Below are 287,212 nucleotides of genomic sequence, written 5' to 3'. Positions count from 1 at the left end.
AGTCTCTGCCCACAATGAGCTTTCAGTCTAGATGGGGAGACCGACATTAATAAAAATAATTTATAATATATAATTTGCAGATGATGTGGAGCAGGGGGTGAAATAGGAGAACAGAGAAGCAGCGTGGCTCAGTGGAAAGAGCCCGGGCTTTGGAGTCAGAGGTCCGGAGTTCAAATGCCGGCTCTGCCACTCGCCGGCTGTGTGACTGTGGGCAAGTCGCTTCACTTCTCTGGGCCTCAGTGACCTCATCTGTAAAATGGGGATGAAGTCTGTGAGCCCCACGTGGGACAACCCGATTCCCCTGGGTCTACCCCAGCGCTTAGAACGGTGCTCTGCACGTAGTGAGCGCTTAACAAATACCATCATTATTATTCTTCTTATTATGGGGAAGGTAAAATGAATAAATGGCCTTGAACGTGGAAGTTGCAGCCCCTGACCCCAAGGAGCCGAGAAAACAGAAATAGCGTGGAAACGGTCGTTCACCTTCCACCATAGCTAAGATTATTTGAATGTTCCCGTGTTTTGAGTCTTGCCCTTGAGCGAATGCGTTTTCTTCGTATATTAATAGCCACAATAATAATATTGGTGTTTGTTAAGCGCTGGCTATGCGCAGAGCACTGTTCGCTGGGGGAGAGACAGGGTCATCAGGTTGTCCCTCGTGAGGCGCCCAGTCTTCATCCCCATTTGACAGATGAGGTAACTGAGGCGCAGAGAAGTAATAATGTTGGTATTTGTTAAGCGCTTACTCTGTGCAGAGCACTGTTCTTAGCGCTGGGGTAGGTACAGGGTCATCAGGTCGTCCCACGTGAGGCTCACGGTCTTCATCCCCATTTTCCAGATGAGGTACCCGAGGCCCAGAGAAGTGAAGTGACTCGCCCACAGTCACACAACTGACAGGTGGCAGAGCTGGAATTCGAACCCATGACCTCTGACTCCCAGGCCCGTGCTCTTTCCACTGAGCCACGCTGCTTCTTTGGCAGGGCGGGGATTCGAACCCGTGACCCCTGACTCCCAAAGCCCGGGCTCTTTCCACTGCGCCCCGTAGAACGGCCTTTGGCCGAAGTGTGGGGAAGCCGTTAGAGCGCTCTTTTGTAGCCCTGTCGTCTTCCGAAGGCTAAGATGTGGAGCATTTCTCGTGATCATAAATGCTAAATGTAAGAGTTTAAAAAGACTTGCATTATTAGTTGACCTTCCCATCCCTGGCTGGTTTAATATTTTTTCATCGGCATTTGGAGAATTAGCCGACTTTTGAACCCCCTCATTTCCCTCCCCTGTTTGCCCTCCCTTCTGCGTCATCTGTGCACTTGATCGGTAGAGACGCCGCGTGCCTCAGTGGAAAGAGCCCCGGCTTGGGAGTCCGAGGTCATGGGTTCGAATTCCCGCTCTGCCACTTGCCGGCTGTGTGACTGTGGGCAAGTCACCTCTCTTCTCTATGCCTCAGTTCCCCCATCTGTAAAATGGGGATTAACCGTGAGCCTCACGAGGGACAACCTGATTCCCCTGTATCTCCCCCAGCGCTTAGAACAGTGCTCTGCACGTAGTAAGTACTTAACAAATACCGACATTATTATTATTATTAAGAGCCTGGATTTGGGAGTCAGAGGTCGTGGGTTCGAATCCCGGCTCCACCGCTTGCCTGCTGGGTGACCTTGGGCAAGTCACTTAACTTCTCCGTGCCTCGGTTACCTCATCTGTAAAATGGGGATGAAGACTGGGAGCCCCACATGGGACAACCTTATCACCTTGTATCCCCACCGAGTGCTTAGAACAGTGCTTTGCACGTAGTGCGTGCTCAACAAATACCTCTATTATTATTATTATTATTATTATTATCAAAGACACACACCTCTTACGTTCCCTCATGGTAAATAAAAAGAGATCAAATTCAGGCCTGGGCCCTTGGGTCCTTAAATTGGCCCTAATAATAACTGCGGTATTTGTTCAAATGTTTGCTATATGTCGACCGTGAGGCCGTCGTTTAGACCGCGAGCCCGTCATCGGGCAGGGATCGTCTCTATCTGTGCCCCAGTTGTACATTCCAAGCGCTTAGTACAGTGCCCTGCACATAGTTCGGTGCAAAGAACCCGGGCTTGGGAGTCAGAGGTCATGGGTTCCAATCCCGGCTCGGCCACTCGTCAGCTGTGTGACTGTGGGCGAGTCACTTCGCTTCTCTGCGCCTCCGTGACCTCATCTGTAAAATGGGGAGGAAGACCGTGAGCCTCACGTGGGACAAGCTGATCACCTTGTATCCGCCCCCAGCGCTTAGAACAGTGCTTGGCACAAAGTAAGCGCTTAACAAATACCATCATTGTTATTATTTTTATTAGTAGACTCAATAAATACTGATCAAATGAATGAATGAAGGAAATGCTGGCATAGATACAAGGTCATCAGGATAAAGATAACCTCTGTCCCACACGGTGTTCACAGTCCAAGTGGGAGGGAGGAAGGGACAGGATTTACCTTCGCAGCGTCGCTGGAATCCGTCCTTTCTTCCCTCCGTCCAAACTGCCCCCCCGCCGATCCAGGCACTCTTCCTACCCCACCTTGACCACCGCATCTGCCTCCGCGCTGACCTCCCTGCCTCCGGTCTCTCTCCCCTCCAGTCCGAACCTCACTCTGCTTCCCGGATCGTCTTTCTAAAAAAGCCAGCTCGGTCCGCGTCTGCCCCCTCCTCAGGAACCTCCAGTGGCGGCCCGTCCACCCTCGCCTCAAACAGAAACGCCTCCCCGCCGGCTTCAAAGCGCTCAGTCGATTCGCTCTTCCTATCCGGGAAGCAGCGTGGCTCGGTGGAAGGAGCCCGGGCTCGGGGGTCAGAGGTCATGGGTTCGAATCCCGGCTCCGCCACTTGTCAGCTGGGTGACCGTGGGCAAGTCGCTTCACTTCTCTGTGCCTCACTTGCCTCATCTGGAAAATGGGGATGAAGACCTTGAGCCTCACTTGGGACAACCTGATGACCCTGTATCTCCCCCGGCGCTTAGAACAGTGCTCCGCACGTAGTAAGCGCTAAACAAATGCCAACATTATTATTATTATTATTATCGAGCACTCACAGTGTGCAGAGCGCTGTACTAAGCACTTGGGAGAAGGCAGTGCAGTAGAATTGATAGACACAATCCCGGCCCACAAGGAGTTGACAGTTTAGACTGCAAACTCGCAAGCGCTTAGTACAGTCTTCTGCACGTAGTAAGCGCTCAATAAATGCTATCGAATGAATGGAGGGGAACGTGTCTACCAATTCGGTCATTTTGGACTCTCCCGAGCACTTAATACGCTTGCTCTGCCCACAGTAAGTGCCCAGTAAGTAGCATTGATTGATGGGGTGGAGGGACAGTCATGAAAATACAAATTATAGATAGGGGAAATGGGAGAGAATGAGGATACGTACATAAGTAATAATAATAATGATGATGATGGCATTTGTTAAGCGCTTACGATGTACAAAGCACTGTTCTAAGCGCTGGGGAGGATACAAGGTGATCAGGTTGTCCCACGTGGGGCTCACGGTCTTCATCCCCATTTTACAGATGAGGTCAATGAGGCCCAGAGAAGTGAAGTGAGTTGCCCAAAGTCACACAGCTGACAAGTGGCAGAGCCGGGATTTGAACCCATGACCTCTGACTCCCAAGCCCGGGCTCTTTCCACTGAGCCACGCTGTGGTACTGGGGGATGAGGTGAACGTCAAATGCTTAAGGGGTCCAGATCCAAGTGCTTAGGTGACGCAGAAAAGAGAGCGAGTAGGGGAGATTAGAGTTTAGTGGGCAAGCGCTTGGTACAATGCTCAAGCGCTTAGTACGGTGCTGTGCACACAGTAAGCGCTCAGGAAATACGATTGAATGAAAGGAAGGCATCTTGGAGGAAGTGTGATTCTAGCGTGGAGTAGTGATGATGAGGATGATGATGATGGCATTTGTTAAGCGCTTACTATGTGCAAAGCACTGTTCTAAGCGCTGGAGAGGATGCAAGATGATCAGGTTGTCCCACGCGGGGCTCACAGTATTAATCCCCATTTTACAGTTGAGGGAACTGAGGCACAGAGAAGTTAAGTGACTTGCCCAAAGTCACACAGTTGACAAGCAGCGGAGGCAGGATTAGAACCCATGACCTCTGGATAGAGCACGGGCCTGGGAGTCAGAAGGTCACGGGTTCTAAATCCGGCTCTGCCGCTTGTCTGTGGTGTGACCTTGGGCAAGTCACTTCACTTCTCTGTGCCTCAGTTACCTCGTCTGTAAAATGGCGATTGAGACTGTGAGCCCCACGTGGGACAGGGACTGGGTCCGACCCAGTTTGCCACATATTATGCGCTTAAATGCCACGATCGTTATTGTTTTTAGTGCGTCAGACACAAGCCCTGTGCTAAGTGTGGCTTACAGGGTATTTATTTTACCCTCATTTAGCACACGAGGTAACAGAAGCACAGAAGCGTAAAGTGACTCGCCCATAATACCAGGAAATTGATGGGATCAGACCCCGGATCCTCCGTTTAAATGGATTGGGAGCCAAAGAATTTCACGTGTTCCTTTCTTGAAAAAGTTGTCTGAAAGAGAAGTGTTTTATTTGACACCTACTTTTATGCTTAATAGCCTTTTGATTCCTTTTTTAAAGGCTTTACAAAGAAGAAATTCACACAGATGTCACTTTTTGCATTGATCGACAATTGTTCCGAGCTCACAAGGCGGTGCTTCTGGCCAGGGTACCCAACTTCTACTTTCACACTCTTGGAAAACGGTTAAATCATTTGGAGAACCATGAACCTGTCCCTCTGGAAAACATCGGACCTTCAGAATTTAGAACATTTTTACAGTGAGTATTTTTTGCTTTCTTTCGCTTATATTTCGGCAACTAAACCGCTGAGAGGGCATTTTTTTGGCCGTCGTCGAATTTCTTCAAGGAAGAATCTCTCCAATCACGTTTCGGTTTGTTGCTTTAATGATAGAAGTAGAAACCTGAATCCGAAGATGATTATGGAAAAGGCAAGAGGAAGTCGGGGATTTTTCTGGACCATGGAATGTGCTTTAGAGCTGTTGTCCCGCCCTCTTCTGCTTCGAAATACGAATTTGTTTGAAGGCGAGTGAATGTGCGGGACTGTGTCTGTAGAAACTGTGCCCGTTTTACTCTGGCAGCTTATTTTTGCCGAGTCTGACAAGGAAAATCCATTGTCTGGTAAGGTGAGCATTAGCAGAATTCTTTATCGAATTGGAAATCAGGTTTTTGGTTGGTTGAGTTTATGAACTAAAAGACTGAACGTTATTACGCACTAGTCTGTCTTAATCCCTGCACTCTATTAGAGCAGGAGCAATAGCCGCGACCTGAGGCACCGGTACTTTTCCATTGGTTCGTCAGAATGAGCTAATGTTCGTTACTATGGGGACAGTTGTGTGACTTTTGAATTTTCCCGGCTTACTTAAAAGTGTAAGTGTTGAAGGATTTTTACAGCTAGAACCCTGAAAGGTCCTTTCGTGGCGATACGTTCATTAGGTAGTAACTTACACATCCATTTCTGATGTAACGCCACTCTTGTGTTTCTAAAGAGCCCTATCTTCTGGAAAAAAAAAAAAATCAGGTTCGATAAACCGTTCCTTCAGTTGGAATTAATGGTCTACAGATAAAAGACTCGAAGAAACCGTCATGACTGGCGTTTTTCTATACTGATTTGACTCTGTTCCTATTATGTATCCTTCTTCTACGGCATTACCTACAGCACTGTAAGTTTGCAATAACACAGAGCACCAGAAACAGTGTGGTCTAGTGGGTGGAGCGCAGGCCTGGGAGTCGGAGGGACCTGGGTTCTAATCCCGGCTCCGCCGTTTGCTGTGCGACTTGGGGCAGATCATTTAACTTCTCTGAGCCTCGCCTCAAGCAGCATATTCTAGTTGAAGAAGCACGGGCGAGGGAGTCAGGGGATTCATTCATTCATTCAATAGTATTTATCGAGCGCTTACTATGTGCAGAGCACTGTAGTAAGCGCTTGGAATGAACAAGTCGGCCACGGATAGAGACAGTCCCTGCCCATTTCTGGGTTCTAATCTGCCACACTCCTGCTGTGACATCCTGGGCAAGTCATTTAATGTCTGACTCCCGGGTCTGTGCTCTGTCCACTAGGCCACATTGCTTCTCTAGGTTTCATTCATTCATTCATATTTATTGAGTGCTTACTGTAGGCAGAGCACTGTATTAAGCGGCTGGGAGAGTCTAATATAACAATAAACAGACACATTCCCTGCCCAGAATGAGCTTAAAGGGGGGGGAGACGGACATTAGTCTAAATAAATAAATTACAGATCCGAACATAAATGCTTAGGGGCTGGGAGGGGGGGATGAATAAAGGGAACAAGTCAAGACGACGCAGAAGGGAGTGGGAAAAGAGGAAAGGAAGGCTTAGTCAGGGAAGGCTTCTTGGAGGAGATGGGCCTTCAGGAAGGCGTTGGAAGGGGGAAGAGACGTCGTATTTGAGGAGGGCAGGATGTGGGCGAGGGGTCGGCGATGAGAGAGATGAGTTCGAGGCATAGTGAGAAGTTTGGAGTTAGAGGTGCAAAGTGCGCGGGCTGCGTTGTAGTGGGACCTCAGGAGGGACAGGGGCCGTGTCCAACCCGATTTGCTCGTATCCCCCCCAGCCCTTAGTACAGTGCTTGGCACACAGTAAGCGCTTAACAAATACCGCAATTGTTAGTAGTAGTATTAGGAGAGCAGAGCAGCGAAGTAGGAGGGGGAAAGGCGACTGAGTGATTGAGTCTTGTGAGACGAGGAGGATGGTGATCTTGCCGTCAGTGAAGGGAAAGTTGAAGGGAGGAGAGGATTTGGCAAGGAAATGGGACTTCGGGTTTAGACGGGTCGAATTGAGGTGTCAGTGGGACGTCTAGGAAGAGCTGTCCTGAAGGCAGACTGAGAGCTCACCTCCTCCAAGAGGCCTTCCCAGACTGAGCCTCCCCTTTTCCCTCTGCTCCCTCTCTGCCCCCTTCAACTCCCCTCAACTAAGCCCTCTTTTCCTCCCCTTCTCCCTTCCCCTCCCCTCAGCACGGTGCTCATTTGTCTATATTTTTATTCCCCTATTCATTTCGTTAATGAGGTGTGCATCCCCTTGATTCTATTTATCGTGATTAAGTCGTCTTGTTTTTGTCCGTCCGTCTCCCCCGATTAGACTGTGAGCCCGTCACTGGGCAGGGATTGTCTCTATCTGTTGCCGAATTGTCCATTCCAAGCGCTTAGTACAGAGCTCTGCACATAGTGAGCGCTCGATAAATACTGTTGAATGAATGAAAGGAGGAAATGTGAGATGGCAGAGGAGAGAGAGGTCAGGAATGGAGAGGTAGATTTGGGAGTCATCCGGGTAGAGATGGTCGTTGAAACCGTGGAAGTGGACGATCTGGGGAGGCCTTGGGAGTAGAGAATGGTAGCAGATCCAGAGCCTCGAGGTTCCCCCATAGTTAACGGGTGGGAGGTTAGAGGAGCCGGAGAGGTGGGAGGAAAAACCAGAGCAGAGAGAGGCAGAGACCCCAAAGGTTGATGATGTTTCCGAAAGAAAGGGTCAGAGGCTGCTAAGAAGTCAAGGAGAATTAGGACGGAATAGAGCCCGTTGGATTTGGCGAAGGGGTGGACATTGGTGACTTTGAATAGCGCCGTTTCAGCGGAGTAGAGGGGCCGATCCTGGGTTCCAGGAGGATGTGGAGGTTGTTGGACGAGACATAGGGAGTAAAGAGTTCAAGGAGTTTGGATGGGAATGGTAGGAGGGAGATGGGGTGATAGCGGGTACGGCGGAGAGTGGATTGTTTTGGTCCGGGGCGGGGTGGCGAGGATGTGTTTGTGAAGCAAAGGGGAAGGAGCCCTGGAAAGAGAGTCGTTCAAAATGCCAGGCGGGGAAGAAGCGCCATGACCTAGTGGAATGAGCACGGGCCTGGGAGTCGGAGGATCTGGGCTAATGATAATAATGATGATGATATTTGTTAAGCGCTTACTATGTGCCAGGCACCGTTCTAAGCGCCAGGGTAGACAGGGTAGTCAGGGTGTCCCACGTGGGGCTCCCAGTCTTCATCCCCATTTTCCAGATGAGGTCACCGACTTGCCCAAGGTCACACGGCGGACAAGTGGCGGAGCCGGGATTAGAACCCACGACCTTCGGGCTCCTAAGCACGTGCTCTGTCCACTACGCCATGCTGCTTCTAATCTTGGCTCCACCACTTTGGGCTGGGTGACCTTGGACAAGTCATTTCACTTCCTCTGTGCCTCCATTTCCTCACCTGCATAAGGGTGATTAAATTCAATTGTATTTATTGAGCGCTTACTATGTGCAGAGCACTATACTGAGCGCCTGGAATGTACAATTCGGCAACAGATAGAGACAATCCCTGCCCATCGACGGGTATTAAATGCCGGTTCTCCCTCCTGCTTAGACTGTGACCCTCAAGTGGGACGGGGACCGCGTCCAACCTGATTAACTTGTATCTACCCCAGCCCTTAGGGCGGTGCTTGACATATAGCATGTGTTTAATGAACACCGTAATAAATAAATAGAAATAAGGGTGGGTGACAGTGTATTCAATAAGACGTGCTCTGCGTAGAGGAAGCGCTCAATAAATAATATTTGAGTGTGAAAGCTTGTGGTTCAAAGGATGCAGAGTGGCCTCGTGGAAAGAGTACGAGCACGGACATCTGAGGACCGAGTTTCTCCTCCTGGCTCCGCCACTTGCCCACTGTTTGACCTTGGGCAAGTCACCTAACTTTCGTGCCTCAGTTCCCTAATCCGTATAATGGGGTGAAAATCGCGTCTGTGTCCGTGGTATTTATTGAGCACCTAACTGTGAACTAAGGACTGTATACTGAGAGAGTTGGTAGACACAGTTCCTGCCCACAGATAATCTAAAGGAGGAGATGGACATTCAGACGAATTACAGATGGGGGAAATGGCAGAGGGTAAGGATATGTCCGTAAATGGGAGAGGGGTGAACGCCCAGTGTTTAAGGGGTCCAAGACCCTGAGCGGCACAGAAGGGAGGATCAATTGGGTTTCAGGCCAGATGGAAGACGTGGGCACTGGGTTGGACGTAAGACGGTGGAGATGGAGAGCGCAGTTAAAGAGCACCGAGTAGGCTGACGTTAGAGGAGCGAAATCTGTGAGGTAGGAAGGAGGGGGAGAGCTGATTGAGTGCTTTAAAGCAGATGGCGAGGAGTTTCTGTTCGATGCAGAGGTGGGTGAGCCAACCCCTCGAGGTTCCCGAGGAGCGAGGAGATACGGGCTCGGTGTTTTTAGAAATATGGTGCAAGCAGCAGAGTGAAGTGAGGATTCGAGCGGGGAGAGGCGGGGAAAGTCGGCGAGGAGCCCGATGCGGTAGTCGAAATGGGAAATGAGTGTTTGGATTAGCACAGTAGCAGTTTGGATGGAGAGGAAAGGGAAAATTTTTACTGGCGATGTGAGGATTTGATGACCGATCGAATATGTGGGGAGAGCGAAAGGGATGAGTCAAGGATAATGCCTAGTTTTCGGGCTTGTGAGGCAGGGACGACAGCGGTGTGGTCTACACTGATGGGAAAGATGAGAAGGGCAGGGTTCGGGTGGGATGATGAGGAGTTCTGTTTTGGACATGTTTTCCGTTGGAAGCGTCGACGAGACATCCAAGTAGAGATGTCCTGAAGGCAGGAGGAGATGTGAGAATACTGGTGTGCTCATTATGTTTGTGGTGACGTGGTACTGCCTCATTTTGTTTATCACGCCTATGTAAATGCCATATTTTCCACTCCGCCATTCTTATTTTTGCATCAGCTCGTGCATCAGTGTAGTTCTTGTTACTGGTAACTGGCTCAGGCGACAGCGGCAGTCCAAAACGTGATGCTTAAATAATGCTCTCATTGGGACGGTCTCGCTTTGGTTAGATCAGTCAGTGTTTTGACATTCCAAGTGCTTAGTCCAGTGCTCTGCCCATAGTAAGCGCTCAATGAATACTACTGAATGAATGAATGACTTCATACCACTTGTTGTTCTCGGTTTCCCGAGGAAACAACTAAGTCTCTAGGGCGTTTGAGATGCCCCAAGGGAAAATCAGAGTTTGGTTTTTCAAGCAACTGAAATATTGTCCTTTTCACTCATCCAATCACATGAATATTTCTTAATGGCACTTGAGTTAGTTGACGGCAGGAGGAGACGCGAGACTGCAGAGAAGGAGAGAAGGTCAGGCCCGGAGAGGTCGATCTGGGAATCCCGTGTATAGAGACGGTAGTTGAAGCCATGGGAGCGAATGAGGTCGCCAAGGGAGGGATGTAGTTGGAGACTAGAAGGAGTCTGGAGGTCGGAAAGCAGAGGAGGAGCCTGTGAAAGAGACTCAGAATGAGAGGCCAAACAGATCGGAGGAGAACCGGGAGAGGACAGTGTCACCGAAGCTAAGGTTGGCCTTTCCAGGAGAAGGGGGTGGTCCGTAGGGTCGAAGGCAGCTGGGAGGTCAAGGAGGAAGGGGGTGGAGTTCAGCCTGTTGCATTTGACAACGAAGAGGTCGTCGGTGACGTTTGAGAGGTCGGGTTCTGAGAAATGAAGGAGGCAGAAGCCAGATTGGAGGGGGTTAAGGAGAAGCGGATATTAACCCGCCCCAAGAGTGACCAGCGCTTAGAACGGTGCTCGGCACTTAATAAGCGCTTAACAAATACCATCATTAGTGTTATTATTATTTGGAAAGAAAAGGTAGGAGCGCGATGGAGATATAATTGAAGGGAGCCATGGGGAGAGGGAGGATTATTTTAAGATAAGGGATATGTTGGCGTGTTTGAAAGCATTAAAGGGTGAGCAATTGATTAGTACCGCGCCAGACACATAGTGTTGGCTTGCAAATGCCATCTTTTTATTATTGTTATATAAATGCTGAGAGTGGGGCGAATGGGCTTAGAACGGCGCTTGGCACATAGTAAGCATTTCACAAATGCTGTCATCATCATCATTATAAATCCAAGCGCAGGGGTGATGCAGTAGGGAGAGGGACCGCGGGAAACGAGGGCTTCGGCGGGGAGGCCTCCTCTTGGAGGAGATGTGACTTGAGTGAGGCTTTGACGGAGGAGATAGTCTGTGGGATATAAAGCGGGAGGGAGTTCCGGGTCAGAGGCGGGACGCGGACGAGGGGTCGATGGCGAGGTAGATGGGATCGAGGCGCGATGGGTAGGCTGGTGTTAGAGGAGCAGGGTGAACGTGTCGGGTGGTGGTCGGAAATCAGAGACGTAAGAGAGGAGGGTGCAAGGCGATTCAGTGCTTTAAAGGCCAGTGGTAAGGACTATTTGTCGCCGAGGTAGGTCGTCAACCACTGGAAATTCTCAAGGAGAGGGGAAACGTGGACTGAACGGTTTTCAGAAAGTCCTCTGGGCAGCAGAGCCAAGTGTAGCCTGGAGCGGGGAGAGTACGAGGCAGGGAGGTCAGCAAGGAGGCTGAAATAGTGATCAAGATGGGATGGGATTCAATGCCTGGATTAATGTACTAGCTGTTTGGAGAGGAAAGTGGGGGGATTTTAGCCATGTGGCGAAGATTGAATCGACGGGATTTGGTGACAGGTATGAGTTTTGAATGAGAGAGATGAGTCAAGGACAGTGCCAAGGTTACGGATTTGTGAGACGGGGAGGAGGGCGGTGCCGTCTACAGCGATGGAAAAATCAAGGGGAGGACAGGGTTCGGGCGGGAAGATGAGGAGAGCTATTCACGGTACAAGCCCACGTTTGGGCAAGTCACTTCACTTCTCTGAGCCTCCGTGACCTCATCTGTAAAACGAGGATGAAGACTGTGAGCCCCACGTGGGACAACCTGATCCCCTTGTATCCCCCCCCCCCAGCGTTTAGAACAGTGCTTTGCCCATAGTAAGCGCTCAACAAATGCCATCATTATCATTACGTCCTCGAAACGTAACTCGGCTGTGTCGTGGCTGCATCCGGATCAGATTTTTCATTGCTATTTCAGATCTTGTTACTCGAGGAGCTCCTATAAATATTAATGAATCATCACCTTCAAAGATCTTTCCTATCCTCGATAAATATCATCTAACCCTACTATGTCCGAATGAATGTAATTGAATTTTTAACAGCAGCCTCAAATGGTTTTCTACTTTTTTTAATATCAAAAAGGGAAAAAATTCCCTGTCTTTTCATAGCAAGAGGCTTTTAAATTGAGTTTAAAAAATTTTTCATCTGCAGGATTGCTTTTAATTTACTCACTCTGATACGCTCTAAGTAAGGAAGTTTGCATTCCTCCAGCTGACAAGAATCTATTAAAAAAGAAGCCCCAGCAATTTGGGCGCATCATATCACTCGATGAACAAAGAGGAAAATATATTTCCCAGTTTTTCCTTTGTCTATTAAAACTTATTTTAGGAACGAAGAGCATGAGTCTATATGCAGGTGTTCTCATTATGTTTGTGGTGACATGGTACTGCCTCATTTTGTTTATCACGCCTGTGTAAATGCCATATTTTTCACTTGGCCGTTCTTATTTTTGCGTCAGCTCGCGCATCAGTATAGTTCTTGTTACTGGTAACTGGCTCTTAGGCGACAGCAGCAGTCCAAAATGTGACGCTTAAATAATGCTCTCATTGTGATGGTCTCGCTTTGGTTATTTCAGTCAGCGTTTTGACTTCGGATCACTTGTTGTTCTCAGTTTCCCAAGAAAACAACTAAGTCTTTAGGGCGTTTGAGATGCCCCAAGGAAAAATCAGAGTTTGGTTTTCCAAGCAACTGAAGTCCTTTTCGCTTAGCCAATCACATGAATATTTCTTAATGGTACTTGAGTTAGGTATTTTCAGAGAGAGAAGAGGCTATGATGAGATCCCACATTAAATAAAATTTCAGTTTTATCAGACATATCTGTGCGTGAACTAATTATCCAGGAAAATGCTGTCTGCATTTACAACATGTCCTGGCATGGAACTCATTTTTTAAACGGCTTATGGATTTTCCTACCACGTTTATGACATAGGTGGTCATTACAATTATCAAGTGACAAAGGAGGAAAGAAAATACGGGGAGCTAAGTGATTTATTTGAGAAATGGAGCCGATCAAAGGCCAAAGCAGAATTGCAACTTAAAAAGTTCTGTCTCCCAAGGCCACATTTCCTGTATGCCTTATAATTTAGATTTTAATGGCTTTAACTGCACAACTCTTTTTAGATTCAGCTAGATTCTATTTTAGGGTTCAGCTGGATCATAAATCCATAAATTAGAAGGTAGGTGATGCATTACCCATTTTCCAGGTGTGGTTGATAGTATTGGAGTAGTGAGCCAACAAGGACCCATGCGTAAAAGTAAAAAAATACCCGTTCAATCCAAAATCCTTGGCGTCTGGGAACAAGTTATGTCCCGACTGTAGTGATGATGATAATAATTATGGTATCTGTTAAGCACTTACTATGTGCAGAACACTGTTTTAAGCACTGGGGTAGATGCAGGGTATTCAGATTGTCCCACATGGGCTCACATTTTTTAATCCTCATTTTTACAGATAAGGTAACTGAGGCACAGATATGTTAAGTGACTTGCCCAAGGTCACACAGCAGACGAGTAGCGGAGTCGGGATTAGAACCCACGACCTCTGACTCCCAAGCCCGGGCTCTTTCCACTAAGCCATGCTGCTTTTAATAATGTCTGTTGGTATTTGTTAGGCGCTTACTATGTGCCCAGCACTGTTCTAAGCACTGGGGTAGACACAGGGTAATCAGGTTGTCCCACTTGAGGCTCACGGTCTTAACCCCCATTTTCCAGATGAGGTAACTGAGGCACCAAGAAGCGAAGTGACTTGCCCAAAGTCACACAGCTGACAGGTGGCAGAGCCGGGATTGGAACCCATGACCTCTGACTCCTAAACCCGCTGCTTCTCTAATGGGGCCACTTGCAAGTCTGGGATTAGAAACCGGGATTAGAAGCAGCGTGGTTTAGTGGAAAGAGCCCGGGCTTGGGAGTCAGAGGCCGTGGGTTCTAATCCCGGCTCCGCCACTCGTCTGCTGTGTGACCTTGGGCAAGTCACTTAACTTCTGTGCCTCAGTTACCTCATCTGTAAAAATGGGGATTAAAAAATCTGAGCCCCACGTGGGACAATCTGATTATCCCGTATCTACCCCAGCGCGTAGAACCGCGCTCAGCACATAGTAAGCGCTTAACAGATGCCATTATTATTCTTATTACCTCGGGGAAGTCACTTGACTTCACTTCTCTGGGTCTCAGTTACCTCGTCTGTAAAATGGGGGTTGAAACGGTGAGTCCCGCAAGGGGCAGGGACTGTGTCCAACTCGATTCGCTCGCATCCACCCCACTTAGTAAGCCCGGCACGTGATGAGCGCTTAACGAATACCGTTATTATCAGAACCCAGATCCTCCGCCACCCAGGCCTGTGTTCTTTCTCCTAGGCCTCGCTGCTGCTCTAGGCCAGAGAGTGGGGGTCTGGCGGATAGGAAGGGTTACGGGGTCCCCGGCCAGAGACGGGACGTGGACGGGGGGACGACGGCGAGATACTCAAAATTGAGGCACGGGGAGTGGGGGGGGGGGGGGGAGCGTTTGGAGGAGCAAGGTCGACGGGCTGGTTTGTAGTGGAAAATCGGAGAGGTAAGATAAGAGGGGCCAAGGTGATTGAGTGCTTTAAAGCCGCCGAGGGGTTTCTCTTTGTGACGGTGGATGAGCAACAGCCGCAGGTCCTTGAGGAGTGGGGAAACGTGGACTGAGTGTTTCTGTAGAAAAAGGATCCGGGCCGCGGAGTGAAGCGTGGACCGGAGTGGGGAGAGACAGGAGGTAGGTGTACCGGGCAGGACCGGAGCCCGCGCAGACTACCTGTCCCCCGTATGTCGATAATAACGGGATACCCAAGATAGGTGGATCAGTCCGGGTTGACCGTTTATTTAGAGTGGAGCGCGGGGGGCTTACCCCCAGAATAATTCGTGGCGGCCGGCGGACTTGGAGAGATCACACCGCGCCCTCCCCGCGTATTCACTGCCTCGTGTCCCCTCTGGTGTGCTTAAGGGGGCCCTGTGTGGGCGGAGGGGAGGGAGGCGTCGGCCACCTGGCTCGATGCCCCCTTCCCGATATCTCTGGGGCCCCGAGATTAGCGAGGCGGTCGTTCACCGCACGGTCTTGTTGCCGCCGTGGGCCCTCCTTCCTCCGGCAGGCCCGTCTTCCTCCCACCCGGGGTCGGCGCTTCGCCGGCGCCGTGCAGTTAACGAGGCGGGACGGAGCGGGGGTCGGCCTCGACCGTGCCAGCCCCCGGTGTCTCTCACGGAGCCCGACCGTACGGTAGGGAGGACAGCAAGGAGGCCGATGCCATCATAATAATAATGTGGGTATCTGTTAAGCGCTTACTATGTGCAGAGCACCGTTCTGAGCGCTGGGGTAGACACAGGGGCATCAGGTTGTCCCACGGGCGGGTCACAGTCTTCATCCCCATTTTACAGATGAGGTCACTGAGGCGCCGAGAAGTGAAGTGACTCGCCCACAGTCCCCCTGCTGACGAGCGGCGGAGCCGGGATTCGAACCCGTGACCTCTGACTCCAGAGCCCGGGCTCTGTCCACTGAGCCACGCTGCCGCAGTCAAGGCGCCATTCGGAGGCACTGTATCGCTCACCTTAGCCTGGCGTGTCGCTTTGAATTTAATTGAGTAGAATCGCGTCGTCCGAGTGCTCGTTCTGTGCCGAGCCCTTGTACGGAGTGATAAAAGACAAGCAAAATTCACATGGATCCTGTTGCACAAGGAGCTGCCATTGCAGGTGGAGGGGGACAGGCACTAAGAAAAGAGAGAAGTAAATCATGGGCAAGGCATAAATAGCGAGAACACTTTATAGCAGAGGGAGTAGACGGATAGAACATTCGTTCATTCAATAGTATTTATTGAGCGCTTACTATGTGCAGAGCATCGTACTAAGCGCTCGGAATGGACAAATCGGTAACAGATAGAGACGGTCCCTGCCCTTTGACGGGTTTGCAGTCTAATTGGGGGAGACGGACAGACAGGAACGATAGCAATAAATGGAATCAAGATCTCCCTAGCCTTTGATAGGGTCCGAAGAGAAAAGAAACGGTTGCGGGCGGCGTCCTTTTTTAATTCGTTGCAATTATTTTTTTAAAGTAGAATCCCAAACTTCTGTTTGCCCACTCATAGAGAGAAACATTAAAAATCTGTAGAACCATCATCATCATCATCTTGGTATTTATTAAGCGCTTACTATGTGCAGAGCACTGTTCTAAGCGCTGGGGTAGATCCAGGGTCATCGGGTTGTCCCACGTGAGGCTCACGGTGAATCCCCATTTTCCAGATGAGGGAACTGAGGCCCAGAGAAGTGAAGTGACTCGCCCACGGTCACCCAGCTGCCAAGTGGCAGAGCCGGGATTCGAACCCATGAACTCTGACTCCCAAGCCCGGGCTCTTTCCACTGAGCCACGCTGCTTCTCTGAACAGTGAATAGAGCCCGGGCCTGGGGGTCAGAAGGACCCGGCTTCTAATCCCGGCTCCGCCACTCGTCTGCTCTGTGACTTTGGGCAAGTAATTTAACTTCTCTGGGCCTCAGTCACCTCATCTGTAAGATGGGGATTATTGCTACGAGCCCCATGCGGGACCTGGATTGTGTCCACCCTGATTATCTCATATCTACCCCAGCCCCGGACTCCTTGTTTTGTTCTGTTTCGTTTTGCTGTCTGTCTCCCCCATTTAGACCGTGAGCCCGTCGTCGGGCAGGGATCGTCTCTTATCTGTTGCCGGATTGTCCATTCCAAGCGCTTAGTACAGTGCTCTGCACAGAGTAAGCGCTCAATAAATATGAATGAATGGCATTTGGTAGTAGCCAGAGAATGGAGAAATAAAAAAATGATTAAAGAGTAAATCTATCGCTATATATATATGTATCACGGTGGCTTTGTCGTCCGGAGATGGCGTATCAGTCAATCGGTGGTGTTTGTTGAGCGTCTATTGTGCACGCAGCAACAAATGAATCAATCCTATGTACGGGGTGCTTATTGTGTGCAGAGCCCTGTACTAAGCGCTTGGGAGAGCACAGTACAGTAGAGTTGGTAGACGTGATCTCTGGCTTCAAGGAGCTTACAGTCTAGTGAATCTATCTTAGGCATTAAACCGATCTGATCCAACGCATGTTAGATATTTGTGATTTTTGTCGATCAGTAAAGCAGAATTGGTTTCTGATGATAGGGTTCCGTGTTCAAGCTGGTAGGTGATTTAAGGGAAATAATAATAATAATAATGTTGGTATTTGGCCCAGCGCTCAGAACAGTGCTCGGGCCATAGTAAGCGCTTAACAAATACCAACATTATTATTAAGCGCTTACCATGTGCCGAGCACCGTTCTGAGCGCTGGGGTAGACACAGGGGAATGAGGTTGTCCCAGGTGGGGCTCCCGGTCTTCATCCCCATTTTACAGATGAGGTCACTGAGGCACCGAGAAGTGAAGTGACTCGCCCACAGTCACCCAGCTGACAAGCGGCCGAGCCGGGATCCGAACCCATGACCTCTGACTTCAGAGCCCGGGCTCTTCCCACTGAGCCACGCTGCTTCACGAAATGAAACATAACGTCGACAGACCGGCGAAGGCACCCGGCCAGGATATTATTATTGTTCATGTGGTACCGTGTTTATAGCCGCCTTGCTATTTGAAGATGACACTATTGCCCGTGAGAGGCTAACCGAGCACGGGAGTGTGGAGGAGAAGACCTGTTTCACCCAGCAGTTCATTCGACACCGCGTGCACGTAAAAACCGTCCTTGGCTAGGTTGATCCAGTGGAGCGCCGCGGTGCCTGACGCCGATCTTAATTTGCCTCTTGATATTCCGATCTCCCTGAAGTCTTCGCTCCCGGAGAGCGATCCCTTTCCTGAGTGCAAAATGTCAGGCTTGCCTGCCTGCTGCAGGTTTGTCGGGATCGTTTGATGCCGGCGACGTCGGCCCGGGAAACGTTTATTCCGGCTTTTAGACGCCTCTTCTGGGTTCACCGTGGCCCGGTCACGCCGTCGTCCATTCTCGGCGCGTTCCAGCCAGCAGAGCTGGTTACGAGGAGCGTTGCCTTTATGGGAGGGGACTCGCTGGGGGCTCCGTTGCCTCGCCGTTCAATCACTGGGTTCGTTTCTTGCCCGTTCTTAGCTCTCGTAATAATAATAATAATGTTGGTATGTGTGAAGCGCTTACTATGTGCCGAGCACTGTTCTAAGCGCTGGGGTAGACATAGGGGAATCGGGTTGTCCCACGTGGGGCTCACGGTCTTAATCCCCATTTTGCAGATGAGGGAACTGAGGCGCAGAGAAGTGAAGTGACGTGCCCACAGTCCCCCAGCTGACAAGTGGCAGAGCTGGGATTCGAACTCATGACCTCTGACTCCAAAGCCCGGGCTCTTTCTGCTCTTTCAGCGCTTGGCGTGGCTTTCGGACGCCGCCGATGAAACCGTTGGGGCGGCGGGGGTCTTATGCCGAAGTCGGTTGGAATAAAAGGCGGTTCTGATCCCGGCTCCGCCGCTTGTCTGCCGTGTGACCCGGAGCAAGTCACTTCACCTCGTCGTGCCTCGGTTAGCTCGTCTGTAAAATGGGGATTAAGTCTGTGAGCCCCACGTGGGACACGGATCGGGTCCAACCCGATTAGCTTGTATCTAATCCGGTGCTTAGTACAGTGCCTGGCTCACAGAAAGTGCTTAACAAGTACTATCATTGTTATTGTTATTATTATTATATTCCCTTCCTCCTGGGTGTAAACAGTAGGTCCTGGGTCACTGTCCTAAGGTCATTTGATTTGGAAGTTTCCCGGTAGACGAGATATCAGCTCTCAGATGCCTTGTTGCGTCCTCAACTCTGGAAATAGAGCATAGGTTTAACAGGACTGAAGTTTCTAGACAGCTTAATTTCATCGATCAGACCGTGAGCCCGTCAGACGGCAGGGACCGTCTCTATCTGTTGCCGACTTGTTCATTCCAAGCGCTTAGTACAGTGCTCTGCACATAGTGAGCGCTCAATAAATGCGATTGAATTGCAACTTTAATTTAGTCCTTGGGGATGGGGAAAAGCTCCCCTTTTCCTCATCTCTCACTCCCTTTTGGTTGGCTTTTCCCCCGCCTTCCCAGCCCCGCGGCACCTGGGTATGTCGCCACTGTTCTCGTCCGTCCGTCTCCCCCGATTAGACCGAAAGCCCGTCGGAGGGCAGGGACCGTCTCTATCTGTTCCCGATTTGTCCGTTCCAAGCGCTTAGTACAGTGCTCTGCACATAGTAAGCGCTCGATAAATACTAGCGAATGAATGAATGGATCTGTAATTCTGTTTATTTTTAGCGATGTCCGTCTCTCCCCCGGCCCTAGACTGTGAACTCGTCGTGGGCAGGGAATGTCACCGTTTATCGTCGTGTCGTACTTTCCCAAGCGCTGAGTACAGTGCTGCGCCCACAGTGAGCGCCCAATAGATACGATTGAATGAATGGGGAAAGAAACAGATTCGACTGGCCACCTAACAATTTGATGAAAGTCTCAGGGCAGCCCCGTACGTTCAGTGGTTGCCGGAGCCTCGCCTTCCGCTAGCGTCAAATGCTGTGGAAAAGCCTGCGAGGAAAGCGTAATAGACGTGGCGCGGCTCTCGGCCCTTCTCTTTGTGTGCCTAGTATAGTGCCTGGCACGTCGTACGTGCTTTTAATAATGCTGGTGTTTGTTAAGCGCTTACTGTGTGCCAAGCACTGTTCTGAGCGCCGGGGTAGATACAGAGGAGTTGGGTTGTCCCACGTGGAGCTCACAGTCTTCATCCCCATTTTCCAGACGAGGGAACCGAGGCCCAGGGAAGTGAAGTGACTTGCCCACAGTCACCCGGCTGACAAGCGGCAGATCCGGGATTCGAACCCATGCCCGGGCTCTGCCCCACGCGCAAGGGACAGGATGAATGAAGGAATCTCTAATTCTGTTTATTTTTATCGATGTCCGTCTCTCCCCCGGCCCTAGACTGTGACCTCGTCGGGGGCAGGGAATGTCACCGTTTGTTGTCGTGTCGTACTTTCCCAAGCGCTCAGTACAGTGCTCCGCACACAGTGAGCGCCCAGTGGGTACGATTGAATTTAATTCCCATCCGTATGCTTTCCAAGGGTGTTGGGTGCCCTGCACCCAATCAGGAGATACTGAGAACTAATGCTTAACAAGCGCTACTCTCATCGTCGTTATTCTGCTCGGATCGTGCTGCAGAAATCCCACCCGCCGGCTCAGTTTTGTTTCCTGAGTGGTATGGTTAACCGTATCCCTCGGTAGTCGATTGATCGATCGATCGATCGATTGTTTTAATGAGATGTTCTTCCCCTCGATTCTATTTATCGCCGTCGTTCTCATCCGTCCGTCTCCCCCGACTAGACCGTGAGCCCGTCAGAGGGCGGGGACCGTCTCTATCTGTTGCCGATTTGTCCGGTCCAAGCGCTTAGTACAGTGCCCTGCACGTAGTAAGCGCTCAGTAAATACTGTTGAATGAATGAATATTTATGGCACACTGGAAGCGCTCAAGAAATACGCCTGAGGAATGAATGTGTGCTGTGAAGTGCTGTACTGGGTGCCAGGCACCCTTCGTTCGGTGGTATTTATTGAGCACTTACTGTGTGCAGAGCACCCTGCTAAGCGCTGGGGTAGATACAAGGAAATCAGGTTGGACCCAATCCCTCTCCCGCATGGGGCTCCCCGTCTTCATCCCCATTTTACAGATGAGGGAACGGAGGAACAGAGAAGTTAAGTGACTCACCCAAGGTCACGCGGCGGAGCCGGGATCCCCACCCACGTCCTCCCGATTCCCGGACGGGTGCACCATCCGTTAGGCCGCGCCGCTTGAAGGACGTTTAGGAATATTACGGTGGATAATAACGTTGGTATTCGTTAAGCGCTCACTATGTGCGGAGCACCGTTCTAAGCGCTGGGGCCGATACAGGGCGATCAGGTTGCCCCACGTGAGGCTCCCGGTCTTCATCCCCATTTTACAGATGAGGGAACGGGGGCCCAGAGAAGTGAAGTGACTCGCCCACAGCCGCACACCTGACGAGTGGCGGAGCCGGGAGTCGAACCCGTGACTTCCGACTCCAAAGCCCGGGCTCTTTCCACTGATATACCCCTCCCCAAAATGGAGCCACCCTCATACTTTCCTCATACTTTCAAGGGAAGCAGCGCGGCTCAGTGGAAAGCGCACGGGCTTTGGAGTCAGAGGTCATGAGGTCGAACCCCAGCTCTGCCACTCGTCAGCTGTGTGACTGTGGGCGAGTCACTTCTCTGGGCCTCGGTTCCCTCATCTGTCAAATGGGGATGAAGACTGTGAGCCCCACGTGGGACAACCCGATTCCCCCGTGTCTACCCCGGCGCTTAGAACGGCGCTCGGCACGTAGTGAGCGCTTAACGGAGACCAACATTATGCTCTCCCCAGTCACGGCTCACCTCTCTCCTTAAACACGGTGCCTCGAGCGGGGACTCTGAAGTCCAATTTCCTTTCATTTTTCCAACTCTGAGGAAAACCCCCTGCAGACGATGACGCCGTAAAGTCCCCAGCGGACTAATAGATTTCTCCGAGGGTGCCTTCGTCTCCAGTTCTTTACCATTTTTCATCAGCGTGTGGTAATGCTGGCGTGACATTTTGAAGATAAAATAATACCTTCACATCTTGGCCTAGTCTCTGTACTCCGTAGGGTCTCATCCTCAGTAGTCAAAAGGCGTTTTCGTCTTTGCTCGGTTCTTTTTTTTTCTTTTTCCCCCTCTGAAGAACGAGCCTTTTGTCATCAGCAGATCAAGCTTCTCCTTTAGTTGCTCTTTCTCCCGCACCGTCTGCCGCGCGGGCTCCCTCACCTTTCACCGGCGTGCTTTTCGCCGCCACGCTCGTTGGTTTCCCTCCGTTGCGGCAGCAGATTGCGAGTGAGACTAAATAAAATAAAGGCCCGTTTTAGTTACAACTCGCAGACTTCAAAAAAGAGATGAGAGCAGTTGGATTCTCTGCGTGGGCTACGACGTGAAAAGAGGCGAATGTTTTCGGCTCTGAATAGCGCGCTCGGGCCCGTCCGTTGCCCGAACGGCGTCTTCCTAGAAAAGTACGAGATTGCCAAGATACCGAATTGGAAGCGAATTTATAAAACCGGGACTACTTGGAAGAGAGGGGCTGGATGAATCCGAAATTATTACTTCCAGCTTCTAGAGGGGGTCGGCGGTTCCTGGCGGGCCGGGGTTTTAGATCGCTGTTGTCGGTTGAAATTCATCGTTGGCAAAATGTCAGTGTTTTGTTCGTCTAGCCTCGGTATCCTACGGATCTTTTCGATGTTTCTGTCTTCGTGAGCGAAGAAACCGCGCAGCGACGTAACGTGTCTGCCTTCGGGCCCCTCTCCCGCTTTTTGTTTCCGTCCCGCGGACCCTCGGAGGCCTAGGATCGGTCCCCAGGCAGCAGCGGTCTGAAGGACCTGGGTTCTAATGCCGACGCTCCGCAGCTTGTCAGCTCTGTGACCTCGGGCAAGTCGCTTCTTTCTCACCTCATCTGGAAAACGGAATTAAGACTGGGAGCCCCGCGTGGGACGCGGACTGCGTCCGACTTGATTATCTTGCCTATCCGGCGCTCGGTACGTGCCTCGCGCGCGGCGGGCACTCATCAGATGCCCGAAGAAACGATGGTATTTGTCCAACGCTCTTTTCAGCACCGATTCACTTGTGCGGCCTCTTTCCCCCCGGCGCTTAGTACGGTATCTTTTTGGTTTTACTTTCAGGAATGAAGGGCGCCTGCCTCGGTCTCGGGGTCGCCCGTCGAGTCACGGGGTCGCTGTGTGCGCTCGTGTACATATCTGCGATTTAGTTCAAATGTATTTCTCTCTCCCCCTCTGGACCGTAAGCTCAACTGAGGCGGGCAACGTGTCCGTTTATTGTCGTCTTGTACTCTCCCAAGCGCTCAGTACGGTGCTCTGCACACAGTAAGCGCTCAATAGATGCGATCGACGGATTGGGCGGCCGGTACGCAGTTAGCCCGCGGTGAATATTACCGCTCTTCCTACGACCGGAAGCAGAGACTGTAGCCTTGAGTTCCGGGCAGTTCGTCCCGTCCGATTTATTGAGCGCTCACCGCGTGCAGAGCTTGGGAGGCTACAATTGAAGACAGGCTGACATTCCCGTGGGAGGCAGCGCGGCCCGGTGGAAAGAGCCCGGGCTTGGGAGCCGGGGGTCAGGGGTTCGAATCGCGGCCCTGCCGCTTGTCAGCTGGGTGACCGCGTCACTTCGCTTCTCTGGGCCTCGGTTCCCTCATCTGTAAAATGGGGATGAAGACTGGTGAGCCTCGCGTGGGGCCATCTGATCACCCTGTGCCTCCCCCAGCGCTTAGAACCGTGCCCCGCACGTAGTAAGCGCTTAACAGATACCAACGTCGTTGTTATTATTCCCACCCTTCCCAGACCATCTACGCATCCCGATAACCCCGCACGGGCAGCGTAGCTCAGTGGAAGGAGCCCGGGCTTGGGAGTCCGAGGTCATGGGTTCGAATCCCGGCCCCTGCCACGCGTCAGCTGGGTGACCGTGGGCGAGTCACTTCGCTTCTCTGGGCCTCAGTTCCCTCATCTGGAAGATGGGGATGAAAACTGGGAGCCCCACGTGGGACAACCTGATCACCTTGTATCCCCACAGCGCTTAGAACAGTACTTTGCACATAGTAGGCGCTTAACAAATACCAACATTATTACATCTTCCGGTGGAGCTGGAAATATTTCAGCTGCGATGGAAGTGGGGAGGTGGGGGGGGGGGGGGAAGAGAGAGAGGAGGAGGAAAAAGAGGAGAGAGAATTCTGTTTGGGTGCAGGGCCGTGAATCCAGGGAAATTGTCCAGCTGCAAATGGCTCAAGTGAAGATTATTTTGCGGGAGAATATAGGGAAGGGACGCCGATTAAGCGCCACGTGTTGTTCGAGTGCCGTACGGGGATAACGGGTATGTTCATCTCGATGCTCCTGCAGGTCGTCACGCACGGACGTCAGCCCTTACCGTGTCTAAGCTAATTCGATCTTCCCGGAGACCTTAGCCGTTACCGTTAGGCCTTCGCGGAATCGATCGGAGCTTTTGCTATTCCCTAAATAAGTGGATTCTGCCGCCTCCGGCGAGAACGAGGGGAACAGATAAGGGTGTTCGGGAGCTAAATACCGTTTGGGGTATTTCTTTTTTTTTCTGTAGCATTGTGTGTGACCTTGGGCAAGTCACTTCACTTCTCTGCGCCTCAGTTCCCTCATCTGTAAAATGGGGATGCAGACCGTGAGCCCCACGTGGGACGACCTGATTCCCTTGTAGAACGGCACATAGTAAGCGCTTGACAAACACCGACATTATTTTTCTTTCATCTTTTCTCGCTACTTATTGTCCAGGTCGGAACGGGGCGGGCTCGGCACGGCTCTTTAAGCTGCAGTTCGGCCGTAAGGGATTCATTCAGTCCGTTCAGTGGTCTTTATTGAGCGCTTAACTGTGTGCAGAGCACCGTACTGAGCAGTGTGCTAGTACTGGGCTGACGACTGGGAGATGACAGTAGTTTGGACTCGGCCTGCGAGTCAGAGGCCCTGGTTCTAATCCCGACTCTGTCCTTTCCTTGCCGTGTGACCTTGGACGGGTCACTTTGCTTCTCTGGGCCTCACTGTCCTCATCTGTAAAATGGCGATGCAATACCGGTTCTCCCTCCTTAGACCGTGAACCCCAGGCGGGACAGAGGCTGTGCCTGACCTAATTGACTTGTACCACCCCCCCCCCCCAGCGCTTAGAACGGCGTTTGACGCATAGTAAGCCCTTAAAAAAATTCCATAAAAACAAAGAAACAAAAAACAAACAATCGCAGAGCCTTCCAGGTGTAGCTTTTTGGCTACGTTATTGTTCGTGAGAGCCTCTGAGGGCACCCGGTGAGCGCAGCGTGACTTTTTAAGTGTGTAGAGTCACCCCCAGTCCCTCCCTCTGCTCTTCCCCCTTCCCCGCCCCACAGCACTTGCGTAAATCTGTACGTATCTCGTATTCTATTTATTTTATTAATGAGGTGTATATATCCATAATTCTGTTTATCTATTTTGATGCTGTTGCTGCCTGTCTAGAGAAGCAGCGCGGCTCAGTGGAAAGAGCCCGGGCTTGGGAGTCAGAGGTCACGGGTCTGACTCCCGGCCCCGCCGCTTGCCAGCTGTTTGACTTTGGGCGAGTCACTTCACTTCTCTGGGCCTCAGTTGCCTCATCTGTAAAATGGGGATGAAGACTGGGAGCCCCACGTGGGACTACCTGATCACCTTGTAGCCCCCCAGCGCTTAGAACAGTGCTTTGCACATAGTAAGCGCTTAACAAATACCACCCTTATCTTTTAGACTGTGAGCCCGTCATTGGGCAGGGATTTTTTTTCTACCTGTTGCCGAACTGTACGTTCCAAGCGCTTAGTACAGTGCTCTGCACCTAGTGAGCGCTCAATAAATACTACTGAACGAGTAAATGTACTTGTTTTGTCGTCTGTCTCCCCCCCTTCTAGACTGTGAGCCCGCTGTTGGGTAGGGATTGGTTCTGTCTGTTGCCGAATTGTACTTTCCAAGCGCCTAGTACAGTGCTCTGCCTACGGTAAGCGCTCAATAAATGCGACTGAATGGATGAATGAATGAATGGGAGAGACTACTGATCACAAATTGGCGTTTACCACAGCTCATGGGTGAGACTGGGGATCAGTGATGTGCCGAGTACCCCTGAGTTGCAGCGAAAGTTGAGACCGTCCTCGCATTTCCGTGGACCGGGTATGGTAAGGTGGCGGAAGGCTTTGCCTCGGGGAACTGCTTTCACCCCTATTCTTTACCTTTTTTTAAAAAAACAATGGTGTTTAAGTGCTTAATATGTGCCAGGCACTGTACTGAGCACTGAGATAGATATTCATTCATTCAGTAGTACTTATTGAGCTCTTACTGTGTGCAGAGCGCTGTACTGAATGAATGAGACCCTAGTTTTGTCGGTTTCTCTCAGCGCCCTGGGGATAGGCTCGGAGACTGTGACTAAATAAGGGAAAATGCCGAGAAAAAACAAGATAGCAGCAAAGCGTAAGTAAATAAAAATGGGTGTCACTGTCCATTTCATTCAATAGTATTTAGTGAGCGCTTACTCTGTGCAGAGCACTGTACTAAGCGCTTGGAATGGACGAATCTGCAACAGATAGAGACAGTCCCTGCCCACTGACGGGCTCACGGTCTGATCGGGGGAGACGGACAAAAACAATAGCAGTAGATATTACACCCCTTTCTTCGGAGGAGGGGCAGGGCAATCAGTCAGTCGTATTTACTTAGCGCTTAGTAATGATAAGGTTGGTATTGGTTAAGCGCCGACTGTGTGCAGAGCACCGTTCTAAGCGCTGGGGGAGATCCAGGCTCATCAGGTTGTCCCACGTTGAGGCTCACAGTCTTCATCCTCATTTTACACATGAGGGAACTGAGGCCCAGAGAAGCGAAGTGACTCGCCCCGCAGTCCCGCGGCTGCCAAGTGGCGGAGCCGGGAGTCGAACCCATGACCTCTGAGTCCCAAGCCCGGGCTCTTCCCACTGAGCCACGCTGCTTCTCTTCACGGTGCTCACCGCAGTGCCTGGCGTATAGTAAGCTTTTAACAAATAGCGCAATCGTTATTTTTATTGTTATTATAAGGAGGTGGGGGACATTATCACATTCTTCCTCACCTCAGGTGCTCATCCATTTATGGCCGAGGCATTTCCCAGCCCATTTAATAATAATAATTGTGGTATTTAAGTGCTTCCTGGGTGTCAGAGACCGTACCAGTCACTGAAGTAGATGCAAGGTGATCAGGTCGGACACGGTCCGCGTCCTTCACGGGGCTCACAGCCTTCATCCCCATTTTACAGGTGAGGTAACCGAGGCACAGAGAAGTTAAGTGATTTGCTGAAGGTCACCCAGCAAAGTAGCGCAGCTAGGATTTGAACCCAGGGCCCCCGACACCCGGGCTCACGCTCTTCCCACTAGATCACACTGCCTCTCTGCGTTTCTTGAGCTCCGGTTGACTAACTGAAAAGTCTGGGCAAGGGTCAGAGGAAGAGGCTTCACTTCTTTGCGACCGGGAAGAAAGATCGTAAACCGCCATCGGCGTTTAGAGAGAGGAGATTCAGGCCCAGCCTTCCGTTGCCTTCTCGATGGACGGAAATGCCGAATTATAAGCGTTTGGCCTGGAACGTCGAAAAACAAAAAGATTTATACCCCATGCCTCACTATTTTAACGAGAGCCTCTTTTGAGACTCCCAACTTTCAAACCACCAGTATTATGTGTGATAAAGAAATATTTTGGTTTCCCTCAGGATTGTATATTCATCAGACAAGAGCGTAAAGCAGTCGGAAGAGGAATTTCTCAAGGAGATGCCACCGGAAACTGAAGCGGAAAGCCGGGTCCCCGCGATACGAGGGGAGGAGCGTCTCGAAATGGCCGAGCGGCCGCCTGCCCCTCCGGGCTCTCTCGCGGAGCCTCCCGACGGAAACGCCGGTTCCTCTTTGGCCCGAGGTGGAGTTCCGGGGAGAGCCGGCGGGACCGAAAGCCACGTGGTCCCCGAAGGTGAGGCGTCTCCGTGGGCTTTCTGATTTCACTTCGACGGCCGATTAGAGTTGTTAAATAGGGAAGGGATCTCTCCTTTACAATCTGTCCCTGTCATTACTGCCCTCACTTCCGTTAAATAGTTAAAACGCGCAAGGCGCAGGACTACGCTGAATGCCGGGAAATAAAAGACCACGCGGTCGTATTTGTCGAGCGCTCACCGTGACAGGAGCGCTCTGCTAAGCACGTGGGAGAGTACGACGGTGGACCGAACTCCTTTTGGGCAGGGGACATCCTCTACCTTTACATCAAACTCTCCCAAGCGCTTGGGGCAGCGCTCGGCGCGCAGTAAACGCTCAATAAATACCATCTTTTGATTGAGGGAAGGGATTTACGGCCTAGAGGAGGCCTCTCCTTGCGGTCCCAAGAAGCGGGGGCTCCTGACTGTGGCCCCGGCCTTCATGAGCTCGTCGTGGGCAGGGAATGTCCGTTTATTGTTGTACTGTACTCTCCCGAGCGCTTAGTCCAGTGCTCTGCACGCAGTAGGTGCTCAATAAATACAATTGAATAAATCGTCCCGCGAGAGGAAATGTAAGTATTAGCATTCATCCCCCCCCTCAGCCCCACAGCACTTCTCCACGTATCTGTAATTTATTTATTTATATGAATGTCCGTCTCCCCCTCTAGACCCTGAGCTCGCTATAGGCAGGGAGTGTGTCTGTTGTTATTGCTATATTGTAATAATAATAATGTTGGTATTTGTTAAGCGCTTACTACGAGCGAAGCGCTGTTCTAAGCGCCGGGGGGAGATACGGGGTGATCGGGTCGTCCCACGTGAGGCTCACGGTGAATCGCCATTTTCCAGATGAGGGAACTGAGGCCCAGAGAAGCGAAGCGACTCGCCCACGGTCACACGGCTGCCGAGTGGCAGAGCCGGGAGTCGAACCCGTGACCTCTGACTCCCAAGCCCGGGCTCTTTCCACTGAGCCGCGCTGCTTCCCCTGTTGTACTCCCCCAGGCGCTTAATACAGTGCCCTGCACACAGTGAACGCTCCGTAAATACAATTGACTTACTACTTGTCCACGGCATTGGCAGGGTGGGAAAAAGAATCTCTTTCTAATCGTCAGTTTCACCCCCTTCATCCTCCACCAAAGCTTTCGCCGCTGGTGGTCCTTTCGTGACGTAAGTGGCCAAACGTGTTCAGATTTAGTGAAAGGAGGGCTCAGTTCCGGGTCCCCTCCTATTCTCCATTTACACCCCTCCCTTGGAGATCTCTTTCCCGCTCGTGGCTTCGACTGCCGTCCCTCCGGGAATGATTCCCAGATCTACATCTCCAGGCCCGACCCCCCCCCCCACCCTCGGCAGCTTCACGTTTCCTCCCGTCTTCGGGACGTCTCGGCCAGCTGTCCCGCCCACACCTCAAACTCAAACTCAGTGGAAAGAGCCCGGGCTTGGGAGTCAGAGGTCACGAGTTCGGATCCCGGCTCCGCCCCTCGTCCGCTGTGTGACTGTGGGCGAGTCGCTTCTCTGGGCCGCAGTCCCCTCACCTGGACGATGGGGATGAACCGTGAGCCTCACGTGGGACGACCTGATGACCCTGTATCTACCCCAGCGCTCAGAACAGTGCTCGGCGCATAGTGAGCGCTTTCCAAATGCCAACATTATTATTATTAACATGCCCCCTTTTAGACCGTGAGCCCGCCGTTGGGCAGGGATCGTCTCTCTCCGTTGCCCAGTTGTACGTTCCGAGCGCTCGGTACAGTGCTCTGCACAGAGTAAGCGCTCAATAAATCCGATGGAATGAGCGAACGCCCAAAACAGAGCTCCTCATCGTCCCACCAAACCCTGCCCTCCCCCGTCCTTCCCGGCCCCGGAGAACGGACCACCGTCCTCCCTATCTCACAAGCCCTTAGCCCTGGCGTTATTCTTTCGTTCGGTCGCATTTCCTCGACTTACCTCTTTCGTACAACCCACGTATTCAGCGTCGCCCAATCTTTTCGATTCAGTCACTACATCGCTAAGAGAAGCGGCGTGGCTCAGTGGAAAGAGCCCGGGCTTGGGAGTCAGGGGTCATGGGTTCGACTCCCGGCTCTGCCACTCGGCAGCTGTGGGACTGTGGGCGAGTCACTTCGCTTCTCTGGGCCTCGGTTCCCTCATCTGGAAAAGGGGGATTCACCGTGAGCCTCCCGTGGGACGACCTGATTCCCCTGTGTCTGCCCCAGTGCTTAGAACAGTGCTCTGCACGTAGTAAGCGCTTAACAAATACCAACATTATTAAAACCTCCCCCTTTCTTCTCCATCCAAACTGCTTATCGCGCTCCGAAGCAGCGTGGCTCAGTGGCAAGAGCCCGGGCTCGAGAGTCAGAGGATGTGGGTTCCAATCCCGGCTCCGCCACTCTGCCGTGTGACCTTGGGCGAGTCACTTCCCTTCCTCTGGGCCTCAGTTACCTCATCTGGAAGACGGGGGTTAAGACGGTGAGCCCCACGTGGGACAGGCGGATTATCTTGCGTCTACCCCAGCGCTTAGAACGGTGCTTGGTGCGTAGTAAACACTTAAATACTGTACTTATTATCAAAGCACTTATCGTGTCCCGCTGCATCGACCTCCTCGTTGACCTTCCTTCCCTCCCGTCTCTCCCCGCTCCAGTCCATACTTCTTTTTATTGCCCAGATCGTTTTTCTGATATGCTCATCAGCCCACGTCTCCCCACACCTCGAGTACCTCCTTTCTGTCAGCATCACAGCACTCGATTTGCTCTCCCCGTCCTACCTTACCCCGCCGAGCTCTCACTACAGCCCAGTCCGTTTGGGAAGCGGCGTGGCTCAGTGGAAAGAGCCCGGGCTTGGGAGTCAGAGGTCATGGGCTCGAATGCCGGCTCCGCCACTTGTCCGCTGTGCGACTCGGGGCGAGTCACTTCACCTCTCTGGGCCGCAGTCCCCTCGTCTGTAAAATGGGGATGAAGACCGTGAGCCCCGTGTGGGACAACCCGATCACCTTGAATCCCCCCCATGCACGAGGTCTAATCCGCTCAATTGTACATATTTATATTACCCTATTTATTTTGTTAATGAGATGGGCGTCCCCTTGATTCTGTTTATTGCTATTGTTTTTGTCCGTCCGTCTCCCCCGATTAGACCGTGAGCCCGTCAGTGGGCAGGGACTGTATCTGTTGCCGATTTGTCCGTTCCGAGCGCTCAGTACAGTGCTCTGCACATAGCAAGCGCTCAATAAATACTATTGAATGGATGAATGAACCTAGTAAGCGCTCAACAGATGCCATCATTGTTATTATTATTTATGATTATACTTTTTCCTCCTCTAGCTCCAGCTTGCTAACTGTGCCTCGATCTCCTCTGTCCTCGTCCTGCCTCTGGTCTGGAATTCCCTTCCCCTCCACATGCACCAGGCCACCGCTCTCGCTACCTTCAAAGCCTTATTAAAGTCACATCTCCTCCAAGAGGGCTTCCCCAATTAAGCCCTCTCTGCCCTGAATCCCTCTCGCTTCTCTGTCATCTGGGCATTTGAATCTCTACCCTCTGGGCATTTGGAATTTACCCCAGATATCCCAAATAGAGAAGCAGTGTGGCCTCGTGGATAGAACGTGGGGCTGGGAGTCAGAAGGACCTAGGTTCTAATCCCTGCTCTGCCACGTGTCTGCTGTGTGACCTTGGGGAAGTCACTTCACTTCTCCGGGCCTCAGTTACCCCATCTGGCAAATGGGGAGTGTGAGCCCCATGTGGCACAGGGACTGTGTCCGACCTGCTTAATTTATATAGAAGCGGCTTATAGAAGAACTTAGAGAGAACTTTATATAGAAGAACTTATAGAAAAGCAGCGTGGCTTAGGGGAAAGAGCCCGGGCTTGGAAGTCAGAGGTCATGGGTTCGAATGCCGGCTCTGCCACTCGTCAGCTGTGTGACCGTGGGCGAGTCACTTCACTTCTCCGGGCCTCAGTTCCCCCATCTGTAAAATGGGGATTAACTGGGAGCCTCCCGTGGGACAACCTGATGACCCTGTATCTCCCCCAGCGCTTAGAACAGTGCTCTGCACAGAGTAAGCGCTTCACAAATACCAACATTATTATTAATATTATATCTTCCCCAGCACTTAGAAAGTCCTTAACGGGTACTATTATTATTATTTTCATCTCATCGGCTCCACAACACTTGTGTAAATATCTGTAGTTTATCCTAATGTCTGGCTTCCCTTCTAGTCTGTAAACTCGTTTGTGCAGGAGCACGGCTAAGACATAGCTGTTGTAATCTCCCAAGTGTTCGGTACAGTGCTCTTTACACAGTAAATGCTCAGTAAATGCCACTGATCGATGAATCGAAGGATCGCATGGAAAGCATGGCATCACCGTAGACTCTACACGATTTAGATTTGTCGAACGACTTAGTTATTTGGATTTGTGTGTTTAAAATACTCAAGACGCTGATTTTGCCAGTGTTGTTGTTGTTTTTTTTCTTTGTCTTAAAGATAATTCTGAACTGGAACCTGCTTCTGAATTAGGAGAAGATTTACTGAGACTTTACAAGAAATGCTACTGCCCTGATATTGATATTTGGATTGATGGAAAATGTTTTCAAGCTCATCGGTAACTAGAAAAGTAATAATTTAGACTCTCTCTAGCATCAGTGCTTTGTTGTTTAATTTTAAAGTATATTCAGATTTTGTATTCTAGGATGAGAAAGGCCTTTAGAAGGCCTGTCTTTTGGAAAATTTAGTTGAATGCAGCTCCTAACTTTTTGTTCCTAATTGGGTTTTTGAGGGTTTTCGAGGCTACACTTCCAAGGTAAGTGTATTATACTGTTGGTTGGAATTAAATCATAAATGCACTGAGCTTATTTATATTATTTGTAATATTTGTAAGTACAGCAAACCTATCTAAGTTTTAAAATTTCAATTTCACTTGTCCAACCCTTCAAAATTATTCATTCATTCAATAGTATTTACCGAGCGCTTACTGTGTGCAGAGCACTGTACTAAGCGCTTGGAGTGTACAATTAGGCAGCAGATAGAGACAATCCCTGCCCACTGACGGACTCACAGTCTCATCCGGGGAGACAGACGGACAGAAACAATAGCAGTAAATAGAATCCAGGGGATTTACGTCTCATTAACAAAATAAATAGGATAATAAAAATATATGCAAAATTAGGCTGCATATCTACTCTGAGCCCTCAGAATTCAGATTTGCGAGGGCTGTACCATTTTTATTTGGTACATCCTCTTATTTGCTAAGGCAAAAAAGCAGAAATCTTTGTCATGTAGCCCTCTAGCTCTTCTGACTCAGGTGCTTGTTGCCCAGCTAAAACTGTCAGCAGTAATGAGGTTAAAAAAAACAAACCTCTCACGGTGTCTGTCACAGGGAGAATTATTTGGCTAAAAGTCTGTTCATCAGAGTTGCTGTTGTATCATGTAAACTATCTTCTTTTTTTTTTTTTATAAAAACTGTACCTTTTGAATTTCTAACTTCTGTTTTTGACTTGAAGTACCATCCCTCCTGAGCCGCACATTGATTTCTGCAGTTACGTTCAGACCTAATTTTGAAATGAATAGGGAGATTTTGCTGAATATGCTGAATTCACCGAGGATATGCTAGTTGGTGGATTATTTGGAGACGGTTTACTGAACGTAATTTAAATCACCTTTTAGTTTCAAGCCTGATTCGGTTTCAGGGATCACCCTTTAAAAAAAAAAAAAAAAGCCTACTTTAAAAAAATGACGTTATTCCCCTTAGGCAGATGTTTGAATTGCTAGGACGAATTTTCAGGAAGGGGGGAATAGATATTTTTCAGTCGAACATTCTAGTTGAGAATCACTTATCCTGCCTTATCCCATCCTGCTTTGATTATCCTATCAGCCTCCTCGTTGACCTCCCAGCCTCCCGTCTCTCCCCGCTCCAGTCCATACGTCACTCTGCTGCCCCGATCACTTTTCTACAGAAGCCTTCAGGCCGTGCTTCCTCCTCAACCTCCAGTGTTGCCCATCCACTTCCGCGTCTACAGAAAGTCATTCATTCATTCATTCAATAGTATTTATTGAGCGCTTACTATGTGCAGAGCACTGTACTAAGCGCTTGGGATGAACAAGTCGGCAACAGATAGAGACGGTCCCTGCCGTTTGACGGGCTTACGGTCTGATCGGGGGAGACGGACAGACGAGAACGATGGCACTAAACAGCGTCAAGGGGAAGAACATCTCGTAAAAACCGATGGCAACTAAATAGAATCGAGGCGATGTACAATTCATTAACAAAATAAATAGGGTAACGAAAATATATACAGTTGAGCGGACGGGTACAGTGCTGTGGGGATGGGAAGGGAGAGGTGGAGGAGCAGAGGGAAAAGGGGGAAAATGAGGCTTTAGCTGCGGAGAGGTAAAGGGGGGATGGCAGAGGGAGTAGAGGGGGAAGAGGAGCTCAGTCTGGGAAGGCCTCTTGGAGGAGGTGATTTTTAAGTAAGGTTTTGAAGAGGGAAAGAGAATCAGTTTGGCGGAGGTGAGGAGGGAGGGCGTTCCAGGACCGCGGGAGGACGTGACCCAGGGGTCGACGGCGGGATAGGCGAGACCGAGGGACGGCGAGGAGGTGGGCGGCGGAGGAGCGGAGCGTGCGGGGTGGGCGGTAGAAAGAGAGAAGGGAGGAGAGGTAGGAAGGGGCAAGGTGATGGAGAGCCTTGAAGCCTAGAGTGAGGAGTTTTTGTTTGGAGCGGAGGTCGATAGGCAACCACTGGAGTTGTTTAAGAAGGGGAGTGACATGCCCAGATCGTTTCTGCAGGAAGATGAGCCGGGCAGCGGAGTGAAGAATAGACCGGAGCGGGGCGAGAGAGGAGGAAGGGAGGTCAGAGAGAAGGCTGACACAGTAGTCTAGCCGGGATATAACGAGAGCCCGTAATAGTAAGGTAGCCGTTTGGGTGGAGAGGAAAGGGCGGATCTTGGCGATATTGTAGAGGTGAAACCGGCAGGTCTCGGTAACGGATAGGATGTGTGGGGTGAACGAGAGGGACGAGTCGAGGATGACACCGAGATTGCGGGCCTGCGGGACGGGAAGGATGGTCGTGCCATCCACGGTGATGGAGAAGTCTGGGAGCGGACCGGGCTTGGGAGGGAAGATGAGGAGCTCAGTCTTGCTCATGTTGAGTTTTAGGTGGCGGGCAGACATCCAGGTGGAGAGTCATCACCATTGGCTTGAAAGCAGTCAGTCACCTTGTTCTCTCTTACCTCACCTCGCTGCTCTTCCATTACGATGATAATTATGGTATTTGTTAAGCGATTACTATGTCGTGAGCACCGTTCTAAGCGCTGGGGTAGATACGGGGTAATCAGATGGTCCCACGTGGGGCTCACATTACAACCCAGCCCTATTTCCACCTACCTTTCTCACGGCCCCGCAATCTCATCTCTCTCGCCGCTGACCCCTCGCCCGTGTCCCCCCTCTGGCCTGGGACGCCCGCTCTCCTTCTGTACGGCAGACGATTGCTCTCCCCTCCGCTCAGAGTCTTACCGAAGGCCCATCTCCTCCAAAAGAGGAGATTCCCCTGATTCTAAGCCCTCCTTTCCTCTTCCTCCACTCCCTTCTCCGTCTCCCTGACTTGCTTCCTTTATTCATCCCCGCCTCCCGGCCCACAGCCCTTCTGTACAGATCTGTGATACGTTTATTTCTCTTAACTTCTGTCTCTCCCTCTGGACTGTAAGCTTGTTGTGGGTAGGGAATGTGTCTGTTATAGCGTACTCTCCCAAGCGCTTAGTACAGAGAAGCAGCGTGGCTCAGTGGAAAGAACCCGGGCTTGGGAATCAGAGGTCATGGGTTCGAAGCCCGGCTCTGCCACTTGGCAGCTGTGTGACTGTGGGCCGGTCCCTTCTCTGTGCCTCAGTGACTTCATCTGTAAAATGGGGATTAACTGTGAGCCTCCCGTGGGACAGGCTGATGGCCCTGTATCTCCCCCAGCGCTTAGAACAGTGCTCTGCACACAGTAAGCGCTTAACAGATACCGCCATTATTATTATTACAGTGCCCTGCACACACTAAGCGCTCAAGAAATACGACTGACTGACTGGGAAAACTACCAGTACAAGATTTCCTTACCTTAGTAGGCTCAAACTCAGCAACATATAAAATCTCTTCAGTGAAGCATTCGTCCCATAATCCGGGTACCAGCTATTCAATGTTAATTGATTAAATGGAGCAGATATTAGGGAAGAACTTTATTTTCCTTACCATCATTTAGGACTTTCAAGCTCCAAAATATTATCATTACTAAGCGCTTAACAAATACCAACATTATTCTCCCCCGATTAGATTGTAAGCCTGGCAGTGGGCAGGGACTGTCTCTGTCTGTTGCCTATTTGTCCATTCCAAGCGCTTAGTACAGTGCTCTGCACATAGTAAGCGCTCAATAAATACTATTGAAGGAGTGAATCACTGTGATATGTGTTAAGCGCTTACTATGTGCAGAGCCCCGTTCTAAGCGCTGGGGTAGATACAGGGCAATCAGATTGTCCCACGTGGGGCTCACGTTTTTTAATCCCCATTTTTACAGATGAGGTAACTGAGCCACAGAGAAGTTAAGTGAATTGCCCGAGGTCCCACGGCAAAGCGACAGAGCCGGGATTAGAACCCACGACCTCTGACTCCCAAGCCCGGGCTCTTTCCACCGAGCCACGCTGCCCCTCTTATGGGTTCAGTCTTTGGCTTTGGCAATATTTTATATCTAACGAAAGCTAGATGGTCGATTTTTCAAAATATCCAAATTCAGGTACAAATAAAATGATTTTCGAGAAGCAGTAATTTCTTTCCCGAATAAAATATGAAGGCTAATCCCATAGCCAGCTCAAATAATTGCACAGCTATAGAAGTGCATTTGGAGTAAGTAAATTCTGTCTTTCTTGAGCCGGTACAGCCTATTGATAAGGTTTTGGGGGGGTGGTGGTTTTTTCAGCAGATGGTTCCGAAAAGCCCGTTTGGGCCAGACTAGCAGATAAACGGATATTTTGTGAGACAGAGCACGTCTGTCTAGAAAACACGACACAGTCGTTCACCGTATTAAAGGGCAGCTGCCATTTCCTTTCCCTCGGCCTCCTTTCCACTGTTGTCCTTGGAGAAAAACAGACTGCAGACCAACGCCAGGCCTGACCCTGCCTTTACTTGTCGCCGTCAGCTGACGGATCGGGTCGGGACAGAGAACCACAGCTCCCAGGTTCTTCACTTTAAGCAACGGGAACACCAGCGCTCTCGGGCTCAACCCACTACCGCGCCAGCTGTTCACCTTCCCGCAAGACGGACGTGGTTTCTCTTCCTCTCCGGGGAAGCAGCGCGGCTCAGTGGAAAGAGCCCGGGCTTCGGAGTCAGAGGTCATGGGTTCGAATGCCGGCTCCGCCACCTGTCAGCTGTGTGACCGTGGGCGAGTCACTTCACCTCTCTGGGCCTCTGTTCCCTCATCTGGAAAATGGGGATGAAGACTGGGAGCCTCACGTGGGACGATCTGATGACCCTGTATCTCCCCCAGCGCTTAGAACAGTGCTCGGCACATAGTAAGCGCTTAACAAATACCAACTGCCCCTTCTGCATCACCTGAGCACTTGAGTATTCGTTCAATCTGCCCCTCTCCCAAACTCCAGTAACTCCAGTCGGCTTCCCCGACTGAACTCTCCTTTCCTCGTCTCCCACTCTCTTCTGCAAAGCCCTCGCACTTGAATACGGAAGCAGCGTGGCTCAGTGGAAAGAGCGCTGACTTGGGAGTCGGAGGTCATGGGTTCGGATCCCAGCTCTGCCCCTCGTCAGCTGTGTGGCTGTGGGCGAGTCACTTCACTTCTCGGTGCCTCAGTTACCTCATCTGGAAAACGGGGATTAAAACTGTGAGCCCCACGTGGGACAACCCGATTCCCCTGTATCTACCCCAGCGCTTAGAACGGTGCTCTGCACATAGTAAGCGCTTAACAGATGCCACCATTTTTTATTTTATTTCTTGATTCTATTTAGTCGCCATCGGTTTTTACGAGATGTCCTTCCCCTCGACTCTATTTATCGCCATCGTTCTCGTCTGTCCGTCTCCCCCGATGAGACCGTGAGCCCGTCAGACGGCAGGGACCGTCTCTATCTGTTGCCGACTTGTTCATTCCAAGCGCTTCGTACAGTGCTCTGCACAGAGTAAGCGCTCAATAAGTACTATTGAATGAATTGAATGAATTATTTACCCCTCCCTCAACACTGCGGCAGTTATGTACGTACCTGAAATTTATTTAGATTACTGCCTATCTGCCCCTCTAGATTGTAGACTCCTTGTAGGCAGGAGAGAAGTACTTTTCTTTATGCTCCGTCGCTTCCTCCTCTTCAAAATCCATCTCGGTGTCTGCCTCCCCGTTGGATGGGAAGCCTCTCGACGGCAGGAATGATGTCTCCCATCTGTCAGCTGTGTGACTGTGGGCAAGTCACTTAATAATAATAATGTTGGTATTTGTTAAGCGCTTACTATGTGCAGAGCACCGTTCTAAGCGCTGGGGTAGACACAGGGGAATCGGGTTGTCCCACATGGGGGCTCACAGTCTTCATCCCCATTTTCCAGATGAGGGAACTGAGGCGCAGAGAAGCGAAGTGACTTGCCCACAGTCACACAGCTGACAAGGGGCAGAGCCAGTCACTTGACTTCTCGGTGCCTCGGTTACCTCACCTGGAAGATGGGGATTAAGACCGTGAGCCTCCCGTGGGACAGCCTGATGACCCTGCATCCACCCCAGCGCTTAGAACAGTGCTCGGCACATAGTAAACGCGTAACAAATACCAACATTATTATTATTATTATCGGTGGTACTCTTCCAAGCGCCGAGAACAGTGCCCTGCACCGAGTGAGCCCTCCATTTTGAGTGCTATTGATTATTACTTTGGGTGTTAAAGGGGCCTTTCTGCCGAAGAGCTCAATATAATAATAATAATAATGTTGGTATTTGCTAAGCGCTTACTATGTGCAGAGCCCTGTTCTAAGCGCTGGGGTAGACACAGGGGAATCAGGTTGTCCCACGTGGGGCTCACAATATGCACATATGCACATTAAAAACACTTCTCCTCCAAGACGCCTTCCCCGACTAAGCCCTCGTTTCTTCTTCTCCCGCTCTCTTCTGCAAAAGCTTGGATTTTCACCCTTTATCCCTCCCTCGTCCCCGCAGCAGTTATGTGCGTACCTGAAATTTACGTACGTTAACGCCTATCTCCCCCTCTGGACTGTAGGCTCTTTGTGGGCAGAAAACGTTATAATAATGTTGGTATTTGTTAAGCGCTCACTATGTGCCGAGCACTGTTCTAAGCGCCGGGGGAGATACGGGGTCATCAGGTCCCACGCGGGGCTCCCAGTCTTCATCCCCATTTTCCAGATGAGGTAACTGGGGCACAGAGAAGTGAAGCGACTGGCCCAAAGTCACACAGCTGACAAGCGGCGGAGCTGGGATTAGAACCCATGACCTCCGACTCCTAAGCCCGTGCTCTTCCCACTGAGCCGCGCTGCTTCTCTTCTGCTGCTGCTTCTGTTATCCACCCACCCGAGTTATACTGTGCTCTGCCAAGCACTTAGTACAGGGCTCTGCGCACAGTAAGTACTTAATAAATGTAAATGCTCGATGGGCCTCACATTTGTTCCTGGCAGACTTTTCCAAGGGCATCACATTGAGGAAAGGAATTCATTCAGTCGGATTTACCCAGCACGTACTGTGTACAGAGCACTGTGCTAAGCGCTTGGGGGAGTACGGTGTAACATTAAACGGACACGTTCTCCGCCTGAAGGCCCAAGACTCTGTGTGTTCTGAGCAGTGGAAGAAGCAGCGTGGCTTAGCGGAAAGAGCACGGGCTTGGGAGTCAGAGGACGTGGGTTCGAATCCCAGCTCTGCCACTTTGCTGTGTGACCTTGGGCAAATCACTTAACTTCTCTGAGCCTCAGTTCCCTCATCTGGGAAATGGGGATGGAGACCGTGTGCCCCACGTGGGACAACCTGATGACCTTGTATCTCCCCCAGCGCTTAGAACAGTGCTTGGCACGTACTAAGCCCTTAACAAATACCCGTAATAATAACGTGTGGACTCCATATCGAAATCTGACCCCTCACCAATCTCCCCAGTTGATTTGTCCATTCCAAGCGCTTAGTACAGTGCTCTGCACATAGTAAGTGCTCAATAAGTACTATTGAATGAATGAATGAATGTGTGTGCAGGTAACTTGCCTTCCCTGGTGCTCGGGAGGATTTTGAGACTAGAGCACTGATGTAGCGGAGGTAAGAGCAGGGGAGGAGGAAGAGGAGGACGTGCTGTTCAGTTGGCTGAGGAGAAACCCACCTAGAGAAGCGAGAGAGATCCATTCGGTTTCAGAAGATGTTTATTTTTCAAGATAAAGTCGAATATTCCCTCGTCCTGCCCCAAAACTTGCCTCCACGCCGGGAGCCGTTTGGTTCTTCCGTCAGTCTCTTAATTTCAACAGAGGAAGGATTTGAAGTCAGCAAAACGAAACGGCGAAATCTTAGAGGGACCAGTTTTAACTAGTCTACCAAACTTCAGCTGCCGAGTAATTATTTTTCTCAGCTATACAAGAGACTGAAAGTTTATTTATTTATTTTTATTTTCAACAAAAGCCCACGTGAACCGATGGGGAACGCGCTACGCTTCCGAAAGTCTTCTCTCTCAGCTACACAAGGGACTGAAAGTTTTTTTATTTATTTTTAGGCCAATCAAAAGGCTACGTGAACTGATTGGAAACGCGCTACGCTTCCGAAAGTCTTTTCCCTCCGCTATACAAGAGACTGAAAGTTTTTTTATTTGTTTTTATTTTAATCAAAAGCCTACGTGAACTGATTGGAAACGCGCTACGCTTCCGAAAGTCTTTTCCGCTAGTAATCGCGGAGTCTCTTTCGACTCGTGATAAAATCCAAATCTCCAAGTTGCGTTTCTTATAGGAAGAGGACATTTTCAAGAAATAATTCACCGGTGTATTATTATAATAATATTATTCTTTTAAATACATTTTAAATCATTATTTAATAAATTATTATTATTCTTTAAAGAAATAATTAAGGGTAGTAACGACCGTACTAAGGACATGGGAGAGTAGAGTTCGGTACAACAATTACCAGACAGTTTCCCTGCCCACAGCGAGCCGTCAGGCAAGAGGAAAGAAATATTTGTTCAAGCGTCAGAAAAAAAATACTACTTTTTTTCTTCCAAACATTGCACTGGGCCGAGTTCAGGAGTAAAAACAGACCGCAAGGTTTTTTTCTCATCTTTGATACAGCTTTACTCTGTATTCTGGAGTGCCAGTCCTGTTTCGGTTTCGTGTCGTCTGAAAATAGTTGAAGTGCTGCATTCCTTCTGCGGGTTTAGCCTTTAGTGTTTCCAAAAAGATGAAAAGTCCCATAGGTAGCCTAGAAAATAGCATTTAGACTGAGAATTGAAAACAGTGCCATGGTTCTGTGAACTCATACTTGCTGAAATCTTTGAGAAGCGGGGCCTAGCGGAAGGCTCTAGGGCCTGGGAATCAATCCGAGGACCTGAGTTCTAATCCTGCCTCCGCCATGTGCCTGCTCTGTGACCTTGGGCAAGTCACTTAACTTCTCTGTGCCTCAGTTACCTCATCTGGAAAATGGAGGCTTAATGCCTGTTCCCCTTCCTGCTTAGATCGTGAGCCCGATTGTAAAGCCGGGATGCATATCTGACCTGATTATCTTCTCCGGCGCTTAGAATCTTCCAATCAGGAATATTTATTGACCACCTATGTGCAGAGCACTGTAGTAGGCGCTTGAGAGTGTAAAACAACAGATTTATTCAATAGTATTTATTCATTAGTATTTATTGAGCGCTTACTAGGCGCAGGGCACTGTACTAAGCACTTGGAACGGACAATTCGGCAACAGATGGAGACAATCCCTGCCCATTGACGGGCTCGCAGTCTAAATCGGGGGAGACGGACGGGCAAAAACAATAGCAATAAATAGAATCAAGGGGATGTCCATCTCATTAACAAAATAAATAGTGATGTTCTCTGCCCATAACGAGCCGACAGCGTAGAACAGTGCTCGGCATATAGTAGGCGCGTAACGAAGACCGCAGTTGTTGTTGTTATTTTACTTCACTGATGTGAAATATGTCTGAAACCAACAAAGGTAAAGCAAGCGAAATGCGGGCTCTGAATAAATACTTCAGGGTGTAAACATCAGGACTTAAAAATGTCGGTCTCATGGCGAAAGTGGTTTTACTGTAAAGTAACATTTCCTTTTCCTCCCAGGGCCATTTTATGCGTCAGATCTAGTTACTTTGCTGCGATGTTGAGTGGATGCTGGACTGAAAGCTCTCAAGAACGCATCACGCTTCAAGGGTAAGCACTGGGGTCCCAGTCGCGTGAAAAAGAGCGGGCCATTGCGAATAATGTTTCGTACAAGTAACTTTTTTATACGTTTGTCCCGACAGCGTACTCGGTGTGACGTATTTTCTCGTACAGTAGAGTAGAAATTGGAGGCCTGGATTATTTCGTTTGCAAATTACAGCCTGGGGGTCAGAAGACCCGAGTTCTCATCCCGGCTCAGCCAGTGGCCGTGTGACCTTGGTGAAGTCACGTCACGTCTCTGGGCCTCAGTTTCCTCATCTGCAAAATGGAGATTCAGTCCCTGTTCTCCCTCCTGCTTAGACCGGAAGTCCCGCGTAGAACCTGATGATCTTGTGTCTACCCCAGCGCTTAGGACAGTACTTGGCACATAGTAGTAGTGATAAAAATAATCATCTTAATAATAATGATCCTTGTTCTGCATCTACCCCAGAACATCCAAGGAGTAACTGTGGGATGAAGCAGTGTGGCCTCATGGTTAGAGCACGGGGAATGGGAGTCAGAAGGACCTGGGTTCTAATCCCGGCTCCGCCACTTATCTGCTGGGTCCGCCTTGGGCCACTTCACTTCCCTGGGCCTCAGTTGCCTCATCTGGAAAATGGGGATTAAGGCCGTGAGCCCCACGAGGGACAGGGACCGTGTCTGATCTGATTAACTCGTATCTACCCGAGCCCTTAGAACAGGGCTTGGCACGTAGTAAGCGCTTTAACAACCCTCAACCCCACAGCACTGATATATTTATACGTTATTTCTATTAATGTACGTCTTCCCCTCTTGCCTGCTAACTCGCTGTGGACAGGGAACGGGTCTTCCACTCTGATATATTGTTCACTTAGTCCCAGACTCTGAAAACAAGAAGCACTCAATAAATAACGATTGATCGATCGGGGTAGATTCAATAGAATCAGGTCAGACACGATCCCTGTCCTACATAGAGCTCAAATCCAAAGGGATCCCCGTTTTATAGAGGAGGAAACTGAGGCACAGAGAAGTACGGGGCTTCGCACATAGTAAGCGCTTAACAAATAACACCATTTTTATTATTATCATTATGAAGTGACGACCAAGGCCGCCAAGCGGGCACAAGCCAGAGCCGGGAGTAGAACCGACGTCCTCTAACTCCCAGGCCCGTGCCCTTTCCTCGTCCCCGCTGCTTCGTCGAGTCCCTCCCCTCTAAACTATAAGCTCTTTCCGATGGCACGGATTATGTCCTCCGACTCTGCTGTGCTTTCCCAAGTGCCGAATTGTTCTTTCCAAGCGCTCGGTACGGTGCTCTGCACCCGGTAAGCGCTCAATAAATATGAATGAGTGAAAGGGCTTTGTCCAGTGCTGCGTAGTAAGCACGTGATAACATCCATTTTGTACGTAATAATAATAGACCGTGGTATCGGAACACGTACTGTGTGCCGAAGCACTGTATTAAGCGTTGAGGTGCATTGGGGTACGTGGCTAAGTGGAAAGAGCCCGGGTTTAGGAGTCAGAGGTCACGGGTTCTAATCCCGGCTCCGCCACCTGTCAGCTGTGTGACTTTGGGCCCGTCACTCGACTTCTTGGTGCCTTAGTGGCCTCATCTGTAAGATGGGAGCCTCACGTGGACAACCTGATAACCTTGTATCTACCCCAGCACTTAGACCGGTGCTCGGCACATAGTAAGCGCTTAACAAATACCGCTACTACTATTATTATTGTTACACGATCATCAGGTCCTACAGGGGGCTCACCGTCTAAGGGGGAGGGAGAACAGGCCAGCCTCCCCTGTTCCCTTCGCCCTCCCCTTTCCGATCGTCCACTTTACCTTCCCCTCAGCGCTTTTGATTCCTGCTCCTAGGATGGGCCACATCACCTCTCACTTGCTTCCTGTTTCCCCCGGCCCTTCCCGATTTCCAGAGAAAAGGGGATGAAATAAGGGAGGAGACGAGAACGCAGGGAGAACTGGTGAGTCGCGTGGCTCCGTGGAAAGAGCCCGGGCTTGGGAGTCGGAGGTCATGGGTTCGAATCCCCGCTCCGCCACTTGTCAGCTGGGTGACCGTGGGCAAGGTCACTTCACCGGGCCTCAGTACCCTCATCTCTAAAATGGGGATGAAGACTGTGAGCCTCACGTGGGACAACCTGATTATCCTGTATCTCCCCCAGCGCTTAGAACAGTGCTCTGCACGTAGAAAGCGCTTAACAAAGAAAGCCCAACGTTATTATTATTATTATTATTCTATTTAGAGTGGGACATCCCCTAAGGAAAGGTGTCAGAACACCGTTTTTTATCAAAGATTGAACGAGCTCCCGAGAGTGTCAGGTACTTCAGTGTGTCAGCATTCGATTGGCCCTCCTTCGATCCAGTTCACGCTCTTGTCAAGCTAACCTCTCGGCTTTATCCGTGGTAATGATAATTGGGTATTTATTAAGCACTTACTACTTTGTGCCAAGCACTGTACTAAGCGCTGGAGTAGATGCAAGATCATCCAGTCCCACGTGGGACTCCCAGACTAAGTAGAAGGGAGAACAGGTATCGAATCCCTGTTTTGCAGATGAGGGGACCGAGGTCCAGAGACGTGAAGTGACATGGCTTCGAGGCTGTTGGGCTTCAAAGCTGTCCATCCCCTCGCCCCCTCCCACCCCTCCTCCCTCCTCTCTTTCCACCGCCCACCCCGCACGCTCCGCTCCTCCGCCGCCCGCCCCCTCGCCGTCCGCCGTTGTCGCCCGTCCCGCCGGCGACCCCTGGGCCGCGTCCTCCCGCTGTCCCGGAGCGTCCTCCCTCCTCACCTCCGCCTGACTGACTCTCTTCCCCTCTTCAAAGCCCTACCGAGAGCTCACCTCCTCCGGGAGGCCTTCCCACGCTGATCTTCCCTTTTTCCCTCTGCTCCCTCTCTGCTCCCCCCTTCACCTCCCCTCAGCTAAGCCCCCTTCCCCCCCCCCCCTTTCCCTCTGCTCCTCCCCCTCTCCCTTCCCCGCCCCTCAGCACTGTGCTCATTTATGCTATATTTTTAGTCCCCTATTTATTTTGCCAGTGAGGTGTCCATCCCCTTGATTCTGTTTATCGTGATTATGTCGTCTTGTTTTCGTCCGTCCGTCTCCCCCGATTAGACTGTGAGCCCGTCATCGGGCAGGGATCGTCTCTGTCTGTTGCCGAATCGTCCATTCCAGGCGCTGAGTACAGAGCTCTGCACATAGTAAGCGCTCAATAAATAGTACTGGATGAATGAACTTGCCCGTGGTTGCACGGCAGGCAAGGGGCAGAGGGGGGATGCGAGCCCAGGTCCTCTGACTCCCAAGCCCGTGCTCTTTCCACTAGGCCACGCTGCTTCTCATTTCTTGTCTACCCCGCACCCAGTCCCTCGTTCCCACTGTCCGTCACGATCTGGACCTCTCTTCCTCCCTCCGAGCCACCGGACCTCAGCCCTCCCCACCTTCAAAGCCCGGCTAAAATCCCACCTCCTCCAACCATCCTTCCCCCATTAATTCCCAGCCGCCTCTCTCCCTTAGGTGGTTGTTTATATTTGAGAAGCGGCGTAGCTGGGAGAAGCAGCGTGGCTCAGTGGAAAGAGCCCGGGCTCGAGAGTCAGAGGTCGTGGGTTCAAATCCCGGCTCTGCCACTTAGCTGCGGGACTGTGGGCGAGTCACTTCGCTTCTCTGGGCCTCAGTTCCCTCATCTGGAAAATGGGGATGAAGACCGTGAGCCTCACGTGGGACAACCTGGTGACCCTGTATCTTCCCCGGCGCTTAGAACAGTGCCCTGCACGGAGTAAGCGCTTAACAAATACCAACATTATTATTAGAGGAAGAACCTGGGTTCTGATTCAGCCTCCGCCACTTGCCTGCGGTGTGTCCTTGGGCAGGTCACTTCTCTGTGCCTCAGTTACCTCCTAGGCAAAATAGAGATTAAGACTGTGAGACCTACGTGAGACGGGGACTGTGTCCAACCTGACAGACGGTGAGCCCGTCGTTGGGGAGGGATTGTCTCTATCTGTTGCCCAATTGTACTTGCCAAGCGCTTAGTACGGTGCCCTGCACACAGTAAGCGCTCAATAAGTACAATCGAATGAAGCAGCTTGTGTCTGCCCCGGCACTTAGTAGAATGCCCGGCACATAGTAAGCGCTTAAATACCGTATTCGCCCTCGGCGTTGGTTTTTTGATCTGAGAAGCGGCGTAGCTAGGAGAAGCAGCGTGGCTCAGTGGACAGAGCCCGGGCTTGAGAGTCAGAGGTCATGGGTTCAAATCCCGGCTCTGCCACTCGTCAGCTGTGGGACTGTGGGCGAGTCACTTCGCTTCTCTGGGCCTCCGTTCCCTCATCTGTAAAATGGGGATGAAGACTGTGAGCCCCACGTGGGACGACCTGATTCCCCTGTGACTACCCCAGCGCTTAGAACGGTGCCCTGCAGATAGTTAGCGCTTAACGAATGCCAACATTATTATTATTATTTTGGTTTGTTTTGTGTGTTACATACGTCTCTACTTCTACATTAACGTATATTTGATTAAACACCCAAGTGATTTCTTCTAATCCCACTGTTTAAGTATTTTTATGTCTACCAACTCTGTTGTACTCTCCCAAGCACTGAGTCCAGTGCTCCGCCCACAGTAAGCGCCCAATAGATACCACTGATCGACTGATGAGAACTTGTGGGCAGGGAATGTCTGAGGTTTGGTTCTTCTTCACCGAGCTCTTAGTTCAATAGCAGGGACTCCATAAATAACCGTTACTGCTGCTTCTACTATTAGATTTTTGAAAAAGATTTGTTTTCCTACTGGTTTTTGATTTAGGTTAGTTATTCTTGGAGGTTTTCATGTTCTTAGGAATTCCGCATAATACACACAAGACGTGCTTTGTAATAAAAGAGAACGTCGCTCAGTGGAACAGCTGTCAAGACAGCAGGGAAACCTTTCCGTGCTGCTTTTATGGCTATCTAGAGTATTAATCTGGACTCAACTGTTTGATTTTGCCACTTACTGCGACGGTTTTTTTTCTGTGTTTAAGCAACAAATAATGATGACTAAACGTGTCAGGGTTTTAAAGGGTCTGTTTTCACAGTAGGCACAGTTCTCATTAACTCTAGAAACAACGCCCGAGAACAGACGAAAAACCAGTCCGAACCACCGCGTATTTCCCTCAAATATTCTGAAATAAGAGGCGCAGAGGAGCACCGTGGCCTAGTGGAAAGAACACAGGCCTTGGAGTCAGAGGACATGGGTTCTGATCCCTGCGCTGCCACGTGTCGGCTGTGTGACTGTGGGCGAGTCACTTCGCTTCTCTGGGCCTCAGTTACCTCATCTGGAAAATGGGGATTAACTGCGAGCCTCCCATGGGACAACCTGGTCACCCTGTATCTCCCCCAGCGCTTAGAACAGTGCTCTGCACAGAGTAAGCGCTTAACGAATACTAACATTATTATTATTATGATTTATTTTGCCTTCTTCGTAGCACCACAGTGAAAGTGATTTGTTTCGGCCAAGGCAATTAGAGGTAAAAAGTCAGGTCTACAGCATTTTCAACCTGGGCACGTAGGAGGGAAAATCCCCCTGGATTTTTTTCTGCTTTCCGGATTTATGCCTCAGATGAAGGGCGTGACTTCAAAGCAAAACCATTTTGTGCTCGTGGACAGGAAGTAGTCTTCATTCATTCAATCACTCAATGGTATTTACTGAGCGCTTACTACGTGCAGAGCACCGGACTAAGCGCTTTGGAATGGACAGTTGGGCGACAGACAGAGACGATCCCTGCCCAGTGACGGGCTCACGGCCTCGGTGATTCTCTGTCAAGTCAAGAACCTGCAGTTCTGCCTTCCTCTAAGGTCAAGAGTAGAGTGGTCAGCGCAGAGAAGCCCAGAAATGCCCGTCAGGTTTCCTGCCCCAAGATCATCGTTACCTACAGTGATGGCAGCAGACAAGGGCGGAGCCGGGATTAGAACACAGTCCTTCCTCTGCCCACTAGGCCACACTGCTTAGGTACTTGTTTATAATTCATTCATTCAATAGTATTTATCGAGCGCTTACTATGTGCAGAGCACCGTACTAAGCGCCTTGCAGCAGATAGTGACGGTCCCTGCCCACTGACGGGTTTAAAGTCTAATCGGGGGAGACGGACGGACAAAGACAGTAGCAACAAATAGAGTCAAGGGGATGGACAGCTCATTAAAACAGCGTGGCTCAGTGAAAAGAGCCCGGGCTTTGGAGTCAGAGGTCATGGATTCAAATCCCGGCTCTGCCACTTGTCAGCTGTGTGACTGTGGGCGAGTCACTTCACTTCTCTGGGCCTCAGTTACCTCATCTGGAAAATGGGGATGAAGACTGTGAGCCCCGTGTGGGACAACGTGTGTCCTCTGTGTCTACCCCAGCGCTTAGAACAGTGCTCTGCACATAGTAAGCGCTCAACAGATACCAATATCATTATTATTATTAAAACAATAGCAATAAATAGAATCGAGGAGATGTACATCTCATTAACAAAATAAATAGGGTAATAAAAATACATGCAAATGAGCAGATGAGTGCAGTGCTGAGGGGAGGGGAGGGGAAGGGAGAGGGGGAGGAGCAGAGGGCCTGAGCGCTTGGGAGTTCACAACAGTTAGTAGCAACGATCACTGTCATTAAGGAGTAGTTAGTCTAAGGAGCCTGAGGCAGCGGAATGAAGGATAGACCGGAGCCCGGAGAGAAGGGAGGAAGGGAGATCAGAGAGGAGGCTTATACGATAATCCAGCCGGGATATTACGAGAGCATTTGAGAAGCTAAGCCTCAGGACGCTTCTGGGAATTAGGGAGGGAAGGATTGCTGGAGGAGGTGGCATTTTAGCCGGGCTCTGAAGGTGGGGCGGGCTGAGGTCTGGGGGGTCCGTGGGAGGATCAGTGTGAACGAGGGATTGGATGTGGGGTAGACAAGAGGGGAGAAGCAGCCTGGCCTAGTGGAAGGAGCACGGGCCCGGAGAAGTGAAGCGACTCGCCCGAGGTCGCGCGACGGGCAGGTGGCGGAGCCGGGATTAGAACCCCTGTCCTCTGACTCCCGTGCCCGGTTCGTAATTCCCTTTGTGGGGGACGGCAGAGAAGCAGCGGGGCTTAGTGGAAAGAACCCGGGCCTGGGAGTCACCCTTACTAATCCCGTGATCACGTCCACGGGATTCGGACGTGGGTTCTAATCCCGGCTCCGCCACTTAGCTGCGTGACTTTGGGCGAGTCACTTCACTTCTCCGGGCCTCAGTTCCCTCATCTGCAAAATGGGGATTGAGTCTGTGAGCCCCACGTGGGACAACCCGATTACCTCGTATCTACCCCAGAGCCTAGAACAGTGCTGGGCGCAGAGTAAGCGCTTAGCAAATGCTATTATTACTGTAGTTATTACAATGATACTGTTATTATTGTTAAGCAGTATGAGGCAAACAGTGAACTAAGCCCTGGGGTAGATAAAGATAATCAGGGCAGACACAATCCTCGTCCCACATGAGGCTCAAAGTCTCAGTAGAAGGGATGACAGGTTCCTGAATTCCCATTTTACCGATATGAAAGAGAAGGAGATTGACTGCACCTTTATTACCCTATTATTATCATTTATTACCCTATTTATTTTGTTAATGAGATGTCCATCCCCTTGATTCTATTTATTGCTATTGTTTTTGTCTGTCCGTCTCCCCCGATTGGACTGTAAGCCCGTCAGTGGGCAGGGATGGTCTCTATCTGTTGCCAGATTGTCCATTCCAAGCGCTTAGTACAGTGCCCTGCACATAGTAAGCGCTCAATAAATACTGTTGACCGAATGAATGAAATTGCACCTGGCAGGAAGACGACAGATGTCGAGCGGTGTTTGTAGAGACATCTTTCCACCCCTCCCTACTCCCTGCCTTCTTAGCTTCCAGTCCCCCGGGAGTAAAAATAATAATAATGTTGGTATTTGTTAAGCGCTTACTTTGGGCAGGGCACTGTTCTAAGCGCTGGGGGAGATACAGGGGAATCAGGTTGCCCCACGTGAGGCTCACAGTCTTCATCCCCATTTTGCAGATGAGGGAACTGAGGCACAGGGAAGTGGCTTGCCCACAGTCCCCCAGCTGACAGGTGGAGAGCCGGGATTCGAACCCGTGACCTCTGACTAGGCTGTAAGCTCTCCGTGGGTAGGGAACGTGTCCATTTAGTGTTTTCTGGTGCTCTCCCAAGCGCTTAGCACAGTGCTCTGCCTACAGTAAGCTGAAAACGAGAACCACCACCCCAACTCGGGCCTCTCTCCTCGGAAGCTGCCGCAACCGGTAATGATCGCCCAGCACCGATTCGCAACAAAACCGGACTCATCTTTACTTAACCCGGGTACTTAACATTTAATAGCGGGAGTGTCTTTAGCGTGTCTTAATTGAACTCTGAAAATGTTTATTTGCATATTAAATGAATGTTAATCCCCCCAATACACTACCAAAGCGGACTGTACTCTGGCAGCCTAAACACTACAGGCTAGAAGAATCGCTAATGTGGGAATTAGAAAGGTTATCTGTCTCTCATCTGAGTAAATAATATATCCCTGACGGAAACCTTTCTGAATTCTGGCAATGCGGGATTTAATTTTGGATTCGAGTCTATTGATTCTTGCTTTTTGCAGCGTGAAGCCTACGGAAATGAATGTCATGATGTACTTCATCTATGGAGGAACGTTAGGTTTCCCAAGCCAAGCTAATGTAGGGTATGTATAAGCTTCTGTACTTTTCGGTTACACTTTATACCCCCTAGGCTTTCGTGGCTCGGCGGAAGGAGGCCCGGCTGGGGAGTCAGAGGTCGTGGGTTCGAATCCCGCCTCTGCCACTTCTCAGCTGTGGGACTGTGGGCGAGTCACTTCACTTCTCTGTGCCTTGTTACTTCATCTGTGAAATGGGGATGAAGACTGTGAGCCTCACGTGGGACAACCTGATGACCCTGTATCTCCCCCAGCGCTTAGAACAGTGCTCTGTACTTAGTAAGCGCTTAACAAATACCAACGTTATTATTTTAGTGGATTATGTGTAACAGTTTTGACAGAGGTCTTAATTTTCTTGTCATATTCAAAATATACCTCATCTGAAATAGTTACTTCAAGTCTGTTTATTTGGAAAATCCGCCAACCCACGGAACAGGCTGTCTGTGGGCATAAAACGACTGCAGTCTTGGAAGTCAGAAAGACCTGGGTTCTAAACCGGACTATACCACTTATCTGCTGTGTGACCTCGGTCAACTCACTTTACTTCTCTCTGCCTCTTACCTCATCTGCAACCCCTGTACTAAGCGCTGGGGTGGATACAAGCAAATTGGGTTGGACACAGTTCCTGTCCCACGTGGGGCTCACAGTCTTAATCCCCATTTTACGGAAGCAGCGAGGCTTAGTGCGTAGTGGCTAGTGCCTGGGAACCAGAAGGTCCTGAGTTCTAATGCCGGCTCCGTCACATGTCTGTTTTGTGACTTTGGACAAGTCATTTCAACTTACTTCTCTGTGCCTCAGTTATCTGTAATGGGGATTAAGAGCGTGGTCTCCATGTGGGACCGGGACTGTGTCATTCATTCAATAGTATTTATTGAGCGCTTACTATGTGCGGAGCACTGTACTAAGCGCTTGGAATGTACAAATGGGCAACAGATAGAGACAGTCCCTGCCCTCTGCCGGGCTTACAGTCTAATCGGGGGTGTCGCCACCCCTCACCTTCACCCTCCCCCCTGGAGAGGGAACGGACAGTCAATCAATTGGTCGTATTCACTGAGTGCTTACCGTGTGCAGAGCGCTGTACTAAGCACTTGGGAGAGTCCAGTAGAAAATAATTGGTAGGCAGGAAGATCTGCCCTTTCCTCTCCATCCGAACTGCTACCTTGCTGGCACAATCGCTCATAATATCCCGACTGGATTATTGCATCAGCCTCCTCTCTGATCTCCCATCCTCCTGTCTCTCCCTGCTTCGGGCTATACTTCACTCCGCTGCCCTGATTATCTTTCTACGGAGACGCTCTGGTTTTTCTTCAGTGGTTGCCTATCCACCTTCGCATGAAGCAAAATCTTTTCACTCTTGGCTTCAAAGCTCTCCATCCCCTGGGCCCCTCCTACCTCACCTCCCTTCTCTCCTTCTACAGCCCAGCCCGCACACTGCGCTCCTCTGCCGCTCACCTCCTCACGGTCCCGCATTCGCGCCCGTCCCGCCGTCGATCCCCGGCCCACGTCCTACCACTGACCTGGAACGCCCTCCCTCCTCACATCCACCAAACTCTCTTCCCCTCTTCGAAGCCCTACTGAGAGCTCACCTCCTCCAGGAGGCCTTCCCAGACTGAGCCCTTCCTTTCCCTCTGCCCCTCCTCCCCTCCCCATCGCCCCTACTCCCTCCCTCAGCTCTACCCCCTTCCCCTCCCCACAGCACTTGTGTATATTTGTATATATTATTTATTACTCTGTTTTATTAATGATGTGTATATATCTATGATTCTATTTATCTCTTTGGATGGTATCCATCCTGATTCACTTTTAGAACAGTTCTTGGCGCATAGTAAGTGTTTAACAAGTACTTTTGAGATTATTATTATGAGGTAACTGAGGCACAGAGGAGTGAAATAATTTGCCCAAGGTCATACAGCAGAAAAGTGACAGAGCCAGGATTAGAACCCAGCTCTTTCTGACTCCCAAGCCCATGCTCTATCCACTAGGCCACGCTCTTTCTCAGATTGGACTGTTTCCAACCTGATGAGCTTGTATCTACCCCAACGCTTAGTACAGTGCCTGGCACACAGTAAGCACTCAACAGATACCATAAAAAAAAAAAAAAAAGTGGCCGGTACTTTGGATCCCTTAGTGACCTTTTCAGCCACCCATGCAATCCTCCAGGAGTGGTGTCTTCCTCAAACACGAAGGACAACTCTGTGTTTATTTGGATGATAAGGCAGACCATCGGGTCGCAAGGATAACATGCAGACGAAAAAGCCCTTGATTTGACGTTGTATCTTCCTGATCCGGAAGCATTCTTTTCCACTCCATAAGGCCAGAGCGGGAGATGATTATATCTCTTTGCATTTTTGTATAGGAGCGAGCATTTTTCTCCCGTCTGCACCAGCTACCAGAGATGGGTTCTGTGTAAGGAGCGGATCAGAGACTTCCACTCCCTGGCCCGGTTTGCTTCCCGGGCAGATCTCCCCGGAGATTCCTCCCAGAGGTGCCACTTGAATAAGACAGTCCTTTGCTGGAAACTTGGCTAACCTGTCGTCAACGGACTTGAGCAAAGGAAGGGACAGGAGATGGTTCTCCCCTTAGCACTACTGTGAGGTTCATTGCGTCGACTTCGTTGTGGGCAGGGGACACCTCTACCAACTCTTATATCGTACTCTCTCAAGCGCTCAGTACAGTGCTCTGCGCACAGGCGCTCAATAAACACCACCGATTGTGCGTCTTAGAGCTGCGGGAGACCTGTAAAGCCTACTTCTCACCACATGAAACCATCACCTCTCCGACATGAATTTAGGAGCCTCGTTGCACCCTAACTTTAACTCTCGCCCATTCTATAATTACAGTATTTGTTAAGCGCTTACTATGTGCCAGGCACCGTACTAAGCGCTGGGGTGGATGCAAGCAAATCAGGTTGTCCCGTGTGGCGTTTACAGTCTTAACCCCCATTTTACAGGTGAGGTACCTGGGCGCAGAGGAGTTAAGGCCCAGAAGAAGAAAGTGACGAAATCATCAGGTCCCACATAGGGCTCACGGTCTAAGTAGGAGGGAGAAGGATTCGATCCCCATTTTGCAGATGAGAGAACTGAGGCCCAGAGAAGTGAAGTGACTTGCCCAAGGTCAGACCACCAACAAGAGGCAAAGAGGGGGAACTAGAGGCCCTTTCCACTAGGCCACGCTGCTTTCTCTCTTGATCCGCCCCCTGCCACCCCACACACCGTCGATCCCGCCCCCTCGACGCCCCGCCCCTCACTCATTCTCAAGGCGCCCCCACTTCCTACGGCCCACATCGGCTCCCTCCTCGAGGTGCGAAAGATTATTCTCCTGATTCTGTGATTTTTCTATCTTTTCTCTATCTTAAAACCTTCCCACTTGCTCGGATGCCGTAAACTGATAACGACCGGTGATTCACAGTCAGTCAGCGGTGCTTCCTTTGTACAGAGCGTTTTACTAAGCCCTCAGGAGAGTACAGTGCAACAAAGCAGACACGTCCCCTGCCCACAACAAGCTTACGGTCTAGAGGGAGCGACGGATAGTAATATAAATCGTTTATATCACTGAAAACTTGTCAGGCACCAATCTCCTCGACATGTAGGGTGAAGACATTTTTCTCATTTCTCTCTTATTACTCTCTAGTTCTCTCTTATTACCGTCCCCGGTAATGTCTCTCTTCCATTCATGAGTCCCTTGTCCTGGAACCCCTCTTGATTTGTGCTTCTACCCTTGGTATCTTCATAGAGAAGCAGCGTGGCTCAGTGGAAAGAGCCCGGGGTAGGGAGTCAGAGGTCATGGGTTCGAATCCCGGCTCTGCCACTTCTAAGCTGTGTGGCTTTGGCCAAGTCACTTAACTTCTCAGTTCCCTCATCTGTAAAATGGGGATTAAGACCGTGAGCCTCATGTGGGACAACCTTGGGACAGTGCTGTGCACATAGTAAGCGCTTAACAAATACCAACGTTATTATAATTATCTTCCTCATTAGCTTTCTCAGAAACCAGCTGTCGGTAGGTAGCGGGTTAATGTGTAATGTGATTGGGTAATGCCTTCTGAAAATCTAGACTGAAATTTTCACCTGGAACACGCAAGTTAGAGCTCGATCCCCTTCTTACCCTTCTGAATAGTATTATGTACCAACCACACAATTGGATTTGATTGGCCTTCATCGATCTACCCTTAGCTACTCAGCAGCGTAAGTGAAACCTTGCGTGATGGATGCCTATTGTAAAATTGTGGTGATTTTTATATAGTAATATATAAAAATGAATTGTTCATTGCTTTAGTCAGATACTGAACATGGCAGATATGTATGGATTAGAAGGATTAAAAGAAGTAACCGTTTATATTCTAAGAAGAGACTACTGCAATTTCTTCCAGAAGGTAAGGTCCTAAATCTCAAAACTTTACTCTGTCTAAAACCACCCTTGTGCACTAATCAATCAGTCGTATCTATTGAATGCTTACTGTGTGCAGAGCATTGTACTAAGCGCTTGGGAGAGTGCAGTATAACAAAGTTGATAGACACATTCCCTGTCCACAACGAGCTTACAGCCTTAGAGGGATTGTAAATTCCATTAAGACACCATGTTAAACTCCTTCAAGGATCAGACTTAGATACTTCAACTGCTAACCACTTATTTTAAAATGATTATGAATAAAGATACATTTTATTTGTATTGAATTTATGTAGAGGACGAAAAAAAGAGCTTCTACATTCTAGACTGCAGGAGTTATGGTTTTGACAATCTTGCCATTGAGGAAACTCACCCTCTAATAATGCACCTTGAGCAGCAATACAACATTTAGTTCCCCAAAACTTCTTCATCTTTGTGGGTAATTCCCAAATCTATCCATCCCTGACCTCTCTCCTTCTCTGCAGTCTTGTAGTTTCTCATTCCTTCCTTCAATCGTATTTATTGAGCGCTGTGTACTAATGTGCAGAGCTGTGTACTAAGCGCTTGGGAGAGTCCAATACAGCAATGAACAGTGACAGTCCCCGCTCCCAACGAGTTCACGGTCTGGGGCGGGGGGGTTGGAGAGAGACATCAGTACAATTAAACAGGCATCAATACAATAAATAAAATTACAGATATATACCTAAGTGCTGTGGGGCTGGGGAAGCTGGCGGCGGGGGGAGAGCAAAGGGAGCAAGTCAGGGTGACGCAGAAGGGAGTGGGAGATGAGGAAGAGTGGGGCCCAGTTCCACCCAAACCTCAAACTTGGCATGTCCAAAATAGAACTACTGATTTTTCCACCCAAACCGTGTCCTCCCCGTGACTTTCCCATCACTGTAGACAGCACCAGCATCCTGCATTCCTCACAAGCCTGCGACCTTGGCATTATCCTCGACTCAAGTCTGTCATTCCACCCACGTATTCAATCTGTCACCGAATCCTGTCAGTTCAGCCTTCACTACATCACTAAAATCTTCCCTTTTCATTCCGTCCCAACCGCGGCCTCATTAATACAGCACTTGACTATCCCGTCTCGATTACTGCATCAGCCTCCTTGCGACCTCCCAGCTTCTTGCCTCTCCCCACCCCAGGCCGTACTTCACGCTGCTGTCCAGATCGTTTTTTACAGAAACGTTCAGTCCATTTTTCCCCACTCTTCAAGATCCTCCAGTGGTCGCCCATCCACCTCCACATTAAGCAGAAACTCCTTACCGTTGGCTTTGATGTACTCAGAACAGCCGTCCGCTCCTATTTTACTTCGCCAATTTCCTTCTACACCCCAGCGCACTCACTTGGCTTCCCTGGCACTCTGCCTCGTTCTTGTCTATCTTGCCTCCATCCCCTCGCCCATGTCCTGCCTCTGATCTGCAGCTCCCTCTCCCTTCATATATGACAGACCATTACGTTCTCCATCTTCAAAGCCTTACTAAAAATCACATCTCCTCCAAGTGGCCTTCCCCGACTAAGCCCTCATCTCCCCTCCTTCCTCCTTGCCGTGTCACCGATGCGAAAGTCAGAGGAGGTAAGAGACAGGGTGAAAATCAGTGAGGAGACATTCCTGAAGAGGCTGTGCTATGCTCTCTTTCCATGTGACCTTTGGACATCTGCTGTTCGCCCCAACCCCACAGCACTTACGTACAGATCTTTAAATTATATCATAACTTGCTTATGTATTCTTATTAATGTCTGTCTCCCCCCTCTAAACTGTAAGTTCATTATGGGTGGGGAACGTGTCCTCTAATTCTGCTGTACTCTCCTAAGCACTTATACAGTGCTCTGCGAATAGGTGGCCCTCAAATACCACTGATTGATGTCTGGCTTCTCAACTCAGTTTGACTTAGAGGCTGCAGGCAGGAAAAGGGTGACGAGCATGTCCATAAATGGCCCTCTCCTGTGCTGCTCTTCCTTCGCTCCGTAGCTTAGAGGAGCTGGAAGAGGAAGATGCCCCGGACATTTAACAGGCCTCCTCCTCTCTCCTTTCTTCTCTTCTCCTTTCTCCTCTTCTCTTTTCTCTTCTCCTGTCTCCTCCTCCTCTCTCTTCTCCTCTCTTCTCTTTCTCCTTTTTCTCTCCTCTTCTCTCTTCTACTCCTCTCTCTTTTTTCCTCCTCTCTTTTCTTCCTCTCTCTTCTCTCTCCTCCTCGTTTTTCCTCCTCCTCGCTTCTCCTCTCTTTCTTCTCCTCTCTCTTTCTCATCTCCTCTCTCTTTTCTCCTCTTCTCCTCTGTCCCTCTCCACCCCCATTTGGTGGCATGGAGGCTCCAAGTCGCACAGGTCCCACGTTCAGCTCTCTGTACCCCATTTGGGGACTGGGGCTTTTGTAACTGATTTGCCAAGAATTTGATTTTGTAAAGGAAACTAGAAACTAGTGAAAGGAAACTAGTGATTTTGTACTAGAAACTTCCTTTTGTGAAATATCTACCACCCATTAGAGAACACTAAAAGTAAGAAAAAGGTCTTAAAGACCCAGTGAACAAAAACTCAAGCACTGTAGCAGAGCTCTGGAGTAGATGGGGAGCCAATCACAGAAAACAGAAGAATAAGGCAAACATCCCTCAAAAATAAAGCAGGAAAGCAACTGTGCTAGGTACTATGTGTAAAAATTGCAACAACACACTGATCTATACATGTACAGAACACGGAAGGGATTGTTATTTCACCCACACTGATGAAATCTTGTCAGTAGTGTGATTTGTAATCCGAAGGGTAGCTATAATTTCATGTCACTTTTAATTTGGGTCAAGACAAAACTTCCTTTTTGCATATATTTGCTATTGTTGATTTTATTTAAAGTCTAAGAAACATGATCCTGCATGATTTCTGTTTCAGTATTTGTGTCAGACATAATCACGCCATATGCTTTGAACCTAAAAAAAAATTATAGACTGAAAAAGTTATAGTCCTGATTTTACACATTTTGTTCCAGCCAGCTGCTTGTCTGTAAAACGAAAGGTTACGTCTAATGCACATGTAACTCTTGATTATTTTAAAGAGTACGTTAAGGAAGAGGTTTTTCCGTGAACTGCAGATTTATGGGCAGTAATGTAGAAGTGTGTAAACTGTGTATTGTGCACAGATATATTTCGATCATCTCTGTTAATGAAACAAAGCTTCCACTGCCTGAGTTTTATCTGAAAAGAACAATACAATTTTTCTGTCAATTTTAGCCTGTTCCAGGAAGGCTGGAATCTGTTCTAGAATGCCTGATTATTGCTTATTCAGTGGGAGTGGAAAGCCTTTATGCTGAGTGTATGAAGTAAGTGATCTGAAGTACTGTTTTTGTGATCAATTTTTGTTTGGTTTTTACAGTAGCCTTATTCTGAATGTCGGTGGAGCCATTACATCCTTGGGATAGTTTTTTCAGGCAGAATTTTAATGCCCTTTCTTAGAAGTAGTGGTGTTCATTAGAGTCAACTAGTAGTAACAGAGGTCAAGCCAGTTCTTTTCATGAAACCCAATATGGATTTTAAAAACTACTTCCAGAAAAGGTTCAGTTAAAGCATTATAGAACTCTGTTTCAAGATATCACAAACAGAACACATATTGTTTACAAGAAAAAAGACTTCCCATCATTCAATTTTTCCAACTTCTGTATTCTCCGTAATGTAACTTGATTTTTACAGGTGGATTGTTAAACACTTTGCAAGATGTTGGTCAGAGAGGAGCTTTGCAAGTTTACCTCCTGAGATTCAGAAAAGTTGTCTGGATATGTTGATTCAGTCTTTAGTAAGTATAGCCTGAATGCGTTTCTGAATACCTTTGATTATTTTTCAGAGGCCGATTCCTTTTGAAAGGGTGGCACGAAGGCACTACGTTTTAATGATGTATATTAATTCCAGCTGTTCCTTGGCCTAACTAACACTAATATCTCTTGAAATACTGGTCCTACAGTGTAGCATATGAAAATGTATCCTCAATTATCGTAGACAGAATTGGAACGGCTATTAAATGGTCTCTACTAAGTGATCTCTTAATCAGTTATTTTTAATGGTATTTGTTCACTCAGTCGTATTTATTGAGCTTTTACTGTGTGCAGAGTACTAAGGGCTTGGAAAGTACACTTCAGCAATAGAGACAATCCCTGCCCACACCGAGCTTACAGTCTAGAAGGGGGAAGATAGACATCGAAACAAGTAAACAGGCATCAATATAAATAGAATTATATATATATATATACATAATTATAGATATAATAGAATTACAGATATTTGTTAAGCACTTACTATGTGCCAGGCATTGTACTAAGGGCTGGGGTAGATGCAAGCTGATCAAGTGGGACACAGTTTATGTCCCATCTCCATTTTACAGATGAGGAAACTGAGGCGTAGAGAGGTGACTTGCCCAAGATTACACGGCGGACAAGTGGCGGAGCCAGGATTAGAACCCAGGCCCTCCTGATTCCTATGTCCATGCACTGTCCACTAGGCCATGCTGCTTCAGTCGCAGAACACTTTCCGGTAGCTATCAACTGACCATTTAATTGTCTTTGTCGGACACGGTGATGCACTCCTCAGAACTCTGCGCTGACTTCTCGTCTCTTTCCGCATCAAGCCAAAACTCCTCACAGCCTCAAGACTCTCTACCAATTGGCCCCAGAGTTTCTCCTTTCACCCGCTACTCTCCAGCTTATTTATTCCTTCCAGGCTATTTTCGTGACTATACCCCACTCTCTCACCTCAGACTCCTCGCTCCCACTATTCCCCTGGCCTAGAAATTCTCTCCTCCCCCAGATCCATCAGACTGTACAACTCAACCCATATTCAGAATTCTCCAAAAATTTCACCTCCTCCAACAAGCCTTCAGCACTTAATCCCTTCCCCGTCAGACTTATACAAACCCACCTGCTATTTGTGGTGAATATATACATTTATATACGTATACGTGTGTGTGAATGTGCAATCCCATATATACATAAAATAAATGTAGTTATTTTGATTATTCTAGTTGAAAATCCTTGTATGTCCACTTTCCACGGTAGAAAATTAGACCTTTATTCAGAGGGGGCACGTCACTTCTCTGGGTTGTTCTTTCTCAAGTGCTTAGTACAGTGTATTGCACTTAGTGGAGGTTCAGTAAATAATGCCACTACTGATTCTGCTGCCGACAAACTGGAAAGAAAAAATTCTGTGACTTGTTTATTGCAAATGGTCCACTTACAAATATTGGTAGAGGAAAAGATTTAAGTATACATTTCATTCAGGACTTAAAACAGTTGTTCTTATCTCTGCAGTCTCTCCAGCGCGAGGTGATAAGCAGTTATTTTATTAGGTGTGGTGAGTGGGTGCTATTAGAAAAATTTCCCTATGGAACACTGAGCAGCAAAGAGTATTTTTGGAAGCGAGAAAGAAAGAATTGCAGTTTTCATAGTTGTCTTCTCAGCAGAACGGTCTCTGCATATAAGTCCACAAAACGGATAGGGATAAAATATCTGATATGGAGACTAACGGGTATTTGTTAGGGCAGGGACCGTCTCTATCTGTGCCCGACTTGTACATTCCAAGCGCTTAGTACAGTGCTCTGCACATAGTAAGCGCTCAGTAAATACTATTGAATGAATTAATGTTTTGTGTTTTTTGTTTGTTAAGCACTTACTATGTGCAGAGCACTGTTCTAAGCGCTGGAGGGGATACGAGGTGATCAGATTGTCCCATGTAGGGCTCACGGTCTTAATCCCCATTTTACAGATGAGGGAATTGAGGCCCAGAGAAGTGAACTGACTTGCCCAAAGTCACACAGCTGACAGGCGGCGGAACCGGGATTAGAACCCATGACCTCTGACTCCCAAGCCCGAGCTCTTTCCACTGAGCCATGCTGCTTCTCACAACGGGTGTAGTTCTTCTAACACCCTGCTAGATGCATTTTTCTATTTCTCTATGAAAAATATAGATAGACTCTTAGGTAAAATTCCAAACATAACTTCTTGGTAACTGATTTACTCTGATGCTAATATTAGGTAAGTATTCCTACATTCTAATATAGAAGAAATCTAAAGAATAAATATACTTAAATTCTTAGAATTCCAAGGTGTTATCCGGAATACGATTTTCTAGTTTCTTTTCCAAAACATCCTCTTCCCAGTCCTTGGAGATGAGAGAGAAAAACAAAAACATTAGTTAATTTTCTGATGTAGTTCATTTTTCTAGCTGGAGGACAAGCATAGATAATAAATCCAGAGATGGCACACTAACCATTTAAAAAGTGTAAAATTAAAAGGGAACCTACTTGTTGAAAATGTTCTATATCGGGTTTCCTGTGCACAGTTTGAGCTTCTACCCAAGTCGGTCTTACTTTGGGTCTTAGCAACACAACGAGTATTATGACAATTGATGCTAGAATGGCATCAAGACAGATTTGCTAAATGATCTTGAGAAAAAAATCTTTAATTCTGGGGGGATGTATTTTTCTGACACCATTATGTAATCATTCTAAAAATGTCTTTGGTGTATAGAAGCTTTAAGATGTTGTGACTTCTCTTCTTAATTGTATACATTTATGTCTTCCACTTGATCACATTTAACATGCAGAATTATTCAGGAATACAGAACACTCCGATTTGCATCTTCAGAGCACTCTGGCCGTGTTTGTTTTTTCCTTGTGGCGTGTTTGTAGTCCATCTCATTGGATGCTTGAAATATGAAAAGTGACAACTAGAGAGGCAGCCTGACCTAGTGGATAGACCACAGGCCTAGGAGTCAGAAGGACTTGGGTTCTAATCCCGGTTCCGCCATTCGTCAGTCGTATGACCCTGGGCAAGTCCCTTCTCTTCTCTGTTACCTCCTCTGTAAAAAGGAGATTAAGACTGTGAGCCCCACGTGGGACATGGGACTGTGTCCACCCCGATTATCTTGTATCTAGCCCATCGCTTAGAATAGTGCCTGACACAGAGTAAGCGCTTAACAAATACCATTAAAAAAGCCCAAATAGCTACACAGCTAGATTTTGAAGTGCTGGCGATTTAATCCAAGCCAAAAAAACTCTGTCTTTGATATTTTCAAGTATCCAGTTCTTTCAGTTATCATTGCTTGGTGTTGGGTGAGTGTCTTGGGAAACAGTATTACCTATTGGAAAGAGTACAGGCCCGGGAGTCAGGATACTGGGTTCTAATCCTGCTCTGCCACTTACTTGCCTGTTCCGTCAGCTTGGGCACGTCACAGCTTCTTTGTCCCTCAGTTCCCTCATCTATTAAATGGGATTTACTACCCATTTTTCCTTTGTATTTAGGCTGTAAGGTCACCGAACTGATTATCTTGTGATCTGAATCTCTGATCCGGAAGCTAATTATCTTGTAATAGTAAGCCATTAACAAAAAACACCATTATTATTATTATTGGGTAGAAAACGTGAGCACCTAGTGATAAGAAAAGATAATAAAGCCCAGAGTCTACAAATACTTTTGTCCAGATTAAGTTGAAGCAAATGCGAAAGGATCTGTGACCTTTGGGTTTTTGATATCCCTCCCACTCTCGACCTCACGGCATTTACGTGCGTATCTGTAAGTTATGTATTATAAATTACTTATGTTAATGTCTGTCTCCCCCTCTACACTCTAAGTTTGCTGTGGCTAGGGAAAAATTCTGCCAACTGTCTTGTACTGTACTCTCCCAAGCGCTTAGTACAGTGCTCTACATTTAGTAAGCAGTCAATAAATAACACTGATGATGTCCTTAATATCGTAGTTTTTCAAACCCGAGCAATCATAAGCATTAAGACACTCAGAAATCGTTTCCAAAGCAGTGGATCCTGAATCATTTGTACAGTGAGTCCTGAATAATTTGTACCTGTCTTTATTTTAAGAATGATAAGAATGCTGCTTTTCTTTTGATGGAAAGTGACAGACTAATCATCAGTCTTCCCAGAGTGAAGTGGACCGAAGCAGCATTGGCCATGGCGTCCAGATTACAAGAAGAATGTATCATGTTCATTGTTGCAAACTTCTCCAAGATCATAAAAAGTGAAAACTTTGCCCTTCTGTTACAGGTAATATTTCCGCTAACGTCTTCCGGAGATATTTATTTTTACGGTTCCGTGTTGAACTAAGCCTGCGGAGCGGTTGTTGAAATAAACAGAATGCTGTACTGTGCTTTTGTACTCGTCGAAGGGACGTAAAATTCAGATTTTCAATACCAGGGAAGGGGCTCTCCCTTTTCCGAAAACCTTCTTTTCTTTTATTTCTTTAAAGAATCAGAAACTTCGGGGAGGTTGGTGTTTAGAGCCAGAGAACCCAAGTCGGGTCTCCCCTCTTGGTCCTCCAACATCGGGGATCGCTGGAGTGGAATTTACATCCCTGATTCAATTCTACCTGTATGTTACTTGATGATAAGGGAAATGACTCTAGGAATACTCTCTAGAGTCTCGCCTTTCCTCCTGCCTTCAAGACCTCTCTACTTGATGTCCTCCCGTCACATCGAACTTAACATGTCTAAAACAGAACTCCTTATCTTCCCAGCCAAACCCTGTCCGCCCCCTGACTTTCCCATCACCGTAAACGGCCCCACCATCCTTCCTGTCTCACAAGCCCATACCTTGGCGTTATCCTTGACCTCTCGCTCTTTCAACCCCCATATCCAGTCCATCACTGAATCCGGTCAGTTTGACCTTCGCAGCATCGCTAAAATCTTCCCTTTCCTTCCCATCCAAATTGCTACCACATTAATCCACTTTTCCCATCCCGCCTTGATTACTGCATGCTGACCTCCCTACTTCCTGTCTCTCCCCACTCCAGTCCATACTCCACGCTGCTGCCCAGGTTATTTTTCTACAAAAACATTCGGTCCGTGTTTCCCCGCTCCTCAATAACCTCCAGTGATTGCCCGTCCACCTCCACATCAGACAGAAACTCATCACCGTTAACTTTAAAGCAGCCGATCACCTTGTCCCCTCCTCCCTCACCTCGCTACTCTCCTACTTCAACCCAGCCCGCACATTTTGCTCCTCTAATGCCAACCTTCGCACTGAATCTCGATCTCGTCTCTCTCGCCGCCGACCTCTCTCCCACATCCCGCTTCTGGGCCGGAACGCCCTCCCTCCTCATATCCTGCCGAACGTTGCTGGCGGAAATCTAAACATCAGGCCGACCTCGTCCACTCGAGTTTGTCTTTTCTTGCCTTAACTCTGTCCGGCAAAACTATTATTCTTCCCATATTGACCCCCACGCCCATCACCCTCGTCAGTTGTTCTTTACGACTGACATGTAACCCCTTCCTCGGCCCGCCTGCCCCACCCTCTCCCACCTCCCCATCTCTCTCCCCCAGTGATCTGCCCATCTACTTCATTAAGAAAATTAGCACCATCAGGTCTGAGCTCCTCCCTCCCCCCCCGCCTCGGGCCCCCTTGTCAACTTTCCCATTCTTCCCAGCAGTATCTTCAGAGGAGATCTCCCGCCTCCTCTCCAGTGCCACCCCTTCCGCATGCGCATTGGACCCCATTTCTTCGCACTTTATAAAAGCTCTCACCCCTTCCTTCCCTCCTTAACTACGACCTTCAACCGCTCGCTCTCCATGGCTTCTTCCCCACAGCCTTCAAACGTGCCCACGTCTCCCCCATCCTAAAAGAAACCCTCCCTTGACCCTCCGGCCCCCTCCGGTTATCTCCCCATCTCCCCCCATCCTTCCTCTCCAAACTCCTTGAGCGAGTCATCTGCACTCGCTATCTTGAATTCGTCTCCTCCAGCTCTCTCTCGGACCCCCTCCGATCTGACTCCCAGCCTCCTCGCTCCGCTGAAACCCCCCTCTCAAAGGTCACCGGTGACCTCCTCCTGGCCAAAGCCGGCGGCTCCTACTCGTCCCGATCTTCCTCAGCCTCTCAGCTTGCTCAATAAATACTATTGAATGAATGAATATCCAACAGAGAATTACTCTGTCCCCCATCCCTTCAAAGCCTTATTGAAGGCACATCTCCTCCAAGGGGCCTTCCCTGACTCTAAGCCCTCCTTTCCTCTTCTCCCACTCTTTTCTGCATCACCCTGACTTGCTCCCTTTATTCATCCCTCCTCCCAGCCCCACAGCACTTATGTCCATATCTCTAATTTATCCATTTATATTGAAGTCTGTCTCTCCCCCTAGACTGTAGCCTCACTGTGGGCAGAGAATGTGTCCGTTTATTGTTGTATCGTAGTCTCCCAAGCACTCAGTACGGTGCTCTGCACACAGTAAGTGTCAGTAAATATGACTGACTGACTGAAAAAGTGAGGAATGTTGTCCATCAGGGGCCGACACCTCATGGCTGGGGCGCTATAATAATGAGGGTATCTGTTAAGCGCTTACCATGTGCCAAGCACTGTTCTAAGCACTGGGGGAGATACAAGGTGATCAGGTTGTCCCACGTGGGCTCACAGTCTTAATCCCCATTTCACAGATGAGGTCACTGAGGCACAGAGTCATTAAGTGACTTGCCCCAAATCACCCAGCTGACAAGTGGTGGAGTCAGGATTAGAACCCACGACCTCAGACTCCCAAGCCCTTGGTCTTTCCACTAAGCCACGCTCCTTCTCTCTCTATATGTCTCTCCTTGGAACCAGATATGGCTCTCATGCTGGGAAGAGGGTGTTGGGACAAGGCATTTAAATAAATAATTATGGTATTGGTGTTAAGCACTTACTATGGGCCAGGCGCTGTTCTAAGCTCTGGGGTGGATTGGACGCAGTGCCTGTCCCATGTGGGGCTCACGGTCTCAATCCCCATTTTACAGATGAGGTAACTGAGGCCCAGACAATTGACTTGCCCAACGTCCCACAGCAGACAAGTCGGGGAGCCGGGATTAGAACTGATGACCTCCTGACTCCCAGGCCCGTGCTCTGGCCACTACGTCTTGCCGCTTCTCTACTGTGCCATTCATTCATTCATTCGATAGTATTTATTGAGCGCTTGCTATGTGCAGAGCACTGTACTAAGCGCTTGGAATGGACAATTCGGCAACAGATAGAGACGATCCCTGCCTATCGAAGGGCTTACAGTCTAACTGGGGGAGACGGACGGACAAAAACGGTAGCAATAAATAGAATCAAGGGGATGTACATCTCATTAACAAAATAAATAGGGTAATAAAAATATATACAAATGAGCAGACGAGCACAGTGCTGAGTGCCATGCTGCTTTAAACCACACCCCCTGGGTCTGGGATCAGGGATGAGGGTGACCCCCAAGAAACACCCCACCGGTTGCGGTGCTGCTACTGTGCCCCATTGCCTCAACCTACCTACCAGCTGTTGCAGAGGGGCAGGGCTACTAAGCTCCATCCCACCCATTCCTGCCAGGGGAGAGCAAGGTGTCCTCCCCCTCTCCCTCCCCCCCCCCCCCAGCGCTGTGCTCGTCCACTCATTTGTATATATTTTTATTACCCCATTTATTTTGTTAATGAGATGTACATCCCCTCGATTCTATTTATTGCTACTGTTCTTGTCTGTCTCCCCCGATTAGACTGTAAGCCCGTCATTGGGCAGGGATTGTCTCTATCTGTTGCCGAATTATACATTCTAAGCGCTTAGTACAGTGCTCTGCACATAGTAAGCGCTCAATAAATACTATTGAATGAATGAATGAATGAATGAGGGTAACTCCCCTGAGCACCTGCAGCCTTCGTGGAGCCCTCCACCAAACAGGGAGGGTGGACTCTCGTCCATCCCCTGCCCGAGGGGTCAGTGGGGCCTCCCAGTGACCCCAGTATGTAGTGGGCAGCCCCCAGTAGGCACCTGAGTCATGCCACTTTCCGAGAAGGGGGTTTCCACCCCTTCCTGGAAGGGCAGCCTACTCCTCCTGGAAGCTGACATGGGCTCAGCAACTCTTTGGAGCCAGGCAGGAAGGAGGGAGCTGCCGGGGAGGTGGTCTTCTGCAGGCAAGGGCGGGTCTCATTCACCCATCACTCTCCCCCTTCCCAGGAAGGCTGAAACCCATCGCCGGCTGCGGGGTGAGGCGAGTCGGGGTCCTGCTCCGAGCCGGAGGAAGTAATAATAATAATGGTATCTGTGAAGCGCTTACTCTGTGCCCGGAACTGTACTGAAGCGCTGGGATCGTTACGTGCAGATCGAGTTGGATGCGATCCCTGCCCCTCCTAGGGCTCACAGTCTTAATCCCCATTTGACAGATGAAGTAACTAAGGCACAGAGAAGTGAAGCCACTTCCCCAGGGTCCCACAACAGAGAAGTGGCGGAGCTGGGATTAGAACTCGGGTCCTTCTGACTCCTAGGCCTGGGCTCTAGCCACTAGGCCATGGATCTGTAGCAAGAACTTGGCTGCAGTCCTCCCTCCAGGAGGATGAGAGGTTCTTGTTCTCCTCTGGTAGGTCTGGGGGGCCAAAGAAAGATTGTTGCCCTTTCCTATCTCTGGGCTGAGGAGGATGGAAGGGAGGGAGGGAGAAAGAGGGAGGTCTGGACCATTGGACCATCCATCCTTCCCTCTCCCTTCCTCTTTCCTTCCCCTTTCCTTTCTTCACCCCTTCCCTGCCAGTGACCGCCGCTGTTGCTGTGATGCAGCCGCACAAGACAGTGGCATCCTGATATTGCCCCGTGAGTTGTGTAATTACGATAGAGACTCCCTAAAACGGCTGTGGGCCCCTGGAGGGGGTGGTCATCTAGCCCAACCCCCAATTGTCGGAGGGCGGCCTAGGAAGGGGAATGAGGCATTTAAAACGGCTGTGGCCGTGCGGGTCGGGAACAAGCCATTTAAGACCATGTCGAGGTGTGTTTAAATCGTTTGGACCCTCATTGCTTAATGACTTCATTTTGCTGGACTTTTTTTTACCTCAAAATTTGGATCAACAGTACCTGGTGGCAAATTCTTTTCCAGATGTGGTTGGACCACGATGGTGTCTAGTGGTGAAACTCTGCTTTATTATTTACCCTTTTTTCTGGGTTTTATCTGTTCCCTTTCTGATGGTGCCCAGAATTTCATTATCTATCAGTCAATCAATCAATCGTATTTATTGAACACTTACTGTGTGCAGAGCACTGTACTAAGCACTTGAGAGAGTACAATATAACAGTTGTAATGTTCCTTATGTCTCTTGGTGGCAACCACACTTTAGAATCGTGACTAAAAGGACCTGTGTGCAGAGCACTGTACTAAGCACTTGGGAGAGTACAATATAACAGTTATAATGTTCCTTGTGTCTTTTGGTGGCAACCACGCTTTAGAATAGTGACTAATAGGACCTAATTAACAATGATTACAAGATACTCTAGACTTTAAGTTCCCTCCGGACTGTAAGCGCATTGTGGGCAGGGAAGGTGTCTACCAGCTCTGTTGTATTGCTTTCCAAATGCACACAGTAACCACTCAGTAAATACAATTGATCGATTGTGTTTTTTTTCCACATCCCAATTAAGAGTTCAAGCCCGTCATTATAGCGTTGTAAGTTGGATTCTCTTTTCCGTAGATAAATTCATTACTTTACGGTAGCTCCCCAGTCAGCTTTGATATCTTCTTCGGTTTATCCTCTTCACAGTTCTTCAGAACTATTGGGTGAAAGCCAACTGGTCCTGTTTATTTTGTTTTTCATTCGCTATATTTTAGAATTATCTCTGGCCTTCCTTTTTAAGATCTTTATGGCCTGCCTAATTTCCTTGGTGCCCGTGACCTCGCTATTCTGTAAGTTCCTTCTGGTTTTCACTTGGAAGTGATCTCCATTTTTTAACAGATGGCTTTGGCCCTCTGAAAAATAATAATAACTGTGGTGTTTGACCGGTGCTTACTATGTGCCAAACACTGTGCTAAGCGCCGGGGTAGGTACACTACAATCAAATCAAACACCTGATGTGACACTACAATCAAATCAGACACCTGATGTGACCTCCCATCCCCTCAGCACTGTAATCGTCCACTCAACTGTATATATCTTCATTACCGTATTTATTTTGTTAATGAGATGTGCATCGCCTTGATTCTATTTTTTTGCTATTGTTTTAATGAGATGTTCATCCCCTTGATTCTGTTTATTGCTGCTGTTCTTGTCTGTCTCCCCCGATTAGACCGTAAGCCCGTCAAAGGGCAGGGACTGTCTCTATATGTTACCGATTTGTACCTTCCAAGCGCTTAGTACAGTACTCTGCACATAGTAAGCGCTCAGTAAATACTATTGAATGAATTAATGAACCTCTTGTGACGTACAGTCCTCTAGACCCTAAGGCTGTAAGCTCTCTGTGGGCAGGGAACACGTCTACCAACTCTGTTGAATCGTGCTCTGCACACAGTACGCACTCGATAAATTGATAGAGCGGACTGATTGGGTAGCTGGGAAGAGTTTCTCTTTAGCTGTTGTTTTTAAATTCTGAGGCAGAGTTTCCATAAATTCGTATTCAGCGGTGACTCTCGTTTAAAAAATATGCAAATAAGAGTCACCTCTCACCAAACTCCATCTTCCTGATCACCCTGCTTTCCCTCTACCCACTTGTCAGGAACTCCACCGGAGGAAGTTTCAATTCTGGGGACTGAAATTCCCAGCGACAGGATAGGACACATGAGCCGGTTAGCGCTCTCCCACTGAAAACCCTTACGTGCTCCGCCTACCCTGTAAGTCGAGAAAGCACATCCCAGACCCCATCGATGCGGCAATTAAGCCGCCAGACCCGGGAGTGAAATATAATGCGGTAATACTTCATCGACCGGTGTCGGCACCAGCTTTTCCGCGCTTAAACATTGAGACGTAAAACTACACTGTGGGCCCAACTTCCTCCTCTAAATAACGGCAATATTCGGATGTGTGTGTTTTTTCTAGTCACAAGCAATGAGCAGTACAGCTGATCTTTTGGAACAAGTTTTTAAAGCAATCGAAAAAAGCATCACCATTGAGAACAGTTGCTCTCTCCTTATGGCTGTGGATAGTCTTCTCAACTCGGAAAACGCAAAGGAAATGGTATTGAGTATGCTACAGTAAGGAAAAGATGAAGGGTTTCATTGCCTCCGTGATATTTTTAAGAACGATTTCTAAGAGCTGCAAGTAGTAATTTGAATGATAAAACTCTGACGGTCGTTAAATAAAAAAGAAGGTTTTCTTTGGGATATTAAAATTCGGCACCGCTCGTGGCCGCGGTACAATGATCACATCCGCATTTAGGGCAAAAACCAAAAGCAGATGAACATTTCATTACAAATTAACGATAGGAATTATGATACTCGCTAAGCACTTATTCCATGCCAAGCACTCTTCTAAGCAGTGAGCTAGACGCAAGGTAATCGGGATGGATACAGTCCACGTCCCGGTGGAGCGCACGATCTCAATCCCCATTTTACAGATGAGGTAACACAGAAGTGAAATGACTTGCCCAGGGTCCCACGTCAGACATGTGGCGAAGCCGGGATTAGAGCCCGGGCCCAAGCTCTATCCACTAAGCCACCCTGCTTCTAAGCCACTTGGACCTATAGTTATCTTCCATGGTAACCAGGTACGAGGAGTGAACACCAGAGCTTATTTTCACGATTCCACGTGGTAGGATTTCACGGTGTTTGCCCGAGTGAATGAGATGGTGCAGATGGGGTTCTTTGAGGCTGTTTCTTTCTATGTGACCTGTGTGAGTACAGTGCTCTGCACACAGTAAGCGCTCAATAAATACTGTTGAATGAATCTGGGTACCTTTTTGTTTGGCAGTTGCTGCTTTGTGGGGGTCCCCGCTTCCAAAGGCCCTGAGGTCTCTCCTGAGACCTCCCTGTCCCTGAAGGGACAAAATCGGGGGCACTGTGGATTTGAAAAACCGACACCAGTAGTAGCAGGAAATAGTATTTATTCAGCACTTTGGTGCACAGAGCGCTCTGCTAACCGCTGGGAGAAAATATACAGGTGGGAATTAAACGGGGGTCCCTGCCTCTCTTTTAGACGCTTTTAGTCTATGAAGGATCCCAGATCTAGGGCTGGATACAATACACGAGTTTTGTGGGTATGGCACCATCTCCACAAGCTCATTATCTCAAAATAATATTAATTGTGGGATTTGTTAGGCACTTACTAGATGCCAGGATCTGTACTAAGGACTGGGGTAGTTACAAGATGAAGATTATGGTATTAAGTGCTTACTATGTGCCAAGCACTCTTCTAAGCCCTGGGGTAGATACAAGGTAATCAGGTTGCCCCACGTGGGGCTCACAGTCTTCATCCCCATTTTTCAGATGAGGTCACTGAGACACGGAGAAGCGAAGCGACCTGCCCAGAGTCAGGCAGCTGACAAGTGGCGGAGCCGGGGTTAGAACCCACGACCTCCGACTCCCAAGCCCGGGCTCTTTCCACTGAGCCGCGCTGCTTCTCATGCTGCTCACCGTCTTAATCCCCATTTTGCAGATGAGGAAACTGAGGTACAGAGAAGTGAAGTGATTGCCCAAGGTCACAGAGCAGGCAGGTGGCAGAGCCGGGATTAGAACCCAGGTCCTCTGCCTCCTAAGCCCGGGCTCTTTCTACTAAACTTGGACTATAAAAAGGACCATTTTCGAGGAAGTCATTTTCAAAAACCACGCTTGCCTGAGGGAATATGGCAAACATGTTGATGATAATGCTGCATTTCTTAGGTTAAGCAATCTACTCTTTCGTTTTCATGGATGAAGATGTCACAGAGGCTTTTTGCTGAGTATAAAGTGACCTAAATCGCCCTTATGGCTTTAACCCTTAGACTTCGTTTTCCTTTTTCCTTTCTCTTTAGAGAAGCTTTCATGTTTGAAAACTTGATTTGTCTCTTACGGTGGCGAAAGGAAGCGAAGATGATGCCGAGGTTAAAATACTGCAGCGTAGTGACATTTTGTAGTTGCCTAGCATGTGATGAAAATTTAATCAAATGCATTATTATTCCCTGGGTATTTGAGCCGTGACGTAGCTGATTATAAAATGCTGTGGAAGGAATTCATAAGAGGCCTTTAGTGGGAGGAGTTGAGTTGCATTCGCGGCGTAAAATTGTGGTATCGGACTTGGGGGCCTTCGCAAGTTACCGTGTATTTGGTGATTGTAAAATCCCGGTGATGACATCAGTGAGCCAGCTTAAATAGCAAGTAGATTCTGAAAGGAGTAATGACTGGTTGCTATGACAATGTGGCTCTCGCCAGCTGCTGATTTGTTACTCGAACACAGGGTTTTACGGGCAAGATTCAGACTCTGCATGATAAGCTGTGGATGTTCCTGGTTCAGTCTTTTTATGCCGTTCGTCACACGGAGAGCTGGAATCTGATGAGACCAGATGATCAAAAGAAAATACAAGCAGGTATGTCAGCATGAAACCCCGATTGTCCCATCGTGACAGTCGTGAGATTTACCACAAGACTGGTATTTTGAGGGCATTCGAATATTAAAACTGTACATTTCTGCTCCCCCCGATGGGTTCGCGTCGAAACTAATGCTGATTGTGCTTAGAAGTGATTAGTCGGTTTTCCGTTCGTCTTTTTTTAAGGTGCTTATTTTGGCAGACAGGTAAAATGGAGACACTATATACTTTCTGTGTTTAAATCGCTTCGGTTTGCGGGCGTTGTAAAATGTTGCCATAGGATTGCACAGAATCAGCTCGAGGAGATAAAATATAATGAAAAAATATCTGCAACAGACCAGATGGCGTGCGTTTCTGTTCTGTGGTATATAATAAAGGCTTTCATATATATTGCATAAGACCCATCTCGTGTGGATTGCCAATAGATGAGATGGCTTGATTTCACAATTGATCGGGAGAGTGATACCGGCTGTGCTATTGCGGAAAGTCTCCGAGGATAGGACGGAGGTTCTCTGACATTTAACGGCCACTGCTTGCAACCCAAATATTACACCAAAGAACATCTCTTTCTGGGAATGTTTCTTTGTTATAGAAATATTTGAGTAAAATTAAGGGTGGGGAACCGAAAATGGCTTCGGGTCATTTTTATGTCGAAGCGGTTGGTACGGAAAATTATTCAGGTGCTCAATAGGATTTCTCATTTGCTCAGATTTCAATTTGTATTTGAACCGGCGTGTGATGAACACTAAAACCCATGACCTTAAGTATTTGTTTTGCTAGTTTTTTTGAACCTGCCCTGGGTAAATGATACCCGTCTATCTTTACAGGCAGGGTTTAGGAGGGTAGCCTATGAGGACGTGGTGGCTACTTTGTGAAATAAAACTATTATTTTCCTCTTTTTTTAAAAAAAGGGTAAATTCAGGGAGAAAAAGTTTCATCTGTTCATTTTTAAATGCCAGTTTATGTCCGACTACGGCAAAAGCTATGTATTTGCACGAGGAGATCAGTGTCGGTGAAGCAGGTATTATTCATACCTTTTTACTGATTGGTAGCAAAGTTTTTTGGGGTTTTTTTCTTTTTTCGGGTTTTAAAGGATTTGAAGCCACTAGCTTGGTACTTTTGATGAGGTTTTTTTCATTTTGATTCCTTAATGCATTTTTAAAAATGTAAAACTTTGAATCTGTTTTGGTAATCCCCTCAGCACTTATGTACATATCCTTCTACTCTGCCTTTTCCCCTACCTGTAATTTCTTTGAATATCTGGCTCTCCCTCTAGACTCTAAGATCCTTTTGGAGAGGGATCACGTCCACCAATTCTGCTCTATAGTACTTTCCTAAGGGCTTAGTACAATGCTCTGCACACCATAAATAAAATACCGTTCGATAAATACCGTTGATCGGTAATCAGAATAATTAACAGGGGGAACTTCCCTGTTGTGTACTTGATTTATGAAAATATTAGTGTAATTTACCCTAAATCCTGGTAAATTAATGATTTACTCTAACCTAACCTATCTACTAACACTGCAGTGGGAAATCTAAAGACGAGTGGCTGGATTGTCGAATTCCCAGCATTTCTTGGTCTCTTTTTGAGCAATTAACCTTTGCTGGTGATTTTGAATGAGTATTTTGGTCTCCGTTAATGTGCGGAATTATCGTTCCTGCTCTTGAATCCCCGTGGTGCCACTTGGAGGGGCCCACTTTGCCTTACGACCTGGTATTTATAGAACGCCGGAGATACCTTGCGGTAGCCTCGGTGTGCATTCGGCGTACTTTTCAGATGACTTTTAATTATTAATCGGGTCGTCCTGGAAAGGATAAGTCATCTGTCGGGCTGTTTTTAATAAATGGAATGACACCGAAAGCGATTTTTAATGAGCAAAAAATGCATATTTATCTCTTCCGGCTTCACGCGGCCTTCTTATAGATCCTTTCGATAGCACACAAACTCTGTACCCGACGGATGGCGTCTCCTTTGAGAGCGGTGGGGAGGATTGACTAGAGCCAGAGGCGACGCACTCTCTCTCTTTCCCGCCAGTCCTGTTCCCACTGGGACACGGAGGGCGGCCAGCAAATAGGTGGGCAGAGGGCTAGCACTCTATGCGGTGTTTGCAAAAGGTGTTTTTTTTTACATTCAGGACCCATTTTCTTACAGCCAAAAGGACGGCAGCAGAGAACCAGTGAATGGTACGCGTTGCGGGTAGAGCCCGGGCCTTGGAGTCAGAAGGTCATGGGTTCTAATTCCCATTGTGGGGCAGGGATCGTCTCTATTTGTTGCTGAACTGTATTTTCCAAGCGCTGAGTACAGTGCTCGGCACACAATAAATATGATAAATAATGATAATGATAAATATGATAAATGATAAATATCAGCGCTCAAATATGATCGAATGAAATTCTGCCTCCACCTCTTCATTCATTCAGTAGTATTTATTGAGCGCTTACTATGTGCAGACCACTGTACTAAGCGCCTGGAATGTACAGTTCGGCAACAGATAGAGATATTCCCTGCCCAGTGACGGCTCACAGGCTAAACGGGGGAGACAGACGGCAGAGCGAAACAGAACAAAACGAAAAGACAACATCATCGAGATAAATAGAATCAAGAGGATGTACACCTCATTAACAAAATAAATAGGGTAATAAATAATATATACAAATGAGCGCAGTGCTGAGGGGAGGGAAAGAGGGAGGAGCAGAGGGTGAGGGGAGGAGGAGCAGAGGGAGAAGGGGGCTCAGCTGAGGGGAGGGGAAGGGGGAGGAGCAGAGGGTGGGGAAAGGAGAACAGAAGGTGGGGGGAAGGGTGTTAATAATAATAATAATGATGGTATTTGTTCTAAGTGCTGGGGTAGCTATAAGACCATCAGGTGAGAAGCAGCGTGGCTCATTGGAAAGAACCCGGGCTTGGGAGTCAGAGGTCTTAGGTTCGAATCCAGGCTCTGCCACTTAGCTGCGTGACTATGGGCAAGTCACTTCACTTCTCTGTGCCTCAGTCACCTCATCTGTAAAATGGGGATTAAGACTTGCCCAAAGTCACGCAGCTGATAAGTGGCAGAGCCGGGATTAGAACCCACTACCTCTGACTCCCAGACCTCTTGTCTGCTATGTGACCTTGGGCAAGTCACTTCACTTCATTGGGCCTCAGTTACCTCATCTGGAAAATAGGATTGAGACTGACAGCCCCACATGGGACAGGGACTGTGTCCAACTCGATTTGCTTGTATCCACCCCAGCGCTTAGTACACTGCCTGGCACATAGTAAGCTCAGATGGTCATGGGTTCTAATCCGAGTTCCGCCATATGTCTGCTGGGTGACCTTGGGCAAGTCACTTCACTTCTCTGGGCCTCAGTTACCTCTTCTGTGAAATGAGATTGAGACGGTGAGCCCCATGTTGGAAAGGGATCGTGTCCAGTGGGATTTGCTTGTATCCACCCCAGTGCTTAGTACAGTGCTTGGGACATAGTAAGGGCTTAGCAAATGCCATCATTATTATTAGTAGTAGTAACACATGCCATTATTACTTGTATTTTATAATGGCGTGCGGATTGTGTAGGATAATGTAGACTGTGACTTCCTTGTGGGCAGGAATCATGTCTACCAACTCTGTTGTACTGTAACTTTCCCAAGAGTGTAGTACAGTGTTCTGCGCACAGTAGTTGCTCAGTAAGTGCCATCGATTGACTGGTAATGTAGGATTTCATATCTTAGTTTTCATAGCTTTGATTCAGTTTTAAGAGGGACGGTGGGGAGGGCATTTTTAGATATCCATCAGGTATTTGTGGTTCATGCCTCAACTAAATCAAATATTAGATGTTTAATTAATTTTTTTGTATTAAATAATTGAGTTTAAAAATGGAAAATCCATAGTTAATTATTAGGATGTTGACTTAAAAATTTCCATGTACTCTCATCTTCTCGACCTGCTTTTCCACTTGTTTTTCTTCTTGCTACATGTTCCTTGACAGAAACATTATCTTAGCATTATTTTAAGAATGATCAAATCTTACTTTTGCATAATGCTATTTTTTTTAGAGCTCATGGCCCCGTATGTGATCGCATTAAATCTCTGTGAAATTCCTGTGAATCAATCAGTGGTATTTTTTGAGTATTTTCTGTGCGGAGAACTATATTAAGCACTTGGGAGAGTACAACACAACAGAGTTGGAAGACACATTTTTTTGAGTACTTTCTGTGCGGAGCACTGTACTAAGCACTTGGGAGAGTACAGCACGACAGTGTTGGTAGACACATCCCTTTCCCGGAATAATTTTACAGCCTAGAGGGGCAGACAGACATTAATATTAATAAACAGTATATCGATGTGGTGATCAATGGTGTGGGACTGAGGGTGGGATGAATACCAAATGCCCAAAGGGTAAAGATCCAAGTTCATAGACAACACAGCAGAAAGAGGAAGTTGGGGAAAAGAGGGTTTAATCAGGGAAGGCCTCTTGGAGGAGATGTGACCTTAATAATGCTTTGAAGGTTGGGGAGAGTGGTGGTCTGGTGTGTATATGAAGGGGGAGGGGGTGGGAAAGGGGTCGACGGCGAGATAGATAAATTCAGTGAGCAAACTGGCCCAAAAGGAGCGAAGTGTGTGGGCTGGCCTGTAATAGATCAATAAGGTAAGGTAGGAGAGGGCAAGCTGACTGAGTGCTTTAAAGCCTGTAAAGTAAGGAGCGAAGTACGATTAGCCCACTTTACGCATGAAGAAACCGAGGAACAGAAAAGTTAAACGACTTGTTCAAGGTCACACACCTTGCCGATAAAGCTAGGATTATAATACGGGCCTCCCGATTCCCCGACCACACTGCTCCTTAACTATAAATGAAGCTTCGAGCACAAGAACAAGAGAGGAGTGGTACGCTTTTAAAATTTAGAAGAATTTGTGAGGTGTTCCGGATTTGTTCTCCAGTTGCTAGATGTATTTCCACCAACGTTCTTACCCCTATTTCTCTCCCTCTTTAAATATGCTTCCTAAGAGAAAACAAAATTTCTCCTTCCACAGCTGCCTTTGACAAAGGTGATGATCGAAGACTTGGCAAAAAACCCATCTTCAGTAGTTCACAGGTAAGCTCTTGATATTTTATTTCAAATGTGAAAAAATAATGAAAAGTAATCTCAGATTTCGTGGTCTCCTCAGAATAACTTTTAAAAGACCTTCTTCTTTTCCTGTTAAGGGCATTTTTTTGGTTATGGTCCCCAGGCTGTAGTACAGTTGAGTTCACGTTTGTGTGATAAGCACTGATGCTGCCTAAGAGATTAAGTGAAATGGAGTTTTACAGCTCCCACCATCTGTACCTCTTTTTAATCAGAAATGAGCTAGAAAAATTCTGCCCTTGGCTGACAGAGCTCTGGTGTGTTTTTGGAAGAAAATCCTCTGAGGCGACCACTCAAGTGTCTAGTCCACTTGCTCAAATGGCCTCCTAGAATCCCTTGTTCGATATTTCAGGGTCTCCTTTTCTCCTCATTCGTCTCACTCCTGACAAAATATCTTACAGTGAGGGGAGTCTTCTGTGGCAAAGAATTCCAATACGAGTGTTTACTTAGATCAGAAAGATACAGTGCTCTGCACATAGTAATCGATCAATAAATACTGTTGAATGAATGAATGAATACATTGAATATGGGTTGGCAAACTGCAGATTTCCTGGATTACCCAGAAGCAGAGGTTCATTTTCTAGAGGGGTCCATAACTCTATTAAGAGCACTTATTGAGCACCTTCTGTGTACAGAGCACTGTACCAGATCCTTGGGAAGCATAGAAAAATAAGGAAAGAACACCATCCCTGTCCTGCAAGCATTTCGGTTTATAGGGGGAGAGGGGGAGACGCTTGATTCCATTTTAGCAGTCACCAGTGGTCCCTAACATCAGCTGTACCTTTCTATGAGGACGATATTCTAAACACCTAAGAAGATTCATTACCTGATTTAAGAGAGTTTTTCTGTAGTGTGCATTTAGAAGAAAATGTGGGCTTTTGGCTGACAGTGATGTTTTCTTCCTACTTTTAGTTGGAAACGAAATGTAATGTATGAAAAACTTTAACCTTTCCAAGAAAACTAGGTAATGCCCAGACAACTGCATCCCATTTGTGGAATTGAAGGGTGGTTGAAAATAACGTCGTCTAGTAGGTCCAAAAAAATCTATCAGTGGGTCAAAATATTGGACTACTCTCACCTTTCCAGCAACTCTCAACTTCGAAGTAGCTTTCCCTGTTTTGCAAAATTGTATCCTGAGAATATCCTAATCTAAAGCAGGTGACTCATTCATTCATTCAATAGTATTTATTGAGCGCTTACTATGTGCAGAGCACTGTACTAAGCGCTTGGAATGAACAAGTCGGCAACAGATAGAGACAGTCCCTGCCGTTTGACGGGCTTACACCGAGGAACTAAAAATCATGCACGTTCTGTTGCATTAAGCGTTTTCTGTTCATTCCAGCAAAATAGATCCATTTCGGATTTTAATGATCTGAAAAACAGACCGTGGAGAAAAAAGGACAAGCCAAATAGTTGGAATCTTTCCTCCGTTGATCAGAAGAAGATGAAATCTGATGGATTGGGAGCTTCTGGACATGCCTCGAGTTCTAACAAAACTACGATGAATAAGACTACAAAAAATGACGATCTGAAAGGAAAAGACACTAAGAAAGTAGCTTCCAAGATTGCAAAAGATTTTAAAACTGGGGAAAAAGTCGTTTCGGGAAAGCCTAGAGCAGTTATAAAGTCCAAAGTAGAAAATAATGATCATTCTAAAGCTGAAAAATTGTTAATCAGACAAGATTCTGAAAAGTCGTCCGCCTCAAATGGACAGAGGGGTTCAGTAAGTGGGAAGGAAGTAAAAAATCAGGAAGGAAAAAGTGTGGGTGCCAGACCTAAAGTAGCTCCTGGAAATTCAAGTTTGCAAACCAAAACAAAACCTTTGAAGAAAGCCACAGGAAAGGAAACTCCCTGTAGAGACCCAGAGGGAACTTCCAGCAAGTCAGTACATTCAAGTTTGGATTTATTGACTCCCAGCGAATGTCCCGATGAACCAAAAGAGAATGACTCTTTAGGGGAAGAAAAGTCGAAGGAGACGTCTCCTTGCAGGTCTTTTGAAGCCGAGCAGAAACTGAAAAATCGCTTGGAGAATTGCAAAAGCGCCGGAGTGGGTAGGTAGCCCCCCTTTCCTTCATTTTTATTTTATTCATTCAATCGTATTTATTAAGTGCTTACCGTGTGCAAAGCATGTACTAAACACTTGGGAGGGTACAATATAGCAATCAATAGACCACTGAAAAAGTACTGATATTCCAAGGAAATCCTCAGTGCAGTGCCTTTTGCTCGATACACATATATCAAGCCAAGGCTATATCTAGCTTTCTATATATGTACATATCTATGTATGGGTAGGTCTGTCTATCCAGATCTATCCATATCTAGATATGCGCATATACAGAGAGGTATATATAGCCTTTTGCTTGAGCTGTATATCTATTTAGTCTCAGTTTTTTACATAATTTCAAGTACTTTTTCCTCATCGCCAGCATTTACTGAGTAGAGTTGTTAAATAATTTACATTCCGTTATATTCAACCCAACAGTAATGTTTTATTTCATTTATAGCGGTGAAATCAAGGCCTGTTTCCAGGGCTTCCAGTGGAACTTCCAACAGGAAAAAGATAAATGATCTTGAGAGTAATGTAACAAATAGGTAGGTCTTCAATCAAAGTATAATACACTACCCCTATGTTGATTTTTCTAGGTGCTTTAGGAAAGTTAGCCATTCCACTAGCTTCTGTTTAACCTATGTTCTATATGGCGTTTTTGGAAAAAAGAATAGCGTCTGCATTCAGGTATAGAGCCCTTGTTACCGGTCAGTTTATTCTCTTAATCTTTTTGGGATCTAATTTTGAAAAAAATAATAAACCACTGGGTGTGCCCTCTTGTCAGAAAGAGGTAAAATCACAAATCGGTTGTATTTTTGAAATTTCCAGAGAAAATGGAGATGGTCGGTTTTAACTTTAAAACTCTGTTGCGTGACCTTTTCCTTGGTAGTATAACAAAGAAGGCCTCCGGCAAGGGGAGTAATGAAGCAGCCCCTCCAGCAGTTTTGAAGAAAAAAGGAAACGGGAACGGTGGTCCTGCAGTTCAGCAGAGGGTGAAGAGTGCCTCGCCTAGTCTCTCTAAAACCCAAGGTAAATTTGGAATTTCAAAATTCACCAGAAAATTGCATCACCACGCATAGGTTACCAACTGAAAAATCCCGGTGCGGGTCTCGACCAGTCGATAGCCAAGATCATCGCAATTCTACCAAAATGCTTTTCAGTTGAATGTGCCTACTCCCATCTCACTGGAGGGCCAATTTAGGCGAGGTTATATGCCTTGAATTTTTGAAAAACTTACATATTTATATGTAAAAAAAACCATTTTTTTGGTAGGCGGGTAGAGTTGGTAGAGTTGTTGAATCAGGAGAAAAAGTTTCCCTCTTCTCCGCACTGCAAAATCTTTTTGAATATTCTTTCCATTTTGTTTGTTAAATGGCACTGTCCCTTTTAGGAGTTTTGAATTCAGAGTGGACCTGATAAGCACTAAATATGCCATTATGCAAGGCACGTCTGGAAGCGTGGTTTCCCCTTGACTCTGCAATGCGTTTTTGCACTTTTTTGTGCTTCAAGAAAGGTTACTGGGTATGAATGAAAATTGTTCCTAAGAATTAATTTATGAAAATACTTTTTGCCCATATCTTCACTTGTACTCTATTTATTTAAACACTTTTGTAGTAAAGAGCAGTTTTTACAGTTTAAAATGGGTTGAGTCCAAATATCTTCTATCAGTATTTGAAGGCGAAAGAAAAGAATTGCAAAAGTATTTCTGTGCTCCCAATAATTGGAAGACATCAGTCAATCAGGGGCATTTATTGAGAGCTTACTGTGTGCAGAGCACTGTTCTAAGCGCTTGGGAGAGTAAAATATGACAGAGTCGGTAGATGGGTTCCCTAACCACAACGAGCTTCCAGTCTAGAGGATATCAAGAAATAATAAAGAACCACTTTTGAAGTTTTTAACTCTGCAAGTTATGATCTTCATCAGGAATTTGAGTGCTATCCCCTAATGCTAGGGGAATGCTTTAAAGAAGAGAGATGATCTCTGCCCGTAAGTTGCTTAAAAATCTAATAGGAGCGACAGAGCAGATGAATATTAAACTCACAGTACCCTGCGTATTTACAAGAACGAGTTGGCGACGGAGTCTGTCATAAGCATCAGGGAGCATTGATCCGGTCGTGAAGGTGAAAGGAATTGAGTATATGATTATTTGATACTGGTTTGTGCTGGGCCTCTAACTATCTCTAGTCATTCTCAGTTGGGTTCCCAGTGGGGCTCCCAGTGGGGCCAGCTGTTTGCAAGGATTTTTGTGACGCCCCAGACACCCTGTGGCAGTTTGGCCAGAAACCTTTATCACGGATGGCTCAGCCCCATGAGCTCCTTGAGGAGAGGGATCGAGTCTGCCAACTCTATTGTATCATACTACATTACAACTCTGTTGTATTGTACTCTCCCAAGGGCTTAGTACAGTGCTCGGCACACAGTAAACACTCAATAAATACCTTCTTCTACTTCTGGCTGTTTCATCCTCCCATCTCCATACTCCCTCACTGCAGTAATCAGTCAATAAAAGGTCTCTTAGCACTTGCTATGTGCAGAGCACTGTACTAAGCACTTGGGAGAGTACACTACAACAGAATTAGCCGACACGTTCCCTGCCCATAAGGAGCATTAGAGTAAGGTGCGAGTTGGACTTTGGGAGTTGTTAAGGGTGTGTTGGCAGGTTGGAGAATTGGAGAATAGGTAGAATTAATTAAGAAAAGTTTCCCGGAGGAGGTGGACCTGGAGGATTTTTTGTTTATGGCAAATAGTTGCCATGGCTCTATTTTTCTTTTTATTGTCCAGTTGTGCACTGCAGTAGATGCAGGGGAAGCAGCGTGGCTCAGTGGAAAGGGCCCGGGCTTGGGAGTCAGAGGTCATGGGTTTTAATCCCGGCTCCGCCACTTGTCAGCTGTGTGACTTTGGGCGAGTCACCTGACTTCTCTGGGCCTCAGTTACCCCATCTGTAAAATGGGGATTAAGACTGTGAGCCCCACATGGGACGACCTGATCACCTTCTATCCCCCCAGCGCTTAGAACAGTGCTTTGCACATAGTAAGCGCTTAACAAATGCCATCATCATCATCATCATGTATCGATGAGCCAAGCGCAAATAGTGAAAAAGCTATTTAGTATCAATCACAAATGAGGAAAATCTCAACAGACTTTCACCTTCTTATTTCTGTTAAATTTAATATCTACACTGTTACGGATCCTTTCCCACATTTTTCCACTATACTCAAGTGTAAGGAATTCATCCAGAGATTTGTTAAAAAGGGGAAGTGGCTTTTTGAAACGATTATTATATTTCAGTGGTTGATGAAATGATTTCTGTGTGGATTTTTTTTTTCCTAAAAATTTGGTTTAGATCTGGACATGGCGGATTCGATTTACTGATTGGCATCCTTGGTTGTGTTTTGAAATCTTGTTCCGCAGGGTCTCCGGGTGATTCACCAAATTCACAGAAATCCGGTGTATTTCCTAAACAAAGTGAAGAAAATGGGACACATTCAGATAATCCATCTTCAGATAGACAGTCCACCAAGAAAAAGATCGTTAAGCAAGCACACCCACCACTGGCTAACAACAATTCAAAAACAACGCCTAAGAGTCAAATTCAGTCAAAGAAAGGTGAGCTCAGGAACAACAAAGATCAGAAACAAAAATCAGGTCTCGGACAGCCTATAGTAAAGTCCCAGTGTTCACCTGAAAGAAATTCAAGGAGCGAGTCACCTGTGATCCAGAAAAATACACAGAGTGATGAATGTAAACATTTCAGCAAGAAGCCTGAACAAGCTTTACCCGATAGGGCCTTCGAACACGATATTAACAGATGTATCCTTTCAAAACGAAAGCCCCAGGGATTATCAAATAATTCTACATCTGACATCAATGGAGAAGAAGCAGTTCCTCTACCCTTATGTCAGGCTAACCCTCCAAAGCCATTAAGTTATCTGCAAAATGGAACATCGACAATCCGCAACCGTGAACCATCTCCTTTTGCAGACGGTCAGAACGTTCCTAAATTGAACGAATCGTCGAAGCATGAAATGGAGTCAAAGACTTTTCAAGACGAAAGCGAAAGAAAATGTGCCGCCGGAATCACGAGTAATGACGGTACCCCCGGATCTCCTAATCGTTCATCCCGGATTGCCGATACAAGCTCTGAATGTGCTGATCCGAAGCCCACGGCTTCGAATTCAAATGAAAAGTTCCCGAAGTGCCAACCCGACGGTGACTTAAGGAAGAGCAGCCATTTAAACTCCCCCGATTCAAGCCAAATACCCCCAGGCCCTGAAAGGGACACTAATCCGGGTCAAAGAGATGCAGGTCTGAAACTGGACGTTAAATTAGGAGAAGGCAGGGGTCTCGTACAAGTCGAGAGCACACGTAAAACCCGCGGAGGAGGATCGACCGAACTGGGTAACGAATCCACGTCGCCTGAAGACGGGATTCTTTTGGGTCAGTCTCGTGTTTCTGCGAAATGCGGGGCGAAATCTAGATCGGAAAAGAATTCACCTAACGATACGGATGGTACCGAGACCCCGGAGAGCCACGGAAACCTGGAAACGCCCTTCCTAGATCATTGGAATTTGAGTACGGGCATACTGCTCCAAAGGGAGAGCCCCGAGTCCGACACCGGCAGCACCACCACGTCATCGGACGATATAAAACCTAGATCCGAAGATTACGATGCCGGGGGCTCTCAGGATGACGACGGCTCCAACGAGAGGGGAATTTCAAAATGTAGCACTATGTTATGCCACGATTTTCTTGGGAGGAGCAGCAGTGACACCAGTACCCCGGAAGAACTAAAAATGTACGACGGTAGTTTAAGAATCGAGGTCAAAATGAAAAAGCAGAGCGGTTCCGATCTCTTCCATATCAATTCGACGAGCGACGACGAGATACCTCGGAAAAAGCCGGAAATCTGGTCGCGGCAAGGTCCGGCCGTGGGCCGTCCCAGGACCGGCGAGAGTATCGCCCGTGGCAACCCCCAGTTCTCTCAAGAAGCGGACCAGGTTTCCTCCTCGGCCGACGAAACCGAAGACGAGAGGTCCGAAGCCGAAAATATTTCAGAAAAGTTTCCCTCCTCGGATCCGGCCCCTCAGCAGTTTCACGGCATCGTCAATTTGGCTTTCGAAGACGCGGCTGAGAGCGAACTGCACGGTCAGGAGTTTTCTGCGACGAAAAACTTTAAGAGGTCAGTTCTGCTGTCGGTCGACGAATGTGAAGAGCTGGGCTCAGACGAGGGAGATGGTCCCACTCTTTTTCAGCGTCCCCTGGAGTCTCTCACTCCGGAGGTATTTGACGGGGTGGCAAGCGACTGTCCCGCCAAGGCCCTTCCTAGGTACGGACTGGAAACGGAAGATGGTTTTCTACAGTGCCGAAGACAAGCGAAAGAGAAAGGGGACCGAGGGCTTAAAAATGGGTCTTCTGCCCCAAGTCCTAACTGCCCCGAACCCGTAGCCCAGAATAAACGGGGCGCTTGGGCTCCCGAGAAAAACGGTCACAGGGAAGTCCCAGACGGGAATGGCCACCCTGAAGGTCCAAAGGCAAATACTAAAATTGCCGAGGTGAGTGAAGCCCGTCAGAGCCACAGACTCTTGTTAGACGGTGAAATAAAATCACAAGAAAGACCTTGTCGCTTGGAGCTGCAGCAGAGAGAGCCGCATTGTGACCCAAAGAACTGTTCTACCAGATCGTCCGAGGCCTGTAGGAATCAGGGACTGACTCACGGAGATCAAGTCAGGGAGAGCCTCTCTCCATCTCCCGATAGCACTAATACCCCTGCTTTGCCTGCAGGTAATGTACAGAAATAGAAACGCTAGATTCGGTCAGAATTTAAGATTTATATCCGGCACTTAATCCTTAGCGGTGATCAATTAGAATAATCGTTGAACAGGAACTGCAGTTTTAAATGACGTTTGAGAGTTCTTTTTCATCTACCTGCTGTTCACTCATTTATTTCTGCTCATTTCGGGCATCTGTGGGGAAAAAAAAATATACTGAACGCATCTTCAGGCAGTGCTTAACCTATGAAGAGATTTAAAATTAGGGAGAAGGAAAACTCGCTTTCCTTTCTTTTTGTTATTTTAGGTCCCATTTTTACCTTAGCTTTGAACGATTAGTTGAAATTTAGATAGGCGTGTGTGCTTAATGAACTATGCTAGCATATATCTAAGAGGGGTGTGCAATAACTAGAGTAATAATGTAACTGAAGAGCACTGAACTATTTTAACAACCTATATTCATTATTGCAATTTATATACATTTTACAGAGATTAAAATTTGCAGGATTGTTGTAATTCTGTTCGAAATTTTTTTCCAGTGAGAAATTTCCTAAAAGAGATTATATTTAGAAGCAATGATTGTATTTGAAAAAGCCCTAGCTTTCTTCATAGATGATTTCTGAGAGGGGCGGGGGTCCGTTGTCCGTGTTCGTCTTCATTATGATGGTAATTCAAACTAATGGCCCATATTTAAAATATATAATATACTTGCTGAATATCTTTTGTGTATTCAAATCCGTTGCCTCTTTCTAGCAGAATCGGAACAAATACGAGATGATCCTAAAAGCGTATTTTTTCTTTTCGTTTGCTTGTTCTGTCCTTGCCTGCAGCATCCTTTGCATGCGCAGTATATAAATAAGCCTGTGAATAAAAACTTTGTTTCTCTTTGGCCGGTTTATCTGAAAGAACCACCGTTAACTAAACGTATCTTTTGTTCTCTTTTTGTCACAGTTGTAGCAAATTAGACATGTGTGCATTCTGTGTTGGTGTTTACCTATTTTATGTCATTTTTTTCTGTATCAGAAATTTTCTAATTATAATGCGGAGCTTTACTGTTAATTACCAGTGGTGTTTTTGTTGCCTCGATGTCGTACAAAATCCTTTTTTCCTTTTTTTTTTTAATACATTAAAAGGAAATGCTACAGAGTTTTGTCCGTTCTGTATAAAGTTTATTTCTATATTTCTTGTGCGTTGTCACTGCCACACTGAGTTGGTGTCCAAGACCCTGAGGGTAAACAATGTGCAGTTTTACATTGTGTAGTATTGTGAATCATTTCAGGAGACATAGATGATTGTGACACATTGGCACAAGCCTGCATGTGTGACCGGCGACCTTCAAAAACCCTGTCTCCCATTTACGAGTTGGATGGTGCGGAAGCTTTCGATCAGAGAGCGGAGTCAGAAGCCCGAATTACACACCCGGATTTTGAAGAAGATCACCGCTTTGCCGAGCGAGATTGGACGCTGCTTAAGCAACTGCTTTCCGGGCAGAACTCAAACCTAAATATCAACAGTTCTCTTCCTGAAGATGGAAACTTAGCACAATATCTAATAAGTCCGACCCCGCTTGTCGCACGAGACAGTTCAACACCTCAGAGTAAAGCACAGGCTGACACTTTCAGCAGTCGGAGGGAACTCATGTCTCCGCCTGACGATCCGTCAACAAGCCTCCCGGTGACAAATTTTTCCTCTGAAGATTCTTATTCTCCCCAAGGAGAATGGACGATTCTTGAACTGGAAACACAGCACTGAAATGACCAAATTTTGGAAACGGGGTGAAACTTTGTTGTCTTGTAGTCACGTAACAGTAACCTGCATACAGGCCCTTGAGGAGAGATGATTTTTTGTTTTATTTCCTTTCCAGTTTGAGGTGAATGAGCATGAGCAATCATGGATGGAGGGGGAGGCTTCGAAGTTTAAGCGGATGCTTTTTCTAAAAAATTTAAGCATGTTTTCTCGAATTCTGAAAAAGATCATTTGGCTTCAGCTCTCCTTCCCCAGCCAGTCATTTGTTCACTTGTTCCTTATTAAGTAAAGCCATATGTTTTTGTTTGCTCTGCATAAGGTAACATGATCTTCAACAATAAAGGATTCACTGTGCTTGTGTCTGTTTAATCCAGAATTGATGTGCAATAGCAGAATGTCAAGTTAGTAGTCGTTTCGCCCAATTTAGCCCACAGGGTTGTGGCCTCTTCGAAGGCAAGCGTCATGTGTTCTAATTTATTTTGTGCCCTCCCGAGCACTCAATACAGTGCTGTGCACCGCAGGCGCTCAGTAAATGCTGTTGACTGATTGATTACCCCGATTACAACTTCCTGAAAAAATTTTAAAAATTAGAAATAAACCCAGAAAATATAAAACCTAAGTCTTATGTCGTCGAGTCGTCTCCGACACAGCGACGCCATGGACAACCTCTCTCCCGGGACGCCCCACCTTCGCCTGCAGTCGTTCCGATAGTGGATCCATAGAGTTTTCTTGGTAAAAATCCAGAAGTGGTTTACCACGACTTCCTTCCGCGCAGTCAACTTGAGTCTCCGCCCTCGACTCTCTCCCGAGCCGCTGCTGCCCAAGCTAGGAATGGAACGGACAGGCCTCCGCTTGACTCTCCCTCCCGTAGTCAAGACTGGTAAAGGACTGGAATCTCTCCAGGTGCCACCCTGAGAGGATAAAACTTAAATATCTCCTCACAAATGACGTCAATCAGTTGTATTTATTGAGTGCCTGTTGTGTGCCGAGCCCTGTACTAAGCACTTGGGAGAGCACACTATAACGGAGTTGGTAAATACGTTCCCTGCCCGCAAGGAACTTACAGTTTAAAGTAAGAGTAATAGTATTAAGTGTTTTCTGTATGTCATTTATTCATATTAATGTCTGTCTCCCCCTCTAGACCGTAAGCTCGTTGTATGCAGGGAATGTGTATGCCAACTGGGTCATACTGTAGTCTCCCAAGTGCTTAGTACAGTGCTCTGCGCACAGTAAGAAATACCATTTAATAAATACTGTTAATGATGACGCAGAGCACTGAACTGAGTGCTGGGAGTGAATACACAGGTGGGAATTTGACACGACACGTACGCTTTGTCACGTGAATAGAGGGTTTATCGTTCCCTATCACTGTAAACTTAAATTTGAAGATCAGAATTCTTCCATTCTTCCTAAATCCCAATAATTAATAAATGCAGGGAGAACCCAGAAGAAAGCCCATATTTTCATTTTGCCTTTAACTCGATCATGAGAGCCTATTCCCCTTGTTTTGCTTTCTTTATTAAAGAGGATTTCTTTGAAAGTATAATATAAACTGCATGCATAACTGAGACAGCAAAAGGAATATTTCATTCAAATGTTAACAACTGTACACTTTTACTATGCCTGTTTCAATCTGGAGTGATGATCTACCTACACTTGGAGATTCTCCCTTTCAGGTCTTATTCATTCAAGCTTATAAAAAACCAAGAAGCGATTCCATTTATGTGCTCTTCAAAGCATGGAGGGACTTCTTTCTCTTATGGGCGGATAACATGTCTGCTAATTCTGTCATTCTCGCCCAAGTGATTAGTACAGTGCTTTGCCCCTGGTAAGCACCCCATAAATAGAATTGGTTGATTTCTCTGCAATTAAAAAAAAATCCCCGTATCCTTTGCCTTTTCTCATTACCCGTGCTAAGCAGAACTATGGTTACCCCTAGAATATCCCAAATTGGTTCTTTGTTTTACTCTCCATCCAGGGATTTTCATCACTACCTGCAGTGTTTCTGAGCTGCTGCTATGTTAGTCAATTGTTTTTATGAGCGCTTGCTGTAGGCAGAACACTGAGCTAAGTATTTGGGAGAGAACAGTACAACAGACATATTCCCTGCCCACAACGAACGTACGGTCTATTAGGCATTGCATAATGAAGTGTTTTCAACAGATATAACAGCACTGTCAGGAACAAAGCCTTTTCGCCTTGACTACAATCGCACCTATTTCTTCAAACCTGTCTCTTTCCCAAGAAAAGATGCGTATGTGACTCTGTTTTGAAGAAAGCAAACTTCTGGGCTACTGAAGTCATTCATTCATTCATTCACTCGTATTTATTGAGCGCTTATTGTGTGCAAATCGCTTGGGAGAGTACAATATAACAACAGACACATCCCCTGCCCTCAATGAGATTACAGTCTAGAAGGGGAGACAGACATTATTATAAATAAATATATTAAGTAAATACATATGTACAGGGGGGATGGGAGGGAGGATGAATGAAGGAGCAAATAAGAGCGGCGTAGAAGGGAGTGGGAGGAGAGGAGGGAAGGCTTCTTGGAGGTCATTTAAGGGCCCCATTTTTACTGGCTTGCAAGGTAAACATCTAGGTTTAGGGTGCAAATTGCAGGGGGGGAAATATGTAAAAGTACCTTTTATATATAGGAAAGTCGAGTTTTATCTTTCTGAAATATTGCTGCCCTCCCAAAACATGTTCAATGCCGGGGCCTCTAAGGCTTATCTATCAGTCAGTCAATGGTATTTGTTGAACACTTACCGTGTGCAGAGTAGAGTACTAAGCGCTTGGGAGAGTACAGTGCGACAGAGTCGGTAGACCCATTCTCTGCCCACAAGGAGCTGTCAGTCTAGATGGAGGAGACCGACATTAAATATGTTACAGGTAGGTACGTAAGCGTGGTGGGTCTGAGAGGGGTGAATACCAGGTGCCCAAAGAGTGTGGATCAAAAAGCATAGACGAAGCGGAAGGAGGAGTAGAGAAAAAGTTTAATCGAGCAAGGCCCCTTGGAGGAGTTGTGACCTTAAGGCTTATTGGAAAATCCACCAGTCCCCTAAGAGCCAACGAGAAGGCAAAGCAAACACTTTGCAAGCTTTCAAACTGAACTCGCTGTGGACAGAGAATGTGTTGACCTGCCCTGTTGTATCGTGCTTTCCCCATTCAGTCAGATTTATTGAGCATTTACTGTGTGCGGAGCACTACATTAAGCACCGGGGAAAGTGAAAATGACAATAAACGGACACATCTCCGGCCCACGACAAGCTTACGGTCAAGAGGGGATTACAGTCTCGATACGGTGGTCTGCACACGTTAAGCACGCAATATCATTGATGATATCAGCTTCCTGCTCTCAGGTGTCTGATTTTATGTTTAGGGATATCCAGATCCAGCCCCTTCCTATTGCATCCTATTTTCTCTTATACGGCTCATGAGCTCTTTGATTGCAAGCAGGAAAAATAAAGCCAATCGATGGTATTTATTGAGTGCTTACTATGTGAAGGGCATGATTCTAAGCGCCTGGGAGAGTACGGTGCAATAGAGTTGGCAGACGTGATCCCTACCCACGAAGAACTAATATTCTAAAAGGGGAGAGAGACATTAGAATAAATTACAGCTAGGGGAGGCGACAATAGAAGTCAATCGTTTAATGAGCACTCACTGTGTGCAGAGTGCTGTATTAAGTGCTTGGAAGGGTACGGTATAACAGACACACTCCCTGTCCACGATTAGCTTACAATCTAAGAGGGGGGACAGACTTTAATATAAATAAATTACAGATATGTGCTTAAGTGCTATGGGGCTGGGAGGGATGAATAAAGGGAGGCAGTCAGGGTGACACAGAAGGGACTTGAAGAGAAAGAAAAAAGGGCTTAGTCTGGGAAGGCCTCTTGGAAGCAGCGCGGCTCAGTGGAAAGAGCCCGGGCTTGGGAGTCAGAGGTCATGGGTTCGACTCCCGGCTCTGCCACTCGTCAGCTGTGTGACCGTGGGCAAGTCACTTCACTTCTCTGGGCCTCAGTTCCCTCATCTGTACAATGGGGATTAAGACTGTGAGCCCCGCGTGGGACGATACGATCACCCTGTATCCCCCCAGCGCTTAGAACAGTGCTTTGCATATAGTAAGTGCTTAACGAATACCACCATTATTACTCAATAAGGCTTTGAAGTGGGGGAGAGTCATTGTCCTATATGAGGAGGGGGTTGTTCCAGGCCAGAGGCAGGATGTGGGCGAGGGGTCGGCGGCGAGATAGGATATGTACATACGTATGTATACTGAAGGATATGTACATACATGCTGTGGAACTGGGTGAGGTATCAAAGTACTCAAGAAGTACACACCCAAGTGCATAGGTAGCTCAGAGGGGATGGAGGATAAGGTGGGGAACTGGGTTAGGAAAAACCTTGGAGGAATAAAATTTTAATAGGACCTTGAACGCATGGAGAGTGGTGGTTCTCTCCTGGACCCCCTCCGATCTGGCTTCCGTCCCCTCCAGTCTACCGAGACCGCTCTCTCTAAGGTCACCCGTGACCTCCTTCTTGCCAAATCCGATGGCTCCTACTCCATTCTGATCCTCCTTGACCTCTCTGCTGCCTTTGACACCGTCGACCATCCCCTCCTCCTCCACACCTTATCTCACCTCGGCTTCACGGACTCCGTCCTCTCCCGGCTCTCCTCTCATCTCTCTGGCCGGTCGTTCTCGGTCTCCTTCGCCGGAGCCTCCTCCCCCTCCCGTCCTCTAACTGTCGGAGTTCCTCAAGGGTCGGTTCTCGGCCCTCTTCCGTTCTCCATCTACACTCACCCCCTCGGTGAACTCATCCGCTCTCACGGCTTCGACTACCATCTCTACGCAGATGACACGCAGATCTACATCTCCGCCCCTGTCCTCTCCCCCTCCCTTCGGGCTCGCATCTCCTCCCGCCTCTGGGACGTCTCCGCCTGGATGTCGGCCCTCCGCCTAAAACTCAGCACGAGCGAGACCGAGCTCCTCGTCTTCCCTTCCGAGCCCCGTCCTCTCCCGGACTTCCCTATCACCGTGGATGGCACGACCATCCTTCCCGTCTCTCGGGCCCGCGACCTCGGTGTCACCTTTGACTCGTCTCTCTCGTTCACCCCACGCATCCGATCCATCACGGAGACCTGCTGGTCTCACCTTTATATTATCACCAAGATCCGCCCTCTCCTCTCCACCCAGACGGCTACCTTACCGCTACGGGCTCTCGTTATATCCCGGCTAGACTACCGTGTCGGCCTTCTCTCTGACCTCCCTTCCTCCTCTCTCGCCCTGCTCCGGTCTATTCTTCACTCCGCTGCCCGGCTATCTTCCCGCAGAAATGCCCTGGGCCTGTCACTCCCCTTCTTAAAAACCTCCAGTGGTTGCCCATCGACCTCCGCACAAAACAAAAACTCCTCATTCTAGGCTTCGAGGCTCTCCATCACCTTGCCCCTTCCTACCTCTCCTCCCTTCTCTCTTTCTACCGCCCACCCCGCACGCTCCGCTCCTCCGCCACCCACCTCCTCGCCGTCCCTCGGTCTCGCCTATCCCGCCGTCGACCCCTGGGCCACGTCCTCCCTCGGTCATGAAACGCCCTCCCTCCTCACCTCCGCCAAACTGATTCTCTTCCCCTCTTCGAAACCCTACTTAAAACTCACCTCCTCCGAGAGGCCTTCCCAGACTGAGCTCCTCTTCTCCCTCTACTCCCTCTACCATCCCCCCTTTACCTCTCCGCAGCTAAACCCTCTTCTCCCCCCTTTCCCTCTGCTCCTCCCCCTCTCCCATCCCACCCCCTCGGCACTGTATTCGTCCGCACCACTGTATATATCTTCATCACCCTATTTATTTTGTTGATGAGATGTACATCGCCTCGATTCTATTTATTTGCTATTGTTTTAATGAGATGTTCTTCCCCTCGATTCTATTTATTGCCATTGTTCTCGTCTGCCCGTCTCCCCCCGATTAGACTGTAAGCCCGTCAAAGGGCAGGGACTGTCTCTATCTGTTAGCGATTTGTACATTCCAAGAGCTTAGTCCAGTGCTCTGCACATAGTAAGCGCTCAATAAATACTATTGAATGAATGAATGGTCTGTCAGATATGAAAGGGGAAGGAGTTCCGGGCTAAAGGAAGGACGTGGACAAGGGATTGACGGTGAGACGGACAAAACTGAGATAGAGTGAGTGGAAGATTGACATTAAAGGAGTGTCATTTGCAGGTTGGATTTTAGTGAAAGATTAGTGAGGGAAAGTAGGAGCTGATTGAATGAAAAAAAGACCAAACTCAAAACTAGTCAATGTTCCCAGTTGGTATCACAGGTAGATTTAGTGATAAAGAAAGTATAGGGCAGATCTAAGACTAATAACCTAGCTTTCAAAAAGTCTGGGTCACAGTGACATTTTTTTCAGCCAGAAGAATGTATCAATCGCATTTGTTGAGTGATTGCTATGTACGGAGCACTGTACTAAGTGCTTGGTAGGGTTCACTGTAACAGAGTAGGTAGACACCTTCGCTGCCCGCAATGAGTTTACAGCTTTAGAGGGATTGTAATTTATCATGGCATTGTTTGGGTATATTAATGTCACTTCTTACTACTGTCCTTATTCATTTAAGCTAAGAAAGGTAGCTAGTTATAAAAACTTTCTACCTACTGGCACACTTATCTGCCTCCCACAGTTACAATCTTCCATGTAACTTCATCGGCATCTAAGGCAGTGCTATTGAAATTTTAGGGGGTCAGAGTTTATTGCCTGATTAATTTGCTCCTAGGCAAAAGCTATTTTGCCTGAGTTTATTGCCTGTTTTTGCATGATGACTGTCATCGCAAACAAAGACTATTTCGAATCACTATTCTCTAAATTTGTTGTCTCGGTGAAACTAGCAGTTCCATAGTTTTCATTAAAAATAAAATCGCGCGTTCTAGCCGCACTGCTTCGCCCATTGGAATACATTCATTCATTCGACCGTTTTTATTCGAGCGCTTACTGTTTGCAGAGCACTGTACTGAGCGTTTGGAAAGTACAATTCGGCGACAGAGACAATCCCTACCCAACAACGAGCTCGCAGTCTAAAAGGGGGGCGACAGACAACAAAACAAGTAGACAGGCATCAGTAGCGTCGAATTACAATTAAAATTAAAACTTTTATCCTGTCCTACTTCTAGCCTTGCTGCATGACCTAAAAGGACTTTGAAAATCTAGGCAATGACTAAATTAGAATTACATTTTTCCGATTCAGTCTTTATTTTTGCGGCCTCAAGGGCCATTAAGAAGTTTACTGATCCACCGTAGAATTTTTACGAATTTAGCATAAGAACTTCCTACGTTAGTTTCCCGGAGATATTGGTACTGTTTTCATGTGAAGTCACAGGGGAAGCTTGATTAAATTCTATCTTTTCTAGCCCAGCTTTGCCATAAATACAATTCCATTATTTCCATGGCACCGTCGTGTAATCGAGCCCCAGATTTACAGTGGCAGTTTCCAAATGCCAAGCTTCCACAGGGAACCTATTCAGACGTAAAGATTGCAGTTCATTGTTGTGTTTCAATTTAATGGTGGTTACATCGGTCAATCAATCAGTCATATTTACTGAGCGCTTTCTGTACTGAGAGTACTGTACTAAATGTCTGGGAGAGAACAAAACTATAAAGTTGGTAGACACGTTCCCTCTCCACGACCTGACAGTTTATTCATTCATTCATTCAATAGTATTTATTGAGCGCTTACTATGTGCAGAGCACTGGACTAAGCGCTTGGAATGGACAGATCGGTAACAGATAGAGACAGTCCCTGCCCTTTGACGGGCTCACGGTCTAATCGGGGGAGACGGACAGACGAGAACGATGGCAATAAATAGAATCGAGGGGAAGAACATATTAAAACAACAGCAAATAAATAGAATCAAGGTGATGTACATCTCAATAACAAAATAAATAGGGTAATGAAGATATATACAGTTGAGCGGACGAGTACAGTGCTGAGGGGAGGGGTAGAGGGGAATACAGACATGAATAGAAATGAAGAAATTACAGATATGTACATAAGTGTTGTGGGGCTGAGCTGGGCGGGTGAATAAAATTCCTAGAGCGAGGGTGACGTAGAAGTGAATGGGGGATGAGAAATTAAGGTTTTAGGGCTTTTTAGAGGTTAATTTCAAGGTTCTCAGCCAGGTTTTCCTCGCCCTAGCCTCGGCTTCAAGAACTCTGGGAAGAGGAGCTGCCCTGAAGCTAGTGAAGAGACAAACCGCTGCTCCCACCACCGACTCTCCAGGGTTCAGGCCTCTGCTGATAATTGCAGGGCGTAGTGGATAGAGCACGGGCCTGGGAATCAGTAGCTCCTGGGTTTTATTTATTACGGCATTTGTTAAGCGCTAACTATGTGCCGAGTACTGTTCTAAGCGCTGGGGGAGACACAAAGTCATCAGGTGTCCCACGTAGGGCTCACAATCTTCATCCCCATTTTACAGATGAGGGAACTGAGGCACAGACAAGGTCACACAGCTGACAAGCGGCGGGTCGGGGATTAGAACCCATGACTCCTAAACCCGGGCTCCTTCCACGGAGCCACGCTGGTTTCTAATCCCGACTCTGCCGCTTACCTGCCGTGTGACCTTGGGCAAATCGCGTCACTTCTCTGGGCCTCAGTTACCTCATCTGTAAAGTGGGGATTGAGACTGTGAGCCCCATGTGGGTCAGGGACTGGGTCCAACCCAATTTGCTTGTACCCACCCCAGCACTTAGTACAGTGTCTGACATGTAGTAAGCGCTTAACAAATACCATAATTATTATTATTTATTATAATTCAACTCTCGAGGCAGGGTGGTCTAGTGGAAAGAGTTCGGGTCTCCGCCTCTTGTCAGCTGTGTGACCATGGGCAAGTCACTTCACCTCTCTGTGCCTCGGTTCCCTCATCTGTAAAATGGGGATTAAGACTGTGAGCCCCACGTGGGACAACCTGATGATCTTGTATCTACCCCATTGCTTAGAACAGTGTTTGGCACAGAGTAAACATTTAACAAATACCGTAAGCCCATCTTTGGGCAGGGATTGTCTCTATCTGTTGCCAAATTGTATATTCCAAGCGCTTAGTACAGTGCTCTGCACATAGTAAGCACTCAATAAATACTATTGAATGAATGAATGAAACACCATGATTATTATTATTATTATCCCAAAATTCATCAATCACCTACCGAGTGCAAAGGGGCTAGGGAAAACCTTATTCGCCCTGCCCAAAGTAAGCATGTTTGATTTGTAACTACGTTAAGTTCTCAAGACAGACAACCTTAGTAGGTTCAAAAAGGGTTGAAATAAATTCAAATCAATCGATCACTCATTTAGTGAGCATTTACGGTGTGCAGAGCACAGTTCTAAGTGCTTGGGAGAGTGCAGTGTAACCGAGTCGATAGACACATTCGCCGCCCACAATGAACTGACTGTCTAGAGGGAGAGACGGACATTAAATAGATAAATTATGGATGTAGACAAGTGTTGTGGGGCTGAGGGAAGGGTGAATAAATCTGCTATTCCAAGTACAAGGGTGATACTGGAGAAGGAGAAGAGAAAATGTCCGGGAAGGCCTCTTGGAGGAGATGGGATTTTAATAAGCCTTCGAAGGTGGGGAGAGTGAACATTCATTCATTCAATAGTATTTATTGAGTGCTTACTATGTGCAGAGCACTGTACTAAGCGATTGGAATGGACAATTGGGCAACAGATAGAGACAGTCCCTGCCCATTGATGGGCTTACAGTCTAATCAGGGGAGAAATCTGTCAGATAGGAAGAGGGAAGGAGGCCCGAAGTGGGACACGGGCGAGGGGTCAGCCATGAGACAGACGAGGTCGAGGTACAGTGAGAAGGTTGGCATTAGAGGAGCGAAGTGTGCGGGCTGGGTCGTAGTAGGAGAGTAGCGAGGTAAAGGAGGAGGGGGCGAGGTGATGGAGAGCTTTTAAAGCCAACGGTAAGGAGTTTCTGTTCAATGCAGAGGTGGATGGGCAACCACTGGAGGTTCTTGAGGGGTGGGGAAACATGGCCTGAATGTTTAAATAGAAAAATGATCCGGGCGACAGAGCGAAGTACGGAATGAAACGGGACAAGAGGTCAGTATTAGAGGGAAAAGTACGTGTTGCCAGTAGGTACATACTGACGCGTGGGGTTAGTTGGCAAAGAAGGCCACGTTAAACTCTTCCTCCAAGCAACCTCGGTTCTACCATTGCAGATGTGTCAGGCCAAGCCTATGTGACCCTCTGATGCTCTCTTTCAAAGTGAAATGTGATTCAGTAGCGGTGCAGACTCTACGTGGTGATCAAAAGAGTTCAGTATTTCTGTTTTACGGCAAATGATTCAAGCCCCTGTTTTCCATGTTCACGTCACTCGTGTTCTGTCACGTTTCATTATTTAAGAGGGCATTTTAATTGAAAGTAAAAACAATAATAATAATGATATTGGTATTTGTTAAGCGCTTACTACGTGCAGAGCACAGTTCTAAGCGTGGGGTAGATACAGGGTAATCAGGTTGTCCCATGTGAGGCTCACGGTCTTCATCCCCATTTTACAGATGAGGGAACTGAGGCACCGAGAAGTGAAGTGACTTGCCCACAGTCACACAGCTGGCAAGTGGCAGAGCCTGGATTCGAACCCGTGACCTCTGGCTCCCAAGTCCGGGCTCTTTCCACTGAGCCACGCTGCTTTTTAAAGCCGCAAGAAAATGACTGGTTATTCTTCTGACGATTCAGTAGAAACACTTGTATTATAAACTCACTAGAAATATTTGTGAAAGGAAAATGAAATGGCCAGTGCCAAATCGAGTATTTAAAAAGAATCACTAAAATCCTAAAGAGGCTTTTGTCAGGTGTTTTGCCGTTTGCGAATCAATTCACTTGCAAGATTGTGGTTCTTTTTCAGCGTTAAGATAAAATCATAGGCAGTCTTATTAAAAAATCAAAATCCAAGGATGATGTGAAAGTTTGTCAGATTCACTGTGCTACAGGAAACCTACCTCCCAACTCTCAGATATTGTAATCTCCCAAGTGCTCACTACAGTGCTCTGTACACAGTAAGCGTTCAGTAAATACAATCGATAACTTGATTGATTAATGAGAACCTAACGATGACTGAAAGCATTTTGGACTCCATATGAAGCCATCACCTGAATCGATCTGCAGTATGGCGCGATAGTCAATTTCAAGCTAGGTTTTAATGCAGTATCTAACCGTGTGAGGGGTTTTTTGTTTTATGGTATTCGTAAAGCGCTTAGTATGTGCCAGGCCCTGTACTAAGCACTGGGGTAGATACAAGGTAATCAGGTTGGACGCAGTCCAGCCCCCTCATGGGGCTCACAGTCTCAATCCCGATTTTACAGATGAGGTAATTGAGGCCCAGAATAGTGAAGTGACTTGCCCAAGGTACACAGCAGACAAGTGGCAGAGATGGGATTAGAACCCAGGTCATTCTGACTCCAAAACCCATGATCGTATCCACTGGGCCATGCTGCTTCTCTAGTCGTCGTTTCTATTTCTTTTCATTTGGGTGTTGCAGGAAAATACTTTTCCGAACCCCATTTTTAGAGATTTCTGGTCTTTCAAAGTTATCCTAACACAATCATTTTAATTTCATGCTAACTCAGGCATAAATGGACTGTCAATCCAGTAATGTCGCGAAATGAAGGCGCACTCCTGGGAACTAAGGGAAGTCATTTTTAAACATGTGGTGAGATTTTCTAAACCGTTTCTGGGAAGAAGGTGTGGAAATGTGTAAGCCATCTGTGGGAGTAGAGTATCTCCAAGTGCCTGTGAAAATAACCTTCTTTTTCAAGACTTCTGCTCCTCTCCCTTAAAACCTCCGAAAAGCATAATTCTAAATATTTTAATTTTAAAATACATTTTTATTATAAAAATGTGCTTGATAAATACGAATGGGGTATTTACGCCTAAGAACTTTTCTTAAAAAGTAGCTTTGAAATTCTGAATTTTCGGCAAGATAATTTGAATTTAACTATTTTACCTAATATAAGTAATTTAAAAGCATCCGGCTAAGAGTCGGAAGTGTAAAACAGGGTCCAGTAAGTTTTATGCCAAATGAGTCATTTGGACATTGAGTGAACAAACTGAAAGGATGAGGAACTAAGACCATTCTTAACGAGGTTTAATATAAATCCCTCGGTGGTCCTTTTGGAGTCTGTGGCTAGCTCTAGCTCTGTCTGTCTCTCTCCTGAGTTTCTCGTTCTGGAATCTCCTGGAATATTCCAGAAGGCCCTTGGTGTTGCCCCCGTGGGAGTGTGCAGAGCCAGATCGGAGCTTTCCTTAAATGTTCATTGCAATTGTATAGAGAAGAATCCCTGGTCAATATTTTTTTTTCCTATAGTATTTTTTGAGCATCTACTGTGTCCCAGGCACTGTACTGAGTTCATTCATTCAATAGTATTTATTGAGCGCTTACTCTGTGCAGAGCACTGTACTAAGCGCTTGGAATGTACAAATCGGTAACAGATAGAGACGGTCCCTGCCCTTTTCTGGGATAGATACAAGCTAATCAGGTTGGACACGGTCTTAATCCCCATTTTGCAGATGAGGGAACTGAGGCACAGAGAAGGGAAGTGACTTGCCTGAGGTCACACGGCAGACCAGTGGCAGAGCCGAGATTAGAACCCAGGTCTATTTCTAGAACCCATGAAAGTTGTGGAGCCCAGAATTAGAGAGAAGCAGCATGGCCTAGTGGATAGAGCACGGGCCTGGGAGTCAGAAGGACCTGGATTCTAATCTCGGCTCTGTCTCTTGTCTGCTCTATGACCTTGGGCAAGTCACTTCACTTCTCTGTGCCTCAGTTACCTCATCTGTAAAATGGGAATTAGGACCGTGAGCCCCATGAGGGACAGAGAAGGTGTCCAACCTCATCAACTTGCATCTACATCGGCACTTAGAACAGAGCTTGACACAAAATAAACTCTTAACAAATGACATCATCATCCTTATCATCAATACTCGGGAGTCCATAATTCCCAGGATCTCCACAGAAGCTGTTGGGGCATTTGGAAGTTTCGTAGTTGATAATAATTATAATGATTATTGTAGTATTTGTTAAGTGCTATGTGCCAGTGCTGGGGTGGATACAAGCAAATCGGGTTGGACCCAGTCCCTGCCTCTCAAGGGGCTCACAGTCTTAATCCCCATTTTACAGGCGAAGTAAGAGGCCCAGAGAAGTGAAGCAATTTGCCAAAGGCCACACAGCAGACAGGGGGCAGAGTCAGGATTAGAACCCATGACCTTCTGACTCCCAAGCCCGTGCACTATCCACTACGCCACACTGCTTTCCTTTCGATCCGCGGGCTGATCCGTCAGCACGCGGGAGCACAAGCTTAGACGATAGGGCCGGCACTTCTACAGGTTCCCTGCGGAGAAAGGCACGACCACGATGCCAGAGCCAGCTGGCCCCTGCCGGGCTCACGGCCAACGCGTCCTGGCCCAAAAGCAGCACGGTGTTTTCACAGGCCCGCGGGATTTATATCCCACTTCGTTTGCAAGATTTACCCCCCAGGTAAAGGCTGTTATGTAACCTCAGTTTCAGTAAGGAGTAGTAGGTGTAAGGCAGGGCGAAAAGCATAATAATTCATTCAATCGTATTTATTGAGCGCTTACTATGTGCAGAGCACTGTACTAAGCGCTTGGAATGTATAAATCGGCAACAGATGGAGACAGTCCCTGCCCTTTGACGGGCTTACGGTCTAATAACGGTGGTATTTGTGAAGTGCTTCCTGTGTACCGGGCACTGTACTAAGCGCTGGGGTGGAGACCAGCAAATGGGGCTGGACACAGTCCCCGTCTCTCATGGGGCTGACGGTTTTAATCCCCATTTTACAGATGAGGTCACTGAGGCCCAGAGACGTGAAGTGATTTGCCCAAGGTCACACAGCAGACGAGGGGCAGAGCTGGGAGTAGAACCCGTGACCCTCTGACTCCCAAGCCCGTGCTCTATCCACCAAGCCATGCTACGTTACATTACGCCATGCCGTTTCCCATTCTGGAAGCTCGTGGCGGGCAGAGAACGTGTCTACCAACTCTGCTATATTATAGTCTCCCAAGCACTTAGTACAGTGCTCTGCACATAGTAAGCACTCAATAAATACCATTGATCGACTGATCATAATTGTGGTACTTGTTAAGCACTTACTGGGTCCTATATTGGACTCTCCCAAGCACTTAGTTCAGTCACTTCACTTCTCTGGACCTCCGTTCCCTCATCTGTAAACTGAGGATTGAGACTGCGAGCCCCATGTGGGACAGGGACTGTGTCCAACCAATTTTCTTGTATCCACCCCACCGCTTAGTAAAGTGCACACAGTAAGTGCTTAACAAATACGAGAATTATTATTATTTTTGTTATTACAGTGCTCTGCACAAGGAAAGCGCTCAATAAACAGTATTGGTTGATTGATCTAAGTGAAACACCGCATCTGGGGGCAGGGGGAAGGGGAGGGAAAGGGCCCCGTCACCTCCCACGGGCTCCCGGGTCTGCTAAAGGCGGCCCTCTCCGAGCGGAGGGCAGGAAGTAAAGCTCACGCCTTTAATCCTTCAATAATAATGTGGGTATTTAAGCGCTTACTAGGTGCAGAGCACTGTTCTAAGTGCTGGGGGAGATACAGGGAAATCAGGTTGTCCCACATAAGGCTCACAGTCTTCATCCCCATTTTACAGATGAGGTAACTGAGGCACAGAGAAATGAAGTGACTCGCCCACAGTCGCACAGCTGACAAGCGGCGGAGCCGGGATTCGAACCCATGACCTCTGACTCCCAAGCCCGGACTCTTTCCACTGAGTCACGCTGCTTCTCTGAGCCGCTCCGCTTCCAGACTGGCAGCCCAGGATTTGGGAGGCCATGACTGCTGGTCACCAAGAGACTGCAAGGGCTGGGGGTGGGCTAGGCCCGGGCCCACCCGGCGGGGAGGGGGCACATAGGGATGGGTGAGTGGAGGAGATTCCGTGATGTCCACTCCAAGCGCTCAGTACAGTGCTCTGCACAGAGTAAGCGCTCAATAAATACTATTGAATTGAATGAATGAACGATCCTATCGCCAAAAAGCCCATCACCACAGAGAATAAGCCTTTCTATAACTTTGTCCTCTGTCCGGAGCCACGTTCTATGATGATGATGATGGTATTTGTGAAGCGCTTACTATGTGCCAAGCACTGTCCTAAGCGCTGGGTAGATACAAAGTAATCAGGTTGTCCCAGGTGGGGCTCACGGTCTTAATCCCCATTTTACAGATGAGGTAACGGAGGTACAGAGAAGCAGCGTGGCTCAGTAGAAGGAGCCTGGGCTGGGGAGCCAGAGGTCATGGGTTCAAATCCCACCTCTGCCACTTGTCAGCTGTGTGACTGTGGGCAAGTCGCTTGACTTCTCTGTGCCTCAGTTACCTCATCTGTAAAATTGGGATTAAGACCGTGAGCCTCACGAGGGACAACCTGATGACCCTGGATCTCCCCCAGTGCTTAGAACAGTGCTCGGCACATAGTAAGTGCTTAATAAATACCCACATTGATTAGACTGTGAGCCCGTCAAAGGGCAGGGACGGTCTCTGTTACCGATTTGTCCATTCCAAGTGCTTAGTACAGTGCTCTGCCCATAGTAAGCGCTCAATAAATACTATCGAATGAATGAAAGGTACAGAGAAGTTAGGTGACTTGCCCAAAGTCGCACAGCTTACTCCCACCCCTGAGTAGTCATAATAATACATTATTAAGCACCCACTGTATGGTAAGCCCTGTATTGTGTTGAGGAAAAATACGCCGGTGAGAATTAGAGAAGATCCTAGGCCCCCAAGAAGTTCCTGACCTAAAGATCAAGGGGGAAAAGGGATTGGCACAAAAGGGAAAATGAACCAATAAAAACACAACATAAAGTATGAGGAAGAGAAGCAGTGTGGTCTGGCGGGTACAGCATGGGCCTGGGAGTATTAAGGACCTGAGTTCTGATCCTGCCTCTGCCACTTTTCCTCTGGGTGACTTTGGGCAAGTCACTTAATAATAATAACGTTGGTATTTGTTAAGCGCTTACTATGTGCGGAGCACTGTTCTAAGAGCTGGGGTGGATACAGGGTCATCGGGTTGTCCCACGTGAGGCTCGCAGTCTTCATCCCCATTTTACAGATGAGGTCACTGAGGCACAGAGAAGTGAAGTGACTTGCCCACAGTCACCCAGCTGACAAGTGGGAGAGCCGGGATTCGAACCCATGATCTCTGACTCCCAAGCCCGGGCTCTTTCCCCCTGAGCCACGCTGCTTCCCCAAGGTCTTGGGCTTGGGCTTGCCCAAGGTCACACAGCACACATGTCACAGAACGAGGATTAGAACCCATAACCTCTGACTCCCAAGCCCGTGCTCTTTCCACTAAGCCAAAAATGGGGATTAAGACTGTGAGTCCCATGTGGGGCTCCAACCTGATTAGCTTCTATCTCCCCCAGGGCTCAGTACAGTGCCTGACACATAGTAAGTGCTTAACAAATACCATCAGAAAGGGAAAAAGATAAAGAGAATAAGACTAACAGGATACTCTGGCCAGAGGAGCACAGTTTCGGTCTTCTTGTGGCTCAGAGTTCGATAATAATAATAATGGTATTTGTTTGTTAAGCACTCACTGTGCGGGTAATGGGATTGTTCCACGTGGAGCTCACAGACTTAATCCCCATTTTACAGATGAGGTAGCTGAGGCACAGAGAAGTGCCTGGCACAGCTGATAAGTGTCAGAGCCGGGATTAGAACCCACCGCCTCTGACTCCCAAGGCCGTGCTCTTGCCTCTAGGCCACGGATCAGAGCAGTCACTATTGCAACCCCACCCACTGGCCTTTTCAACATCTTAAAAGTTGCAGCTTTCCAGCCCGCCACATCGGACCCAGGGCTGTTGGGAAGATCTGACCGGATGGAGTTGGGCCGTTTCCCACCGGTAACCCCCAGCTGCAACTGCTAATGGTTTCCTAACCTGCCAGCCTGGAAAATTTCTCTCCTGGACTCTAGGCCACTGGTCCCGAGGTAAGCAGGGAACATTATTTTTATTTTTATAATAACTACCCCCACGGTTGTATTATGTGCCTAGTACCCAACAGTGCTCAGTATAGTGCTCTGCACCCAGTAAGTGCTCAGTAAACACCATTAATTAATTGATTCTAGTAGCTGGGGCCTTATTCCGGCTCTCAGTCGAAATAATAATAATAATGTGGGTATCTGTTAAGCGCTTACTATGTGCAGAGCACCGTTCTAAGCGCTGGGGGAGATCCAGGGTAATGAGGTCGTCCCACGTGAGGCTCGCAGTCTTCATCCCCATTTTACAGATGAGGTGACCGAGGCACAGAGAAGTGAAGTGACTTGCTCACAAACACACAGCTGACACGTGGCAGAGTTGGGAATCGAACCCATGACCTCTGACTCCCAAGCCCGGGCTCTTTCCACTGAGCCACGCTGCTAAACCACTGAGCTGATACTGCAGTGTGGTTCATAATCATCTGAAAGTTTTTAAGCCCGTCACTGGGCAGGGACTGTATCTGTTGCCGACTTGTTCATTCCAAGTGCTTAGTACAGTGCTCTGCACATAGTGCTCAATAAATACTATTGAATGAATGAAAAGTACAGTGCTCTGCACATAGTAAGCGCTCAATAAATACTATCGAATAAAGTTTTCTGATCTGTCACTATACCTATATGTATATATACTTTCATTCATTCAATAGTATTTATTGAGTGCTTACTATGTGCAGAGCACTGTACTAAGCGCTTGGAATGAACAAGTCGGCAACAGATAGAGCCGGTCCCTGCCGTCTGACGGGCTCACGGTCTAATCGGGGGAGACGGACAGACGAGAACGATGGCGATAAATAGAGTCGAGGGGAAGGACATCTCGTAAAAACAATGGCGACTAAATAGAATCAAGGCGATGTATTTATACACATACTCTACGTATTCATGAATTTCCCCCCTCTTTGCAGAATTTTGGTAACATTAAAAAGAGTGGGGTTATTCCTCGGCTCATTTAAGAAGTCTAGCGACAAGGGGAGGAGGAGAAAAAGGAATAAGAGGAAAGGAGGGTGTGAGGAAAGAAAGAGGCCATTTGAGGCTGTTTCTCTTTTTTGAACTTACCCCATTGGTGTTTATAATAGATATTTCTCACTCTTCTACCCGTCTTGTTCCCCTGCCCCCTCAACCCTGGTCAGTGGTCGTCTTAAGGAGTTAATCATTTGTCTCCATGTGTAGTATAAAAAATATTTTACTTCCTTCCCCAAAATTGGGGGTGGGGGGGCAATTATGCAGTGGAGGCAATTTCACAACTAAATATGGTAATATTTGTGTGGCTATAGAGAGACGGTGACTTTATATTTGAATCAGTCATCATCAGCGTCACCATCAGTGGTATTTATTGAGCACTTACTATGTGCGCAGCACTGCATTAAGTGCTTGGGAGAGCCAGCTCGATCCTGCCTTGGCCAACGACTCCCAGCCGAAAAGCATGGCGGTGATTGGGCGGCCCTGTGGGGTTTTCACCACGCTTGGTTCCCCCACAGCATGAAAAGTTGGCCCCCAGGTGCTCTGTCCACAAGGAACTTACAGTCTAGAGGTGGAGACAGACATTAATATAAATACAGATATGTACATAGTTGATAGCACGGAGTAGTGGTTAGAGCACGGGACTGGGAGTCAGAGGGACATGGGTTCTGATCCCAGATCTTCCATGTGTCTGCTGTGTGACCTTGGACAAGTCACTTCACTTCTCAGTACCTCATCTGTAAAATGGGGATTGAGACTGTGAGCCCCTTGTGAGACAGGGACTGTGTCCAACCTGATTTGCTTGTAACCACCCCAGAGTTTAGTTCAGTGCCTGGCACGTAGTAAGGGTTTAACAAATACCACAGTTATTATTATTGGATGAGGATGGGGTGAATATCAAGCGCTTAAAGGTTACGGTTCCAAATGCGTAGGCGACACGAAGGGAGTAGGGGAAATGGAGGGCTTAGTCAAGGAAGGCCTCTGGGAGGAGATGGGATTTTTTAAGAAGGTTTTGAAAGTGGGGAGAGGGGTGATCGGTTGGATATGAAGGGGGAGGGGAATTCAGGCCAGAGGGAGGACATGGGCATGGGATTGGTGGTGAGAAAGAAGAGATCAGGGTAGAGTTCGTAGGTTGGCGTTAGAGAAGTGAAGAGTGTAGGTTGGGTTGTAGTAGGAAATCAGTGAGATGAGGTAATAATAATAATATTAATCATAATGTTGGTATTTATTAAGTTCTTACTATGTGTCAAGTACAAGGGTCCCACGTAGGGCTCAGTCTTCATCCTCATTTTACAGATGAGGGAACTGAGGCACAGAAAAGTTAAGTGACTCCCCCACGGTCACACAGCTGACAGGTAGCGGAGCCGGGATTAGAACCCACGACCTCTGACTCCCAAGCCTGGGCTCTTTCCACTAAGCCGCGCTGCTTGGGGGCAAGTTGATTGAGGGCTTTAAAGTTGGTGATAAAGAGCTTCTGCTTGAGGAGGAGGCGGATGAGCAAACACTGAAAGTTCTTCAGGAGTGGGGAGGTGCGGACTCAACTTGGTTTAGAAAAAGGATCTCGGTAGCAGATGATGATGGTATTTAAGCGCTTACTCTGTGCCCAGCGCTGTTCTAAGCGCTGGGGTAGATACAAGCTGATCAGGTTGTCCACGTGGGGCTCTCAGTCTTCATTCCCATTTTATGGACGAGGGACCGGAGGCCCAGAGAAGTGAAGTGACTTGCCCAAAGTCACACGGCTGACAAGCGGCGGAGCCGGGATTAGATCCCACGACTTCTGACTCCCGAGCCCGGGCTCTTTCCGCTGAGCCACGCTGCTTCATGCTGCAGAGTGAAGTAAGGACCGGAGAGACAGAAGGCAGGGAGGTCAGTTACGAGGCCGATTGTCAAGGTGGGAGAGGATAAGTGCTTGGCAATATTTTGGATAGAGAGGAAAGAGTGGATTTTAGCAATATTATGATGAAAGAACTGACTGGATTTGATGATTGAATATGAATATACTAAAAGCTCACCTCTGATCCCCCTTTTTCTTCAGCTCCTCCTCCCCTCCCCATCGCCCCTACTGCCTCCCTCTGCTATTTATCGTGATTAGGTTTTCTTGTTTTTGTCCGTCCGTCTCCCCCGATTAGACTGTGAGCCCGTCAATGGGCAGAGATTGTCTCTATCTATTGCCGAATTGTCCATTCCAAGCGCTTAGTACAGTGCTCTGCACATAGTAAGTGCTCAATAAATACTATTGAATGAATGAAGACCCCCTCCCCGCCCCTCAGCACTTGTGTATATAGGTACAAATTTATTATTCTATTTATTTTATTAATGCTGTCTATATAGCCATAATTCTATTTATTTATTTTGATGCTATTAATACTGTCTACTTGTTTTGTTTTGTTCTCTGTCTCCCCCCCCCCTTCCAGACTGTGAGCCTATAGTTGGGTAGGGATTGTCTATCTGTTGCCAAATTATACTTTCCAAGCGCTTAGTACAATGCTCTGCACACAGTAAGCGCTCAATAAATACTACCGACTGAATGAAATATGTGGATTGAATGAGGGATGAATGGAGGATAATGCCAAGATTACGGGCTTTGGAATCAAGGAGGATAGTGGTGCTTGTCTACGGTGATGGGAGAGAGATGGGGAGGACAGGGTTTGAGTGGGAAGATGAGGAATTTCATTTTGGACAGTTAGGTTTGAGGTATCAACAGGATTTCCGACTAGAGATGTCCTGAAGACGGGAGGGAACGTGAGATCGCAGAGAAGAAGAAAGGTCAGGGTTGGAGAGGTAGATTTGGGAATCATCCACATAGAGATGTAGTCGAAGCCGTGAGAGTGAATTAATTCTCCTTGGGAGTGGGATAGAGGGAGATTAGAAGGGGACCCAGAACTGAGCCTCGAGGACCTCATAGAGGTAGAAAGTGGGAGGCAGAGCACGGCAAAGAGCCTGAGGAATGGCCAGAGAGGAAGGAAGAGATCCAGGAGGGGAAAGCGCCGGTGAAGCCGAGGTCGGATAATATTTCCAGGAGACGGGGGTGGTCCGCGCTATCGAAAGCAGTTGCCGTCGAGGAGGATTAGGATGGAACAGGGGCCGTTGGATTTGACAAGAAGAAGGTCACCGGTGACCTCAGGGAGGGCAGTTTCCTTGGAGCGAAGGGAACGCAGGCCCGATCGGAGAGGGTCACGGAGAGAATTGGAGGAGAGGAAGTGGACGGAGAGGGTCTAGACGACGCGCTCAAGGAGTCTGGAGAGAAGTGGCAAGTGGCAAGAGGAAGGTAGAGCAATAACCGGAAGGCGGCGTGGGGTCAAGAGAGGGGGTTTTCTGAAGGTGAATTTAATGACGGTGAACTCCAACGTAGTTTCGGTGTGGATGAATAGGGAGATAAATGTCCTGTCGTTCGCTATGCCTGGTGCTCTTTTCATTTTTGTTGGTCATTCATTCATCCACGCCATTGTATTTTTTGAGCGCTTACTGTATGCAAAGCACTATACTAAGCTCTTAGGGAGAGTACAATACAACAAGAAACAGACACATTCCTGCCCACAACGAGCTCACAGTCTGGAGGGGGAGACAGACATTAATATAAATAGATAAATACATAAAATTGTCTCACAGTATGCTCCAGAAGGCAGTTGTCAATGTTCTGCAGCTCCTGGGTGACGGTCTCAAAGGTTGTGGAGGCTGCGTGACTCAGAGGAAAGAGCCTGGGCTTGGGAGTCAGAGGTCCTGGGTTCTAATCCCGGCTCTGCCGCTTGCCCACTGTGTGACTTTGGGCAAGTCGCTTAACTTCTCTGTGCCTCAGTTACCTCATCTGGAAAATGGGGATGAAAAGTGTGAGCCCCACGTGGGACTACCTGATCACCTTGTATCCCCCAGCACTTAGAAGAGTGCTTTGCCCATAGTAAGCGCTTAACAAATACCACCGTGTATTTATTTATTTTATTTTTAATCGGAAGAGGTTCTTCCCCCTACTCTTTCCATTTACTGGCTAAAAAAAAATTCAGGTAAACAAAATATTTTGGGCAGAATCCTTTATATAAATTCACCACATACTTTACTCTTTACTCTTGATTCAGTTCTAATCCCGGCTCTTGCTGCGTGACCTTGGGCAAGTCACTTAACTCATCTACACCTCAGTCTCCTCAACTGCATAATGGGGATTCGATATCCTTTCTCCTTCTTACTTAGACTGGGAATCCAAATGGGACAGAGATGGTGTCCAACCCGATTAACGAAAATCTATCTCAGTGCTATGCCTCCCATAACCGGCCCCTCTCAGGGTCGCACCTGGAGAGTTTCCAGTCCACTACCAGTCACGACTACGGGAGGGAGAGTCAAGCAGAGGCCTGTTCGTTCCATTCCTAGCTTAGCCAGTGGCTAGCGAGTGGCAGGCCATCGGCTACAAGTCAAAACTCACCCACGCCGAGCAGCGGCGGCACGGGAGAGAGTCGAGGGTAGAGACTCAAGTTTGCTGTGCGGAAGGAGGCAACAGTAAACCACTTCTGTATTTTTCCCAAAACTCTCTGGATCCACTACCAGAACGATTGCAGATGGAGGTGGGGCCTTCTGGGAAAGGTGTGTCTATGGCATCGTTAAGGGTCGGACACGACTCGGTATAAGACAACAACAACCTCAATGCTTAGAAAGGTGCTTGACACGTAGTAAGTGCTTATCTAATACCATAAAAAGTATGCTGTGTAGTGTTCATGATTTATTTATCAATATTTACCCCAAACATAAAGGTTCTCCTGTGGCAGGGTACTGTCAGTAATCTGACCTTTAGGAGGAAGCATTTCAGGGGCCAAGATGGATTTTTCTCTCCTGTTTTTAAATTTTACAGATGACTCGCCCACTCTTTGCATCAGATGTTGAATCCCTGTGGAAAATGTTGCTGTCAGGAAATCAATCGATGCTATTTACTGAGCATTTACTGGGCGCAAGAGTATTATACTAAGCACTTGGGAGAGGGAAAACTCTCTGACAAGGTGTGATAGATGAAATGTCTCAACAAAGGCATAAAAGTTATCATTCTCTTCCTTGGGTGATGATTTGTTCTGAGCTACCTGCTTATTTACAGCTGTCTGGCATTTGTTTTTGTTTCCGTGGCGACAAGGGACCATTTCTAGAATCGAAGCATCCAGCGCCGTTACAGATTTTAAAATTATTGCACAGGAAACACTTAACGTTGCTTTTTCTGACCCAGAAAAGCATACTATTTTTAAAGGAAGGACAATATTTTTGAAAACATCTTGAGCCATTCCTTAAAAAGAGAGCCTTGTGCTCTTCCCTCACCGCTAGTGAGAGAGATCACCTCAGAGGTTCGATGGTTTAATCCATCTATATTAGTCTACCTTAACCTCTTTGATCTAGAAATAGAAAATGCCTTGAGATTTCTAATGCTTATTGTGCTAAAACCATGGAAACAGCTTTTTCCGGCCTCTTGGCAGAGTTGGTCAAAAACAAAGGATTGGGGGAGGAGACTGTCAGCTCCTTGTGGGCAGGGAATCAACTCTGCCAACTACCAACTCTGTTGTATTGAACTCTCCCAAGCGCTTCGTACAGTGCCCTGCGCGGTAAGTGCTTGATAAATACCACTGATGATGGAATGTACTTTAGAGAGAGAGAGAAGAGTTTTTCTCTAAAAGGTAGCTGGAGAGAGGAGCTAAATTTGGAAGGATGAGGGAATTGAAAGAATCGTGCTCGGAAGTGGAAGGGGGTGGAAATAAAGATGCAAACTAGGCCATGTGAGATTGGAACTGAAAAAGAGGAACAGAGCTGTTCTTCAGTACTCATTTTTTAAAATTGTACTTGATTTCGGGTCCATGTTTGTAGATAATCTGAACTGCTTTAGTAAACCTGAGCAGCTCAGCAGTCAGCAGGTGAGGTCTCATTATGGGCAGGGACCGTGTCTCCTATTATTATTATTATTATGACAAATGGGCTTAGCTGAGGGGAGGTAAAAGGGGAGCAGAGAGGCAGCAGAGGGAAAAGGGGAAGCTCAGTCTGGGAAGGCTTCTTGGAGGAGGTGGGCTCTCAGTAAGGCTTTGAAGGAGGGGAGAGTAATTGTCTGTGGGATATGAAAACGGAGGGTGCTCCAGACCAGAGGCACAGGACATGAGTGAGGGGGTCGGCGGCCAGATAGATGAGACGGAGGTGCAGTGAGAAGATTAACATTAAAGGAGCAAAGTGTGCGGGCTGGGCCGAAGTAGGCCCCGTCAGGCCCTCTGAGCCCATCCGGCCACCCCCCGGCCCCTCGGAGTCGCCATGGCGGAATTTCCTGGGACGTGATTCTCCATAAACTCGGTTCTCGAGGAGGATTAGAGGACGAAAGGAAGTCTTCCCCAGGAAAGGGCCCTTCCCTTCCTCTGGCCTGAAACTACACTCTCCACAGGGGTCACAAGGGAATCTGTGACTACGTAGGACAGGGACTCGCATCTTCCACAGCGCTCAGTACAGTGCTCGGCACATAGTAAGCGCTAAACAAACGCCATGGTTATTATTCCATAGTTTTGAAACGACTGACGATCGACTTCAGGAAATCCCTCCGACTTCCCCCTCCTCACTTTCCTACTTTAATTCCACTCCTCCCACTTCCCACTTCTGCTCTCTCCACGGTTTAACCTCTAAATTGTGTCTTGCACAATTTAGGGGACACATTCTCCTGTCCATCGCACAGATCCTTTCTTTTGTGTCCAACTCTTTTTCCCCTCAAATTCACCCAAGCCATGCCCCTCCCTCTCTTCAAAAGCAGCCTTCCAGAAACATCTCCTCCGAGAGGCATCCTTGGATTAATTCTCACTTCCTTTTTTTAAAAATGGTACTCATCTGAGCGCTTATAATATGCCAGGAACTGTACTAAACACTGGGATAGATACAAATTAGTTTGGACGCAGTTCACGTCTCACTTGGGGCTCGAAGTCGTAAGCCCCATTTTTATAGATGAGGTAACTGAGACAAAGAGAAGTGAAGCGACGTGCACAAGTCACACAGCAGACAAGTGGCAGAGCCAGGATTAGAATCCAGGTCTCTGACTCCCAGGCTCATTCTCTTTCAGGCCACGCTATTTTCTGACCTAGTCATACCATTAGACATTCAGCATTTATACATGTAACAATTTATTTCAGTTATTCCCATTTGGTGTTACCAGTTATATCCATAGAGAGGTTTTTATCTTTTTTCATACCATTCTATGTGTATTGTATCTGTCTGTCTGTCTGTTCTCTTCCTCCCCCCAGTTAGAGTTCCTCCAGGGTGAGGACCTGGTTTTTACTTTAATTAGAAGCTCCCAAGTGCTTAATACGTGCTCTGAAATCAGCCAGCCAAACGGAGGTATGTACAGTGCAAAACACTACGCTAAAGGACTTGAGTGCGTACAACAGAAGCAAAATAGATATTTTCTACTTCCAAAGAGTTTACAATCTTAGAACAACTGTGATATTCGTTAAACACTTACTATATGCCAGGCACTGTGCTAAGCACAGGGGTGAATACAAGTAAGTTGGGTTGCACATGATCCCTGTCCCACATGGGGCTCACAGTCTTAATCCCCATTTTACAGATGAGGGAACTGAGGCCCAGAGAAGTTTAAGTGACTCCCCCAAGGTCACATTGCAGACAGGTGGCGGAGCCGGAATTAGTGACCTCTCGGCCGGTGCTCTATCTGCTAGGCCATGCTGCTTCTCTAATGGCAAACAGATATCATTTCCAAGAGCAGAGGAAGGAGGAAGAACAAAGTTCTAACCAATTAAATTACACCCAGTAGGCCTGCAACGGTCATTTATAGTGCTGGAAGGTCTCTCTTCACGGGTTCAGGAATACGGGCAAAGAAATTGGGAAAAGGGCCTGGATTTTTTTCTGCATTCCTGATACTGTACACAGCAGAGGGAGATAAATTGAGAAAGGACAGGCTGAATGAGGAGACAGAGAGAGAGGCTGGTATGCTGAGAGGAATGGGGACAGCACAGAGCAGAATAAGTAGGAATATAAGAGGACAAGAAGGACGATGGACAGAAGGGCAGGGACAAAAATAAATGGAGAGGTGAGATATGGGAAGAAAAGACACCAACGAGAGTAAGGGTAACCAAAAAGAAAGAATGACAGAGAGGAAGAAGAGTAACAGAGAATTAAAGTGAAAGAAAAAGGGACACTGAGTCAAATCTGGTATTTTAATTGACTAAATATATTTTCATCACTTACTGGCCTTAAAGCATCCACACCTTTTTTTTTCCTTCAAGCAAGTTTTTGTTTGGGATAAGGTTTATTTTTATTCTCTCTGTCCTTGTCGAACCTTTCAGACTGTGCCTGAAGCTTCCTATTTAAGAGGTCCTGGTATTCTAATATGCCCTGGCAGATGGCACAAAATAATGAGAAGAAAAACCAGATATGGAAAACGTATTACTGTTAACTCATCCCTCAGGTACAGGGGTTATTTGTTAAGAGGGCATTAATATCAAAGGTAACTATTGAAATCAGGCTACGTCACTTTATGTGTATATGCACATATAAAATTCAGCCCATTCCCAAGTATTCATAATAATTGGGTTTAATACAGATTTATTTAAGCATTAACTTTCTTCACCAAATCCTTTACTATAGGTGTTAACAATTTTGCCTGTTAGCCTGTTGGAGGATGTTAATAAGCAGTAAAATGGCCAAAGGCAAACAACAGGAGAGAGGGAACTAAAAATATAAAAGGTTTGGATAATTTTCCAACCATGTAATTAGTCTCTGAATAAACAAGGATGGTTGAATAAAGCTTTAGGCAAAATCTGCTAGATACAAAACTGGCAAATTAATGGCGTTTTTCAACTAAATAGACCTGTCATTGTGTAGACTTAATGACTTCTCTGCTTTGTTCTGCTCTTTGGTTTTGTTACCTTTAATTTTACCACTAGAAATGTTTCTTTATCATTTGTATTTGTTTCAGTTGAATGCTACACTGATATTGATATGTGAATTGAGATGCTAGGGTGCTTTTCATTTATAAAAAGTGTCCCGTTTCTAAAAATTATTTAAAACGTGCATACCTACAATATATAAAAAGAAATGAAATGACACCAAGATTATTTTCCGTATGAGCTCTCTACATTACATAGGCAGAAACCTATCAGACTGGCAGCAAATGATAGGTCAACTGAGGAGAATATGCCACTTTCAGCCACTCAAATTAAAATGAAGTATTGACAGGGGAGCCAAAATGGTCTTAATCTGGGGAATCAAATGTAAAGAGAAGTGATATTTTAAGGACAGACATCCTATTTCAGCAAGAATGCCAGAAGTGCTGGCAATCAGGAGAAATATGGGTCCCCATTCTGACCCAAAGGTGGTGTCCATCGGTGGGGAGCCAGAAAAGCAGCGTGCCTTAGTGGAAGGGCTTGGGAGTCAGAGGTCGTGGGTTCTAATCCCGGCTCTGCCACTTATCAGCTGTGTGACTTTGGCCAAGTCACTTAACTTCTCTGTACCTCAGTTACCTCATCTGTAAAATGGAGATTAAGACTGTGAGCCCCATGAGGGACAACCTGATTACCTTGCATCTGCAGCAGCTCTTAGAACAGTGCTTGGCGCATAGTAATCGCTTACCAAATGCCGTCATCATTATTATTATTATTATTCTGTGCTCCCACTGGGCTGGTCCTTGGAGAAACATCCTACTGAACATTTATGCTTTGCCACTTCCATGCCTTCTTTTTCCCTCTCCTTTCTTCCAGAGACACAGGCAATGTTATCTCTCCTTTTTTTATTTTTTATGGTATTCGTTAAACACTTACTAAGTGCCAGGCACTGTATTAAGCACAGGGGAGAATACAAGCAAATTAGATTGGACGCAATCCCTGTCCCACATAATAATAATACTAATAATGATGATGGTATTTGTTAAGCGCTTACTATGTGCAAAGCACTGTTCTAAGCACTGGGGAGGATACAAGGTGATCAAGTTGTCCCAGGTGGGGCTCACAGTCTTCATCCCCATTTTACAGATGAGGTCACTGAGGCCCAGAGAAGTGAAGTGACTTGCCCAAAGTCACCCAGCTGCCAAGTGGCAGAGCTAGGATTAGAACCCATGACCTGCGACTCCCAAGCCCGGGCTCTTTCCGGGGCTCACAGTCTTAGTCTCCATTTTACAGTTGAGATAGTTGAGGCCCAGAGAAATAAAGTGACTCACCCAAGGTCACACAGCAGACAAGTGGCAGAGGTGGGATTAGAACCCAGGTCCTATTGACTCCCAGGCATGTGTTCTATCCACTAATGATAATATAATAGCACTGTTCTAAACACTGGGGAGGATACAAGCAAACCAGGTTGAACACGGTCCCTGTCCCACATGGGGCTCGGAGTCTCAATCCCCATTTGACAGATGAGGGAACTGAGGCACCGAGCAGTGCAGTGACTTGCCCAAGGTCACAGAGCAGACACCTGGCGGAGCCGGGTTTAGAACCCGGGTCCTGCCGACTCCCGGACCTGTGCTCTATCCACTAGGCAACAACTGCTTCTCTAGAGACAGGAAATGAAATTCCAGCATCGCTTGGTCACATTGTCATAGAGAGGGAGTCAAAAAAATAGGCCCCTTCTGCCAAGAGTTCCAGGAAATGGGTCACATATTATGACTTTTGGGAAGCATTTCAGGGAACCAATTTTAAACTTCCCTCATGCTCTGAGAATAGCTCCGCAAGGGAAAAGAGAAAGCCTGGATGCCATTTTAGGATCCCGGAAAAGACTCCGAAGGTGCCCTTTCCTACCCACCCCATTGTTAGAAATGGGATCGGGGGGTTTCCCGTCCCCTTCCCCCCTTTCCCAGCTTGGTTTTTGAATGGCAGTGGGTTATTTTTCGCCGTTCCTCAACTCAGAGAGTCGAACTGCGGTAGAGGGAGGACTCTGTGGGTCCTCTTTCTGATCCCGGAGTGGGGACCAGGGGGATGTAGGGAACCCCTGGAGCAGAAGCAGAAAGTAGGCCACCTCACCGTGGCCCTGCGGCTCCACGCTCGGAGCTGGGAGAAGCTATTTTTAGTCAGGCTTCGCCTCTGAAAACACAGCTGCAGGAGAGACGGTGCCTTTGTGTAAGGGAGGAAAGGAGTGATTGAAGTGTGTGTGTGTGTGTGTGTGGATGTTTGCTTCTGAATGTCATTTCTGTAAATTTGGGGGCAAAGATCAGTTTCCAGACTCAGTTGCTGGGGAATGGGTTGAGATTACAGGAATGAGATTTCTCTCTGGAGTGGCATTCATTCATTCAATCATATTTATTGAGCACTTACTGTGTGCAGAGCACTGTACTAAGCATGTGGAGAAGTACAATATAACAATAAACAGTGACAATCCCCGCCCACAATGAGCTTACAATCTAGAGAGGGGGAGACAGACAACGATACAAATAAATAAGAATAATAATAATGTTGGTATTTGTTAAGCACTTACTTTGTGCCAAGCACTGTTCTAAGCGTTGGGGTAGATACAGGGTAATCAGGTTGTCCCACTTGGGGCTCACAGTCTTCATCCCCATTTTACAGATGAGGTCACTGAGGCCCAGAGAAGCGAAGTGACTTGCCCACAGTCACACAGCTGACAAGCGGCCGAGCCGGGAATCGAACCCATGACCTCTGACTCCCAAGCCTGGGCTCTTTCCCCTGAGCCACGCTGCTTTTCTATGATGGTATTTGTTAAGCGCTTACTATGTGCCAAGCACTGTTCTAAGCGTTGGGGTAGATAGAAGGTAATGAGGTTGTCCCACTTGGGGCTCACAGTCTTCATCCCCATTTTACAGATGAGGGAACTGAGGCACAGAGAAGCGAAGTGACTCGCCCAAAGTCACCCAGCTGACAAGCGGCGGAGCTGGGATTAGAACCCGCGACCTCTGACTCCCAAGCCCGGGCTCTTTCCATGAAGCCACGCTGCTTCTCAATTACAGGTATATACAGAAGTGCCGTAGGGCTGGGTAGGGGGCGAAGATTGAGAAGCAGCGTGACCTAGTGGAAAACGCACGGATCTGGAAGTCAGAGGACCTGGGTTCCAATCTCGGCTCTGCCGCTGGTCTGCTGGGTGACCTCGGGCAAGTCACCTCACTGCTCTGGGCCTCAGTTCCCTCATCTGTAGAATGGGGATGAAGACTGTGGGCCCCACGTGGGACAACCTGATTCCCCTATGTCTACCCCAGTGCTTAGAACAGTGCTCGGCACATAGTAAGCGCTTAACAAAAACCGTTATTATTATTATTATTATTATTATCACCTCGGGCAAGTCGCTTCACTTCTCAGTTCCCTCATCTGTAAAATGGGGATTAAGACCGTGAGCCCCATGGGAGACCGTTGTATTTAAGGGATCAACTCCTTAAGGCAATCTAATACTATTAAAGCTGCTTTAGTCAAATCATTTTACTTAAAACCCTACGATGGTTCTTTCTTCCCTTTCTCTACCCTGACGAGGTTGCATCAGCTCTTCAAAGTCGAGACCACACGCTCAGTAGTAATAATAATAATAATAATAATGATGATGTTGGTATTTGTTAAGCGCTTACTATGTGCAGAGCACTGTTCTAAGCATTGGGGGAGATACAGGGGAATCAGGTTGTCCCACGTGAGGCTCGCAGTCATCACCCCCATTTTACAGATGAGGTAACTGAGGCACAGAGAAGTTAAGTGACTTGCCCACAGTCACACAGTAAGTGAAAACTGTTGTTATTGTCTTATGCTGTCAAGTCATGTCCGACCCATAGCGATGCCATAGACGCGTCTCTTCCGGAACGGCCCATCTCCCTCTGCAATCATTCTGGAAGTGGATCCATGGAGTTTTCTTGATTAAAAATCCAAAAGTGGTTTACCATCGCCTCCTCAGTAAACGTGAGTCTCCGCCCTCGACTCTCTCCCGTGCCGCCACTGCCCAGCACGGGCGAGTTTTGACTTGTAGCCGATGGCCTTCCGCTCGCTAGTCACTGGCCGAGCTAGGGATGGAACGGACAGGCCTCTGCCTGACTCTCCCTCTCACAGTCGAGCCTGGTAGAGGACCGGAAACTCCCCAGGTGCGACCCCGAGAGGGAAAATGGAAACCGGAGCCGTTATTTTTAGGTTTCCCGGTACGGTAAATTTGTTAACAGCTCAGATTATGTTTCTTAGCGACCGTATCAGTAGGAATTCTAACAGGGGCTTGGAGACGGTAATTCAAGCAACAGGCTGGAGACGTCCATTTTCAGGGGAGTTATAATGTGGACAGCTAGAATACAGAAATCATGCTTTGAAAGTAAGGGCGGCAAATGTGAAAATGGAAAACTACCTCTTCCCCCAGATTGCGGCAACTGGAGAAAGGTGGAAGCGGGGGAGCCGGCAGACTAAAGAAAATGATTTTCCTCGCATTAAGGAGTAAGACAATTCCAGAACCACTAAAACCTGATTACCTGCCTAGTTATTCTTGTTCATCTCTGACAGCGGCATGACATTATGAACTTTATGCTATTTTTTTTTTCAGCAATAGGAGCTGAAGCCTTGCTTAAGGCTCCCTCTCTCCCCTTCCCCCCCTACAGATTTCTAATTTCTAATCACTGAATAATAACAGGAGTGATATCATGGATTTGTACAGTGCCTTTCTTTTGTGCTCTGCGGAATGAGTGCTCAATAGATACTATTGATTTCTAAGAACTCAAAGTCTTTTCACATTACCTTTGTTGTAACATACTCTCCTAAGGGCTTAGTACAGTGCTCTGCCCAAGGGGCTTAGTACAGTGCTCTGCCCAAGGTAAGCACTCAAATATGACTGACTTTCTCTTCTTTCACTCCCTTCTGCATCGCTCTTGCACTTAGATTTGCATCTTTTATTCACCCTGTCCTTCTGTACATAGTCCAGCGCTCTCCACACAGGAGGCGTTCAATAAATACCATTCGTTGATTGATCCCAGACCTCAATAATAATAATAATAACGTTGGGATTTGTTAAGCGCTTACTATGTGCCGAGCACTGTTCTAAGCGCTGGGGGAGATACAGGATAATCAGGTTGTCCCACGTGAGGCTCACGCTCTTAATCCCCATTTTACAGATGAGGGAACCGAGGGACCGAGAAGTGAAGTGACTTGCCCAAAGTCACACAGCTGACAAGAGGTGGAGCCAAGATTTGAACCCATGACCTCCGACTCCTAAGCCCGGGCTCTTCCCACTGAGCCACGCTGCTTCTCAAGTTTACAATCTAGTGTGGGATACAGATACTAAAATTAACTACAGAGGGGAGAAGCAACAATATCGATATAAGTGCTGTGGGGGTGGGGAAGGGATGATGGTATTTGTTAAATGCCTATTATGTGCTAAGCACTGTTCTAAGCGCTGGGCTAGATACAAATTTACCAGGTTGGACACAGTCCCTGTCCCACATAGGGCTTACATCTTAATCCTCATTCTAAAGATGAGGGAACTGAGTCCCAGAGGGGTGTAGCGTGGCTCAGTGGAAAGAGCCCGGGCTTGGGAGTCAGAGGTCACGAGTTCGAATCCCAGCTCTGCCACTTGTCAGCTGTGTGACTGTGGGTGAGACGCTTAACTTCTCCGTGCCTCAGTTACCTCATCTGTAAAACGGGGATGAAGACTGTGAGCCCCACGTGGGACAACCTGATTCCCCTGTGTCTACCCCAGCGCTTAGAACAGTGCTCTGCACATAGTAAGCGCTTAACAAATACCAACATTATTACTTGACTTCTCTGTGCCTCAGTTACCTCATCTGGAAAATGGGGATTAACTGTGAGCCCCACGGGTGACAACCTGATGACCCTGTCTCTCCCCCAGCGCTTACAACAGTGCTCTGCACATAGTAAGCGCTTAACAAATACCAACAGTATTATTATTATTGCCCAAGGTGCTGGGATTTGGACCTAGGTCACACCGACTTCCAGGCTGGCGCTCTAGCCACTCGGCCTTTTTATCAAAGTGCTCTGGAGCAGGGACCCAAATGTGATGAGGAAAAGAGGGCGAATAGGGGAGGGCGAGGAGAGGTCACTCTCCGACTCTTAATGAACTTTCAAGTGGAGTCAAATCCGTTAAGAAATTTCCCGAGTCCAGATCTATCGACGGTCGGCAGATGTTTTTCTGTGGTCTGTGAAAGTGCTGGGGTCTTGGTGTGGTACCCGATCTTGCGGCGATATCACGCTCACCGGATCACTCGCTGTGATCTGGAGTCACACGGCGATTCCGAGAATATCTGATGAAAACGTGTGGTCGATGTTCTTTAGTTCAGAATGGCTGAGCAGTCTCTTGCTGGCCAAGGATCTTGGCATTGTTCTTGAAGACGGACGGGGATGATGGTGGTATCTTAAATAACTGTGTCGTTTAGACCGTGAGCCCGTCATTGGGCGGGGATTGTCTCTATCTGTTGCCGAAATGTAGGTTCCAAGCGCTCAGTACGGTGCTCTGCACATAGTCAGCGCTCAATAAATACTATTGAATGAACCGTGGTATCTGGTAAGTGCTCACTCTGTGCGAAGCCCTGTACTAAACGCTAGGGTAGGTACACGATCATCGGGTTCCACCTGGTTCTAAGCAGGAGGGAGAGCAGGCACTGAATCCTCCTTTATGAGGGAACTGAGGCACGGAAGTGACTTGCTCGAGGTCAAGCAGTAGGTAAGTGGCGGAGCGGGGATTAGAACCCAGGTCCTCTGACTCCCAGGCTCGTGCTCTTTCCACGAGGCCACGCTGCTCTCTTTGAGATCTTGTGGCATTTCCTTAGAGTTCCAGATGCTTGTAGATAACAAGGTAAGGATAACATTACCCTATTTATTTTGTTAATGAAATGTACATCGTCTCGATTCTATTTAGTCGCCATCGGTTTTTACGAGATGTCCTTCCCCTCGACTCTATTCATCGCCATCGTTCTCGTCTGTCCGTCTCCCGCGATTAGACCGTGAGCCCGTCAGACGGCAGGGACCGTCTCTATCTGTTGCCGACTTGTTCATTCCAAGCGCTTAGTCCGGTGCTCTGCACATAGTAAGCGCTCAGTAAATACTATTGAATGAATGAATGAATGAATGAAAGCGTCTTTGGCTCGTTTAAGGCTCTGTCTGCTTCAGTAAATTCCCTAGTGGTTGAGACAAGTGCTGTTTTGGGGATTTTTTTTTTTTTGGTCAGAAGGTTTTCTATATAGTAGAATGTGTGCTGTAGAGAACACTATTTCATTGAATTAGACAAATGAATTTGGAAGATTGGGAAGATGATTAGTCACCATGGAATTTGGACCAGGGCAAGTGGTTTGCTGGAATAATAATAATAATGTTGGTATTTGTTAAGCGCTTACTATGTGCAGAGCACCGTTCTAAGCGCTGGGGTAGATACAGGGTAATCAGGTTGCCCCCCCGTGACGCTCACAGTTAATCCCCATTTGACAGATGAGGTAACTGAGGCACAGAGAAGTTAAGGGACTTGCCCACAGTCACGAAGCTGACAGGTGGCAGAGCTGGGAATAATAATGATGGTATTTGTTAAGCGCTTTCTATGTGCCAAGAACTGTTCTAAACGCTGGGGGGGATACAAGGTGATCAGGTTGTCCCACATGGGGCTCACAGTCTTCATCCCCATTTTACAGTTGAGGGAACTGAAGCACAGAGAAGTGAAGCGACTTGCCCAAAGTCACCCAGCTGACAAGCGGCGGGGCCGGGATTAGAAGCCACGACCTCTGACTCCCAAGCCCGGGCTCTTGCCACTGAGCCCCGCTGCTTCTCAGGTAACAGACCAACAGGTGAGCAGGGTTACAGGACGCCATGAAGGGCCAGCCAAAATTTTACGAACAAAACCTGTCCACGGCCCGCCTGAGAGGCAGCGTGACCCGGCGGGTAGAGCCCGGGCCTGGGAGTCAAAAGAACCTGGATTCTAATCCCGGTTCTGCCACTTGTTGGCTGTGTGACCTTGGGCAAGTCACTTCACTTCTCTGGGCCTCAGTTCCCTCATCTGTAAAATGGGGATTAAGACTGTGAGCCCCATATGGGATTGGGACTGTGTCCAAGCTGATCGGCTTGTATCACACCAGTGCTTAGAACAGTCTCGGCACAGAGTAAGCGCTTAAGAAATACCATCATTATTAATTATTATTACTTACTCCCTTTCGCATTTCCTGCTTCCTCTTCCTTTTCTGCATTTCCTCTCTCTATCTTTTCTGAGGCCTTTCCTTCCTACCCCATGAACACCCATCCCTCTTCCTATTGCTAGTACAATATATAAAGCTCTACGAATCGAATAATGAAACAAAGGAGGCAGGCACATGAAAAAAGCAGCATTTATTTTCTAGCAGCACTGTAACAGAAACACAGTTTTAGAATGCCTGAATTTTAATGGTCACTGATGTCTTGCTTTTTATTGAGCACTGTCATTTTAGGGATCTGGAAACTTCACTTCACCCCAGCATTTTCTTCCGCTGGGCATTTCGTTTTTGCTTCGGTGAGTTCTTCTACTCGGGCTAGAACACTTTCTATCAAATCGAATGTGAAAAGAGCTGAATGAAGAGCCTGAAATGTCAAGAAACATCAACGTTATTCATGTCTGTTAAACCTTTTTTATGCTCAACGAAACCTTTTTTTGGGGTCAAAAGTAATTTATTCCCACAAATCTAAAAGCTTGGCAAAAGTTTGACTTCACCTGAAGTTGCATTTCAGGAGTCATGTTTGGGATCTTCTCTCCACCCACTGTTAAAGTGCAAGGATTTTTAGACTTGTGGGATTCTGTAACAGAAAGATGATTATTTTGTCAACTTTAATGTAATGACTAATACAAAACTTTTTACCTCGAAGGAAAATTAAGGCGGGAAATGGGGGAAAATAAAAAGAGAAAATATACTCCTCAGGATTACTGCTGAATTTATACAAGTTATTCATTCTCGCTGTGATAAGACGAGGCCTTTCCTTCAGCCTGGTATTGGGAAGCTGGTGATGGACTGCTGAAGATTAAGTTACAGAGATGCTTTTTCATGATCAGGAACTTACGAATGAGGAGGAGGAGAGGCACAGATTGAATTCTGCATCTAAATATCTATTGCGGAATTATATCCTGCTTCAAAGAGACCCTATTGCTAGTGGTAGCCACAGAAAGAATGGCAGAGAAGTGATTACAAAGAGCATATACTTGTAAAAGGTGATGACTATTGTTGAAAATGCTCTCTCAACACCATAGGAAAGTAGATTTAGCTTTTTGATTTTTGTGAATTGAATTTTGAACCGATGGAAGTGATTTTTATTTGGGAAGGGGGTATGCAGGAAATGCACTGCAATCAAATCAGTGAATCGGTAGTTTTTACTGAGCATTGACTTTGTGCAGAACACTATATTAAGCACTTATAAAAATAATAATAATTATGGTTTTTGTTAAGCGCTTACTATGTGCCAAGCACTGTTCTAAGCGCTGGGATAAATGCAAGGTAGATTATCCCACGTGGGGCTCACGGTCTCAAGCTCCATTTTACAGATGAGGGAATTGAGGCACAGAGAAGGGAAGTGACTCGCCCAACGTCACACAGCAGACAAGTGGCGGAGGTGGGATTAGAACCCACGACCTCTGACTCCCAAGCCCGGGATCTTGCCACTAGGCCACGTTGCTCCTCTATTTATAAAAGTACAACAGTCTAGGGAGGCACCACCCACCTCAAGGAGCTCAGTGTGGCCTAGTGGACACAGCATAGGCCTGGGAGTTAGAAGATCCTGGGTTCTAATCCCAGCTCTGCCACTTGTCTGCTGTGTGACCTTGGGCAAGTCCTTTAATGTCTCTGTGACTCAGCTCCCTCATCTGTAAAATGAGGATTAAGACTGCGAGCCTCATGTGGCACATGAACTGTGCCCAACCTGATTAGCTTGTATCTACCTCAGTGCTTAGTACAGTGCCTTAACACATACCGAAAAAGAAAAAAGAATCTAGTGGTAAGATAAATAACTGCGTATAAAAACGACGTACGTAAGTGCTGTGGAGATGTAAATACTTATGCTGATCTCAGGAAATCAATTTGAAAACTGATTCTAATTTTATTTTCCTTAAAATTGGAACAGAACTTGAATTTTGAAATCCTTGAGGGAACAGAAAAAAACATCTTTCAGGACCATGTTAATGTGGATTAACTGATTTTTAGGCTTAGATGATCGTTCAACTGAACGAAAACTTTAGTTGTGGCTAAACCTGAGCTGAAATATCCACTCATTTGGTTCAGTGAGCCGGTAGAGAATTGAAGCCTTTTCAGATTAAATACACATTTCTTTACTCAAAGGTCTGTGTTATAAAGAAGTTGAAAAGGAGGGTTCTTTTTTTAATGACTCCATCAATTGATCAATGGTATTAATCACGTTCTCACTGTGTGCCGTACACTGTACTAAGCGCTTGAGAAAGTACAGTGCAACAGAGTTGAAAGATGTAGTCCCTGCCCTCGAGTAGCTTATAGTTTACAAGGTAAAACAGGCATTAAAACAAATTATAGAGAGGGGAAATAGTAGAGCATATTATTATGTACATTACGTACGTTAAGCAGGATCGAAGCAAGTATCAGAGTATTTAAGGGATAAAACGCCAAGTGTATAGTCAAAAAATTATTCACAGAATGCCACAATATGCAATTTTGCTACAAAAGAAACCTCATGGTAGAAAACTGCTCTAAAATTGATTTAACTTCCAGCACATTAATATCCACTCAGGAAAGAAAATCCAGGTAACCAACCTTGTCTGTTTTCCTTTTTACTCCTGATTTCCGCTTCATAGTGTGCCCTCGACATATTAAGTCCAGTATGTAGTGGCTTTAAGAAGTTGTCTTCAATCTTCTTAAGTTCCGTCCATAATCCGGTCTATTCAGTGAATGAAAACATTTTAATTATTTTGATTTTCAGAAGCACAAACCAGAACCTGCCCTTTTGCCAAAAGTGATCTGATACAGCCGTAGGATCGCATACGTTTTCTCACTTCTGCAACTATACTAAAATTCTCTTGTGCTGCTTTTCAAGGGACCAGAGAGTAAATGTTCTCAGTCAATTAGTAGTCTTTACTGAGATCAGTGCCCTGCATTAAGTGTTTGACAGGAGAAGACAGAAGCAAAACAATAATGATGGCATTTGTGAAGCACTTACTGTGTCAAGCACTGTTTTAAGCACTGGGGTAGATACAAACTAATCAGGTTGGACACAGTCCCTGACCCAAATGGGGGCTCACAGTCTTAATCCCCGTTTTACAGATGAGGGAACTGAGGCACAGAGAAGTTGAGAAGGTAAGTGATTTGCCCCTTCAATAGTATTTATTGAGCGCTTACTATGTGCAGAGCACTGTACTAAGCGCTTGGGATGAACAAGTCGGCAACAGATAGAGACGGTCCCTGCCGTTTGACGGGCTTACGGTCTGATCGGGGGAGATGGACAGACGAGAACGATGGCAATAAACAGAGTCAAGGGGAAGAACATCTCGTAAAAACCGATGGCAACTAAATAGAATCGAGGCGATGTACAATTCATTAACAAAATAAATAGGGTAACGAAAATATATACAGTTGAGCGGACGAGTACGGTGCTGTGGGGATGGGAAGTGGAGGAGCAGAGGGAAAAGGGGAAAAAGAGGGTTTAGCTGCGGAGAGGTAAGGGGGGGTGGCAGAGGGAGTAGAGGGAGAAGAGGAGCTCAGTCTGGGAAGGCCTCTCGGAGGAGGTGAGTTTTAAGTAGGGTTTCGAAGAGGGGAAGAGAATCGGTTTGGCGGAGGTGAGGAGGGAGGGCGTTCCGGGACCGCGGGAGGACGCGGCCCGGGGGTCGACGGCGGGACGGGCGAGACCGAGGGACGGCGAGGAGGTGGGCGGCGGAGGAGCGGAGCGGGCGGGGTGGGCGGTGGAAAGAGAGAAGGGAGGAGAGGTAGGAAGGGGCGAGGTGACGGAGAGCCTCGAAGCCTAGAGTGAGGAGTTTTCGTTGGAGCGGAGGTCGACGGGCGACCACCGGAGTTGTTTAAGAAGGGGAGTGACAGGCCCAGATCGTCTCTGCGGGAAGCTGAGCCGGGCGGCAGAGTGAAGAATAGACCGGAGCGGGGCGAGAGAGGAGGAAGGGAGGTCGGAGAGAAGGCCGACGCGGTAGCCTAGCCGGGATATGACGAGAGCCCGTAGCGGTGAGGTAGCCGTCTGGGTGGAGAGGAGAGGGCGGATCTCGGCGACATCGTAGAGGTGAGACCGGCGGGTCTCGGTGACGGATAGGACGCGCGGGGTGAACGAGAGAGACGAGTCGAGGACGACACCGAGATCGCGGGCCCGAGAGACGGGAAGGACGGTCGTGCCGTCCACGGTGATAGAGAAGTCCGGGAGAGGACCGGGCTCGGGAGGGAAGACGAGGAGCTCGGTCTCGCTCGTGCTGAGTTTTAGGCAGCGGGCCGACATCCGGGCGGAGACGTCCCGGAGGCGGGAGGAGACGCGAGCCCGAAGGGAGGGGGAGAGGACGGGGGCGGAGACGGAGATCTGCGCGTCGTCTGCGTAGAGGTGGTGGTCGGAGCCGTGAGAGCGGATGAGTTCACCGAGGGGGTGAGTGTAGATGGAGAACGGAAGAGGGCCGAGAACCGACCCTCGAGGAACCCCGACGGTTAGAGGACGGGAGGGGGAGGAGGCTCCGGCGAAGGAGACCGAGGAGGACCGGCCGGAGAGGCGAGAGGAGGACCGGGAGAGGACGGAGTCCGTGAAGCCGAGGTGAGATAAGGTATGGAGGAGGAGGGGATGGTCGACGGTGTCAAAGGCAGCAGAGAGGTCAAGGAGGATCAGAATGGAGTAGGAGCCATTGGATTTGGCAAGAAGGTCATGGTCACACAGCAGACAAATGGTGGAGCTGGGATTAGAACCCAAGTCCTTCTGACTCCCCGGCCCGGAATCTGTCCATCTGGGTTTCAAAAATATGGAAGAAACAGGAATGAAACTGGGTAACAATAATAATAATAACTGCAGTATTTGTTAAGCGCTTACTATGAGCCAGGCTCTGTACTAAGCGCTGGGGTGGACAAAAGCAAAGCGGGTTGGACATAATCCCTGTCCCATATGGGCTCACAGTATTACATATTAGTAATGCATTCAGTGTTTCCATGAAGGTGTAACAATAATAATAATAATCACAGTATTTGTTAAGCACTTACAAATAAGTTCTTATTTATGCCAAATATGTCACACAACAGACAAGTGGCTGATCCGAGATTAGAACCCAGGGCCTTCTGACTCCCTAGCCCGTGTTCTAGCCACTATGGCATGCTGCTTCCCATAGGTGCTTCCCAAAATCTGTATTTTTCTGATCTCACTTTTCTCATTAAGATGCGGGAAGAGCCAAACAGAGCATGCTGCCGTAGTGTTGATCTTCGGTGGATGGGAATGGATGGGTAGAGAGCACTGCCCGCCCTCGGCGGCTGAGGGGGCGTGCGGGGAAGGGAGAGAGATGCAAGACAGAATGAAAAGGAAGAAACCACAGAACAGAACTAGCACTGTTGGGAAACCATTTTTTCATAAGGGGAAACCCAAAAACCAAGAGGGGAAAGGAAAATGAGGAGAAAGAAAGACCTTTCTGGAGTCTTTCTATAGGTGACCGCAAAGGAAAAAAATCTACATTTGCCAGGAAGGTGTGGGATGGCTTCAACTCCCAGAGCCTGCCAAGATAGGGAAAAACCGTTATTTCAATTAATAAAAAAGGCGGGAAAAGGGAGAGAGAGACTCATTAAGGACAGACATTATGTCTCCTACTGTCGCTTGTTGGTCCCAGCGCTTTGCGCCCAGAAGGCTTCAACGACTACTGATGATGACCGACAGAGACAGCTTTCTTTGGCAAGGGCTCAATCCCCTGACCCTCTTGCAAATCTCAATTCCATCTTCTCTCCTCCCCAGAGCTCCAGGAAGCTCCGTGTGAGCCTGATGTAGACGGGAGGGAGAGAAGGAAGCCCCTATTGGGTGCGGAACATTGTATTCAGTGCTTGGGAGAGTACAATATTAATGTAGCTGGAAGACACTACAATACAGTCTAAACAATGGGTATTTTCACAGACCGCAGAGTCTAGGCTTTTTGTTACTAAAAAAAAATTTTCTCGGTTTCAGAAGAATTTGACAAACTTGACTGCTAGGAATTGAACAACAAAGGAATTTGGATAATGCCCTGAGGTACAGAACGGAAATACCGGTAAGACCCACTCATTTCAATACCATCACATAATTCTCCATGATAGGATCAATTGTATTTTGTCTGTGACTTATCAGGACAAGACATTGTAAAATGACTTTCAAATGTTCTTCAGAAAACGCCTAAACTATTCCACACACATCTGGTTTCTACCACTATTGATCACAGAAGTCAAATCACCAAGCAAGAAAATTGTGCTCTGCAATCTCTTTTTTTAATGCAACCAAAATGACGTGCTCTGATTCTGTTTGTGAAACATTCACAGATCAGCCTTCGCTTTTAAACAATATTTGTAGTCTTTTTAAGAACTGCTGAATTTTCTCCTTATTTGAGGTTGACGGATAAAGCCGGAATCAACAATTACTTAATATTCTATCGGTGCATGACAAGGTATATAATTTTAAATATAGGTCTTGCCCTCCAGGATTTTAAAATCTAATACAACACCGTCGGATATATAAAATACAAAGGGACGCCGGACGTTGAACCTAAATGAAAAATATATTTACTTAATTGTGCCAATAAGGTGTGACACTGTAATAAGTCGTCAGTGGGCAAGATGAGGCGGGGAGAATTTACTACCGTAATTCTCTTCCAATCATGGAGAAACGTAGTTATACAAGAATTATCCAAAAAGATGAATTGCGGTTCAGTTCTAATTCATTCATTGATTCATTCATTCAATCGTATTTATTGAGCGCTTACTTTGTGCAGAGCACTGTACTAAGCGCTTGGAAAGTACAATTCAGCAACGGATAGAGACCATCCCTACCTAACGACGGGCTCACAGTCTAGAAGGGCGAGACAGACAAAACGAAACAAAATAAGAAGACAGGCATCACTACCATCAAAATAGATAGAAGCCGAGATAAATGCACATCATTAATAAAATAGAGCAATAAATATGTACAAATATAAGTGCTGTGGGGAGGGGAAGGGGGTAGAGCGGAGGGAGGGAGTCGGGGCGATGGGGAGGGGAGGAGGAGCAGAGGGAAAGGGAGGGCTCAGTCTGGGAAGGCCTCCCGGAGGAGGTGAGCTCTCAGCAGGGCTTTGAAGGGGGGAAGAGAGTTAGTTTGGCGGACGTGAGGAGGGAGGGCGTTCCGGGTCAGAGGTAGGACGTGGGCCAGGGGTCGACCGCAGGACAGGTGAGAAGGAGGCCCAGTGAGGAGGTGAGAGGAGGCAGAGGAGCGGAGTGTGCGGGCTGGGCTGGAGAAAGAGAGAAGGGAGGTGAGGTAGGAGGGGGTAAGGGGATGGACGGCTATGAAGCCAAGAGTGACGAGTTTTTGCTTCAGGCGAAGGTTGATAGGCAACCACTGGAGATTTTCGAGGAGGGGGGTGACATGCCCACTGAGTTTCTGTAGAAAGATAATCCGGGCAGCAGAGTGAAGTATAGACTGAAGCGGCTCTTCAGTATCTGAATATATTCAATTAGTGCCAGTTCATATATTCAAGCAATTCAACTGTAGTTCGCTGGCTTAGCCGCAGAAGCTGAAGTCAATTAAGAAATGTAAAAACAGATCTTAACTAAAATTATGGGCACAAGATCGCTCAGAGAAAAAAAAAAGTACGCCCAAGTGGAAGGGAGAAACTCATTTTAAAGCATTTCACAAAACAGCAGCTAGAATGCAAAAAATGAGATCCTCCGTTCAGACTCGACTCCGAAATTCCATTATCTGGACTTCAGAGTCCAGGTCTGGAACATGCAGATTGAATTTATTTCACCCGCTAGTCTAATAAAGGGCCCTCAGTGAATCATTTTAGAAGTCAGATCTCTGACCCCGAGTGACCTGACCACAGAGGATCAGTAAAGCTAACCCCACTCCACCTCACCCCCACAAGCCATGATGTACCTATCTTTATATTCTACCTTTCCCTTCTCTGTAATTTATTTTAATGCCCATATTCCAGGCCAGGGCTCCTTCCATTAGACTACCCTGCTTACTCTTTTTTTTTTCATGAGAAACAAGCACTTTACCTCTTCAAGGGGAGAATTATTTGCGGTCCATTAAACCGCTGCCTTGGCTGTCTGCTCTACCCTCAAAGGCTCTTTGAGGAGATCTGGGAATAATAATGATGATGATGATGATGGTATTTGTTAAGCACTTACTATGTGCCAAGTACTGTTCTAAGCGCTGGGGTAGCTACAAGGTTGTCCCACGTGGGGCTCACAGTCTTAATCCCCATTTTGCAGAGGAGGTAACTGAGGTACAGAGACGTGAAGCAGCATGGCCTAGGGGCTAGAGCACGGGCCTGGGAGTCAGAAGGATCTGGGTTCCAATCCCAGCTCAGCCATTTGTCCGCTGGGTGACATCAGGCGGGTCACTTAACTTCTCCGTGCCTCAATTCCCTCAGCCGTAAAAGGAGGGATTAAGACTGTGAGCCCCACGTGGGACAGGGACTGTGTCCAACCTGATCGACGCGTATCTGCCCCAGCGCTTAGAAACAGGGCCTGGCACATAGTAAGTGCTTAACGTATGCCATTAAAAAAAAAAAGATGCACGGACAGCCAAATAGTTCACTCCCCCAAGACTACCGATCTCCGGGTCAGTCAGTCAACTGCATTTACTGAGCGCTTACGGTGTGCAGAGTATTATACTAAGCACTTGGGAGAGTTTAGTACAACAATATACTGATACATTCCCTGCCCAAAATGAGCTGCAGACATTAATATAAATTACAAATAAGTACTTCAGTGCTGTGGGGCTGGGTTGGGGGATAATGGAGGGAGTAAGTCGACGCAGAAGGGAGAAGAGAAAAAGTGGGCTTAGTAGGGAAGGCTTCTTGGAGGAGATGGGCCTTCAGTAAGGTTTCGAAGGTGGGGAAAGTAATGGTCTGTTGGATCTGAGGAGGGAGGACGCTCCAGGCCAGAGGCAGGACGTGGGCAAGAGGCCTTGGCCAAAGAACGAGGTGTTATAAATAATAAGAATGATGGCATTTGTTAAGGGCTTACTATGTGCCACGCACTGTTCTAAGCGCCGGATAACGGTGGTTGTTAAGCGCTTACTTTGTGCCAGGCAGCATACTAAACGCTGGGGTGGATGCAAGCAAATCGAGTTGGACGCAGTCCCCGTCCCACGTGGGGCTCACCGTCTCGATTCCCATTTTACAGATGAGGTAACTGAGGCACAGAGAAGTGAAGTGACTTTTTCAAGGTCACACAGCAGACAAGTGGCGGAGCCGGGATTAGAGCTCACGGCCTTCTGACTCCCGGGCTCGTGCTCTGACCGCCGCACCGCGATGTGAGGTGTTATTGTGAGCCAGGTGAGAAGACACAGTCTTCCCTCCCATTTATGTCAGCGAGGGGATCCCGGGTCGATCTAATCCGGCTCCTCTGCTTCCTACAAAGCGGGGGGGGAAGAGGATTCAACAATATTCACATCTATCACTGGGATGGAGGGGGAATTACACAGAGCCTGTGTACATGATGGATTTACGGGTTTAAATGTTCAAAGTCACCCAGAGAACGTTCGGACTCCACAAAATGTCCTAGAGTGCCGGGGCTCGCTTGCGTGTGCGGGTCTAAATCAGCTGGAGGAAGTGTAAAATTAGCCACAGGCAGACGGCTCCCAATCAAATCTACATCTGGGCCAACTCATATACATATTCTTCTCCCCCCCGCTGGCACAGGAATTCTATTATCCTCCTGGATGAATTCCAGAGGCGGGAGATTAAGTTAGAAATGTGGATCAAAGATCTCCTAGTTCTGATAAAATTGGATGGGTTTCCTCGACTCCTCATCGACTGAATATCCAATTCATAATGTCCACTATAATGTCCATTTCATAAATTGATTTTGATCTCCGCAAGGAGTTGATGGATTGTAGGGGCATCTTCTCTTCATTGGATTGCTATAGTTCTGGAACCCTTCCTTATTGCTCCTCCAGGGATTTTTTTTTTTTACATTTCTTTCTAGAAATGTGGTTATCCTGCATGACCAGGTGGGCTTCCCTTCGGAGAGCACTTGACAGGTCGAACACAGTATTCTCCCATGTTCCCAGCCAATTCTAAATCACTTCAGGTAGCAATTATTGTAAATAGAATACATTATCTTTCCTCTCTTGTCTCTTTTTCCTTACGGTGTTTAAGCGCTATGTGCCAGGGACTGTACTAAGCACTGGGTAAGACACAAGTTAAACAGGTTGGACACCATCCCTGTCCCACATGTGGCTCACAGGCTTAAACCTCATTTTACAGATGAGGGCACTTGAGGTCCGGAGAAGTGAAGTGACTTGCCCAAGTGCACACAGCAGACAAGTGGTGGAGCCAGGATTAGAACCCAGGTCTTTCTGACTTCCAGGCTCTATCCACTAGGCACACCGCTTCTCTTTTTCTAGTTTCCTTGATTGCAGGTTTCCTCTGCCAAGCTTACCAAAGATCATCAATGATCTGTTGGGCGCCACATCGGTAAATTATTTATTTATATTAATATCTGTCTTCTCCTCTAGGCTGTAAACTCACTGTGGGCAGGGAATGTGTCTGGTTACTGTTACATGGTACGCTCCCAAGCGCTTAGTACAGTGCTCTGCACACAGTAAGCACTCAGTAACTACGACTGAAGGAAGAAGCATCATTTGCTATTTATTAAGTTTCTATAATGTGCAAGACTCTATTCAGCTACATGGGCCAGACAAAGAACATGGTCTCTTTCCTTTAGGATTTTCATTCTAAGGGATAGAATGATAATTCGAAGGAATTTTGAATCATATCCTTTTCCCAGGGAATAATTAGTGGGGGAGGGATACAGAACAAAGAAATCTGCCGCCTTCCGCTTTTAGGCTTCTAAACCGACTCACTTACGGTCCTCGTTCCTCCTCTAAATTGTATGCTTGCTGTGGGCGGAGTCTACCAACTCTGTGGTTCTGTACTCTTCCAAGCGCTTAGTACAGTGCTCTACACATAGTAAGCCCTCACTGAATACCATTGATGATGACGAATCTGAACGATGGTTCGACGAGCTCTGGTCAGAGCTCCAGGAATTAAGAATTCAAGCCCACCACTCGTCTGCCGTGTGACAGACAACTTCTCCAGACCTCAGTTACCCCACCTGTAAAATGGGGATTAAGATTGTGAGCCCCATGAGGGACAGGGACTGTGTCCAACCTGATTAGCTGGTAGGTATCCCAGTGCTTAGTACAGTACCAGGCAGAGAGGAAGTACTGGTTTCCACCTGAGGATGAAGCGCATCTTTTGATTTAATTAACTTTCGGTTTGTTTCTGGGCTGCCCTGGGCATTTTATCCCTTGGAAGGGTTTTGTAACTCTCCACCGAGGCATCTGGCTAGAGCTGCTCGGGTCTCACCTGGCTCAGGGCAAAGCCGCTCCCCTGTATCTACCCCAGCACTCAGAACAGTGCTCTGCACATAGTAAGCACTTAACAAATACCAACATTATTATTATTATTTAATATCATTACAAAAGGTCGTACGCACGGCATTCTCCTAGAGTAGAAATCAAGACAGGACCCTGGCTCCCTTTATTCACCCTCTCGCAGCCCCACAGCAACTTAATAATAACAATAATAATGTCGGTATTTGTTAAGCGCTTACTATGTGCAGAGCGCTGTTCTAGGCGCTGGGGTAGATACAGGGTAATCAGGTTGTCCCACGTGAGGCTCAGTCTTCACCCCCATTTTACAGAGAAGTGAAGTGACTTGACCGCAGTCACACAGCTGACAAGTGGCAGAGCCGGGATTCGAACCCGTGATCTCTGACTCCCAAGCCCGGGCTCCTTCCACTGAGCCACGCTGCTTCTACATACATGTCTGTAATTTATTTATAGCATCCGTCACCCCCTCTAGACTCTAAGATCACTTTGGGCAAGGAATGTGTCTACCAACTCTGTTATACCGAATTCTTCCGAGAGCTTAGTACAGCTCTGCACACAGAAAATGCTCAGTGAATACGAATGACTGACTAAAAGAAATCTAATCATGTCTACAATATTTCGTGCTCTGTGGGAGCTCAATAAATAGTGAGGTTTTACACGAAGCTCCACTCCACGGAGTCCCTCTGCTAGAGAAGCAGCGTGGCTCAGTGGAAAGAGCCCGGGCTGGGGACTCAGAGGTCATGGGTTCAAACCCCAGCTCCGCCTCTTGTCAGCTGTGTGACTTTGGGCAAGTCCCTTCACTTCTCTGTACCTCAGTTCCCTCAAATGTAAAATGGGGATTAAGACTGTGAGCCCCACACGGGACAACCTGATGACCTTGTATCCTCCCCAGCGCTTAGAACGGTGCCTCTGCACATAGCGCTTAACAAATGCCATCATTATTATTATTAATACAGGTGAAGAAACATCAGGTAGTTTTAAAAAGGCCTTGCCTAAATCCCTTTCAAATTCAGCTGTCTCCCTCCGAACTACACCTGAGTTTGGGGTCTGGCGCTAAGTCAAAATTAAAACCAGAAGGCCCATTTTTTGGAGGTTTGGTTCATTTTTGTAAAACCGCACAACGCGTTAATCCTCCTGGCCTACATGCCACTTCTGACTAAAACCACCAGCAACGCACAGGATAAGCAGAGGTGCGTTTCTATTCCCCCACTATTCATTTTCTCCTCTTCCCACTGAGACTCCAGAATTCAGGTAAATTGCGTTGGCTACAAACAATCCCAAATGGACTAAATAAATTCAATGATCTTTTCACGTAATTCCCGGCTACTGGTCCCAAGGTATTTCAAGTTAGGCAACAATTTTTTAATGTTGGAAATCACAACTGAAGAGTTTCTGAAAAACGCCTCACTCTGAAGAAGGGAGCTCAGTAAAGAACTAGAGTTTAAATGCCAAGATGAAGCGCTTTAATTTTTTTGAGGAGATAACGAGGAAGGAAGAAAGAGGAGAGAGGATACAGGTCAGGTTTCTCATACTAGATTCCCCGCACCCCCCAGCAAATTATCAGAGAAATGGAAAACTCTCACTGAAACCCCTCGATCCAAACTGAATGTTGAGAAAACTTTCCTTTGTATCTTTACAACAGGATCTATATATTTCTTTTAATATTTTCTAAAATAGATTTTTAATACTTTTGTGATTCAGGTAACAAGTGAAGGTGACTCACACAGGGAGTGAAACTACTGAATAAGGTGGGTGGCAGAAGAGGAGGAGGAGGAGGAGAAAAATCGGAGCTAATTTTACATCATGACAAATCTTCTTCAAATAGATTCATATTCGTAGAGCTCTTCTAACAATGTGAAAAAAAAAATACCTAACTTCCTACACATTGCCCAAAAAGGCTGTTAATTCAGCAGTGAAAAGACACATAAAAGATTTAATTTGGCATTCACGCTGAGACTATTTCCAAACTTTGAATTTTAAAACTTAAAGCCTGTTTTAAAAGAATGTCTCTTAAAATCAGGATTTGGGGCAGCCAGGCAAACACACCTAAGGTTTTCCTGTTTCCTGAAAGATCTGATGCTTATAAAGTCTTGACTGAAGTGAGGAATGATCAGAAAAATCTGAATTTTTTTTTTCAAATCTACTACTTACTCGATTGTTCGCATTATCCTTGATAACCAGGTACCTCAGTAAATTTAATGAAGCCATGATTCTGAAAAGGAAAATAGGCAAATCATTCCAGTTCAGCAGTTTTACATTTCTGTATTATGGCAAGTTCAACAACAATTTTAATTAACAGGTTAACTTTGGATGGAACTGTTCTGAGTTATAAACCACTTCACAAGAATATTCATAAATGAATCGGTACATTTTTAAACAGTAATAACTTCAAACTCTTCCTCGTAAACCAACGTTGTGCTAATGACTCACGTCTATTTGCTCTCAGGAGCAAATTTAATTACGGGGGTTTCCATTTTCTACTACTTAACCACCTTCATTTTGTTGGACACATTCCTTGCCCACAGTGACCTTACAGTCTAGAGGGGGAGACGGACAATATACATAAATTCCAGACACGTATGTAGGTCGCTGTGGGGCTGAGGGAGGGTGAATAAAGGGAACAGGATCCTGTGTTAATATCGAACTGATATTGCCATTTTAACATCTCCTTTAAGGGAATCCCATCCACAAACAGAGATCTGATGGCGTTCTACACCAGCGGACTGCCCAGAGAATGGACAACATGAGTCCTTGGATTAAAATCTTCCTCCCAAACACGTTCTTTTACCTCTACTAGACGGTAAACCTGTTGTGGACAGGGAATATGTCTACTGATTCACTTAGAGTGCAGGCTCCCAAGTGCTTGGCACGGTGTGTTCTGCACACACCAGGTGCTCAAAAAATACTGCTGATTGATACTGAAAGCCAAGATATGAGTTTACGGGATGTACAGGGAGATATAGAAGACTGGAAGCATTGCCATTGTTTTTCAGTGGAAGGGGACATATTTTATTGACTTTGGGACCCACATAAAATAGTCTTTAAAAGTTCAAAAGCAATCAAAGTATCTATTGAGTTCTTACTCTAGATACAGCACCGTACTAACCACTTAGGAATTAGTAGCAGTGACAGTATTTATTGTTTATTGCGTGCAAAGGACTGTACTGGGAAAGAATACATGAGTGGAAATCAGCCTCGGTCCCTGTCCTTTGGGGAGCCAGCGATTTAAAAATGAAATGCCCACAATCTAAAAATAAAAAGGGGGTGAGGGGACTGGCAACAGATCAATAAGGAGAGACAACAAAGTGTCAAACAGAAGCAGAGTGGCTTAGGGGAATGAGCGTGTTCCTGACAGTCAGAGGACCGGATTCTAATCCCAGCTCTGCCAATTTTCTCCCGTATGACCTTGAGTAAGTCATTTCATTCCTCAGTGCCTCATTTACCTCATCTGTGAAATGGGGATTCAATCCTCCTCCCTCTGATACTGCCTATGTGAGACAGGGACTGTGTCTGACCTGATTAACTTGTATCTACCTAGTGATGATGACGATGATGGTATTTTTAAGCGCTTACTATGTGCCAAGCACTGTTCTAAATGCTGGGGGTAGATACAAGTGAATTAGGCTGGACACAGTCCCTGCGCTTAGAACGGTGCTTGGCATACAGTAAGCACTTTACAGATACCATTAAAAAAACCCAAATAAAACACTTAGGCAGCATGAAGACAAAAGCAAGAGTAAAATATGGTTGGGCATAATTTTATATATTTGTTAAGCACTTACGAGCATTATTTAGAATTCTGTTGTATCGTACGCTCCCGAGCGCTTAGTGCGAAACTCCGCCCAGCGTAAGTGCTCAATAAATACCACTGACTGAACGAAAAAGCAAACTTCAATCAATAATCACAGAAAATATTTGTGTGATTCCATCCTAAATCCCAAAGAAACCCAGCTGTTCCCGTTTTAGACGCAACCATTTCACTTTCAATTATGAAGGTACTCTGGCTTTTATCATCTCACCTGTCGGAGTTTTGGAGAAGGTCTGTTTCAGCCCCTTCGGGAAGCAGAAGCACCAAATCGAGAAGCGAAAGCAACTGGGGCCCTGTGAACCACTTATCGTCCTGTGCGCTCTGAAAAGCCAAATTAAAATACGATTAAACCTTAAAAAAAAAAAAAATCACACCACGACACCTTGCAGCTGTCTATCACACCAATGAAAACCCATAACACTTCCAAAACCCGAGAAACATTTTGACGACGACAAGAGAAAAAGAGAGAATGTTAGAAACGACCAGCTAGGCCTTGAGCTTCATAAGCAATACGATTTTTTTCCTACGTCTTCGGGTCACAGTGCCTGACGCTATACGTGCGGCTCCCGGTCCCCTCGCGGAATCTGGCCTGGATAATGTACTGAAGCCCCAGCGGTTACTATACTAGCCACCCCTTTTCAAGGCCTTAAGAACACTCCCTTCATAACCCAAACAGCCCAAGGAATAGAAGAGCTATCTTACTAAAATTCCAGACAGGGAAGTGGAAGGCATTCTCAACAAACTACACCTAATTAATTATGCTGGGGTAATAATAATAATAACGTTGGTATTCGTTAAGCGCTTACTGTGTGCAGAGCACTGTTCTAAGCGCTGGGGGAGATACAGGGTAATCAGGTCGTCCCACGTGAGGCTCACAGTTAATCCCCATTTTCCAGATGAGGGAACTGAGGCCCAGAGAAGTCAAGTGACTCGCCCGCAGTCACACAGCTGACAAGTGGCAGAGCCGGAATTAGAACCCATGACCTATGACTCCTAAGCCTGTGCTCTTTCCACTGAGCGACGCTGCTTCTCTAATAATAACGGTTATTTATTCAGCGCTTAATACGTGCCAGATACCGCACTAAGCCCTACGGTCGACACGAGCTAATCAGGTTGGACCCAGTGCCCGTCCCATATGGGGTTCCCGGTCTAACTAGGAAGGAGTCGGATTTAATCCCCATTTAACAGATGAGGAAACTGAGGTAGGGGGAAGTTGGGTGACTTGCCCGAGGTCACCCAGCAGACGAGTGGCAAAGCTGGGATCAGAACCCAAGTCCTCTGACTCTGGGGCCTCTGCTCTTTCTACTAGGCCACATGGTGCAAAAGTGCTATGTCAAACTGTATTTTAGGGTTGGAAATCTTACGGCACGGTAATGTCATGCAACAGATCAAACTTTCACACAGTTTTTTGGAGTACTGTTCCAGTAATGGACTTCCAAAATCATCCAGGGCTGACACCGAGGGTCAGAAATCCAAATCAGAAATCAGAAATCGACTTCCTCCTCTTACAAGCCTTTCTATATTTAAAGTTCCTCTTGACCTTCAAGGTCTCTCTTCCCCAGGTTAAACACCCCCGATTCCTTTCTTTAAATGGCATTAGTTGAGCGCTTACTACGTGCTCGGCGCTCTTCTAAGTGCCGGGGCAGAAACAAGGTTGGACACAGTCCCCGTCTCCCATAGGGCTCGCAATCTTAATCCCCAAAAATCAGAAATCCAAAGGAGGAACCTAATCCCATTAGCGCATTTCAAAAATAACAGCAACGTCTGACCAGATACAATGAAGTGGTAATAACTCCCATCGGCTGTGTTCTTACTTACCTTTAATGATACATCAATTTGATTTTTAATATTTTGAATTACATAGCCTTCCACACCGGAGTGGTTACTCGTCTTCAGCAGACACCTCAAAAGCAAAATCACAACACATCAGAAGATGCATTACAAATTGGCTGAAAAACAAAGGGTTTCAAATAGCCCGAGATGTTCTTTCTTACAAAATCCTTGCCCAGGAAGGCTCTCTGAATGATCCTTCGGCTCAATCCCTGCCTGATATTCAGGAAAGAAGGCTAGCTAATTCTCTTAGAGAGCTCCAGATACAGAGTGTCCACCATCTTCCTCGGTAAAAGCAATCACTAGTACTTACTGAGTGCTTTTTCCGTGCTATACCGAGTGCTTGGCACTGCGTATCTTCTAGTGTTTCATCACCGTGACAATCAAGAAATTGATCTGTACCGGTAAAATACCAGCTGCCTTAATTAAAGCCCATTTTCTTTGGTTTATTTTCACTGAACGAAAAGGACAAGTGATCGACTTCCTCCTCTTACCAGCCTTTCTATATTTAAAGTTCCTCTTGACCTTCAAGGTCTCTCTTCCCCAGGTTAAACACCCCCGATTCCTTTTTGTAAATGGCATTAGTTAAGCGCTTACTACGTGCTCGGCGCTCTTCTAAGTGCTGGGGCAGAAACAAGGTTGGACACAGTCCCCGTCTCCCATAGGGCTCGCAATCTTAATCCCCATTTAACAGATGAGGTAACTGAGGCACAGAGAAGTCACTTGCCCAAGGGGACACACCAGGCGTACGGCGGAGCCGGGATTAGAACCCAGGGCTTTCTGCTCCCAGATCCACTAGGCCACAGCGCTTCCGTTCCTGACAGGTGCAATTGATAGTTGTGAATTTTTAATGAAAATTGTTCCCATCAATGGTATTCATTGAGCGCTTACTATGTGCAGAGCACTGTACTAAGCGCTTGGGACAGTAGAGTACAGCCGAATTAGCCGTCACGTTCCCTGCCCATAATGAGCACTGCCCTCTTTTCCCCCCTTTCCCTCTGCTCCTTCCCCTCCCCTCAGCACTGTGCTCGTCCGCTCAACTGTATATATCTTCATTACCCTATTTATTTTGTTAATGAGATGTACATCACCTCGATTCTATTTATTATATCACCATATAAACCATATATGCTTTAATGAGATGTCCATCCCTTGATTCTACTTATTACTATTGTTCTCGTCTGTCCGTCTCCCCCGATTAGACCGTAAACCCGTCGATGGGCAGGGACCGTCTCTATCTGTTCCCGATTTGTCCGTTCCAAGCGCTTAGTCCGGTGCTCTGCACCTAGTAAGCGCTCAGTACATACTACTGAATGAATGAATTGATAAAAAACCGTCTACTGCAAACTGATCGATCCATCGATGGTATTTACTGAGTGCACATTGGGGGCAGAGCACTGTACTGAGCACTTGGGAGGGTACAAATCAGCACAGTTCGTAGGTACATTCCCTGCCCGCATCGAGCTAACGGTCTAGAGGGGGACACGGACAGCGTGGCTCGGTGGAAAGAGCCCGGGCTTGGGAGTCTAAAGTCGTGGGTTCTAATCCCGGCTCCGCCGCTTGTCAGCTGGGTGACCTCGGGCAAGTCACTTCTCAGTGCCTCAGTTACCTCATCTGTAAAATGGGGATGAAGACCGTGAGCCCCACGTGGGACATCCTGATGACCTTGTATCTACCCCAGCGCTCAGAACAGAACACTATACTGAGCGGTTAGGAGCGTATAATACAGCAGAGTCGGTTTCCTCGTTCCCTGCCCGCGAGGAGCACACAGTCTAGAGGGGGAGAGCGACATTAAAATAAAAGAAACCAGATACGTACAGTACATACCCTGTATCTACTCCAGCGCTTAGAACAGTGCTCGGCACATAGTAGGCGCTTAACAGGTACCCACATTATTATTATTACAAATGATCTGTGGAGCTGTACGATGAGTGCCGAGTTGGGGTGGATACCAAATACCCAGAGGGTATGGATCCGAGTTCAACTGAAGATTTCATTCATTCAATAGCATTTACTGAGCGCTTCCTATGTGCAGAGCACCGTACTAAGCGCTTGGAATGGACAAATCGGTAACAGACAGAGACGGTCCCTGCCCTTCGACGGGCTTACGGTCTAATCGGGGGAGACGGACGGACGAGAACAAGATAACAGAGTCATCTACAACGGTTTCCCTCGTTATTGCCGTACAACTACTGTTTTCAACTCCAAATAAAACCCGACAAAGTACTATTTCCCACGGGACCCGAATTCAAAATGAAAATCAACAATTAATTTACAACACGTGGCCACGCTTGGTTGCCTACCTAAATAACGTATATTTGCCTCTTGAATCCAACTTGTCTATATACAGCTGGAGCACCTTCAAACTCTTTTTTCTCTAGGATGAATCAGACGTGATACGGTTACGTGAAAAGAAGAGACGATTACACTTAAGTGACGTAAGACGCTCCACGTATTTACCTACCAGAGACTCAATGGGGCAGAGGGTCATAACTTTCACCAGGTCCTAAAAATAATCACAGCACAGTAAAGATACACAAAGAGCAACGCATTTGAATTCTTCACACTAGCAACAGTAATCAAAGTCAAGAAATATCAGTATTGAAACGCCATTCATTTGAAGGCATCCACCCTTAACCTTCCTTTATAATAATAACGTTGGTATCTGTTAAGCGCTTACTATGTGCCGAGCACTGCTCTAAGCGCTGGAGTAGAGACAGGGTATGTACTGTACGTATCTGGTTTCTTTTATTTTAATGTCGCTCTCCCCCTCTAGACTCTGTGCTCCTCGCGGGCAGGGAAGGAGGAAACCGACTCTGCTGTATTATACGCTCCTAACCGCTCAGTACAGTGTTCTGTACCCAGTAGCGGCGTGGCTCAGTGGAAAGAGCAAGGGCTTGGGAGTCAGAGGTCATGAGTTCGAATCCCAGCTCTGCCGCTCGTCAGCTGGGTGACTGTGGGCGAGTCACTTCACTTCTCTGGGCCTCAGTTCCCTCATCTGGAAAATGGGGACTAAGAGCGTGAGCCCCACGGGGGACAACCCGATTCCCCTGTGTCTACCCCAAGCGCTTAGAACGGTGCTCTGCACACAGTAAGCGCTTAACAGACACCAACATTATTATTATTACTTCGAATGCATCAACTCACAAAAAAGCGGGCTGCTACGTGCAGCATCCGTGTGCGTGGCCTCGTGGATGGAGCCCGGGCCTGGGGGTCAGAAGGACCTGGGTTCTTATCCCGGCACCGACGCTTGTCTGCTGTGTGACCTTGGGCAAGTCATTCACTTCTCCGTGCCTCGGTCACCTCATCCGTAAAACGGGGACGAAGACGGGAGCCCAGCGTGGTACGGGGACTGAGTCCAACCCAATTACCTCCTCTCCGCCGAGTCTACAGATGAAATATTTCTTGGTCTAAAAAGTCCCAGCCCACCTCTCGGGTACAGAACGGAAGAGGGCGAGGATGACCGTTAAATTCGGAATCGCAAAGACGAGAAGCAGCGTGGCCTAGCGGATAGGGCACGGGCCTGGGAGTCGGAAGGCTCTAGGTTCTCATCCCGGCTCGGCCACTTGTCCGCCGTGTGACCTTGGGCCAGTCAGTTCACTTCTCTGGGCCCCGGTTACCTCATCTGGGAAAGGGGGATTGAGACCGTGAGTCCCGTGTGGGACATGGACTGTGCCTAACCTGATTATTAGATTATAATAATAATAACGTTGGTATTCGTTAAGCGCTTACTCTGTGCAGAGAACCGTTCCGAACGCTGGGGGAGATACAGGGTGTTAAGGTTGTCCCACGCGAGGCTCCCGGTCTTCATCCCCATTTTACAGCTGAGGTAACTGAGGCGCAGAGAAGTGAAGTGACTTGCCCACAGTCACACAGCTGACAAATTATTAGATTATTAGACGTAGCATGGCTCAGTGGAAAGAGCCCGGGCTTGGGAGTCAGAGGTCATGGGTTCGAATCCCGGCTCTGCCACTTGTCAGCTGGGTGACCGTGGGCGAATCACTTCACTTCTCTGGGCCTCAGCTCCCTCGTCGGGAAATTGGAGATGAAGACCTTGAGCCTGACGAGGGACAACCTGATGACCCTGCATCTCCCCCAGCGCTTAGAACGGTGCTCTGCGCACAGTAAGCGCTTAACAAATACCAACATTATTGTCATCATCTTGTATCTTCTTCGGCGCTTAGTTCGGTGCCTGGCACAGAGTAACTACTTAACAGATACCACCAAAAAACCAGGGGAGCTGATGGATATTTCACAGTATGGTTCGCCGAGATCCCCATCAGACAACTAGGGCAGGGGTGTGCAAGAAGCAAAAAGGACGGAGGGAATCTTCCCCAGTCTCCACCCCAGCGCTTAGAACAGTGCTCTGCACATAATAATGTTGGTATTTGTTAAGCGCTTACTATGTGCAGAGCACTATTCTAAGCGCTGGGGGAGATACAGGGTAATCAAGTCGTCCCACGTGAGGCTCACGGTTAATCCCCGTTTTCCAGATGAGGTCACTGAGGCACAGAGAAGCGACTTGCCCACAGTCCCACAGCCGACAAGCGGCAGAGCCGGGAGTCGAACTCATGACCTCTGACTCCGAAGCCCGGGCTCTTTCCACTGAGCCACGCGAGCGCTTAACAAATACCATCATTAGTAAAGGCTCCCGCACAGTCCCCGGGGGATAAGTATAATTATGGTAGCTGTTAAGCGCTTACTATGTGGCAGGAACGGTACGAGGCGTACATAAAACATCAGGAGGAGCTAAAAGAAAAAGTCATCGGAACCTCGGGCGGTCAACTCAATTCATTCATTCAATCGTATTTATTGAGCGCTCACTACGTGCAGAGCACCGTACCAAGCGCTCGGAACGAACAAGTCGGCGACAGATAGAGACGGCCCCCGCCGTCCGACGGGCTCACGGTCTGATCGGGGGAGACGGACGGACGAGGACGACGGCGATGAACAGAGTCGAGGGGAAGGACATCTATTTTACCTGAGGTACGGTGAGAAAACTCTTGATTTCCAAGTAGCGGTGAAGCAGACTACCGTCTTCCAACCGAAACAGACTGCACTCCAAAAGATCCTGCGGATCAGAATATACAGTCATTCGGAGCCACGGTCTGCCGAAAGGAAGGCTCACTTGTTGGCAAAATCACATATATTCGAATTATAAAGCAAATCCAATTCAGAACAGATCTTACCAATCCTTTCGAAGACACGGATTCTTCGGTCCTACAAGGGGATACATTAAAGGTTTTCCACGTTAATTCTGTAAGCTACTTTGGAACTGGGCAAGGGAGATTTCAAGGAGGGGAGCCCCGACCGAGATCGCAGAGAGGCTAAATGGCCCTTTGAAAACAGTATTTTGGAAGCAGCGCGGCTCAGGGGAAAGAGCCCGGGCTTCGGAGTCGGAGGTCATGGGTTCGATTCCCGGCTCTGCCACTTGTCAGCTGGGTGACCGTGGGCGAGTCACTTCGCTTCTCTGGGCCTCAGTGACCTCGTCTGTAAAATGGGGATGAAGACCGTGAGCCTCACGGGGGACGACCTGATCGCCCTGTATCTACCCCAGCGCTTAGAACGGTGCTCCGCACATAGTAAGCGCTTAACAAATAGCAACATTATTACCCCAGCGCTCAGAACAGTGCTCTGCACATAGTAAGCGCTTAACAAATACCGACATTATTATTATAGTTCGGCCTGATTCTCCCGCGCCAAGAGGCCAAGCTCGTATCCACTCCAGCATCCTTTGAGAGTCCCGCGCAAATAGAATAATGCTGGCTCTGCCCGGGAGTCGAACCCATGACCTCTGACTCCCAAGCCCGGGCTCTTTCCACTGAGCCGCGCTGCTTCTCTATGGAAAGGAGAACCGAGGCAACGGAAACCCGGAGAGAAGTGGGGCTAGGGGACACTTTCATTCATTCAGTCGTATTTACTGAGCACTTACGGTGTGCAGAGCACCGTACTGAGCGCTTGGGAGAGCGCGATACAACAATAAACGGACGCATTCCCTGCCCACAACGAGCTTACGGTCTAGAGGGGCGGGACACGGAAGGAATGATAATGTTAATGATGTTGGTATCTGTTAAGCGCTTACTATGTGCAGAGCACCGTTCTAAGCGCTGGGGGAGACACCGGGGGATCGGGTTGTCCCACGTGGGCCTCGCAGTCTTAATCCCCCATTTTACAGATGAGGGAACCGAGGCACCGCGAAGCGAAGCGACTTGCCCAAGGTCACACAGCTGACAGGCGGCCGAGCCGGGATTCGAACCCATGATCTCCGACTCCAAAGCCCAGGCTCTTTCCACTGAGCCGTGCTGCCTCTCTAGGTGGTCAAGGAAGGCGGTCAAGATCAGGCGGCCATATTTCTAGGCAGCTCGTTCCCACGCTGAGGCGCCGGTCTGAGGCGTCCACTGGCCCCCGGATCATCCGGTAGGCTGCCGAACTGGATGAAGGATGTGATGGACTCCCCCGACCTCACCCCCACAGCCCCCGACCTGGGCTCTGGGGCTGGGAGCGAGCGGAATCTCCATCCCCTTCTGGACCCCGAGCCTGGTTTGTGAGGATGAGGGGAAGCGCTTACCGTGTGCCAAGCACTAAACCCCACTGAGTTCTGCGTCAGGGAGCGCCCGTCTCCCGAGAGAGGGCGAAAGGCAGGGCCGCCATCTTGGTCCCGTCCAGCCTCAAGGGGAGGTGTGGGATCGATCGATCGATCGACCGATGACTCAATCAACGGTATTTACGCGGCGCTTACTGTGGGCATAGCTACCAACGTCTACCCGCTGTTTAAAAAGCCCTCTAGACTGTAAGTTCGCTGTCGGCGGGGAACATGTCTACTGGTTGTGTCACACTGTATTCTCCCAAGCGCTCGGTACAGCGCTCCGCACAGAGTAAGCGCTCGGTAACCACCGACCAATTGGATCTTCCTCACTGGAGAAGCAGCGTGGCTCAGTGGCAGGAACCCGGGCTCGGGAGTCGGAGGTCATGGGTTCGAATCCCGGCTCTGCCACTCGTCAGCTGGGTGACCGTGGGCGAGTCACTTCGCTTCTCGGGGCCTCAGTGACCTCACCTGGAAAATGGGGGTGAAGACTGTGAGCCTCACGTGGGACGACCCGATGGCCCTGTACCTCCCCCGGCGCTTAGAACAGTGCTCTGCACGTAGTAAGCGCTTAACAAGTACCAACATTATTGTTATTATATAATATATATTATAATATAATAATATATCATAACAACATTATAATATAATACTAGTGGCAGTGCTACTCTTCGGGGCTGTACTGAGATTTTAAAAAAGCCCACTATACCAAGCAAAACTCAGATCACAGGGCCCCAATAAAAAACAGGGGTGGCTAATCCAATCGTCCAGGTTCTCCAGGAACCTGCCCACCCCCCCACCAAAAAAATCAGCAAATAATTGGAGAGCTATTCCCAATACAAGGACGCTTTCTTCTTTCTCGGGTTTCTTCTCGCCTGAAAAGGGAGGATTGCCTCACACACGCTACGGGCGATCTCTCAGACACGAAGGGGGAGAATCTGGAAATCCTCCGTTGAAGAGCTTTGCCATCAGAATTTCCCTTTCTTGACTCCTAATACTTAAAACCTAACAGATGAGCTCAGGGAACAGTCCAATCACAATTTGACACAGGTTTTCCCTACCTCAGATTTAGTTACCGTATCAGGGATGACCCCGGCCCAATAAATGAATTAAGGGGGCGATAAAAGTGCATTTTTTAGATCATTTTACCATGAAAACCTTTCAGACTTCTTCTAAACGTAATGATAAGATCCCTCATATAGGGGCTGCCTACCTTTTCAACAGGACATCGACGTGCGCCATATTGTATTGCAGAAGGTATAATGGACTGGAAGAGCAAGAAAAAGATGTTTATTGACATATACCCTCCACACTGGCTCCCTACCTTTTCAAAAGGACATCGACGTGCGCCATATTGAATTGCAGAAGGTATAATGGACTGGAAGAGCAAGAAAAAGATGTTTATTGCCATACACCCTCCACATTGGCTCCCTCTGTCTCTGAATCCCACAAGACTCCTCCCGGTCGGCTTCCCGGCTTTCCGCCACCTGGCCTGACCTCACCCGTCCGCTCTCTTCACCCGCCGTTCCTCAAATCACAGTCCCAAGCCGACCTAGCTCTCGACTCCCCCGCACCTCCTGAAGCCCACCCTCACCACCGGAGCTCAGATCACCCTTCTTTTTATATAGTATTCGTTATGCGCTTTCTACGTGTCAAACACTCCTCTAGAGGCTACGGCAGGTTCGAGTGAATTAGGTTGAACTGGCCCACCCGAGGCTCACGGTCTAAGTAGGAGGGAGAACAGGAGAACCGACACACAGAGAAGTTAAGTGGCTGGCCCAAGGTCACACACAGCGAGCAACTGGCAGAGCTGGGATTAGAACCCAGGTCCTCTGAAGCAGAAGCAGCGTGGCTCGGTGGAAAGAGCACGGGCTTTAAAGTCAGAGGTCATGGGTTCGAATCCCGGCTCCGCCGCTTGTCAGCTGTGTGACTGTGGGCAAGTCACTTCACTTCTCTGGGCCTCGGGTACCTCATCTGGAAAACGGGGATGAAGACCGTGAGCCTCACGTGGGACGACCTGATGACCCTGTATCTCCCCCAGCGCTTAGAACAGTGGTCTGCACACAGTAAGCGCTTAACAAATACCAACACTTGGAATGTACACATCGGTAACAGACAGAGACAGTTCCCGCCCTTTGACGGGCTCACGGTCTAATCGGGGGAGACGGACGGACGAGAACGATGGCGATAAATAGAAGCGAGGGGAAGAACGTCGCAATAAAACAACAGCAAATGAACGGAATCAAGGCGATGTACATCTCATTACCAAAATAAATAGGGTGATGAAGATAGATACAGTCGAGCGGACGAGCGCAGTGCCGAGGGGAGGGGGAGGGAGACGGGGAGGAGCAGAGGGAAAGGGGGGAGGAGAGGGTTTAGCTGCGGAGAGGTGAAGGGGCGGGTAGAGGGAGCAGAGGGAAAAGGGGAGCTCGGTCTGGGAGGGCCTCTCGGAGGAGGTGAGCTTTAAGTAGGGTTTCGAAGAGGGGGAAGAGGATGAGTTTGGCGGAGGCGAGGAGGGAGGGCGTTCCGGGACCGCGGGAGGACGCGGCCCGGGGGTCGACGGCGGGACGGGCGAGACCGGGGGGGGGGCGGCGAGGAGGCGGGCGGCGGAGGAGCGGAGCGTGCGGGGTGGGCGGCGGAAAGAGAGGAGGGAGGGGAGGTAGGAGGGGGCGAGGGGACGGAGAGCCTCGAAGCCTAGAGTGAGGAGTTGTTGTTTCGTGCGGAGGTCGACGGGCGACCACCGGAGGTGTTTCAGAAGGGGAGTGACAGGCCCAGACCGTCTCTGCGGGAAGATGAGCCGGGCGGCGGAGTGAAGAATAGGTTCCCATCCCCGATCGCCCCAATCCCGAATCTTCGGGCTCATCGACTGCTACCTCCATCCCCCCCGGCTCGATCCTCGAAGTTCCTCGCTCCTCTCCTTGACCTGCACTGATTTTCAGTGGATTTCCAGTGGACTGACATGAAGTACAAAGGTATTCCTTCCTTCTAAGTCACTAAAAACCTAAGCAGCAGCGTGGTCTAATTGGAAGGACCCCAGGAATAAGAGTCAGGAGACTGGGGCTCGAATCCTGGCTCTGCCACCTCATCCATTCACTCGTGCAATAATATTTATTGAGCGCTCGCTACGTGCAGAGCACTGTACTAAGCGCCGGGAGCGTACAGTTCGGCAGCGGTTAGAGACCACCCCCCGCCCAACGACGGGCTCACAGTCTAAAGGCAAAAATGAGGGCCTTTGTTAACCGCTCACCGTGTGCACGGCACCGTTCTAAGCGCTCGGGTCGTCCCACGTGGGGCTCCCGGTCTTCATCCCCATTTTACAGATGAGGGAACCGAGGCCCGGAGAAGTCCCGTGACTTGCTCGAAGCCACCCGGCTGACGGAGTGGCTGAGCTGGGATTTGAACCCGCGACCTCCGACTCCCAAGCCCGGGCTCTTTCCGCCACGCTGCTGCTCCAACCTGTCCGCTGTGCGGCCCTGGGAGAGTCCCCTGACTTCTCTGGGCCTCGGTGTCCTCGTCTGTAAAATGGGGATTAAATATCCGCTCTCCATCCTCGGACTGGGAACCCCCGTGTGGGACAGGGACCGTGTCCAATCTGCGACACTGGAGTCTCAAGCGATCCGTATTTTTAAGGGCCCCTTCTGCCCTAATGAAGCTATAGATCAGAAAGCCCATCGTTCCGGAAATACGGCTCACCGTTGGCTTTCTGGGCAAGGTCTCTGGGAGGGTCGAGATTTTGAATTGGGGACTATTAACGGGTTCTGGTTTTTCCTTCGAATATCTCGTACCTCCCTCAGAGCTCAGCACAGTATCTGGCGGACGGACAGAGTTCAATAAATACCAGTCGAACCCCCGTCGGAGTGGCGATAAACATTAACGCATTAATAAATGTGGTTTGCGTCCTGTGCTAACTAGGCATCAAAGTTTCGGCCCGCATCAGAAGAGGACATCCGCCACGAAAACGTCTTACCTTAAGACCGTCGGGAACTGATCGAGGCCGAGGCTGCGCACGAATACCAGGTACGAGAGTGACGCCATGGAGTCTGCCAACTGCTTATCTTCCTCCTCCTCAAAGTCCTGATGATCCCAATTTCGAGTTCTCTTCCCATACTGAAAAAACACTTTCGGGAGAGAGTCTCCGACCGCTAATAAAAAGCCCTAGAAAAGTAACAGCGACCGCATCTCCAGCGCGACCGTTATACCACAGATTCAAAATCGATTCCCCGTGGCTATTTGCGTTTTACAGGTCAGGGTTCTCGCTACGTCGTGAACAGCTACGTTTTTTGATAATCGAGGTTTTGGTTTTCCGAATTATACTCTCCTAATCATGAATATATCATGTTTTCAATTCGCCGGTGCCTCTGTGAGGAAAATACTCATAACCGGTTAACCCTTATTTAGGTGACTTCAAATGCCTCCAAGAGTTTAAATTTCCGGTTTGGGATGCTGAAATATACTGATGTAGCGATCCGGGGCGATGTGGCTTCCTTTGTCCTATCTCAGAAGTGGAGGCAAAAGGGTAAGCCCGTCAAACGGCAGGGACCGTCTCTGTCTGTTGCCGACTCGTTCATTCCAAGCGCTTAGTACGGTGCTCTGCACATAGTAAGCGCTCAATAAAGACTATTGAATGAATGAGCAATTAGGCTCTTAGGGATACTAAGTAATCTCATTTGAAATAGTAATAATAACGCTGGTACGTGTTAAGCGCTTACTACGTGCAGGGCACTGTTCTAAGCGCTGGGGGGGAGATACGGGGTCATCAGGTTGTCCCACGTGTGGGGCTCACAGTCTTCACCCCCATTTGACGGATGAGGGAACTGAGGCCCAGAGAAGCGAAGGGACTCGCCCACAGTCACACAGCTGACGAGGGGCAGAGTCGGGATACGAACCCAGTGACCTCTGACTTCCAAGCCCGGGCTCTTTCCACCGAGCCACGCTGCTTCCCTATCTTGACAGGGATCATTTGGATTATGTGGTGATATGGAACATTTTTAGTGGTTTCTAAGCAGGCAAGTAAAAGATCTCTCCGTTTAGATCTGGGTCTTAATTTCCAGCCTGCCAATATCGCAACTTTGAAAGGTTTTCACCTGGAGCGTAAATTCACAACCGTACAGTTTCCCAAGCGTGGCTCAGTGGAAAGAGCCCGGGCTCGGGAGTCGGAGGTCGTGGGTTCAAATCCCGGCTCCGCCACTCGGCAGCTGGGTGACTGTGGGCGAGTCACTTCGCTTCTCTGGGCCTCAGTAAAGCTCCCCTGCAAAGTGGGGACGAAGACCGCGAGCCCCAAGTGGGACAACCTGATCACCCTGCATCTCCCCCAGCGCTTAGCATAGTAATGGAAGATGGAGGATTAAGTTCTTGTTCATCCGTGAGTCACAAGTGAAGATCGAGAGGTTCCTTCCCGGGTTAACCTCTGAGAGGCTGGAGACGCTCTGAACTCTTTCAGGGAAGCGGCCCGGCCTGGTGGAGAGAGCCCAGGCCCGGGAATCGGGGACCTGGGTTCTAATCCCGCCTCTGCCGCTCGTCCGCCGTTGGCCCTCGGCCAAGTCACTTGACTTCCCTGGGCCTCAGTTCCCTCATCTGTAAAATGGGGGTTAAGACTTAGCCCCATGTGGGACAGGGGCCGTGTTCAACCCTGTATTCATTCATTCATTCAGCAGCATTTACTGAGCGCTTCCTCCGTGCAGAGCACCGTACTAAGCGCTTGGAACGAACAAGTCGGCAGCAGACGGAGACGGTCTCTGCCCTCTGACGGGCTCACGGTCCGATCGGGGGAGACGGACAGACGAGAACAGTACCTACCCTGGCGTCTAGTACAGTGCCAGGACACGTAGTAAGCACTTAGCAAATACCATAAAAAACCCCAAAACACTTTCTACACTCAGATAGAAAAGACGCCCTGCTTGTTAACAACACTGGAAGTTTTCACTTGGGAAAAGACACTTCATAAAATGCACTTTAATTACGATTCTTCTACGAAATGAACGCGCTTACTACGATCTCTGACGCAAAACACCCGAGGGGATCGTCTTCCGATTCTTCGGCCTCTCTGAAGCGGACTGTCAGCAAAGGGTATTTCAGGCTTTTGAAACAACTGAAATGAAAAAGGCAACTTTGAAACCGAGCCCCTGTAAATCCTTTCGTCGGTGCCATCAGCACGACGGTATCTACCGGCGGGTGAGATGCGCTCCACTGGGCGCTCGGAAAGTATAAGACAAAGGCGTGACAAGTCCCCGCGAGGAGCTTAGCTTCTAATAGGGCGACAGATTAAAACATTAACAGCTAGAGTTAACGTATACCAATCGACTGTATTTACTGGGCGCTCACTGTGCGCAGAGCACTGTACTGAGCGCTCGGGAGAGTGCACTACGACAGAGCCACGCTCCCTGCCCGTAAGGAATTTACAGTCTAGAGAGGGGAGACAGGCGTTAAAATACATTACGAATACGTACGTGAGTGCCGGGAGTGGGGAAAGGGCGGTGAATAACAACAACGATAATGATGACGATAATGGTGGTATTCTAGTGCTTACTCTGTGCAGAGCGCTGTTCTAAGCGCTGGGGGAGATACAGAGTCATCAGCTTGTCCCACACGGGGCTCGCAGTCTTCATCCCCATTTTCCAGACGAGGTCACTGAGGCCCAGAGAAGCGAAGTGACTCGCCCACAGTCCCACAGCTGCCGAGTGGCAGAGCCGGGGTCTGGACCCGCGACCCCCCGACTCCCAAGCCCGGGCTCTTTCCACCGAGCCACGCTGCTTCCCCGGTAGTGACAGTGGAGTCCAAAGCCCCAGACAGCGGCATCGTGCAGTGGAGGGAGCCCGGGGCCTGGGACTCAGAAGGTCACGGGTTCTAATCCCGGCTCCGCCACTGGTCTGCTGTTTGACCCCGGGCAAGTCCTTTCACTTCTCTGGGCCTCAGTTCCCTCCATCTGGAAAATGGGGATTGAGAGCGGGAGCCCCATGCGGGACGGGGATTACGTCCAACCCAATTTGCCCGTATCCACCCCAGCGCTCAGCACGGGGCCCGGCACACGTAGTAAGCGCTTGACGATCACCACGGTTATTACTATTTTTATTATTCTGGGAATTAGGAATCCCCCCCCCCCCCCCCCCCCCGGCCCAGAGGCGCTCACCCGGGAGAGACCCAGGTGCAACGCTGCTCTGTGCCATAACCGGGAATGTAAACTACCCACCCAAGAACCCGCAGTGTGCGTACTCACAATTTTAGCAATTCTGACTTTAATTCTTCACTATCACTCTCCGGTGGGCGCTCTCTATTTTTCGCAACCTGGGCCACAAACGGCCGGCTGAAGTTCGCTAAGGCCAGACAACACCGGCAGAAGCCGTGCCGATCTTCCCGAATTTGTTCTTTTGCGTAAGGAACGGGGAGAAGACGGAGCTGATTCCAGAGGGTGGACAAAGCCAAGCCCACCGAAGACGCCTTCCTTCTGGGAAGTTTCAGAATCACTGGAAAAGAGATACAGCTCAGAATCCACGGGGGCGGATCTGCGGGTTTCACCTTCTCGTCCTTCACTCGATCGGTATTTATTGCGTCTTCTCCTTCGTTCGTTCGGTATCTATCGCCCGTGCCCGACTGCTATGTCGTACTCTCCCACGAGCTAAGGATACAGTGCACGCGGTAAGTGCTCAAAAGATAGGACTGAATGAATAAATCCCGTGTGATGACCACTGTAAAAAGCACTGGGGAGAGGACGGTTAAGCGGAAGACATAACGACGTTGGTATCTGTTAAGCGCTTACTACGTGCCGAGCACCGTTCTAAGCGCCGGGGGGAGACGCGGGGTCTTCGGGTTGGCCCGCGTGAGGCTCACAGTTAATCCCCATTTTCCAGATGAGGGAACTGAGACCCAGAGAGGCGAAGTGACTCGCCCACGGTCACCCAGCTGACGAGTGGCAGAGCCGGGATTCGAACCCATGACGTCCGGCTCCCAAGCCCGGGCTCTCTCCACCGAGCCACGCTGCTTCGCCAACGACTGTGTCCCCAAATCGCTCACAATCTAATTAGAGGTGGGACGCAAACGCTATACATTCAGAGGAAAAGCACGAGAGGCAGCGCGGCTCGGCGGAAAGAGCCCGGGCTTGGGAGTCGGAGGTCGTGGGTTCTAATCCCGGCTCCGCCGCCTGTCAGCTGTGTGACTTGGGGCAGGTCGCTTCACGTCTCTGGGCCTCAGTGACCTCATCTGGAAAATGGGGATTAACCGGGAGCCTCATGTGGGACAACCCACAATCCCACTCGGTGCTTAGAACGGTGCTCTGCACACAGTAAGCGCCTAACGAACGCCATTATTATTCTTCGTCTTTGGACCAGTTTCCCAGTGCTCGGTCAGTGCTTTGCACACAGTAAGTGCTTAATAGATATTACTATACTACTAGAGAAGCAGCACGGCTCAGAGAAGCGGCGTGGCTCAGTGGAAAGGGCCCGGGCCTGGGAGTCAGAGGTCATGGGTTCGAATCCCGGCTCCGCCACTCGGCAGCCGTGTGCCCGTGGGCAAGTGGCTTCACTTCTCTGGGCCTCAGTTCCCTCATCTGGAAAATGGGGATTAACTGCGAGTCTCACGTGGGACGACCTGATTCCCCCGTATCTCCCCCAGCGCCTAGTAACGGTGCTCTGCACGGAGTAAGCGCTTAACAAATACCAACATTATCGTTACTACCGTAAAAGACACGATCCCCGCCCTCAGGGGCTCGCGATCTGAGAGAGAGAAATTATAACGAATTAAAGGGAGGGGGAGGCAAATGAGTATCTATAAATATACGACCGTGGGAGATGCCAGGACCCAACGTCTAGGTGATGCGGAAGTGCCGCGATTCATTCGATCGGATTTATCGCGCGCTTACTGGGTGAGATTCATTCATTCATTCAATAGTATTTATTGAGCGCTCACTAGGTGCTGAGCACCGTACTAAGCGCTTGGAATGGACGAATCAGCTGCGGGGGGGGGGGGGGGGAACTGGGGACCGGAGATGAGCGATAAACGAGAAAAGGCCTTTCAGAGGAGATGATGATAACGATAATGTTCATTCATTCGATAGTATTTATTGAGCGCTTCCTATGTGCAGAGCCCTGTACTAAGCGCTTGGGACGACCAAGTCGGCAACGGATAGAGACGGTCCCTGCCGTTTGACGGGCTCACGGTCCAACGTCGGTATCTGTTAAGCGCTTACTATGTGCAGAGCACCGTTCTAAGCGCTGGGGGAGATCCAGGGGGATCAGGCCGTCCCACGTGGGGCGGAGGCAGCCTGGCCTAGCGGAAAGAGCAGAGGGTTCTATTTCCAGCTTTACCACTGGCCCGCTTAGGGACCGCAGGCACCTCGCTTGCCTTCTCCTCTGTCTGTCCTTCTCCTCATCTGTAAAAATACAGATTAAATACCCATTCTCCCTCAATCGGCCGTACCTGCTGAGCGCTCGCGGGGTGCAGAGCATCGTAGTAAGCGCTTAAGAGAGTGCAACGAAGCAGTCGGCAGCCACGTTCCACAAGGGGCTCACGGCCTAGGGAGGGCCGGACGTAATAAATTACGGTTCCGTACCTGAGTGCGGCGGGGCCGAGGGTGGGACGGATAAAGGGTAGAGATCTAAGGGCGAGAGCGATGCCGAGGGGAGGCGGGGCTCGGTCGGGGAAGGCCTCTTGGGGGAGATGAGATTTTAATAAGCCTTCGCAGGTGGAGAGGTTCACGGCCTGGCACCTGGGAAGGGGGAGGGAGCCCCAGGCCGCGGGCGGGACGTGAGAGGGACGAGACCCCGGTACGGCGAGGAGGTTAGGATCTGAGGAGCAAAGAGTGCCGGCTGGGTTGCAGACTAACGACTGCGGTATCCGTGAAGCGCTCACTACGCGCCGAGCACCGCTCTAAGCGCTGGGGGAGATACAGGGTCGTCGGGTCGTCCCCCGTGAGGCTCACGGCGAATCCCCATCGGACAGATGAGGGAACCGGGGCCCGGAGAAGCGAAGCGGCTCGCCCACGGTCAGCCGGCGGACGAGGGGCGGAGCCGGGAGTCGAACCCACGACCTCTGACTCCCAGGCCGGGGCTCCCGCCACTGAACCACGCCGCTCCTCCTGGCCGTCCTACTCCCCGGGACCCATCTTATAATGATTACGATAATGATGATTACGGTACCCGTCAAGCGCTTACTACGTGCCGGGCACTGTTTTCAGCGCCGGCGTGAGGTTCAGGTCAATCAGGTCGAACCCGGTCCCTGCCCCCGACGGGGCTCACGCTCTTCATCCCCATTCGACAGACGAGGTAACCGAGGCCCAGAGAAGTTAGGCGAAGTCACCCGAGGTCACACGGCAGACCCGCGGTGGAGCCGGGATCAGAGGCCAGGTCCTTCGGAGTCTCCGGGCCCACGCTCTAGCCGCTAAAGCCACGCTGCTCCTCTAGAACCCTCTAGACTGTGAGCTTGTTGTGGGTACGGAACATATCTGTCAACTTGGTTACAGTGTACTTATATCGAACAGTTATCGTAATTACTACTCTCCCAAGCACTCAGTACGGAGCCGCGCGCGCAGTACGTACTCAGCGAGTACGACGGACTGACTGACTGCATCCTCCCCACTGTACTATCAATAACGGTGATAACGTGGGTATCCGTTAGGCGCTTACTACGTGCACAGCACCGTTCTAAGCGCCGGGGTAGACACGGGGGAATCGGGTCGCCCCCCCCCCCCCCCCCCGTGGGGCTCCCGGTCTTCATCCCCATTTTACAGACGAGGTCACCGAGGCCCAGAGAAGTGAAGTGACTCGTCCACAGCCACCCGGCGGACGAGTGGCAGAGCCGGGAGTCGAACCCACGACCTCCGACTCCAAGACCCGTGCTCTTTCCACTGAGCCACCGCCGCTTCTCTAATAACGTTAGTCTTTCTTAAGCGCTACGTGCCCAGCACCGTTCTAAGCGCCGGGGCGGGGGGGGGGGGGGAGATCCGGGGTCATCAGGTCGTCCCACGTGAGGCTCCCGGTCTTCATCCCCATTTGACAGGTGAGGGACCTGAGGCCCAGAGAAGCGACTCGCCCACATTCACACAGCTGACGAGTGGCGGGGCCGGGATTCGAACCCAGGACCCCCGACTCCCAGGCCCGGGCTCTTTCCACTGAGCCGCGCTGCATTACATCGTATTTACTGAGCACTTACCGGGCGCCGAGCACTGGACTAAGGGCTCGGGAGAGTACGATACAACAGTAAGCAGACACATTCCCTGCCCAGATCACACGTCCCCCAGGGAGCCTTCCCCGATTAACCCCTCATCTCCCCACCCTATTCTCCCCCCCCCCCCGGCATCATTCATTCATCCGATCGTATTTACGGAGCGCTTACTGTGTGCGAAGCGCTTGGGAGAGCACGGAGTGACAACGGACAGACACGCTCCTGCCCACAGTGAGCTCGCAGTCTAGAGCGGGAGACAGAAATTAATACGGCGAGAAGCAGCGCGGCTCCGTGGAAAGAGGCCGGGCTTGGGGGTCAGAGGTCACGAGTTCGAATCCCGGCTCTGCCACGTGTCAGCCGGGGGACTGTGGGCGAGTCGCTGCACTTGTCTGGGCCTCGGTGACCTCGTCTGGGAAACGAGGACGAAGACCGTGAGCCCCACGGGGGGGGGGGGGGGGGCGACCCGCTTGCCCCGTGTCCACCCCGGCGCTTGGAACGGCGCTCGGCACATAGTAAGCGCTTAACAGATACCAGCGCCATTATTATGTCAACGTCTGCCCCCTCCACGAGATTCCAAGCTCCTTGACGGTGAGGATGACAGCTCCGTATTCGACTGTGCTCTTCCGAGCACTTCATACGGTGCTCTGGACCCAGGAGGTGCTCGGTAAATACCACTGATTAATGGTCTGGCAGTTGTGATCGCATGGGGATAGAGCCGGATTCCTCTGACTCCCAGGGGCCTCAGTTACCTCATCTGTAAAAATGGGGACTGCGAGCCCGACGGGGGACAATCTGATGACCCTGTATCTCCCCCCGGCGCTTCGGACGGTGCTGGGCGCATAGCGAGTGCTCAACAGATACCATCCTTCTTCTTCTTCTATCCACCGGGCCGCACCGCTTCCCTACTTGTCGTAAACTCCACATTAGCAGGGTCTGAATCAATGATATCGATGAGAAGCCGCGGCGGAAAGAGCCCGGGCTTGGGAGTCGGCGGTCACGGGTTCTGATCCCGGCTCCGCCCCCCCCGGCAGCCGTGTGACTTTGGGCCGGTCGCTTCTCTGGGCCTCAGTGACCTCATCTGTCCAATGGGGACGAAGACTGCGAGCCCCGCGTGGGACCACCTGATCACCTTGTAGCTCCCCCCCCCCCGGGCCCCGAGCGCTTAGAACGGCGCTTCGCACATAGAAAGCACTTAGCAAATATCGTCGTCGTCATTATTATATCTACTGCAGATCCGCAGCAGAGAAAGTGGAGAGAGTGACCCACGATTCACTTCTAGCGGTCGAGCGCAAGCTGTCTGCAAATGAATCGGCTCACGCCGCTCGGCATTCACCGGAGCTGCGGGCGATACCTTCGGCATTACTTTATTCCGGTTTGGATCTGTTTCAGGGAACTTCGGGACCAATCTCGCAATTTTTTTTTTTTTTTTTTTAAAAAAAAAAGCGATGTGGCCAAGAGCTCATTACCTGTCTGAAGCGGCTGAAGTAAAAGAAGAATAGTCTGGGATATCTGATTCGCGGAGGGTTCCTCGACGAGCTCGAGCAAACCCAAAAGGAGCTCCTTGGGATTGCAAATCTATTAAAGAAAGGGCACGTTTAAACTTTTTAATCGGTAAGCGCAATTCAAACCCTCAAATTTACTACCTTAGAAATGGGCGATGCTGGAAAATGCCCCAGTTGTTTCTGCGTGGCAAAAGCAGAAAGGATCTGTCGTCACGCTTTTTGCCCAGGAACGCAGTGATGCGTTCCAGTCCGGACTCTACTTTCACGACAGCGATGGTCTCTGTTAAACACACACTGTGCGTCAAGCACCGTCCTAGGCGCCGGGGTAGATTCCGGTTCATCAGGTCGGACCCGGCGCCGGTCCCACGTGGGGCTCCCGGTCTAATCGGGAAGGGGGACGGATAGCGAAATCCCCGCTTTACCGATAAGAAAACCGAGGCACAGAGAGGTTAAGTGGGTTTCCCAAGGCCACAGTGCAGGCAAGTGGCGAAGCCAGGATCAGAACCCGGGTCCTCCGATCCCCAGGCCCGCGCTCGTTCCACCAGGCCACGCAGGTCTTCAGATATGTACATGCCGGATTTGAAGTGAACAGACAGTAGGGAACCACAAAAAAAAAAATCCAAAGTTGAAAAAGGTAGTGCCTCGGGCTGATTATTTTTACAATCGTACAGCACTTTTCTCGGTCCGGGCCCGGGCCTGAGAGTCAGAAGGACCTGGATTCTAATCCCGGCTCCTCCCCTTGTCTGCCGTGTGACCTCGAGCAAGTCACTTCGCTTCCCGGTGCCTCCGTTACCTCGTCCGTAAAACGGAGATTGAGACGGCGAGCCCCATGTGGGATGTGGAATGTGTCCATCTTGGTCGGCCTGTCTCTACTCCAGCGCTCAATACGGTGGGTGCCACATCGTAGGTGCTTAACGGTACCATATAAAATAACGTCGCTTCATTCAAATTTTTTCATTTACACACAACACGCTTTTCCAACCAATAAAACAAGCGGGATCGGCACGGTATAAAATTAGGAGCATTTATAAAATATTCTGGAACGTTTCAGAATCAAGTAGATGCGGTCTCCGGATACGACTGAGGAGATTTAGCAGCCTGGGAGAATCCGTCAGGGGTTCCGGGGTCCTGAGAGGAGCAGCGGAGTTTAGCGGAGAGAGCCCGGGCTTGGGAGTCAGACGTCACGGGTTCTAACCCCGGGCTCCGCCACTTATAATAACGTTGGTATCTGTTTGTTAAGCGCTCACTACGTGCAGAGCACCGTTCTAAGCGCTGGGGTGGACACAGGGGAATCAGGTCGTCCCACGTGGGGCTCACAGTCGTCATCCCCATTTTACAGATGAGGTCGCTGAGGCGCGGAGAAGTGAAGTGACGTGCCCGCAGTCCCACAGCTGACGAGGGGGCGGAGCCGGGATTCGAACCCATGACCCCCGACCCCAACGCCCGGGCTCCTTCCACTGAGCCACGCTGCTTCTCCGTCTCCCACTTATCAGCTGTGTGACTTTGGGCGAGTCGCCTCACTTCTCCGCGCCTCAGTTCCCTCATCTGTAAAATGGGGATTTAGACCGTGAGCCCCGCGTGGGACAATCCGATTACCTTGTGATGCGACTTGGGGCAGGTCGCCTCATTTCTCGGCGCCTCGGTTCCCTCATCCGTAAAATGGGGATTTAGACTGTGAGCCCCGCGAGGGACAATCCGATTACCTTGTGCTTACCCCAGTGCTTAGAACGGTGCTTGACGCAAGGTAAGCACTTAACAAACGCCATCGCCGTCATTATCACCGCACGACGACACGGTCAGGGCCGAGGGAGCCCCGCCTAATCCATCCCGCGCCGTCAATCGAGTAAAACCGGGACGAAGGGCAGCCCCGGAAGGCCGTTCTTTGAAATCGGCCCGGCAGATGCCGACGAGAGACCCGGAGGCAGGAATCTTCTGCACCCGTTCGCGAAGGGGATCCGTTAAGCGCCTCCTATGAGCCGGGCACTCTTACTAAGCACCGAGACGGTTACGTGATAATCGGAACCGGGCACGGGCCCCCGTTCCATAACGGGCTGGCGGTCTAAGAGAAGCAGCGTGGCTCAGTGGCAAGAGCCCGGGCTTGGGAGTCGGAGGTCATGAGTTCGAATCCCAGCTCTTGTCAGCTGTGTGACCGTGGGCGAGTCACCTCACTGGGCCTCAGTTCCCTCATCCCTCAAATGGCGATTAACCGGGAGCCTCCCGTGGGACAACCCGATGACCCTGGATCTCCCCCAGCGCTTAGAACGGTGCTCTGCACATAGTGAGCGCTTAACAGATACCAACATTATTACTGAGGAGGAGGGAGAAGGATTTAATCCCCGCTTTCCAGAGGAGGTGACGGAGGCACGGAGAAGTCCAGTGAGCCGCCCAAGGTCACGCGGCAGGCACGCGGCCGAGCGGGGATTAGAATCCAGGTCCTCCGCCTCCCGGGCCCCTGCTCTTCCCACCAGGCCACGCTGCTTCTCTCTGGGAAACAACTTCCTATTCTGTCTTGGAGCGGCAACCAAAATCCTAGGCAGAGTAGTCTTTGAAGATCTGCCCTCGGCAGATGATTTCTACCCTAGAGGCACACGCCCCGGAAACACCTCCCCGTTGAAGGAACACCTCCCCGCTGCGGAGAAGCAGCGTGGCTCAGCGGAAAGAGCACGGGCTTTGGAGTCAGGGCTCATGAGTTCGAATCCCAGCTCTGCCGCTTGTCGGCTGTGTGACTGTGGGCGAGTCGCTTCACTTCTCCGTGCCTCGGTTCCCCCATCTGTAAAATGGGGATGAAGACCGTGAGCCCCACGTGGGACGACCCGATTCCCCTGTGTCTACCCCAGCGCTTAGAACGGTGCTCGGCACATAGTGAGCGCTTAACAAATACCAACGTTTTTTGAAATCCCTGTAGCTCCAGGACAGCGTCTGGGGCCAAACGGGATAATCCCCGCAAAAAAACCATCCTGCCAACGTTCCCGCTTTGAGGAACCGTTCTCCCTATTCTATTCAGTTGCCCTCGTTTTTACGAGACGTCCCTCCCCCCGACTCTGTTCCTCGCCGTCGTCCTCGTCCGTCCGTCTCCCCCGATCGGACCGTGGGCCCGTCGGACGGCGGGGACCGGCTCCGTCCGTTGCCGACTTGTTCGTTCCAGGCGCTCGGTCCGGTGCTCTGCGCAGAGTAAGCGCTCGGTAAATGCGATTGAATGAATAAATGAATGAACCTCCTAGACTGTAAGCTCGTTGTGTGCGGGGAGTGTGTCCGTTGCTGCGCTGCACTCTCCCAAGCGCTTAGTACAGTGCCCCGCACGAGGCAGACGCTCAACAGACACGATCGGTTGACTGAAACCGGCCTCGCCGGGTCCAATCTCCTCTGGCGGGATCTCGGCTTCTCTTCCGCGTGAGGGGACAATGGCGGCTCCTCCCCCCGGCTTCTCCCGTCCCTGGGGTCAGCGCGCGACCCGTCACGACGGGGCCACGCGCTCCAGATTTCAGAGCGCCGCCTTTCCGGGTGCAGAAGCACAGAGAAAATCCACCCTCCCTCGGGGGATCCAACCGACCGTGTCCACGGAGCGCTTACCGGGTGCGGAGCACCAGTCTGAGCGCGTGGGATTTTAACGGAGTCGGTCGGCACGTTCCCCGCCCGCCACGAGCTTAAAGTCTACGGAGGGAGCGAGGCGATAATCTAAATGAAGAAATCACGGAGACGACCACGAGTGCTGCGGGTCCGAGGGCGGGGTGCGAGTTGAGACGGCGCGGGGGGGGGGGGGCGGAGGGGAGAGGAGGCCTCGGTCGGGGAAGGCCTCTTGGAGGAGATGGGCCGTCGGGGGGGCGGGGGGGGGGGAACTGATCGACTTTCGATCACGGTGGGAGATCCAGGCCGGAGGGAGGACACGGGAAGGAGACGGGTGAGACCGGGGCACGGGGCTGGAGGGGCGGAGTGTGTGGTTCGGGCCGTGGTGAAGTGAGCTAATAATAACGTTGGTATTTGTTAAGCGCTTACTAGGCGCTGGGGGAGACGCAGGGGAATCGGGTCGTCCCACGTGGGGCTCGCGGTCTTCATGCCCATTTTACAGATGAGGTCACCGAGGCCCCGCGGAGCGAAGTGACCTGCCCGCGGTCACACAGCTGACGAGTGGCGGAGCCGGGATTCGAACCCCCTGAACTCCGACTCCAAAGCCCGCGCTCTTTCCACTGAGCCACGCTAGCCGACTGAGGGCTTGAAAGCCGGCGGGGAGGGCTCCGAGGTCGGATGCGGAGGCGGACGGGCAGCCACCGGAGGTTCTCGCGGAATAGGGAGACGGGGACCGAACGTTTTTGTCCAAGAACGATCCGGGCGGCAGACCTCTCAGCTGCCTCTGACGCCTGTCGGCCATCCCCCCTCTCCTCGACACGTTATCCGACCTCGGCTCCCCAGACCCCGTCCTCTCCCGGTCCTCCTCTCGTCTCTCCGGCCGCTGGTTCTCGGTCTCCTTCGCGGGCTCCCGTCCTGGGGTTCCTCGAGGGTCCGTCCTCGGCCCTCTTCTGCCCTCCGTCTACCCTCACTCCCTCGGTGAACCCGTTCGCTCCCACGGCCTCAGTTATCTTCTTTACGCGGACGACACCCGGATCTACGTCTCCTCCCCTGTTCTCTCGCCCTCCCTCCGGGCTGGCGTCACCTCCTGCTTTCAAGACATCTCCACCTGGATGTCCTCCCGCCACCTACAACCCAACAACGGGTAAGGGTATTTGTTGAGCCACTTCACTTCTCCGCGCCTCAGTCCCCTCATCTGTAAAATGGGGATTCACTGTGAGCCTCACGGGGGACGACCTGGTGGCCCGGTATCTACCTCGGCGCTCAGGACAGTGCTCCGCACGCAGTGAGCGCTTAACGAATACCAACGTTATCAGTAAGCACTTACTGTGTGCCAGGCACTGTTTTAAGTGCCAGAGTGGATACGAAGTAAGCGGGTGGGACACAGTCCCTGTCCCACACAGGGCTCGCGTCTCCCTTTCACAGGTGAGGGGACCGAGGCGCAGAGAAGTGACGGGACTTGCCCGAGGTCCCACAGCGGCAGAGCCGCGATCAGGTCCCGTGAGCTCCCGACTCCCAGGCCCGGGCTCTGTCCGCGAAATGCTGCTGCTTCTCTAGTCCCAGCGCTTAGAACGATGCTTGGCACACGGTAAGCCCTTAACAAGTACCACGCTTATTATTATTATTATTATTATTATTTTTGGTAGGAGGAGTATTCTGCACACAATAAGTACTGCGTAAATACCACTGCCACGGCGACCGTACGGCGACCGAGAAGCAGCGAGGCGCAGCGGCGAGAGGGCTCGGGAGTCAGGGGACCTGGGTTCTGACGCCGGCCCCGCCACCCGTCTGCTGTGTGACCTTGGGCAAGTCCCTTAACCGGATCCGTCCAGGCACTCAGTCCAGTGCTCTGCCCAGAGGGAGTGCTCAATAAATACTACCGAATGAAGGAACGACCTTCCCCGGGCCTCCGTTACCTCATCTGGGAAAAAGGGGATTTTTTTCCTCCCACGTGACACGGGACAACCTGACTACCCCGCGTCTACCCCAGCGTTTAGCACAGTGCCCGGCTGCCTGGTCAGCGCTTGCTTAACCAATACCATAATAATGATACAGTTGGGCAACTAAAATCAAGGAGGGGCAGAAGAAACCCTTTAAGGCCGCAGCGGGACAGACAGCGTGGCCCGGCAGCTGCCGACATACCGGCCCCGAATCCTGCGATCGAGGAAGGAGACGCCGCTTTCGAGCCGAAGCTCCACGGGGCCGAGAGACGAGGGAGCCGAGACGCAAAAACGGCGGCCGACGCTTTAGGCACCGATCACGCCGGCCCAACGAAGCCTTCCCGTGTGAACGACGCAGCCCAGACTTGTTATTTTCAGTCACTCGCCTACCCAGGGAGATATTTCGCCACCTCAGCGGCACCTTCTTTACGTCACAAAAGACGGTGGAGGAGAAGTTGGGTTCCGCCAACGTACCTGTACCAGCAGATCCAGTATTTTCAAGCACTCTCCTCTTTTCCGATCTTCCTCTCCGTAACACAGAGTACATCTCACGACGGGACCGACGAGATTCCAGCCCATGCATCTGACGATAACCTGCGAGTCGAATCCGCAGAGGCTCTGAGACAAATCGAACGCAAGCACCCATCCCGCCGCGGTCACCGCCTCGGCTTCCTCGCTGACCTCTCCGGCTTCTGTCTCTCCCCACTCCAGTCCACGCCGGTTCATTTCTCTACCAAGCCGTTCGGGCCGGGTCTCCCCGCTCCTCGGGAACCTCCGGCGGTCGCCCATCCGCCTCCGCGTCCGCCAGGAACCCCTCGGCGTCGGCTTTTAAGCGCTCGATCGCCTTAACCCCCTCCCACCTCTTCTCGCTACCCTCCCCTCCGCTCGTGCCAACCCGCGACTACGCCGTGACTCGGTTTCCTCGCTCACGCCGCCGACCTCTTGCCCGCATCCCGCCCCTGACCTGGAACGCCCTCCCTCTCCACAGGCAACGGACGATCGCTCCCTCCGTCTTCAGAGCCTCTCCGAAGGCAAATCTCCTCCGAGAGACCCTCCCTTTCCGCCCCCTTCTGTGTCGCCCTGACTTCCTCCCTTTATTCATCCCCCCTCCCGGCCCCTCAGCACTCATGTACCTGTCCGTAATCTAATTATACGGATGTCTATCTCCCCCTCCCGACTGTAAGCTCACCGCGGGCAGGAAACATGACTACCGTATCGTTTTATTGTACTCTCCCAAGTGCTCATACAGCGCTCTGCACACGTAGGGGCTCGATGAACACGACCGACCGACGGAAAGCACGTTACGCTTCGCTCCGTCCACCGAATGTAATATTTCCTTATTCCCATTCCATTTCGCTGTCCGTCCCCCCCCCTGCAGACTGTGAGTGCGGGGACCGCACCCACCAATTCTGTTGTCTTGCACTTCCCCAGGCACTTAATACGGTGCCCTGTACACAGTAGGCACTCCATGAATACCCCGGATGATCTGACATTTGGCCCAGAAACTCAAGGCGACTCAGGTAGCAAGTCCCAAGAACCGTTCGTGCCTCCACACACCCTTGGGCAACTCAAGCGGCCATTCCCCGCCTCGGTGTCCTTGCTAAAAACTAAGAAGAACTGCCCGACGGCTGCTCCGAAGACACCCTAAGAGAGGAAGCCGGGGCTCCCGATGCTAGGGTCGATCCGAGTGAGTGAAACACACCCGGTTCTCCTGTAACACTCTCGCAGGACTCTCCGTTAAGGAAAAGGCGGTTTGATATTCTCTCCGTGTAGCATGCCTCGCTAACATGCGCCACGCAACCACGCTTTTCATTCATTCATTCACGCGTTCAACCGTATTTATTGAGCGCCTACCGTGGGCACAGCACTGTACTGAACGCTCGGAAAGTACAATTCGGCGACAGAGCCGATCCCTACCCAACAACGGACCCGCGGTCTAGAAGGGGGGAGACGGGCGACGAAACCAAACACGTACCGAGGCATCGACAGCATCAAAATAAACAGAATTATAGATGCGCACCATTAATAGAATGAATACGTACAAATACACACAAATACAGAGCTATATATGCACATCGTTAAAAGGCTGATAAATAGGTACAAACGCAAATACGTATATTTATATAGCTAAGGTCTTAGACCGTAAGCCCGTGGGACCGTGGGAAGAGGACACGTCTACCGATTCTGTAATACTGAGTAGAGAAGCCGCGTGGCTCGGTGGAAAGAGCTCGGGCTTGGGAGTCAGAGGTCGTGGGTTCGAATCCCAGCTGTGTGACCGCGGGCGAGTCACTTCACTTCTCTGGGCCCCGGTTCCCTCATCTGGAAAATGGGGATGAAGACCGGGAGCCTCACGTGGGACGACCCGATGACCCCGGATCTCCCCCGGCGCTTAGAACGGTGCTCCGCGCCTAGTAAGCGCTTAACAGATACCAACATCATTATTATTATTATTATCTGTATCACTGCACTCTCCCAAGTGCTTAGTACAGTGTTCTGCACACAGCAAGCCCTCGAAAAATACTACCGTTGGACTGATAGGCTGCTGCAATCTTCTGCCCAGTCTGGTGCAGATAAATAATGATGATAATGATCATGGGGGTACTCGTTAAGCGCTCGTCCCTCGTGAGGCTCAGAGTCTTCATCCCCATTTTCCAGATGAGGGAACCGAGGCCCAGGGAAGTGAAGTGACTCGCCCACGGTCACCCGGCTGGCGAGCGGCAGAGCCGGGATCGGAACCCGTGACCTCGGACTCCCAAGCCCGGGAGACGGTCATTTTGGGGTCCCCCCGCCCCCCCCCCGACAGAGAACCTTCGGGTTTCAGAGCTAGCGCTTAAAGTATTAAGGCTGAGCCTCGAGGAGGGATTAGCCCTCGTCAAGCGCTCTGAAAACAGAGCGCGCGTTGTGAATTTCCGTCACCCGGGCGGCGGGATCTATCGTTTGGGCCCCGGCGGCGAAGGCCCGGCGGGACGCTGGCACATCCAACTCACCTTGTTCTTTTCATTTTGAATTACGTCTAATATCTGGACCACGTGTCCTTCTTCTAAGCACTTCTGGCTGGCCGACTGGAAGAGGCTGAAATCTTCTCCTCTGAAGTCGGGCTCTTCCAGGATTTGCTAGAAAGACATTTTGCATTTAGAGAATGCCCAGGCTTCATCAGAGTGCTCAGGAGAATAATGACAACGCATTTCTTTGTAGACTCTCCGGAAGGAAAATTCTATTTCTGGACACTAGGTAAAGTTCAAGCGCTCAGAAAAGAGAAACAAAGTCCGGCAATTTGCCACGAGATTACCGCAAAACATTCCGGAAAGGGGGGTTTCCCTCGGTTACGAAAACTTCCCACTCTCAAGTTCTTCTACAATCTGCTTTTAAGGAATCACGAGCAGACCTCTCCCTTCCGACACGCGCACCCGAACACAGCCGTCTCTTCCATCCCCGCGTCACGCTGCATCCCGAGACGTGGGAGTCGGAGGTCAGGGGTTCGAATCCCGGCTCTGCCACCTGTCAGCTGGGTGACCGCGGGCGAGTCCCTTCGCTTCTCTGGGCCTCGGTTCCCTCATCTGGAAAACGGGGCTGAAGACCGGGAGCCTCACGGGGGACAAGCCGATGAGCCCGTATCGACGCCAGCGCCCAGAACGGTGCGCTGCGCGTAGTAAGCGCTTAACAAATACCAACATTATTAACCTTACTGTCACGTCGGTAAGGAACGCCAACTCCCTAGTGGCGTTCGATCCAGAGGACGCAGCGAAAGATGCGTAGGGGACCAACGCGCCGGGAAGCAGTGTGGTGCAGTGGCTAGAACGCGGCTCGGGGAGTGGGAGGGACCTGAGTTCTAATCCCGGCTCCGCCCCTCGTCGGCCGGGTGACCTTAGGCAAGTCACTTCCCTTCTCTGCGCCTCAGTCACCTCATCTGTCCAATGGGGACGGGGCCCGTGAGCCCCACGTGGGGCCACCTGATTATCCGATTACCAATTATCCCAGTGCTGAGAACCGGGCTTGGCACAGAGGAAAGCGCTTAACAGATACAAATACCATAATCATTAGACTAAGCGCTTAACGCATACCATTCAAAAAAAAACTCCTTCATTCGATAGTATCTACTGAGCGCTTACTGTGTGCAGAGCACCGTCCCGAGCGCTTGGAAAGTACAACTGGAAAGTACAATCCGGCAATAGAGAGAGACAGTCCCTGCCCACACCGAGCTTACAGTCTAGAAGGGGGAAGACAGACATTGAAACAAGTAAACAGGCATCTCTATATTTCTATATATCTATATCTATACACGTATCTATCTATCTATCTAGATAGATAGATATAGCTATATATACTGTATATAGATAGTTGCATGCATAATAATAACGATGATGATGATAATGTTGGTATCTGTTAAGCGCTTACTAGGTGCCGAGCACCGTTCTAAGCGCTGGGGGAGATACGGGGTCATCAGGTCGTCCCACGTGAGGCTCACACACTTTTAATCCCCATTTTACAGATGAGGTACCCGAGGCCCGGAGAAGCGAAGTGACTCGCCCACAGTCACGCAGCCGACGAGTGGCAGAGCCGGGAGTCGAACTCGTGACCTCTGACTCCGAAGCCCGGGCTCTTTCCACTGAGCCACGCTGATAGATACGGATACATGTATATCTATCTATCTATCATATATCGTAGATATAGATCTATCGATAGATATAGATATATATGTATCTCTATGTAAATCTATCTATGATAGATAGATATAGATAGATAGATATAAATACATTCATTCAATAGTGTTTATTGAGCGCTTACTATATATCTATATATAACTATATCTATCGATAGATCTATATCTCTATATATAGACCTATCTATGATAGATATAGACAGATATACATCTATCTCTATCTATCTCTATCTATCTATCATAGATATAGATCTATCTATAATAGATAGATATAGATATAGATACATATATCTATCTATAGATAGATATAGACCTATCTAGATATAGATAGATATACACATATCTATATATATAGATCTAGATCTATCTACACTGATAGATCGATCTATCTAGATATACATAGATCTATCTATACATAGCATATCTATGTCTATCTAGATAGATCTATATCTACCCATCTATAGACAGATCGACCTATCTACGTAGACAGGTCGACCTATCTACAGATAGATCGATCTACGTAGATAGATCTAGATAGATATATCCGTCTATCTATATAGAGATCTACATCTATCGATAGGTAGATCTGTCTATATAGAGAGAGATCGATCCATATATAGTATAGCTCTATATATATACATCCCCTCCTGAAGAAGTTACTAGAGCTCCAAAAAAAAAAAAAAGACCAAATTTTAAATGCTCTCCTTTGCTATACAAAGTATTTTCCTGTCCTTCCCAAGTTCTGACAAGACGTAAAATGACTTACACATCTTTTAATTACGGTGTGAAGGTCCTCCACAGCCATGGCTCGGGAATTCTTCTCCGCACACCTGCTGACAGGCACTGCCAAAAAAAAATATATATATATATATATAGTGTCGTGACTCACATTCTGTAGTTACCAACTTCAAAGACCGTCAAACGGAGATCACCACCCTGCACCGAAATGCGGACTAGGCAACGGAGATATCAGGGACGACAGAAAAACGGGACACGGCGAGCCGCGTGTCTGAGAAATTCCCAGCGCGCCCCGGGGCACGCTCGGTATTTCAGAGTACGAGTTCCGTTCTTTCGATCGCATTTACCGAGCGCTTACTGCGCGCAGGGGCCCAAGTCGGCAACTGGACGGAGCCGGTCCCCGCCGTCCGACGGGCCCACGGTCCGATCGGGGGAGACGGACGGACGAGGACGACGGCGAGGGACAGAGCCCGGGGGGGGGGATGGACGTCTCGTTAAAACAATGGCGATAGACAGGACCGAGGGGGACGGACAGCCCGTTACCAAAATAAATAGGTCCCTCGTCGCTTTTCTTCTGCACTTTCCAGAGCTAACCCGATGCAGCGCGCCGAACTCAACGGGTTCCGCTGTCAGACGCCAGACCGCCGGCTCCTTGCGGGCGGAGAAATACGTCTACCTAAGCGGCGTGGCTCGGTGGCAAGAGCCCGGGCCGGGGAGTCACGGGTCGTGGGTTCGAATCCCGGCTCCGCCACTTCCTCCAATCGCATTTACTGAGCGCTCACCACGCGCAGAGCGCTGGACTAAGGGCTTGGAAATGGACGAATCGGTGTCAGCCGCGGGACCGCGGGCGAGTCACTTCGCTTCTCGGGGCCTCGGTTCCCTCGCCTGTAAAATGGGGACGAAGACCGGGGGCCTCCCGTGGGACCCCCCCCCCCCCGATGACCCCGGATCTCCCCCGGCGCCTAGGACGGTGCTCGGCACACAGTAAGCGCTTAACACCACGGTATCATTACTATTAACTTATTATATCAGTTAATAATTAATCATTAGAACTCATTAGTAATACCTGCACACGGTAAGCGCTTAACAAGTACCAACATTATTAAGAGGCGGGGAGAGCTGGCGGTGATAAGAGCAGAAGCAGCGCGGCTCAGCGCAGAGAGCCCGGGCTCGGGAGTCCGAGGTCATGGGTTCGAATCCCGGGCTCCGCCCCTCGGCAGCTGCGGGACCGTGGGCGAGCCGCTTCGCTTCTCGGGGCCTCGGTTCCCTCATCTGCAAAATGGGGATGAAGACCGGGGAGCCTCCCGTGGGACCACCGGATGACCCTGGATCTCCCCAGCGCTTAGAGCGGCGCTCGGCACAGAGTGGGCGCTTAACGAATCCCAACGTCATTAAGAGGCAGGGCCTTAATGCTGAGCGCTGGGGACGGCTGATTTGCAACAACAGGCCCGGCCCTGCGCTGAGCGCTGTGGACGGCTGATTGCAACAGGAGGCACGGCTCTGTACTGAGCGTTGTGGACGGCTGCTGCAACAGGAGGCACGGCTCTGTGCTGAGCGCTGTGGACGGCCGATTGCAACAGGAGGCCCGGCCCTGCGCTGAGCGCTGTGGACGGCTGATTGCAACAGGAGGCCCGGCTCTGTGCTGAGCGCTGTGGACAGCTGATTGCAATAAGAGGCCCGGCTCTGTGCTGAGCGCTGTGGACAGCCGATTGCAACAGGAGGCCCGGCCCTGTACTGAGCGCTGTGGACAGCTGATTTGCAACAACAGGCCCGGCCCTGTGCTGAGCGCTGTGGACAGCCGATTGCAACAGGAGGCCCGGCTCTGTGCTGAGCGCTGTGGACGGCTGATTTGCAACAACAGGCCCGGCCCTGTGCTGAGCGCTGTGGACGGCTGATTTGCAACAGGAGGCCCGGCTCTGTGCTGAGCGCTGTGGACAGCTGATTGCAATAAGAGGCCCGGCTCTGTGCTGAGCGCTGTGGACGGCCGATTGCAACAGGAGGCACGGCCCTGTACTGAGCGCTGTGGACAGCTGATTTGCAACAACAGGCCCGGCCCTGTGCTGAGCGCTGTGGACAGCCGATTGCAACAGGAGGCCCGGCTCTGTGCTGAGCGCTGTGGACGGCTGATTTGCAACAACAGGCCCGGCCCTGTGCTGAGCGCTGTGGACGGCTGATTTGCAACAGGAGGCCCGGCTCTGTGCTGAGCGCTGTGGACAGCTGATTGCAATAAGAGGCCCGGCTCTGTGCTGAGCGCTGTGGACAGCCGATTGCAACAGGAGGCCCGGCCCTGCGCTGAGCGCTGTGGGCAGCTGATTTGCAACAACAGGCCCGGCCCTGTGCTGAGCGCTGTGGACAGCCGATTGCAACAGGAGGCCCGGCTCTGTGCTGAGCGCTGTGGACAGCTGATTTGCAACAACAGGCCCGGCCCTGTGCTGAGCGCTGTGGACGGCTGATTTGCAACAACAGGCCCGGCCCTGTGCTGAGCGCTGTGGACAGCTGATTGCAACAGGAGGCCCGGCCCTGCGCTGAGCGCTGTGGGCGGCTGATTTGCAACAACAGGCCCGGCCCTGCGCTGAGCGCTGTGGACAGCCGATTGCAACAGGAGGCACGGCTCTGTACTGAGCGCTGTGGGCAGCTGATTTGCAACAACAGGCCCGGCCCTGTGCTGAGCGCTGTGGACAGCCGATTGCAACAGGAGGCCCGGCTCTGTGCTGAGCGCTGTGGACAGCTGATTTGCAACAACAGGCCCGGCCCTGTGCTGAGCGCTGTGGACGGCTGATTTGCAACAACAGGCCCGGCCCTGTGCTGAGCGCTGTGGACAGCTGATTGCAACAGGAGGCCCGGCCCTGCGCTGAGCGCTGTGGGCGGCTGATTTGCAACAACAGGCCCGGCCCTGCGCTGAGCGCTGTGGACAGCTGATTGCAACAGGAGGCACGGCTCTGTACTGAGCGCTGTGGACAGCTGATTTGCAACAACAGGCCCGGCCCTGTGCTGAGCGCTCTGGCGAGGCGGAACCCGGGGGGGGGGGGGGGGGGGGCAGGGAGCTCCCGGCAGCCTCCGCGACAGAGGCACTTCCGCTTCCGGGGGGGAGGGGAGGGTCCGGGAGTGGAGAGGGGGGCAGGACGGCTCGCGCGGACAACCTCACCCGCTGCCGCCGCCCGGACGGGCCACAGCGCACCGCGCAGCACCGCACCGCGCCGCACCGGACACCGGGCACGGGCCGCAGGCAAGCGCCGGGGGGGGAGGGGCCGGCCGAGGCCCGGGGGGGGGCGGGGCCCACCCAGGAGCCGCCGGGATTGGACGGGAGGGGCGGCGAGGGGGCGGGGCTTAGGGAGGAGCGGCCGGGATTGGACGCGAGGGGCGGCCAGGGGGCGGGGCTTAGGGAGGAGCGGCGGTGATTGGACGGGAGGGGCGGTGAGGAGCGGGTCTTAGGGACGAGAGGCCGGGATTGGACGGGAGGGGCGGAGAGGGGGCGGGTCTTAGGGAGGAGCGGCGGTGATTGGACGGGAGGGGCGGTGAGGGGGCGGGGCTTCGGGAGGAGCGGCGGTGATTGGACGCGAGGGGCGGTGAGGGGCGGGGCTTAAGGAGGAGCGGCGGTGATTGGACGCGAGGGGCGGTGAGGGGCGGGGCTTAGGGAGGAGAGGCCGGGATTGGACGGGAGGGGTGGTGAGGGGCGGGTCTTAGGGACGAGAGGCCGGGATTGGACGGGAGGGGCGGAGAGGGGGCGGGGCTTAGGGAGGAGCGGCGGTGATTGGACGGGAGGGGTGGTGAGGGGCGGGGCTTAGAGTGGAGCTGTGGGCGGGGCTTCGATGCGAGGAGCCGGGATTGGATCGGAGGGGGCGGGGCTGGGGGAGGAGCGTGGGGCGGGGCTTAGAGAGGAGCAGCCGCGATTGGACGCGAGGGGCGGGGCTCAGAGCGCGGCCGCGGGGAGGGGGCGGGGCTTGCGGAGGAGCAGGGGGCGGGGCTTACGGAGGAGTCGGGATCGGAGGGGAGGGGGCGGGGCTTAGGGAGGAGCGGGGGGCGGGGCCGAGAGAGGGGGCTGTGGGCGGGGCTTAGAGCGAAGCAGCCGGGATTGGTGGGGAAGGGAGGGGGCGGGGCTGGGGCAGGAGCGGTGGGCGGGGCTTAGAGCGCAGCCGCGGGGAGAGGGGAGGGGGCAAGGGGCGGGGCTTAGGGCACAGCGGCCGGGATTGGAGCTGAGGGGCGGTGAGGGGGCGGGGCTTAGAGGAAGGTCGCGGTGAGAGAGGGCAGGGGGCGGGGCTTCGAGCGGAGCGGGGGGCGGGGCTTCGATCGGAGGAGCCCTGATTGGAGGGGAGGAGCGGGGGGCGGGGCTTCGAGCGGAGGAGCCCTGATTGGAGGGGAGGAGCGGGGGGCGGGGCTTCGAGCGGAGGAGCCCTGATTGGAGGGGAGGAGCGGGGGGGCGGGGCTTCGAGCGGAGGAGCCCTGATTGGAGGGGAGGAGCGGGGGGGGCGGGGCTTCGAGCGGAGGAGCCCTGATTGGAGGGGAGGAGCGGGGCTTCGGGCGGAGGAGCCCTGATTGGAGGGGAGGAGCGGGGGGCGGGGCCTGGGCGGAGCAGGGGTTTAACGGCGAGCCCGGCGTTGGGCCAGGGGTCGTCTCGAGCGGTGGCCGAAGCGCTTGGGACAGGGCGGTGCTCAGGGTAAGCGCTCAGTAAATGCGGTGGATGGACGGATGGACGGATGGACGGATGCGCGGGGGGGGCGGGGCTTCGGAGGGGGCGGGGCTTCGGAGGGGGCGGGGCTTCGGGCGGCCGTTGGTGCGCGCGGGCGGGGAGGAGGCGCCCGCCGACGCGCAGCTGGGTCCTAGCGCCTCCCGCTGCCCGCCTAGCCTCCCCTCCCCCCCCCCCAACTCCTCCTCCTCCTCCTCCTCCTCATCATGTTGGTATTTGTTAAGCGCTTACGATGTGCAGGGCACTGTTCTAAGCGCCGGGGCAGCTACAGGTCGCCCCCCGTGAGGCTCCCAGTCTTCCTCCCCATTGTACAGACGAGGTCACTGAGGCCCAGAGGAAGGGAAGTGACTGGCCCAAGGTCACCCCGCCCACAAGGGGCAGAGCCGGGATTCGAACCCACGACCTCTGACTCCCCAGCCCGGGCTCCTCCCACCGAGCCACGCGGCTTCCCAACTCACTCCTTCCATAGTCATTCGTTCATCCAAGAGTATTTATTGAGCGCTTACAATAATAATACTAATAATGTTATTTGTTAAGCGCTTACCATGTGCGGGGCACCGTTCTGAGCGCTGGGGTAGACACAGGGGCATCGGGTCGTCCCCCGTGGGGCTCCCAGTCCTCATCCCCATTTTGCAGATGAGGTCACTGAGGCCCAGAGAAGTGAAGGGACGCGCCCACCCAGCCGGCAAGTGGCCGAGCCGGGATTCGAACCCGTGACCCCGGACTCCCAAGCCCGGGCTCTTTCCACTGAGCCGCGCCGCTCCTCTACAGAGGGAAGTGGGGGCTCGGTGGTATTTACGGAGCGCTTAACGGAGGGCAGAGCACCGGACTAAGCGCTCGGAAAGTGCAGTTCGGCCACAGAGAGGGACAGTCTCTGCCCACGCCGAGCTTACGGTCTGGAAAGGGGAAGGCAGGCATCAAAACAGGTGAACGGGCGTCGCTATAAATAGAATTACATAAGATAAACACATCTAAACAAGGAAAACAAGCACCGGTAGAAACAGGATCATCGCTATGTACATATAATAATAGTAATAACGTTGGTATCCGTTAAGCGCTGACTACGTGCGGAGCCCTGTCCTAAGCGCTGGGGGAGATGCGGGGTGATCGGGCCGTCCCGCCGGAGGCTGGCAGTCAATCCCCATTTTCCAGCCGAGGTCACCGAGGCCCAGGGAAGCGAAGCGACTCGCCCCCGGGTCACCCGGCCGACAGGCGGCGGAGCCGGGAGTCGAACCCGTGACCTCGGACTCCCAGGCCCGGGCCGCTTCCACTGAGCCAGGCTGCCTCCACCGTGAGCCCGTCAGTGGGCGGGGACCGTCCCTATCCGTTGCCGGATCGTCCGTTCCAAGCGCTTAGCACAGTGCTCCGCACCTAGCAAGCGCTCGATAAACGCGGTGGAGCGACTAGGGTCGGACGGAAGCGGCGTGGCCCGGCGGGAAGGACGTGGGCCCGGCGGTCAGAGGACCGAGGTTTCGCCTGCCGAGTGACCTTGGGCGGGTCACTTCCCTTCTCCGTGCCTCGGCTGCCTCGTCCGCAACCGGGGGTTCGACGCCCGTTCTCCGTCCCGCTTAAAGAGGGAGGCCCCAGGTGGGCCGGGGACTCCGTGTCCGACCCGATTCGCGCGGGTCCGACCCGGTGCTTGGCGTAACATAAGCTCCCGACGGATAAGGTCACCGTGACCGTCGTCGTCGTCGTCGTCTGTCCGAGGGCGGGGCTCTCGTGAGGCGGAGGAGCTCCGGAGTGGCGCCGGCCCTCCCTCCGGTCGTGGGTATGGTCAGTTGCATCGATTGAGCGCTTGCTGTGTGGAGACCCCTAAACCGAGCGCTTGAAAGAGTGCAGCATGAGACTATAACAGACGCATTCCCCGCCCACAGGGCGTCTGCGGTCTAGAGGGGGCGAAAGGCAATGGTAGAAACCATCCCCTCCTCCCCCACACCTTATCTCACCTCGGCTTCACGGACTCCGTCCTCTCCCGGTCCTCCTCTCGCCTCTCCGGCCGGTCCTCCTCGGTCTCCTTCGCCGGCGCCTCCTCCCCCTCCCGTCCTCTAACCGTCGGGGTTCCTCGAGGGTCGGTTCTCGGCCCTCTTCCGTTCTCCATCTACACTCACCCCCTCGGTGAACTCATCCGCCCTCACGGCTCCGACCACCACCTCTACGCAGAGGACGCGCAGATCTCCGTCTCCGCCCCCGTCCTCTCCCCCTCCCTTCGGGCTCGCGTCTCCTCCCGCCTCCGGGACGTCTCCGCCGGGATGTCGGCCCGCCGCCTAAAACCCGACGTGAGCGAGACCGGGCTCCTCGTCTTCCCTCCCGAGCCCGGTCCTCTCCCGGACTTCCCTATCACGGTGGACGGCGCGACCGTCCTTCCCGTCTCTCGGGCCCGCGACCTCGGTGTCGTCCTCGACCCGTCTCTCTCGTTCACCCCGCGCGTCCTATCCGTCACCGAGACCCGCCGGTCTCACCTCCGCGATGTCGCCGAGATCCGCCCTCTCCCCTCCACCCAGACGGCCACCTCACCGCTACGGGCTGTCGTCGTGTCCCGGCTAGGCTACCGCGTCGGCCTTCTCTCCGACCTCCCTTCCTCCTCTCTCGCCCCGCTCCGGTCTGTCCTTCGCTCCGCCGCCCGGCTCATCTCATCTTCCCGCAGAGACGCTCTGGGCCCGTCGCTCCCCTTCTTAAACACCTCCGGTGGTCGCCCGTCGACCCCCGCCCCGAACGAAAACTCCTCACTCTGGGCTTCGAGGCCGTCCGTCCCCTCGCCCCCTCCTCCCTCTCCTCCCTCCTCTCTTTCCGCCGGCCACCCCGCCCGCTCCGCTCCTCCGCCGCCCGCCTCCTCGCCGTCCCCCGGTCTCGCCCCCGGCCCCCGTCCTACCTCTGGCCTGGAACGCCCTCCCTCCTCAAATCCACCCGATCCTTCAAGGCCGTCCCGAATGCCCATCTCCTCCAGGAGGCCTTCCCCGGCCAACCCCGCCCTTCCTCATCTCCCACTCCCTCCCGCCTCCCTCCTTTGGCTCTTCCCCTCCCGCTGCCCCACGGCGCCTACGTACCTATCCGTAATTCTATCATCTATTTATCCCGATGCCTGTCGTAGCTGACGTCTGTCTCCTCCCCCCCAGACTGTGAGTTGGCCGTGGGCAGGGATCGTCTCTCTGTTACCGTACCGTACTCTCCCGAGCGCTCGGTACAGTGCTCTGCGCGCGGTAAGCGCTCGATAAATCCGGTCGAGTGAACGAACATCGATAAATCGCGGGTGTGCACGCAAGCGACATCTAAAAGCAGTCAGTCGTGTCTGTCGAGTGCTCCCTGTGTGCAGAGCGTTGTACTGAGCACTTGGAGGGTCACTTCGCTTCTCTGTGCCTCAGTTCCCTCATCTGTAAAATGGGGATTAAGACTGTGAGCCTCACGTGGGGCGATCTGATGACCCTGTATCTACCCCGGCGCTCAGAACGGTGCTCGGCACATAGCAAGTGCCTAACAAATACCAACGTTATTATTATTATTATTATTATTATCATCATTACAACTGTTATAAATTCTCTTCACTCGTCCGACCTCCCTCCCTCTCTGTCGCACACCCACACACCAACACACTAAATGATCTTGGCCTTGAAGATTAGAAAAACCATAGGAGACTCTTCTTTTTCTTGCTTGCGCATCAATGCCAGAGTACGCGTGGCTCAGTGGAAAGAGCCCGGGCTTGGGAGTCAGAGGTCACGGGTTCGACTCCCGGCTCCGCCCCTCGTCAGCTGTGGGGCCGTGGGCACGTCGCTTCGCTTCTCTGGGCCTCAGTTCCCTCATCTGTAAAATGGGGATGAAGACCGTGAGCCCCACGTGGGACAACCTGATTCCCCTGTGTCTACCCCAGCGCTTAGACCAGTGCTCGGCACATAGTAAACGCTTAACAGATACCAACATTATTATTATTATTATTAAGAGCCTGGGCTTGGGAGTCAGAGGTCGTGGGTTCTAATCCCCACTCCGCCGCTTGCCAGCTGTGTGACTTTGGGCAAGGCACTTCACTTCGCTGTGCCTCAGTTCCCTCATCTGTCAAATGGGGATTAAGACTGTGAGCCCCGCGTGGGGCAACTTGATCACCTTGTATCCCCCCCCCTCCCCCCCCCAGCGCTTACAACAGTGCTTTGCACATAGTAAGCGCTTAACAAATACCACCCTTATTAGAATGGGGATTAACCGTGAGCCTCACGAGGGACGACCTGATCACCCTGTATCTCCCCCAGCGCTCAGAACGGTGCTCTGCACATAGTAAGCGCTTAACAGATACCAACGTTATCGTTATTATGCCCGGTGTGCTGGTGAGGTGACAAGGTGGAATAAACGCCTAAAATGGTGTTGGCTACCCACCGCACACTCAGTAAACTGGGTTAATACTAATAACACCGGTACTCGTTAAATGCCGACTATGTGCCGGACACGGTTCTAAGTGCAGAGTGCAAGTTCATTAGGTCGGACGGGGGTCGCTGTCCCCCGTGGGGCTCACAGTCTTCGTCCCCCGTTTACAGATGAGGGAACTGAAGCCCGGAGAGGTGGAACGACTCACCCGAGGTCACACAGCAGCACGTGGCAGAGCAGGGATCGGAACCCAGGCCCTTTTGACTCCCGGGCCTGTGCTCCGTCCACCGATCCCAGGTCTGTTGAGGAGGAAAGGCCGCCAGCCTGTCGGCAGAATTGGCCGGCGAATGAGACGGTCTCTGCAGTCGGTCCGTCTTAGAAGCGGCGCGGCTCGGTGGAGAGAGCACGGGCTTTGAAGCCAGAGGTCATGGGTTCGAATCCCTGCTCGACCACACGTCGGCTGTGTGACTTCGGGCAAGTCGCTTAACGTGTCGGTGCCTCAGTTCCCTCATCTGTAAAATGGGGATCAAGATTGTGAGCCCCACGTGGGACAACCTCATTCCCCTGTGTCCACCCCAGCGCTTAGACCGGTGCTCGGCACATAGTGAGCGCTTAACGAATACCGACATTATTATTAGTATTATTGTTCTCGGTTTTCTCCCGTTGTATTTCCTGGGAACTCGGGGCCGGTAACGCTGAAGAAATTGGGCTCCTCCGGGAAAAGAGATCTTCCAAAGGCCCTAGAAACCCGAAGGACTGAAACGGGAACAAGGGGAAGCAATTTTGGGCACTGAACGGTGCTGCACTTTGACCCATGCCTGCTTTCATCTCCTCTCTTTTACCCCGAATGATAATAATTACGGCATTGAGTGCTTACCGTGTGCCAAGCGCTGGGGTAAAGATAAGCGGATCAGAGAGGGTTCCTGTCCCGCCCCGGGCTCACACTCTGTGAGATCGGGGGTTGGTTTCGATCCCCATTTTACAGATGAGGAAAATGAGGCACCGAGGAGTCAAGCGACTTGACCGGTGACACCGAGCGGGCAGATGGAATTAGAACGTAGGTCCTCTGACTCCCAGGCCCAGGCTCTTTAACCATTTTTCCCCCCTCCACCAGGAAATATATAAAAATATTTTATAATCCAGCATCTTCTTACTACGGCGGGTGGGTACAGTATCATCCTGGGGTCACAGTTACCCGGGTGATTTATCCTCTCTGACCCATCGCTACGGCTGTGGCCGAGCCGCGTAATGTCAAGATCGCATATAGCCATTTTTATCCATTTTATCAGTGCATTATAAATTTGGGAAATCGGTGTGGAAAAACCGACGTGTTCTTAAATGCGTGTGGCTCAGCGGAAAGGGCCCGGGCTCGGGAGTCGGAGGTCATGGGTTCTAGTGCCGCTCCGCCACCTGTCCGCCGTGGGACTGTGGGCAAGTCGCTTCACTTCTCTCTGCCTCAGTGACCTCATCTGTAAAATGGGGATGAAGACCGTGAGCCCCACCTGGGACAATCTGATGACCCTGTATCTCCCCCGGCGCTTAAAACGGTGCTCTGCACATAGTCAGCACTTAACAGATACCAACATTATTCTTCTTGTTTATTTATTTAATTTGATTTATTTAATTTATTGCCATCGTCCTCGTCCGTCCGTCTCCCCCGATCAGACCGTGAGCCCGTCAGACGGCAGGGACCGTCTCTACCTGTTGCCGACTTGTTCGTTCCAAGCGCTTAGTACGGTGCTCTGCACATAGTGAGCGCTCAATAAATACTATTGAATGAATGAGTGAATGAACATCGTTAATAAAATAAACAGAATAATAAATATGTACATATGTACCCAAGTGCTGTGGGGCAGGGAGGGGGGTAGAGCAGAGGGAGGGAGTCGGGACGATGGGGAGGGGAGGAGGAGCAGAGGGAAAGGGGGGGATCAGTCTGGGAAGGCCTCCCGGAGGAGGCCAGCTCTCAGTAGGGCTTCGAAGAGGGGAAGAGAGGGAGTTTGGCGGAGGCGAGGAGGGAGGGCGTCCCGGGACCGCGGGAGGACGCGGCCCGGGGCTCGACGGCGGGCCGGGCGAGACCGGGGGACGGCGAGGAGGCGGGCGGCGGAGGAGCGGAGCGGGCGGGGTGGCCGGCGGAAAGAGAGGAGGGAGGAGAGGGAGGAGGGGGCGAGGGGACGGACGGCCTCGAAGCCCAGAGTGAGGAGTTTTTGCTTCGTGCGAAGGTTGATAGGCCAACCGCTGGAGATTTTTGAGGAGGCGCGTGACAGGCCCAGAGCGTTTTATTATTATTAGTAGTAGTAGTAGTAGTAGTAGTAGTAGCATCAGTATATTAAATGAAGTGCTTACTATGCCCCAAACACTGTAGGAAGCACCGAGGGTAGATACGTGATAATCGGGTAAGAACAATAATGGTGGTATTTGTCAAGCGCTTACGACGTGCAGAGCACCGTTCTAAGCGCTGGGGGGAGATCCGGGGGAATCGGGTCGTCCCACGTGAGGCTCCCGGTCTTCATCCCCATTTTCCAGATGAGGGGGGTGAGGCCCAGAGAAGTGAAGTGACTCGCCCACGGTCCCACAGCTGGCCAGGGGCAGCGTCGGCATTCGAACCCGTGACCTCGGACTCCCAAGCCCGGGCTCTTGCCACTGAGCCACGCTGCTTCTCTGACGGGTCCCCGTCCCACGGGGACTCCCAATCGAGTGCCCTTTTCCTCTAGGTCTCGGAAGGCGGTCGATCAACGTGTTTCTTGAAAGCGTTTAAATGTTTGTCCTCTCTTGGGGCCCAAACCCGGGTACCGACCCAGGAGGCTCTGGGTTGGTGGATAACGGTTTAATTTGAACTGGTGTTTTCTTGGTTTGGGTTTGGTTTCGTACTTCCGAACCTCTTAAATGTGCAAATGAAATAGGAAGATAAGTGTGTAGGCAAGAGAGGAGAGGGGGTGAATCCTTAGGTCTGTCTACAGAATCCTTTTCCGTTCCGTTTAGCTTCGACGTACTAGCTGTGTGTTTTGAATTGCAGGAGGCAGACCGAAGAGCGCCTCGGAAACCGAAGAAAGACATGTCTAGAAGGTATGAAACTTATCCGGTCCCCCCGACGGGGCGGTCTTGAAAAGGGCACGGGCCTAATTCGTTCAGTTGTATTTACTGAGCGCTTACTGTGTGCAGAGCACCGTACTGAGCGCTCGGGAGGATATAGTACAATAATAGACGCATTCCCTGTCCACAGCGAGCTGACGGCGCAGAGGCTGTAAACTGTAAGAATGAATAATAATAATGTTGGTATTTGTTAAGCGCCTACTACGTGCCGAGCGCTGGTCTAAGCGCTGGGGGAGATGCAGGGCAGTCAGGTCCCACGCGGGGCCCGCGGTCTTCATCCCCCTTTTCCAGAGGAGGTCACCGAGGCCCAGAGAAGTGAAGTGACTTGCCCAGAGTCACACAGCTGACGAGCGGCTGAGCCGGGATTCGAACCCATGAGCGCGGACTCCTGAGCCCGTGCTCTTTCCCCTGAGCCACGCTACTTCCTGTTGCTTGTTTTGATTGATCTGCGTACCATAATGTTCTTTTTCGTCACTGTAAGGTGATGCCTCGGACAGAGAGTCTTACTCTCCCGTTATTAAGAAGATATTGTATATCCTGGGCCATTTTTCTACGGCACTTCCACCTACGCGATCTCGTTTTAACTTCAAAACATCTGACCTTCATGTTTTTCCGTCAGTCTTTGAACAGAGACCAAGGCGGTAAAATAAGGGCAGCTTTTCCGTGCCTTATGGTCAACCGTTATAATAATAATGATGTCGGCATCCGTTAGGCGCTCACCACGTGCAGAGCACTGTTCTGAGCGCTGGGGTAGACACAGGGTCATCGGGTTGTCCCACGTGGGGCTCCCAGTCTTCATCCCCATTTGACAGATGAGGGAACGGAGGCCCGGAGAGGCGAAGTGACCTGCCCAGGGTCACCCAGCTGCCGAGCGACGGAGCCGGGATCCGAACCCGTGACCTCCGACTCCCGAGCCCGGGCTCTTTCCACCGCGCCGCGCTGCTTCGTTTGATTCAAGCTACGGCAGGATGCCCCGTTTACGTTTTTTTTTCCGTACTTCTAGAGGCGGGGGCAGCCGGGCCCAGTGGAAAGAGCGTGGCCCGACGGTTCGAAAAGCCCAGGTTGTAGTTGTGCGCCTCCCTGATGCCCGAACCCGGGGAGTCAGCGGTATCTACTGAGCGCTTACCGGGTGCCGGGCATTGTACTGAGCGGTCGGCACAGCCCCGCCCAACAGAGCTGGTGGATTCCCTGCCCGCCGGACGTTTTCCGTCTAGGAGGGGAGACGGACGTTAATAGAAACGTGAGAAGCGGCGCGGTCTAATGGGGAGAGCACAGGCCTGGAAGCCCGAAGGACCCGCCTTCATTCATTCAATAGTATTTGTCGAGCGCTTCCTATGGGCAGAGCACTGTACTAAGCGCCTGGAACGGACAGTTGGGCAGCAGACAGCCTGATCCCGGCTCCGCCACTCATCTGCCGCGTCGCCTTGGGCTTCACTCCTCTCTCCGCCTCGGTTCCCTCGTCTGTCAAACGGGGATCCAGACGGGGACTGTGTCCTACCTGATCGGCTTGGATCGTCCCCAGCGCTTAGGAGAGCGCCTGGCACGTAGCAAGCCCTTAAAAGACACCACAGTTCTTATTACCGTATGAACTGCAGGTATGTACGGGAGCACGGATCGAAGTACATAAGCGACGCAGAAAGGAGAGGGAGTAGGGGACAAGAGGGCTTAATCGGGCAAGCCACGAAACTTCTCATTCCCCCAGTGTCCTCCTCTTGACAAGGAGGATAAAATATCTTCGACGATGGGCTCCGTACGGTGTGCGTCTACGTTTAATATAGTGATAATAACAATGACGGTATGTGTTAAACGCTTACTATGTGCAAAGCGCCGTTCTCAGCGCTGGGGGGCGGCGGGGGGGGGGGGTACAAGGTGATCAGGTCGTTCCCCCGTGGGGCTCACGGTTTGAATCCCCATTTTCCAGATGAGGGAACTGAGGCCCAGAGAAGTGAAGTGACTTCCACAAAGTCACACAGCTGACGAGCGGCGGAGCCGGGATTCGAACCCGTGACCTCTGACTCCCAAGCCCGGGCCCTTGCCGCCGAGCCACGCTGCCTCTCGACAGTGATGGCATTTGTTCAGGGCTTGCTCTGTGCAACGCGCCGTCCTAAGCGCTGGAGAGGATACAAGGTGATCGGGTCGTCCCACGTGGGGCTCACGGCCTTAATCCCGTTTTCCAGATGAGGGAACTGAGGCCCGGAGAAGTGAGGTGACTTGCCCGAAGTCACACAGCTGTCAAGCGGCGGAGCCGGGATTCGAACCCGTGACCTCTGACTCCCAAGCCCGGGCCCTTTCCACTGAGCCACGCTGCTTCTCCATGAAGTACGATTCTCTCGTATACACCCCAGCCCTTAGCCCAGTGGTTGGCCCGTAGTAAGCTCTTCAAAGGCACCGCTGTAGTTATTATTACAACATTTATTGTCGTTATTATCATTATTATTATTGAGAAGCGGCGTGGCTCAGTGGAAAGAGCCCGGGCTTGGGAGTCAGAGGTCAGGGGTTCGAATCCCAGCTCCGCCGCTTGCCGGCCGTGTGACCTTGGGCAAGTCACTTAACGTCTCTGTGCCTCAGTTACCCCATCTGTAAAATGGGGATTAGGACCGTGAGCCCCTCGTGGGACAACCTGATCACCTCGGATGCCCCCAGCGCGTAGAACGGTGCTTGGCACGTGGTAAGCGCTTAACGGATACCATCATTTTTATTATTATGCGTGGCTCGGTGGAAAGAGCCCGGGCTTGGGAGTCAGAGGTCATGGGTTCGAATGCCGGCCCTGCCCCTTGTCGGCTGGGTGACCGGGGGCGAGTCCCTTCACTTCTCTGGGCCTCAGTTCCCTCATCTGGAAAATGGGGGTGGAGACTGGGAGTCTCACGTGGGACAAACTGATGACCCTGTATCTCCCCCAGCGCTTCGAACAGTGCTCTGCACAGAATGACCGCTTAACAGATACCAACGTTATTATTATTATTATTATTTAGCATTTTGTGGCTCTTTGAAAGCTTTCATATTTACAGGCTCCGCTCTTTCCTCTCCCTCCAGGCCGCTCCCCCGCTCCCCCCGACCCCCCCAGTTGCGAGCGAGCGCTCATCGTTTCCTGCCTTGACTTCTGCGTCATTCGTTCATTCATTCGGGCGTATTTATTGAGCGCTTACTGTGTGCGGAGCCCTGCGCTAAGCGCCTGGAGCGTACAGTCGGGCAACAGATAGAGACCAACCCTGCCCAACGACGGGCTCACAGTCCAAAAGGGGAGACGGAGCGGAACGAAACCGATGGTCAGGCATCGACACCAACAGAATAGATAAATACACATCATTTAGCTGACCTCCCAGCCTCCCCCCTCTCCCCACCCCGGTCCGTCGGCCGGGTCGTTCCTCTCCAAACAAACCGTTCGGTCCGTGTCCCCCGACTCTTCAGGACGCTGCGGTGGTTGTCCGTCCACCTCCGCGTCGCACAGAAACCCCTCACCCTCTCCCTCCTCCCTTCGAGAAGCGGCGTGGCTCCGTGGAAAGAGCGTGGGCTTTGGAGTCGGGGGTCACGGGTCCGAGTCCCCGCGCGGCCACTCGTCAGCTGTGTGACTTTGGGCGAGTCGCTTCACTTCTCGGCGCCTCGGTGACCTCATCTGTAAAATGGGGATGAAGACCGTGAGCCCCCCCGGGGGACGACCCGATTCCCCTGTGTCTACCCCGGCGCTCAGAACGGTGCTCGGCACGTGGTAAGCGCTTAACGGATACCGACGTCGTTGATTCGTTGATTTCCTCCTACCCGCCCCCCGCCCCACCCGTTCTTCTCCTTCGATGCCAACCCACCCTCCGTTCCTCGTCCACATCTGTCCCGCTGCTGATCCCCTGCCCCCTCCTCCGTCTTAAATTCCCTCCCCCTCCGAGCTCTTCATTCTCCCCCACCTTCAAAAGCCTCCTGGAGTCACGGCTCCTCCGAGAGGCTTCTCGAACTAACTCCTTCATTTCCTTTCCCCCGTCCCCCCCCCCCCCGCCCCCTTTTTTAAACGGGCGGTGGTCAACGCTCTGCGTCAGACGCTCTTCTAAATTCCGGGGAAGGTCCAGATGAATTAGGTCGGATACAGTCCCCGTTCCGCTCGGGGCTCGGGGCTCGCAGTTCAAATAGGAGGGAGAACGGGCGTTCCCGTTTTACAGTTGAAGAAACGGAGGCACAGAGACGTGAAGTGACTTGCCCGGGGTCACACAGCGAGCGATTGGCAGAGCGGGGATTCGAACGTCACCTCCCCTCAGCTAGGCCCCCTTTCCCTCTGCTCCTCCCCCTCTCCCTTCCCCTCGGCCCTGTGCTCATTTGTAGAGGTTTTTATTCCCCTATTTATTTTCGTTAATGAGGCGTCCATCCCCTCGATTCTATTCCTCGCGATGAAGTTGCCTAGTTTTTGTCCGTCCGTCTCCCCCGATGGGACCGTGAGCCCGTCAGTGGGCGGGGACCGTCTCTCTCTGTTGCCGAATTGTCCATTCCAAGCGCTCAGTACGGTGCTCTGCGCCTAGGAAGCGCTCGAGAAATACGATCGAATGGACGAACCCAGGTTCTTCTGACTCCCGGGCCCGTGCTCTCTCCAGACTGGTTCCTTATCCCCCCTTCACTCCGGGTCCACTGTATACTGTAACCTTTTATGGAGAAGCAGCGTGGAGTAGTAAATAGAGCCCGGGCCTGGGAGTCAGAAGGTCATGGGTTCTAATCCCGGCTCTGCCGCCTGTCTGCCGTGCGACCTTGGGCGAGTCGCTTCGCCTCTCTGGGCCTCGCTTACCTCATCTGTAAAATGGGGATGGAGACCGTGAGCCCCTATTCGGACAGGGACTACGTCCGACCCCACTGGCTTGTACCCGCCCCAGCGCTTAGTACGGTGCCAGGCACATAAGTAAGTAAGCCCGTCACTGGGCAGGGACCGTCTCTATCTGTTGCCGACTTGCTCATCCCAAGCGCTTAGTGCAGTGCTCTGCACATAGTAAGCGCTCAATAAATGCTATTGAATGAATGAAGCGCTTAACAAATACTAAAATGATCATTATTACCCCTTAACTGCTTTGATATTCCAGCCCCACCACAGTTCTGTAACTATCCCTATACTCTATCCGTTTCCTTAATCTCTTTTAACGTCTGCGAACAGGGATGACGCCCATCAACTCCGTTATACTGTCGACCGATCGATCGCAGAGAAAGTCGGCTGAACTGCCAGCAGTGAACTCATTGGCAACCTGGGGATGGGTAGTGGTAACAGATTAAAGGGAGCACCATTGGCAATGGTGAAAAAGGCAGAAATATATATTTTTTCAATTGTAGGAAAGAAGAACTGGAAGCATCCATTAGGAAGAAGGTTGAATTTGAGAGAAAAGCTCTCCATATTGTGGAAAAACTGTTGGAAGATGATATCACCGAAGATTTCCTTGTGGAATCTGTACGTATCGCTTTGCGGATTCCCGTCGTCGGGCGGGGGTCGCCTCTCCCTGTTGCCGAATGGTCCATCCCAAGCGCTTAGTACGGTGCTCTGCACGTAGCGAGCGCTCAGTAGATACGATCGAGTGCCCGAATGAAATTCTCAGGGCGCTTTAAAAAGGATCTCTGTGTGAAGTTGAAATCTGTTAAAGTGGAAAGATCTTGAAGACCCCGGCCCAAGGTCAGTTGCTTTAGTTGAATTGATAGGGTGTTCGGTGGATGTAAAAAACAAACCAGATATAGTGAGATCACTAGGCTTCACGATAATAATAACGTTGGTATTTGTTAAGCGCTTGCTGTGCGCGGAGCACCGTTCTCAGCGCCGGGGTAGACACGGGGTGATCAGGATGTCCCACGTGGGGCTCCAAGTCTTCATCTCCATTTTGCAGTTGAGGTAACTGAGGCCCAGAGAAGCGAAGTGACTCGCCCACGGTCACCCAGCTGACGAGTGGCAGAGCTGGGATTCGAACTCATGACCTCTGACTCCCAAGCCCGGGCTCTTTCCACTGAGCCACGCTGCTTCTCACCATTTCTCCACTGTACTGTGCACTTCCCTGAAAAGAATTCCCTGGAAAACGCACTGCTCTCTGCTCTCTTTCACCGTCCCGGTACATTTTTTATATCTAGTTTCTTTCTTCTTCACCCTCTCTGTCGTTTCTCCGCCTCACCCACACACAGAAGCTTCGTCTCAGTCAACCCAAGACAGTAGACACACTTCAACGAAGAGAATATTCGTTTTCCAAAAGGGATGGCTTGTTCGAAAGTTAATCCCGAAGAGTCGCCTAAGCGATGTAAATGGTCGTACTACGTTTGGCTAAAGCACTATTAATAGGTAGATCTTCTTAATATTCCAACCAGAGAAGCAGCCCGGCCTAGCGGATGGAGCACGGGCCTGGGAGTTAGCCGGACCTGGATTCTAATCCCTGCTCTGCGCTGTGTGACCTCGAGCGAGTCGTTTCACTTCTCTGGGCCTCATCGGTAAAATGGGGATGAGCGTTGCGTGGGGAACGTGGACTTTGTCCGATCCGATCAGCTCTTACCCACCCCGGTGCCTGGCGCATAGTAAGCGCTTAACCCATACCATAAAAACACCACCAGGAGCTCCTGAGTGTTTGAAATTACAAGGTTTCTGAGGAGTTTTTATTTTAAATCCATCAAAGGGTAGAATTTATTGAGCATCTGTGGAGCCCTGGGGAACTGCAGAAAAAGCAAGACACACGGATCCTCCTGTCGAGGAGTTTGTAATCTAAAGGGGAGGATGGACAAAAACGATTTAATAATAATAATAATAATAATAATAATAATGTTGGCATCTGTTAAGCGCTTACTATGTGCCGAGCACCGTCCTAAGCGCCGGGGTAGACACAGGGGAATCCCACGTGGGGCTCACAGTCTTCATCCCCATTTTACAGACGAGGGAACCGAGGCACCGAGAAGTTCAGTGACTTGCCCAAAGTCACACAGCTGACCAACAGATAGAGTGCGTGAGAGGCAGTTAACCCGAAGTAGTTCAAGTAGATTAGTGTGGAACTGCGGAATAAACAACTGAATAACCGATTTAAAATCAGAATAGAATTGTTCATAGAGATCGATACGGACGGTAGGAATGAAAACAGAGAAGCAGCGTGGCTCAGTGGAAAGAGTCCAGGCTTAGGAGTCAGAGGTCCCGGGTTCGAATCCCGGCTCGGCCACTTGGCAGCTGTGTGACCGTGGGCAAGTCGCTTCTCTGGGCCTCAGTTCCCTCATCTGGAAAATGGGGAGGAAGATTGTGAGCCTCCCGTGGGACGACCCGATGACCCTGAATCTCCCCCAGCGCTTAGAACGGTGCTCTGCACATAGGAAGCGCTTAACAGATACCAACATCAAAAAAGATAAGAGCAGAGGGTGACTGGGTCGATAAGACTAGTGGATAGAGCCCTCTGGGAGTCGAAAGGCCCCGGATTCTAATTCCGGCTCTGCCGCTCGTCTGCCGTGTGACGTTGGGCAAGTCACTTGACTTCTCGGAGCCTCAGTTCCCTGAGCCGTAAAGTGGGGATTGAGACTGTGAGCCCCGCGTGTCCAACCCGATTAACCTGTACCCACTCCAGGGCTTAGTACAGCGCCTGCCACATACGTAGTACGTGCTCAACGAATATTACGACAAAATAAAAAAAAAAACAACCTAGCACTTGGCCCTACATTTGGGAAAAATTTCATTCATTCAAGTCATTCAGTAATATTTATTGAGCTCGTTCTTTCGGCAGGTATCTGTCTAGTCCGACATTTGGGAAAAGTTTCATTCATTCAGTAGTATTTATTGAGCGCTTACTGTGTGCAGAGCACTGTACTAAGCGCTCGGAATGGACAGTTCAGCAACGGGTAGAGACAACCCCTGCCCAACGACGGGCTCACAGTCTAGTCGACGGGCTTACGGCCTGAGGATGGTAGGATTTTTCCAGGGCTTTGAAGATGGGGAGAAGTCTCTCCTGGCAGATTTGGTGGAGGGAAGGTAGAGGAGCCGGACTGTACGGGGGCTGCGCACGCAGTAAGCTCTCGATCGATACCGGCGATCGATCGACTGTTCGATCGATCGGGATGGAGGGGCCAGAGGCGGGAGCATCGAGAGCGAGTCACAGAAGGCGAGCGAGGGACGGACGAAGAGTCGAAGCCGGGGAATAAACGGGTGAAGAGCCGGTTACGGAAGGTGGAGGGAGTTGGTGGGGAACCTGAAGACAATTGAATGATAATAATAATAACGATAATAATGTTGGTATTTGTTAAGCGCTTACTATGTGCAAGAGCACTGTTCTAAGCGCTGGAGTAGATACAGGGTCATCAGGTTGTCCCACGGGCGGTTCACAGTCTTAATCCCCAGATGAGAGAACTGAGGCCCGGAGAAGTGAAGTGACTTGCCCAAGGTCACACAGCCGACACGTGGCCGAGCCGGGATTCGAACCCATGACCTCCGACTCCCAAGCCCGGCCTCTTGCCACCGGACCACGCTGAAGAGAACTCCTTGACGTGGAAGTTGTCAAACTAAGCCTGCTCTCACCATCTGAAGAGAAAGCTGCTTGGGCACGACTCACTAATAATAATGATATTAATGATGATAATGACGGCATTTGTCGAGCGCTTACTATGTGCCGAGCACTGTGCCGAGCGCTGGGGTAGATACAGGGGGAGCAGGTCGCCCCACCTGGGGCTCGCGGTTTTAATCCCCGTCTTACAGATGAGGTCACTGAGGCCCAGAGAAGTGAAGTGACTTTCCCAAAGTCACACAGCCGACAAGGGGCGGAACCCACGACCTCTGACTCCCGAGCCCGGGCTCTTTCCGCTAAGCCGAGCTGCCTCTCGCTAGATTTTCCTCTTTTGATTTTTATCTGTATTCTTAATATAACAAGTCGAGGTGGCGACTGACCTTTGCAGGGTTTTTAAATGGAAAAATGGAAGTTTTCTGGTTTGGTGTAATTTCTGGGAGCCTCAGTTCCCTCAGCCGTAAAGAGGGGATTGAGACTGTGAGCCCCACGTGTCCAACCCGATTAGCCTGTATCCACTCCAGGGCTTGGTACAGCGCCTGCCACATACGTAGTACGTGCTTAACGAATATTACGACAAAATTAAAAAAAAACCTAGCACTTTGCCCTACATTTGGGAAAAATTTCATTCAGTCATTCGGTAATATTTATTGAGCTCCTTCTTTCGGGAGGTCTCTGTCTAATCCGTTCTTTTTGGGCTTTGCAGGGACGGTTCATTTCGTCGTCTCACTACAAGGATATCGTGGACGAGCGATCGATCGTCAAACTCTGCGGATACCCCTTATGCCGAAATAAGCTTGGAAACGTAAGGCGCTTCTGGTTCGCGTCGGCGTAAAGCGCTCATAAACTTTGCCCGATCCTTCTGTCAGTCCGTGGTAGAGAAGCAGCGTGGCTCAGTGGAAAGAACCCGGGCTTGGGAGTCACGGGGCATGGGTTCGAATCCCGGCTCCGCCGCTTGGCAGCTGGGTGACTGTGGGCGAGTCACTCTACTTCTCTGGGCCTCAGTCCCCTCATCTGTAAGATGGGGATTGACTGTGAGCCTCACGTGGGACGACCCGATTCCCCTGTACCTACCCCAGCGCTTGGAAGGGTGCTCTGCGCCTAGTGAGCGCTTAACAAATACCAACGTCATTATTATTTACTATTATTGAGCGCTTTCTGGGCGCAGAGCACCTTTCTAAGGAGAGTACGGTACAACAGAATTAGCAGATACGTTCCCTGCCCAGTCTACGGTCTAGAGGGGGAGACAGAAATTAATATAAATAAGTAACAGAACCGTACGTAAATGCCGTGGGGCTGGGAGGGGAGATGAAGAGAGGAAGCAAGTCGGGGCGCCGCAGAAGGGAGTGGGAGAAGAGGAAAAGAGAGATTAATAACGTTGGTATCTGTTAAGCGCTTACTATGTGCCGAGCGCCGTTCTAAGCGCGGGGGGAGATACGGGGGGATCGGGTCGTCCCACGTGGGGCTCACGGTCTCAATCCCCATTTTACAGACGGGGGAACTGAGGCACCGAGAAGCGAAGTGACTCGCCCGCAGTCACACAGCTGACGGGCGGCGGATCCGGGATCGGTCAGCGAGGGCCTCTCGGAGACGACGTGCCTTCGATAGGCCTTCGAAGCGGGGGGGAGGGTAATTGTCCGGCAGGGACGGATTAGCGTGTCCCCACCCCGGCGCCGGGTATACAGTGCCTGCCATGAGCGCCTAACGAATTCCTTTTAAAAACTTTTAGGAAAGGGCTTCGAAGTTTCCACGTTTCCGGGCCCCGGGCCGGACGCCGTGAAAGCCCAGCCTGCTGGTGCCCCGACGGCACGTGGTGAGCGGCTAGGGATAATAACGGCGGCGTTCGTTAAGCGCTCGCTGTGTGCCGGGCACCGTCCTAAGCGCTGGGGGGGGGGGGGGTGGTGCAGGGCGATCGGATCGTCCCACGTGGGGCTCGCCGTCTTAATCCCCCGGTTTCCAGACGAGGTATCGGAGGCCCAGAGAAGTGAAGCGACTCGCCCGCGGTCACACGGCCGACCGGCGGCGGAGCCGGGAGTCGAACCCGTGACCTCCGACGCCCGAGCCCCGGGCTCTTTCCACCGAGCCGGGCCGCTTCCCCGAGAAGGACCCGGGAATGCCCGCCGTCCTGGCTCCGCCGGAGGACCGCGAGACGGCCTCCCTCCCTCCCGCCCGCCCGCCCGGGGTTGCGAAACCCAGCTCAGAGCAGCCGAGCGCAAACGGCGCGTGGAAATGACCGACCGCGTGCAGACCGAGAGTTCATTCGAAGAGCGCCTTTGATTTCGGCCGTCGGGTCGGTGGCGTTCATTAGGCGCTCAGCCGCTCGGGAAGACACCCTACGACGGAGGCGCGAGACGCGCTCCCCGCCCACGAGGAGCTTACGGCCTGCGGGGAGAGACGGATGATAAATCCCACCGGGGATCGGGGAGATGGTAGAGTAGAAGGATGCCGCCTAAATGCCGCCGGGGGGGGGGCCGGGGCCGGTACGTCACGGCTGGGCTTTCCGAAAAATGGTTCGGCACGCCTCTCCCCGCTCGAGAACCCTCGACGGCCTCCCGTCCACCGCCGCGTCAGAGGGAGCCCCCGTGGCGCCGGCGTTCAGAGCGCTCGGTCGGATCCCCCCCCCGCCTTCCGACCTGACCTCCCCGATTTCCCGCTCCGGCCCGGCCCGCGCGCCCGCGCCCCGCTCTCGTCCGTCTGGCCGCCGCCGCCTCTCCCGCGTCCTCCCCCTCGTATCGCGGGGACCCGGCTTTCCGCTTCAGTTTCCGGTGGCATCTCCTTGAGAAATTCCTCTTCCGACTGCTTTACGCTCTTGTCTGCTGAATGTGCGGTCCTGAGGAGAAACGGAAACAAAATGATTCTTACTGGCTGGGGTCTGGAGGGTTACTTGAGTCTTCATTTTCAATTTTTGAGAAGCAGCGTGGCTCAGTGGAAAGAGCGGGGGCTTTGGAGTCCGAGGTTATGAGTTCGAATCCCAGCCCTGCCCCTCGTCAGCTGTGTGACTGCGGGCGAGTCACTGAACTTCTCGGTGCCTCCGTTCCCTCATCTGTCAAACGGGGATGAAGACCGGGAGCCCCACGTGGGACGACCCGATTCCCCCCGCGTCTACCCCCCCGGCGCTTAGAACGGTGCTCGGCCCGCAGTGAGCGCTCAACAGATACCAACGTTATCATCATTGATGATAGCGGTACCTGTTAAGCGCTTACTACGTGTCAGGCGCCGTTCTGAGCGCCGGGGCGGGGGGATACGAGATGACCGGCTGTTGGACCCAGTCCCTGTGCCACATTCATTCAGTGGTGTGTACTGAGCGCTCACTATGCGCAGAGCACCGGACTGAGCGCTCGGGACGGACGAGTCGGCAACAGATAGGGACGGTCCCCGCCGTTTGACGGGCTCGCGGTCTGATCGGGGGAGACGGGCGGACAGAGACGACTGCGATAAATCGAATCGAGGTGGGGCTTGCGGTCTCAATCCCCATCTTCCAGACGGGGGAACCGAGGCGCAGAGAAGTGAAGTGGCTCGCCCCGGGGTCCTTGTTCTTCCCTTGACTTGTTCATTCCGAGCGCTTAGTACGGCGCTCTGCGCATAGTAAGCGCTCCAGAAATACCGTCGAATGAGCGCGAGGTCCCAGAGCGGACCGGTGGAGCCGGGATTAGAACCCGTGACCCCCTTACCCCCGGGCCCGGGCTCTAACCGTCAGGCCACGCCGCCCGTGGGCGGCCGGGGAGTGTCACCGAGAGACCTGGGGACCGGAAGGACGGTGCCGGCGAGGGGGCCGGAGGCGGGTGACGAGGGAGTGACGGGTATTTAAGGTTTGGGCTTCGGCGGGGGGCGGAGAGTGCGAACTAGGACGCGGTCGGCCAGGACAGCCGGCGCGCGAAATGGAGACCGTCGGACGGCCCTGAAGCCGGCGGGATGCAGTGCCGCGCCGAGCCGGATGGCCCACCACCGGGGAGGTCTGAGGATCGGAGAGATCTGCCCGAGATGAAGATTAGCCAGCGAGTTATAATAGTTTCGCCGTTTGTTAAGCGCTTACTTGGGGCCGGGCGTTGCGCTGAGCGCCGGGGCCCCGTACCGACGGGGGGGGGGGGGGGGGGGCCGGTGTGGGAAGAGGCTGGAGGCGGAGAGGCCCGTCGGGCAGTCGGAAGCAGCGCGGCGCAGTGGCTAGAGCATTCCTTCATTCGGTAGTATTTCTTGAGCGCTCACTACGCGCAGAGCACTGTACTGAGCGCTCGGAACGGACGAATCGGTGACAGAGACGCTCCCTGCCCGGGGACGGGCTCACGGTCTCACGTGTACCGACTCTGTTATAGTGTCGCTCTCCCAAGTGCTTATTCCTTCATTCAGTAGTATTTATTGAGCGCTTACTACGTGCAGAGCACTGTACTGAGCGCTCGGAATGGACGAATCGGTAACAGATGGAGACGGTCCCCGCCCTCCGACGGGCTCACGGTCTGATCGGGGGAGGCGGACGGACGAGGACGATGGCGATGAATGGAGCACGGGCCGGGGAGTCAGAACGTCACGGGTTCGAATGCCGGCGCCGCCACTCGTCTGCCCTACGACCGTGGGCGAGTCACTTCACTTCTCCGGGCCTCAGTTCCCTCATCTGGAAAATGGGGACTGAGACCGTGAGCCCCACGTGGGACGGGGACTGTGTCCAACCCGATTATCTTGTATCCACCCCGGCGCCTAGTACAGTGCCTGGCACGTATTAAGTGCTTCATGATTAGTAATATATGTTGAGGGCTTCCTGTGTGCAGAGCACTGTAGTGAGCGCTTGGGAGAGTACAATATAACAATATAACAGACACACATCCCCTGCCCACAACAGGTTTACAGTCTAGAGGGGGAGACGGGGGGAGACCGTGAGCCCGTCAGTGGGCAGGGCCCGGCTCCATCTGTTGCCGACTTGTCCATTCCAAGCGCCCAGTCCAGTGCTCTGCCCATAGTAAGCGCTCTAGAAATACCGTTGAATGAATGAATGAATGTTCATTTAAATTTTCGGGGAGGAGGCTGATTCATTTGTCCTTTTTCTATCTACTCCTTTTCCCGCTGGTAAAACCGTGCCTTCCTTCTAGGTATTAAAGCAGAAGTATCGGATTTCTACAAAAACAAACAAAGTGTATGACATCACTGAGAGAAAGGTAAGTTTTCAGTCTATTTTGAACTTTTATAAAACGTTTAAGGACGATTAGGATAGTTTTGATATTTGTCAGTCAGTCAGTCATATTTATTGAACGCTTGCTGTGTGGAGAGCACCGTACTAAGCGCTTGGGAGAGTACGCTATGAGAGATCCGTTCTTTGAGTCCGAGGTCATGAGTTCGAATCCCAGCTCTGCCACTCGTCAGCTGGGTGACCGCGGGCGAGCCACTTCACTTCTCTGGGCCTCGGTTCCCTCGTCTGGAAAATGGGGATGAAGACCGGGAGCCCCACGTGGGACAACCGGATTCCCCCGTGTCTACCCCGGCGCTTAGAACGGTGCTCTGCGCCTAGTAAGGGCTTAACAAATACCAACATTATTATTATTATTATTATTAATATAAAATAAAATAAAAATACAGGTATGTACGTAAGTGCGGTGGGGCTGGGAGCGGGGATGAATAGAGGGAGCGAGTCAGGGAGACACGGAAGGGAGGGGGAGAAGAGGAAAGGAGGGCTTAGTCAGGGAAGGCCTCTCGGAGGAGATGGGGCTTCGGGGGAAAGCAGTTGGAAACATCCCCATCTTTAAGCAGATTGCGCAGTTGTCAAATTCGAAAATGATCATTTTTCATCTGGCCAGTTGAAAAATATCAGATGAGAAGCGAGGTAACGTCGATATTGTCGGCCCAGTATTCGGCCTTTCGCGGCGGTCGCAGGGTAAGGGCCGTTCTCCTCGTCGTCCACTTCAACGCTTAGGAGCGAATCGTTCATCGTTCATTCGCTCTCTCTTGCTGCACCGTACCAAGCGCTTGGGAGAGTAGACGATAATGATAATCGTCATGATGGTCTTCGTTAAGCGCTTACTAGGTGCCAAGCACCGTTCGAAGCGCCGGGGTGAACACGAGATTATCGGGTTGCCCCACTTGGGGCTCACAGTCTTTATATCCTTATTACCGAAGAGGTAACTGGGGCACAGAGAAGTGAAGCGGCTTGCCCACGGTCGCACAGCTGACGAGCGGCGGAGCCGGGATTAGAACCCGCGACCTCTGACTCCCAAGCCCGGGCCCTTCCCGCTGAACCGGACTGCTACCGATTAACCGTCACACCATCCCTACCCTTCCCTCTAGAAATCCGGCAAACTGTATTCCTTTTACCGCCCCCTTTTAAATATGCCACAGAGTGGGGGGGGGGGGGGGGGGAGAAAAAAGGCGATTTTTAATCGTCCACCTGCTAACTGAAGTTTAAGAAAAAAATAAAATCTGCAAATCAACAAAAGGGCTGCTATTTCATTTCCAGTTCTTACTTTCTCTTTCCTCTCTCCCCCCGCCCCGCCTCCCCCCCCCCCCCCCCAGTTCTTTTGCAGTAATTTCTGTTATCGAGCATCTAAATATTTTGAGGCCCAGATACCCAAAAGTCCAGTGTGGTTACGAGAAGAAGAAAGGTAATTCAGACCGTGGCTTGTGTTACGGACCTGTTTGACTCGTTGAAGTGCTTTAACTGACGGGAGTAGAAAGCAGATGGCTTTACCTAAACGCGTGATAACGGCGAAATGACCTTCAGCTATCTGATTGAAAGAGAAATCTCTGGCCGAGAGGTAGTCACTGCTCTCTTCCCTGCTGATTCCGGTCCAGCACCTGCGTGTTCTAGAACCGCGTTCTTCGCTCGGTTATTCTTTTAGCACTGATGAAGCCATCTGCGTTTCTCCGCACCTCTGTCGCCGCGTCTGGAAATTGGCACGAGAAGACCCACTTACCGTGCGTAGGTTAATGAGAAAATTAGTCACTGGTATTTTTCCATCGGTGATATTCGTCGGCCACTGAAGTGCGTGCGGAGCAGTCACTCGATCGTATTTATTGAGCGCTTACTGTGGGCGGAGCGCTACGCACTTGGGAGAGTACGGTATAGCAGAGTTGGTACGCATTAGACTGTGGTGGGCAGGGACCGTCTCTGTCTGTTGCCGATTTGTCCATTCCAAGCGCTCAGTACGGTGCCCTGCACATAGTAGGCGCTCAATAAATACTATTGAATGAATGAGCGAATGAATAAGCACTTGGGAGAGTACACTGTAGCAGAGTTGGTACGCGTGAGACCGTGAGCCCGTCAGTGGGCAGGGACCGTCTCTATCTGTTGCCGACTTGCCCATTCGAAGCGCTCAGCCCAGTGCTCTGCACGCAGTAAGCGCTCAATAGATACTACTGAGTGAAGGAATGAGTGTTCTCTGCCCACAGCTACCTTTTTTTCTCTTATGGTATTTGTTAAGCGCTTACCCCTTGCCGGGCACCGTACTAAGCGTCGGGGTGGATTCGAGATAACGCGTCCGGCCGCAGTCCCTGTCCCCTACGGGGCTCGCGGTCTTAATCTTGGAGAAGCCGCGTGGCCGGGTCGTGAGTTCTGATGCCGGCTCCGCCGTTTGTCAGCCGAGTGACTTTGGGCGAGTCGCTCAACTCCCCTGTGCCTCAGTTCCCTCAGCTGGAAAATGAGGATTAAGGCTGCGCTTGTATCCACCCCGGTGCTTAGAACGAGCTTGGCGCTTAACAGAGGCCGTCGTCGTCGTCGTCGTCGTCGGTGATCCCCGTTTTACCGACGAGGTGAGTGAGGCCCAGAGAAGTGAAGTGACTTGGCCAGTGTTCAAAAACCAGCAAGGTGAGAGCCAGGTTTAGAACCCGAGCCCTCTAACTCCCGGCCCGTGCTTTATTCATTGAGCTGTGCTCCTTCTAGAGCATACAGTTGAGGTGATAACGCCTTGTCACTTAAATAATAATAATAATAATAATGATGATGATGGCATTTGTTAAGCGCTTGCTATGTGCAAAGCACTGTTCTGAGCGCTGGAGAGGATACAGGGCGATCAGGTCGTCCCACGTGGGGCTCACGGTCTTCATCCCCATTTTCCAGGCGAGGTAACTGAGGCACAGAGAAGTGAAGCGACTTGCCCAGAGTCACACAGCTGACAAGCGGCTGAGCCGGGCTTCGAACCCATGACCTCGGCCTCCCAAGCCCGGGCTCTTTCCACTGAGCCACGCCGCTTCGTAGATAATGAATGTAATCAGATTGTAAGTAGATCATGTAATAATAATAATGATAACGTCGGTATCCGTTAAACGCTTATTATGTGCAAGAGCGCTGTTCTAAGCGCTAGGGTGGATATAGGGTAACCAGGTCGTCCCCCGTGAGGCTCCCGGTTAATCCCCATTTTGCAGATGAGGGAACTGAGGCCCGGTGAAGGGACTCGCCCACAGTCCCCCAGCCGACAAGTGGCAGATCCGGGCTTCGGACCCGTGACCTTCGACTCCCGAGCCCGGGCCCTTTCCACTGAGCCGCGCTAATAATCTAATAACTGTAATTAGATAATGCACCCAGACTAGCATGTACCAACAGTAGCCATTGTTTAAGCACTCATTACGTGCCGGACGTTGTTCCAAGCGCTGGGGCGGATCCAAGCAAATCGGGTCGGACACGGGCCCCGTCCCACGCGGGGCTCACGGTCCCAATCCCCATCTCCCGGAGCGGGGCACCGAGGCCGGCGAAGCCGGGTGACTTGCCCGAGGTCCCGCGGCGGGCGGGCGGCGGGGCCGGGATTCGAAGCCGTGACCTCCCGACTCCCCGGCCCGGGCTCCACCCACCGGGCCGCACTGCTTCTCCCGGCGGCGCAAACTCGTTCGTTCGTTCGTTCGTTCAGTAGTGCTTACTGAGCGCTTGCCACGTGCAGAGCACCGTACTGAGCGCTTGGAAGGGACAGGCCGGCGACTCGGTTGGATTGTCCTCTGGGCGCTGCTAGTTCCCCTCCCCCCGCGTGGCTGCGTCTTGGTCGCGCGTTACCGCCCCGCTTGTCCCTCCCCGTTCGCCCCCCGCCCGCCCACGCCTCTGCGTGCTCAGAAGGCCCAAGCGGTGATACGAATAATGTTGGTATTTGTTAAGCGTCCACTATGTGCAGAGCGCTGTTCTAAGCGCCGGGGTTGATACGGGGTCATCCGGTTGGCCCCCGTGGGACTCTCGGTCTTCATCCCCTGAAGCAGCGCGGCTCGGCGGAAAGAGCCCGGGCTCGGGAGTCAGAGGTCATGGGTTCGAATCCCCGCTCGGCCCCTCGCCGGCTGTGGGACTGCGGGCGAGTCACTGGGCTTCTCGCTGCCTCCGTTCCCTCATCTGTCAAACGGGGATGAAGACCGGGAGCCCCACGTGGGACGACCCGATTCCCCCCGCGTCTGCCCCCCGGCGCTTAGAACGGCGCTCGGCCCGTAGTGAGCGCTCAACAGATACCAACGTTGTTATTATTATCATCCCCCTTTTACAGATGAGGTCACTGAGGCCCAGAGAAGCGAAGTGACTCGCCCACGGTCACCCAGCGGACGAGTGGCAGAGCCGGGGGTCGAACCCGTGACCTCTGACTCCCGAGCCCGGGCTCTTCCCACCGAGCCACGATTAGACCGTCAGCCCGTCAGCGGGCAGGGACCGTCTCTATCCGTTACCGATTTGTCCATTTCCAAGCGTTTAGTCCAGTGCTCTGCACAGAGGGAGCGCTCTAGAGATACTATTGAATGAATGAATGATTGAGTGAATGGAGCGCTTGGCGGGTGCAAAGCACTGTACTGAGTGCTTGGCAGAGTATAATGCAACAACACACGGGCACATTCCCTGCCCACGACGAGCTTCCAGTCTAGAGGGAGCTTACCAAGGTCATTGTCATTACTTGACCGGGCAGCGTAAGAACACTGACGTCCGGTTTAGGCTCTGAGGGAGCTGTAATTTTGGTAATTTATTTTCTTTCGAAGTCTGGTCCCCCTCTGATGATAATGTGGGTATTTGTTAAGCGCTGACTATGTGCAGAGCGCCGTTCTGGGGCAGGCAGTGTGTCTATTTTTATAGCGTACTCTCCCGAGGGCTCAGTACGATGCTTTGCACACAGTAAGCGCTCAATAAATACGATGGAATGAATGTTTCTTTTTACCGTTGTACTCTCCCAAGCGCTTAGTGCGGTGTCTCGCACACGGTAAGCGCTCAGTAAATACAGTGGAACGAGTGAATGTTTCTTTTTATTGTTGTACTCTCCCAAGCGCTTAGTGCGGTGTCCCGCACACGGTAAGCGCTCAATAAGTACAGTGGAACGGATGAATGTTTCTTTTTATTGTTGTACTCTCCCAAGCGCTTAGTGCGGTGCCTCGCGCACGGTGAGCGATCAGTAAATGCAAAGACCGCGAGCCCGTCGTTGGGCGGGGATGGTCTCTACCTGATGCCGAATTGTCCATTCCAAGCGCTCAGTCCGGTGCTCTGCACACAGTAAGCGCCCGATAAATACTATCGAATGAATTTGAATGAACGAATGAAGCCCTTCTGTACATCTATTTAGACTCGGTCGCTCCCCTCACCTGTATCTTCATGTCTCGGCTCCGCCGCTCGGCAGCTGTGAGACCGTGGGCGAGTCGCTTCCCTTCTCTGGGCCTCAGTTCCCTCATCTGGAAAATGGGGATTTAACTGTGAGCCTCCCGTGGGACCGCCAGATGACCCTGTATCTCTCCCAGCGCTTAGAACGGTGCTCTGCACCTAGTGAGCGCTTAACAAATGCCAACATCATTATACCTCTCTCCAGCACTAGGTGGTAAAATCTTTGGGGGCAGGAAGCTGGCTGTGGGCAGGGAAAGCGTTCGGGTTTTTGTGGTTGCTGTTATACTGTTCTCCCCTAAGTGCTCAGCGCAGTGCCGTGCACACAGCAAGCGCTCAATAAGCAGCGTGGCTCGGTGGGAAGGGCCCGGGCTTGGGAGTCGGAGGTCATGGGTTCGAATCCCGGCTCTGCCACGCGTCAGCTGTGGGACCGGGGGCGAGTCGCTTCCCTTCTCTGGGCCTCAGTTCCCTCATCTGGAAAATGGGGATTTAACTGTGAGCCTCCCGTGGGACGGCCCGATGACCCTGTATCTCCCCCGGCGCTTAGAACGGGGCTCTGCACAGAGCGAGCGCTTAACAAATACCAACAGTATTATTAGAGAGGCAGCGTGGCTCAGTGGAAAGAGTACGGGCTTGGGAGTCAGAGGTCACGGATTCAAACCCCGGCTCCGCCGCTTGTCAGCTGGGTGACCGTGGGCAGGCCACTTCACCTCTCTGTGTCTCAGTGACCTCATCTGGAGAACGGGGATTAAAACCGGGAGCCCCACGTGGGACGACCTGATCACCCTGTGTCTACTCCAGCGCTTAGAACGGTGCTCTGCACGCAGTAGGCGCTTAACAAATACCAACGTTATTACTATGATCGAGTGAATGAGAGAGGTGACATTTAGGCCAGTGTAATGGAGGAAACCATTAGAGGGCACCGTCTCTCCACGGGTGACATCTCTCCACATTTATTTTGGCTGCAGCCCGATGCACTGCAAAAAATCCCGAAGTGGACCGGCCCAAATCCTGAACGCTGGACCGTTAAGATTTAAAAGGCAGAACGTGTTCTGTTACGGTACGGTGTTCGGAACTCCCCCTGATTTCCACCGATCCAATTTTTGAGGTGGAAATAGCCTTTTCCGGGGCTGCCTACCCCCAACGCTCGAGACGCGTCGGATCGGCGGCCTCTTCGCCCTCTCCTCTTTTTAATTCCGTTCATTCGGATGTTTCCCCGCGGCTTTTTTTTTTCTTCTTTAATCCCCCTGCCGAGTGTCAAGGTTTTAGCCGTGAGATCCAAGTTTTAAATAGACTCAAGCGGGGCGTGCGGCCGACCGATATCGACTGTTTTCAGAATTCACACCGAAGAGACAGACGCGAGTCGACGGTCTAACCGCAGAGCCTTCTGGATCGGGAAATGAGTTCTCTCGAGGACTTTTCCAATCACAGTCCACGGAGCAAACGGGGAGACGCGTCTTCCCACCTTGGGGGTTAAATCCATCGCGCCGGAGAATCAGAATAAATGTCACTGAGGGAATCCCGTCCGTCGGATTCGAAACGGACGGACGTTGCCCTGCACGAGTGCGCTTATTTAAGTGATCGAGGGCCGGTTTCCTTCATTCCTCTCCGTGTCTCCACTGGCCCGCTCGGCTTAGCGGGCAAAGACCGCTTTTCAGAATTTCTGCAAGGCGGTGTAATTTGTCATCGTGTGAAGTTGAAAATTCTCGAGTTGAGTTTAGGAAGACAGATTCGGCGGTAAAACTCCAACTATGATTTTGAAGATCAACCAGATTGGGGTAAATGGGAAACGCCGACTGAACCAGCGACTCGGTCCTGTGGTCTTGGCGGGGGATTTTTCAGTCTGCTTGTTGGCCATAAATATAATCTCAGAGGCGCAGGAAGTTAGATCCTTTATAGCACGGCTAATGTAGCCCCAAATAGCCATTAGTTTTTAAATATGGAGGGAACCGTTTCTATAATATGTTTAGAAAAACCCCAAACCGTTGGGTGAGGAGTATCAGCGGAAAACCTTTTTGGCCCCGGGTGTGATGTTAATATTATTTCAGTGAAACCCAAAAAATCAGATGAAAGATACCAAGGAGAAGCTAGTCGATCGTAAGGATCTTTAGGCTCGTCTTTCCTCTAGCGGTGTCTCCGGGAAGAAGAAAAGAGAGGTACAAGTCATCTGGCCCCCGCTCCAGGAATGTGACTTGTGGTATGAAGATCAGTGTCCCTTTTTCATCGATTCAGACGTATTTGTTGAGCGCTTGCGAGAGCACAGTATGGCAATGAACAGTGACAGTCCCTGCCCGCAGCGAGTTCACAGTCTAGAGTGGGGGAGGCGGATATCGATACGAATAACGAGATGGTTTGCCTTAAATAATAATAATAATAATGTTGGTATGTGTTAAGCGCTCGCTACGTGCCGAGCACCGTTCTAAGCGCTGGGGTAGACACGGGGGAATCGGGCTGTCCCACGTGGGGCTCACAGTCTTAATCCCCATTTTACAGATGAGGGAACAGGGAAGTGAAGTGACTTGCCCAAAGTCACACAGCTGACAAGTGGCCGAGCCGGGATTCGAACCCATGACCTCTGACTCCCAAGCCCGGGCTCTTTCCACTGAGCCACGCCGCTTCTCTGAACAGTGAAATCTGAATAGTGGACCGGATATCTGATCTATTTTGTAGCAGAAGAACGGGGCAGCAGCGTAAAAGCCTTTCCCAGTCCCTTTCTCTTCTTCCTCTCTCTTCTCTCCGTCAGCGTCCGCTCGGGCGCTCAGTACGGCGCTTTGCACGCGGTAAGCGCTCAATAAATACGACTGAGTGAATGAATGAGCGCCAGCGGTCAGGAGACTTCTGCATTGCGCTTTACACCCATCACCTCCAGAACCCGGTTCCCACCGTCTCTGTGCGTCATTTAGTAGGAGTCGTGACTTTAGGGGGTTTTAGGGAGGAAGTTTATTCTATTGGACGGAGCAGTGGCCTGAGGGGGCAGGGAGTGGGAACCGGAGGAGATGTGGCTTATCCGTCTATACAATGATAATAATAATAATGATGATGATGTTGGTATTTGTTAAGCGCTTACTGCGTGCAGAGCGCTGTTGTGGATACAGGGCAATCAGGTCGTCCCACGTGAGGCTCACGGTTAATCCCCATTTGACAGATGAGGGACCTGAGGCACAGAGGAGCCAAGTGACTCGCCCGCAGTCACCCAGCTGACAAGGGGCAGAGCCGGGATTCGAACCCGTGACCTCTGACTCCCAAGCCCGGGCCCTTTCCACTGAGCCACCGACAGTCACCGATTCACTTGACGGACCTCGTTTAGCCAACACACCCTCGTCGTCCGTCGTCTTTTCGAGCGCTTACGGTGCGCGGGGCACCGTACTAAGCCGCTGGGAGAGTACGACAGAAGCGGCGTGGCCTAATGGCAAGAGCCCGGGCTTGGGGAGTCGGAGGAGGTGGGTTCGAATCCCGGTTCCGCCGCTTGTCTGCCGAGCGACGGACCGCTTCACTTCTCTGGGCCTCAGTTCCCTCATCTGTAAAATGGGGATTAAGAATGTGAGCCCCTTGCGAGACAGGGCCTAGTGTCCAACCTGATTACCGTGTATCCGTCCCAGTGCCCGGAGCGGCGTAAGCACTTAAACGCTATAATTATAATTATTATTGGAGTGCAGCAGAGCCGATGGACACGTGCCTTGCCCCCAGTGAGTTGATACCCTCGGTTTCCCGGCTAGTACAGGGCTCTGCACACGGTTCAGCGCTCAGTGAATTCCGTCGATTGATCGATCTGATGGGAGGGTAACTGCCTCTCTGTCTCTTAGACATAGCTTGGGGTTGGTTGATTAGATACTACCTATAAAGCCTAATAAATCCTATAGGGAAAGAGTAAAACACGACGCCTGTAGGCTTCTCCCACCCTTTCTCGGTCATGCAATGATAACGTTGGTATTCGTTAAGCGCTTACTATGTGCAGAGCACCGTTCTGAGCGCTGGGGAGGACACAGGGTGATCGGGCGGTCCCAAGTGGTATTTGTTAAGCGCTTACTATGTGCGCGGCACTGTTCTGAGCGCCGGGGGAGATCCGGGGTCATCAGGTTGTCCCACGTGAGGCTCACGGTCTTCACCCCCATTTTCCAGACGAGGTCACTGAGGCACCGAGAAGCGAAGCGACTTGCCCACGGTCACGCAGCTGACCGGTGGCGGTGCCGGGATTCGAACCCGTGACCCCGGACCCCCAAGCCCGGCCTCTTTCCACCGAGCCGTGGGGCTCACGGCCCACTTACCCGTTAGCACCTCCGCAGAGCTTCCTCTCTATCGGGGTTTCTTCTAGAGCGTCTGAGTTCCAGTCTGGGCTTTTTTGCGGTATTGGTCGAAAGTGCTTTTTGTGTGGCAGGCGCCGTGTCAAGCGCCGGGTAGATCGAGCTCATCGGGTCGGACCCAATCCCTGTCCCGGGTGGGGCTCGCGGGCTCAATCGCCGTTTTACTGATGAGGTAACTGAGGCACAGAGAAGTGACGTGATCTGCCCGGGTTCGTACGGCCACCGTGTGGCGGCGCCGGGACCCGAACCCAGGTCCTCCTGACTCCCGGGCCCGGGGCCGTAGCCAGTAGGACCGTGATCCTTCGGCGGGCGACACCGGCGATGTGCCGCCGACACTTGGAGCCGAACGGGTCCGAAGCGGAGCTCCTCCTGTTCCCACCCAGACCCCGTCTTCCGCCTACCGTCCCCATCACCGTCGGTCACGTTCCCTGTCTCCTGAGTTCAGGACCGTGGCGTCATCCTCAGTTCCTCGATCTGATTTCACCCTCAGACCGGAGAAGCAGCGTGGCTCAGTGGCGAGGGCCCGGCCTCGGGGGTCAGGGGTCACGGGTTCCAATCCCGGCTCCGCCACCGGTCGGCTGTGTGACCGTGGGCGGGTCGCTTCCCTTCTCTGGGCCTCGGCTCCCTCGTCTGGAAAACGGGGATGAAGACCGGGAGCCTCACGTGGGGCGACCTGATCCCCCCTGGATCTCCCCCGGCGCTTAGAACGGTGCTCGGCACACCGCGAGCGCTTAGCGAACGCCGCCGCCGTCGTCACCGGCGTCGGTGAGCCCCGTTTTACAGATGAGGTGACTGAGGCCCAGAGGAGTGAAGTGATCTGCCCAGTGTCAAGAAACCAGCAAGGTCAGAGCCGGGATTAGAAATGGAGAAGCGGCGTGGCTCAGTGGAAAGGGCCCGGGCTCGGGAGTCGGAGGTCATGGGTTCGAATGCCGGCTCTGCCCCTTGTCAGCTGGGAGACCGTGGACAAGTCACCTCACTTCTCTGGGCCTCAGTTCCCTCCTCTCCCCCGGCGCTTAGAACAGTGCTCTGCACATAGTGAGCGCTTAACAAATGCCACCATCGTCATTATTGTTATTATTCTATCTGTCACGAAATCCTGGCGGTCCCACCTTCACAGCATCTCTAAAATCCTCCCCCTCTTCTCCGTTCAAACTGGTACCACCCGCTTTTTTTTAAAAAAAAAGGTATTCTTTGGGCATTTAGTGTACTCTCCCGCCTCGAGTACCGCATCGGCTTCCTCCCCGACCTCCCTGCCTCTCCCCTCCGCAGTCCGTATTTTCACTCTGCTGTCCGGATCATTTTTTCTAAAAGAAAATCGATACGCGTCTCCCCGCTCCTCCAGAACCTCCAGCGGTTGCCCACCTACCTCCGCGTCCAGCGGGCAGCCCTTACCTTGGCTCAGCGGAAAGAGCCCGGGCTTGGGAGTCAGAGGTCGTAGGTTCGAATCCCCGCTCCGCCGCTTTTCAGCTGGGTGACTCTGGGCAAGTCACTTCACTTCCCCGGGCCTCAGTTCCCTCAACTGTAAAAGGGGGATGAAACCTGGGGGCCCCACGTGGGACGACCCGATCCCCTCGTGTCCCCCAGTGCTTTGCACACAGTAAGCGCTTAACAAATGCCACCGTTATTATTATTCTTATCACCATCAGCTTTAAGGTATTCGGTCAGCTCTCCCCCTCCTACTTTCCGTCACCGATCTACCACGACCCAGCCCGCGACTTCGCTCCTGGAGCGCCTGTTCCTCCGTCTCGTTTCTCTCTCCGCCGACCCTTTGCCCTCGGCCTCCCTCTGACCCGGAACTCCCTCCCCGTCCACGTGCGACAGACGACCGGCCTCCCCACCTTCTAAACCCTCCGAAAATCGTATCCCCTCCAAGAGGCCCTCCCTGACGAAACCCGCATTTCACGAACGCTTCCTTTTACGAACACTCGGCATTCACCCCACCCTAAGATTCCCAACATTTATGTACTTATCCCCGTACCGTCCCATTTCCCCCACCTCTAATTCACTTTAATGTCCACCTTCTTCTCGAATAATAATAATAATGTCGGTATTTGTTAAGCGCTTACTGTGTGCAGAGCACCGTTTCTAAGCGCTGGGGGAGATACAGGTCGTCCCACGTGAGGCTCACAGTTAATCCCCATTTTACAGATGAGGTCACGGAGGAGGCGCAGAGAGGTGAAGTGACTCGCCCGCAGTCCCACAGCTGACACGTGGCCGAGCCGGGAGTCGAACCCGTGACCTCTGACTCCCCAGCCCGGGCTCTTTCCGCTGAGCCACGCTGCTTCCCCTTCTCTAGACTCTAAGCTCCTTGCGGGCCAGGATTTTGCCTGCCAACTCTACTCTGTTGTACTTTCCCAAGTGCTTAGTACAGTGCCGTGCACACTGCTGTTGTTTTAATGAATTAAATTTAATTAATGTCGTCCATCCCCTTGATTCTATTTACTGCTGTTGTTTTCGTCCGCCTGTTTTTGTTGCATTCTGTTTTGCTCCGCCGTCTGTCTTCCCCGATTAGACCGTGAGCCCGTCAACGGGCAGGGATCGTCTCTCTCTCTTGCCGATTTGTCCATGCCAAGCGCTTGGTCCAGTGCTGTGCACATAGTAAGCGCTCAATAAATGCTATTGAATGAATAAGCATTCGATAACTACCATTTATTGATGGATAGCATTTCTTCTTACGATCAGCCGAGGAGGTGTTGAGTTGCGTACTTTTTAGTGGTAAATGATGCGGAGCTTCGTTTCTTGGATTTGTTGGGCCGGTAGAATGCGGTATATAAAGGTAACTTCGCCAGCGCTTAGCATCCTACCTCTGACCTGGAACGCCCTCCCCCCCCCCCCCGACCTCCGCCCAACTAACTCTCTTCCCCTCCTCAAAGCCCTACTGAGAGCTCACCTCCTCCGGGAGGCCTTCCCACACTGAGCCCCCCTTTCCCTCTGCCCCTCCTCCCCTCCCCATCGCCCCGACTCCCTCCCTCCGCTCTCCCCCCTTCACCTCCCCACCGCGCTCGTATGTATCTGTACGTATTTATTGCTCGGTTTATTTTATTAACGACGCGCATTTATCTAGTTTGATGGGAGCGATGCCCGTCTGCTTGTTTTGTTGTCTGTCTCCCCCTTCTAGACTGTGAGCCCGTCGTCGGGCAGGGATCGTCTCTCTCCGTTGCCGAATTGTACTTCCCAAGCGCTTAGTACGGTGCTCTCCACACAGTGAGCGCTCATTAAATACGATTGAGTGAATGAATGACTGAACAGTGCTCCCAGCGCTTAGCACAGTGCTCGACTCGCAGCGAGCCCTTAACAAAAACCATAAAACAACAACAGACAACTCGGGCCGAAACCGATAGTTCCGGTTATCGACGGATCGCTATCGGTGGATAATTACCAACGGATAACGGTTCCAATAATCGATGTTGGTGACTTTTTGTCAGCGAACGGTGTCTCCCAGTCCCGCGGGTTTGCCAAGCACTTTGTGACTCGAAGGTTCTCGGTACGCCTAGAAGTAGAACGGTGCTCGGCACATAATGGGCGCTTAATAGATACCGTCGTCATCGTTGCGATAATTATTATCGTCTCGTTAAATGCGTTCCCCGCCGCGCATCTCTTTAAATCCTTCTTTTCTGTGTCTCTCTTTCAGTCCTCCGGATTTTCACCTGCTAAAAGAAGGACAAAGGTATGGGCGAATCAGTACCTTCTAGTCTTAGGTTCTGAAAACTGTATTTGAAATCGTCAGAGCGAACCAGGCGACGGAGGTCTTTGATTTCCTGTGCTGAGACATTATGCGAGTGCCCCATTATGGCTCAGACAAAGAAATATTTGACCTGTTTAGCTTTGTCTTTTGTGGCTGGAAGGCGACGCGTTTGATCTGTATGATTTAGCGTACAGCTGCCCTGACCGGGCAGTCTAATCGAAGCCGTTGAAATCTGACCCGAACGCGAGTCCTGGGTTTTCCGCTACTCAGTATCACCGTGCTTTGAAAGCGGTATCGGTTCAATTACAGGTGTCGAAATCTCAATTTACAATACTTAAAAGTCGGCAGCCTACAGGTTAGGTAACGGTTTGACGTTCTTTGTCACTCATGGGTCGGTTCTGCAGTTGTGATTTTGTTTTCCTTCCTCTCTCCTTTTCAGTGTGTGATTTCCCCTTTTAGAATATGTGCCTTTTATCCAGAAAGGAGTCATTTCTAATAGCTGATCTCTCACACTCATTTTCGTGGCGATTGAGAGCATGCGAGCAAACCTGGTTTATGGATTCGATTTAGGACAGTTGACAGATTTTCCGTATTTCTCTAACTCCCAGCGTTACATTTTATTATTTGGGGCCCAAAGTGAACTCGACAAGGTTGCCTCTTCTAAATTTCGCCAAAATACGTTCATTCCTCTTCCCGTAGTTAGCTTAGAGCCCCGCAACAGTTCAGATCGGCTTGTAAGTAAGTACCCGCAAGCCATTTGGATCAAAATAACTCCTGGCTGAGTTGGGGCCAGGCTTGAAGACTCCTCTTTCCGCCCGATTAATACTAATGATTGTGGCAACTTTAAAGCGCTTTCTTTGTGCCGAGCATTGTACTGAGCACTGGGGCAGAGACAAGCTAATCAGTTTGGACACAGTCCCTGTCCCAAACGGGGCTCAGAGTCTAAGCAGGAGGGAGAACAGGTCTTAAGTGAGGCACAGAGGAGTTAAGCAATGTGCCCGAGGTCACAGAGCAGGCAAGTGGCAGAGCCGGGATTAGAACCCAAGACCCCCGTCGCCCAGTCCCTGCCCTTTCCACTAAGCAACACAGCACCCGCCTGGGGGTCAGAAGGATCTGGGTTCTAATGCCGGCTCTGCCACTTGTCTGCCGTGTGACCTCGGGCAAGCCACTTCGTTTCTCTGGGCCCCAGTTACCTCCTCTGTAAAATGGGGATTAAGACTGCGAGCCCCACGTGGGGCGGGGACAGTGTCCAACCTGATTATCCTGCATCTACCCCAGCGCTTAGAACGGCGCTTGACACGTAGTAAGCGCTTGAAAGATGCCGCCGTCGTCATTATCGTTATTAACTCTCAAGCGGGGGGGAAAAAAAAAAACTCTAAAAGAAAACTCTTAACGAAAAAAGCTCTAGAGAAGAAAAAAACCCCAAAAGATAAGAGGACGCAAACAACGTTGGAGAGGGAGAGTGGTGGAAAAAAAAAAGCCACAGGTGTACGCATGTACATGATGGTAAAACTCAATGTATTTTCACTTTGTTTTTGGATAGAATATATAGACACTCACTCTGTAAGGAGAATGGGGTCACAGACACAAAGTATCGTCCCTTCTTCTAGCCCCGGTCTCCCGGGTGGACATTGCTGAGTGACCAGTGGTCTGGAGGAGAATTATTATTCTTATTAATAAGAATAATAATAATATTCATTCATTCAATAGTATTTATTGAGCACTTACTACGTGCAGAGCACTGTACTAAGCGCTTGGAATGGACAACTGGGCAACAGATAGAGACAATCCCTGCCCAACGACGGGCTCACGGTCTAATCGGGGGAGGCAGACGGCAGAGCGAAGCAGAACGAAACAAAAACAAGACAACTTAATCGCAGTAAATAGAATCGAGGGGATGGACACCTCATTGACAAAATAAATAGGGTAATAAAAAATCTCTACAAATGAGCACAGTGCTGAGTGGAAGGGAAGGGAGAGGGAGCAGAGGGAAAAGGGGCTCAGCTGAGGGGAGATGAAGGGGGAGGAGCAGAGGGCGGAGGGGGAACAGAGGGGAAAAGGGAGGAGCTCGGTCTGGGAAGGCCTAAATAATGGTATTTGTTAAGCACTCACTGTGTGCAAAGCGCTGTTCTAAGCGCTGGGGGGCTACGAGGTGATCGGCCCGTTCCACGTGAGGCTCGCAGTCTTAATCCCCATTTTACAGATGAGGTAACTGAGGCCCAGAGAGGTCAAGTGACTTGCCCAAAGTCACACAGCTGACGAGCGGCGGAGCCGGGATAATATAATAATGCTGGTATTCGTTTTGCGCTTACTGTGTACCGAGCGCTCTTCTGAGCGCTGGGAGAGCTACAGGGTTATCAGGTTGGACGCAAGCCCCGTCCCAAGTGGGGCTCACGGTCTCGACCCCCGTTTTACCCGTGAGGTGACGGAGGGACAGGAAAGCGAAACGACCCGCCCAAGGTCACGCAGCGGGCGAGCGGCGGAGCCGGGATCAGAACCCGGGTCCCGCCGGCCCCCAGGCCGGCGATCGATCCGCTACGCCACGCCGTCTCCAGATGCACTTGTCGTTTTGGCAGCGATGATAATGTTGGTATCCGTTAAGCGCCCACTAGGTGCCGAGCACCGTTCTGAGCGCCGGGGTAGAGGCAGGGGGATCAGGTTGTCCCACGTGGGGCTCACGGTCTGCATCCCCATTTTCCAGGTGAGGTGACCGAGGCACCGAGAAGTCACCCAGCCGACAGGCGGCCGAGACCCCGGCGGCGTCGGCGGCAGACGCCCAGGTGCCCTCACCCGCTCCCTAGGCCGTAATTAAAGGCACCGTTCAGACGGGCTCAGTAAGAGACGGGGCGTCTGTCCCACCCTATTGCGAAAATCAAGGGGGAAGACTTAAGCGGCCATCACCTTCCCCTCACGGAGGACAGAGAACCACAACGTTCCGCTTAGGCGAGGCCCGAAAGCCCCAAGAATGGCCCGCGGAGCTCTGAGCGTCAAGCGGCGGACGGGCCCGCAGAGCGAAGGCGGGTTCCCCGGGACCGGCCGGCCTCATTCCGTTTAATTCAGCCGTATTTCTCGGGCGCCTGCCGAACGCTGCGCTAGGCGCTTAGGAGAGCACTGTGCAACAGAAGCAGCGTGGCTCCGTGGAAAGAGCCCGGGCTTGGGAGTCAGAGGTCGCGGGCTCCCATCCCAGCTCCGCCGCCTGTCAGCTGGGTGACTGTGGGCTGGGCACCTCGGCTTCTCTGTGCCTCCGTTCCCTCATCTGTAAAATGGGGATTAATTGACCCTGGATCTACCCCAGCGCTTAGAACAGTGCTCTGCGCGTAGTGAGCGCTTAACAAATACCGACGTTATTATTATTAATATAACAATAAGCAGACACGTTCCCGGCCCGCCGCCCAGAAGGGTGGTGGTCGTAAGCGGCATGGCTCAGTGGAAAGAGCCCGGGCTTTGGAGTCAGAGTTCATGGGTTCGAATCCCGGCTCGGCCGCTTGTCAGCTGGGTGACTGTGGGCGAGTCACTTCACTTCTCTGTGCCTCAGTGACCTCATCTGTAAAATGGGGATGAAGACTGTGAGCCCCACGTGGGACGACCCGATTCCCCCGTGTCTACCCCAGCGCTTGGAACGGTGCTCGGCACATAGTGAGCGCTTAACAAATACCAACGTTATTATTATTATTATAAGCACACGCCTGGGATCCAGAAGGACGTGGGTGCAAGTCCTGCCTCCGCCACTCGTCTGCTGCGGCACTTCAGGCGGGTCGCTTGACTTCTCTGTGCCTCACTTAGCTCATCTGTAAAATGGGGATGGAGACCGTGAGCCCCATGCGGGACAGGGACTGCGTCCAACCCGATTACCTTGTATCCACCCCAGTGCTTAATACAGTGCCTGGCACCTAGTAAGTGCTTCACAAATACCGTAAAAAAAGGTTGATAATTTGCTCTCTGCTTCCCTGAATGGTGTTCTGTTTCTTCCTCCTCACAGGGGTATTTCAGGAGAAGAAATAAAATTACAAGACGAGACCATCAAAGCTTCGGACATCGAAAATGCCGGACTGTCGGGAGGCCAGTGTGAACCTGGTTCCTTTGACACCCTCAGCGGCGGCAGTGATACCGAGCAAGAATTTGTCTCCTCTATTCTACCGGGAAACAGACCGCGTGCAACCGGCTCTGCGGGACGGCTGCCCAGAAAGAGCATCCCGAAAAAGAAACCTGGCCGGAAACCAAATTCCAAAGACCAAGACCGGACCATGGCAGTTGCCACCGAGGAGTTAAATAAGTGTAGATTAGATAGCCAAGAGAAGGACCTTATCAGTGTACAGAAAAAGTCAGCCTTGGTTGCTTCCGGCGATCGTCTCCCAGAAAAACGGAAAACGTCCGAAAGCTCTTTCATTGACTGTGATGGTTCACGGGTAACGATGGTGGGCATAAGCAAACAGGGGGCAGAGCGTTTCAGGAAGAAGTTCGCCAAGTCGAAGACGCCTTTTAGCCCCTCGGTACAGGTGGAGAGCCTGGTCGGGAAAGAAAACCTGCTGGAAGTCCTTAAGAAGACTCTATTGGAGTGGAAGACGGAAGAAACCGTTAGATTTCTGTCTGGCCCCAAGAAGGAAGTTACCTGTTCTCAGTCTCCCCCGTCGGCTACCGAGGATGGGCGAGGAGGCCTGGGTGACCGGGACCCGGATTCGGAACCGGAAGGCCTCAGATCTTCCGTGGCCAAAAAGGAGGGCCACGATAGCCTGAACCAGTCTCTGCCTTTCACGGGCTCGGACACTGCCGTTAGACCCGTGCCGAGCTATGAGAGCCTAAAAGAAGAAACGGAAGCCTTAAACCTTCGCATCAGGGAGTTTTATAGAGGAGAATATGTCGTGACCGAAAAATCCTCAAAAAAACAAGTCAGAGAAGAGGTATGGTGACAAAATGAGCATCACTAGACACCCGTCCTTTGGGGTTTCTTCTGAGCAAACGTTGGAGGGGGAAGGGATTTTTTTTTTTTTTTTAACTTGAAACAGTTCTTCCTAGGTTTCTAGTAAGGTCTATTTAACCAAATCCATGGCCCCAAATTTTATTTCGTCCTATAAATAAGGCTTATTTTTCCACCTCCTGCAAAATTGGGTGTTAGATTAGCACAACAGACTTGAAAAGCCCAATTGTGCCCTTATTGGAAAAACAATATTTAGAATACCGTCCTTAAGGCTGGCCACCAAATTACTTTAATTATATGGCATTTTTAACTGGGGGGGGAAGAAAGATTCTGCTTTGTTTTCACGGGAGCGGTGGCCCAAAACAGTACAATTTTTGCTTTCACCTCCCCTGCCCTTCTCCCCAACCCAAGACGGGGACAGTCAAGTCAGCCGCAAGTTTCGTCTCCTGCCTCATTTGTTCTGGTCCTTGGAAAGGAGTCTCAGAAGAGACTTATTTGAAGGCCCTGTCATTCAGATTTCCGCCGTTTTCTCATTGCTTGGAAAGTAAATTACGCAGTCAGTGGAAAGAAAGTATTACAGTGTCTTGATCATAATAATAATTGCGGTATTTGTCGAACGCGTACTGTGGGCCGAGCACTGTACTAAGTGCTGAGGCAGAAAGGAGATAATCGGGTTGGACCCAGTCCCTGTCCCACATGGGGCAGACGTGGCTTCGAAAACCTGGAGGGAAAGTTGAATTTGTATCATCTCAGTTTCCAGGCCCTCTGAAGGATGTGGGATCCCAGCTCGGCCACTTGTCAGCTGTGTGACTTTGGGCAAGTCACTTCACTTCTCGGTGCCTCAGTCACCTCATCTCTAAAATGGGGATTAAGACTGTGAGCCCCACGTGGGACAACCCGATTCCCCTGTGTCTACCCCGGCGCTTAGAACGGTGATCGGCACATAGTGAGCGCTTAACAAATACCAACATTATTAAATTATTATTAGTTTTTTGGGTGGCCATGAGAAGGGGCTATCCCCACACTCGTATCCACTATATATCTCAAATGAGGGTGAATTGAGAATACTTTCTTTTTAATTTTAACACTATCTCCGTTATTACCTGTGAGCAAATGAGTAGGGTTAGGAATACACATGAGGATTTGGGGAAGGTGGCTTTATTCGGAATTTAGGAAATGACTAAAAATGCACACTGTAAAATCTAACACCCAGCATAGCGTTGGGGCCAAGGGAGGGTTTACTTCCAATATAATGGGTTGGTAATCATAGCTTTTTATTCTCCATTGAGACACTGAAATTTGTTAGGCTTTGGGCCCAGGGGTGGTTTCAATGAATGCTCAGCTCCATGAACTACGTACGTTGGTGCGCTAAATGTTTTTCCGTGCTTTTACGTCAGTAAACCCTATGAAATAGACAAAGCAGCAGTGGTTTAGTGGAAAGAGCCCGGGCTTGGGATTTAGGGATCATGGGTTCTAATCCCGGCCCGGCCCCTTGTCAGCCGTGTGACTCTGGGCAAGTCACTTCTCTGTGCCTCAGTTACCTCGTCTGCAAAATGGAGATTAAGACTGTGAGCCCCACATGGGACAACCCGATGACCTCGTGTCTCCCCCGGCGCTTAAATCGGTGCGTGGCACATAGTAAGCGCTTAATAAATACCACCATTATTATGAATAAATAACTCTTGGGATTATTTATGTTAAGGAAAATATCATTTTATAATCCCTAATGAAATTTCTCCGATCGTCAGTTGTTTAAGAAGACGCAAATCACCTTTGTCCTTACTTTCCAAACTCTGCCGTAGGTCGATCCCACCTTTCCGCTCATCGACTCTCAGGCTCAGAACCAGATCCGGAAACGCATCGTACTTGAAAAGTTGAGAAAAGTGTAAGTATGCAGTCATCTCTTTACCCACAGCGGTTCATAGCCTTGAAATGAGACTTGAAAACTCTTCACGTCGTTGATTTTGACTGAACGGTATCATCATTGCATTTAAGCAGTCTGTCAAGTGATTTCCAAGCTTGTCCTCTCTTCTTGCACCTTTTTGCTCTCACATATGAGACTTCTCTTTCCGAGCCTCGGAAGAAAAAATGAATCTTAAATGGGAGTGGAAAAACTAGGCTGCTGAGACCGCCACAGTTTGAAAAGTGTAGCTGGTCAAACTTCATATTAAACTAAAAGGAGTCAGGTCTAGTGGTACGGTGAATCGGTCATATAGCTTTCTGGGTTGATTCCGATCATTTCTGGAGTTTACAGACGTGCTCAACCTTATACGACTGGAGAAGCAGCTTGGCTCAGGGGAAAGAGCCCGATCTTGGGAGTCAGGGGTCACGGGTTCGAATCCCGGCTCGGCCCCTTGTCAGCTGTGTGACTGTGGGCAAGTCACTTCACTTCTCCGTGCCTCAGTTACCTCATCTGGAAAATGGGGATTAACCGTGAGCCTCGAGTGGGACAACCCGATTACCCTGTATCCACCCCAGCGCTTAGAACAGTGCTCGGCACATAGTAAGCGCTCAACGAATACCAACGTTATTATTACAACTAAACGGACTGACGACCATTCAGACGTGCTCACGGACTCCCATGTGCTCCCAACACGACCTTAGGGAAATGACTCCGAAAGATGAGGAAGTTTGGGGCGAGGGAAACGGGGGTGGTGAGTAGTCCGGGAGGGAGAGCGTTTCCGAGGGTTGAGTCTTTGGCAGAGGAAATCTGGAAGAAAGGTATCTGGGTGAGGAAGGAGAAGATCGAATCCGGGGAGCTCGGAAGCTCCAGAGGCAAGACAGATGGGCCGGAAGGGTACATCCCCGAGGCCTAGCTTCTCAGGCGGAGCTGCTTTGCAAATCCTCTCTCCTCCAGTGCAAATGGTTTTTGGCGGCGGCCACCGTGATGGAATTCTCTATATTCAGACGAAACCAAGAATGCTATTTATTGAGCGCTCACTGCGTACAAGAGCACTGTTCTAAATGCTTGGGAGAGCACAGCACCACAGAATTAGCGGACACGTTCCCCGCCCGTAATGAGTTTACGGTCTGGGGGGGGACACAGACATGAAGATGAATGAATAAGCAGAAAGCGGAAAGGCAGGCAGGCCCTGAAAGGGCCAGAGAGCGGGAGGGGGGACACGAGGGATTGGATAGCTCACAAACTGGTTAACCAAACTGTGAATAATGATGATTGCGGAATTTGTACCCTGTGCCAAGCACTGTCCCGAGCACTGGGGTAGTTACAGTATTTGCCCTTGCGCTTGGATCTGCGTAAAGCAAAAACGTACCGGGTTTCTTTCCTCTTCTTTTCTCTTTTTGCTATTTAAGCGCTTACTGTGTGTCAGGCACGGTGCCAAGCCCTGGAGTAGATACCAGTTAACTTGGTTGGACGCAGTCCATGTCCCGCATGAGCTCACGGTCTTAATCCCCATTTTACAGATGAGGTAACCGGGACGCAGGGAATTGAAGCGACTTGCCTACGGTCACACAGCAGACGAGTGGTGGAGGTGGGATTGGAACCCGGGTCCTTTAGACTCCTAGGCCCATGCCCTATCCATTAGGCCACACTGCTTCTCATCCCCGAGTGGCATTTCCCGAGCATCGTACGAGACGTCGGAAGAGTACGGTACGATTGAGTCGGTGGACGAGATCCCTGCGCACCAGAAACTTACAGACTGGACGGGGAGACAGACGTTAAAATAAATTAGGGATAGGTTCGTAAGTGCCGTGAGGGTGGGCTGACCCGAGTGCTTAGGAGATGCAGAATGGGTAGGGAGTGGGGAAATTGAGGAAGGCCTTGGAGGAGATGTGATTTCAGAAGGATTTTGAAGGCGGGGAGGGTGGTGGAATGTCAGATTTAAAAAAGGAGAAGCGGTTCCAAGCCAGAGGGAGGCCGTAGGCCACGGGTTTGGTGGTGAGGTAGAAAAGGTCGAGATACGACGAGTAGGTCGGCGTTGGAGGAGTGAAATTTGCGGTCTGGTTTGTAGTAGGAAATCAGCGAGGTGAGATGGGATGGGGCACAGATGACTGAGCGCTTCCAAGCTGACCGTACGAAGTTTCCGTTTGATGCCGAGGTGGATGGGCAACCGTTGGAGGTTTTTTAAGGAGTGAGGGGTTGGGAAATGAATGGTTTTGTAGAAAAATGACCCGGGCAGCAGGGCCAAGTGTGGACTGAAGGGAGGTGGGAAAGAATGGAGGGAGTCAGTGAGGAGGCAGGTGAAGCACTCAGAGCGGGACGTGATAACTGCTTGGATCGGCGTGGTAGCGGGTTGGTGGAGAGGAGATGGCAGATTTTACCGATGTTGTCAAGGCGGAAATGACAGCGTCCGGTGACAGATTGGGCGTGTGGATTGAATGAGAGATGAGTCAAGGACAAGCCAAGGAGGAAGGTAATGCTGCCTACGGTGACGGGAAAGTCACGGGGAGGGAAGGGTTCACGTGGCAAGGTGAGGGGTTCTGTTTTGGAGACGTTAAGTTTGAGGTGTTAAGTTGATACGTTATGGTGATCTGTTGAGTTGGGCGGGGCACGAGGATGATGACGAAGATGATGATTCATTCATTCAGTAGTATTTATTGAGCGCTTACTATTGCAGAGCACTGTACTAAGTGCTTGGAATGGACAAATCGGCGACAGGTAGAGACAGTCCCTGCCCTGATGATGATGATATTTGATAAGTGGCTCAGTGGAAAGAGCCCGGGCTTGGGAGTCAGAGGTGACGGGTTTGAATTCCGGCTCTGCCGCTTGTCAGCTGGGTGACTGTGGGCGAGTCACTTCACTTCTCAGTGCCCCAGTTCCCTCATCTGTAAAATAGGGATGAAGACTGTGAGCCTCACGTGGGACAACTGATTACCCCGTATCTCCCCCAGCGCTTAGAACGGTGCTCTGCACATAGTAAGCGCTTAACAAATACCAACGTTATCATTATTATCATTCTCCAGTTTTTATCAAATAATTCGAGTCCCAGAAATGGGATCATTTTAACTCTTTCATCTGAGTCTTATGAATGAAAGTATTTGGTTTACGACAGGTTCCGTAAACCTAAAATAGTGTGTCAGCGAATAGATGTTTAGTTTTATGTTTTGTACGCGTTGTGGAGTGATGTGTATTTTATGGGTAAGATGGTGTTTATTATGGAATTCCTCAAAAATGGAATGGGTTACAAATTACCTTTATAGAGAGAAAAATTACATTATTTAACTTGAAGACATATTGACCGAAAATGTACGTACCCTATTTATTCACATAATTACCCAGCTTTTTTACATAATTTTTGTGTCATTAAAAAAAGGAGGCGGGACGGTTGCAATGAAATTAGGGCAGCAACAAGAGGGGGGAGAAAAAAAGAGTAGGAAAAGGGCAGAGGAAAATTAGGAAGAAGGAAGAGGAAGATAAGAGAGCGGCGTGGCCTAGTGGCTAGAGCACGGGCCTGGGAATAAGAAGGACCTGGGTTCTAATCCCGGTTCCATCACTCTTGTTTACTCATTCAATTGTATTTATTGAGCACTTTCTCTGTACAGTGCTTTGCACTAAGCACTTTGGAGAGTGCAATATAACAGAAAACATTCCCTGCCCACAATAAACTGTCTGCTGTTGTGACCTTGGGCAAGTCACCGCACTTCTCTTTGCCTCAGTTCCCTCATCTGTAAAATGGGGATTAAGATTGTGAGCCCCACATGGGACAGGGACTGTGTCCCACCTGATTATCTTGTATCTACCATAGCGCTTAGATAAGTGCCTGGCACATAATAAGTGCTCGTACCGGAAGCACCGGAGGCAGCATGGTGTAGTGGATAGAGCGCGGGCCTGGGAGTCAGAAGGTCATGGGTTCTAATCCCGGCTCTGCCACCTGTCTGCTTTGTAGCCTTGGGCAAGTCACTTAACTTCTCTGGGCCTCAGTTATCTGTAAAATGGAGATTAAGACTGGGGACAGGGACTGGGTCCAGCCTGATTATGTTGCACCTACCCCAGCACTTAGGACAGTGCTTGACACATAGTAACTTGGGGGAGGCAGCGTGGCTCAGTGGAAAGAGCCTGGGCTTCGGAGTCAGAGGTCATGGGTTCGACTCCCAGCTCTGCCGCTTGTCAGCTGTGTGACTGTGGGCAGGTCACTTCACTTCTCTGTGCCTCAGTTACCTCATCTGTAAAATGGGGATTAACTGTGAGCCTCACGTGGGATGACCTGATTACCCTGTATCTCCCCCAGTGCTTAGAACAGTGCTCTGCACATGGTAAGCGCTTAACAAATACCAACATTATTGTTAACTTCCATCATTTATGTATTTTTTAAACAAATAACCATTTTAAAAAAAAAGAGGCCCTTGAATATAGCCAATACCATCATTTATATTTTTTTTTATACAAATAACCATTAAAAAAAAAAAGAGGCCCTCGAGTCTAGCCACTCAATAGGCACCCAACACTCAATACAGTGCCCACAGTAAGCGTTTAATAAATACTTTTACTTTTCTCCTCCTCCTACCCTGGCACGTGCCTGACAAAATGAAGAAACATCCCACTCCTGGACATGAGCTAAGCTCTGCTGCTTTGTGCATTCTTACCTTTCTCCTTTCCCGGCATGCAGGACTTTCTCACTGGTTACGGGCAGGGACCGTCTGTATCTGTTACCGATTTGTCCATTCCAAGCGCTTAGTACAGTGCCCTGCACATAGTAAGCGCTCAATAAATACTATTGAATGAATGAATGATTCGGTGAGTCCCGGCTGCAGGAGGAGAGGTTCCGGGTGGTAGGACTGTTTACGGAGTGTCCATTTGGTTCGGTGCTTGGAAAGACCAGATAAAGAAGAGCCACGTTCCTTGCCCACAGGGGGTTTTCACTGTCATGGGGGAGACAGATATAAAAACGCAGAAGGCAAAAGGATTGTGGGCAGTTGCGTAAAGATACATACAAGGGTACTGAGGGTGAGTAGAAAGAAATTCATAATCGCTCGAGTCGGCTAGTAGATTTCTGCTCGGCGGAGGCTTGTTGGAGGAGGGGGGATGCTCAGCTGTGCTTTGAATGTAGGGAGAGGTGGGTTCTTTCAGATTTAGAGAAGCAGCGCGGCTTAGTGGATAGAGCACGGGAGTCAGAAAGACCTGGGTTCCAATCCTGGCTCTGCCTCATGTCTTCTGGGTGATCTTGGGCAAGTTACTCGACTTCTCTAGGCCCCAGTTATCTCGTCTATAAAATGGGGATTAATAATGATAACGTCGGTATTTGTTAAGCGCTTGCCATGTGCGGAGCACTGTTCTAACGCTGGGGTAGATACAGAGTAATCAGGTTGTCCCAGGTGAGGCTCACAGTGTTAATCCCCATTTTAGAGATGAGGGAACTGAGGCCCAGAGAAGTTAAGTGACTTGCCTACAGTCACACAGAGTGTTAACCCCACGTGGGACAGGGACTGTATTCAACCTGATTAACTTGTATCTACGCCAGCGCTTAGAATAGGGCTTAGTAACAGTACCATTATTATTATTATTATTACTTGAAAGTAGCCGAGCTGGGGGCTAGAGCTGAAAACTCAAGCTGCTGTAGCTCTAAGATCTGGGTCTTAAAAGGCAGCCAGCAAAAGTGGCAAGAAGGAAATAAAAGGTAGAGAGCAGGAAACAGTGAGCCCTCTTTGGCAAACCGATCTAGAACTATCGTAATATCTTCGGGGCACAACTGCTTCAACGTGTCCCGGTGGATAGAGCCTGGGCCCGGAAGTCAGAAGGACCTGGGTTCCGATCCCGGCTCCGCCACCTGCCTGCGGTGTGGCCTTAGGCAAGTCACTTAGCTACCCTGAGACTCAGTGACCTCATCTGTAAAATGGGGGTTAAGACTGTGAACACCGTGTGGGACATGGACTGGGTCTAGTCTGATTAACCTGTACATACCCAGTGCTTAATACAGTGCCTGGCTCAGGGTAAGCGCTCAGCAAATGCCATTAAAAAAAGAAAGTAATGGCTTAGTGACTCCGTGAGGGAGGAGAATCCTGGAAGTCAGGAGGACCCGGGTTCCAATTCCGCCTCCGCCACTTGTCTGCTCTGTGACCTTGGGAAAGTGGCTTCACTGCTCTGTGCCTCAGTTCCCTCATCTCCAAGATGGGGATTGAGACTGTGAGACTTAGGTGGGACGGGGACTGTGTCCAACCTGATTAGCTGGTATCTACCCCCAGGGCTTAGTACAGTGCCTGACGCATAGTAAGCGCTTAACGAATGCCATTAAAAGAAAAAGTAATGGCTTAGTGACTCTATGAGTGAGCAGGATCCTATGCCTTGAGCCTGGGACTGAAGAAGCCAGAGGGACTGACTCTGGAAAGTCCCTTAAGTGGGGTGGAAGGAGAGGGGCTACCTGGGCTACCCGGAAGAGGCACCAGGGTGCCGGCAGGCTGTTTCGGCTTGCGGGGAGGAAGGAAGAAGCTGACGCTAGAAGCTCCTCCACTCCCCGCTGATCGGTGAAGTTAGTAAAAAAAAAAAAAAAAACAAAAACCCTGACCACTGACAGATAAGCAGTGCTGCTTTTTCCTTTTTTTATAATTTTATTTTTCATGCTATTTGTTAGATACCACGCTTACTATGGGCCTGGCACTGTTCTAAGCGCTGGGTCCAGATCCAAGCTACTCAGGTCGGACGCTGCGTCCCGCATGGACTCACAGTATTATTAATCCCCAGGTTAAAGATGTGGTAACTGAGGCGCAGAGTCGCCCACTGCCGTACAACAGAAAAGCGGCAGAGCGAGGATTCGAACCCTGGTTCTTTTGATTCCCAGGCCAAGCTGCTCTCGAGCCGTACGGGTGACTGCCCAAACTCTATTCATTTTCATGCCGTTCCCCTCAGTTACATGAAACCCAAAACTGAGTTTCGGTGAGTTACTACATACTAAGTAACGAGGCTCTGGGTTAATTGGAAGCCATTTTCAGTGTGCACGGGAAAGAACTGTAGAGCGTTTCGATAGTATTGACTGACTTTAAAGCACTTTTAAAGCAATTGCCCTCTCCTACCTCCCTCACCTCGCTGCTCTCCTACTGCGGCCCAGCCAACCTACTCACTCTACCTGGATCCCATCTATCTCGCCTCCAACCTCCCGCCCACGTCCTCCCTCTGGCCTGGAACGTCCTCCCCCTTCGTATCTGACAGACGATTTTTCTCTTCCCACCTTCGAGGCCTTATCGGAGGCCCATCTCCTCCAAGAGGCCTTCCCTGACTGAGCCCTCATTTCCTCTTCTCCCACTCTCTTCTGCGTCGCCCTGATTTGCTCCCTTTATTCACCCCTCCCTCAGCCCCGCGGCACTTACGTACCTACCTGTAATTCATTTATTCCTATTAATGTCTGTCTCCCCCTCTAGACTGTAAGCTCATTGTGGGCGAGGGTTGTGTCTACTTACTCTGTTATGTTGTACTCTCCCAAGCGCTTAGTGCAGCGCTCTGCCCACAGTAAGCACACAATAAATAAAGAGAAGCAGCGTGGCTCAGTGGAAAGAACACGGGCTTGGGAGTCGGAGGTCATGGGTTCAAATCCCGGCTCGGCCGCTTGTCAGCTGGGTGACGTGGGGCAAGTCACTTCACTTCTCTGGGCCTCAGTTCCCTCATCTGTAAAATGGGGGTGAAGCCCGTGAGCCCCACGTGGGACGACCTGATCACCTTCTCTCCGCCCCCCCCGCGGTGCTTAGAATAGTGCTTCGCACCTAGTAAGCGCTTAACAGATACCATCATCATCATCAATAAATATGGTTGATTGATTGATAAACATATATCATTGGGGCAGAAATCATATAGAAAAGGTGTCTTCCATTTTTTCAATTTAAAATAAAGTAATAAATTTTCCTGTTACTTGTTTTCAGGTTGCCAGGAATTCTGGGTCCTCTCCAAATCACATTAGGAGATGTTTACACCGAACTAAAGAGTCTCGTACGAACTTTCAGGTGAGTCCCAGATATGCTCAAGAGAGTTCTTTATTTTATTGCCATTAAATAGAGGTGCAAAGATATTTAAATTCTATAAGCTACTGAACTTTGCAGAGTCTAAGATCAATTTTAGATACCTTTTTCTACAGAAACGTAGGGGATATTACCTTTTAGACTTTCAGAAAAGGTGGCCTACATTTTTCTCCGCATCATAGAGAAAATAGGCTAAGTCTTGTTGGCAGGGTGTGCTCTGAAAGACAGAACAACATACACAAAGAAATTAGGTTGTGGGGAGGGAGGAGGACTAAAATAATTTTTATGGGCAGTGACTCATTTTGATGTACGGTGAATTCGTGAAGCACATTACTGCCAGAGTTTCAAAGCACTTCATTTCATTTTCCCTCACAACATCCTGGCAGGTAGCGGGTGTATCTCCATTTAACTGATCTGGAAACTTGAAGCATACAGAAAATCGTGACATGTTTGGTATCACACTGTTAATCAGGCTCCGAGAAACAAGAACCCACATCTCCTGACTTTGAACTTCATGGGTTTTCCCCCTCGAGTATCTTGCCTCTTTCTCTTATTAAACTTATCTTCTGCTGTGCTCGAAAACGGGTATCACATGGAGACAGATGGGAATATTCATTTTGGCCCATCAACCAATGATTTTTATTGAGCGCTCCATTTGCAGAGCACTGTACTCTTGGAACAGTTAAATACAACGTATAGACACGTTCCCTGCTTTCAAGGAGCTTACAGTCTGGCGGGGAGTTAGAGTATAAGCAGTGTGGCCAACTGGGTAGAGCACGGGCCTAGGAATCAGGAGGACCTGGATTCTAATCCCGGCTCCACCACTTTGTCTGCTGTGTGAGTTTGGGCCCGTCGTTAACCTCTGGTCCAGTTTAACTTCTCTGTGCCTCAGTTACCTCGTCCAAAATATGGGGATTAAAACTGTGAGTCCCGTGTGGGCCGTAGACTGTGTCCAACCTGATTTGCTTGCAATTATAATAATCACGTTGGTATTTGTTAAGCGCTTACTACGTGCAGAGCACTGTTCTAAGCGCTGGGGGAGATCCGGGGGAATCGGGTCGTCCCACGTGAGGCTCCCAGTCTTCATCCCCATTTTACGGATGTGGGAACTGAGGCACAGAGAAGTGAAGTGACTTGCCCACAGTCACACAGCTGCCAAGTGGCAGAGCCGGGATTAGAAGCCATGACCTCTGACTCCCAAGCCCGGGCTCTTTCCACTGAGATGCACAGCTTCTCCGATTCTTCTTGTATCTACCCCAGCGCCTAGTACAGTGCCCGGAAGGTAGTAAGCGCTCAGCGAATACCATTAAATAAATGATAAAAAGTCTACTCTGGGGCTGGGGGCAGAGTGACTAGCGAAACGCTTAATGGGTAATAATAATAATAGTAATGGCATTTGTTAAGTGCATACTGTGTGCCAAGCACTGTTCTAAGCGCTGGGGAGGATCCAAGGTGATCAGGTTGTCCCACGTGGGGCTCACAGTCTTCGTGCCCATTTGACAGATGAGGTAACTGAGGCCCAGAGAAGTGAAGTGACTTGCCCAAAGCTGACAAGCGGCAGAGCCGGGATTCGAACCCATGTCCTCTGACCCCCAGGCTGTGCTCTTTCCGCCGAGCCATGCTGCTGGGCTACAGACCTCTATGCATAAACTACTGTTATGTTCCAGTAGAGTCAAGGAGGGACGGGGGATTCGTGACTCAGCTTTACCGACGGAATAAACCACGATATTCAGTATCAGAGAAAGAAAGCATTTAGCATACAGAGAGCAACATCAAGCGCAACGGGTATCATAAAGAAAAACACCGAAACGCAACAGACCCTGCTTCCGTTGAGACTCCAACCCGGGGGCGATGAGATCTCTGGCACTATTTAAGCCTTCCAACCCAGGGACATTGCGGATTTCCCATCACGGGATGTCAGTCCCTTTCGGTGTCCGGTTCCTTAACGGGCCGGACCGGCACGGGCGTCCCGCAGCCAAGAGGTCCCCCGGACCCGGGCTCCCCTTCGGAGGACAACGAGTAGCCAAGTACGGACCGAGAAGAAGGTCTCTCCTGCCCGGCCTGCCTCGGTTGTCCTTTCGGATACCGGCGAGCAGCAGCGACGGGCGTTTCCCCCGGCCCTTTTAGACTATACTTGGTGACCGTTAAATCGGGCTTCTTCAGCCTAATTATCTTAATCTGCCATTTACGGTTCCTCTGTGATCCGTTCCTGAAAGGTGTCTCGCCTGGGGCCCTTCTGTCTGGTTGTTCGGGATCACCGGAACCCATATGCTGAAGGGCATTAAATTTAACAAGTTGTTAACCTAAGGTGAACCCCACACTCTTCAACTTCACAGAAGGGAGGGCCAGTAGGATGGGGAAATGAGAGGTCAGGGAAGGCTTCTTGTGGGGATTTATGATTTGATTGGATAAATGAACGAATGAAGTAGGACTTTCAATATCAGAGAGAACGGTGACGATGATAATAATATTTGTTAAGCGCTTTCTACGTGCCAAGCACTGTTCTAAGCGCTGGTGGGGGATGCAAGGTAATCAGGTTGTCCCACGCAGGGCTCACCGTCTTAATCCCCATTTTACAGATGAGGGAACTGAGGCCCAGTGAAGTGACTTGCCCAAAGTCACACAGCTGACACGTCGCGGAGGCGGGATTAGAACCCATGACCTCTGACTCCCAAGCCCGGGCTCTTTCCATTGAGCCACGCTGCTTCTCTCCCTCACGTCCGAAGCAGGAGGGAGGATGTGAGCAAGGGGTGGATGGCGAGAGAGCCGAGAGCGAAGCAGCGTGGCCTAGTGGGTGTAGCACGGGCCCGGAAGTCGGAAGGACCTGGGTTCTAATCCCGGCGCTACCGCCCGTCTGCTTTGTGACCTTGGGCAAGTGCACGTCTCTGGGCCTCAGTTACCTCATCTGTAAAATGGGGATTAAGACCGAGCCCCATGTGGGGCAGGGACCGGGGCCAACCTGATCTACCCCAGTGCTTAGAACGGTAAGTAAGTAAGCACTTAACGAATACCATAATTATAATGATTAAGTTGGTGTTAGAAGAGAAAAGTGTGCGGGACTGGGATGTAGAGGGAGATGAACGAGGCTAGGTAGGAAGGGGAGAGGCGATCGAGTGCTTTAAAACCGATGGTAAGGACTCTCTGCCTGGGAGGATGGATGGGCGACCGTTGGAGGTTTGTGTGGAGTGGGGAGACGTGCACAAAACAATTTTGCGGGAAAAGCAGAGTGAAGTCTGGCCTGGAGTGGGGAGAGGCAGGAGGCGGGGAGGTCAGCGAGAAGGCCGATGGAGTAGTCAAGGCGGGAAATGACAAGGGCTTGGACCGGTGTGGAAATAGTTTAGATAGAGAAAGCGCAGATTCTAGGGCTGTGCCGAAGGTAGAACTGACGGGATTTGGTGACCGACTGATTATGCAGGTTGAATGAGAGGGAGGAGTCAAGGATCACGCCTAAGTTAAAGGCTCGCAAGACAGGGAGGATGGTGGTGGTGTCTAAAGCGATGGGAAAGTCTGGGGACGGACAGGGTTTGGGTGGGAAATTGAGGTGTTCTGTTTCGGACATGGTAGCTTCGAGGTGTTGGCGGGGCATCCGAATAGAGAAGGTAGGAGGAAATGCGAGACTGCAGAGCAGGAGAGGGGTCAGGATGAAGAACGCAGTGGCTGGCACATAGTAAGCACTTCACAAATACCCTCCCCCCCAGAAAAAAGCAGCTGTGCTCGTCCTATTCCTGTCAGAGCCAGATGGCTTGGGCTGCTTCCGAATCTCTTCCCAGGGTCAGAAAACAGTGCCAAGCTTCCCTTCTGTTCCCACCAGCCCAGCCTTGTCTTATGCCGTCGAGTCGTCCTCGACCCACAGCGACGCCACGTTCACATCTCTCCCAGATCGCCCCAGCTCCATCTGCAGTCGTTCTGGTAGTGGATCCGTAGAGTTTTCTCGATAAGAATCCAGAAGTGGTTTACCTTCGCCTCCTTCCACCCAGTGAACTTGAGTCTTCGCCCTTGATTCTCTCCCGTGCCGCTGCTGCCCAGCACGGGCGAGTTTTGACACGGAGCAGATTGTCTTCCACTGGCGGGCCACTGCCCAGGCTAGGAATGGAATGGATAGGCCTCTCCCTGACTCTCCCTCCTGTAGTGGAGACTGGTGGAGTACTGGGAAGCACTGGGAACTTTTCAGGTGTGACTCTGAGAGGGGACCAGCCCAGTAGTCAGAAGTATATATAATAGTACTTGTTAAGCGCTTAATATGTGCCAAGCGGCGTTCTGAGTGCTGGGTCAGATACAAGTTAATCAGGTTGGACCCAGTCCCTGTCCTCTGTGGGGCTCAGTCTTCATCCCCATTTTACAGATGAGGTCACTGAGTCTCAGAGAAGTGAAGTTCATTCATTTCATTCCTTCAGTAGTATTTATTGAGCGCTTACTACGTGCAGAGCACTGTACGAAGCCCTTGGAATGTACAGTTCGGCAACCGATAGAGACAATCCCTGCCCGGTAACGGGCTCACAGTCTCAACGGGGGAGACGGACAGCAAAGCAAAACAGAACAAAACAAGACAACATCATCAAGATAAATAGAATCATGGAGATATACACATCATTAACAAAATAAATAGGGTAATAAATAATATATACAAGTATGCAAATATGCCCAGAGCTGAGAGGAGGGGAAAGGGGAAGAGCAGAGGACGGGAGGGGGGAATGAGGAGGGGAGGAGGAGCAGAGAGAAAGGGAGGGCTCAGTCCGGGAAGGCCTCCTGGAGGAGGTGAGGTCTCAGGAGGTCTTTGAAGAGGGGAAGAGAGTTAGTTTGGCGGAGGTGAGGAGGGAGGGCGTTCCGGGTCAGAGGTAGGACGTGGACCAGGGGTCGACCGCGGGACGGGTGAGAAGGAGGCCCAGTGAGGAGGTGAGCGGCGGCAGAGGAGCGGAGTGTGCGGGCTGGGCTATAGAAAGAGAGAAGGGAGGTGAGGTAGGAGGAGGAAAGATGACGGAGAGCTCTGAAGCCAAGAGTGAGAAGTGACTCGCCCAAGGTCACACAGCAGACGTGCGGCAGAGCCGGGATTAGAGCCCAGGTCTCTCTGACTCCCAGGCCCGTGCTCTATTATTCGTTCATTCAGTTTTATCTATTAAGCGCTTATTGTGTGCAGAGCACTGTACTAAGCGCTTGAGAAAGTACAGTACAGCGATCAACAGTGCCCACAACAAGCTGATAGTCTGGGGCTGGAGGGGGAGAAGACAGACATCAATACAAATAAACAGACATCAATACAAATAAATAAAATTATAGATATATACATAAGGGATCTGGGGCTGGGAAGGTGGGGAAGAGCAAAAGGAGCGAGCCAGGTCGATGAAGGAGGGAGTGGGCGATGAGGAAAAGCGGGGGTTAGTCTGGGAAGGCCTCTTGGAGGAGATGCGCCTTCAATAAGGCTTTGAAGGCGAGGAGAGGAATTGTCTGGCGGATTTGAGGAGGGAGGGCGTCCCAGGCCAGAGGCGGGACGTGGGCCATCGGTCGGTGCCGAGACGGGCGAGATCGAGGCAAGGTGAGAAGGTTAGCCCCGGAGGAGCGAAGGCCACGCTGCTTCACGCTGAGTGAGTTGGTGAATTGGAGATAGAACTAGCTCTGCTGCTTCGTGGATGGATTTTGTATTTGAAACCGAGAATTTTTGAAAGGCTCTGGCGGGGAAGAAAACACTTGGCCATAACAGGGGATGGACCTGAGGGATGGCAAAGGAGCAGGTGGTGAATCACACCGATTTTCAGCTCCATTGACGTCTTAAAGGAACGCTTGCAAATCAGCCTTTTGCAGACAACGTTTTATCCAATCCCCCACCACTCCTGAGACTCTCTAAAGACACCTCCGGAGAGTCCTTAGAATAGCCCGAGTTCTTCCCAGTAATGTAAGCTTCTGTTAAGAAAAGCTAAGGTGCCATCTAAGGCACCTGCTCAAAGAGCAAGAGAACACTAAGCCATTTAGCCCGGTCTTGCCTTACGCCGTCGAGTCGTTTCCGACCCGCCGCGACTCCGCGGACGCTTCTCTCCCAGAACGCCCCGTTCTCCAACTGCAGTCATTGTGGCAGTGGATCCGTAGAGTTTCCTTGGTAAAAATCTGGAAGTGGTTTACCGTCGCCTCCTTCCGCGCGGTAAACTCGAATCTCCGCCCTCAATTCTCTCCCGTGATGGGTGACTTTTGACTTGTATTTGATGGCCTGCCACTCGCTAGCCACTGTCCAGGCTTGGAATGGAACGGACCAGGCCTCTGCTTGACCCTGCCTCCCGTAGTCGAGACTGGTAGAGGACTGGAAACTCTCCAGCTGCGACTCTGCGAGGGGAAAGTAAGCACCGGGGTGTATGCCATAGAAGTCAAAGCTGTAGTTCCTTCCCTTGAGGAGCTTACAGTCTAACAGTTATAGGGAAGCAGCTTGGCCTAGTGATTAAAGCACAGACCGGGGAGCCAGAGGACCTGGATTCTAATCCCAGCTCCACCTCATACCTGCTGTGGGACCTTGGGAAAGTCACTTCACTGCTATGTGCCTCAACTTCCTCCACGGCAAAATGGGGATTCAATACCTGTTTTCCCTCCTACTTAGACTGTGAACCCCGTGCGGGACAGGTTCTCTGTCCAACTTGCTTAACTCGTGTCCACCCCCTTGTCTAGAATAGCGCTGGAGACGTAGTAAGCGCTTAAAAAAATACCATAAAAAAGGAGTCTTTTCCTCCAATCCCTGAAAGGTTTTTAAAAATCCTTTCCAGTTGGGTTGCAAACTATTTCTGTTGATTTAAGACTTTTCATCTTAAGGTATAATTAGTCATTTTTGGGAGACAGAAGGGCCTGGGTTCTAATGCCAACTGCGCCACTTGTCTGCTTTGTGACCTCGGACAAGTCACTTACCTGCTCTGTTCCTCAGTTACCTCACCTGTAAAATGGAGCTTAAGACGGTGAGCCCCACGTGGGACAGGGACTGTGTCCAACCGGATTACCTTGTGTCTACCCCAGGGCTTAGAACAGTGCCTGACACAAAGTGAGCGCTTAACGAATGCCATTCGAAGAGAAAAGAAACAACTTGCTATTTAGAAGAGCTGTTCTCTTCTGAAACTCTGGTTTTCACACCACAGCTCGTTCTTGAAAGTGACTACCCCTTTTCACCTTTAAAATGATCATCTGCCGGTTTCCAGTTTATCAGCATTTGTAAAAATGGGTCGGCTGCCTGGTTGAAAATGTAGCGTTACCCGAAGTCCAGCGTATGGGGCCAGTCGGGGTGTTCATACAACGGCACTGGTTGCGTAGTCTTGCCGGGCTTATCCCCTCCGGAGACATTTAGATCTGTTTTCGGACGGTGCCTTCCAGTTGATACCTTTCGCAAATAACATGTTGATGACAGGGACTGGTGTTGTGACCTCACCGATCAATATTTCCACCGTGGAAGAGCGAATCGACCGGATCCTTCTGTTTGGGTAGAGGAGTGTCACCTACAGGAGCAGCGAATCGATACATGAACGTGACACCGCTCTCTTTGCTATTCGAAGGAGCTCTCCCCCGTGTATCGGGTCTGCGTGTTAATCTGTGCTGCCCACGGGGGACTGGAAACTCTCTCAAGTTGAAATGTCATAAATCCGAACCCGTTCTCTCATAGGATACGGGGGATCGGTTCCTGAACTAAGACCGCATCCCCCGTTTCCCGAAACTGCGCAGAAATATAATAATAATAATAATGTTGGTATTTGTTAAGCGCTTACTATGTGCCGAGCACTGTTCTAAGCGCTGGGGTAGACACAGGGGAATCGGGTTGTCCCACGTGGGGCTCCCAGTCTTCATCCCCATTTTACAGATGAGGGAACTGAGGCACAGAGAAGTTAAGTGACTTGCCCACAGTCACACAGCTGACAAGTGGCAGAGCTGGGATTCGAACTCATGAGCCCTGACTCCAAAGCCCGTGCTCTTTCCACTGAGCCACGCTGCTTCTCTATGTCTTCAGTCGATTCCTTTTATGCTTGTTTTGAGCTTTCCGGGCCCTCAGAGCAGCACACGGCAACCACTCGTCCCTCACCGAACACTATTCCTAATGATAATTGTAGTATTTGTTAAGCGTTTACTACGGGCCAAGCAGTGTACTAAGCGCTGGGGGAGATGCAAGGTGTTTGGGTAGGATGCAGTCACTGTCCCAGTCGGGGTTCAAGTATGAGGGAGAACAGGTATTGAATCCCCATTTTACAAATGAGGTAACTGAGGCCCAGAGAAGTGAAGGGACTTGCCCCGGGTCACACAGGAGGCAAGTGGCGGAGCTGAGATTAGAACCCAGGTCCTCTGACTCCCAGGGCCGTGCTCTTTCCGTTAGGCCATGCTGTTTCTCTAATAGCACTTTTGTGGATGACAGGATTTGAACCTCCGTGAGGGACCCCCAGTAGAGCTGTAGTTCGTCACCTTAACCACTTGACCTCGACAACTTCTTCCAATGCTACTAAGCGGCGCGGCTCAGTGGAAAGAGCCCGGGCTCGGGAGTCAGAGGTCATGGGTTCGACTCCCGGCTCCGCCGCTTGTCAGCTGTGTGACTGGGGGCGAGTCACTTCACTTCTCTGGGCCTCAGTGACCTCATCTGTCAAATGGGGATGAAGACTGTGAGTCCCACGTGGGACAACCTGATCACCTCGTATACTCCCCCCCCCCCCCCCCAGCGCTTAGAACAGTGATTTGCGCATAGTAAGCGCTCACCAGATGCCATCATTATTAGTAGTAGTAGCAGGAGAAGCACACAGTAAGCACTTGTTGGACGAGATGGAGGTAAAGCAGTGCGGAGCCCGGGCTTGGGAGTCAGATGTCATGGGTTCGAATCCCAGCTCCGCCACTTGTCAGCTGTGTGACCGTGGGCAAGTCACTAAACTTCTCTGTGCCTCAGTTACCTCATCTGGAAAATGGGGATGAAGACTGCGAGCCTCCCGTGGGACAACCTGATTACCCTGGATCTCCCCCAGCGCTTAGAACAGTGTTCTGCACATAGTAAGCGCTTAGCAAATACCAACATTATTATTATTATTATAGAGCGTGGGCCTGGGAATCTGAAGGACATGGGTTCTGTCTCAGTTTTGCTACTTTTCTGCTCTGTGACCTTGGACAAGTCACTTAATTTCTCTGGGGCTCGGTTGCCCCATCTGGAAAATGAAGATTAAGACTATGAATCCCCATGTGGGACAGGGACCGCGTTCAACCTGATTAACCTGTACCTACCCCGGGGCTTAGAATAGTGGTTGGCACACAGTAAGAGCTTAGTAAGTCCCGCAATAATTATTGTTATCATTATTTTGAGGAGGGAGTTGAACGTGGGGAGAGTTGGGGATCTGCCAGATCTGGGGAGAGAGGGAGTTTCCAGATGGAAGACCAGAGTGAGCGAAGGGATAATAATAATAATAATGCTGGTATTTGTTAAGCGCTTACTATGTGCAGAGCACTGTTCTAAGCGCTGGGGTAGATACAGGGTAATCAGGTTGTCCCACGTGAGGCTCCCGGTCTTCATCCCCATTTTCCAGATGAGGTAACTGAGGCCCAGAGAAGTGAAGTGACTTGCCCACGGTCACCCAGCTGAGAAGTGGCGGAGCCGGGATTCGAACCCATGACCCCTGACTCCCAAGCCCGGGCTCTTTCCACTGAGCCACGCTGGAACGAGGTTCAGATGGAAGATTGGCTCGAGAGGAATGACGAGAGCGGGTCGGGGAATAGCAAGTGATGAGAACAGTTAGGTAAGGTGGAGCAGGCCGGTGGACAGCCCCACAGCTGCTTGGGAGAAATTTTTGTTTGATGAGGAGAGACACAGGAAGCCAGTGGGAGGTTTTGAGGAGAGATGTGGACCGAGCGATGCCTCAGAAAGATTCTCCGTGTAGAAGTGTACAAGGGCCAGAGGGGACAGATCATTTCATTTCTCTTTGCCCCAGTTTCCTCATCTGTAAAATGGGGATTAATATCATGAGCCCCGTGGGGAACAGGGACTGTGTCCAGTCTGATTAGATTGTATCTACTCCAGTGCCTAGTACAGTGCCTGGTACATAGTAAGCGCTTAACAAATACCATTAAAAAAACCCCAGATCTTGTAGTGGGTTAGTAATAGTAATAATAATGTTGGTATTTGTTAAGCGCTTACTATGTGCAGAGCACTGTTCTAAGCGCTGAGGTAGATACAGGGGGTGATCAGGCTGTCCCACGTGAGGCTCACCGTTTTCATCCCCATTTTACAGATGAGGTCACTGAGGCTCAGAGAAGTGAAGTGACTCGCCCACAGTCACCCAGCTGACAGGCGGCAGAGCCGGGATTCGAACCCATGACCTCTGGCTCCCAAGCCCGGGCTCTTTCCACTGAGCCAGCAGTTTAGGTGGAGATGAAGGAGCAGTTTCAGGAGATACTGTGGAGGAAGAACCGTAGGATTTGGCAGTAGGTTGAATGTGTGTGAGTTAGACTTATTATTATTATTATCATTATTATTATTTTTATTATGGTATTTGTTAAGTGCTTACTATGGGGAAGCAGCATGGCTCAGTGGAAAGAGCGCGGGTTTAGGAGTCAGAGGTCACGGGTTCTAATCCCGGCTCCGCCACCTGGCAGCTGTGTGTCTTTGGGCAAGTCACATAACTTCTCGGTGCCTCAGTTACCTCATCTGTAAAATGGGGGTGAAGACTGTGAGCCCCACGCGGGACAACCTGATGACCCTGTATCCACCCCAGCGCTTAGAACAGCGCTCGGCACATAGTAAGCGCTTAACCAACACCAGTATTATTATTATGTGCCAAGCGCCGTTGCAAGTACCAAAGACAGTACGGGGTCCAGGATGGCACCGAGTCTGTGGGCTTTTAAGAACAGGGAGGGGGGGGGGTGGTGTCGAGTTAAATGGAAGAGACTTTATGGAAAAAATTGAAACTATATGGTGTGATCTCCCTAAAATCTCCCTTTGTCCTCTCCAGTCCTTCCCTTCTCCTCCCCCTTCCTTGATTTTCCCAACTTTCCTAGCAGCATCTCAAGGGCGGATCTCCCTCCTCCTCTCAGAGTTCACCCTGTAACCCTGGGCCTCGACCCCATCCGAAACAGAGCTCCTTATCTTTCCACCCAAACCCTGTCCTCCCCCGGACTTTCCCGTCACTGTAGATAATAATAATGTTGGTACTTGTTAAAGCGCTTACTATGCGCAGAGCACTGTTCTAAGCGCTGATATACAGGGTAATCAGGTTGCCCCACATGAGGCTCACAGTCTTAATCCCCATTTTACAGATGAGGTAACTGAGGCACAGAGAAGTGAAGTGACTTGCCCACAGTCACACAGCTGCCAAGTGGTGGAGCCGGGATTCGAACCCATGACCTCTGACTCCCAAGCCCGTGCTCTTTCCACTGAGCCATGCTGCTTCTCTGGCACCCCCATCCATCCCGTCTCACGTGCACGTAACTTTGGCATCGTCCTTGACTCCTCTCTCTCATTCAACCCACGTATTCAATCCGTCGCCCGATCCTGTCGGTCCCACCCTCATTCATTCGTTCAATAGTATTTATTGAGCGCTTACTATGTGCAGAGCACTGCACTAGGCGCTTGGAATGTACAAATCGGCAACAGATAGAGACGGTCCCCGCCCTTTGACAGGCTTACATGTTGCCGACCCCGAACTGTCCATTCCAGGTGCTTAGTACAGTGCTCTGCACATAGTAAGCACTCAGTAAATACGATTGAGTGAATAAATCCCCTCCAGACCCACAGCACTTAGGTCCAGATCTGTCATTTTATTTATATTGACGTCTGTCTCCCCCCACCCCAGACCGTCAGCTCGTTCTTGGGCAGCCGTTGTGTCTATTTAATTGTTACGTTGTGTTGTAGTGTATATTTTTATCCCCCTATTTATTTTGTTAATGAGGTGTCCATCCCCTTGACTCTATTTATCGTGATGATGTTGTCTTGTTTTTGTCCGTCCGTCTCCCCCGATTAGACCGTGAGCCCGTCATTGGGCAGGGATGGTCTCTATCTGTTGCCGAATTGTACATGCCAAGAGCTTAGTACAGTGCTCTGCACGTAGTAAGCGCTCAACAAATACAATTGAATGAATGAATGACCCCTCACCCATGTGCTACTTCTGGCCTGGAACTGCCCCCCCACTTCATATCTGACAGACCATCAATCTCTCCACCTTCAAAACCTTCTTCAAATCCCATCTCCTCCGAGAGGCCTTCCCCGACTAAACCCTCATTTTCTCTACTCCCGCTCCCTTCCGAGTCACCCCTGCACCTGATTTTGCACTTTTATTCGCCCCACCCTCAACCCCATAGCATTCATATACGTAACCGTAATTTATTTATTTATACTCATGTCTGTTTCCCCCTATGGACTCTAAGCTTCTTGTGGGCAAGAAACATGTTTACCAACTCTATAAATATTCTCCCAAACAATTAGTTCAACGCTCCACACACGGTAAATGCTCAAGGCTCCTTCAATAAACGTCTCATTTTTCTTCCAGGTTAACAAATAAGAATATCATTCATAAGCCCGCCGAATGGACACTAATCGCTATCGTGTTGATGTCTTCGTAAGTATGCATTCAGATTTTAATTTCTCAGCAATCTCACAGTATCTGTGTCACATGCCCTGCCTGGATTTTTGAAGATTTGTCAGCATAAACAAAAACGTTCAACCTCTGACTCTGTGGATGTTCTTGGGAAAGTCATCCCCCTCTTCCAATTACATCAGTTTTCCATATGCGTACAAGGTGGAAAGGAACTGATTGTAAAGCGATCTAAGAATCTTAAATAATGGCCTATGAGAATTCTACTTTGTATTTTTTGAGACGCTTTTTTGAGGGCCTTAGGGTATTTTACAAAGACTAGCCCATTTTTTCCTCACGGCGCCTCTGTGAAATGGGAGGTATCGAAGTATCACGCCTTTTTTACTTGTAGAAAAACTCAAGATAAAACCGAGTCCTTTTTATTTACGTCCCGGCCTCTAAGGAAAAATAGAAGCCATCAAATTCATTGATTGAATAGTATTTATTGAGCGCTTACTATGTGCAGAGCACTGTACTAAGCGCTTGGAATGTCCAAATCGGTAACAGATAGAGGCAGTCCCTGCCCTTTGACGGGCTTACGGTCGAATACATCTAAGCGTGTAGTTCAGTGTTCTGCGCACAGTAAGCACTGAATAAATGCCATTGATTGATTTCAGAAGCTCATATTAACCCGCCTAAGAAGATTTTGTTTGTCAGATTCCGGCCAACCATCGACTATCTTTTTTTAAAAAAAAATTTCCAAATTAGTGTGCGATTTTAAAATCGGATGAAGGCAAAAGAAATGAGCTGCACCGGCTGCCCAGAGAGAACCGTGCTTCAGAAGGCCTCATAAAACATTTAATGCCCACCCACCTTTTAAGAAATCACCGGCGGTTTTTCACAGGGTTGGGCTGAGTCCTTTTGGTAGGTTTAAAGCCATCAGGCGGGATTAGTGTGTTCTTCAGCCTGAATTGCGAGATCGCGAATGTCTTATTGCAGGGACCGTTTAATACCACATTACCGCTGCTGCTTTTGAGTTTGCTGGGTCACCGGAACCTGTAGGACACAGAAGTACTTTAGCAGATATCGACAGGTCACCGAGGGTTGTGGACCGGCCTCCCAGCATGCTCAATTTCGCTTTCTGCTTTCTTTGATATTACCTCAGATTGACACATTGTAGTGGCTTTCCCATCCCAAAGAAGGTTACACCAGTAGGCATTAGAGCAGGCTTCAGCGATCTTTGCGTCTGTGGCCCTCAAACAGATACCGCTCAAATGATTCATTAAATCAGAACATAGAAAGTAACTTTACTTGAATGCCTCTGTATAAATTTTTTATTAACCCTAAGAACAAATCTTTTGTCCTTTTTTTTTTTTTTTTAACGTTTCGGCCTTCCAGTCGAGTTGGTAGTCTGGTGTAACGGATCTTATTAATTTTTCAGAAAGTTCTTTACATTTTCGAAAATTGTGAGTGTGTCATTCACTGGCCAGATGTCTCGGTGACTTCCCTCGCCGGTTGAGAGATCCTAAATCGCAATTATGATTGTTTTTTCTGCAATTAATTACATTAAAGGAGTGAGGCGGGAGCGTTTATTGCTGCCAAACCGGAGAGACCGAGAGCAAGATTCTCACTAGTCTTGCCTTCTCAGCTAGTGAACTCGGCTATTAATGTTTATAAGGTTTGCCAGTAATGGAAATGATGTTGAATCAATTGCCATGTCGATCCCCAAAAGTATCTTGGTGCTGAAACTCAATGCAATAGAATTTAGTGAAGAGAAAAAGAAAAAAGCCAGACAGGAGGTCAGTTTATTTGGGGTTCCTGAAAAAACAAAATCATAGTATCTTCCAGATTTTAACAGGATTCTGGGAAGTGGCATCATTTCCCCTAAACGTACGTTTCCCCAAGCACTGTACTAAGCGCTGGGGTGGATAGGAGGTCATCAGGTTGTACCACGTGGGGCTCGCGGTCTTAATCCCCATTTTACCGATGAGGTAACTGAGGCACAGAGGAAGGGAAGTGACTTGCCCAAGGTCACACAGCAGACAAGTGGTGGAGCTGGGATCAGAACCCACGGCCTCCGACTCCCAAGCCCGGGCTGTTTCCACTAAGCCACGCTGCTTTTTGTACTCTCCCAAGCGCTTAGTACAGTGCTCTGCACATAGTAAGCACTCAATAATAATAGTAATAATTAAACGCCTAGAACAGTGTTTGGCACATAGAAAGCACTTAACAAATACCATCATCATCATTATTTGTTAAGCGTTTACTCTGTGCTGGGCCGTGTACTAAGCACTGAGGTAGATCATTCATTCATTCATTCAATAGTATTTATTGAGCGCTTACTATGTGCAGAGCACTGTACTAAGCGCTTGGGATGAACAAGTCGGCAACAGATAGAGACAGTCCCTGCCGTTTGACGGGCTTACGGTCTAATCGGGGGAGACGGACAGACGAGAACAATGGCACTAAACAGCGTCAAGGGGAAGAACATCTCATAAAAACAGTGGCAACTGCTCAGTGGGAAGAGCCCGGGCTTGGGAGTCAGAGGTCACGGGTTCGAATCCCGGCTCTGCCGCTTGTCAGCTGGGTGACTGTGGGCAAGTCGCTTCACTTCCCTGGGCCTCAGTTACCTCAACTGTGAAATGGGGATTAAGAGCGCGAGTCCCATGCGGGACAGGGACTGCGTCCAACCTAACTTGTATCTATCCCAGAGCTTGTGGAAAGATACATTCCCTGCCCACAGTGAACTAAGCGCTTATTATGTGCCGGGCACTGTGCTGAGCACTGGGGTAGATACAGGATCATAAGGGTGGACATCGTCCGTGCCCTACGTGGGTCTCACAGCCTTAACCCCTCCGTTTTATTTCAAGTGCCCTCCCAGGATGATTTCAGAGGGGAGCTTAAAAACCAGGAGAGCAACTTCAGATTTAATGGATGATTTTGGACGGAAGCCTAAAACCCGAACGGTAGAAAAGTAGAATATTGCGAAATCGGGGATCGGGACGGGTGTTTCCCGAGGCTTGTTCGGTGGTGAAATAAAAGGGACGAACGTGTTGGTCGTACGGTACGGTATTTGTAGGAAGGAACGAAGGGTGATAGCCAGGCTAATCCGACGCGGAAATCTCCCGTCCTCCGTCTATACCCCTGGTACCCGCTAATGGAAGGCTTTCAAGACGTCCTCGCGAAATACGTCTGGTTTCATTTTATTTATCTGAACTGGCTAGCGCCAGTGTTCATTTCACGTGCAGAGCCCACGCAGTGTGTGTGTTTCCCCCTAAAAGCTTGAGAGCATTTCCCGATGTTCGGGGAGTAGCGTGTAAACCCTAGGCGCCGGTATTTAAACCAACTCAGCATGCCCGGGATCATTAAAGGAAAGCAGACGCAGTCACTTTAGGTAAATGTCGTACGGAGAATCATTCCCCGAGAGCCGCTGGACAGGAACGCGAGGAGCTGGCGGTGGCCGTCGTCCTTAATCAGCCGAGCGTGGGTATTTACTGGGCGCTTACTATCTTAGCCGTGGTATCTGTTAAACAATTAGTATGGGCACGGGCCCGGGGAGTCAGAAGGTCACGGGTTCTAATCCCGGCTCCGCCCCCCGTCTGCTGTGCGGCCTTGGGAAAGTCACTTCACTTTTCAGAAGCAGCGTGGCTCAGTGGAAAGAGCCCGGGCTTGGGAGTCAGAGGTCATGGGTTCGAATCGCGGCTCCGCCGCTGGCCGGCTCCGTGACTTTGGGCAAGTCACTTCACTTCTCCGTGCCTCAGTTCCCTCATCTGTAAAATGGGGATTAAAACCGTGAGCCCCACGGGGGACAAGCTGATCACCTTGTATCCCCCGGCGCTCAGAACAGTGCTCTGCACATAGTAAGCGCTTAACGAATACCAGCATTTATTTATTTATTTTTTATTATGCTAAGCACTGGGGTGAACACAAGCCGATCGGGTTGGACACAGTCCATGTCCCACATGGGGCTCGCGGTCTTAATCCCCGTTTTACGGATGAGGGCACCGAGGCGCAGACGAGTGAAGCGACTCGCTCGAGTTCACCCGGCAGACGCGTGGCGGAGCCGGGATTAGAACCCAGTGCGGAGCACTGTTCTGAACGCTCGGGAGAGTACGGTGCAGCAGAATTAACAGACACCCTCCCAGCCCCATAATGAGCTTACAGCTCCTTAAAGTTTTAGATGCTGGCCAAGTCCCATAAGAAAGGTTCAGGGAAATACAAGATTACGCTAGCGAGGAGGAACGGCTCGATTCAGAGAAATTTGGATTTGACGTAAAAAATATTCCACGTTTTCCTTTACCTGTGGGCAGTGTTGACCCCTTTCCAAATTGGGCCCTGCCTCCTAATTGGCAAGGTGGAACACTTGGATTTTGTTTTCAATTTTTCCTGTCTCTAAGCAGTAGCGTGATGTTTATGAGCCAGTGCGATCTGCTGATGACGGTCGGTTTTCGTACTTAGTGATGGCTCGTACGCTTGGCCGTTTGAGGGGTATTTAATTTGTAGGGCTTGGAATCACTATTAATAAGTGTGATCTGGCCGTGGAATGAGCTTTTCTTTTGAGTTTGAGTCCACAGGCTAAGGGCTTTGGTATTAGCGGTTTAGTAGTGTCACGTGGTTTTTTTTAATGCAGTCTGTTAATCGGTCAATCGGTCGTTTTTATTAAGCGCTTACTGTGTGCAGAGCACCGGAGGAAGCGCTTGGGAGAGAGCAGTGTAACAGAGTTGGGAGACCCATTCCCTGCCCGCAATGAGCTAAGCACCTACTGTGTGCCATGCACTGTACTGAGCACTGAGGTAGATACAAGGTAACTGGGTTGGACACAGTCCCTGTCCCACATGGGGCTCACAGTTACAGATAAGGTGACTGGGACACAGAGAAGTGACGTGATTTGCCCAAGGTCACACGGCAAAGTGGCAGAGCTGGGTTTAGAAGCAGCGTGGCTCAGTGGAAAGAGCCCGGGCTTGGGAGTCAGAGGTCATGGGTTCGAATCCCGGCTCCGCCGCCTGTCAGCTGTGTGACTTGGGGCAAATCACTTCACTTCTCTGGGCCTCAGTTACCTCATCCGTAAAAAGGGGGTGAACACTGTGAGCCCCACGTGGGACAACCTGATCACCTTGTATCCCCCCCCCCAGTGCGTAGAACAGTGCTTTGCGCATAGTAAGCGCTTAACAAATTATTATTTAGAACAGAGGCCCTCTGAATCGCAGGCCCATGCTCCGCCACCCGTCAGCCGTGTGACTTCGGGCAAGTCACTTGACTTCTCTGTGCCTCAGTTCCCTCATCTGTAAAATGGGGATGAAGACTGTGAGCCCCACCAGGGACAACCTGATAACCTTGTATCCCCCCCAGCGCTTAGAACAGTGCTTGGCACATAGTAAGCACTGTACAAATACCATTATTATTATTACTTTCCACTAGGCCACACTGTTTCTCACATATCTTAGCGTGCTCAGCGCTCTGAGTTATATTGGCCAAAAAGGAAGTATATTAATTCAGAAAAATGAGTAAACGTGTTGCAGAGAAGATTGCATTAATGCATTTTAGTAGCTTCCTGAAGTGGTTTCTGAACACTGCACTGACCATCAATCGTATTTATTGAGCTCTTACTGTGTGCAGAGCACTGAACTAAGCGCTTGGGAGAGTAAAATACTACAGAGTTGGTGGACTCGTTCCCTGCCCATGCCGAGCCTGATTAAGGACGAGAGTTTTATACTCCAGGTGTAATTGATTTGTGCAACTGTTTTGTAGAATATAGCTTTATCAGTCCAAAGTTTAAAAGCAGTTATTTATTGCGGTTTTAAAGGAGATTTTGAATTTATTTTTGTGCACATAAAGCAGAATATTTCTGGTGCTAGTGATCTAGAATTCTGCATTAATACGCAGTTTATCCTATGTAATAGTAATAATGGTGGTATTTGTTAAGTGCTTACTACGTGCAAAGCGCTGTTCTGAGCTGAGAAGCAGCGTGGCTCAGTGGAAAGAGCACGGGCTTTGGAGTCAGGGCTCGTGAGTTCGAATCCCAGCTCTGCCACTTGTCGGCTGTGTGACTGTGGGCAAGTCACTTAACTTCTCTGGGCCTCAGTTCCCTCATCTGTAAAATGGGGATGAAGACTGTGAGCCCCACGTGGGACAACCTGATTCCCCTATGTCTACCCCAGCGCTTAGAACGGTGCTCGGCACATAGTAAGCGCTTAACAAATACCAACATTATTAGCTGAGGTAGATACAGGGTCATCAGGTCGTCCCACGTGAGGCTCACTCTTCATCCCCATTTTGCAGATGAGGTAACTGAGGCCCAGGGAAGTGAAGTGACTTGCCCACAGTCACACAGCTGACAAGTGGCAGAGCTGGGATTCGAACCCATGACCTCTGACTCCCAAGCCTGTGCTCTTTCAACCGAGCCACGCTACCCTTTGGTAGTTTTGTAAGCATGAACTATAATATAGGCCCATGAGGGTTTATCAGTCGAGGTAAAAGAATTTTAGACGGGAGCAGTTGTGAAGAAAAGATTGACGTGCTTTCCTCAGTCTCCTCTATATGTAGAAAGTTATTTTCAACAGTCACGAATGAGGTTTTCAAAGCACTTCAGGTCCTCCCTTTCAACAAACCTCATTAGAGTCTGTCATCACAAAATGAGCTCAAAAGGACTTCATTCGTTCATTCGATCGTATCTGTTGAGCACTTACCGTGTGCAGAGCACTGTACTAAACGCTTGGGACAGTGCAGTATAACAATAAACAGACACATTCCCTGCCCACCACGAGCTTACAGTCTAGAGGTGGGGAGACAGACACTAATAGAGATAACTAAATTGCAGATCTGTACTTAATAATAATAACGGTGGTGTTTGTTAATCGTTTACTATGTGCCAAGCACTGTTCTAAGTACCGGGGTAGATACAAGGTAATCAGATTGTCCCACGTGGGGCTGGCTCGGTGGAAAAGAGCCCGGGCTTAGGAGTCAGAGGTCATGGGTTCTAATCCCAGATCTGCCACTTGTCAGCTGTGTGTGGGCAAGTCACTTCACTGCTCTGTGCCTCAGTGACCTCATCTGTAAAATGGGGATTAACTGTGAGCCTCGCGTGGGACAACCCGATTACCCTGGATCTACCCCAGCGCTTAGAACAGTGCTCGGCACGTAGTAAGCGCTTAACAGATACCAACATTATTATTATTATAATTATTAATCCCGGTTCCGCCACCTGTCAGCTGTGTAACTTTGGGCAAGTCACTTGACTTCTCTGTGCCTCAGTTCCCTCATCTGTGAAATGGGGATTAAGACTGTGAGCCCCACGTGGGACAACCTGATCACCTTATATCCCCCCAGATACTATGCGCTTTAGTAAGCGCTTAACCAATACCAATATTATTATTATTATTATTAATCCCCATTGTACAGATGAGGTAACCGAGGCGTACGTACATGTTGTATTGACTGTATATATCTTCATCACCCTGTTTATTTTGTTTAATGAGATGTGCATCACCCTGATTCTATTTATTTGCCATTTTTTTTTATGAGCTGTTCTTCCCCTCGACTCTATTTATCGCCACTGTTCTCGTCCGCCCGTCTCCCCCGATTAGACCGTGAGCCCGTCAGAGGGCAGGGACCGTCTCTACCTGTTGCCGACTTGTCCATTCCAAGCGCTTAGTACGGTGCTCTGCACATAGTAGGCGCTCAATAAATACTATTGAATGAATGAATGAATGTTGCGGGGCTGGGACTAGGGGGGATGAACAAAGGAAGCAAGTCAGGGTGACGCAGAAGGGAGTGGGAGAGGAGGAAAGGGGGGGCTCGCTTCATTTGCAATTAGAAATATCAATGAAAAGCATCCCCCGCTTCCTTATTGGTAGGCAATCCCAACACTTTGAAGGCAAACATCCCCAAGGCACTAGCCACCTGTTAGACGAAAAACCCTCGAGTTTATTTGGGTATCGCAGTCTTTTATAACGAAAGCTTTCATTTTTATCTCAGTAAGCTCTTCCAAGATAATGTTCCCGAAAGGCGTCCTTTAAAGCCGCGAAACAGAGCCGGAGAAGACAGAGCTCTGCGAAAGGCGTATCTGCACATCAACCCCTTTTAAGTGGTGGTCTTATCAATAGATGGGTGAGATTCCCGCTGGAGCCTGCACCGCCTCCAGCCGGGATTCGGGTTTTCCACGTAAGAATAGTTTTTTCTCGAAGGACTAGTTTCGAGGCGAGTCCCACGGGAGCGTAAACGTTTATGAAACAATAATTGTGGTACTCGTTAAGCCGGGCACTGTAGTAAGAGCCGGGGTGGATACAAGCAAATCGGGTTGGACGCGGTCTCGGTCGCACGTGGGGCTCACGGTCTCAATCCCCGTTTTACGGATGAGGTAACTGAGGCCCAGAGAAGTGAAGCGACATATTCTAGGTCACGCAGCAGGCAAGTGGCCGAGCCGGGATTAGAACCCACGACCCTCTGACTCCCCGGCCCGTGCTCTATCCACCACGCCATAATAATGTCGGTATTTGTTAAGCGCTTACTCTGTGCAGAGCGCCGTTGTAAGCGCTGGGGTAGACACAGGGGAATCAGGTTGTCCCACGTGGGGCTCCCAGTTAATCCCCATTTTCCAGATGAGGTACCCGAGGCCCAGAGAAGTGAAGTGACTTGCCCACAGTCACACAGCTGACGAGTGGCAGAGCTGGGATTCGAACTCATGACCTCTGACTCCAAAGCCCATGCTCTTCCCACTGAGCCAAGCTGCTCGCCATGCTGCTTCACCCATGCGGAACAGGGATTCTGGCACCCTGCCTCAAAACACTGAGTCCTTTGACTAGCCCAGCTCAGATGAGCTTCACGTATAGCACTCCTCTGATGCTAACCTTCTCACGGAACCTCGACGTCGTGTATCTCATTCATCCAGTCATATTTATTGAGTGCCTACTGGGTGCAGAACACTGTACTGAGCCTTTGGGAGAGTGCAATAGGACAGCAAGCAGACACATTCCCTGCCCACGGCGAGTTTACAGTCTAGGGCCTCGCCGCCGACCCCTCGCCCACGTCCTCCCTCTGGCCTGGAATGCCCTCCCTCCTCAAATTCATCCGTTCATTCATTCATTCAGTAGTATTTATTGAGCGCTTACTATGTGCAGAGCACTGTACTAAGCACTTGGAATGGACAATTTAGCAACAGAGAGAGACAATCCCCGCCCAACGACGGGCTCACAGTCTAATCCGACAGTTACTCTCCCCCCGGCTTCAAAGCCTTATTGGAGACATATCTCCTTCCCTGACTTAAACCCTCCTTTCCTCTTCTCTCACTCCCTACTGCATCACCCTGACTCGCTCCCTTTCTTCTTCCCCTCTCCCAGCCCCACAGCACTTTTATGCATATCTTAGCGCTTAGTACAGTGCTCTGCGCACAGTATGTGCTCAATAAATACATACAATTGAATGAATATCTGTAATTGATTTATATAAATTAATGTCTGTCTCCCCCTCTAAACTGTAAACTTGCTGTGGGTAATAATAATGTTGGTATTTGTTAAGCGCTTACTATGTGCAGAGCACCGTTCTGAGCACTGGGGTAGATACAGGGTCATCAGGTTGTCCCACGTGAGGCTCCCAGTCTTCATCCCCATTTTGCAGATGAGGTAACTGAGGCCCAGAGAAATGAAGTGACTTGCCCACAGTCACACAGCTGACAAGTGACAGACCTGAGATTCGAACCCATGACCTCTGGCTCCCCAGCCCGTAACGAGAGCTTACTGTGTGCGTCAAATTGGAGAAGCAGCGTGGCTTAGTGGCTAGAGCACGGGCCTGGGAGTCAGGAGGACCTGGGTTCTAATTCCAGCTCCGCCACCCGTCTGCGGTGTAACCTTGGGCAAGTCACTTAACTTCTCTGGGCCTCAGTTCCGTCTTTTGCTGTGGAGCCTTCGCGACACCATGGACACATCTCTCCCAGAACGCCCCATCTCCATCCGCAGTCGCTCTGGTAGCGGATCCGTGGAGTTTTCTTGGGAAAAATCTGGAAGTGGTTTACCGTCGCCTCCTTCCACACGGTTAACTCGAGTCTCTCTCCTCCCTCGACTCTCTCCCGTGCCGCGGCTGCCCGGCACGGGTGAGTTTTGACTTGTCGCGGACGGCCTGCCGCTCGCTAGCCGCTGGCCGAGCTAGGAATGGAACGGACAGGCCTCTGCTTGCCTCTCCCTCCCGTAGTCGTGACTGGTAGAGGACTGGAAACTCTCCAGGTGCCACCCTGAGAGGGGTGAGGTTGAGGTACAGTGAGTAATCCGGTGCTACAGGAGTGAAAAGTGCAAACCTGGTCGTAGTCGCGTAGGAAATCAGTGAGGCAAGGCAGGAAGGAGAGGGTTGATTGAGCGCTTTAAAGTTGATGGCAAAGGAGTTTCTGGTTGATGCGGAGGTGGATGGGCAACCACCGAATGTTCCAGAGGAGTTTGGAGATGTGGACTGAACTTTTTTTTTTTAGAAAAACGATCCGGGCGCAGAGTGGAGTGTGGATTGTGAGCTCGTTGTGGGCAGGGAATGTCACTGTTTATTGTCGGGTCGTTCTCGCCCAAGCGCTTAGCGCAGTGCTCTGCGCACATCAAGCGCTCAATAAACACGACTGAATGAGTGAATGATTGGAGACGGGGGCGGTCAGCGAGGAGGCCAGTGAAGTAGTCAAGGCGAGAGGGGATAAGTGCTTGGATCAGCGTAGTGACAGTTTGGATGAAGAGGAAAGGGCGGATTTTAGCGATGTTTCAAAGGTAATACAAACGAGATTTGGTGACACGGAATACGTGGGTTGAATGAGATGAGCCGAAGATAATGCCAAGGACTTATGGGGCAGAGTTACCTCATCTGGAAAATGGGGATGAAGACTGTGAGCCTCAAGTGGGACAACCTGATTACCCTGTATCTCTCCCAGTGCTTAGAACAGTGCTCTGCACATAGGAAGCGCTTAACAAATACCAACATTATTATATAATAATGATAATTGGACTTTCTGTGAATAACCTATTATATGCACTGCTCTGAGCGCCGGGGTAGATACGCTACAATCAGATCAGATTCAGTCTTTGTCCTGTGAAGGATTCACAGTCTAAGGGGGAGGGATCATTTTTCTACAGGACCATTTGGTCTGTGTTTCCCCACTCCTCGAGAACCTCCAGTGGTTGCCCACCCGCTAACTCTCTTCCCCTCTTCAAAGCCCTACTTAGAGCTCACCTCCTCCAGGAGGCCTTCCCACACTGAGCTTCCCCTTTTCCCTCTGCTGCCTCTCTGCCCCCCTTTCACCTCCCCTCAGCTAAGCCCCCTTTTTCCCCCTCTTTCCCTCTGCTCCTCCCCCTCTCCCTTCCCCTCCCCTCAGCACTGTGCTCATTTGTTTAGATTTTTATTCCCCTATTTATTTTGTTAATGAGGTGTCCATCCCCTTGATTCTATTTATTACTATTAAGTTGTCTTGTTTTTGTCCGTCTGTCTCCCCCAGTTAGACTGTAAAGCCCGTCAGTGGGCAGGGCCTGTCTCTATCGGTTGCCGAGTTGTCCGTTCCAAGCACTTAATACAGTGCTGTGCACATAGTAAGCGCTCAATAAACGCTATTGAATGAACAATAGCGTTGTCTACAGTGATGGGGAGGGCAGGTTCAGTTCTGGGATATGTACGTAAGTGCCGTGGGGCATAGGTCGATGTAGTAAAATGTTCAAGTCAGCCAGACGTATTTTTTGAAAACTTACTCTGTGCAGAGCATTGTACTCAGTGCTTGGGAGAGTGCAATATATAAGGTGCAGTATAAGGGTGATGTGGGGCTGGGGCGGGGAAAGATTCAAAATGCCCTAAAGGGTACAAACCCAGGTGCCTAGGTGACCCAAAAGGGAAGGCAAATAGTTGGGGAAATGAGGAGTTAGAGAAAGCTTCTTGGAGGAGGTGTGACTTTAGTAAGGCTTGGAGGATGGAGAGAGTGGTGGTCTGTTTGTTGCCAGTATCGGTATTGAGTGGGGCCATGGTTCCTCATGACGTCAGCACTATGACATGGGTTAGCGTAGGAAGGCCTGGAAAAATTTAATACAGGTCAAACATTCGCAGAAGTCTATTGTTCATCTGTATTATTTATAAAAACCTCCCTAGCTATGAGCAGAATCTTGGAGAGGATTTCAGCTTGGTAACTTGTCATTTATACTTTTCCAATTTTACCCCGGGGATCGGTTTTATTCAACGATTGGAAAATTTTCATATTGGTCACAACATCTTGATGTTCCATCTAAAAACTGAATTCGGATGATCTAGGATTTTTTTTTTTCTACTTCCTTTTGTGTGATGAAAGATTTTTTCGAATAATGTTTCCATTGATTCAACATCTTTGAAGTAAGTAATCTGCCCCAGTGTTATCTGTATGGCAGCAGCTGACGGTCAGTAAAGAAAAGGCCTCATTAGCAGAGAACAATACACCCTGCTAAGGAGAGTGTTCTTTGCTGGAAGGATGTCATCGATCAATTAATGGATGGTATTTATTGAGCACTTCTGTGCAGGGCACTGTACTAAGCCCTTGGGAGAGTACAGTACAACAGAATCGGTGGACACGTTCCTTGCCCGTAACGAGTTATGACTTTGGAGAGGGGAAGAGGGAAAATGATAAAAATGATAGATGATTATTGTGCAGTCAAAACTTATTCAGTGACCTGACTCTAGTCTCTGCGTTGAAAGATTTCAGTCTTTATCATTTCAGATCCCGAGTGTACTTTAAAGTCATTTTCTAGTTGTTTTTGCTGCTTTAGAGCCCACAGAGTCAGTTCTGTAGCAACCTGCAATTTATATCTTGTGTTCTTTTTGCAATATAATAGTGGCTATTGAGTTTTGGGATTGAAGCATGCATCAAATTGACTCGTATATGTATTGAAAGCAAGACCTTAATGTTTATGGTTTTAACCAAAAGCTATTTGTCTTCACGAAGGTGTATGTATGCTCACAGTTGAGCCCCTGGGGTTCATTAATTTTTACTCAGGCTACAGTGCTAAACAGTTTGTGCCACGTACGTAGATATAAAAATGGAAGAGACGCTTTCCTTTCATTCATCATCAGTACTGTTTAGCTAGAGAAATATGAGAACTGGAGTTCTATTTTTTTTCCAAATTCATTCCATATATGATATGTGCTGATGGCAGTGGGGCTTTTCCACGGTCGAATAGCCCACACCAGCAAATAATGTTGAAAATATGATGGGATTCTTACCAGTAATTATCCTGGTATTCGTTAAGCACTTACTAGTACTGAGCACTGGGGTAAATACAAGCTAAGCAGGTTGGACACAGTCTCCGTCTCGCTTGGGGTTCGCATCGAGGAGAATGAACAGAGTCCACTGTAAAACCGGTTACGCCAGCATTAAAGGAGAACCCAGAGGTTATGTCCTACCCATAATAATAATAGTAATAATAATGATAACTGTGGTATTTGTTCAGTGCTTACTATGTGCAAGGCACTGTACTAGGCACAGGGGTGGATAATTGGGTTGGACACAGTCCCTGTCCCACGTGGGGCTCACAGTCTTAATCCCCATTTTACAGATGAGGTAACTGAGGCCCAGAGGAGTGAAGTGATTTGCCCAAGGGCACATAGCAGACAAGTGGCAGAGCCGGGTTTAGAACTCATGACCTTCTGACTCCCTGGCCTATATAGCTCTGAAGACACCTGCCATTTTCATAACTGTTGCTCTTGGGAAGAGCAGAGAATTCTTCTGGATCTTCTTCAAGATGATTTTAACTCAAAAAATTGATGGCACAAAGAAGTCAATCGATCAGTGATATGTACTGAGCGCTTCCTGGGTGCAGAGCCCTGTCCTAAGCACTTGGGAGAGTACAGTACATCAGAGTTAAGTTCCCTGCCCGCAACGAGCTAACAGTCTTAGAAGGGGAGAGGATTAAGATTAATATTTAGGATTACTTTTCTCTCCTATTTGTTCTTTAATTGTTTTTCTAGATCAATAGACAGATGATTAGTTATAGGACAGTTTAAACCATGTGTGAAGATGACTTGTCAGCTGTGTGACTGTGGGCAAGTCACTTAACTTCTCTGTGCCTCAGTTACCTCATCTGTAAAATGGAGATTAAGACTGTGAGCCCCAAGTGGGACAACCTGATTCCCCTGTGTCTACCCCAGTGCTTAGAACAGTGCTCTGCACCTAGTAAGCGCTTAACAAATACCAACATTATTATTATTATGACATTATTTTTGACTTACTTCCCCATTTCCATCTAATGATAATGGAGATATATTCTGGAGATATATTTAAATGCTGGTACATACCATTTGTCTATAAGTTCGCTGATCCTAATAGGGGGCATTTATCAAATATTGATGCACCCTAATGGAAAATCTGCACCCAAGAGGCAATCTCTTGCTTTTAACAAGGTTTTTGATGCATTTTTTGAGCTGCTTTGGAAAACCTGAATCTGAGTTGTAAATAGAAGATATTTAAAAACTAGATTTAGCCCTAACATGAACTCATTTATGGAGTAAGGATACCTCAGTATGTCCCGCTATCAGATGTGTCCTTATAATAATAATGTTGGTATTTGTTAAGTGCTTAGTATGTGCGGAGCGCGGTTCTAAGCACTGGGGCAGATACAGGGTAATCAGGTTGTCCCACGTGAGGCTCACAGTTAATCCCCATTTTACAGATGAGGGAACTGAGGCCCAGAGAAGGGAAGTGACTTGCCCACGGTCACACAGCTGACGAGTGGCAGAGCCGGGATTCGTACCCATGACCTCTGACTCCCAAGGCCGGGCTCTTTCCACTGAGCCAGGCTGTTTCTCTATAGGCAGGGACTGTGCCTACCAGCTCTACTGTACTGTACTCTCCCAAATGCTCTGCATACAGTAAGCGCTCAGTAAGTACGATTGACTGACTGATTGGTAAATTCATTTGACGCGTATCTGCGTCAAGCTGTTTCTGGTAGCATTAGAAAACTCAATTTAAATTGAGTTTTCGGAGCTTTCGATTTCTGAACACCATGCCCGATTCTGGCTTTTCCTACTGGTATTTCACTGCTGCTGGGAGACAGGGAGATATGGAATTCCACTTCTGCTGCCTGAAGCTTTAGAGACAATTGGTAGAAACCAATTTTTCTTTTACCCTATATTAGTGTTACTGTAAATAATTTCAGTGCACCACAGGTTCATCCCTACCCCACGACTAAAGGTGAGAACTCCTAATTGGAGGTGGTTGTTATGGGACAGGAATCGCAGCTAAACGTCCCGCCGGACTGCTCTTCAAACAGCTGCAGTTCCAATATCGTGAAATCCCATGAGAGTGAACTCATCGGAACAAATCTTGACGACAAGGAGGGGTTATGACCTCAAAAAAACCTTCCGTAGAAATCATTTCCGAGTCCTTAAATCTGAACGAGTTGACAAAGAGTAAATATATTTCATTCAATCGTATATGACGAGCAATTACCGTGTGCAGAGCACTGTACCGAGCGCTTGGGAGAGAACAATGCACTTAAATCTTAGTATCTGTCAACATGTATGAAGGAGATTTTAGGCCTCCCCCAGTTGCGTAATCAGAGGTGTAAATAATGAAGCCTTTGGACGCCTAGGTAGTAGTAGCAATCCTCTTTTGTATTCATGGGCTTAAAGCAAAAATTCTAAATTTGCTTTCCTAAATTAGATTATAAAAATAAAAGCCAAGTCCAGCAAAAGCCCATGGTCACACAGCACCTGGAATTTGAATTCTAAATCCCCACTGGTGTGCTTCCTCCCAAATAGTTACGTTTCTCTTGGACGCATGAAGAAACTTCAACGTTTGACTCCAGGGTACTCTCCGAGGCAGATTTTCTGCTGAGCCTGTTATTTCTTGATACATAAAATGTGATGTTGCAATACAATTCTCCCTTTGCCTTCAAATTGATTTTTTTTCCTAAAGTGCTAGGTTAAATTCAAATTCTAACTCTTTACAATATTAAGAAACATCCTGTCTGGACTCCCTGCACCGTTTTACGTTCACATCGCTGTGTTTACGTTTGACAGTATCTGGTGTCAGATATGGGCTGAAGAGCTGAGATATCCTATGGGCTGAAGAGTTGAGTTGTTTCTAATTTGGGGCTATGCTGTCATCTGATTTTTTTTTTTTTTAATAGCCAGTTTAAGCTCCATTTCAAAAAGTAAAAATAAAAGAACTTGCTCTGCTCCGCTTTTTCTCGTCACATCCCAGTCCACCATCTTCAGAGGAATGCTGAGCAGCCTGGTGGGCAGAGGCTAGTGAGCCCAGAGGTCAGAGAGCCATGGGACCGTGAGGCAACTTCAAGCCTCCCCCCCGTTCCTCCTTCCCCCCTCCCCCCGGTATTTCCGGTCTCCAATAGCCCAGCAACTAAATCTTGTATACCACGCGATGGTGCAAAACACTAGGCCAACCACAAAAAAAAAAAAAGCCAAACCCTAAAAACAACACTTTGCCCTTGAAGAATGAAACCTCTTCTCCTCAAATCTAATTTAGTAACTTGTTTCACCTTTTGAAACCTGGCGTCAGAAGCAGCTTAGGGAACATCTGAATATTTAATAGAACCGTTTCTTAAACGTGCCCTGTTAATTGGATCTGGCCAGAAGACGCTCTGGGAGAAGCTTGATTTTCTTTTTTAGAGAGAATGTAAACTGAGTGACGCTGGCAGTCAACAACTCCTCCATGCCGAGAATAGAAACACCGTAGATGCGATCCTGGCCGAAGGATCGGCGTTGCTCATTATTTGCTTCGTTCTCTGCAGAAGCTCTCTTTAGGAAAAATCGATCCTCTTCTATGCCAGAAAATACAGTTGCAAAGCAGATGACACTGGTTTGCAGATGCTCCAAGTTTTAAGGTAGCGCGACTGACTGATGCATAACAGCTTACGTTGACTTCCTTCTGTTAAAATGTTGGACCGTTTTCTTAGCGGGCTGCACAGTTTTCATGTCATTAAAAATTTAATATCGTCTCCCTAAATCCTAGGGCTTACAGCAGGCAGCGTACTGCGACCTTTTGTCGTGTTGACTTGTTAGGGGCCATGTTGAACTCTTCTAGTAACATTTGTGTTGATTCATTTGAAAAGTGAAGAAGCTGAGGCTTGCTTTGTTCCTTGAATATCAAAGTGGAAGCAGATGAGAATATTTTGGGGACTAGAGAAATATCAGGTTTTACTCGATGGGTTTCACTTCGTGCTTTGCACTGGCAGAGCTTAAGGCAATTTTTTCAGGACCCTATGAAAAATGGTCTTGGACGTCCTGCACTTAAAAGGAATCTTTTATGGAAGATAGAGCCCTGCCCGGGTACGGTCGGTGTATTTAGTCGGTCTCGAAACTGGAAGCTCACTGTGGGCAGGGAGCTTGTCTACCAACTCTGTTGTATTGTCTTCTCCCAAGCGTTTAGTACAGTGCCCTGCACCCAGTAAGGGCTCAATAAATACCACTGATTGACTGACTGTAGGGTGGGCAAAAGAGTAAATCTTTCCACATCGAGACACACCATGTCTCCCTTTTCCCTTTCCCTCTCCCACACCAGATTTTAGAACCTTTGGGCAGGGGCTTATTGTTATAGCGTACTTTCCGGAGTGCTTAATACAGTGCTTTGCACACAGTAAGCGCTTAATAAATACGATTGAATGAATGAATGAATGAATGAATGGGTGGAAGAACATACAATAGTGATTAGGGCCCTGCTGGGTAAGCACAGTTGTTTCAAAGCCATATGCAGGTTGGAAAAGGTTTTTGGTTTTTAATTGGTATTTGTGAAGCGCTTTCTATGTGCCAGACCTTGCACTACACGCTGCGGTCGATACAGGCTAATTGTGTTGGATACAGTTCATGTCCCCGAAGGAGCTCACAGTCTTAATCCCCATTTTATAGATGAGGGATTGATAGTATCTGATGCCCGATCGTATGGGCTGAAGAGTTGGGGTTGTAATTTGTAATTTGGGGTTATGCTGTCATCTCATCATTTATTTTTTAATTAACCAGTGTAAGCTAAAAAAAAAGAACGCGCTCTGCTCTTCTTTTTCTCTCCACATCCCAACCCACCACAGTCACAGGACTCATCCAAGCAGACAGTAATAATAATAATCATAATTATTAGTATGGTGCTTGTTAAGCGCTTACTATGTGCCAAACACGGTTCTAACCCCATTTTTTACAGATGATCTTTAGTCAGGTTGGACGCAGTCCCTGTCCCACATGGGGATCCTACTCTTAATCCCCGTTTCTTATAGATGATTGAACTGAGGCACAGAGAAGTGAAGTGACTTGCCCAAAGTCTCACAGCTGCCAAGTGGCAGAGCTGGGATTAGAACTCAGGTCCCCTGACTCCCAAGCCCGGGCTCCTGCTTATGCCTCTCTAGACTGGAAGCTCCTTTTGGGCAAGGAATGAATTTGCTAATTCTGTTATGGTGTACTCTCCCAAGCGCTTAGTACAGTGTTCTGCACATTGTAAGCTCTCAATAAATAGTGGATTGATTGACCGGTTGGGTGGGGCTGGTGGTTTTTCAATCAATCATATATTATGAGGACTTACTGTCACGCTCTAAGATGGTTTATCTAGTCATTAGACTCCTGTGACTCCATCTGTAAATCAGTCAATCAATCAGTGGTATTTATTGAGCACTTGCTATGTGCAGAGCGCTTAGGAGATCAGCAGACACGTCCCCTTCCCATAACAAGAAGTTTAATTCTTCCCATTTGTCTAAGAGAGAAGTAGCAAACACCGGTGAACCCCTCACTTTTCACAGAGCATTTAAAATCTTGAATTTTCATTCATTCACTCAGTAGTATTTATTGAGCGCTTACTACGTGCAGAGCACTGTACTAAGCGCTTGGAATGGACAAATCGGTAACAGAGACAGTCCCTGCCCTTTGACGGGTTTACAGTCTGATTGGGGGAGACGGACAGACAAGAACAATAGCAATAAATAGAAATAAATAGAATAAGGGGATTAAGAGTTCTGTAAAACTCTGAATTATAATTTTTTATGCTTTCAAGAAAATTTTCTGGGAGAGGAAATCACAGCGGTTTCTCATGCTTAAGACTGAGTAACGGAGATTCCTCCCATTGAGAGCAGATGGAGAAGAGGACTGGAATTTATAAGGGGAAGACGAGTAGCCATTCGGTCAGGCTCAGAAGCTGCTTCCTTGCCTGACTAGGAAGCTGTAAAACAATGTGGGCGTCTCAATGTTTTGGGGTTTTGGGGTTTTTTTTAATAGTACTTGTTAAGCGCTTTCTATGTACGAGATACTGTACTAAGTGCTGTAGTAGATACGAGATCATCCGTCCCTGCCCCTGTCCCACATAGGCTCACGGTCTGTATCGGAGAAGGGAGCATTTATTCCCCGTTTTTATAGATGAGGTAACCGAGGCACAGAGAAGTTAAGTAACTTGCCCAAGGTCACATAGCAGAGAGGTGGTGGAACGCAGATTAGAACCCAGGTCCTCTGACTCCCAGGCCCTGGCCCTTTCCACTAGGCCACGCTGCTTCTCACCGGCCCCTGCGGCTTCTCTGGTCCTTATTGGTGCTTACTTTGCCTGTCTAATATTCTACTCTGTGCAGAGCAGTGTTCTAAGCCCTGGGGGAGATACAGGATCATCAGGTTGTCCCACGTGAGGCTCACAGTCTTATTCCCCATTTTCCAGATGAGGTCACTGAGGCCCAGAGAAGGTAAGGGACCTGCCCACATTCACACAGCCGGCAAGTGGCAGAGCTGGGATTCGAACCCAGGACCTCTGACTCCCAAGCCCGGGCTCTTTCCACTGAGCCACGCCGCTTCTCCAAGTGACTTGCCCAAGGCCACACAGCAGACAAGTGGCAGAACTGGGGGATTAGAACCCACGACCTTCTGACTCCCAGGCCCGTGCTCTGGCCACTACACGAAGGTGGGGAGAGTGGTGGTCCGACTTTAAGCTCGTCGTGGGCGGGTAACGTGTCAGTTTATTGCAGTACTGTACTCTCCCAAGCGCTTAGTACAGTGCTCCGCACACAGTAAGCGCTCAATAAATACGACTGAATGAATGTGGAGGGGGAGGGAATTCCAGGCCAGAGGGAGGACAGGGGCAAAGGGTCAGTGGGGAGAGAGGCGAGATCAAAGTACGGTGCGTAATTTGCAGCGGAGACGCTAAGCGGGGGAACTGGGTTGTGGTAAGAAGTCAAGTAGGTGCGGCGTTGAGGGGAAGGAATTTCCGTCGGATACAGAGGTGGGTGGGCAACCGCCGGAGGTTCTTGAGTAGGGAGATGTGGACTGAGCGTTTTTCAGAAAAATAATCCAGGCAGCAGCGGAGCGAGGTAAGGACCGGGATGTGGAGAGGCAGGAGGCAGAAAGACCAGTGAGCAAAGAGGCTGGTGGAAGCTCTTTGTGGACAGGAGACGTGTCTTCAAACTCTGTTGCACTGTACTCTCGCAAGGGCTTAGTACAGTGCTCTGCAGTCATTCGTTCTCTCAGGCGTATTTATTGAACGCTTACTATGTGCGAAGCAGTGAACTGAGCACTTGGGAGAGTGCAGTAGAGCAGCAGACACATTCCTGCCCACAGCGAGCTCACAGTCTAGAGGGGGAGACAGACATTAATAATATAAAGAAATGAATAAAGAGATAAATTACTGGTAATTACAGATATATACATATTCATTCATTCAGTAGTATTTATTGAGCGCTTACTATGTGCAGAGCACTGGACTAAGCGCTTGGAATGGACAATTTGGCAACAGAAAGAAACAATCCCTGCCCAATAATAATAATAATAATAATAATGTTGGTATTTGTTAAGCGCTTACTACGTGCAGGGCACCGTTCTAAGCGCTGGGGTGGATACAGGGTATTCAGGTCGTGAGGCTCACAGTCAATCCCCATTTTACAGATGAGGTAACTGAGGCACAGAGAAGTTAAGTGACTTGCCCAGCGCCACACAGCTGACAAGTGATCACAGTCTATTCGGGGGAGACAGACGGGCGAAAACAAGACAACGTAATCACGATAAATAGAATCAAGGGAGTGTAAATAGGGTAATAAAAATATATACATATGTTCTGCGGGGATTGGGGGGGGGGGGGCGGGGAGGGTGAATGAAGGAGCAAGCAAATAATACTGCAGGCAGTAAGCACTCAGTAAGTACGATCGAGCGATCGATGAGGTAGTCGGGGCAGGACGAGTGCTGGGATGAGTAGAGCGGCCGTTGGGATGGAGAGCAGAGGGATGAATTTTAGCCCCGCTGTGAAGGTGGAACCGACGGGATTTGGTGACAGATTGAATATGTGGGTTGAATGAGAGAGATGAGAGGAAGACAGTGCCAAGGTTTGGGACTTGGGAGGATAGCGGTGTCGTCCACAGTGGTGGGAAAGGCAAGGGGATGATGGTATCGGTTAAGCGCTTACTGTGTGCCGATCACTCTTCTGAGCGCTGGGGCAGGTACAGGGGAATCAGGTTGTCCCACGTGGGGCTCCCGGTCGTCACCCCCATTTTAATAATAATAATAATAATGTTGGTATGCGTTAAGCGCTTACTATGTGCAGAGCACCGTTCTAAGCGCTGGGGGAGATACCGGGTAGTCGAGTTGTCCCACAGGAGGCTCCCAGTCTTCATCCCCATTTTACAGATGAGGGACCTGAGGCCCAGAGAAGTGAAGTGACCTGCCCACAGTCACACAGCTGATAATGCTGGTATTTGTTAAGCGCTTACTGCGTGCAGAGCACTGTTCTAAGCGCTGGGGTAGATACAGGGCAATCGGGTTGTCCCACGTGAGGCTCACGGTCTTCGTCCCCATTTTCCAGATGAGGGAACTGAGGCACAGAGAGGTTAAGTGACTTGCCCACTTTCACGCAGCTAGCAAGTGGCAGAGCTGGGATTCAAACCCGTGACCTCTGACTCCCAAGCCCGGGCTCGTTCCACTGAGCCACGCTGCGGCACCTACCATGTGCTAGGCGCTGTACTAAGCACTGGGATAGATGCTAGCTAGTCAGATTGGACACAGTCCACGTCCCACGTGGGGCTCACCGTCTTAGTCTCTGTTTTACAGAGGAGGTAACTGAGGCCCAGAGAAGTGCCCCAGGTCACACAGCAGGCAGAACCCGGGTTTAGAACTCAGGACCAGCTTGGCGTGTGGATAGAACACGGACCTGGGAGTCAGAAGGTCGTGGGTTCTAATCCCGGCACCTTCGCCGGTCTGCTGTGTGACCTTGGGCGAGTCACTTCACTGGGCGTCAGTTACCTCATCTCAAAATGAGGATTGAGACTGGGAGCCCCACGTGGGACAGGGACTGGGTCCAACCCAATTTGCTTGTATCCACCCCAGTGCTTAGTACAGTGCCTGGCACGTAGTAAGCTCTTAACAAATACCGTAGCTATTAGTTGTGATTCCCAGGCCCATGCTCTGTCCCCTGGGCCACCCTGTTTGATTACTCCCCTGTTGGCATGCTTCGCTCCGGTCAACAGGAATTGGAGAAGCAGCTTGGCTTTATGGAAAGAGCACGGGCTTGGGAGTCAGAGGACGTGAGTTCTAATCCCGGCCCCGCCACTTGTCTGCTGTGTGACTTTGGGCAAGCCACTTCACTTCTCTGGGCCTCAGTTACCTCATTTTTAAAATGGGGATAAAGACTATGAGCCCCACGTGGGGCAGACTGATTACCTTGTATCTACCCCAGTGCTTTTTTGAACAGTGCCGTATAGTAAGTATACAAGTATATAAGTATGCATATATATATATAAGTATATATATGTAAGTATATAAGTATATATAAGTATATAAGTAAGCGCTTAACAAATACCATAATAATAATTATTATTATTAACACTTCACCCACCTCCCGTCAGTCAGTAAATCAGTGGTCATTCTTGAGGGCTTACTGTGTGCAAAGCATTGTGCTCAACAACCTTGCCCTCCTTACCCCCGGGGCATGGAACTCTCTCTCCTTCATGCCTGCCAGGCCTAGTCCTCCCCCACTTCAAATCCCTCTGAAAATCCCACCTCCCGCCACAAACCTTCCCCAGTTAGGTTTCGGGACGCCAATCCACCAGCTGACTCTTGCACGTAACATGTACATATAGAATCCTGGTGCAGATAACTAGAACACGGACCTGGGAGTCAGACGCCCCGGGTTCTAATCCCGGCTCCGCCACTTAGGTGCTGGGTGACATTGGCCAGGTTACTTCGCCTCTCTGGGCCTCAGTGCCCTCATCTGTAAAATGGGGATTAAGACCGTGAGCCCTATTTGGGACAGGGACTGCGTGCAACCCGATTAGCTTGGATCTACCCCGGCGCTCGACGCACAGGAAGCCCTGAATAAACGCTGGCAGTAACAACGGGGATGATAATTTAAAAAACCGTCAGCGCCAAGAGCATCTCCGTGAACGAGGGTCTCAGAAAGCAGCCTCCTCTTTGGGTGAGTTTTGGAGGAGGGGACAGGAAGTTTCAAAAGCCACACGAACTTCTGTACCTACCAGGGGATAGAAATGGTTGGGTTCACTGAGAGTTCTGCCGAAGGGAAACCTATTCTGCTGACTCTCGTAGTCAAGAGAGGAAAGTGCAAAGATTGTTTCAAGATAGAGTGAGGCTCAAAAAACCTGACAAACATCCCGCCTTTAAAAATGAGTTGAGACAGAGGTGATAGGGAAGAGAAGTGGGGGCTTCATCAGAAGTATTTAGTACAGTAGTGTTTAAATAACAATAATAACTGGGGGAATTTGTGAAGGACTCGCTATGGGCCAAGCACTGTACTAAGCGCCGGGGTAGATGTAAGATCATCAGGACCCATGTGGGGATCACGGTCTAAGGAGGAGAGTGTGTGGGTAAGCGCAACTGTAAGCTCGTCTCTAGATGAAGCAGCGTGGCTCAGTGGAAAGAGCCCGGGCTTGGGAGTCAGAGGTCATGAGTCCGAATCCCAGCTCTGCCACTTGTCAGCTGGGTGACTGTGGGCGAGTCACTTGACTTCTCTGGGCCTCAGTTCCCCCATCTGGAAAATGGGGATTAACTGGGAGCCTCCCGTGGGACAACCCGATGACCCTGTATCTCCCCCAGCGCTTAGAACGGGGCTCTGCACATAGAAAGCGCTTAACAAATACCAACTGTAAGCTCGTTGTGGGCAGGGAATATGTGTTTATCGTTGTACTCTCCCAAGCGTTTAGTACAGCGCTTTGCACACTGTAAGTGCTCAGTGAATACGGTGGAATCATTGAATGAATAATAACGTTGGTGTTTGTTAAGCGCTTACTATGTGCAGAGCACTGTTCTAAGCGCTGGGGGAGATACGGGGTCATCAGGTTGTCCCACGTGAGGCTCACAGTCTTCAAATAAATGGTGGTATTTGTTAAGCGCTTACTATGTGCAAAGCACCGTTCTAAGCGCCGGGGGACACGAGGTGGTCGGGTTGTCCCACGTGGGGCTCACAGTTTTAATCCCCATTTTCCAGATGAGGGAACTGAGGCACAGAGAAGTGAAGTGACTTGTCCAAGGTCACACAGGAATTTAATCTCCATTTGGCAGATGAGGAGGGCCCAGAGAAGTGAAGTCACTTGCCCAAGGCCCCACAGAAGACAAGTGACGGAGCCGGGATTAGAACCCAGGTCCTCTGACTCCCAGGCCGGGGCTTTATCCACTGGGCCACACTGCTTCTCAGGTCAGGGGGACGACAACCGTAGTCCGATCAGCCGGCCTAGAGTCGGAGATCCGCCGGAGAGGAACCTCCTCTGATGAGGAGGGCGGCGTTAATTTGGCCCGGGGGGTGGAACGAAGTGACCTCTCCTGGGATTTTTGCCTCTCTCACCCAGGAAAACTGAAAAGGAAATGCACTCTTTCCGTTGGGGCCGTGGAGGGAACTTGCGGATATATCTTCGGTTGAAACTGTTTAGACTGTAAGCGTTGTGGACCGAGAAGCAGCGTGGCTCAGTGGAAAGAGCGCGGGCTTTGGAGTCAGAGGTCATGGGTTCGAATCCCGGCTCGGCCACTTGTCAGCTGTGTGACTTTGGGCAAGTCACTTCACTTCTCGGTGCCTCAGTTCCCTCATCTGTAAAATGGGGATGAAGACTGTGAGCCCCACGTGGGACGACCTGATTCCCCTGCGTCTACCCCAGCGCTGAGAACGGTGCTCGGCACATAGTGAGCGCTCTCTCAAGAACGTGAGAAGCAGCGGGGCCTAACGGTTAGAACCCGGGCCCGAGAGTCAGAAGGGCCTGCGTTCTAATCCCGGCCCCACCGCTCGTCTGCTGTGTGACCTCGGGCAAGTCACTTCGCTTCTCTAGGCCCCGGTTTCCCCGCCTGCCAAACGGAGAGTCAGTTATTCATTCGATCGTGTTTATCGGGCCCTTACCGGGCGCCAAGCGTTGTACGAAGCACTCGGGAGAGGACGGTACACTTGATTTTTCTGTGCCTCGGTTATTTCATCTGTAAAATAGGGATGAGGACTGCGAGTCTAATGTGAGATACGGATCGTGTCCAAACCGATTAGCTTGTTTTCGGTTCAGTTCGATCGTATGTACTGAGCACTTACTGTGTGCCGGGTATTGTACTAAACGCCTGGGAGAGTGCAGTACAACAATAAACAGATACAATCCCTGCCCACAATCCACCCCGGTACTACTGACACGTAGTAAGCGTTCGACAAATAGCATTAAAAATATGAGTGATGTTTTTACATGTACCTCTTGCTTACCCAGCTGAAGGGGGGAATAATAACAATTATGGTATTTGTTAAGGGTTTTCTATGTGCCGGGCGCCGTATTAAGCGCTGGGGCGGATACGTGGTCATGGGTTCGAATCCCGGCTCTGCCGCTTGTCAGCTGTGTGACTGTGGGCAAGTCACTTCACTTCTCGGTGCCTCAGTGACCTCATCTGTAAAATGGGGATTAACTTTGAGCCTCACGTGGGACAACCTGATTCCCCTGTGTCTACCCCAGCGCTTACAGCAGCGCTCTGCACATAGTAAGCGCTTAACAAATACCGACACTATTATTATTATTATTATAATACAAGCATATCAGATTGGACACAGTCAATGTCCCACGTGGGTCTCAATCCCCATTTTACAGATGAGGTAACGAGGCCCAGAGAAGCGAAGTGACTTTCCCAAGGCCGCACAGAAGACTCGTGGCGGAGGCAGGATTAGAACCCAAGACCACCTGACTCCCAGGCCCGTGCTCTATCCACTACACTGAGCTCGGCCAATCCAGACTTCCATTTTAGGGGAATTCAGCACTTAAAATCCCAGATTTCGCTTTTGTCCTCCTGGTGATATTATAGGTTTTCAGCTTCTGAGCGACCCTTGACCTGGCCTTCTGTATAGCTTTCCCTCTTGAGACGCAATAATTATGGTATTTATTATATTGTACTCTCCCCAGCACTAAGTCTGTCCGTCTCCCCCGATCAGACCGTAAGCCCGTCAAACGGCAGGGACCGTCTCTATCTGTTGCCGACTTGTTCATCCCAAGCGCTTAGTACAGTGCTCTGCACATAGTAAGCGCTCAATAAATACTATTGAATGAATGAAAGTACAGTCCTTTGCACACAGTAAGTGCTCAATAAGTAAGATTATTTATAATAAGAATTGTTAATTGTTAATTGTTATGTGCCAGGTACTGTACTAAGCGCTTCAGCCTAACAGCAGGGCAGGAAGAGGAGAGAAGGAAGAGGGAAACTACCCTGGTCCTGCAGCAGGAAGAGCCCTGACTGATAATATTAAAATGGTATTTGTCAAGCGCTTACTATCCCGGCTCTGCCACTTGTCAGCTGTGTGACTGTGGGCAAGTCACTTCACTTCTCTGTCCTCAGTTCCCTCATCTGTAAAATGGGGATGAAGACCGGGAGCCTCACGTGGGACAACCTGATGACCCCGTATCCACCCCAGCGCTTAGAACGGTGCTCTGCACAGAGTAAGCGCTGAACGAATACCAACATTGTTATGTATGTACCAGGCACTGTACTAAGCGCCGGGGCAGATGCAAAGTAATCGGGTTGGACACAGTCCCTGCCCCACGTGGGCTTCACACTCTCAATCCCCATTTTCCAGATGAGGGAACTGAGGCCCAGAGAAGTGAAGTGACTTGCCCAAGGCCACACAGCAGGCACATGGTGGAGCCGGAATTAGAACCCAGGTCCTTCTGACTCCCAGGCCCGGGGTCTATCCACTGTCCTGCTTCTCTTAATTTGGAGGTGTGGGGCCCGATCCTGCCAGTCAAAGAGTGGGCGTCCTCGTGCCCTCGGACCTCCACGGACGATGACCGAGCCGGGAGGAGAGGGGGGACGATGACCCAGGAGATCTTGGCAGCTGCCACATTAGACTGTAATGATGCTGGTATTTGTTAAGCGCTTACTATGTGCAGAGCACCGTTCTAAGCGCTGAGGGAGATACAGGGTAATCAAGTCGTCCCACGTGAGGGTCACAGTTAATCCCCATTTTACAGATGAGGGAACTGAGGCTCAGAGAAGTGAAGTGACTCGCCCACTGTCCCACGGCTGACAAGTGGCGGAGCCGGGATTTGAACCCATGACCTCTGACTCCCAAGCTCGGGCTCTTTCCACTGAGCCACGCTGCTTCCCTGTTAGCTTGTCGAGGGCAGGGAATGGGTCTGTTTATAGCAATAATCGTAGCTATGCCATTTGTTAAACGCTCACTCTACCCCAAGCACTGTTCTAAGCACTGAGGTGGATATAGGGTAATCAGGTTGTCCCATGGGAGCTCACAGGCTTAATCCCCATTTTACCGAAGAGGGAACTGAGACACAGAGAAGTTAAGTGGCTTGCCCAAGGTCACATTCATTCGTTCATTCGATAGTATTTATTGAGCGCTTACTATGTGCAGAGCACTGTACTAAGCGCTTGGAATGGACAATTTGGCGACCGAGAGAGACCATCCCTGCCCACTGATGGGCTCACAGTCTAATCCGGGGAGACGGACGGACAAAAACAAGGCAACCTAATCACGATAAATAGAATCATGGGGGTGGACACCTCACTGATAAAATAAATAGGGTGATAAAAATATATCCAGATGAGCACAGTGCTGAGCGGAGGGGAAGGGAGAGGGGGAGGAGCAGAGGGAAAGGGGGGAAAGGGGGCTTAGCTGAGGGGAGGTGAAGGGGGAGCAGAGAGGGAGCAGAGGGAAAAGGGGAAGCTCAGTCTGGGAAGGCCTCCTGGAGGAGGTGAGCTCTCAGTAGGGCTTCGAAGAGGGGAAGAGAGTCAGTTTGGCAGAGGTGAGGAAGGAGGGCGTTACGGGACGGCGGGAGGACGCGGCCCGGGGGTCGACGGCGGGACGGGCGAGACCGGGGGACGGCGAGGAGGCGGGCGGCGGAGGAGCGGAGCGTGCGGGGTGGGCGGCGGAAAGAGAGGAGGGAGGAGAGGTAGGAGGGGGCGAGGGGACGGAGAGCCTCGAAGCCCAGAGTGAGGAGTTTTTGTTTCGTGCGGAGGTCGACGGGCGACCACCGGAGGTGTTTCAGAAGGGGAGTGACAGGCCCAGAGCGTTTCTGCGGGAAGATGAGCCGGGCAGCGGAGTGAAGAATAGACCGGAGCGGGGAGAGACAGGAGGAAGGGAGGTCAGAGAGGAAGCTGACATGATAATCCAGTCGGGATATTATGAGAGCTTGTACCAGTAAGATAGGAAAGGGCGGATCTTGGCGATATTGTAAGGGTGAGACCAGCAGGCATGCTGCGCACACAGTAAGCGCTCAGAAAATACGATCGACTGCTTCCACACCAGCGGTTCAGCCAGTCAGTCAATCAGCCACATTTATCGAGCACTTACCGATGATGACGAGGGGATTTGTTAAGCGCTTATGAGATGTCAGGCACTGTGCTAAACACTAGTAGCTAGAGCAGGGCTCTGGGAGTCGGAAGGACGTGGGTTCTAGTCCCAGCCCCGCCACTTGCCTGCTGTGTGGCCTTAGCCAAGTCCCTTCACCTTGCTGGTCCTCAATTCCCTCATTTGTAAAATGGGGATTAAGATCGGTAGGCCCATGGTGGGACATGGACTGTATTCGTTCAATCGTATCTATTGAGCGCTTACTGTGTGCAGAGCACTGTGCTAAGCGCTTATCCACCCCGGCACTTGGTACAGTGCCCGGCACAGGGTAAGCGTCTAACAGATACCATCTGAAAAAACAAAAAGGCACTGAGGTAGGTACAAGTTAATAATAATGATGGTTTTTGTTCAGCGCTTACCGGACCCAGTCCCTGTCCCACATGGTGGTCACAGTAAGATCACACAGATGACTCGGTGCCGATTCAGATCAGTTCAGTCGTATTTACTGAGCGCTTACTGTGTGCAGAGCACTGTACTGAGAGCTTGGAAGAGTCTAATGCAACAATAAACGGACACATTCCCTGCCCACAATGAGCTTCCAGTCTAGAGACGAGCTTCCAGCCTGTTCTAAGCGCTTAGGAGCGTCATGGGGGCTCCCTTTCTCCGGATCCTCCATCCCCGATTCCCCTTCGGCCGGCCTGGCCAGAATTCCCTCCCCCGGCCACTGAATCAGTCCACCCCAGCGCTTAGTTCAGTGCCTGGCACTTAGTAAGTGCTGAACAAATACCGTACTTAGTATTATTGAGAAGCAGCGTGGCTTAGTGGCTACAGCCTGGGCCTGGGAGCCGGAAGGTCATGGGTTCTCATCCCGGCTCCGCCACGTCTGCTGAGTGACCTTGGGCAAGGCGCTTCACGCCTCTGGGCCTCGGTTACCTCATCTGTAGAATGGGGATGAAGAACGTGAGCCCCATGTGGGACTGATTAACTCGTATCTACCCCAGCACTTTGTACAGTGCCTGGTACATAATAAACGTTTAACAAGTACCATAATTATTATTATTATTACTATACCGCTGGCAGCGCGAGGGCACAGTGGAGATGAGGAATCCCTACAATGACAGAGGGGCAGGGAACTATACTTTAGACCGTAAATCCTTTAGACCATAAGCTCACTGCGGGCAGGGAAGGTGTCTGTTTATTGTTGAACTGAACTCTCCCAAGCGCTTAGTATAGTGCTGTGCACACAGTGCGCAATAGATCTGACTGAACCAGACCCTAGACTGTAAGTCCTAAACTCTAAGCTCACTGTGGGCAAGGAATGTATTTGTTAATTGTATCATTCTCTCCCAAGCGCTTAGTAATAATAATGTTGGTATTTGTTAAGCGCTTACTATGTGCAGAGCACCGTTCTAAGCGCTGGGGGAGATACAGGGGAATCAGGTCGTCCCACGTGAGGCTCACAGTTAATCCCCATTTTCCAGATGAGGGAACTGAGGCCCAGAGAAGTGAAGTGACTTGCCCACAGTCACACAGCTGACAAGCGGCAGAGCCGGGATTCGAACCCATGAACTCTGACTCCCAGGCCCGGGCTCTTTCCACTGAGCCACGCTGCTTAGTACAGTGCTCTGCACTCAGTAAATACAGTTGCACTAGACTGTAGACTGCAAGCTCATTCAGTCTTACTGGGCAGGGAATGTGCCTGTTTATTGTTGTATTGTACTCTCCCAAGCAGGTAGTCCAGTGCTCTGCACGCAAAAGCGCTCAGTAATAATAATAATGATGATGGTACTTGTTAAGCACTTACTATGTGCCAAGCACTGTTCTAAGCATCCGGGGTAGGTTCAAGTTAATCAGGTTGGACACAGTCCCTGTTCCACGCTGGGCTCGCACTGGTAATCTCCATTTTACTGATGAGGGAGCTGAAGCCCAGAGAAGTGAAGCAGCGTGGCTCAGTGGAAAGAGCCCGGGCTTGGGAGTCAGAGGTCATGGGTTCGAATCCCGGCTCCACCGCTTGTCAGCTGGATGACTTTGGGAAGGTCACTTCACTTCTCTGGGCCTCAGTTCCCGCATCTGTAAAGTGGGGATGAAGACTGTGAGCCCCACATGCGACAACCTGATCACCTTATATCTCCCCAGTGCTTAGACAGTGCTTTGCACATAGTAAGTGCTTAACAAATGATAACATCATTAAAGTGACTTGCCCAGGATCACACAGCAGACACGTGGCAGAGCTGGGATTTGAACCCAGGTCCTTCCGACTCTCAAGTCCATGCTCTAGCCACTAAACTTTCATTCATTCATTCAGTCGTATTTCTTGAGCGCTTACTGTGTGCGGGGCACTGTGCTAAGCGCTTGGAACGTACAATTTGGCAACAGATAGAGACGATCTTTGCCCAACAACAGACTCTCAGTCTAAAAGGGGGAGACAGCAAAAAAGAACAAGTAGAGCACACTGGTTCTCTAATAAATACGACTGACTGAGTGAATTAGCTTGGTGGGGGGTGTTGCTCAAATGACATTTGTGAAGCAGAAGCATTAGAGAAGCGGCTTGGCCCAGTGGAAACAACGTGGGCCTTGGAAGACCAGAGGAGGACCAGAGTTCTAATCGCGACTCTGCCGATTGCTTGCTGCGTGACAGTGGGCAAGTCACTTCACTCCTCTGTGCCTCCGTTTCCTCGACTGCAAAATCGAGATTCGATACCTGTTCTCCCTCCTACTTAGACCGCGAGCCCCGTGCGGGACAGGGACCTAATTAACTGGTACCTTCCACGGTGCTTAGACCGGTGTCTGACGCACAGTAAGCGCTTAACAAATACCATGGGGGAGAAAAAAAAGAAAGCTCTGAAATCCCGGACCATAAAGACATAGGTGTTGTAAATCGTCACAGTGCTCATATTAGAAATTAAAAATCTCCTTTGTCATTCTCCTTTCATTCCTATAGTTTAAAACTTTGCTTACTCCCATGTAGTGATTCCTATTAACCAGATGTCGTTTGATAACTCAGTAACAACAAATCTAGGGCTCCAGTCCTAGCCTGGCTTTGACTTTCACTTGCTCTTTTGATGTGCAACATATGTGGAACAGTCGGCTTAATACGGTCTTATCGTCGAGATGCAGTTTGACACTCGGCTTTTTAATTTTTTTTTATTTAATTTCCGCTCACCATATGGTAAGGGGTATGCAAAGTGGCTGTCATGGTTTTTTTTTTAATTTTAAAAAAATCATGTTTTGAATGGATCAGTGGCATTTATTGAGCGCTCGCTGTGTGCAGAGCCGCGTACTAAGCGCTTGGGAGACTGCAATATAATAATATGGACCCCCCTCGCAGCCGAGAGGAAGTTTTCAGCGATGAACTTTCATGCTCCGGTTACCTTCCTGCTTTCTTTCTGTATTTGTGCCTTTCCTGGTAATAGTGTTCAGACTGGGGGTTTTTTGTTTTTTTCTTAAAAATGATTATCCTCCAGCTTTTCTGTGCTAAGTCGTCATTTCAACGGCGCCGGTGGAAATTTTCGACCGGTGCGTTTTTAGTGTGAATTTAGAAGGAAGTGAGTTGACATGCAAAGCGTCGGCTGAGCCGGTGACCTCGGAGCCTGTCAGGAGACTCCCGGGCAAATCAGGAGGCAGGTCCAGGGAGCCTGTCCGTCGCGTGACTTCAGTCCTTCCCCCCCTTCATCCCTAAAACAGGGATTGAGAACGGGAATCCCTTGTGGGATAGGGATTGTGTCCATACCGATTAGCTGGGATCTCCCCCCAGCGCTTATAACGGCGCTTCACTCGGTCGATAGAGCACGGGCCTGGGAGTCAGAAGGTCCTGAGTTGATGACGATGATGGTATTGGTTAAGCGCTTACTATGTGCCCAGCACTGTTCTAAGCACCGGGGGAGGTACAAGGAAATCAGGTTGGCCCACATGGGGCTCACAGTCTTAATCCCCATTTTACAGATGTGGGAAATGAGGCCCAGAGATGTTAAATGGCTGGCCCAAAGTAATAATAATAATAATAATAATGTTGGTATTTGTTAAGCACTTACTATGTGCGGAGCACCGTTCTGAGCACTGGGTTAGATACAGGGTAATCAGGTTGTCCCACGTGAGGCTCACAGTCGTCATCCCCATTTTACGGATGAGGTCACTGAGGCACAGAGAAGTGAAGTGACTTGCCCACAGTCACATAACTGACAAGTGGCAGGGCCGGGATTTGAACCCATGACCTCTGACTCCCAAGCCCGGGCTCTTTCCACTGAGCCACGCTGCTTCTCACACAGCTGATGAGCGGCGGAGCCGGCATTAGAACCCACGTCCTCTGCCTCCCGAGCCCGGGTTCTTTCCACTAAACCGCGCTGCTTGTCAGGTTCAAATCCTGGCTCCGCCACTTGTCTGCTGCGTGGCCTTGCGCAAGTTACTTAATGTCCCTGGGCTTCAGTTACTTCATCTGTAAAATGGGGATGAAGACTGTGAACCCCATGTGGGACAGGGATTGTGTCCCACCAGATGAGCATGTATTTATCCAGATCTTAGGAGGGTGTCTGGCACATAGTAAGTGCCTAACACATTCCATTAAAAATAAAAAAAAATAATAGTAATATTGCTGAATTGTTACAGCAGATGCTAGTAGCGAATGTGTTGTGCTCTCCCAAGCGCTTAGTACAGTGCCCTGCACACACCAGATCCTCAATAAATACGATTGATTGGGTTCATTCATTCAACAGTGTTTATTGAGCGCTTACTATGTGCAGAGCACTGTACTAAGCGCTTGGAATGGGTTGAGCGCTTGCTAGGGGTCAACGACTGTTCAAACCCCTGGGGTAGATACAAGTTAATCAGGTTGGACACGGTTCCTGTCTCGCGAGGGGCTCACACTCTAAGAGAACAGATAGCGAATCCCCATTTTGTAGACGAGGAAACCGAGGCACAGGGACGTTAAACGACTAGCCCGGGTCACGCAGCAGTCAAGTGGCGGAGCCGGGATTGGAACCCAGGACCTTCCGACTCCCAGGGCCACGATCTTTCCACTGGGCCCCGCTGCTCCCCACGGAGCCGCACTGCCTACTTTGGCTACAAGATGGATTTGGATAGGGCCATTAAGGAGTCTGCAAAAGTTTTTCAACCGATGTTAGATTTGCCCTCTGCAGACTCAGCCAAGACTGCAGTGTGTAGGAGCGGTCTTAAAGCGCTCGGCGACTTGTATCAAAACCGAAACTACCCAGTTCATTTGGATTTCTAGTTTCATATATTTTGATGGTTTCTGAAGCGCTCTTATATTAGTGACACTGTGCTATTTACACATCCCGGGTTCTTCAGAATTTATAAATTCGTCTACGCGTATAAAACGGCGCAGGGGAAGAGGGAGGGTTTCCATTACCCTCATCCTTGCCATCTGGCTCACCGCCACGGCGGATTGACCGAAGAGGCGCGTGCCCCACGGCGTCTTCCGAACCAGTAAAAGCACGGCCTTTTAGCCGTTTAGTTCCCCAGTCACGAGCGGTCGTCGGGCGTAGGGGATAGAGCGCGAGCCTAGGAGTCAGAAGGTCATGGGTTCTAATCCCGGCTCCGCCACTTTCATTCATTCATTCATTCAATAGTATTTATTGAGCGCTTACTATGTGCAGAGCGCTGTACTGAGCGCTTGGAATGGACAAATCGGTAACACTTTCCTTGCTGTGTGACTTTGGGCAAGTCGCTTCGCTCCTCTGGGCCTCTGTCACCTCATCTGGAAAATGGGGATGGAGACTGGGAGCCCCACGTGGGACAAAGGACTGTATCCAACTCGATTTGCTTGTATCCAGATCGGTGCCTGGCACTTAGTAAGCGCTTAACAAATACCGTCCTTCTCGTAAGTCACAGTTACAAGCGCTCAGTACGTGCTCTGCGCACAGCAAGTGCTCAATAAATATGACTGAATTGAATGAAAGTGGTAGCCAACAGCAGGGGCACTATGGAAAAGAAGAAATCTCCTCCTTGTTGTGTTTGGCTTTTCCTCCCGGAGGGGGATGTAAAAAAAAAAAAAGACAATTTAACCCTGGACCTTCCTGGAGCTTATTGGGCAGTCATTTCCCATTCTGATTGTGGTATTTGTTAAGCGCTTACTATGTGCCAGGTACCGTACTAAGCAATGGGGTAGATACAAGGTAATCAGGTTGTCCCACGTGGGGCTCACACTCTTAATCCCCATTTTACAGAGGAGGAAACCGAGGCCCAGAGAAGTGAAATGACATACCCGAGGTCTCCCAACGGACAAGTGGTGGAGCTGGGATTCATTCATTCATTCAATAGTATCTATTGCGCGCTTACTCTGTGCAGAGCACTGTACTGAGCGCTTGGAATGGACAATTCGGCAGCAGATAGAGACGATCCCTGCCCATTGACGGGCTTGAGAACCCTGGTCCTCTGACTCCCAGACCCGGGCTCTTTCCCAAGGCCTCCCTGCTTCCCCATTTGAACTCCTCTGCTGCAGGAGAGCTAAACAGAAGAGAACTTCTCCTCCACTGAACCGGCTTGATCTTTGCGGCGGTAAGAACTGAAAGAGAACCACTAAATGTTGTCTTCTGCCGTCGAGTCGTTTCCGACCCGTAGCGACACCGGGAGCTCATCCCTCCCAGAACCCGTGTGGTAGTATAGCCATGGAGTTTTCTCGGTGCAGATATGGAAGTGATTTACCGTTGCCTCCTTCCGCGTAGTAAATTTGAGTGTCCGCCCTCCACTCTCTCCCCTGCCGCTGCTGCCCAGCACGGTTGAGTGTTGACGTGTAGCGGATGGCCCGCCGCTCGCTAGCCTACTGGCCAAGCAGGGACTGAATTGGACATTTGTTGCCATCGTTCTCGTCCGCCCGTCTCCCCCGATCAGACCGCGAGCCCGTCAAACGGCAGGGGCCGTCTCTATCTGTTGCCGACTTGTTCATTCCAAGCGCTTAGTACGGTGCTCTGCACGTAGTAAGCGCTCAATCAATGCTATTGAATGAATGAATGAATGAATGGACAGGCCTCCGCTTGACTCTCCCTCCGTAGTCAAGACCGGTAGAGGACTGGGAACTCTCCAGGTGCGACCCTGAGAGGGGCCTATTAAATCCGCTGGGGGCAAAAGTTGGGAGTGGGTGCGGGTGTGTATATGTGCTGGGGAGGGATGGGAGTTGTGGAGGTAGAGATTGTGTAGGCATGTGTGGCGTTGATGTGCGTTGCGGGGTTGGGAGGGATGGATGGGTGTGGGTAGGCGAGCCGCCAGTAGGGAAGGACACGGTATCTGATCTGTGAGTAGGTGTACGTGGGCGATACAGTCAGACAGCAACGTCTCTACAGTCAGGGACCCAAGCAGTTAGACGGTGGCGCTGTTTGAGAGCGGGAGCCGTACCTTATTTTTTTTTTAATGGTATTTAAGTGCTTACTGTGGGCTTAGGTACTGTATACAAGCTCATCAGGTTGGACACGGTCCATGTCCCACACGGGGCTCACCGTCTTCATCCCCATTTTACAGATGAGGGAACTGAGGCCCGGAGAAGTGAAGCGACTGGCCCGGGGGGTCCCACAGCGGACAAGGGACAGGGCCGGGATTAGAACCCAGGTCCTTCTGACTCCCAGGACTGTGCTCTGTCCACTAGGCCACGTTGCTTCTCCCCGTACGTATGTATACACACGCTTTTAAGGAAACCCGTTCTCCACACGCATGGGCATATACGTTGTTATCCGTAGAGGTGCTTTTTGCGTTCACAGATGGTGTTACAAGGAGACTGTGAATAGATTCTATCTGCATATAGGCTGAGGTGGCCAAGTCCAACCCTCCTTTCTCCCTTGCTTGCACATAAAGATCGACCTTTCCTGTGCTGACAGATTTGCTTCCTGTAATGGCCGGCCCTAACCCTGCCTCTCCGTCTCGCTCTTTTAGCCTTCTCAGAAACCTCCGTTCCCAGAATATTATCCCATTTCTAATTGCCACAGACCAAGCCGGGTTGTTTACCGCTCCCGTTGTCTGACCGCTTTCCCCATCACCGGAGGTTCTACTCTTTCTTTTGGGAAGCAGCATGGCCTAGTGGATGGGCCATGGGCCTGAGAGGCAGAAAGACCTGGGTTTTAATTCCAGCTCCGCAGCTCGTCGGCCGTGTGACCTTGGGAAGGTCGCTTCACTTCTCTGGGCCTCAGTTCCCTCATCTGTAAAATGGGGGTGAAGACTCTGAGCCCCAAGTGGGACAGGGACTGGGTCCAACCTGATTAGCTTGTATCTAAACCAGGTGCTTAGTACAGTGCCTGGCACTTAGTGAGCGCACAACAAATGCCATAAAAATATTTTTTAAATGTTCTTCCTAGCCACCTATGACTTTCCTTTACGAGAAGCGGCATGGCTCAGTGGAAAGAGCACGGGCTTGGGAGTCAGAAGTCGTGGGTTCTAATTCCGCCTCCGCCACTTGTCTGCTGTGTGACTTTGGACAAGTCATTTAACTTCTCTGGGCCTCAGTTACCTCATGTGTAAAATGAGGATTAAGACTGCGAGCCCCACGTGGGACCACCTGATTATCTTGTATCTCCCCCAGCGCTTAGAACAGTGCTTGGCACATAGTAAACGCTTAACAAATACCATCATCCTCATTATTATTATTATTATTATTATTCCCTAGGGGCACTTCAATCCAGCTTCCCCAGAAAGCAGCTGTTTAGGTGTCCTGCTGAAGTACCTGGGCCATCTAGTAAGGAGGTGATTATAAACCTCAGCTCCGTGAGGGCCGAGGATATCATCATCTCTAGGTCATAAGCCCAAATCTCTACCACCTGTCCTTTGGGAGGGCATTTTATGGTATCTGTTAAGCGCTTACTATGTGTCAAACATCATTCTAAACCCTGGGGCAGGCACAGTTCCTGTCCCTCATGGGGCTCAAAGTCTAAGTAGGAGGCATCCCCATTTTAGAGAGGTGGTAACTGAGGTACAGAGACGTGAAATGACTGGCCCAGAGTCACACAGCAGACAAGTGGCGGAGCCGGGACTAGAACCCAGGTCCTTCTGACTCCCAGGCCTGTGTTCTGTTCGCTAGGCCATGCTCCTTCTCTGCTGTCTGTTCTTTGCTGCCGCGCTTGAGGAGGAACGGATGCATAAGCCAGGGTCGATCCAGGTTTCCAATTCACGGGGAATCTCTTCCAACCCACAAGGCTGTGACTCTCACTGAAAATCCTTGAGACAGTCTTCCAGGAACTGCTGCATATCGGTGTTTGTGCTCTTGAGGTACACACAGAAGAAGGCCATGAATCACTTTGAGTCAGCAAGATACGATGGGTTTTCAATAAGCTTAAAAAGAAAAAAGAAAAAAAAAAAAAAAAAGGAAACGTACCGCCTACACCCAGGAAGTCTAACACAAAATCAACGATCTTCATTAGCAACAGAGAAATTAATTCTGTAACCAGATTTTGCTACCTAGGCAGTTCTCTGTCGAACTTTGCTTGGATAGGCAAAGTAGAGCGCTACCAAGAAGCATGGCTCCGGGGTGATTGACAACTTTTGGAGCATGGAGGAGCATCAGTAATAACAATAATAATCATGATGGTATCCGTTAAGCGCTTACTGTGTGCCAAGCCCTGTCCTAAGCGCTTGGAAGCTTTGTCCAAAGTGAAAGCCTGTACGTTTACGGTGGGGTCCAGCCTCAAGGCTGTGAGACACGAACCTTTCTCAGAAGGCAGCCCAGCTTCACGAAGGCTTCCCACAGCGTCACTCACGAGAGATCCTTGTCTTCACGGACGCACAGTGGGTAGTCTTTGGTTACTGCGGTCAGGGAAGGTCTCTGCTAACTCCGTCGTATCGTACTCTCCCAAGTGCTCAGTACACACTGTGTACTCTATGCACAGTAAGTGCACGGTCAATTCCATTGATCGCTTGATCATTCGGAGCTCTTCAGCTACGTAATAATGAGTCGCACCAAGGACCAGGAAAACGCGGTAGGTTCACAGCACCGAGGCAGCGTTCGTTGACATTTCCCCCTCTAGACTCTAAGCTCGTTGTGGGCGGGGAATGTGGCTACCGACTCTGTGAGGTTGAACTCTCCCTTAGTACGGTGCTCTGTGCAGGGTAAGTGCTCAATAAATACGATCGAGTGACAGTAGCAGGATATGCGAACAGCTACTCAATTGAACTGAAGTCAGGCACGCTCAAGCAGGGAGGTCAGAATAATAATAATAATAATAATGTTGGTATTTGTTAAGCGCTTACTATGTGCAGAGCACTGTTCTAAGCGCAGGGGTGGATACAGGGTAATCAGATCGTCCCACATGAGGCTCACGGTTAATCCCCATTTTACAGATGAGGTAACTGAGGCACAGAGAAGTGAAGTGACTCGCCCACAGTCACACAGCTGACGAGTGGCAGAGCCGGGATTTGAACCCATGACCTCTGACTCCCAAGCCCGGGCTCTTTCCACTAAGCCACGCTGCTTCATGTACGTAATAACGTAATCAGCATAATAATGTTACGGCTCTGGTGAAGGACCATCTCGACTGATGTACAGTTACAGACTCTAAGCTCATTTTTTTTCTTGGTATCTGTTAAGTGCTTACCATGTGCCAGGTACTTTATTAAGCGCTGGGGTAGATACAAGCTAATCAGATTGGACACAGTCCATATCCAGTTTTTATTCTCATATTGCAGATGAGGTAACTGAGGCACAGAGAAGTTGAGTGACTTGCCCGAGGTCACACAGCAGACCAGCGGCAGGGTCGGAATTAGAACCCAGATCCCTCCGACTCACAGGCCCGTGCCCTACCCACGAGGCCACGTTGCTTCTCTTTATAATAATAATAATGGAATTTGTTAAGCACTTACTATGTGCCAAGCACTGTTCTAAGCACTGGGGGAGATACAAGGTCATGAGTATTAGTCAGTATTAATCCCCATTTTACAGATGAGGTAACTGAGGCACAGAGAAGTTAAATGACTTGCCCAAGGTCACAAGTGGCGGAGCCAGAATTAGCACCCACATCCTCTGACTCCCAAGCCCGTGCTCTTTCCGCTAAGCCACGCTGCATCTCTTTACGGGCGGGGGCCGTGTGTGCCGTCTCCGTTATATCGTATTTTTCCCCAAGCGCTTAGTACGGTGCTCTGCATACGGCAAAAGCTCAATAAATATCAGTGACGGAGTGATAGGTGGTGGATTCTTGGGAGATGACACCACCAGGCAGAAAGCCAGCAAGCAGCAGCAGGCAGAAATTCCTTACCATTGGCTTTGAAGCGGTCCATCCCCTTGCCCCCTCCTACCTGAGAAGCAGCGTGGCTCAGTGGAAAGAGCACGGGCTTTGGAGTCAGAGGTCATGGGTTCGAATTCCGGCTCGGCCACTTGTCAGCTGTGTGACTTTGGGCAAGTCACTTCACTTCTCGGTGCCTCGGTTCCCTCATCTGTAAAATGGGGATTGAGACTGTGAGCCCCACGTGGGACAGCTTGATTCCCCTGTGTCTACCCCGGCGCTTAGAACGGTGCTCGGCACATAGTGAGCGCTTAACAAATACCAACATCATTATTATTATTATTATTACCTCACCTCGCTACTCTCCTACTACAGCCCAGCCCGCACACTTGGCTCCTCTAATGCCAACCTGCTCATCGTACTTCGATCCCGTCTATCTCGCTGTCGACCTCTTGGCCCCGTCCCGCCTCCTGGAATGCCCTTCCTCTTTGTATCCGACGGACAGTGGAAGGCCCGTCTCCTCCTCCACGAGGCCTTTCCTGACTAAGCCCTCCTTTCCTCTTCTCCCACTCCCTTCTGCATCGCCCTGACTTGCTCCCTTTTTTTAATCGCCCCCCCGCAAGCCCCGCAGCACTTATGTACATATCTGGAATTTTATTTATTTATATTATTTATATTAACGTCTCTCCACCCCTCTAGGCCGTATGCTTGTCGTGGGCAGAGAATGTGTTATATCGTCATATTGTACTCTCCCACGCACATAGTACAGTGCTCCGTAAGAGTAAGCACTCAATAAATATGATTGACTGACTGATGGTTAAAAGATTGCCGTTGTTGAGCAGAGACTTTGAAAAAATTGGGGTACCAAGAGGCAATTTCTAAATCAGTGGCTGGTCCTGCAAATGGCAAAAATCACAGTCCCATAAGCTCTTGTCTTCACATACGCACAATGAGTAATCTTTGGTTATTGCGGTCAGGGAACGTGTCTGCCAACTACCCTAGTGCTTAGCACGGTGAGCGCACAATAAATACCACTGATTGATTGATCATTCAGATCTTTTCAGCTACGTAATAATAATAACTGTGGTATTTGTTAAGCACTTACTCTGTGCCAGGCACTGTTCTAAGCACCGGAGTGGATGCAAGATAATCAGGTTGGACACAGTCCCTGTCCTTCCTAGGGCTCAAAGCCTTAATCCTCATTTTATAGATGAGGGAACTGAGGCCCAGAGAATAACAATAATCGTAATTGTGGTGTTTGTTAAGCACTTATGACTGTGACTTATAATAAGGATGGTACTTGTTAAGCCTTTACTGTGTGCCAAGCACTGTACTAAGCGCTGGGGTGGACCACAAACAAATCGGGTTGGACACAGTCCCTGTCTCAAAGGGACTCACAGTCTCAATCCCCATTTTACCGATGAGGGAACTGAGGCCCAGAGAAGTAAAGTGACTTGCCCAAGGTCACACAGCAGGCAAGTGGCGGAGCTGGGATTAGAACCCAGGTCTTTTTAACTCCCAGGCCCATGCTCTCTGAACCAGCGATTGGATCTTCTTGATTTATCTTTGTAAATGGGTGGCTAAATTTAAAACAGTGCTTGGCACATAGAAATGCTTTACGAGTAACCACTGTTACCACAAAAATGTATAAGTAATATATACCTGAACAGGCAAACATACCTGCACACACATACACCCAAAAACACGCTTAACAAGCGAGCCCGTTGTTGGGCCGAGATTGTCTCTATTTCTTGCTGAATTGTACTTTCTAAGCGCTCAGTACGGTGCTTTGCACGCAGTAAGCGCTCAATAAATACGACTGAATGAATGAAACAGACTACCAGCTGGGGGATACGAATAGGGACCCAGTCCCAAACCACATCACCCACAAATACAATATATGCGAATACCGGGACAAGACCCAGACCGGGAGAAAAACGGGGAAAAACAGATAAAGGGAGAGATAATTTATTTATAAGCTACAGTGACAAGTTTCCGAGGTTCTCCATATGTAAACTCAGCAGAGGTTACACATTTTACCAAGTAATAGGCACCAAAAAGTGGAGGTCAGAGAGAAGCAGCAAGGCCTAGTGGAAAGAACATGGGCCCGGGAGTCAGAAGGACCCGGGTTCTACTCCCAGCTTCACAATTCATCAGCTATGGGACGTTGGACAAGTGACTTAGCATCCCTGAGGCTCAGTTACCTCGTCTTTAAAATGGGGATTAAGACCGTGAGTCCCATTTGGGACATGGACCGTGCCCAAACTGACTAGCTTAACCCTAGCATTTAAATGCACATAGTAAGCATTTTAACAGATATTAGACATTTTTAATGAGGCCAACTGTGTAAGAAGAGGTTAGTTTTAAAGTGATGGATCATCATTTCCCCCCCTTTTTTTCTTTTAATCAGCCATTTTTCAGTTAAATAGCCCAAGGGAACACTGAAAAAAGGCCCTGCTTAAAAGGAAGTGGTGGACAATGGACTGTTTTTCTGGGGTAACGTTTCTCAGTATCATTTCGGGGCTCCTAGGCGTCGACAGTCAGGAAATCCTGCTCCTCACGCCAATGGATTCCTATCACCCTTATCATCTTTGATGGTTCGATGAAGACTTCTCCAGATCTTTTGATGCTGATATTCCTGTCTCCTGAAAAACACCCAGACCTCATTAGTCTGTGATCTCTCTTTATCAGTATTTCCTCTTGTCTACCAACCACTTGCCATCTCCACATTAGAGGACTTCTGGTTTTCTAAAGCAAGTTCAAAACGCTGCAACAGTCTCTACCTCATCTGTTATCAAACATTGGCTTTAGGGTCAGTGGTGGGGATCGATAAGTGCTCATCGTGATCTGAAGTGGTAGCATTGGGGAATAGCCCTAGAGGAAACTTTTGATCATAAGCCTTCTTAAATTCAAGCATTCATTCAGTCGTATTTATGGAGCACTTACTGTGCGCAGAGCACTGTACTAAGCGCTTGGGAGAGTACACTATAACAATAAACAGACACATTCCCTGCCTACAACGAGGGTACAGTCTAGAGCTCTTAACCAACGCCCCCCCCCCCCAAAAAAGCCTTAAAATTATCAGGGCTTTAAAATCTTTTTCTTTGGAGAGGAATCTAGTGCTTGTGTTTACCACAGAACTTGGAGACGGACTGCTCTTTAAGGCCACCACTAAACTTTACCGCTGTGAGAATTTTTTTTTGTACCTTTTAACGTGAAAGTGCTGCTATAATAAGTGGTTAAAATAAGTTCTCGGGCCCGGGCCCCACTGTCTTAAGATGGCTGACCTCAGTCCTCCTCTCTCAACTCCACTGGGCCATTCCTCTGCCCCCAATTTCCTAAGATGAAAAGCACAATGGAGGTGCTGGGACAGCGGAGGCCCAGGGAACCCCCAGACCAGAGCTGGAAGTCTGGAACCAGAGAAGCAGAGTGGCTTAGTGGATAGAACTCGGGCCTGGGCGTCAGAAGGACCGGGGTCGATTAGACCGTAAGCCCGTCAAACGGCAGGGACTGTCTCTATCTGTTGCCGACTTGTTCATCCCAAGCGCCTAGTACAGTGCTCTGCACATAGTAAGCGCTCAATAAATACTATTGAATTGAATGAATGATTCTCATCCCAGTTCTGCTGCTTGTCTGCTGTGTGACCTTGGACAAGTCACTTCACTTCTCTGTGCCTCAGTTACCTCATCTGTAAAAGGGGGATTGAGACTGTGAGCCCCATGTGGGACAGAGACTGTGTCCAACTCGATTTGCTCGTATACACCCCAGTATTTATTACAGTGCTTGGCACATAATAAGTGCTTAACAAATACCATTATCATTATTATTATTATTAACCCCCATTTTACAGATGAGGGAACTGAGGCCCAGAGAAGTGAAGTGACTTGCCCAGAGTCACAAAACAGACACGGTGAATCCGGGATTAGAACCCAGATCCTTCTCACTCTCAAGCCCTTGCTCTATCCACTAAGCCATGCCACTTCTTTAAGCGCCTTCTATGTGCCAGGAACCGTACTAAGCGCTGGAGTAGATACAAGACGAACAGGTTGGACACTGTGCCTTTCCCACCTGGGGCTCACAGTCTTAACCCCCGTTTTACAAATTGGGTAACTGAGGCACAGAGAAGTTGAGGACTTGCCCAAGGTAGCAAAGCCGACAAATGGCGTAGCTGGGATTAAAACCCAGGCTTTCTGATTCCCAGGCCCGTGCTCTTGCCACTCCTTCTCGGTTAAGTCATTCTCATCAGTACAGTGAAAAAGAATTTTACCTAATCACCTACATTTCTGTATTTTCTAAAAGTCTGAACTACGTTGTAATAGTGTGCCGGGCAAATGCTACCTTGGCCTCATCTCAGTTATTCCCCAGAATGCAGGAGCAGGAGACGAATTAGCCATGTTAACGTTTAAATCTCCCCAGGGCAAAAATACCATGCTACTGTGGCTCTAAGGAATGCCTACCGGGACTCCTGTGCCTTCCCTATCTATTTCTCACCAAAGTCCTTAACTTCGGGGAAGATAAAGACCCCTGAAACAAATGGAGAAAAAAGATTTCTTAGGCTCAACCTGGGAGGCTTCCAGCTTGCTTGATCTAAGATTGGTGAAAGACTCAGATGGGGAAACAGATCTTACACTTTCAAGAGTTTTATCATCTGGGACCAAGACAGAAGCCAGAGGCATTTTCTCGGGGCATCCCAGCAATGCTGTGCCCGAAAGACAAAAATCTAATTCTGCACCTATACTTTTGTCTTCAAATCTGAGTCATTCCTATTAAATGGGCCTGCAAGCTCCTCGCGGGTAGGGATTGTGTCTAACTGTACTCGCCTAAGCGCTTGATGCAGTGCTCCGCACTCGGAAATTGATTGCTGTTTGACACATGGGAAGTGACTACGGGGAGCTGCCCGCATGCAGATTTTGCAGCCGAATTTGTTCAGATTGATTCCCAGGGACCATGCTTCTTCCACTAGGTCACCCTGCTTCATCCGTAAGCCAACCGTGGGCAGGGAATGTGTCTTATATCGTTGTTTATACTCTCCCAAGTGCTTAGTATTGTGTCCAGCGCACAGTAAGCGCTCAATAAATACAGCCGATTGATCGACGGAAATTGACCTCTATGCCTACTTGACCATTCCATGACAAAAGTGGGATGGCGGCCATTGAGCACTTAATACGACTGTCAAATGTTTAAATCTTCTTTATGTAGCCGTTCGGTGTGTCATTTCACTTTCCATTCGGATCTGGACCCGTATCATGCTAAGTACCTTTCTGAACCTGACATGGTCGCACTTGGCAGTTGGACCGATTCCTCTTCATCTCCACTCAGCTCTTCACCCCAGAGTCATCAAGAGCACTGTGGAAATAAGTTCAGAGAAGGGTCAAAATCAGAATTCCAGAGTGCCACAGCTGACTTCCTCTTCAATTATTTGTTACCAACTTTGTTCTTTATGGGCAAGGGGTCCGGGGGTGACTGCAGAGGGGAAAAAACAAGAGACCCAAGGCAAACCCACTTTGCCTGTTCCAGATTTACTTATGAAGAATTGCTTTGCTCCGATTGCTCACCCTCCTTATTGATTCGCAGCCTCTACGAGTTATTTTATTCATATTTGATGTGCCCGCTGGCGACGGGGAAAGTTAAATAAATCATTTGGAAGGTCTCGGCGGGAGGCATGTCAGTATTTGGTGAAACCTCGGGTCAAGGAAGGGAGGAAATTTACTATATAAAAGCTTTTCAGAGATGTGATTTGTATAAATCTTCAAATGGGTTCTGCTGTACTCAGTGGAGGATACATTTTCTTGTGGGTTATGTGTTTGTTTATTTGTTTTTAGGGCATTTGTTAAGTGCTTACTATGGGTCAGGCACTGAGCTAAGCGCTGGGGTAGTCAGGTTGAACACAGTCCGTGTCCCACATGGGGTTCACAGTCTTAATCCCCTTTTCGCAGAAGAGGGAACTGAATAAGGTACAGAGAAAGTAAGGTCACACAGCAGAGGTGGCAGAGTGGGGACTAAAATATGGGTCCTTCTGACTCCCAGGCCCATACTCTACCCACTAGGCCACGCTGCTTTTGGTTCCTCTTTCTATCAGTCAGTGGTATTTATTGAGCACTTACTGTGTGCAGAGCTGTGTTCTAAGTGGTTGGGAGAGTACAATACAACAAAAGTTGGTAGACATGTTCCCAAATTTTGCAAAGAATTAGACATAGTTCCCTTCAAGAGGTGTGGCTATTTTGGGAAAGAATGCCAAACGGTTATCAGTGACTTATGCTTTGACAATATTCAAATCCTCTCCAGAAATTCTTACTACTAGAACAGTAATAATAATAATAATGGTATTTAATAATAATGATGGTATCTGTTAAGCGCTTACTATGTGCAAAGCACTGTTCTGTGCTTTATTGTGTTCTACTGCACTGTGATCAGGTTGTCCCACATGGGGCTCACAGTCTTAATCCCCATTTTACAGATGAGGTCACTGAGGCACAGAGAAGTTAAGTGACTTGCCCAAAGTCACGCAGCTGACAAGCGGCGGAGCCGGGATTTGAACCCATGACCTCTGACTCCCAAGCCCGGGCTCTTTTCACCGAGCCACACTGCTTCTCCATGTCATGATCACCCCCCAATGACTAAATTTTGTCTAGCTCGCTTCTCCCTGGCCTCTGTCCTTTTGGGAGTTAAAGTTTAATTCTCACCATAACAGGAGGGTAGCAAGGCAGATTGGCTAATAATAATAATAATAATGATTATGGTGTTTTTTTTAAGCACTTACTGTGTGCCAGGCACTGTACTAACTGCTGGGGTGGATGCAAGCAAATTGGGTTGGTCACAGTCCCTGTCCTATACGGGGTACACAGTCTTATTCCCCATTTTCCAGATGCGGTAACTGAGGCCCAGAGAAGTTAAGTGACTTGCCCAAGGCCACACAGCAGACAAGTGGCAGACCCGGGATTTGAACCCCTGACCTTTTGATTCCCGGGCTCGTCCGTGCTCCATCCACTATGCCATGCTCTGAAGTCGTTACTGGGAAATGAATGTGTCTAACAAGTCTGGTGTATTATACTCTCCCAAGCAGTCAGTACAGTGCTCTGCACATAGTAAACACCTTCCCAGACTAAGCCCCCCTTTTCCTCTGCTCCCCCTTCCCCTCCCCATCTTCCCAACTCTCTCCCTTTGCTCTACCCCCTTTCCGGCCCCACAGCACTTGTGTGTATATATACATATTTGTAATTGTAATTCTATTTATTTTTATTAATAATATGTATATATCTATAATTCTGTTTATAATGAAGCTACTGATGCCTGTTTACTTGTTTTGATATCTGTCTCCCCTAGACTTTAAGTAAGGGATTGTCTCAATTTGTTGCTGAGTTGTACTTCCCAGTCACTTAGTACACTGCTCTGCCCACAATAAGCGCTCAGTAAATAATGTTGGTATTTGTTAAGCGCTTACTATGTGCAGAGCACTGTTCTAAGCGCCGGGGTAGATACGGGGTCATCAGGTTGTCCCACGTGAGGCTCACAGTTAATCCCCATTTTACAGATGAGGTAACTGAGGCCCAGAGAAGTGAAGTGACTTGCCCACGGTCACACAGCTGACAAATGGGAGAGCTGGGATTCAAACTCATGACCTCTGACTCCAAAGCCCGTGCTCTTTCCACTGAGCCACGCTGCTTCTCGTAAATACGATTGATTGAATGAATTGGCTCTATTTGTTGCTGAATTGTGTACTTCCCAAGTGCTTAGTACAGTGCTCTGCACACAGTAAGCGCTCAATAAATACGATTGAGTGAATGAATGAATGCGTTTGATGATGATGATGATGATGATGTCATTCTCTTTTCCCCGTTCAGGCTCAGACTGGCCCTTCAGAACCCTTCAGTAGACTGTAACTTCCTTGAAGACAGGAATTGTGTCTTCCATCTCTATTGTATTTTACTCTCCCAAGCACTCAGTACAGTGCTCTGCACTCAGTAAGCCCTCAAATGTCATCGAGTGATAGGACTTGGCCAGTATTTCACTAAGCAGATCCCACCCTGAGAGGGAATAGTGAAGCGGCGTGGCCTAGTGGATAGAACCCGGGTCTGGGAAGGACGCGGGTTCTGATTCCAGCTCTGCCACTCATCTGCCGTGTCATCTTGGGCAAGTCACTTCACTTGTCTGGGCCTCAGTTCCCTCATCTGTAAAACGGGGATTAAGACTGTAAGTCCTATGTGGGACAGGGACTGTGTCCAACCCGATTATCTTGTATCTACCCCAGCTCTTTCCCTCTTAGGGTCCCACCTGGGGAGTTTCCAGTCCCCTACCAGTCTCGGCTACGAGAGGGAGAGTCAAGCAGAGGCCTGTCCATTCCATTCCTAGCCCGGGCAGTGGCTAGCGAGCAGCAGGCCATCGGCTACAAGTCAAAACTCACCCGCGCTGGGCAGCAGCGGCACGGGCGAGAGTCGAGGGCGGAGTCTCAAGTTTACTACATGAAAGGAGGCAATGGTCAATCGCTTCTGTATTTTTACCAAGAAAATTTTATGGATCCACTACCAGAACGATTGCAGGTGGAGGTGGGGCGTTCTGAGAGAGATGTGTCCATGACGTCGCTACGGGTCAAAGACGACTCGATGGCATAAGACAAGACCCCAGGGTTTAGAACGGGACCTGGCACGTGAGCACTTAATACTACTGTTATTATTATTAACCGAGGTTCCCAAGTCCCAACCCAGCACTGCTTTACATTCTATTCTGCTCAAGGTCTAACTGCAAAATTTCGTGTTTGTGTGTGTACGTTTCAGCATGCCCCAGATTATCCAGTCTGAGGAAAAAAATCAGAAAAATGCAATATATACCCAGTTCATAAACACATTACTTAGAGAGCTTCATCTCACTAATGAAGACCTTGGAAGTTTAACCCAGATATTTAAAACTGTTGGACAAAAAGGTAAGTTGTCTTTTTCCCTCACCGCCTCTTAAATGCTTGACTTTTCTATTTGACATTTTTGAAATCTTAGAGAAGCAGTATGGTCTACTGGAGAGGGCACTGGCCTAGGAGTCAGACAGACCTGGGTTCTGATCCTGCTCTGTCAATGGCTTCCAGGGTGACCCTGGGCAAGTCACTTAACTTCTCTGTGCCTCAGCTGTAAAAGGGCAGGAGCGTGGGGGGATACGTGTTCTCCCTTGTTCTTAGATTGTGAACCCCATGCGGGACGGGGACCTTGTGTGACCTAATTAATTTGTACCTACCCCAGTGAACAGTGTTTGACACATAGTAAGCGCTTAACAAATACCATAAAAGAGAGTCCAGTGCCCTTTCCCTAGGTCTAGGGATCAGAAGCCTCTCTCCCACATCCTGCCTCTGGCCTCCCTCCCTCCTCATATCCGACAGACAATTACTCTCCCTTCCTTCAGAGCCTTATTGAAGGCCCATTTCCTCCAGGAGACCTTCCCTGACTAAGCCCTCTTTTCCTTTTCTTCAACCCCATTCTGCATCACCTTGACTTGCCCCCCTTTTTTTAATCCCCCCCATCCCAGTCCCACAGCACTTCTATACATATAATAATAATTTTGGTATTTCTTAAGCGCTTACTACGTGCAGAGCACTGTTCTAAGCGCTGGGGTAGATACAGGGTAATCAGGTTGTCCCACGTGAGGCTCAGTCTTAATCCCCATTTTACAGATGACGTCACTGAGGCACAGAGAAGCGGAGTGACTTGCCCAAAGTCACACAGCTGACGGGTGGCAGAGGCAGGATGAGAACCGACGACCTCTGACTCCCAAACCCATGCTCTTTCCACTAAGCCACGCTGCTTTTCTTGCCTGCTGGGTGACCTCGGGCAAGCCACTTCGCTTCTCAAGGCCTCAATTCCTCAACTTGAAAATGGTAAATAAATATCTGTTCTCCATCCTACTTTGACTGTGAGCCCCATGGGGGACAGGGACTGTGTCCGACCTGATTGACCTGTATCTGCCCCAGTGCTTACAACAGTACTTAACCTACAGTAAGCCCTTAAATGTAATAAAAAATAATAATACGAAGAAAAATTGCCACCTGCTTGGCCCTCTCTTCCACCTGCAACTCCTGCTTCAATAGAGAGAAATGGATAACTATAGGTAGGCCTCAAAAACCACTGGCCTGAATTTGATTGTGTTTGATGGAAGACACATCATGGAAAACATCTTGTCATCTGAGAAAAATTTTTAAGTTAATGTTCGGGTATATATTCCCTAACAGTAAGTTTGTAGGATTACTATTCGACCTGTCTTTTTTTGCCCGCAGATGTCAGTCCATGTAGAGGTAACAGAAGACCGTCTTCAGCTCTTTCTCAACAGCTGCATTAACGTCTAAGGGAAAACTGCAATTATTGTTGTTGTTTTTTATTTTTATAGTCGAGCCACTCCAGTAAGCGCCCAGTGAGAGATTGGCTGCTACTTATTCTCTCCTGATGATGGAATCCAAATGACTGGGCTTCCTCCGGCTACCAAATCAATGGATTGAGGATTTGGAAGAGTGACAGACTCTTGTCCTGTCATAGCCGCTCTAATCTTCATTTCACTCTTTTCTGGATCAATTAGGGCTGCTGTGCCGTTGAACTCAGAAAAGTAGCAATAAAGCAATCCAAAATAAAAGCCTAAGACTGGTCATTTATCGCGAGGAAGTCTTCTGTCGACGGAATTTTCAAGGACTGTGATTTCTAGCTTTCGATTCCTTTTTCCTAGTGGGTCTTAGCCATCGTGCAAAGCGCAGGAAGATCCTGGGAACAACTCCACCGTGAATTTGGGACGCAGCAGTTGTCCCAAGAACAGAATGATAGGTGCTCTCAGGACGCCCTGTTGAGCTCTGAAAACTGGGATCCCCGAATCGGAGGGACTGATCCAGCTGGAAAGGAACAGTGTGGTCTAGTGGATAGAGCGCGGACCTGGGAGTCAGAAGGACCTGGGTTCTAATTCCAGCTCTACCGATTGTCTGCTTGGGCAGAACTTGGGCGGGTTCCTTCACTTCTCTGTGCCTCAGTTGCTTCATCTGTAAAATTAATTTAGCCATATTTATTGAGCGCTTACTGTGTGCAGAGCACTGTACTAAGCACTTGGGAGAGTACAATACAACAATAACAGACACATTCCCTGCCCACGAGGAGTTTACAGTGCAGAGGAGATGGCTGAGTGGAAATTATATCTGGGAGCCCCCTGTGAGATAGGGACTGTGTCCAACTCGATTTGCTTGTATCCACTCCAGCGCTTAGTACAGTGCTGGCACATAATAAGCGCTTAACAAATGACAATTATTATAGGACTACTGCAGCCTCACCTCCACTCAGAGCCCACCCCTCTTCTTCCCCTTCTTTCTACCCCCATTTTTTTTATGGTACTTGTTAAGCACTTACTTGGCGCCAGGCACGGTTCTAAGCACTGGGGTAGGTACAGCATCATCGGGTTGGACGTGGGTCATGTCCCACATGGGGCTTAGCTCATCTGTAAAATGGGGATTAACGTGGTAATTGAGGCACAGAGAAGCTAAGTGACTTGCCCAAGGTCACACAGCAGACAAATGGTAGATCCAGAATTAGAACCCAGGTCCTTCTGACTCCCAGGCCTGTGGTATTTCCACGAGGCCACACTACATCATTCCCCTCCATTCTCTCTACTGCTTTGCCGGGTCCATCAACAAATACTATTTCTGTGCAGAACACTGTGCTAAGTCAATCGTATTTATTAAGTGCTTACTGTGAGCAGAGCACTTGGGAGAATACAGTGTAACAATATAACAGACACATGCCCTGTTCACAAGTGCTTGGGAGACTATAATGAAGGTAGTAATAATAATAATGATTATGGTATCGAATCCGGCTCTGCTGCTTGTCAGCTGTGTGACTTTGGGTAAGTCACTTAACTTGTCTGTGCCTCAGTTACCTCATCTGTAAAATGGGGATTAAGACTGTGAGCCTCACGTGGGACAACCTGATTATTATTATGATCCCAGGCACTGTACTAAGCACTGGAGTAGATACAAGATTGGACACAATCCCTGTCCCACATGGGGCTCACAGTCTTTATCCCCAATTTATAGATGATGTAACTGAGGCACAGAGAAGTTAAGTGACTTGCC

General features: G+C 49.8%; 3 protein-coding genes across 14 annotated transcripts in view; 2 read left to right on the top strand and 1 right to left on the bottom strand.

Moving 5' to 3' along the window:
* Positions 1 to 87,082, top strand: part of BTBD8 (BTB domain containing 8) — a 90,471-nt gene extending 3,389 nt beyond the window's left edge. Inside the window, exons 2-18 of one of the 3 annotated variants that reach the window (XM_029062567.2) lie at positions 4,606 to 4,803; positions 27,230 to 27,480; positions 31,940 to 32,057; positions 41,716 to 41,805; positions 50,375 to 50,455; positions 54,719 to 54,815; positions 58,052 to 58,140; positions 58,508 to 58,610; positions 62,679 to 62,861; positions 69,591 to 69,728; positions 71,922 to 72,051; positions 77,061 to 77,122; positions 78,495 to 79,203; positions 79,657 to 79,744; positions 80,089 to 80,228; positions 82,611 to 84,980; positions 86,247 to 87,082. In XM_029062567.2, coding sequence (XP_028918400.1) covers positions 4,606 to 4,803; positions 27,230 to 27,480; positions 31,940 to 32,057; positions 41,716 to 41,805; positions 50,375 to 50,455; positions 54,719 to 54,815; positions 58,052 to 58,140; positions 58,508 to 58,610; positions 62,679 to 62,861; positions 69,591 to 69,728; positions 71,922 to 72,051; positions 77,061 to 77,122; positions 78,495 to 79,203; positions 79,657 to 79,744; positions 80,089 to 80,228; positions 82,611 to 84,980; positions 86,247 to 86,719 — 5,320 coding nt within the window. In that variant the 3' untranslated portion in view covers positions 86,720 to 87,082. Of the gene's footprint in view, positions 1 to 4,605; positions 4,804 to 25,657; positions 25,677 to 27,229; positions 27,481 to 31,939; positions 32,070 to 41,715; positions 41,806 to 50,374; positions 50,456 to 54,718; positions 54,816 to 58,051; positions 58,141 to 58,507; positions 58,611 to 62,678; positions 62,862 to 69,590; positions 69,729 to 71,921; positions 72,052 to 77,060; positions 77,123 to 78,494; positions 79,204 to 79,656; positions 79,745 to 80,088; positions 80,229 to 82,610; positions 84,981 to 86,246 lie in introns of those variants that run through there. The other 2 variants (XM_029062568.2, XM_029062569.2) reach the window with 2 other exon arrangements.
* A 34,850-nt stretch (positions 87,083 to 121,932) lies between these two features.
* On the bottom strand, positions 121,933 to 172,112 carry GLMN (glomulin, FKBP associated protein). 8 transcript variants are annotated; one of them, XM_029062255.1, is made up of 20 exons: positions 172,057 to 172,112; positions 169,455 to 169,562; positions 168,940 to 169,016; positions 166,501 to 166,626; positions 163,988 to 164,107; positions 157,974 to 158,082; positions 152,570 to 152,816; positions 151,345 to 151,444; positions 149,324 to 149,511; positions 146,570 to 146,623; positions 143,963 to 143,993; positions 143,755 to 143,844; positions 141,238 to 141,279; positions 141,077 to 141,150; positions 138,762 to 138,846; positions 137,155 to 137,264; positions 135,287 to 135,347; positions 124,369 to 124,492; positions 122,313 to 122,395; positions 121,933 to 122,182 (listed from the first exon to the last, which is right to left on the bottom strand). In XM_029062255.1, exons 3-20 carry the CDS (start codon positions 168,976 to 168,978, stop codon positions 122,066 to 122,068), a joined length of 1,800 nt encoding a protein of 599 aa, XP_028918088.1. In that variant the 5' UTR covers positions 168,979 to 169,016; positions 169,455 to 169,562; positions 172,057 to 172,112; the 3' UTR covers positions 121,933 to 122,065. The 8 variants fall into 8 exon arrangements, with proteins under 8 accessions (XP_028918088.1, XP_028918090.1, XP_028918089.1 ...); XM_029062257.2 differs by having other exon boundaries at positions 169,455 to 169,559; positions 172,057 to 172,082; XM_029062256.1 differs by lacking the exon at positions 172,057 to 172,112 and adding an exon at positions 169,978 to 170,119.
* On the top strand, positions 172,081 to 285,735 carry RPAP2 (RNA polymerase II associated protein 2). 3 transcript variants are annotated; one of them, XM_029062260.1, is made up of 14 exons: positions 172,081 to 172,137; positions 180,956 to 181,005; positions 186,325 to 186,439; positions 190,198 to 190,296; positions 194,570 to 194,635; positions 195,984 to 196,072; positions 207,940 to 207,975; positions 211,973 to 212,891; positions 214,711 to 214,793; positions 222,713 to 222,793; positions 235,273 to 235,341; positions 283,905 to 284,050; positions 285,386 to 285,403; positions 285,496 to 285,735. In XM_029062260.1, exons 2-14 carry the CDS (start codon positions 180,995 to 180,997, stop codon positions 285,510 to 285,512), a joined length of 1,749 nt encoding a protein of 582 aa, XP_028918093.1. In that variant the 5' UTR covers positions 172,081 to 172,137; positions 180,956 to 180,994; the 3' UTR covers positions 285,513 to 285,735. The 3 variants fall into 3 exon arrangements, with proteins under 3 accessions (XP_028918093.1, XP_028918092.1, XP_028918094.1); XM_029062259.2 differs by lacking the exon at positions 172,081 to 172,137 and adding an exon at positions 173,477 to 173,565; XM_029062261.2 differs by lacking the exons at positions 172,081 to 172,137; positions 285,386 to 285,403 and adding an exon at positions 173,477 to 173,565.
* The last annotated feature ends 1,477 nt before the right edge of the window (positions 285,736 to 287,212 follow it).

This window comes from Ornithorhynchus anatinus, chromosome 4 (assembly GCF_004115215.2).
Source record: "Ornithorhynchus anatinus isolate Pmale09 chromosome 4, mOrnAna1.pri.v4, whole genome shotgun sequence".
In the NCBI taxonomy this organism is placed as follows: domain Eukaryota; kingdom Metazoa; phylum Chordata; class Mammalia; order Monotremata; family Ornithorhynchidae; genus Ornithorhynchus; species Ornithorhynchus anatinus.
The sequence above is the reverse complement of the archived record's forward strand: the minus strand, read 5'-3'. Positions and strand labels throughout refer to the sequence as shown.

Bases quoted from the DNA above. Each gene is read 5' to 3' on its own strand.
- RPAP2 (XM_029062260.1), top strand. The intron at 196,073-207,939 runs GTAATTCAGACC...TCTCTCTTTCAG, and splicing joins TGGTTACGAGAAGAAGAAAG to TCCTCCGGATTTTCACCTGC. The intron at 214,794-222,712 runs GTAAGTATGCAG...ACTTGTTTTCAG, and splicing joins CTTGAAAAGTTGAGAAAAGT to GTTGCCAGGAATTCTGGGTC.
- GLMN (XM_029062251.1), bottom strand. From the start codon at position 170,011: ATGTTGGTACTTGTTAAGCGCTTACCGTGTGCAG. The intron at 143,994-146,680 runs GTAGGGAGCCAG...ATCCCCTTGTAG, and splicing joins GTCGATGTCCTTTTGAAAAG to GACCGAAGAATCCGTGTCTT. The intron at 122,183-122,312 runs GTGAAGTCAAAC...TTGACATTTCAG, and splicing joins CTCCTGAAATGCAACTTCAG to GCTCTTCATTCAGCTCTTTT.